At 41.1% G+C, this 267,460-nt stretch overlaps 15 protein-coding genes across 16 annotated transcripts in view; 6 read left to right on the top strand and 9 right to left on the bottom strand.

Moving 5' to 3' along the window:
- The first annotated feature begins 784 nt into the window (after nt 1–784).
- Nucleotides 785–4,686, top strand: LOC139656120 (coiled-coil domain-containing protein 81-like). The gene is made up of 8 exons (XM_071533622.1): nt 785–883; nt 1,012–1,181; nt 1,266–1,344; nt 2,189–2,278; nt 2,432–2,542; nt 3,076–3,185; nt 3,325–3,450; nt 4,218–4,686. Exons 1-8 carry the CDS (start codon nt 785–787, stop codon nt 4,354–4,356), a joined length of 924 nt encoding a protein of 307 aa, XP_071389723.1. The 3' UTR covers nt 4,357–4,686.
- Nucleotides 4,687–23,990: 19,304 nt separating this feature from the next.
- LOC139656121 (serine protease 23-like) lies at nt 23,991–27,225 on the top strand. The gene is made up of 2 exons (XM_071533623.1): nt 23,991–24,163; nt 25,188–27,225. The coding sequence occupies exons 1-2, from the start codon at nt 24,138–24,140 to the stop codon at nt 26,383–26,385; spliced, it is 1,224 nt and encodes a 407-aa protein (XP_071389724.1). The 5' UTR covers nt 23,991–24,137; the 3' UTR covers nt 26,386–27,225.
- A 103-nt stretch (nt 27,226–27,328) lies between these two features.
- Nucleotides 27,329–42,913, bottom strand: tmem39a (transmembrane protein 39A). The gene is made up of 9 exons (XM_071533598.1): nt 42,594–42,913; nt 35,122–35,336; nt 33,979–34,201; nt 33,458–33,541; nt 32,187–32,341; nt 31,593–31,950; nt 30,844–31,031; nt 30,566–30,686; nt 27,329–30,405 (listed from the first exon to the last, which is right to left on the bottom strand). The coding sequence occupies exons 2-9, from the start codon at nt 35,232–35,234 to the stop codon at nt 30,166–30,168; spliced, it is 1,482 nt and encodes a 493-aa protein (XP_071389699.1). The 5' UTR covers nt 35,235–35,336; nt 42,594–42,913; the 3' UTR covers nt 27,329–30,165.
- Nucleotides 42,914–43,089: 176 nt separating this feature from the next.
- Nucleotides 43,090–50,344, bottom strand: LOC139656109 (immunoglobulin-like domain-containing receptor 1). Its single transcript, XM_071533610.1, has 9 exons — nt 50,107–50,344; nt 49,201–49,371; nt 48,363–48,512; nt 47,687–47,806; nt 47,374–47,520; nt 46,910–47,035; nt 46,190–46,371; nt 44,986–45,579; nt 43,090–44,317 (listed from the first exon to the last, which is right to left on the bottom strand). The coding sequence occupies exons 1-9, from the start codon at nt 50,153–50,155 to the stop codon at nt 44,279–44,281; spliced, it is 1,578 nt and encodes a 525-aa protein (XP_071389711.1). The 5' UTR covers nt 50,156–50,344; the 3' UTR covers nt 43,090–44,278.
- A 2,961-nt stretch (nt 50,345–53,305) lies between these two features.
- On the bottom strand, nt 53,306–72,070 carry LOC139656110 (immunoglobulin-like domain-containing receptor 2). The gene is made up of 10 exons (XM_071533611.1): nt 71,954–72,070; nt 68,568–68,957; nt 65,122–65,241; nt 61,985–62,041; nt 60,001–60,147; nt 59,215–59,382; nt 58,947–59,075; nt 58,075–58,423; nt 57,228–57,972; nt 53,306–55,086 (listed from the first exon to the last, which is right to left on the bottom strand). Exons 1-10 carry the CDS (start codon nt 71,997–71,999, stop codon nt 55,051–55,053), a joined length of 2,187 nt encoding a protein of 728 aa, XP_071389712.1. The 5' UTR covers nt 72,000–72,070; the 3' UTR covers nt 53,306–55,050.
- An 886-nt stretch (nt 72,071–72,956) lies between these two features.
- Nucleotides 72,957–79,321, bottom strand: LOC139656111 (cell surface A33 antigen-like). The gene is made up of 7 exons (XM_071533612.1): nt 79,155–79,321; nt 77,768–77,934; nt 77,279–77,492; nt 76,419–76,583; nt 75,599–75,715; nt 75,313–75,442; nt 72,957–75,196 (listed from the first exon to the last, which is right to left on the bottom strand). Exons 1-7 carry the CDS (start codon nt 79,198–79,200, stop codon nt 74,773–74,775), a joined length of 1,263 nt encoding a protein of 420 aa, XP_071389713.1. The 5' UTR covers nt 79,201–79,321; the 3' UTR covers nt 72,957–74,772.
- A 5,731-nt stretch (nt 79,322–85,052) lies between these two features.
- On the top strand, nt 85,053–90,933 carry grpr (gastrin-releasing peptide receptor). Its single transcript, XM_071533628.1, has 4 exons — nt 85,053–85,360; nt 89,545–89,896; nt 90,330–90,443; nt 90,652–90,933. Exons 1-4 carry the CDS (start codon nt 85,053–85,055, stop codon nt 90,931–90,933), a joined length of 1,056 nt encoding a protein of 351 aa, XP_071389729.1.
- Nucleotides 90,934–103,063: 12,130 nt separating this feature from the next.
- vegfd (vascular endothelial growth factor D) lies at nt 103,064–110,906 on the bottom strand. Its single transcript, XM_071533629.1, has 8 exons — nt 110,675–110,906; nt 107,547–107,787; nt 107,332–107,452; nt 106,268–106,337; nt 105,892–106,019; nt 105,666–105,775; nt 104,856–105,019; nt 103,064–103,922 (listed from the first exon to the last, which is right to left on the bottom strand). Exons 1-7 carry the CDS (start codon nt 110,783–110,785, stop codon nt 104,871–104,873), a joined length of 930 nt encoding a protein of 309 aa, XP_071389730.1. The 5' UTR covers nt 110,786–110,906; the 3' UTR covers nt 103,064–103,922; nt 104,856–104,870.
- A 1,260-nt stretch (nt 110,907–112,166) lies between these two features.
- pir (pirin) lies at nt 112,167–122,719 on the bottom strand. The gene is made up of 9 exons (XM_071533627.1): nt 122,627–122,719; nt 122,013–122,105; nt 119,669–119,749; nt 117,483–117,689; nt 115,448–115,532; nt 114,519–114,563; nt 112,985–113,067; nt 112,810–112,876; nt 112,167–112,714 (listed from the first exon to the last, which is right to left on the bottom strand). The coding sequence occupies exons 1-9, from the start codon at nt 122,717–122,719 to the stop codon at nt 112,596–112,598; spliced, it is 873 nt and encodes a 290-aa protein (XP_071389728.1). The 3' UTR covers nt 112,167–112,595.
- Nucleotides 122,720–125,075: 2,356 nt separating this feature from the next.
- LOC139656119 (uncharacterized) lies at nt 125,076–129,903 on the bottom strand. The gene is made up of 10 exons (XM_071533621.1): nt 129,699–129,903; nt 129,356–129,540; nt 129,023–129,238; nt 127,873–127,949; nt 127,562–127,779; nt 126,898–127,031; nt 126,530–126,769; nt 126,048–126,209; nt 125,526–125,615; nt 125,076–125,393 (listed from the first exon to the last, which is right to left on the bottom strand). Exons 1-10 carry the CDS (start codon nt 129,901–129,903, stop codon nt 125,223–125,225), a joined length of 1,698 nt encoding a protein of 565 aa, XP_071389722.1. The 3' UTR covers nt 125,076–125,222.
- A 2,005-nt stretch (nt 129,904–131,908) lies between these two features.
- Nucleotides 131,909–136,018, top strand: LOC139656100 (uncharacterized). 2 transcript variants are annotated; one of them, XM_071533594.1, is made up of 7 exons: nt 131,909–132,022; nt 132,161–132,279; nt 132,520–132,616; nt 133,767–134,133; nt 134,620–134,748; nt 135,127–135,266; nt 135,793–136,018. In XM_071533594.1, the coding sequence occupies exons 1-7, from the start codon at nt 132,011–132,013 to the stop codon at nt 136,009–136,011; spliced, it is 1,083 nt and encodes a 360-aa protein (XP_071389695.1). In that variant the 5' UTR covers nt 131,909–132,010; the 3' UTR covers nt 136,012–136,018. The 2 variants fall into 2 exon arrangements, with proteins under 2 accessions (XP_071389695.1, XP_071389696.1); XM_071533595.1 differs by having other exon boundaries at nt 135,127–135,283; nt 135,793–135,962.
- A 1,443-nt stretch (nt 136,019–137,461) lies between these two features.
- Nucleotides 137,462–149,965, bottom strand: ace2 (angiotensin I converting enzyme 2). Its single transcript, XM_071533593.1, has 18 exons — nt 149,777–149,965; nt 149,480–149,638; nt 149,169–149,262; nt 148,557–148,700; nt 147,329–147,444; nt 147,071–147,176; nt 146,290–146,387; nt 145,867–146,039; nt 144,421–144,647; nt 143,227–143,371; nt 142,806–142,904; nt 141,526–141,648; nt 140,483–140,661; nt 139,852–139,910; nt 139,542–139,639; nt 139,310–139,426; nt 137,729–137,923; nt 137,462–137,600 (listed from the first exon to the last, which is right to left on the bottom strand). The coding sequence occupies exons 1-18, from the start codon at nt 149,963–149,965 to the stop codon at nt 137,498–137,500; spliced, it is 2,424 nt and encodes an 807-aa protein (XP_071389694.1). The 3' UTR covers nt 137,462–137,497.
- Nucleotides 149,966–155,452: 5,487 nt separating this feature from the next.
- nhsb (Nance-Horan syndrome b (congenital cataracts and dental anomalies)) lies at nt 155,453–207,226 on the top strand. Its single transcript, XM_071533625.1, is given in 14 exon segments — nt 155,453–155,732; nt 197,416–197,568; nt 198,076–198,212; nt 199,172–199,219; nt 199,529–199,573; nt 199,783–199,827; nt 200,283–200,345; nt 200,937–201,126; nt 201,821–201,952; nt 202,169–202,232; nt 202,234–202,319; nt 202,742–205,939; nt 206,298–206,421; nt 206,593–207,226. Coding segments are annotated over 14 exon segments (5,199 nt in total).
- A 5,268-nt stretch (nt 207,227–212,494) lies between these two features.
- On the bottom strand, nt 212,495–235,599 carry scml2 (Scm polycomb group protein like 2). The gene is made up of 14 exons (XM_071533615.1): nt 235,572–235,599; nt 232,024–232,124; nt 231,613–231,681; nt 231,190–231,260; nt 230,362–230,596; nt 229,711–229,799; nt 228,797–229,040; nt 218,038–218,354; nt 217,556–217,685; nt 217,170–217,376; nt 216,220–216,390; nt 215,281–215,496; nt 214,674–214,828; nt 212,495–214,354 (listed from the first exon to the last, which is right to left on the bottom strand). The coding sequence occupies exons 2-14, from the start codon at nt 232,043–232,045 to the stop codon at nt 214,229–214,231; spliced, it is 2,052 nt and encodes a 683-aa protein (XP_071389716.1). The 5' UTR covers nt 232,046–232,124; nt 235,572–235,599; the 3' UTR covers nt 212,495–214,228.
- Nucleotides 235,600–259,782: 24,183 nt separating this feature from the next.
- cdkl5 (cyclin dependent kinase like 5) overlaps nt 259,783–267,460 on the top strand; it is a 16,551-nt gene continuing 8,873 nt past the window's right edge. The window contains exons 1-11 of the mRNA XM_071533619.1: nt 259,783–259,834; nt 259,972–259,985; nt 261,101–261,146; nt 261,233–261,369; nt 261,933–262,053; nt 262,951–263,010; nt 264,035–264,125; nt 265,367–265,469; nt 266,492–266,578; nt 267,059–267,139; nt 267,343–267,460. The exon at nt 267,343–267,460 is cut by the window's right edge and continues 58 nt beyond it. Of these exons, the coding sequence (XP_071389720.1) occupies nt 259,783–259,834; nt 259,972–259,985; nt 261,101–261,146; nt 261,233–261,369; nt 261,933–262,053; nt 262,951–263,010; nt 264,035–264,125; nt 265,367–265,469; nt 266,492–266,578; nt 267,059–267,139; nt 267,343–267,460 (910 nt within the window). The remainder of the gene's footprint in view (nt 259,835–259,971; nt 259,986–261,100; nt 261,147–261,232; nt 261,370–261,932; nt 262,054–262,950; nt 263,011–264,034; nt 264,126–265,366; nt 265,470–266,491; nt 266,579–267,058; nt 267,140–267,342) is intronic.

Raw genomic sequence — 267,460 nt, 5'->3', positions numbered from 1 at the left:
TACATGTTTATGACAACAAAGTATGAATAGAAATTAATAGTTCCTAAAAATGCCCCTGATAATTTGAAGTACCCTTTCTTACACTTCACCCTGTTCACTTATTCATTGCATTGTCAAATATCCATGCGTGAATATGACTACTGTCCCCCATAAGCCACCGTAGGTGATTTGTGGGGGCCCTGGGCATTCTTTCCAGTGCGTTCTGGGCGAGAAAAATGCAGCGGTTTTTGATCAGAAAACAAACAAGCTCGCAGCCTGAAGCTGTAGAAAGTGTTGACAGCACACAGCCGGGCAGTAGAAGAGAATTCCAACCCCACACAAACCACTGTGTGTCAATAGAGACAATAAAAGAACCACTAAAAACTCATCTCGTAAAAAAAACAAAAAAACAACTCAACAATGTAGGGGAGGAAAACTGGAGCAATAGAGTGGGGAAAACAACACCATCCTCTTTTGTAAACCCTGCTGCCAGTTTCCAGCAGTGGGAAAGAAGTGTAGGATGTGTGGTATAGTATGATTTAATATAAAACAAATCATAGATGCTGATACACAATGCCAATGTATTATTTCATGGTTCAATAAAATTGCTGCTAAAAAGGACCAAAATGCCCCTAAAAATCAGATCAAGGGGATAAAAACATGCCTTCTGAAAAAAAAAAAGTTAATTTCTTACCCTGGTTTGTATGATACTTAGACAGTGTCTTTTCTTTTTCACATTAGTATAATGGTATAATGGGTTGTGTGTGTTTGTGTGTGTGTGTGTGTGTTCCTCTGGCAGGCAAACATGGACGAGCAACGTGCGCACGCCAAACAGGTGGCTGCATTCAACCTGGAAGTGTCGGAGGCTGTGAAGGAAGAGAAAGCTCACTGTCCTCCGTACCATGTGAGTAGATGCAGGAGGTTAAAGGACAGAACCACACGTCAAAACTCTCCTCACTGTCTGTCTACATCCTGTTACCGTACTAGTGGCTGTTTAGATTCAAACTCCCCTTCGGGCGTGCTTGTGTTTAGACTTCGTTCATCTTCCTGGATCGGCCCTTCACTCCTGCCAGGAAGATTCAGCAGCATCGCTACATGGATGAGCTGCAGGCTCAGGTCGGGAACAGGAAGCAGTACGACGCCCAAGACCAGCAGAACCGCCTTCTGCTGGAGCACCTAGACCGGGTCCAGCTGGTCCAGGAGTAAGTCTGTAACAGTCATTCCAAATAATCATCTGTTGAGTTACCCAGTGTGTAATCTGCTGTGTTTGTGTGTGTGTGTGTTAGGATTAATTTGCAGAAGGCCCAGCAGTTCCAGCAGAAACAGGAGAGAACTAAACATTATAAAATGGCTCTGGACACACAGGCAAGAAAATACTCAAAAATATACCCAGAGATATTTGGCTGTATATATATGTATATATTTCTCAGATTTGAAATTTTGTTTTTGAAATTCTTTTTTTTGTGTGTGGTGAATAATTTGTCCTGCTTTTCAAGAAACAGCAAAATACAAGCAATCATCACCAGTGACAACATGGAGCTGTAACTAAGAAAAAGTGAAGAAAAAAAAATAAAAAATAAAAAAGGAGGGTTTAGTATAGGGGGCAACGGAGAGAGTATTGTCAAATATTGCATGAGGACGTTAGGTGATTACATTAAGTTGTTCACCTTTATACAATAAAAACATTTATATTAGATGACAGAGACAGTTTCACATTGTTTAGCCTGGCAGTGATGCATTCAAGGTTTACTGCATTTTGCAGAGAATATTTCCAAACTGTCTTCAAACAAACATCTAGAGCAATCCAATTTTGAAGAGTTGTAGAAGAGCTGCAAAGCCTGCAATTAACATGTTTTGTCTGATTACTCTTAACTAGGTGAGAATCATTAAGTAGACATAAACAAGGGTTTGATACAAAATGAATCAGGTTATAAATGTTCTTGAATTCTAAAAGTTGCTCAAACTTTTGTGTGATGGTTTTATATACATGGTGATGGTTTTCACCATATTGATATGCCATTTTTTTCTGCTCAGTAAAATATTCCTGGTGTTAATAGGCTTTAAAAGAAATATTTTCAGAGGGATAAAGATCTTTTTATAGGGATGATTATTTCCCTGTCTCTACTCTGCTGTGATGCCACTGAAGTCAGGAGGATCCCATGTTCACCATGAGATGATCGATGTCCCAATGTGCTGCTGTGTTGTGCAGGTTGAGGCAGGGCATAGATCAAAGGCGGACAGGAGAGTGAGGCTCCCGCCCATCCAGGAGAAAATCAGCCAGTCAAGGGACACAGTGCAGGCAGGCTGCCGTAGACAAGTCAATGTAGCCAACTTTCACATGTTCCTCTCACAAACCACAGCATACGCTCTGCTGGACCTCACACCTTTTGAACTGAATCTATTTCAGGGCTTTTTTTTAATATAGGTTGTAATTTGACCCTCTGTCCTTTAGGTGGAGGACAGAAAGGGCACAGGCCTTCCACAGCACCAGCCCAGCAGCTCAGGGTTTGGACGCTGTGAGACACCAGCCATCAACGCCGAGGGTCGAGAAAGAGCACAGAAGGTCATCTCTATTTCTCAAGTGATGCTGTTAACTGTGTATTAATATTGCTTTTCACTGGTGGCTATAATGCAGGCCTCAGGCATGTGGCAGAAATGTAACTACAGTCAAACTTGTATCATTACCTTAAAAGTCTCTGCACCTTTTCTGTTGTAGATTCATCAATCACGGGTTGAGAGGTTGGATTTTCCTGCAATTTTTGGGCAGATCTTCCATTATATGAGTTGTATATTATATGTATATTGCTGATGTCATGTGAAAACCTTGTAACTAAAAATTTTGGTGATTTTCATGTTTTCACTTCGACTGAAGGATTGCATGGTCTTCTATGGGTTGACAAAATTCTACAATTCTTGTTCTAATGAGACCCTTTAAAACCCTGTTGGATAAACTCAAAAATGCATGGTGGTCACGCTAAAACTGTTTTCTCATTCACATTGTGGAGATACAAGGTTTTCACCCGACAGTGACGATATATTATATATTACTCTGGTCTAGTATATTTAAGCTAATGTGATGTTATTCTGAACCGGCAGGTCTTCCAGGAGCAGCTGATTACTGCCACTCAGAAGAAAAGGAATGAACTGTACAAGCGCCAAGCACAGCAGAAAAAAGAGAGTGAGATGCTCACCCGCAACCGGAGGGAGTGAGTACTGAAACGACAGGGAGAGGAAAATGAAAGGAAGGGATAGCAATAAAGAAGTGGAGAGAAATGCCACAGTCCAAAACAGATCGAGTTTAGGAAACTGAATGGGTCTGTCTCTTTTGTCTCGTTTGTTTCCCAGCCTGATACTGGACCGCATCTCTCGCTTTGAGAAGAAGCGGAACATGAGAGCGTCACTGGAGGACACATGGAGCCGCAGCGCCGGCCTCAAACACCAACGAGAGGACGAAGAGAGGAGGTTCCTCAGGTGGGTGGAAGTAGGATCGTTATCAAACATTACCCCTCAACCTTGAGCCTGCTTTCTTCCCCATCATCATCCACTCATGCATTTGCATCCATGCATGCATACATCAGTTTGTGATTCACTCGCTCAATCACTGTGCCCCATGCGATGAAATGTGTGGACTGTGGATCGGGCTGTGTCCATCTGTCCGCCCATCAAACATGATTTATTATACTATGAACCTTGGAGGGATGAAGCAACTTCACACTATGTTCCAGCGTTTAAAAAAGTACACAATAAGCCTGATTGACATGAAACTTCATACACAAATCTAGCTATCCTTACAAATTATACTGATTGGCCTTCAGTTAAAGCCTTTGACAGTTTGAAATTTTGACCTTTAATTTTTGTATCACCATTAGGCCAATCAGTACATTTTTTAAATGCCAGAACATAGTGTCAAGATGCGTTACCCCTCCAAGTTTTGTCAAAATCGGACCAGTCGAATCAGCGATATCACATTTGAGTTAAAACTTTTGACCTTTAATGATAATGTCCTCATTAGGGCAATCAGTGTAATTTTTAAACACCAGAACACTGCCAAAATGCATTATCCTCCGAGTTTCATCAAAACCAGACCAGTGGTGTCTGAGATAAACATTTTAGCTGCTACAACACTGGTCCAATTTTGATGAAACTTGGATGGTTGATGCAGCTTGTTACTCATTCATGGGGAACGACATGTTTACTTGTTCATTCACCCGTCCATACATCTATCCTCTCCTTGTCAGGTCCGGCGGTCAGCTCCTGATAGATCAGTGTGAGCAGTACAGGCGCTGCTACCAGTGTGAGAGGAAGACCTTCAACCAGGGAGAGAGCAACATCTGGAAAGACTCTCATTATGTCTCTGGCTCACGGCTCATGATCTGATCATCAGCGTAGCCTAGCCATGCTTGAACTTTGAACATCAACACCTCGCAGTCTAAACTCATCATGTCATGGCCCCCAGTGATTGAAATATTAAAGTTAGGCATCTGTGAAGCATACTTGGATGTGATGGTTTGCAGTATGTGCTTTCCTTTGCGTTAATGTGAGACTTTCCTTCTGCTAAGATTATCCAAATCACAATTCCTAGCCAGGCCCTAAAAAATCCAGAGCAGGGACACAAGAGAGGTCCAATAATTTCCTTCTGCTAAATTTGTTTCTAAATTTCCAACTATGCTGTGTGCATAAATTTGTTGAGTTCATGTTTGTTCTGTTTTTCCTCTGCACATAATAGGTTTGTTTTGATTATGTGATTTATGGGTCACATGATTATGTGTTTTGAAACTCGACCATAAGCTATTAAGTCAATAAAATGATCTTGTGTTCTCTCTTTTGTTCTCCTGCACACAATGTACACACACACACACACACACAGGCACACACAAAAGGTGTGATTTTTAACACATCTGTGTGTCTTTATTGGGACAACACACATTTGTGTTTCTTTTCAACACAAGATTTGTTAAAAACAGCATACTGTTATGTAAAAACCTCAGATCTCCAATTTTGGTGATTTTCGTGTTTTAACTTCAACTGAAGGATTACATGCTCCTCTGTGGGTTGACAACTCTTGTGCTTATTAAAACCCTTTCAAAACCCATTGGATAAGTCAGAAATGCATGGTCGTCAAGCTAAAAACAAGGTGGTTTTTTGTTACTGTAGTTACTGAAATTTTGCTGACATTTTGGATATGCAAGGTTTTCACCAGTGCAAGGGCAGCAGCAGGGTGGCACAGTGAGTAGGGAGACTGTCCTTCATTTGAAAAGCCTGGGTTCAAGCCAGAGTGATGCCCAGCTGAAGTGTGCTTGAGCAAGACACTAAATCCATTCTAGCTCCAGAGTCACTGTTTTGTAGCTGACCCTGACCTCTGACCTCTGTGGAGGGGGACAAGTGAAAAGAAAATTTTCCATTAGGGATCAGTCGAATAACACACACACACACACACACACACACACGCATGCATGCAGACACAAACACACACATACACAACCAGACTAACTAAGAAAGTGGAGCAGAGAGAAAAGGGAGGAGAAAGAGGGACACCAGATAAGAATGACAGAAAGAATGTAGCTTGAACATGGGAGGATGAGTTCATGCAATGTGGAGTTTATATAGATGATGAATGTTGTGTTGCAGGATCACAGCAATATTCTCCTGGCTTTAGTCCCAGTTCTCTGTCAAGCCTCTACTCCCTTAATGAGTTTGGAGAGGCATTTTGAAGGTCTTTGTGCTAAAACAGATGCACCAAAATATTCCTGAGTTGAAAAAATGAGAGAGCAAATGACTGTCCCATGCACTCTGGTTGATTAATTGACTGATAGATTATGTGTGTGGACAAATAGGTGTGTGTGTGTGTGTGTGTGTGTGTGTGTGTGTGTGTACCTGTGTGCATGTGTTTTGTGTTGTTTTGTCTATGTGTGGTTGATTTATAGCATGCATGTGTATGCAGCCTGTCTTCACCCTGGTGGCACAGAAACACTCTATCTCAGGAAAGAGACGTGCTCCAGATGAGGATCCACCCTGAAACACATGTCTACAGGCCCCTGAAAAACACACAGCACACAGCATGTACACACACACACTGAACATACACACACACTCCAGTACAGGGTCTGATAAATGGATAAATGGAGTTTCCAGTAAACCAGCCCTTAGACTTTAGACTTGCGGACCTGCTGCAAGCCAGTGCCACAAATCATTATCCACTATGATTCACTGTAGTCCAGTGGTTACAATTTGGATTTGTCAAAATAGGAGATCACATATGTTTCAAATAGCATATGGAACATTTCCTATTCTTTGGATTTATGGAACATTAAATATTTTCACTCACAACAAATGGAACCATATTGTATTTCATGTTATGTGGACCTAGAGCATTTAATAATAACAATGTGATACTTTATTGATCTCTCTATTGATCCCCTCTCCATCCTCTGGTAGGGCAGAGTGCAGGTTGCACTGCAACAGCACCTCTTGAGCTGGTAGGGAGTCAGCGTCTTGCTTGGGGACACTTACGTTTTTAAGCTTGTGCCAATTAACTAGGTTGCTGCTCTCCTGTCTGTCTGCACACAGCATAGTTGGAGATATCAGTGTGTTTTCCTACATTTCATTTTTGTACAGTATGAAAAACAACTTCCACAGACTTGGAAATTGCCCAAGCTAGATAATCCATCACAGTAAACATGAGGCCTCAGTTTGGTCTTGTCAAAGTTTCTCATTATTGTTTCAGTGTGCCTGAGTGGAGTGTTTTCATATCAGTTCACAGATTCAGAGATCTCCCATTGGACCAGAGAATATTTCAGGCTCTTTTTAGGTTCTGCTCATTGTCAATCACCTCACACTCACACAAAGAAATGTAATTTCTCTGACAGGAAATAATCACTCAAAAACATGTCAAATGTAATTGTCACATCCTTGTCTTTTTATTGAGGGTGTCTTAGTTAATTTCACGCTAGATTTGACACCGTAAAGTTTGTATTTTAAAGATAAAAAAACAAAAACCTAATAGCATATAGCATGCATTCCAAAATCATTGTGGTAATGTCAATTAGACCTAGATAGTAGTAAATGGGCTGTAAGGCTAAATGACACTGGTATTCTCTATTAAACAGGGTGTGTGCTTGCTGCCATAGGGTCTTGAGCCCCGGTCGTATGGTTCAATGAGTCCTACAGTCTCTATGAGGCCAGTCTGCTGCCCATTACTTACCAATCTCCTTGAAACATCACATGGCAAAAATGGCCACCTAATATATCATCATAAATTAGCATCACTCAGTGAAAATATCCATCTGCAGTAGACACCACTGTGTCCAGTTCTCTCCCCTGGCCTTGTATAGACCACTACTGCCAGTGCAGAGCTGCCAAACACAACAACTCTGGTCGAGATCTGAGAGAAGCTCTCCACCCGGCCTCCGCATCCAGTCACTGGACCTGGACAGCTGGAAGATATGAAGAGGAGAAGAGGATGGACGAAGCGAGAAGGATGGTGAGAAAGTGAGAAGAGAGAGGGAGGTGTAGTGGGATAATGGTATAAAAGTAGAAGTGGGGTAGGTGACCAGAGTAAAGTTGGATTGAGATTGGATACTGACGTTCTGTGGATATAGTTTCTCAAATATTGAAACCAGCAGTTGTAAATTGTTCTTCTTCTTCCAGTTATCACAAATATATTCAACAATCTGGTTTCATTTTTTACTTTACTTTAAGTTATTGGAGGTGGAAAAACAACTTTACTCCAGTTTTTATGTGTAGTTGGAGAGAGTATTGCATTATGAACTACTGAGGCTGCTATCACTGAAGAAATTGGTCTCTCTGCCTCTTCTACGATCGATTTCTCCCTGTATGATTGTTGAACATCGGTGCTAAATGGTGAGTCTAGAAAGAAACCCTTGATCTTTGATTCTGAGGGACTGACACCAAAACCTGACGTTTACCATTGCTGTTTTACATAGTTGACATTTTTTTCTCCTATTAAACTCCATTGTAGCTGGTCTGGAAATAACTCAATGTAACATTACATCGTCTACATTTGTCAAATTATCCACAAGAATAAGAAAAATACACCAAACAACAAAATGGGCCCAGGATTGCAAGGTGTGTTGCCGGTAGTCGCCAGTGTTTTAGCGTGGATTTTTCCCTTTAAAGAGTCCGATTATAACCAATAACCTAGGTTTTAATGTGCCACATGTGAATTTTTATATGATCATTCTGATTCCATGTTCTAGCATGGATTACTTGAACTCAAACTGGTAACTCAAACTTGAACTCAGACTCGGAGATTGAGGACTTGAGACTTGGACTCAAGGTTTGGTGACTCGACTACAACACTAGTAGTAAATGGACTTGTCATTGTTCTTGATTTGACACATTAAGGCGGTGTCATCCACAAACTTGAGCTGCTTGACCAAAGGGCCAAACTGAGATGCCGTCATTGGTGCACAGGGAGGAGTGGAGGAGAGGGGAGAGCGCTCAGCCTGGTGTGGCATCTGTGCTTCCCGAGAGACTCAGACAGCAGGGGGCCAGTGAGAACATACTTCCCGTTAGAGAGTGCAAGATCCACTGAACAATGTGTGTGTGTGTGGGGTTTAGTGGGGGGTATGTTTGCTTTGCAACAGCTCTGGGAGGTCATAAAAAGGAGGAGGAAGAAGAGGCGATTTGGGTAATTCACAGGAACTTAAGGGTCCACTTATATTTGGGTCAAATGTGAACTTGGTTCCTCTGGAGAAAATCTGTGGAACTGTAAAAAACAGGACGTAACAATCTGTGAACATACTGTACTCTCTCTCTCTCTCCTTCTTTCTCTCTCATTGTATGTGTGTGTGTGTTTGTGTGTGAGTGGGTGTGTGTGTGTGTGTGTGTGTGTGTGTGTGTGTTTCCAGATTCCCAGGCAGGCAGATCTAATGGATATCCATCCTAGTGTTACTGGGAACCAGATTGTAGTTGGCTTTTTGACAGTGAGTCTCTGAGCTTCGTTACAGATCCAGATGTTCCCACCCAGCCCACCACACGCCATCCCACAATGACAAGAATACAATCCCCACAAAACCAAAACACACCCTGAGTGGGCCGTCTGTGATAACCAACACAACATCAGTCGTTCACACCGTGACAGAAACAAATGGGGAACTGACACAGTTGTGTATATGTTGACCAAAAGAAAACCTGTTTTATGCGGACTGTGGTTCTGAAGGTCGCTGTTCATTCATTTCGTATAGACAGTATTTCAATGAAAGATGTGTAAGCTGGATAGAGGGAAAATGTGAAGTGAGCAAACTTATTTAAAGGCATATTCTGTTTTTATTTTTAGGGTTTTGGGTCAATTCCTTCATCATACCTCAGTTTTACTTTATCCACAGGCTACTTCCCATTGCATGGCTTTGTTGTTGAAATTAAAAGCAAAGTCCCTCTGCTTGTGTTGTATGCATGGAACGAAAGTTTACAGCTTGCACTTTAAACATGATCAATTATGACATTAATTACGCAGTAAAGACTGGAAATGTAATATCCAAGTTACATAGATGTAATAGCTAATTTTAGTATGAGAATGATTGGTAATTACTGAGTAATATACTGAGTAAAAAATGGTGTCTTTACCAGTAATTGTGTTAGGTAACTGAAACTACCACATGCTTTTGAAAACATAGAAAGGTTGCTGGAGGCAAAGGAAACACTAGTTGCATTAATAATAATAATAATAATAATAATAATATTATAATATTATATAATAATATGTATATTGATACATTTTATTTGTATAGAGTTTTTCTAAATACTCAAACACTCATACCCTAAACCCCAGAAGAAGCCATGTTTTGTTTTGTTTTGTTAATTGTATGCATCCTACACTGTAAACAAATTTGAACTAGTTGATCCTTTACTTCCAGCACATTTCTAAGTTTCCAAAAGTGTGCGGTAGTGCCACTTATCTAATGCAATTACAGGTAAAAGAACTTTACTAATTACCAGTCATTGTAATGCTATAACTGGTTATTACATCTGTTTAACTTGGATATTATTTCCATTCATTACTGCCTAATTAATGGCCTGTATTTTATAGGGTTATCCTGTATTGTTACAGTGCAATTTGATTCAAATGTGGCAATCAAATCCTCACTTGAAAGGAACAAGGAAGCTTTCTAAGTGGCACTGAGGAGTGTGCTGGACTACGGCTGCTTTTTGACAAAAACTGCTATCGGGATATTTTAAATCTGAATGAGAAGGTATGAGCAGAATTTAAATATCTAATGACACACTACGCACTGACAAAAGAAATCAATGAGTCTGAGATAGTAGAAAAAAAAATGATAGGGATTAGGGAAAGAAATATTTATCTTCAAGAGCGAGATCTGTCTTTGATTAGAGTAGCCTAATATTCATGAAGTCTGGGACAAGCTGTGAGCGACCTGCAAGCTGTTTGTTCCCTGTGATGAAACTGGTGTTGTGCAGGCCAGAACACAGAAACGACCCCGCCTGTTCCCTCGGTCCCTGAACAGTGCGTCTCACATATGAACAAGTGAGTGTACACACACACACACACACAAACACACACACTTTCCCTCTCTGTCTCACATGCATACACACTTCCAGAGGGCATCTCACTGTCTCTGCATGTCAAACACTCACTTCCTGACAGAAATATACTTCCATTGAAGCCTCCACCTATCCTGTTCCTCTTCCGATCACAGATCACACGGCACATCCTAATGGTATACACATGGATAACCTGCACACACACACACACACACACACACACACACACACACACACACACACACACACACACACACACACAGACATGCATGGACACAGAAAAGAATTCAATTATTGCTCAGGGGCAGCAGTGGTTGTGGTTTGGAAATTCTGGACAAAACTTCATACAGTCTTGACATTCGAACTCCCCTCTCCTCATTTCCCCTCCCTTCCCCTCTCCTCTCCGTCTCTTCTTCTTTTATCCGCCCTTCTCTCTCCCTGTGAGAGAGAGATCACAGCTATAAGATCATCAATTTGCTGTTCTCTTCTCCCTTCCCCCCTCCTCCCCATCTCTTCCTCCTTGCTCGTCTCATTTTCTTCGATTAATCTCAATTTCCTCCCAACTATCTTCCCTTCCTCCTCCGCCACCTCTCTACTTACTTATCCTATCTTCCTTTCTTTCCATCTCGACACTATCTTCTTCATCAGTTGTTTTTGCCTGTCCCCAGTGTTTTCAGGAGAAGGTTAGGTTCCTGTCCGTCCTGCTACAGCACACATGTCTTCATTTAGAAGCATAAAGCCACAGCTGCTCCAGGGAAACCATCTTGGCAGCAACACAGCGAGGTCAACATGGATATGCCAAAGTGTGTGTACGCGTGTGTGTGGGTGGGTGGATGGGGGGGGGGCATTGTGTTATATTGCCATTAAATGTTCAGCAGACTATGTCATCACAGACTATTTCTCAAACTGACAGTTACTTCACAGTACTTGCACTGCTCATGCAGCAAGCTGCAATCCACACTTTACGTAATGATTTCCATATGGGTGGGAGAATAAATTAGCTCTAAAGCCTCTCACACAGAGTCAGAGCTGCCTGGGTAGCAAACATCTAGTCCACTGTGCATCCTGCAGCATCATGTTGCTTTAAAACTGTATGTACTGCAAGTAGCAGGCTGGTTTTGCATTGCAAACTGCTCCGGGCATGTTTTCTGGGTAAAAACAAATTAATGTGTGTGTGTGTCTGTATGTCATGTTTGTGTGTGATTTCTCAGATGTCAGCTCTTCTCTAATGCCTGTTTATGGACAAACTATGCTAGCTGGGTCAGAGAGCACAGAAAGAGAGAGAGAGAGAGAGAGAGAGAGAGAGAGAGAGAGAGAGAGAGAGAGAGAGAGAGAGAGAGAGAGAGAGAGAGAGAGTTCCTCCACATGCACCACCATTTACCAAACCTTTATGTTTTAAAGCTCTAACACTGACTAATTTATTTTAGATTGATTTAAATGCTTTGTAACTTGGCATAATGAGCCTGTATGAAAAATAGTCAACGAATGTTTGCTCTCTTAAATATTCCAAATACTACGGATTCCTATAACCAGCAGAGCACAGAAAACCCATGTACCAGATAAGGGCATGCACCCACACACACACACACTCTCTCACTCACTCACTCACACACACACACACACACACACACGTGCACGCATGCACACAGTGTGAGTCATAGTAACAATGGTAATTGCATACAGGCCATTCCCTTTGTCAACACCTGGTAATCAACAGCAGTGCAGTGCATTCTCTCCAGTGACTATGTCCCTTTATACTGGGTTAGAGAATGATACTGGGTTAGAGGATATTCCTTCATGCTGGGATAGAGAATGTTGATACTCGGTTAGAAGATGATACTGGCATAGATGTCCCTTGATTCTGTGTTAGAAGATGATACTGGCATAGATGTCCCTTGATACTGTGTTAGAGGATGATACTGAGTTGGGGGATGATACTGGGATAGAGAATGTTCCTTGATACTGGGTTGGAGGATATACCTTCATACTGGGATAGAGAATGTTCCTTCATACTGGATTAGAGGATGTTGATACTGGGTTAGAGAATGTTCCTTTATACTGGATTAGATGATGATGGATTAGAGAATGTCCCTTCATACTGGGATAGAGGGTGTTCCTTCTTGCTGGGTTAGAGGATTGTACTGGGATAGAGGAACAGGTCCCAGTGAGCTGCTCCTGCGGGCCCAGCAGGACTGTCAGCAGGTGGTGAGAGGTTCTGCGGTGCAGCGGTTTGGCAGATACCACAAGGAGGAGACTCTGGGGGTTTCACTATTATCCAGCTGTAAGTAGATTAGGGTAAAGGTATTACAGCGTGACTGATTACACTGCTGCACTGTGCCTGAGTGCGAACATCACGTTCTATGTGTGTGTGTGTGTGTGTGTGTGTGTGTGTGGGTGTGTATGTGTTAATTGCCTGCTGGTAATGAATGGAGTCTTGATAGACAGGAACAGCTGTGAGTGGAGGAAAAGGTAGACAGTTTGGGGAGATGGAGTTGAGATTAATGTGGATAACTTGCCAAAACCAAGAAGCTGTGGTGTTTAGTTTTACATATTTATTGTCTAGACTACTGTGTGTGTGTGTGTGTGTGTGTGTGTGTGTACATGTGCGTCAGAGTCAATGCATGCGAGTGTTGGCGTGCGTGTCTTGGTAGGAGTGTGTGTGTGTGTGTGTGTGTGTGTGTGTGGACTTCAGGTCAGGTCCAGGATCATCCATCGCACAGTATGAACATTCAATAACAGCACGCAACGCTATTATTCGCCGATCTGGAGTCGAGCCAAACTGGATACAGGCCATTTCCTGCCGGAGCCTGTGGATCAGGCCTTTATGAATTCGATATTACAACAGTTCACTCTTCACTTGATAAATTGCCGTAAAAGACCTACGTGAACTGCAATCAGCACAGTCAAGGATCTTTAGAGGAAATGTTGGATTACATCTGTAACCCATTGAGAGAAAAACTCTGATACATGCATCCATCTCAAGTTTAACATTAAAATTTTTTCCAGTGGAATGAGATAATTCCTCTTGTTTCCAATGCAGTTTCACTTGGCCAGGAGTTTTCTAGAAACAAGTGTCAATATCTTGAAACATGGCAAGGCAGGTGAATCCACTCGAATCAGAAAAATTACACTTGATTCAAGAAAATTATTGTCAATAGTTGATGCACATTGAAAATAATTGAAATTATTTCACACCATTAGGATATCTCACTAGAAAAATAAGATTTTAAGACACAGGATTAAATGTTTTATTAAGATGGACATCCTAATCTGTCATATCTTTTACAGTGTGCACAAGCATGCAGACTTTATATGCCATTGTTTCCCCACATGCAACTGGGTGTGTAATCTGTGTGTAAGGTGTGTGGAAAAATAAGCACGTCGTCAGAAATACATTAAAGGTATTGCACACACAATGAACGGAAGAAACTGCACAAAGCCCAGACAGGAAAAAAATAAAATGGCCTTAACAGAAAAGTGTTCTGATGGAGTGATACTTAGCAGCAGAATAACACTGGAACAATATTCCCACTATCATAAAAACATGGAAAACCCCTTTTGTCGGAGGAATGACGCAGAGGAGGTCTCCCTCCCGCTGTGAACACACCCCTTCCCACACACACACAAACACACACAGATACACACTCAGAAGCTCTCATTAACCCAAAAAGCTGCACACTTCCTGCTGGTCAGTGATTGGGACCCTGGTTAAGGGGTTGCCATGGTAACAGGGTGTTTTGGGGGCGTGAGGGTCTTTGGGAACACAGATCGGTCAAATGACGGCTACAGAGAAATGTCTGTCTGTTGCAGAAACAGAAGAGGAGCATACAGTAAGCAGTAGTTTTATACTGAATACTGCATAAAACAGCAGCTCAGCCCTGTCTCTTTGTTCATGTGATCATCATGCTCTGTCACTGCTAAAGGAACATTGTGAAGGTTGCAAATACAATGGCATTTTTGTCTTTCAGCAGTTTAGAATTAGTTCTGTTCTAATTTAAACTGTAAGGGTTATGTAGGAGTCTATCCTCTTGTCAAACGGGAGCACTTCAGCTAATGTAGGAAGAGAAAACGGAAGAGGCAAACTCCATCATACAAATGCGAAGGTATTAGCTGACTTTCTACATTGTTATATTACTGTTTACAAGTTCTGAGGTTTGTTAACAGTTCTTCCTCTGTTTATTTCTCCATGAAGTTTCCCTCCTGGCATCTAGTGATCAGCTGAGTGGTTGCCCCCCACCCCCCCTCTGTGTTTCCCTCTCTTCCAACAAAACTATTTAGACTGTGAACATGCACTATCCTCTACTGATTCATCATGAGACAAACATTTCAACTGTTCCATTGCGACATAATTTCCAGAAGCACTGCTTACCAATTTAGGACTAACACACAGCACCACTATAATATTATCTTTGGGAGGATTGTAAAGGGCCACTTTTAATATGTTGTATTAATGTTAATGTATGCTGCCACCATGCCTCTTTCACAACCAAGGACCACAATGGAAATAAGAAGGTTCTCTTTTTCCTTTTTATAATTGTCAAACAAAACAAAACAAAACAAAACAAAACAAAACAAAACAAAACAAAACTAAACTAAACTAAACTAAACTAAACTAAACTAAACTAAACTAAACTAAACTAAACTAAAACATTGCACTTCATAATATTGGTTGCTTTGCAATTAGGCATATTGGGCTCATTCTACCATTGAAATCATTGTAAGTTGCTCTGGATAGTAGTGAGAGCTAAATGTGTAAAATGTAAAAAATTTAAAATGTAAAAAAAAAAACCTCATTCCCCAGTCTCAGTCAGAGAAAAAAAATCATATGTAGCCTTTAGAAATACTACAATGTCAATGCTGGTTCATCCATGGCTTTGAAAAGAGGCAGGAACTTAGCAGCTCATCAACCTAGGAGTGAGTCACAGGTCCCCAGCCCCGACCTCACCCTGTCCCCTGTACCCTTTCAGCCCCCCCAACCCCAACACAGCTCCCCTGCGCTACAGTGGAAAGGTCTGGGTCCGATCCAGAGGAATGGAGCTCGTTCCATAACAAACTAGCAAAGGAGACCATTCTGGCAGCTGCTTCTGAGCCATGCTGGGTGTTTATGGTCAGAAGTGATCATTCAAGCTGGGACGTGACCCTTACAGGCACACACACACACACACACACACGCACGCACGCACGCGCACACACTGACATGCTGATATAATTCCATATTCATGCTAGTGTCTTGCTGGAAGGGTTTGACCTCTTACCTCTGAGGTTGGATATCATCACTCAGCAATATCATAACACACACACACACACACACACACACAGAGGGAGAGAGACAGAGAGAGAGCGAGAGAGAGAGAGAGACACAGAGAGAGAGAGAAAGACAGAGAGAGACAGAGAGAAGAGAAAATAGAAAACCACATTCTCCCATATCAGAAGTTGGAGGAACACAACAGGAAACCTTCTGCTGAATAACAGTCATTGTGCTGATGATGTTTTGGGTTATCTGAGTCACACGAGTAGTTTCAATGAGACTAACATGCACTGTCCCTGCAGCCCTGACTGGAACATTGGCGATCATAGAGATTTATCCCACGACTCCTGTACAGCTGATCAAGTAGACAAAGCTTCAGCCCGGTGTTTGTCTCAGGCTTAACTAAGCTGACTGGAGTGATGAAACCATTTCTTTACGACACCGTAACAATGCATCGCATACTGTACCACTCTTTGCTCCCTTGAGAGGCAAGATATCATCTCAAGATGTGCTCTGACTGTGGGAAAGAAGCCTCTCAATCACACATAACTGATACAGACTCAGGGATGAATATAATTTGCTCTGAGAATGAGACAATCCTTGGATGACAGCCTTCAATAATCCTTATTAAAGGCCCATGGGGTTTAGAGATGGATTTGATCCAGAGGAATTCTTCTTATATCTGCGGTCTCTCTGTGCTCGACACACTGTCACTCTCCTCGGTGTGAGGTTGCTCTCTCTGGGATGGGTGGATTCTCACAGTGACTCAACTTGGATCAGGATGGAAACAACCACAAGCAAATAAGGTGCTGTCTGAGTCACAGCGTCCTTTGACAGGGCTTTGCATTTGGACTATAACAGCATGTTACTGGTGCACTAATAAATAAAGTTTTGGTTAGGTTTTACTGTAGCGTTTTGTTATATTGCTTATTGTGTCTGGTTTGTTGCTGTTGAGACAAATTAATTTCCCTCTGGCAGTAATAAAGTGTCTATTATCTATCATCATTTACTCAGAATAGGGTGACTGAGCACCTTCATTTTTTTTTCCCAACAACACGGCGCTACACCCCCACATCGTTCGGCACTCTCACAGAAAGTTGCCCAGCCCAACTACAGCCTTTTATTGTCGGCCACTGAGCAATTGCATTTGAGCAATTTGGATTATGTGGCTTGCTCACACATGATTAAATGTTATTTTGGAAGGTGGGGACATGAGTAACTAACCTGTTTCTAATTTTTAACCCATCCCTAAACTTCTGTACTTGTCCAGGAATTCAAACAAAATGCTCTTTAATCACTGTCTGTCTGTCTGTCTATCTATCTATCTATCTATCTATCTATCTATCTATCTATCTATCTATCTATCTATCTATCTATCAGTAAATTATTAATCTAGGTCCTTGAACTGATCTCATATAAATTAACTGAATAAACTAAAAAGAAAAAGGTTATGGCGTTCTAATTCCATAATATAAATTTCTGTAATGTAAACTAGTCTCAGTAAATACATTTAGGACTTATTTTCCCTTATTTTCACTGATGATAAAGCTTACACAAAAGTTGCCTGCACTGCCTGGTTAGAAGAGTTTAACCTCTTACCTCTAAGGTTGGATATCATCACTCAGCAACACACACACACACACACGCACGCACACACACACACATATACACACACACCTGCTGATTGTGTGCCACTGAAATGAAGCAGTGAGAACAGACAAATTACGTTCTAAAACAGCCAATAAAAGCCCATGAAAGCCTCCCTATTGTCTGTGTGTCACCATGGTTTCACACAGACGGGACTGACATACCAAAAACACAAATAGCCACTGTATTATGCAATTGACCTCTCTTCCTGTGCAGATGAAGACTGACAGTAGGCCTGTATCTGATCAATTGAGTTAGACTTCTTTGACGATTGTGCATCCTTATTAGATTTCTGCTCTGATCCCGTCCATTGTATTGAAAATGTACTTTGGCTTTCTGTTTTTCTTATTCAAATGGTTGATGACTCTTGTGGTTGTAGGACGTCCCATGATGACGAAGCCCCTCCGTGCAACATGAACTCTCTCATCTTTGAGTCCCCTCCCTGCACTCAGGATAACAATAATGTTCCTCATGATGTTTTGCAAATACATGTAGTTTAATTAAAAGGGTATTTACTGAAGGAATTTGAAGATTAAGTCCTCACAGGCAGAACAGTCACAATACTGGACCCTGATTGACAGATAATATCAGCTCCTCTAATTTAAATGAGTTAAACCTGCTGAGTGGAGGCTTTCAGTCAAGGATGTCAGTTCAAATTCTGCAAATTTACCTGATTAAAAGGATTTTAGCAGTTGTTTAGTGAGAAGAGCCAATCGAGACCAAGTCCAGTTGTGATGCATTGACCGGAGTTAGTTGAAACAGCCTGAAAAAAGGATGGATTTTTGAAACTGCAATAACTTTACATTTAACCACTCACACAAAATGTTAACAAAGTCTACATTACACATCTTACGTGTATAAACAGAGGAAAAATGAATTTCTAAAATAGGGCTCCTTTAACTTGACAGAAACCTTGAGTAGAACATTAACCCGTCCATAAGAGTTCACAAACAGTCACAGAAATCTGTTACGTCATTATCACCAATGCTACTTGCCAATGTTTTTTTTCCTCGCTCTCTGTTCAGTACATACATTTGGAGAACCCAGTCTAGAAGTAATACTTCAAGCAAATATAAACCACACCAATATATACGGAGTACATCATTTATAATTAGTGTTCAAGTATTAATGGACAGCTTGATCCCTATTGTCCAATAAACCATGTCTAGTATGAAGCCACGGGTATTGCACACATCTTTTAGGCTTAAAAACTGCAGCCAAGGACACAGAAAAAACACAATTAAGACCAGCTTGATTATGTGCATGTTTAGGTTTGTATACCAAAGTCAAATATCATAACTAGCTCAGCCAAGGACAGGCTGATAAATGCCGGTATTTTGCCCTCTAGCTATGAATTCAGAAAAAATAATAATATAATAAATAATTCAGCAGAATAATAAAATATTCAGCTGTGTAAACAAGCTGGAGCTCAAAGCTACATATGTTACCTTTTTAACTAAAACATAGCCTGGTGTGGAAGACAGAAATATGTTTCATACCAGGCATGTGTTGCATTCAGTGTTCCCTGTTTGTGCCTCTTCACAGACCGGAAGCCAGCGAGCATGAGGGTGTAGAGCAGCTCCTCCTAGTCATTCCCTCTGCATCTCTCTTTACTGCCAGGTCACGAGTCTGTTAGGGACAGACTGCACCCATGACCAGCAGAACCTAACTGAAGGGTAAATACCACAGAGATGGGATGGGCAGCCACAGGCCTATAAGCATAATCAAACATTTTGATCAAATTACTTTAGATTTGATTACACACATTGGCCTTATGAGTGAAAAGAGACTGGAGCAGATTCAAGAGAGGAGAGGAGAGAGGAGAGGAGGAGTAGAGAGGAGAGGAGGAGAGAACAGGATACAAGAGGAGAGGAGAGGAGAGAAGAGAGAAGAGAGAAGAGGAGTGGATACACGAGGAGAGGATACAAGAGGAGAGGAGAGTAGAGGAAAAGGGAGGAGAGGAGAGGAGTTGAGAGGAGAGAAGAGGAGAGGAGAGGATACATGAGGAGAGGATAAAAGAGGGAAAGGAGAGGAGAGGAGAGGAGTTGAGAGGAGAGGAGAGGAGAGGAAAGGGGAGGAGAGGAGAGGAGAGGAGAGGAGAAATCGTCACCTTCTAAAAAATTTACCCAAATGAAGTTTATGAGTACATCAAATTATATCAAATTGTAAACAAGAAAAACTAGAAACAGCAAACCACAAGCCTGGTGGATTTCATAAGTGTTCTGCCATATCTTTCACAAGGATGTGAGTCATTTTATGAGGAGCCAGAGGAACATATGCCCTGCCAAATCTTAGGGGTTTACCCATGGTCACGGTGCAAAATCCTTTTCCTGTAGGCTACAATTATTTAGAGCTGCTCAGTCATCAAGAGTATTTGTCAGGACAGGAGGATACTGAGGGAGTGAAAGAACTGTAGTGGACCGACTGAAGACTAGCTTGTATGCCGCTTCCCATTCTGATTCCCTATTGATTGTGTTAGTTTTGCTTCCTTTATCTGACCACTTGAAAGAGATTGTATGAATGACTGGGTGTGGAGATATAATGAACAATAAAGTAAATCCTTCTTTCTGAGAAACTTCCTGTGGCCACTAGAATAATTGATGTCAGTCAGGGAGTTTGACTACCATTGCTTTAGACCTAAAGACCTGACTCCTTAAAGGAGAAGTCCACACTTAAACACTTTAACACTGTTAAAAGCTATTAGTGATTTACCTTGCATTTCTGGGCCCATTTTGTTGTGTATTTTGCTTATTCCCACAGATAACTGGCCATAAAAAGATATTTCCAGTCCAGCCACAATGGAGTTTAATAGAAAAATCAAAATAATCAAACATCAGGTTTTGGTTTAGTCCATCATCAGAATCAAAGAACAAGGGCTTCTTTCTAGACTCACCATTTTGCACAAATGTTCAACAATCATACAGGGAGAAATCCATCGTAGAAGAGGAAGAGAGACCAATTTCTCCACAAACAGCAGTTTCAATAGACCATAATGCAATGCAGCCACAAGACGTGTTGTGTTTGAGTAAAGTCACTTTTTCTCAAGTTGAAAAACTCTGTTTCCATTACTATGCTATCGTCGCTATTACTATCGCTATTGCTCTTACCCAACTACACAACAACAAGTTCAGGCATGTTGTCTGGGGGTTCTGCAAAGGCATTCTGGGAAATATAGGAAATCACTAAGTGAAGTAAAAGTAGACGAGGCAGGCTGAGGGAAAGTGGGTACACCAAAAAAGTAAATAACAACTTATCACCACAAAATAACTCCTGGAACACATTGAGCAACACATATTGATTATAACAGTGCAAGAATATCCAAGGGTGGAATTTGCCTCTAACTGAAGCTAAGCAAAGACTTGTACCATCTTTGAGATAGGGAATTGAAAGTTATTTGTCACAACGTGCTTGCTGCTGCACCAACAGCTCTATTGTCTTTCTATTGGCTTTGCTTTGGGTTTCAAACTGGCTTGCCTTCAAGTCTGCATTCCTCTACATTTCACAGCAAATAACCTCTCAGAAGACCTCTGTGGTAATCTAGTTTTGCCAAACAGCTGTTTCATGGCCACAAGGGAAAAGGAATGGAAGGACAAGCAAGAGGTCCAGGATGGGAGAGACGATTCAAATAAGAATGGAGAGACTGAGAGGCACGGAGACAGAAAAAGACAAAAGAGCGAAAGGGTGAGTGAAGCGTGTGTGTGTGTGTGTGTGTGTGTGTGTGTGTGAATTCCGATATGCAAGGCCATCCACACTTGCTTGATTGTGTCTGTGGCCAGAAGCGAGAGGAGGAGAGGAGGAGGAAAAAAACAATTAACATGAGCAGTACTCTGGGGAATGCGGGTTTCCACGACAACAGCGGACATAGCCAAACAAATGGGCCCTTTCATAACAATTCAAAACAAACAGAAATTTCTCCCTTATTAGCACCCCATACATCGGCCAAACGGGGCATCCCTCCCTACTGTCCTGCGGAAGAAAAAAAAAATACATTTTTTTCCAGATTCTTCTTTTCCCTTCACTTTAGCCACTGTGCTCCATAGTCACATTTTAAGTATGTGCAAATGCATACTTGTCCAGAAGAGATAACTGTCAGGGTGTTGATATTGATTTGTTGGAACGGTATGAATAATAAAACATATCGGGGGAGAATTTCTACCAACTAGCTACGAAACCACAGGTAAATCTGCGTTCAGTTCAATGGCAAAAACCTGCACTGGCTGCCCAGACTGTGGAGCTGATCAGAGTTAAGTGGACAAGAGGGAGATGAGAGGCTTAGTTGGCAGAACCGTCTGCCCCAGATACAGTTCCTGAGAAAGAGAGAGAGACAGAGAGAGAGGGAGAGAGAGAGAGAGTTGCATGTGTGTGTTGATTGTAAATCTGTGTTGTGAGATGGGTGGGGTGGTGGGACATTCACAGTAGTGTTTGATGAGCCAGCAGGTCCACCCTGTGTCCTGGCAAAGGTGCCGATCTATAATCAGTCACAGAAGACCTCCAATAGGAGGATATTTGGCCCTCGGTTCTTTAAAAGCCCTGCACAAATTTTACATCTACTGCACCAGAATCCAATGATATTTACGTTTACATTTTGTTTTTATTTTGAAGTCCAGGTCATCTCATCAACGGCTACATTTATGACGATCCCTTGCTGTACAACGAGAATGGGTGGGGGTTTGTTAACCATCCAGCCATGCATGAGTCCCAATTGCTCTCTCTCTCCTTTCTCCCTCTCTTTCTGGTGGCCGTTATTCATAATGAAATCATTACATGGCATAATATCTACCAACTGCTTGCACATTTTCAGCATGGGTGGTACCACAGTGGAAGTCAAACATCTGACCCTGGCAGTATCCGTGCCACACTCCGCCCACTGAACTACATAGCAAGTCATGGCAAGTAGCTCAAGAGCTCTTCCACATTCCCCTACTGTCCCATATGCACGGTTCCCTTAGTGTCTTTCTGTGCATACAAAGGAGAGGAAAGTTAGGGGCCAGAGCTGCAGCTCAAATTGAAACACATGTAGCTGTAGTCAGCAAATGTCATGTATGTTTCTTCATTGGAAAAGATTCTGGCATGGGATGTGAAATAAAAAAACACCTTTCCTCCCAGTACAGTCTTTGTAAATCCAGTCTTTATGATGCCAGGGTAATGAGGCTCTTAACCCCAGTGTGTCTGGGCAAAAAAACATGTAATGGGTATTCCATAATAATCATTTGTTTGGCAGCATTGTGTGTATACTGTATGTGTGTATGTTTGTGTGTGTGTGTGAGAGAGGCATGGGGCTGTGGATGGATGAAGGTCAGTGGGTGTGTGTGTTTGTGTGCGTTTCTATCTTTTTCTCAAACACACGCAAACATAGACACACACACACACCTTCATTCTTTTTCATCATCCTCTCTGCCCTCACGCTGCCCTTTTATATCCTTCTCTTCTCATTTCCTTTCTTCTCCTCCCCATGGACTCACTTTTGGATGGGCAACACACTTCACAGTCCAGCTGTTGTGTCCTAAGACAGAGTTCAAGTGACTGTACATTTATTCTGTGGGTTTCTGTCAACCCGTATGAAAAATATCTCATCCTGTAATAAAGTTTAGAAAGACACTAAAATATCACAAAAACGTCCCTGTAGGAATATTAGAGTGATACCATACGAGATAAAATACTATCAAGTATGATAAAGTCATTACATATAGATTACCACAGACGCACTTTAAATACCTATGGGAATATTATAGTGATACCATAGGAGATGAAAAAATACCACAGCCACTAGACTCACTATTGAGTTAAAATATCATATCAACAAGTACAATATGGTCGATAATAAGGTCAGTACCACAGTATTTATAGTGTGTTTGAGTACCACAAACACACTATAAGGAATATTATACTTACACTATAAATATATAAAACTATGATAAGGTAACTTAAACTCATTATTGTGTACCACAGACAAACTATATGTCCCTATATGAATATTATAGGAATATTATAATGACACAATAGGAGATAAAAACAACAAAACAATAAACTATGATAAGGTCACTAAACTTACTAATGAGTAAGTTAAGACAAACCATAAGTCCCTATAGGAATGTTATAAGAACATTACAGGGATTTTTTTTTACAGGGATATTCCTCCTCAATATTGGAATATAAAATTTCAGTTACGAAAGGTGCATCAAAATTTGCCTTGACACAAAGTGCAGACACTCCAACAAATGCTTGAAAATAAAATAAATCAAAACACAGATGGCATTAACTATATTTGGCTCTCAACCATAATCATCATTTTAAACTGGACAGTCTAACAGAAAGGAGCAGCCTCAAAACAGATGATATGCAACAGGTTTATAGTTAAGTTGCTGCTGTATCTGTCACATGACCGTGCTCGGGTCGGATGTATGCTCGCACTGCAGACCCTAGGAGGCAGACCTAGCACCGTCTGTCAAACAGCTCAGAGACAGACAGACAGGAGGAACCCACCTCCACCAACACACCATGATTCAAAGTGACGCTCCTCTGCACCGCTATCGGCCTGGCTGCTGCTGGATTGCTCCAACCTTTCACGGAATAACTAAAGGAGTCAGTTCCTGAGGGAAGAGCGCGAGAAGAGCGCTCTCTCACTTCAGCAGAGGAGTTTACCAGTCTCAGCCCTGTTTGTTTCTGTTCTCTGCTGCTTTGAAGGGGGGTTTCCCCAGTATTTCCCCTGTCTGCTCACCGGTTCACCTGCAGAAGTAAAGCCATGCGCTCCTGTGCTGCGCTCTCTCGGTAAGTCAGCCTTGTTGGGTTTGGTTATCTGTGCGTAACGGAGGGCTTTGCAGATACGGGAATCTGCAAAGCACGGGGAAACTTGTAGAAGACGAAGTAATGACACATTTAGGCTGCATTGGCTACCGTTTCAGTGATGTATGACTTCAGGAAGGGTGATCATTATAAGGCACACAACTAGCAATATTAACAAACAAAATATTTAAATGATTATATTTTGAGAAAGGCATTAATTATGTTTTTTCCCCCCTTAAAATAACCCATATTCATTATAACATACATTTGATAGTAGCCTACTTGCTGTTGAATTTTCATTATAAATACTGATGTCAGCCTACAAATGTTGGTAAAATGAGTTCTAATGTTGTATACCAGTTTATGTAGGCGGATAAGGGGAGAGAGGGAGAGAGAGAGAGAGAGAGAGAGAGAGAGAGAGCACCAAAGAAGTAGAAATGAAGAAAATTGTTTGATTTGTTGCAGTATGGTTGAGCTGTCACAAAAATATGTCTTATATGATCCCTTACTCATTTAGAAACGATATACAGCCAATGTAATGAAATTCAACCACACTTATAAGACCAAGCTTTCAGGCCACTTCAGGAATTTTCCATCAGAGCCTCTGACCTGATCTTTGCCCTCTGTCGGTCTTATTTCTAGTATCAAAAACAGTGGAAGTTTACAGCTGGCAAATTCCATTGTAGATAAAAAAAAATTCTTAAGTTGAAATATCTGAAGTAACCTCGCTCAACCCCCCTGCTATTAGTTATAAATACACGACGCTGGCTGGTTTTAGGAATGGGAATGTTTTCATGCTGACTGTACGAAGGCCCAGACATCCGGTCACGTTTCGTAGAACCACAGTCCCTTGTGTTTTGGCAGAAATGCAGGGTCTGAGGGAGAGACTGGCTAAAGCACAGAATCACCAAAGAATTAGGGGTCAGGAATTTTTACACACCATCTTTCAAGGAAAGAAGTTCAATGATGCCTAGCTGTCTCACCTGCTCTGTCCTCCTCTCCCCCCCAGGTTTACCTCCATCCTCCCCCTCCTATTTCTCCTCTTCCTTCCCCCTGTTTTTTCCTCTTCCTCCTCCTCGGCCTCCCGCCCCCAGTGGATGCTCCAGCGCGTCCCTGTGGTCCTTCCACAGCAGACGGAGGACCGACCAGCCCCACACTTCCTGTCCCCAGCCCGCCTTGACGTCACTTCCCCCTGTGACCCAGAGTGCCACAAGAAAGCCCCGCCCCCGAGCTACTGGGACCTGCGGCGTCTTCTGGCCTACGAGACGCTCCATTCAAACGGACAACTCACTGAGACCGCCATTGGCATCTATGGCTACAACCCCAGCACTAACACCAGCCCTGCCTATTCCTCAGGTGCCCCTGGAAAGGCTCAGCGGTCACACGTCAGGCGGAAACGACAGATCTTTGGCCATGATGGGCGTTTTAGCATTGCCGGGCAGAACTTCCTGCTTAAATATCCGTTCTCAGTGGCTGTCAAACTGTCCACTGGGTGTTCCGGCACCTTGGTGGGAGACCGCCACGTTCTCACGGCCGCCCACTGTGTTCATGACGGGAAGAACTATGTGAAAGGAGCCCAGAAGCTCCGTGTTGGGTTTTTAAAACCCAAGCAACGAGACGCACAGTCCTCTTCCCTTCCCTCCAACTTCACCAATCACGTTGAAGGTGGCCCCACTCCTTACTCCCCTCCATCCAACGACAGAATGAAGTTCCAGTGGATCAGAGCCAAGCGCACCCACGTGCCCAAAGGATGGATCAAAGGGAACGCCAATGACATCGGGATGGACTATGACTACGCTCTCCTTGAACTCAAGAAGCCCCACAAGCGGCGCCACATGAAGTTGGGAGTCAGCCCCCCGGCTCAGCGGCTGCCCGGTCAGCGGGTCCAGTTCTCAGGGTTCGATAATGACCGTCCGGGCCAGCTGGTGTACCGGTTCTGTCGGGCTGGTGAGGAGACGTCAGACCTGCTGTACCAGCACTGTGACGCACAGCCCGGCGCCAGTGGGTCAGGAGTCTACGCCCGTATGTGGGACGGGCGGCGCCAGCGCTGGGAGCGGAAGGTGATAGGTGTGTTTTCTGGGCATCAGTGGGTGGAGCGACAAGGGGCGTCCCAGGAGTTTAATGTAGCAGTGAGAATCACCCCTCTCAAATACGCCCAGATCTGCTATTGGATAAAAGGAAACTATGTGGACTGCCGAGAGGGGTGAAGGGGAAGGCGGGGAGTGAGGATGTCATCAACATAAATAGGTCAAAATTGGTTTGTTGCCGCCATACAGAGACACCGACACCAACAATGTAAATACAGACATTGACACAGACATGACAGACACAAAGCCAGTAGTTACAGTGTATAGTATAAAAGGGGGCAAGCTTCTTCATTTCATTTACAAATTAGTAGTGCATGTTCACTAACACATTTCAGCAATATTGAACTTTCAGTTGTATCCATACAGATTGGGAAAACAATTAGCTCATGTCTTTTTACAGGTCTCAGCAGGACTACAAGGAGCAGGACAGGGGCAGAGCAGAACTGTTTTACTTTGCATTATAGCCTCTTCATTGTGCTAATACTAAAGATTGCACTGTTAAAACTCTTGAAGAATTTCTACTGTAAACGATTGTTATTTTTTGTGGATGAATGTACAACTGTCAGCTGCCAAAGGTGCCAATTTTTCTCTCCAAACTATAATGTATTTCCTCTCACTGGACATAGTATATCTATGTGCATAGTATATTCTGTCAGCTAACTTACACTGTTGTGGCAAAACATTACATTTGTTTTACATGGATGCAGATGAATGCAGATGACTCTTACCAAGGTTAATGATGTCTGTTCTATGAAGCACATTTCTTTGAATGTTGTACTTAATCATTAACGCTTAGCTCCCTCTGTTGGGAAAGACATAACACTGCAGGTGTCCACGATGACAAACCAGCAGTGAACATTTTATCCCATCTTGGCCTAGGCCTACGTAAGCACTTTTTACATTCTCCATTGTTTAACATTTGCATAATTGTATTATTTGTGTTTAAGAAATGGGAGACTCTGGAGCAATTTATGAAATATATGCTTTGAAATAAGCAACCGTGTCACTTATTTCTTTTCTTACACCATATTTTATGCACATACACACACATATCTTTGTTTTAACACCATTTTTATTGTTTCAGATGTCAAATGCATTTTCAGAAATGCAGTGGGAAACTGAACACTGTAAAAAGCTGAAATATGAGGACCAGCTCCCATGACGTCTCAAGCACCCACACATTCCATAACAGGATCAACCAGGAGTCCACACTGCATCCTGGGATATGGCACGTAGAAAACAAACCCTGCATTTCAATTCTACAACTTTTATCATGAAGGGTACACACATTAACTACTCTGTATTAATTTTTGCTTTGATGTAACAGCTTTGATCCTTTCCCCAAGAGTAGATTAGGAGTATTAGAGTAGGAGCAAGTACACTTCGGGTTAATGTGGAGAATTGTGGCCACAGGCAAGAGGCGGGCGAGTCTCAAGTCTTTCCAAAGCCAACTCTCCATCCTCTACTTCAGAAGTGAACTTATGGGTTCCACCAAACAATGTCATTTCAGAAGAAAGGAGAGAAGATGGGAGTCATTTGAGGAAAGACTTCAGATTCAACTGAGAACTGACAGAGAAGCTAGATCTAAACCAACCCCATAAGCTGTCCCCCTTGCTATCTTATGGAGATGTGGGCAAGTTAAAGATGATATAACACAATGACCATTCCAAATTGACTATTTCACTGATAGTGCTAAAATTATGGTCCATGCCACCGACTACAAAAACATGCTAATTCAACAGCACCACTGACTTGCAAAGACTGCTACATTCAAGTGGAAAATGACCAAACTCACTCAGATCTCCACAAGTACGTAAGGGGAACCAAGGAGTTGATTTAGGGCTGAGTTTACAAACAGAGCAGAAGAATGGGCACATGTATGGCACTTTGAACATATCCGAGATTCCTTACACTGTCGAGGCACTGTGTAGCACCGGTGACCCAGACATACACTTGGGTTCATCTCAAAAGTAGTTTCCTCCTCCTCCTCTTCCTCACCTACACTCACACAACTGAACTGAAGCAATCGATGTTGATTTTAGGACAGCGGAGAAAATATTGATTCTCTGATTTTCTTGTCACCTCGTAGCAAAGAGGCTTTTTTTCTGTTCAAATTGTATCAATTTATATCTGAATACTGGACAGTGTGTCCTACTGATTACAGCCCTGATTTTACTGACATTACTCCTTAATATTAGCTCAATTTATCCACTGTCTGCAGATTAGCGTAAGGTGAAGGAGGGGAGGCACAAAGGAGAGGAAACCACTTGAGATTTTGAAGATGCACATGAAGTGTGACTAAACAAAAAAGGCAACACATATGCAAGGCAACCTGTTTGTAACACCATTCTGGTAACTGAGAATACAAGTATTGGTAATGAGGTGACATACAGTATTTCCCCTCCGGTTGTTTTCACCCTTAATTCTGCACTCCTCACCCATGGAAATGAAAGCAAAGCATCGGTGAAAATTCTATTAATGGAAATCCTGTGCTGTCAAATCCATATGAGGGTGTGCTGACAAGTACATACTTGTAGGGGGAGAAGGGTACGAGTCCTGGGATGTACCAACAGACATCTCTATTAGCCACATTCATTCTGTTGTCTGCATCCATAAAAAAAGTGGACCTGATGTGATATGGTTGTCAGTTCTGTTATGGTTTTAGCATTCAGGCACAGAGATTAAATAAAATAAACAGTGATTGGATGACCTTAAAGAAAACAAATGAGTCATAGGGCTACATCATAGGAAGAAAATTTCAACATGGCCATGCCCATACATGAACGGACATCAGTAACAGGCAGAGAGTTAACTCTATTCATCACCTAGCTACAGCAGATGTCCTTCAAAAGTTACACTTTGAAGTGTCCACAACCAGGGCAGGGGTATAACATGAGGTGAGAAACTGGGTCGAATTGCATTTAACATTATTCCAAGTGGATGCTTTGAGTTTAAGGATGCCAGTGACATACACCTGGCCTGAAACCAATGCCTTCTCACTTGTTGTAACTTTGTAAAGACGGGTGCTGTAACTGCCTTCTTGGTAGCCACTGCTGTGAAAAAAGCAGATACTCGTACTAAAATACAGTAACAAAATGAATGAGGAAGAATACAGCATTCTCTACAGAGGCAGTGGATAGGAGTACCCATGGTGTTGTTTCTACAAACGGATCTAGAGTCAGAGATTTTATTTTATCCTACCTGATGGTAAAAACCACACATTGAGGCCCTGCTTCAAATTGGAGTAAAAACGCGTTGAAAATGTTAAGAGCAGTAACCATTATTTACAGCCCTAATGGGTTAGCATTAATTGCTGCTATGAAAACCTGCAATGCTGACGTTCAAACCACCCTGCTACCCCAAACAGCTGTATCAACGTCACTGGTTCCAGATTTAAGCTTTGAGGGCCTCAGGATCAAAGTAGAATAATCTGATCATGGATCAGCATCTAGGCACGACTCCTTCCTCTGCTCTGAATCTCTTCTGTGGATGACTAGGTGTGCAAACGATCTAACAGACTGACAGAAGCCAAATCTAGTCCGTGATTGGCCATCTGCACTTTAAAACATCTTTGGCGGAAGTCACCTCCTGGCATTCCCTGACTTTCCTGTCGCCTAGCAACAACATAACACAACATACTGATGTTGTCAGCGTGGTAATGCCCGGCGTAACTCGAAATAGTATACAAAATAAAAATATTCTTTAAATAGGTATATATAAACATTGCATGAAAAATAGAACCGTATCAAAACACAATTATGAGTTCACAGTCCCTCCAAGCGTCAGCACTAAGCATCTCCCCTGGCCTGCTGCTTCCACTTTACCAAACCTTCACCCATCTCCCCTTGACATCCAGAGTTCTCAGGTGACGGGCAGGTAGTGGGGAACCATCGGGTGCCTTTACTGTGACTTGAGCCCCAAGCTGTTGGAGGAGAGCGGGTAGGAGTAGGCTTTGCCTAGGACAATGCGGTCTCGGAGCAGTTTAAAAAGGACATAGTAGTTGCAGAAGAGAATAAGGCCCAGTGAGAGGGTGTGGTTCCAGCGCTCAGAGCGCAGCAGAGAGTATAACTGGTACAGGACCACACTGGACTCAATCCAGATCAACAGGTTAAGGATCCGCAATGGCTTGTGGAACAGGAACTAGAACACCCAAAGACAAGAAGAGAGGGTCAGATTGGAAGAACTACAAAAAGAACGAACTACAGAACAGATAGACAAATAAAACATTTGATGTACTTCTACGTGAAGATTTTATATGCTCTCAATATGTTCTAAAGCACAAACATACACAGTTACTCACATAAAACCTTGCATGGGAAACATCGGAGGGCAGTGCCACATTATAGGGCCCTACTGCCTTGTATAGACAGCGGCTGTGTCGTACCAACACCCCCTGAGGCCAAATGGTACTTTCTGACCACCTGCAAAACACAAACACAGCTTTGTTACAGATACTAAGAAAAAAACACCACACATATCATTCATAGACATGTGTTAGAGTGTGATTTTATACCTCTGTGTGTGTGTGTGTGTGTGTGTGACCTGTGTGTATGAATGTGTGCACAAAGGGCCACTCACACATGCTGAGGTGCATTGCTGTAGGAGCCGTGCTCTAGTTTTTGCCAGCGGCCCAAGTGTGCTGCCGAGCGATGAAGCAGGTCGCAGTAGCTGGGGGGCAGCAGCTGGCTCATCAGCATCACAAACGCATTGATCCACACCATGATCAGATGCTCACACGACCAGCGCATGTCATAGTACTGGGTACTCTATGGGAGTAAAGAGTGTGTTAGAGATGGGTAAAGTCACACACACACAAAAACAAACACAAGTACAAGGTGTAGGCAATATGAAGGGTAGGGCTGGAACTAACGATTATTTTCATTATCGATTGATCATTTGATTATTTTTTAGATTGGTTGATAAATGATTTAGTCTTTAAATGTCAAAAATAATGACAAAAGCAGAGCCCAAAATATTCTTAAAATTGCTTAGTCTAACCAACAGCCAAAAAACCCCGAAGTATTCATTTTATATTGATACGTTGATACTGAGAAAAGCAGCAAATCTTAGCATTTGTGAAGTTAGAACCAGTAAATGTTCGGTATTTTACTTGAAAAATGACTAAAACAATTAAATTATACTTAATTTTCTGCTGATAAACTAATCGATGAATCAAGCAATTGTTTCAGCACTAATGAAGGGTAATGAAATGATTGGGTTTGGGGAGAAAAAAAACGAACACAAAACTTTGTAGGAAATGAATAGGAGTTGCGTGCCCATTCAAACTGAAATCTAGAAAAAAAAAAGATGAAGTGAGAGATACTGACCTTGACGAAGCAGAGAGGCAAGAAGGCTACGTAGTAAGCGCTGAACAGCGAGTTGAACAGCACTTCCTTGATTCGTCGGTTGAAGTCACTCTTCAGCTCCTCCACCTCGGCGCGAATCAGCTCCGGCGTGTGCGAGTGTGTGTGAGGGGGGCAGGTGTGCGTGGGCGTGTGGGGGGGGCTGGCGAACTGCTCTCGGAGGTTCTCTCGCAACAGGAAGAGGAAGTCGCGCGGCCGAAAGAACGGAGCCTCCGTCAGGTCGGTCTGCTGGTGGTCGGCTGGGTAATCACAGTCAACCGGCGCCGTTTGGCTCTTACCTCCCTCCTGGTGGAAACAGCAGAGCGGGACATACACGCCGAACCTGGGAGGGAGAGTGAGGACAGAGAAACAGAGGAATGAGATGTTTGGTTAGCGGTGGGCAAGGGGGCGGGCCATGAATTCTACGGGGGACGGTGTGTGTTGGCTCTGCCCCTAGTATGTGTGTGTACGGTGTGTGTGTGTGTGTGTGTGTGTGTGTGTGTGTGTGTGTGTGTGTGTGTGTGTGTGTGTGTGTTTGGTGGGATTGAGAGGAAGGGGGTGTGTGTGTGAAAGACTCACGGGTATCCCAGGAAAAGGAGGTTGAGGACAGAGTGGTTCTTGCAGAGGTTGACCAGGGTCCAGCAGAGCACCCAGCCACACAGGGTGAGCAGGCTGAGCCGGGCTGCAATCAGAACCACATAGCGGACCAGCGATCCTCCGCCGCTCTGAGACACCTGGGTGGACACATGGCAGAAGCGCTCGCGGTTAGAGATTCTGTAGCTTAAAGTGATGTTGAACTCTGCTAGTACCTTGGGTTGTGTAGCTTCCTGGCCATGATATAAGCCCCAAAATCGGCGGTTATTTATCGGTTGCTCCTGTGCTCCATGAGAGGGGATTGGAGAATTGCGTTTTTTTTCTCTCTCCATTCACTGCCATTGTATTGCGGAACAGGTGTCAAAATCACACTTCCTCAAAATAAACAAACGCGAACGAAGCAGATTCTGACAATATACACTGAACAAAAATATGAACGCTTTTGTTTTTGCTCCCATTTTTCATGAGTTGAAATAAAAGATCTAAGACTTTTTCTATGCACACAAAAGGCTTATTTCTCTCAAATTGTGTTCACAAATTTGTTTAAATCCGTGTTAGTGAGCACTTCTCCTTTGCCAAGATAATCCATCCACCTGACAGGTGTGACAGGTGTGGCACGACATTGGAGACGGCTTATGGTAGTGAACGAACATTCAATTCACGGGCAACAGCTCTGGTGGACATTCCTGCAGTCAGCATGCCAATTGCACGCTCCCTCAAAACTTGGGACATCTGTGGCATTGTGTTGTGTGATAAAACTGAACATTTTAGAGTGGCCTTTTATTGTGACCAGCCCAAGGCACACCTGTGCAATAATCATGCTGTTTAATCAGCATCTTGATATGCCACACCTGTCAGGTGGATGGATTATCTTGGCAAAGGAGAAGTGCTCACTAACACGGATTTAAACAAATTTGTGAACACAAATTGAGAGAAATAAGGTCCTGTGGCTGAATTGTGGTTAAGTGAGTCACTTTCTTTATGTTTATTAAACCTTTCAGTTTGAACACGTGTAACACCAAAATCTTGTCAGAGGAAAATTATGCAGATGGAATAATATAATAATATGTTTACCAATAATTGGAAATAGATTTTAAAAAAAAGTGAAGGGGTTCATTTCCCACTGGGGCCACCCATGCTAAAAATGTATGCACTCATGGCACTGTAAGGCTCTTCAAATAAAAGCATCCACCAAATGGCATATGTTCATGTGGTATGTACAGTATATACAGGTCTGTGTGTGTCAGTGTGTTTACCTCTGAAACTATAGTCCAAACGAGTCTCCTGGCCAACATGACTGTGATGAAGATAGCCAGGTGGTAGTCCATCAGATGGAAGTTCTGCAGGGACACAGTTATCATTAGTTTTCCCATGAAGAAGACAATTTAGCATTGTGCTGTTTCTGCACCATCTAAAGTCAGAACTAAACATGTTCAGTCAAAATCTATCAGGTTGTGAGCCTAGACATTCTAAATAGACAGACCGAAATTTGTGAACTATCATGAGGTAGAGGTGGAAAACGTGGAACATAAGAATGAGGTTCAGAGGTCCATCGCTGAAAAAGGACTTGAAAGGACATTTTTTGCCAAAATGTATTTTAGGGTTAGGGCTAAAGTTTAGGGTTAGTGTTAGAATCTAGGTCAGGAATTTACTTGCGATTGTTAATGTCAAGGGAAAGGGAATGAATGCAAGTAAACAGAACATCTTCATAACTACAGCAGTAACGTGTGTGTGTGTGTGTGTGTGTGTGTGTGTGTGTGTGTGTGTGTGTGCTCACGAGCGAGGTAGAGGCAGCAGGGTGGCTGTAGGGGTACCACCAGACTGTCCTGTAGATGTTTATGTACTGGACAAACAAGGCCACCAGCAAATAAAGAAAGAGCAGGAATTCAAAGAGAAGACTGCTGTCCAACGGCAGCTCAGGGATCCTCGAGTGACGGACAGGCTCCGGAGTGATGAGGGCCGAGAGAGGCGGGGCAGACAGACCCACTGAGTTACTGCTCCTGAAAGAAGGCACAGTCACACACACACAGTCAATACACACACACACACAAAATCAGTTAGAATAGAGTATCATTACCGTTTTCTGTTTCTAAAACCTGGCTGCAGTATTAAGTGTAAACCAATACCTATTAGACCAATCACCAATCTCTTATTTAGAGTAAATGTCAGCCAAAACCAGTCAGTGACTTACTGAAACATCCCTATCAAGACACCCTGCTTCCAGCTTTTAAAAAACAGGAGGACACCCGCCTCAAAGTCTTATCATCTAAATGCATGTTTGTCTTTACTTACCCAAAATGTTGGCTCTTTATGCCGTCTTATATAGCTCAAATATGCATCTGAAATTAATCTAATGTGATGAAAAGGTCTTCAGTTTGTGCCTGCGTTGGTATGCGATCACTGCAAAATGTTTGTGTTTTTCAGAGGAAGTGGTTTGCATGGGGAGGTTTCAGGATTACCAACAGTTAAGACTGCATTATGGTCAACTTCTAGAAATGACAAAGCTGACATTATCTCAGTATTATTTGGGGCATGGCTGAATTCGATTTCTGAAACAATTTCCATCGAAGCAGTCAACAAAGCGGCAGTATTATTGTGACAATGATAGAGAACTTGAAATTGAGGGCGTTTTACAAGCAGTTTGGAGGAATTGGGAGTTACTATGTGAGACCATTTCTGTTCAGTTTTTCATCCAAGGCAACACATCACTTATGATGTTGCAGGAAAGATGGGAAGTTATTGCTATCATCTGGAGATGAGCAGAAAACCTGATGACACTAATACAAGCCTTTAACCACCGACAGTCTTAACTACTTGAACTCATACTCCAGGCTTGTCACGACACAGAATGATATGCATGTTTTGCCCAACCACATGTTGCCGTGTGTGTGTGTGTGTGTGTGTGTGTGTGTGTGTATACCTGCTCCTGAGGCCTGTGCCATTGCTGAGGTTGCCTCCAACCAGAGTCTGCAGGGACGGCAGAGCAGAGCGACTTAGCTGCTGTCTGCTGGGACCCCTGCGACCTCCTGGCATGGTCGCCAGTTACCGTGGCAACCACGGACTCTGCCCACCAACCAACAGCCACTGGGACTCCTCCCCCTTCTCCTCAATGAGCCACCGAACACACCCAGACCACTGGAGAAGATACAAACAGAGAGCACCGAGTTAGTACATGAAAACTCAAACACACACACACACACACACACACACACACACTTCAGGGAGAAATAAAAAAAAGACCAACAAACCTGAGTCAACATTTACAACACTATACCCAAACATCCTGAGGCCTCTTTAAGTATAATTAGGCAATAAATCTAGCCGGAAGTATTTACAATAGGAATTGACTTACACTATGCCTCAACTAATGTGTAAAACACAAGTGAAGTTATAAAGGTATGGAAGAGAGGAAGAACTAATGTCGGCTGGCCTATTAGAGCATTGTGCTGTGCCCCAGTTCAATGGCAGGGGAAACAAGTTTTGTTTTTTTAATTTGATTATTATAAAGTCAATATATTTGCCCTGCTCTTAGCACAACTGTGTTCTCTCTTTAATATATTAACACTGACAGTTGTTGAATTTAAAGTTAAATATCACCTTCACATTATATATTTTTTTCCAGTCCCTGCAATTAGATGATAGTGCACTTTTTTTTGGAGCATATGAACACATGAGAAGTAAATAAGTATACAAATAGAACCAGGGCCCTGTCTCACGAAACGAGTGTTAGCGAGCCAACTTTGGGCTTAACCCTGAGTGTAGATCTCCATGGTAACCTATACAGTCTGAAGATGCTGTGCAGCAAGTCTGGTGTCAGTTGAACGTAAAATGTGGGAGGAGTTAGGTTTAAAAAGTTTTACAGTTTTTGATCAAATCACAGTGAATAGACTCAAACGTGACTACAGGTTGTAGTGAAGCACAGTTTCGTCACATGTTGACAGTGTCACTGTGAAAATTAAAGGTCTGTTGCATGTACTGCTGATTAAGAGGTTTTTAAAGTTTTAAATTTTGATTGATTGCAGTAGTAGTAGTAGTAGTCCAAGTGTAGTCGGTGTTGTTTTGCATGGGACAGGACCGGTGTGCAAAAGGGACAGCAGAGCTGGTCGGCCCCTACTATCAAATTCAAAACAACTTTATTAATCCCACTATCGCTCAACAGTTTAGGCAAGCTGCAGTTTGGGAGCTAAGAAACTCAACTCTGAGGGGAATACACAGAAATTTATAGTGTTGAATTTATGATAATAAAGGTAATTTCTATTACTACCATTGGTTAAATGTTACTTCTTCATTATGCCAACCAATAATAATTGTTAAATGTACACTTTAAGAAAAAGATGAACTCCTTCTTTTCTGGTCACAAACACTCATTATTCTCCAAGGACTCCTAACCTCCCATTATCTAAGAGATAGAGACAGCTGCACATCTGAACTCCCCCATGCCAACACTTCAGCCTCAGGAAAGAAAGAATGCAACTCTTGTGCTCGTAAATATATCAACTATATCAAAATGCATCTTGAGTTTCATAATCTTTAAATGGTACAGCAAACATAATATTGGGTGGCAGTCTTGTGCTAGGCACCCATAGTTTCCAAACTGGCTAATATATAACGTCAAGGGTATAAAATGAATACAGTCTCAGAAGAAGAGGAGAGTTGTTGTCACATCTGTAGTTGTTTAGCAGTGCTCTTCCATCTCTTCAGCACTTCTGCTTCCACAAGTGGATATTTATTTTGCCCACCTTCAATACCGTGTAAAGCAAACATTTACGAATATATGTGTGGCTACTAGAAGAGACAGAACAATTTACCACTGGTTTCAAAATTTTAGAAAATAGCCAATATCCAATATTAAGCTAAATTTACTCCAGTCATGTGCAACCCACAGCTAAATGAAAAGGTTCATGCCTGTTCTCTGGAGGTTGTCCAAAGACATCCTGGGAAATGTAGGAAATTGTTAACTGAAGTAAAAGTAGATAAGCCAGATTGAAGGAAAGTGGGTACAACAAAAAAGGTAAATTACAACACTTTATCACAAATTAACTCCTGGGTTGCATTAACATCACCGATGGATGATGTATGACATGGTAAGCGTATCCGAGGGTGGAACTTTCCTTTAAAAAGGAGATTGGCTCTAATCTGTACTGCAATGAATTAAAAAGAAAAAAGAAAGAAAGAAAGCAGTAGTTTGTGTCCTGTTGACATTCCATCGGCATCTTGTGACAAAAACATGCACATAAATCTCTTATGTTTCGCTATGCTGACTTTATCACAGAGTGATTATTCAGAGTTGAGGCCAAGGCTGACAGACTGTCCTGTGTTGCTTTGCTTCCTGTCAGGCATCTGGTGTTGTCTAACATTGTTTAAGCTGCCTGGCAGCTACCTGCTCTCGCTTGGCTTCCTGAGAGGCTTAAGGTGTCACTGCGCTTATTGTTTAGCAGCATGTAGTTAGTATCATTTTGTTCCTGCTGCCTTTGAGGAATCATTGTGAAATGCAGTCCGGCAGGCCAATGCTACTAATTGTTAATATTTCAGCAGTGACAGAATATGAAGTGTGTTCTCATAATTACTATAGTTAGTGATACACCAATAAAGTAACTCATGTGAATTACTGAAACTTATCCAAAACTTTAGCTACTAGCTTAGCTAGCTAGCCAGCTAACTGCAGCTCACATGTCTCCAAATCAAATCATATATCAAGTCATATGAGGTTTTTAACCCCACGCTTTCACTAAAATGCAAGGTTTTGTGCCTAAAATCATGTTACAAACTTTTGGAATTTGCAAGTTTGGGAGGTTTTTTAAGATTTCACAAGCAAAGTGTGTAGTCTGTGGCTTTTTCACTGGCTCAGGACTCATGTGGAGCAGAGTGTTCATCACTTGGCTCTTTGCAGAAGGAGGCGTGCTGCCGAATGTCAGCCTTGTAGGAGGCCGCTGACTGACAGGCCTTACTGAAGGAACAAAAGTCCCTTAGGCACAAAAAATTGTGTCCTCAGTGCGCCATCTTGCCAGGAATTGCAGTGCTGCTCCTAGTATTGAATTATGTTACACACCAGCAGTTGGGAGAATAAGTGCACCTCAGCTAGCACCTAAAGGGCCTTACGGGGCACAGAGAAGTGCGCACTGACTACTTATTTTGACACCAAAACAACAGAGTGACATCTGCCACTAAAGTCTATTTACCTCATAGCTAAAATGACAACTGCAGCGATAGCACCTGACAGTGTGAAAGCTATGATAAATACATAATTCGAGAAGCTAAGCCAACAAGAAAAGCTCCACATCAAGCGACTTGGCCCGTATAAGCCCGACATAAACATCCAGCAACAGTCCAGTGACTAATGGAGAGTCTGTGTCTATACCAGTGTTTTCAAGAAGCTGGTATTAGGAAAAGTTGTGTCTAAGTGGCTGTCCCATTTGCATCACAGCCTTTTGTTTCCCTAACCTTCCCTTCAGTTCTGGGGGGGGAAGTTGTGGACTAAAATCGGGGCAATGAAGCAGAGGAAAAGTTTTGCTTTGGAAGCTTTGGAAAGAGTGAAGAATCATGAGGTTAGCAAAGCACACATGGAGGCATCATTGAAATTGTCCACATTAAGCAGAGCTACTACAGCTAACATCGCCACCCAGCTAGATGAGGCCTATCATATTAACATCATGAAGCAGAACAGGGAGGTTGACAACAATCAACATAGTTTAATGACGTTGATTGCCTGTATCAGGTTCTGTGGTGCTTTTGAACTTGAGGGGGCATGACGACACAGACAATATGGAAGTCCCAGGACTTTCAGAGAGGCCAGGGGATTTACAAAGATGCTCAAGGACGAGGAAGTGTTCCTCTTCCTCAACCTCAACCTGTGCCACCATATCCTGTTGCGTGTGGATATTCTGTTTGCACACCTGCAGTCAGAAACACTCACACTGTCAAAGCACAAAAGGCCATCACCACATTCACTGATGCCATGTTTAAGGTGTGGGAGTCGGTGCCCTCTCTCTTAGAGCAGCGCTCTGCCACAGACGGCAGAAGAGGTAGATACAGTGAAGAATGCCAAAAACAGGCATATAAGGTAATGAACTCTATCACTTGGCTTAGGCCATGATCTGTTGCATATGGAACGAAAAATAGGCTACATTTTGCTAAGCACTGATAACATTATACCCCATGTATTCGTCATATATAGTCAAAGTGGCATATAAACTGATTCAAGAGCATTATCCCCCCAGAGGTGTGTGACCTGATCGTCTGCAGAGGAGCGATGGATCATATCACCGCTGCCACCTAGCTGCAGAGCGATTACTTCAAGGACAATCCCAAGGCCTTCCCACCGGCAGCCCTGCTGGCTACTGTCAAACCCTATCCGACGCTCGGAGAGTCACGATTACAACCGGAGCTGTCACTGATCTACGGCAACCTAGTTTCAGAACTGTATAAGTGCAGTTTCCCTGCTTGAGTTCACGCTGGACAACAATCTGCAGGAGGTGTTTGCAGAGACAGTCACTTCATGTAGACAGATTCTAGGGATAAAGTCTACATGTAGTGATTGATGATCAGAATGTTTTAACGTTCATTCAATTAATAATGTAAAACACAGTCAATATAACACAGCTAACTGTGATGGTATGAGACCACACTGACCATCACTTTGTAGGCTCAGGCATAACATGGTGACGCCCTGCCAGCTTCAGCACAACATTAGAAGTTATTAGGACAGTTACTATCATCATCAAATTGAATTATGGATTATCTGGGGTATAAAAGTATTGTCAATATATAAAATAACAATCAACTACTGACTCTTCAATTGTGAACACTTGGCATGGATTTAAATTACTGAACTGTTATTTGTAATTCTAGCTGTCCAAGTAGTTTCACATCCTGAACGCTTAGTTGTCCCAAAACACTATCGGTTGGCAATTCTTAATGAGTCAGGATGCCTCAGCCTGTCCTTAATTCCTGTGAAGGTATGAGTACTTACATAAATTAGAAATGTTCATATCTAGAGTTCTTGTGCTTCAAAGAAGGACCAGATTTGTTTCTCAAAAATTTCAATTTCATACACTGAGACGTTGATAACTCCCGGGCAGAATGTGGAACATTGTGAGATCAAGTCAAGTTTATTCATATAGGCTAGCCCTTCACAAGCATGGACTTTACAGAGAACATGCCTACTGAAATAAAATGATGCAATACAGTATGCAACAAAATAAAACAAAATACAAGACACAAAATAGTATGTTGAAATGACATAAAAGACCTACCTATCCTACCAAGCTGAGCCTAGTCTACCCGGCACCAGCAGCCTCAGACCCTCAGTGAAGAAAAGGAAAAAATCCCAAGAAAAACCTTATATTCAAACCTTGGGCGGGACGATTCAGTAAATGATGGCCCTCTTTATATTTGTTTTGCTCGGCCAGCACTTTTTAGATCGCTTTGGTGGCGTTTAGTCTTTGTGTATTTGCGTATTTCCACTTGTTTTGATTCATCTCAACACACTGTGTAGCCTAACCCTGTAACAGAACTGTCTGGTTATTTTGATTAAGTAGACTGGATTGTTTTATTAAGAGTTTTATGTTTACACAAAATCAAAGTATTTGTCTAGAACCTTGATGATGATGGATGGTTGGCCTTAAGAGTCCTATATTCTAGGTCACTCTGCCAGCAAAGCACATTTTGCATACTTCCCTTTGGTTTGACAGGCTATAAGCCCAACTTATTTTGTAATAGGACTTCACTCTGAATTGAAATCCTCAAAATGTTGTCTTTAGTCTTTTTCTGTTGACTGCAATATATTAGGATAGGAAGTCTATTTTATGCATGTTTGAAATTGATATGAAAGACCTTTTGTTGCACATATATATTGCAATATACAAAACTGAATGGCATCTCGACTGAGTCTGTGCTCTCATTTTCTGTTGTTGCATCACAAGCCAAAGACTGCTGGTGCTGCTAGATATTGGAAAATACAGTATTGACAAATGACCAATTATTTGCATACACTATGTCAGTTCTTTTGTTTCTTTAACAGCGGCAGGTTTGTCTTTGTGTTTGCAGACCAAGAGGATTTATGAAAAAAACCACAGCAGATAAGAACAGGCTTAATTAACAAGACTGTACCTTATTTTTATAATCTTGATAACCCCAATGACTTGGCTACACTCACTCACCCTGAAAGCTACAGTAGGCAGCTGGTGAATGTTGCTGCCCGTCTTATGGTGCTGCAGATTTATGACACTATAGCCTTATGTTTGCTAAGGGACTCATTTGCATGGTAGTATATCATTCTGTTAGAATTGGGCCTCTATGTGAATGCTTACCTTGGATTATGGCACAAGGGATAGTAACATCATATCCTGTGTATTGATAAATGCTTTTTACAACAGCAATTCCTGCCTCTGTGATAAGCACAAAACACACACATCCTTGCCGCAGATGGCAGCATCTCCGAATGCTACATTCATTATTGATAGCTCTCCACACTTTAAATGCATTGGCTAGAAAGAAAAACTATGAAAAATTCCCTCTAAACTTGTGTCAACTGTAACTGAACTCGAAAGACCACTTACTTCATGGACTATTACAAGTCAATAGATTTACAAAGGTAGTAATAATGTAGCTTTTACAATGTATCGAATCATTCTTCCTCAATGGGCAAAAAAACCCTGGCTTTTGTAGTCCCGCCCACTTCATCAGCCAATAATAGCATAAATAGAAACCATTGACAGATAATATCCAAGTTTTCGGTATCAGCATTTCCTTAAACTGATATAACCTGTGGAAACTGATAGTGGTAATTAATTCAGCACACTAGTATCACCATTTTGTACGTTAGTTGTACTTACTATCAAAGCCGCATCTTTTCCACAGGAAACAACAGTTACACACTGCACTGCAAGGCACCGGGTTAAAACTAAAAGTTGAAAGTCAAACGCGAAAACAGGAACTGAAAGCAAATAAACTACAATGGAGGGATGACAGGACGGCATGGCATCTTGTGGAAGGAAAGCCTGCGACGTCTCTTGCTAAAAAACTTTTCCAGTCGTCACATCCAAAACTGCTTCTAAGTATTTTGTAAAGGTGAGCAACAAAGTGGAAAAGGCTCGCGGTGTTCTCGTAAATCAAGCTGTCGCGAACACATTTGTTGACCTGAACTTTTTTTTTTTGGAAGTGTTGCGTGGCTCTCCGGGAGACACTTGTTAGCTATGTGGTGTTTTGCAGAAGCTTGCTAAGGCATGCATTAAGATACAACAGACCCGTCTGGATCATGACATCATGCACCGTTGTCATTTTCCACACCAGGGACAACTTGGGAACACACTTTACTAAAGAGATAAGTAACCTGGTAGCTTGCAGGATCAGACACAGCACGCTCAAACGCTTCAATAAGCCACCGCTACTCACACAGCATCGACAACATACGGAGGGTGAACTAAACGAGGATGCATCAGTCAGTTGTGTGGCTTCCAGGCTGGCGAGTCCAGACAGCAGCGAGCATTTCTCCGCCTTCCAGCCTCGATATCCTCAACTGCACTTCTGCTGCGGCGAGCTGCGGTGCCGCCGACGGTGTTGCGGTGCTGCTTTCACTCCGATTGAAAACGTAAACGGGTTTAAAACTTAGCCCCTGGGCTGGATGAGCAACAGTGTAACGCACTGCACAGAGACCGACGTGGCAAACCTGCACCTCCTCTCTACTCGAGCGTCATCAGCGTGCGACTTGTACTATCGGCTGCACAGTCGCAGTTGGGCAAAGCAGACAGCTGGCCTGGAGTCAGTTCTGCTTTAATGATTTTAATACACTGATGTGCAGTCCAGAAACTTTTATAACTAATGTTAGTTTATTGTACTTTTTCTACTACGAAGACTTAAGTATATTTTTTATTCATGTTCTACTGTGTTACAATATTGCCATATATTCATGGATGTTTTTTTTTTTTTTAACATGAATAACCTGCCACATTTTCATCTTATGGCAATATCTTCTGAATTAAAAAAACAAAACAAAACACCCTAAACCTGTTGTAGGTCTACCTGTAACTTTATTGACATTACTTCATTTCCTACAGGACATTTACCAACACCATGTTATAACTGTATGCATCGTGTCTAAAGATAATTAATTTAGCCTATATACATAGTTCCCATAATAACATCACTTCATCATTGTCTCAACATAGGCTACACATTATAATGGCACACAGATTTTCCTTCAATAGATTAATAGAAAAAAATACACAAGTCACTTCAAGATATCCAGGAGATATGAAAAAAAATATTTACAAAATGAATAAAAAATGCCAAAAATTAACCTGAGCATTCAGAAGAGTCTATTCATGATATTCACGTAGCCTTAAATAGTGGATATAACATCAAATGTTGTTTTTTGTTGGTTTTAGACAAACAAGAATAAAGCTCATGGGTCCTACATTGGTTTTATGGCTTGATTAAAAATGTAATACAATAATGTGTTACAGACAACAAAATATAGGTTAATGTAAAATGACAAAGGAATAATAAATCTACCCTAAAAACACATATACAAGGATTTGTGCAAATACAAATCTGTAACAGCAGGCTTCTAGTCAAAACAACCCCCTTAACATTTACATTGCACTGCTGGACCAGCAGAGGGGGAGATTACAAAAACCAAAAACACATTTCAGGAGGTAAGTAGGCTAGTTCTCCAGCTTTCTTAAAACCAATATCTTAAAAAAAAAGCACTTCATGCCAAAACTGATTTCCTTATTGACATCCAACATTTGCTTCACCCACTGCACATTTTGAGGCTGAAAATTACATAAAATTCCTGAAGTTTTCAATCTCACATTTCATGAATCCTTCTGTATTGGGCAAGCCAGCTGCCACCTGAGTAAAGCGAAGTCCACTGCCCAGCTTCTAACTTAACGAAGTTAGGAAAACACTTAGCCAGCACTTCCTTTTTATTATTCTAGATAAAAATGGTGGCATATTAAAAGCATAGCAGTAGCCAAACAATGTTTTTCCCTGAAGATAACAAACGACTCCCAGTTCTAGTGAGGTGTGCATGTTCTCCTAAACAGAGGTCACAGGGCGTTTCACAGCAGGGAGGCTCAGATGACGACACTGGTGCCACTGCGAGAACTCTTGTCCTGAGAGAGACACACTGGCTTTAGATTCACTCTATCAGAATAACTCAAAGTTTGTATTGGTGTATCTGTCTTGATGTAAGTGCATTTGTGTAGTGGCAAGAGTGTGTGTTCATCTAAAAGAGTGTGTGTTGTCAACTAAAGGCCAATACTTCTGCGTCAAAGTGTCGCCGTTGCTGGTGTGAGCAGTTATGGTTCTGCGGTGGTGATTCTGCGCGTAGACCACCCAAATACTAGATGGCAGTGGCGTGCTTTGTTACCATGGAAGTAATAACAGAAGTAGTAGTAGTAGTGGTAGTGTTGACATTCTCTGAAACTCATGTTCTGGGATATTTCTCACCACAACTTCAGTGAGATCTGGTAGTCTTTATAATTCAGAGATGAGGTGTTGTGCAAATGAACATATCTGTGAACTTCCTCAGCTAGTCTCTCTTCGATCTGGGTCTTCACTATCAGCGGACGTTAACCGGATATGTAGGTAAGAGGAGATTTGAAGTGGGCCAATTGCAGTTCTTGCGGTCTTGTGTTGCCTTACATTTTTGGAGAGGTGGGTGTAAACTACAGTGGCAGGTTCAGCGGGCTACGCCAACACACGCAAAGACCTACAGTGTAGCAACGGCAGCACTTCGACGCAGAAGTATAACTTGGTCTTAAAGTAGTGACTGTCTTACAGAGTAGCGCTCATTCCTCCTCGCTCCTGGTTTCTGTCCAGGCTCATACTCCGTGTAGCTGGGAGGTTTTTCAGCCCAGCCTCCGCCTCCTCTCCTTGCTCCTCCTCCTCCTCTCCGACTGCTGTCTTCGTCATCCGAGCTCCAGGACCCCCCTCTCGAGTAGTTTCCTCGGGACCTTGTCTCAAACACGTCGTCCCGGGAACGGGAGCGAGGGCGGTCCATCCCTCCTCTCGTCCCGCCGCGACCTCGTCCATCCAGCGACTCCTCACTGTAGCTCCGAGGAACACCTCTAGACCGGGTTGGTGACGGGTAACGTCTCGCCCCTCCTCCTCCGCGGTCGTCACGGCGATGGGCGTAGCCGCTACGGCTGCTCTCACTGGAGCTCGGGGGGCGTGTCTTGGGTGCGGGGGGTGGGATTCTGCCTGACTGCTGCTCTCCGATTGACGGAAGTGTGATGACGCGGCGCTCTGTAGGGCCGTGGTTGTCGAGGGCAGAGAGCATGCTGGGAGGGCCAGCGGAGAAGGGGACAGACATGGGCATGTGCTGGGGAGGAGGTGGGATCTGCTGGAGGTGGGGGGGAGGAGCTGGCTGGGGCTGAGGGGCAGAAGAAGAAGTAAAAAGGTAAATACCAATGAAATCCACCAATTGTCTTTTTCAGTCAAACTGAAACACACACAGACAGAAGGTTTCATTCAAATGCCTACCAATGACTTTCTATCTGCCACAAACAAATTTTGTTTCACTCCTTGCCTCGTCAGAAATGTTGAATTTAAATCGGCATCATAGGTCCAAACCCCTGCAAATGCATCCAAAACACTCTCCACTGATTTTTGTTCTCTGTACAAGTTATGAATTGTTTGTTAGCTTGTGTGCAGTATAGTCTTTAGATATTTTATTCATTTTTGTATTTATTTTTTATTTAGATAACAGAATTCAGACAAAACACAGATATGAAGTCAGTTCAGTCTAAACTGAACTGCTGGTAATCCAGCCCCTTCCCACACAAAGCACTTGCAATACAAGTATGCATATAAACTGACAGACTAAACACACACACTAAAACACACTAAAAAAGAAATGAGCTGAAGTGGTGAGCAGCAAGGGTTTATAGAAAGAAAGAACTGAACATGATGAGATTAGGAAAAACTCTTTGATGCCAATATATTCCTTATAAACAGATTTTAGAACATGGGCAGTTACATACCTGTAGCAGAGGACTGTTCATGTCCATCCCCCTCACCTGGTTCTCCAGGTAGTCCAGCATCTGATTGGTGTTTGCAGGAGTGTGGTGCCCATGGATACTGGGAGGGGGCATGCTGTAGGCTACAGACTGAGGAGGAGGGAGGGGCATAGGCTTCATGGGGATGCTCTTCCCTGAAGCAGATCCTGGAGAGACATCACCGTTCACAAAGAAGTTATAAGCATTGGGAGACTTTTTGTGGAAAAAAAGATTTGTGGAAAAATAACTACTTTCCATCAAACTAGGTATTTGAGCTCTATGCTTATCAACTGATTGTGCATTCATGTGCTATCAGATATATCGGAAAACTGAATTTCCTACTTTTTCACATGAATGCCCTCAAAAGTCGGATGATTAAACTCAGAGAAAATGTTGGTACCCCGACTTTCTGAGTTATGACGCAATGATGACCTTTAACCTTCTCAACAAGGTGAAAATTCAAGGTTTTTTCTATCTGGTTATAACCTAACATTTGTTTGAATGTAGTTTGAATTAGCTTGTTAAGCTGAGGTCCATGTTTGTTGTATCTTTGTATCCTCGGTGCAAAGTTCTTGTGTCTTCCGGGTTTGATTTTCTGACAAAGTAGCACATCAATGCCGACTTGGAAGTCCCGGATATCAGACCTTCCCACCCGTATATGAATGCACAATAACTTACAGTGTAGCAGGGTGTGTGTGTCTGTACCTGCATAGAGCAGTGGGTTCATCTGGGAGGAGGAGACGTGACTCATGGGTCCATATACAGGCTGTCCCCCCATCCAAGGGGCCATGGCCCTCTGAGCGTCCTTCATCATACGATGCTGCATCACCGCTACAAAATGAGAACAACACCATTTTTTAACCTTTGTCCATCCAGAAAAGTCATCTCTGAGCATGCATGCTCTTTTTTCTGCACCGCCCTGCTTTAAATTCATCCACACATTCACACCTGGGAGCTACACCACAGTCTTCCACAGCTGAACAGTGAGCGGCTGCCTTGCTCAAGAGCACCTTATAATTGTAGTTGGAAGGAGAGAGCATTGCTTGTTCACTTTCTCAGTCCATGTTAGAGGGTGTGGTGCGTCTATGAGAAGCAGGGGTGAGTAATGTATACATGCATGAGTATTTGGTGGTGGTTATGTGTGTGTGTGTGTGTTCAGGGGGGAATACCTTTTTCAGGACAGCAACATTGCTGTGGGCAGCAGGGGCAGCGGACATAGCAGCAGCATTTCTGAGGGCAACACTGGCAGCAGCAGATACAGAAGAGCATGATCAGAAGGAGCGCTCCAATGATGATGAACAACACTGTCAACCAGTCTGAGAGAGGAGAGGGAGGAAGATGCTCACTTAATAAAAATAAGTCAGAAGAAATCAAAGAAATACAGATGCCAGGCCAACGGGTATTTTTGTGTGTCTTCATTTTGACCATATACAGGTTTCATTTTGTGGTGCCAACTATGTTTATGTTTGTGCGGTTTCTTACGGTAAACGATGAGTATGATTTCTCTGTCAGAGTCTCCAGTGGTGTCTCCAGGAGCATCAATGGAACAGAAATACACCCCGTTGTCCCACCACATCACCTCATTGATCACCAGGTCTGCCTCTGTATGAACACACACACACACACACACTTTCAGCCAAATGCCCTACATTGCTTCACAAGTTTGGTGTCAAGGAGAATTCATGTTTCAGAAAGAAGTGGTTCATTTGGAGTAAAAGTCATCTGCTGCTTCTTTTGGAGCAGCTCTATGTGTTTCATTTGTGGTATGCTAGTATGCATGACTTTTTTCGGCACAGCACTATTGCCACAGCAACATGAGCATCAAGAGCCAAATTCAGGTCAGTCTGGGTTGAGACGCTTCACTCCTCTGTACCTGTGCACTATCAAACGTCCTCACTGTTTACAGCATTTTCTACAAATAGTCTGTTCTTCATTGAACAGAATCTAAGAGCAAGTAAACGTTTTATAATTATGACAATGTAACTTGACCTGTGAAACTCCTCACCTCTGCAGTACATTTTCACACAACTCCCAAGATTCTTGAGACTTGACCCTCAAGACCCATAGCTAGGACAAGTTTGGGCCTGGTCTTGACCTCGACTACAATACTGCTGTGTTGGATGGGGCCATACAAGTGCAAGTGTTTGTATGAACTCACTATTCTGGATGGTGATCTTGCGTTCACGGTACTCTGAGCCCAGTATAGGCTCACTGGTTCCTCTCTTCTGGACCACAGTGCGCACCGTCCGCTGGCGATCTGGGCAGTCGTTCGCTGGATCCTGCCCCAACTGTAACGCAGCCTGGTACGCTGCAAAACCAGAGGCAATATTTTAATTAAAACACAGATTATGATAAAGTACAGGCTTTCTATGACTGGTAAACAAACACATTTACCCCGGCTTTTCATACACCTGTCTACCAGATAGATATAATGGTCAAATCCATGCTAGTGAAGCAACACAAAAAGCGAACACCTTCATCATCTATTGAAAAATTTAAAATATCTGTAACTCCCTGCACCACTTTGATCCCCAAATCCTTTAGTTGTCGTCATCACCCATGAGCTGGGGAAATGTCTATTACTGATAAGGGGACAATGGGGACAATGGACAACTAAATTGATCTAATAAACCAATTGGATTGAGCTGACTGCATATTGCAATGCATTTGCCCTGGCACAGAGGAATAGGCTGAAAGAAGAGGGAACCGATAATGTATCTAAACATCCTGCTGGTCTTGGCTACACAAGAAATTGTTGACTGTGTCATGGCTGGTCCTTTTCTCTCCACAGTGCATTGAGCTTTCTTTCTTTCCTCTGTTTCACATAAAGACCTTTCAATTTTAAACTACCTAATGCATAAATCCTCTCAAGGTGAAGCAGTGATGAGGTAGTGTTGTGGGAGTCACATGCACATATACAAGCCTTTGTGTGTAGTACAATCACTTTTTTTTCTGCACATATTCTTTTATGGCCAAGGATGTGTGCAATTTCTTACATGTGGAGTAGTACTCAAGTACAGGGTCTTTGCAAAAGGACTTGAACCTCCAGGTGACCAGAACATCTTGGAGGTTAGCAGAGGTGGAGAAGTCGCAACGTAGAATCACAGAGGCAAACAGAGCCGTGGTGCGCTTCTGCTGGGGTACATTCACCTGAATACACACCAAGTCTGGAGAGGGAGGACAATCAGATGATTAGCTACCTCTCATTAGTGTGTGAGAGGAGAGAAACTCCTTATGTGGCTTTGACATTCCTAGTGCCAAAAGTCAAGGAAGAAGAGAGTGGGGAGAGAATGAAAGTAGCAATGCGTATGCATGTGTGTGTGTGTGTGTGTGTCACACACTACCAAAGAGCTTGGTTCAAAGTGGCAGAACCAGAAAAACTAGTGACACAGACAAAGGGACAGGAAATAGCTTACTCTGAAACCACCACCCAGACATTCAAATGATAGAATGAAACCTGTTAAGTTTACCTGTCTCTCATGTAAACAGGTCACCATGAAGTGCCTGAAATCTACAGGCTAAAACCATAACTACCAATAGGCCCATAACAGCCAACCATAACTAGGTAACCAGTAGCCTAGGTAGGCTAAGCATAAATATGATTGTTTACTAACTAAAACTAAAACCAAAATGAAGAAATAACTCTTCAGTACTGAAAATAGGCCATTTGATATACTCTAACAAAATAGATGGATATATAGCCATTATGTAGGGCAAGTATGATATGAGGCAAGATTGGCATCTATTCATCAAAAAAACAAAAACTGTTGTCATGTGACCGATACCCTCGGTTAGGTCGTTTCAATAAAAAGTTTGAAACGTTGCTGGTTCACAAATAAGAGAGGTTCAACTAACCCATAATATAACAACATAGTGCCTATATTGAAAAAAATGTAAATTACCTTTTGGTAGTAAGATGAGAAGGATCGCAGCAGCTAATAGTCTCCACATTGTGATTGACTGAAACCACTGCAATTACGCTCAAATAAACGACCGACTCCGAATAAAACTTGCGAAGTAAGTTAGACACAGTTACCGGAATCAAAAAGAAAACGTTGTCTGACCTTAATTTAAAATACCTCTTACTCAACTACCCATTACTCCGTCTTGGTGTGGGTTTGTCTGTTTGATGAGAGTATCTTCTGCTTGATGCCTGAGGACTGGAATCATCCTCTCTGGCCACACCCCGAAACAGGTGAGTATCTCTCTGACCTGTGACGTCACCAGGTAGGCCTACAGAAATTCCCCCAAAATAAGCAGTTTATGGCAGAAAAGCCGACTGACAAATGATCGGTGGTGGAAAGAATGCTAACCATATTATGAAAAATCACCATAAGGGTTTTATACCATAGAGTCTATATCATAGTGAATAGCATAATCAATAGAGAGTTTCAATGATGACCTTAAATAATTGACCTTAGTGGTATTTTTAATCTCCTATGATATAATATTCTAAGACTTTCGTTCCAAAATGAAAAAAAATGGCACCCACTCCCCCATATTGACTACTGGCATGAAAGCTAAACACATGGGTTAGTACTGAAGTTAAGAGTCATCTCAAGACATTTGCTTCTTATTCATTTTTGATTTTTGAGGACAAAATCATTTATGGTTTTCAAATATTGCCTATTGAATTTCAGGTAGCAACATTTTCCCAAAACAGATAAATAGCGTTTTATATAGTTTTGCTGTGAATAAATCACCTCCACAAACAACAAGCTCCTTAATCCTGTATGGGTCAACATGAATCTTCCATCTGAAAGGCAAGTTTAGAAATATAAATTATAATAAACATTTAACACAATGTCAAAGACTTGAATGAATGATAAAGAAAGAGCCCTGTTTAACACTGTGCAACTTCCACTACATGGAAAAGCGACAAAAGATGTCTTCTTCTTCTTCTTCTTCTTCTTCTTCTTCTTCTTCTTCCCCACTCCCCCCTCTGGTCAATGCCTCTTCCATTCTCCTCATCTCCTTCAGGAGCTCCTCTCTGTCATTGTCCATCATGTTGGACTGGATTTGAGTGTCACCTAAACTGGAAATGCAAGCAATACTACTCAAAAATGCAACTAATATAATTGTAACTAGTTATTTCCCACCATAGTAGATATGATGTAGACACACATGACTTGGAAGGGAGAGGTTACAATGATTACATTTAAACCAGAATAGCCTGTGTTCTCCAGCTGTTGAAAACAACAAACTCTACTTCTTCCTCCTAAAGTGATAATAGAACATCTCCATATCTGAAAAAGACCACACCAATTTCACTTAAGAAAACATGTTTTATTTTTTAACACTCAGGGTCTGTGTGACAATGACTGTTCCGGCTAAAACCACTAGATGTCAGCCTAAACTTATTTTAATCTGAGGTGGGCTTCTGCATGCTCTGATTTCTGGCCATGGATACGTTTGACAGTGTTGAATTCTCTGCAATTCAAACTAAACAGCATGGCTGCTATCTGCATATGATTTATGCCTACACTACCAGTCAAAAGTTTGGACACACCTGATTGAATGTGCTATGTTTTCCATTACCTTAAAACCATTTTGACCTAAAGGCTTATGCTTAAATGCTTAACATTTGTTTTTTAGACAAATATAAATAGTGAAGTTGATGCCTATGTATGAATTTCTTTCCAAAGCCTTTTGACTTTCCATCAAGGCAAAGGGCGGCTACTTTAAAGACTCTAAAATATAAGATAGTTTTCATTTGTTCAACACTTTTTTGGTCACTGCATAATTCCATATGTGTTATTTCATAGTTTTGATGTCTTTACTATTATTCTAAAATGTGAAAAATGATATGGTAATGTATATATGCTTTTAAACATTGCTTCTTTGACAAAAGGCTTGGCCATAAGTCATCTGGATATGAATGGGACTAACTTGTGTGTGAGCGTGTGTGTCTATTTGTGTGCTAAGATACGTGGTGCCTTCAAATTCCCAAAGATTGTTTTCCCTCTCTCCCTTAAACACACCCACTCTGCACCTGTGAGCACAGACCTCCAGTGCAATTTTTCCTGCTATTGTACTGTCCTCCCAGGAAACTCTGCCAAGAACCACTCTGTTTTTCCTACTTGTGCTCAGTTGTATCCTGTTCCTCTGCTGCGCTCTGCCGAGACCCTGAAGCACAAACAGTTCACTCTGTGTTCAAGTGGAGATTAAACCGGCGCTATCTTACATTTGACCAGTCAGTTTTAATTGAACTCTGAGAGTGTAAACAACAGTATCCCAGTCTCTATGCAAGTTCACACCCATTAGAGTTAATTTTACACTTTTAGATCGTTTTGAACAACCGCCCCAGAGCCACATCAGCGCTATGAAGGAACAAACAACACTCTGTTCAACACTTGTCAACTCAAATTAACTGTCACTGAAAAATCAACACTGGAAAATTTGCTTATGTAAAACAACAGCTCATCCAATAACAATACAGTAGAACTACATTATACCTTCCACCTTGCACAGGTTTATTTCTCAGGTAGTGGGGTGTAAGAAGAGGCTGTGCTTTTTTATGGGAATGTTTCAGCTGTTACACTGACACACACACACACACACACACACACACACACGCGCGCGCACACACACACACACACACAAAACACACACTTGTATCCTCAGTATGGTGATGTCATATTTCCCTGCTGATGCCTCTGCAAAGCCCAGGAGGGAGTTGCTCAACTACATTCCTGGCATAGTCTACTGCTGTGAGTGGTCACTTGGCCAACTCCTCCCCATCACGCACATACGTGAACCTGCGTGCACACACACTCTCTCTCTCTTTCTCTGAAACACACACACACACACATACACACACAGATATGAAAACACACACAAAAGGACCCAGCAGAGCCAGTCTTCTTCTCCCTGTACTGAATGTTTTAAAAAGGATTCCTCTTGCAGTGGCATATTATCCAATCCAAACATCCCTGCGTGTCATGATTTATTGGACCTGGGGAGTTGAAAACATACCGTAATACAAGCTCCGTAATAACAGGCTTCAAAATAAATAATAAATAAATAAATAACATACAACCTGGTTTTCATTGTTTCTGCTGACTTTATTTGCTGAGAAGATGCAAAGATAAACACTGCTGGTTGTAATGTCTGTATTAAGCTACACTGCATCTTGCCAGTTTAATAAATAGATCATCAATGGACGCAAGTGTTACAAAAATGAAATTACAAAAATGGTCCTGTTACATAACAATTTATGTCGATGAAACAACTATAAGGCTGAAATCTGTGGTTGAGCTAGCAGAGCTGCATTTTGACAGAACTGTGTGTGTGTGTGTGTGAGGTTAGTGTGTTTTGAAATGGTGTTGACCCATTTGTGTAGTAAAGACGGGCAGTCTGTGATTACAACAATGGACAAAGACATTGTGGGTCATGAGTCATACTCAATTACACATTGTCTCGTTAACAGAAAACTAAGGAGTCATCTCTCTGTTCTCTCTCTCTCTCTCTCTCTCTGTCTCTCACACACACACACACACACACACACACACACACACATACACACACATAAAGTCAGTACCAAATGGCAGAAAACACAATCCGACAGTGATGGAACAAAGCCAGATCAATACATTGACATAAGTCTTGCCTCAAAGCAAGCATAGTGGAAATAAGACATCATTTTATGACAAAATAAGAAATAGGACTGACAGGTTCCCACAAATTATGTTATCAGTAATGTGTGTGTGTGTGTGTGTGTGTGTGTGTGTGCGTGTGTTAGATAACAGATAAAAGTGTTGGTTTAGTTGTTGACACAGCAGTGATAAGACAAGAAAAGACCAAATTAATCCTAAGAAAAACACTTGATCTTATATACACAGTCATACACAAGTGCTTAGACAAACATAATGATTTACAAATTACAGCGATCATGCAATATCACACACGCAACACACACATAAATAGGTCGAGTTTACATATAAAAAAAGGAATCATACCAAAGTACAAAAATCTTTTTAAGGCAAGTGGCAGTTCAATTCCACCAAAATGTACAAAAACCTCTTTCGACTTTCCGTCAGGCTTTAGTCCCTTTGAGAAAAATAATGACTTTGTGCAAACTCTGACACCTTTAAATCCAAGATGAATAACACCATTAAGATAAACATCATATCTGCATTTGGTAATTTTCGGTTAGCCTACTGCTTTCATGGAACAATTTCATTAAATATTTTTATTATTAATTTCCTTTCCTGGATACATTACTGCATGGCATACACTGAACGACACAGTGTGTGTATTATAGTACAGTGTCTAGATCCTTTACAATAATGGTGTTGTCATACACCTACTGTTTCACAACCATGATTGTTTAATGTGGTTGTCTCACCAAGGGGAAATGAATGAGCTCGTTGTGCTGGGAGCGTAAAGGGAGTCTCTCTGGACCGGGGCTTTTCTAAAGGGTCTAGGGGTGACTGGCCGTGTTCTGCTGCGAGGGGATAGTCTGGGTATCCCCACATTAGTTCAGTGTTAGTCTAACTGAGCAGTACGGGGCAGCTGGTGACAGAAACTGAGCAGCGATGACTTCATCATTCAGCGACGTCACAGACAGAAAGCCCTGTAACAGTCTAGATGGTGTTGTAAAAGTGTGTGTTTGTGTGTGTGCGTGTGCGTGTGTGTTGTCCATTCTTTCATTCATCAGCATTGATTCAGCTTTGCTTCCACTCCAATCAAAATGTAATATTTTTCATGGTCAGCTGTGCCTTCCTTGGTTGTTGTAATCCACGCTCTGGATATCCTCAAAGGTAATTCTGTCATCCTATTGGTTGACATGCAGGTCCCACAGTCACCGATGGCTGTACACTCCGTCCGCTGTAGCTTTCAGTCAGTCAGACGATGAGAGAGTCTCGGCTGAGAAGCGTGCTCTGGAGAGAAGAAAAAAAGCACAAGCGATCAAAGCAACAGAAGAGAGTGTCGGCAATCATGAAAACATTATCTTCTTTAGTAGAGTGAGACAGTGAAGAGACAGTGGACATTAGCCAAACTGTGTTAGGGGTAGTGAAGTGTCAAAAGGGCGGACATTTTGGCTGCCTCGCTTCCTGAATGTAAGCGACACTATGAACCTGCCACAGCTCAGCCTGTATGTGAGGCCATGACCCTAACCCTCCACCAGACCCAGCTACAGAGAGAGAGGAGTTATATCCTCCTCCATCAGTGGAATCAGGGACCTCTGCATCTTTTTTGCAGGGGGGCAAAGCAGGAAGTAAAGCAAGAAGAGCACACCCAGCTGTTGGGAGAAGAGCCTGACCTATAGGGAAATATGGATTTTCCCTTGAGGGAGGCAGAGATCTATTCATTACTTTTATACAATTATGTTAGCATTGCAATCATAAACACTTATGATTGAATGTGTATTAGGTACTGTGTAGTTATCCTGTAACTATGAAGAAGTTAAAACAATATTAAGAGTTGTAATATTGTGATCATGGTTGTTAATTTGTCATTAGTGGGTCGATTAAGGTTTGTATGGACAATTTTGGTGAAGAGTAACACCCTATTTCTAAACATCTGTAGTGTTAACTGAATACAGGGGAACTATTGGTCATCTTCAGAAAACTGTCAGTGAAAGGGAGGATAGGAGAGCTCTCTAAATTTTAGGGTGTCGGCTGAATGGTACCAGATGCATCAATAATGGAATTGCTGATAGAGCTCAGCAATGAGAACTTCTGCAAAAAGTAGTAAGGAGTAATTTTGTCATTAAAAAAAATGTACTTTTGATTTTATTGGATGACCCGTGGATGATTGGTTGATTCTGTAGAATTTGATGTGAAGGAGGGGAGAAAGAAATGTCTAAAAAGTGCTGAGAATTACCCCTTTGCTCAAATTCAGAGGCATCTCTTTTTCACTGCCCTTGAACAGATTTTTGGTCTTACTCCTCTCAGACCCTTTTCGGTTCATTAGAGAGTTAGACTAGGCGGGGAAACCTTTCTTTCTCTCTTTCCATAAATACATTTTAATTTAACTTAATTTTGTAAGTATTATTATTATCTCCCATCTGAGGGGACTAGCTTGGGGATGTAAAATAGGTTTTAATGCTCTAGAGTAAAGCAGTAAAAGTATACTTGCTGCTTAAATACTAATCCAGCAACCACACTAACCATTGTTGCACTTAGGGAGGAGCTGTTATTAACTGAAGTGGCCCTATGCTGTATCTTTAAAGGGGCCAGTAAGGGTGCAGTTAGGGTGGCAGTAGGGAAGGCTTCAGGACAGCTGCTGGACGAGTACCTCCCGTTACCAGTCTGTAGATTAGAAACTTATACTGTTAACTACAGGAGGGGTAAAGAGTGAGGCTGGTCTGGGGTCCTGTACAGTAGAACCTGGGACAAATTGCATTTCAACTTTATTCACATTATTTGAAGATTTGCCTAACACCCTCCTGGAGGGCCAGAATGGACAGAGTTGGCTCTGGTGAATTCATTTTCTTTAAAGGACTAGTCTTTGGTGTTGAATACCATTTTGGCCCAGGTATGGCAGGGAGGAGGCAACCAGGCATGACATTTAGTGTTATAAAGAGTTGGTTGGATACAGAACAGAATATTCTACCTAGTTTTCATTCTGGTAGCATCTGAACCTGACCTGTCAAAGGTACAACAACAACACTTAGGCCTATAAACCTTTTTTATACTGTAGTGCAGAGTCAGTCACACCTGTGCTGCACTAGCTGATATAATTCCTGTCACTTTTTAGTCACACTTTTAGTGGCGGCACACTACAGATCTGCTGATTTTTGTTTGTTGTTTGAAAAAACAAATATCCTATCTAACCAGAACTGATATCATTTTTCAGATTAGGTATGTCATCTTGGTTAGGTGTTCAGATGAATAAAGTTGACTAATACTATAGATGAAATAAACCCATCTAAACTTCTCATTTTATAGGATCCATAGCTATGAATTTAATTGCAGAATAAAATATTCAAGGCAGGGTGTTAAATAGCTACAATCAACATAACCAATACACCATCCTAAGCCTAATCCAACAGCCCATGTCTCTAGCGGTAACTCACCACTTTCCGGGATTTGTCTCTGGGATCCTCTCTGCGGCTGGGCAGGGAATGGGCAGGAGGTTGAGAAGGGCGGGTGTGTGTGGCGAGCGGCCGTGGCGAGGGCCTGTCAGTTCTGCTTCGCTCCGTCTCTGAGTACGCTGGTAGAGAATCCACTTCCCCCGCCTCAGGCCTATTACTAGGCGAGCGGCTGCAATGGCGGCTAGATTCACCGCTGCTCTTTTTCGAGCTGCCCTTTGAGGGTGCGTCTGAATCTTCTTCACCCCGGGCCCCGCTCTTCCCCTGGCCGACCCCTCGCAGCTTGGCCTTGCGCTCCAACAGGTTGCTAAGGAACGTGCCATCGTAGTCCTTGTCTCGAGAAGAAGTGGAGGGTGGACTGACGCGTGGAGGAGGTGGGACGGGGCGGTCACTATCCCAAGTGCCCCTTCGCTTTGTGGGTGAGGAAAGTGGACTTATGTGGTGTCCATTTCTCTTGTCTCGTCTGGGACGATCATCGCGGTCACTGTCGTCGCCAAGATCGTCTTCATCGTTGTGATAACGCTGTGGTGGGCCATCCCGATAGGAAGGGTACCGGCTGAACTCCAGAAGCTCGAGCTCATAGTCCCCGCTTTCTTCTTCCCTTCTCTCCACCCCTCTGCCCCCCCGCTGCCTATGAGAAGCAGCAAACTCCTCCAGCTCCTCCAGTGAGCCGGTCCGGCCAGCCGTACGGAAGGTCTTCCTGTGCAGATGTTCTGAGCGAGGGTTCCACCTGCAAAATACAACATGAGGCAGAGATAGTGAGCATATGTGTGTATGTTTGTATGTGTGTGTGTGTGTGTGTGTGTGTGTGTGTCTACATGTGTGTCCATACCTGTTGTGGTGGTCCTCCTGGCTCTGGTTGCGGTGGTGTTGGTTGCGGGCGGGCCTGCGCGCCTGAGAGGAGGAGGAGGGGGGGTCATCACTGTAACGGCGTGGAGGAAGGGGCTCATCACGGTAACGCTGAGGCTCCGTATCGAGATCGTCACGGTAGCGTTGAGGGGACGGAGGGTCGTCACGGTAACGCTGCGGTTCTGGGCTACGGGTTTCGCGGTGGCGCTGGGGTTCAGGCACAGGGTCGTGGTCCGGGATGGCGGGCAGAGCTTTCTTCTGGACGTTCCGGTACGTTTGGCGGAAGCCGGTGTCTCCCTCGTGGAGAGAGCTGAGCTCTGATAGGCTACAGGCTGCATAGGTCACACCCACACATGAAAGAATGAATGAATGAATGAATGAATGAACGAACACAGAAGAAAACAATTAAATAGAGAAATTAACTTTTGGCAGAGTCAGACAAATAGGATTTAAGGGAAGAAAATGATGATGGAAACGCTGCAGAAAGAGGACAAAGTCACATTCAAGGTCTGCAAGTGATTATATGAAGTGTAGAGTAAGATTCGTCAAAAACATGCTCTCACAGGTAAGTAGGCATGCACACACTACTATACATGTCAAGACTGAGCTACAACAAATTCATAAAGAATATGCAGAATGCTTGAGTGAAGAGAGGCATGCCAAGACAAGACTTGAAGCTCAAAGAGAGAATAAAAGGTCATTTGAAGGCTAGAGCATGTTTAATTGTAACTCTATAAATAGACACTAGTGACAATATAGTATAGCATGCAAAGTGGATTGATTGCAATAGCATGCAATAGTAGATCTTGACAGCATGCTGAGAGTAAAGCCACAGGACTGATTTATGAAGCTTACACTGGTGGCTGTTGGACCTGGCAGGGTTGAAGTGAGCCAGCTGTTTCTCTACATACTGAAGCACCCTGAGAGAGTCCTGATCCTGAGACGAGGGCACACGGTAGGGAAGCCCTACTCCATGCATTGGCACTGGAGACACACACTTAACCCGTCAGCATGGAGAACAACTGTGTGTCTTTGTTTGTGTGTGCGTGAATGTGTGTGTTACTTGTGGTTTATCATTGTAAGGACACAATCATTCACCCACCAACGCACACCAAGACCTCACCTGCTGCCAGTAGGCTGCTGTCAGAGTGGGGGACAGTAGACATCTTTTCCACCAGGGAGGGGGGAGCGATGGGAACCATGGTTGGGACACCAGAGACAAAGTATGGAGGGTAGGCAGCCATCTGAGGGGTGGAGGTGCCTGTCTTTATACCCTTACCTGCCTCATACACTGGACAGAGAAACACACATTCACATTAAGCCTTTTCAGAAACACATAGTTTATTCATACACTGTAAGTCATATGAACTGCATATGAACGTACAGGATAAAAACAGTGTATTCTTTTGTTTTTCTTATCACCATTAATGCCTATGAAGAGTCTAAACCCTTTGATGTATTTGCCACAGTCAGAGGCTACTACTGTCTGTTCTACTGCAGGTTTGCCCAACCTCCCATTAGGCTCCCATTGTTTTCAAAAATACATTAAAAACAGTTTTCAGAATGGGGACTATTTTCACTTTTTCCATTCCACTGTGCACTGTTACGTACTTCTGGTGGCAGTGAAGAGGCAAAATGAAATGGAAATGAAACGTTCGTCAATGCAACAGTTTGTCTCTGCAAGCTGTTTTTAATGTATTTTTAAAAACTATGAGGTGAATGGAGGCAAACCTGCAGTAGAACAGACAGTAGTAGCTCCTGACTGTGGCAAATGCATTACTCTTCATAGGCATCAATGGACTGTGGAATTGTGGAATAAATTGGGAATAAATCCGTTATGTGTGTGTATTTGAATGTATGTATGTGTGTGTGTGTGTGTGTGTGTGTGTGTGTGTGTGTTCATACTCACAGTGTCTGGGGCAGCAGCATGTGTCAGGACAGCACCAGCAGCTGACGTAGCAGCAGCAGGAGTGAGGGCAGCACTGGCACCAACACACTCCCACCAGCAACAGGAACAACACAATGCCCAGGGCCACGGCCGCCACAAACACCCACTCTGGAAGTACACACACACACACACACACACACACACACACACAACACACAAAGGTCAACATAGTAATAGATTGTTCCGATTTTATGAGATTAGATCACTGCACATTCACACTTGGCCTGGAAATGGCTGTCATGCACATCCTGGGATGGTATTTATTTAAAGCTGTCTGTATTGCATCCAGACTACATAGAATTAAAATCACAATGCGAGCCTGACCACTTCCATATCCACTTTTGAATACAAATTACCATACCAGAGCAAAATATTACTTTAGCACCTCCAGACCTAATAGAAGTTACATTAAAACTCATGTGTAACCATATGCCAATACTCCAATCTGAATAAAATACTCATGGATCAACAGCTTAACCTGATTGTTTCACTTTGATTAGGATAATAATCTGTGTATCCAAGACATGTAGTGTATTGCATTATTAGTGTCATTATTGGAGGGCTGTTTACTTAGAATAGAATGTAATCAGTAATTAATTAGTAATCCTGCCCTTCTGACTTTCAGTGAGTTACAAAACCTTTTATGTGTTTAATGTGAACAACAACATTCTTTTGCTTATATTCAGCCTTTATCACGCTCAAGTTTCAGCATTTAATAGTTTGTGGGAATATCACATGGGAGCAACAGAAATACTATCTAGCATTATGACAGGAGGGAAATTATTGATATTACATTTAGATGACAGGGTGATTGAATAACTTTTTGATTGCATCAAAATGAAAATAGTCTTTAGACATTCTTTTTCCACTGTGCATGTAAACTGCTTAAACAAAATATTCTCAGAATCAGAATAAGGGCAATAATAAGACTAAGATTATTGCAAAATGTAAATGCAGTTATTAAGTATTAGAGTGAGGAGTGAGACAACCAGTAGAGTAGATCAACTATATGTCTATGGGGACAATGGGGAGGAAAGGGAAAGAGAAGGCAGATAAGTAAATCTTCAACAATGTAAAACCAAGGACAACATGCACGTACCCGTGCACGGACACACACACACACACACACACACACACACACACACACACACACACACACACACACAGGAAACCTGACTATTCTACAGGAAGGAAAGGGACAGTTTATGCTGCTATGTAAGAGACCAAAGATTTGGCTGTTACAACAAATTAGGTTGTAATGTGATCTCACTCACAACCATGATGACCCCTACACAAACAAGAACTGCACATACACATACACACACACACACACACACACACACACACTCATCAGGATTGTGGTAGACACAGCACAGTTCAGAGCAGCGTGGGAGTAGATGTTGACGAGAACATGTACTAACTAATGCAACACTAAGACTAGAGATAAGCTTGCAGTAACAATTCTGGCTGAATGAATCATACCAAGTCACTCAGGGAGCTATTTCCATACAATTCATCCATTCATTTATTCCTCCCACAAACTCCACAATGACAGGAATTTGACATGACATAAACAAAACGCCCTTCCTCTTGATCATTACTTTTTCTGGGGTAGTGTCCAAATGATGTGTGATGACAAGTTAACCACAACCATAAATAGCTGTAACAACCATAATAGCTGTTTTTCCAACGCGGCTCATCTTAGAGGAAGCCGGGAAGTACTGGCCAGCACATTATTTGGCGGGTGTGGATCATTCCACTGGGCTAAAACGGCTCCAGACTCCACTCTGTTGGAGCATCACACGAGCTGAATCACAAACACCTGTTGCATTGGTGAATATAGATACTAGCTAGGCGAGAGCTGATTGGACAGTGTTAGAGCAGTTAGGTGGAGTTAGTTGGAATGGAAGGAGCCAGGTGAGGAGAGGACACATTATGCCCCTACCTGGCATAATCTTCAAATCAAAGTCTGGCAGGAGATCTTCAGGCACACCTGAGAAACCTGGAGAGAGACAGAGCATAGGTGACAAGAGGAGGAGAGGAGAGGAGAGGAGAGGAGAGGAGAGGAGAGGAGAGGAGAGGACAGGAGAGGAGAGGAGAGGAGAGGAGAGGAGATGGGGCTGACATAAATTGGAATGACTGATTCAAAGAAAGTTATTGTTGCAGCAGCATGCATGAAGAAAGAAGGAAGAGAGAGAGAGAGAGAGAGAGAGAGAGAGAGAGCGAGGTGGCAGGTGAACACAGCAGCATGCATCAGAGGGCATTCTGGCCCTGTTCCAGAAAGTCTCCATATCAGAGCTGCTTTGTCGATCTGCAGATTGATCATATGACTCTCACATTAGTAATTGTGAAGATATGTTCACTTTGTGCTGGTAAGAAGACAGACTGGAACGTGAGGAACCATTGTCAAGTAGATAACATGAGTGCCAATAACAGGCAATAGCTGTGAGTAATGTTACATGCAGAGCTGCAAAATCACAGAGTTTATTCCAGTCTGGAGTTCAGAAATTTGTCCAGAGTCAGCGAAAGATGAAACAGTGAAACATTTGGTTCCTGAAACTCTCTGTCTGTCTGTCTGTCTGTCTGTCTGTCTCTCTCTCTCTCTCTCTCTCTCTCTCTGTCTCTCATCTGGCTATGAAGACTATCCAGAATTGGAGCGTCATAAATCCAAGTGAGAGCCAGTGACATTAGCGAAATGCCCTCCATCCTTACAAAATGATCCTGTCCTTTCTATCCTTCTTCCTTGCACCTTGCTTGTGCTATTTCTTTCTCCTTTCATTTTTCTCTCAAATTCTCTCATGTTTTATCTTAAAAACATTGATTTACGCAACGTCAGCAGATGTTTGAATGTTTGAGACGACCCCCCAGATATTTTATTGGCTTCAGTAAAGCCTGCTATATAGGCAGCGTATCGTAGCTGGTACGAGAATGTCCATGTGTGCATGTGAGTTTAAGCATTCGATTGTGAAAAGTGAAAAAGGAAGGAGGTGTGAGAGAGGTGAAAACGTGATGCTGTTTTATACAGTGTGATTGTGCTGAGGGACATGAGAAAGTGGGGAGTACTGGAGAAACAGAGAGAGCAGGCCTGACTATCTTGGCCTGGCACAGGCTGACAGTGCACATACCTCACTCTGTATCTCTCTGGAAGGCTAACTGTGTTCTTTGCTGGCTTTAAAAACAGAAAGAAACCTAGTAAGTATATCGAGAAGCAGCTGAATTATCACATCAATGCAAACGACTAGATACTGAAACTGTGTGGAGCGGTGTATTTGCGTTATTTGCATTTGCACATTTGCATTAAAGAGACTTCTAACTTTGTCAAGGAATTACCATTTTTATATTTATATTGAAAGTAGTACTCAATTGTTGGGAGAATACTACTCTTTCACTGTATACTCTTAGTTTCAGGTTTACTCTTGTTTACTCGAGTAAATAATGTATGTATCGTATATGAGTAGTATCTATCTATCTATCTATCTATCTATCTATCTATCTATCTATCTATCTAGTTGTCGGTCTTTCTCTCTGCCTCCTACTCAGGCAGTTGAAGGCAGCTCACTTGTGGAATTCCCACTCACTACTGAATTTGCCTGCAGGCTGGTGATTCACCCAGGTTTACTTTCAAATATTTTAGGTTTGCTTGTTTTACCCTATCTAGTGATCCGGAGGGGCGGTGTTAGTTCACTGCCGCCACAGTGATGACTAGTGAAGGGAAGGCACTCCTGTTGTTACTAAATACATAATACACACACACACACACACACACACACACACACACACAGAGCCTATCCAACCCTGAGGATACACTGCTTCTCCTGAGAAAACTCTCACTGCACCTTCATTTTCTCACCACTCAAGTCTAACAAACGGCGTCGCCCCATCCATCTGTTGCACTTGTAATACTGGGCTCTCCCGTCCCTCCTCCGCGTCATTAAATCTTCCCTGTCTTCCTTTCTGTGAAGCCGTTCGCTCGACACAAAAGGCCCCTGAGCCATTCCCGTGGCCCCAACTGTCGTTATGGAAACACAACAAGTGGCTCACATGCCACGTTAGCTACGCCCATACCAGGAAATTCAGCGCTGTGTTCCCTAAGCATATTTGTCCCATGCTGGATTTAGGGTCTCTCATTCAAAAGAAAAGGCTTTAAAGGTCAAATCATGCAGGAAAATCATTTCACCTTCATTTGCCAGCGATATTATCCATAATACTGGCCTCTATTATTATTATAATTATTATTATTACCATTATTACCAGTGTATGAAGGCTTTAATTAGCCTTAGACCAAGATGAGACATACTGTAAAGGGGATACACTCAATTATCTGCTCCCCACAAATTATAAAAACTTTTTGTCCAGTATTTACTGTGTGTGTGTGTGTGTGTGTGTGTGTGTGTGTACATAAGTCTCCGAGTGCCAGCCAAACAAAGGTCAGCTTCAGAGAGTGAATTAGAGAGCCAAGAGCCGCGCAGCCTCTCAGCCATTGCTATGGTAATGCTTGTAACTGCACACAGACAAGTAGGCTGTCATTGTGAAGACACAACACGTTACAAATGCTATTACAACATGGGACACGGAGCATTTGTACACGCGCACACACACACACACACACACACATATACACACACATACTGTACATACACACACACATATATGCACAAAAAAATTACCTCATGTCCACAGCACCGCAGCCTTAAGTGGCATTTTAGTGCGATTGGCACACACTCGCACAAGTGGTTATTATTCTACAGTAGCACTTGTACTACTGTTACGTTTTTTGAGGTATGTAATCACATATGAGTGAGTGCAGTTGCTATGGCAACGCTTTAGGCAAGGAAAAGAATGCCCAAGCAGTACCACTGACTCTTATAAATCAGCTCATTAATGAGCCTGTATTGTACTGTCAGTGATGAATAGCTCAGCTTAAGACAGGCATGTTACATAACAAGAACCTCTAAAACAATCAACTTTAAATGGTTTATTGGTGTATGTGTGTCTACAGTGAATTATATTATTATATTTTCAAATTTCACAACTAAAATCCTTTACAGTTCATGTTGTGTTGGGAAAGGAATGGCGGCTTACCAAGCACCAGCAGCTCCACCGGGGCTTCATTCTTTCCCTCTAGATCATCAGATATCACCACTTTGCAGATGTAAACTCCGCTGTCTCCCCACTGGACCTCCCCTAAGCGCAGATCTGCTTCTGCATGGGAAATGATAAGAGGGCAGAGATGAGAGGCAGTTTCCTTTTACACCTCACTATTCCCATATGGGAGCTTATCAGCCATTCTGAAGCAAGTAGGGGAGGAACAGATGGGGAACTGAAGAAAGAAAGAAAGAAAGAAAGAAAGAAAGAAAGAAAGAAAGAAAGAAAGAAAGAAAGAAAGAAAGGAAGGAAGGAAGAAAGCAAGAAAGAAAGAGAAGGGAAAAGGGATGGTGAGAGAAGTGCAGGTGAATGATTGAGGGATAGCCAGAAAACTACCAGCACCATTCATTCTCATTTAGTATTCATTTGGCAATAGGAAGGCGCAAGCTAACTCACAATGAAATGAAAAATGAGCAAATTCTCCATGTCATAACCTATACACATTTAGCAATAAATGCCAAAAAGTAAAGAAAAAAAGTAATTTTCTTATATTTTTACATGCTTCTTTGCTTCCTAGAAACAATATATTTTTAGAGGCTACTTCATGGCGTACCAGCTGATGTACATAAAGATTTCAACCAATAATAAGATCACAGATTTTCAAGTGGAAATATGTCTAATTACAGAAGCAAAACACCATCAAAATTCAATTTCCTTGTGACACTGAAGCTTAAATATAGCTTCACCCGGGAATGGATTAGAGTAGACGATGCTAGGCCTCTGACTCCATTGTAAGGGGGTCAGACATGTAAATACAGCCAACAGGATATGGGTTGTATAATTCACTTCCTTTTCCTGTTAGCCAAGAATGGGGGAGGAGAGACGAGCTGACCAGACTGCAGCGCTGTAATAAATGACCAGTGACCAGTCCTCTTTTACCATGTTGACAAAGTAACAACAAACAGAGTAACACCTCTACTGCTTCAGTGTACATGTAGGACACTGAAACATACAATACTAGTTTCTCTCCTCTGTGTGGAGTTTGCATGTTCATGCAGGTTTGCTCTAGTTTCCTCCCACCGTCCAAAGATATACAAGTTAGGTAGATTGGAGACTCTAAATTTCCCATAGGTCTGAATGTTTGCATGAGTGTGTTTGTCAATCTGTGTGTTAGCTGGACAGTCCGTTTTCCGCCCAATGCATGTTGGGATAGGCTCCATCCCCCTCCCCCCCATGACCCTGAATAGGAATAAGTCTCTAAATGTCTCTAAATGCTACATAGCCTAAAAATGTCCCATCTCATTTTTTTGGCCACCTACAATACTGCTGCACTGATAAGTCTGGTTAGTACAGGTAGGTTACTAAACAGGCAACCCAGCAGAGAATACAAATCTAGAGCTTGACAGCTGAGGAACTGGACTTCGCTATGAACAAAAACCTGTTTCAAGAAGACCACATAAGACAGGAGGTGGCGTGAGGGGCAAAAAAGAAGTGTGTGGTGGAATGTGGATGGATCTGGATCGCAAAAGTAAAAGGACGACATTGAAGCACATCAGAGGGAAGGAGTGAGAGGTCAGGATGAAGGAGAAGACAACATTAAAACCGTCTCTTTTGTCTGTGTGCCTGGCGAGCGAAGACAAGGCTGATTCTTTACCCAGAGTTAGGGCTTCATAAATCTGAGGCCCGCTAACAAGGCTACCTTTCTGTCTCCCACATGCACACACACACACTCATGCACCCACATACACACAAACACACATGCACGCACGCATGCATGCACACACACTAATGTCCCTTGGATGACATCGATGTGATGGTAGGCAAGTGGTAGAGCAGGAGCGGGGACAACAGGATTGCATAAGCATGAATTCCAGTGGTTGTTCACTATATACTGGTGCAATATTTTGTAATAACACTGTGTTTTATTTGCAGGACAGATCTCAGTCATCTACATATCCACATAAACTGACAGTAGCCCATTTTTTATTGGCTTATAGCCCATGATGTTGTTTATTTGTCTATCCATATACTGGCTATCCCTTTGATTTCCGGGTTAAAAGTTACAAATGTTCAATTTGTTTCATAAGGAATAAACAATATCAAATATATAGCCTACAATAGATATTAGATAAGATAAGATTGTACTTTATTAATCCCCTTGGGGAAATTCAGACAAGGTAATTTTCATGTAGGCTATGACCCACAGTAAGCCATTATAAGGATGTCATTATATGTCATCAGATGCCATTATAAGAATGTCTGTTGTCGACTCTGGTTGCAAGGAATTTCCTATAGCTAACAAATAATGCTTGATATTCACAGGATTGCTATTACAGAGACTGCAGTATTTAGGCAGTCTTGCATCCTTTCATGCCTGACTTGGCTATCTAATCCTAGACTCCAGTTGATTAGTGATGATGTCTGAATGGATGGATGTGATTTTCGTTGTCTTCAGTATCTCAGAATCACCATGGCCTCTTGACTAATTATGGTGGATATGTACATTGTCTGATCTTCTAGAGTATGTAACCTCTTCTCTAACTGTATGGCTCAGATATAGAATCTCTCCTTCTTCACTTAAGACAAAACAGACGGGGAAGCTGGAGAGGGAATCTGTGTGAGAGGTGTGGACAATGCATTGATTTATGACTACTTTCTTTCCTAACACTTGCCAGGCAAGTTTGGCAATAGGAGAAACAAGCACATTAGTTAGTAGTAGGGATAGGACGGTATATCGAAATTCAATATATCGCAATTAAAAAATGTGACAATATGTATCGTGGAACAGAAAAAATATTAGCTATATTTTATTCTGCTGTAGTAATCACAAATTAAGCCGCTTGCCCATCACAATTTCACAAGCTCTCCATCAAAATTATATTATTTGCACTGTGGCACTTTGTAATGACATTTTAAAATTGTTGTTTACATTCTAGCAAGCCAATGCCATCGCTAGAGGGATTTGTGGCTCAGAAATGAACTAAATACTAAATAAATAAATTCTGCAGTCAGACTTTGTTGTCATTGAACTTTTATTTATTACATCGTATCTTGGTTGTGCCGCATTGTGAACCCCATACTGTGTATTGAATCATATCGTGAGATATATCATCCCATCCCTAGTTAGGATCAATATGTGGTTAGTCAGGAAACATGCAGCTTTACTCTTATGACCTCGCCCACCCTTGTGAGCTAGACAGAATCTCACAAATAAATCAACCCATCATGTCTGGCTGGTAGGGCTGCCACTTGCCTGTTGGCCTACAGTGATTCTCCAGTTCAACTTGCCAGTGGCAAGCAGGTGAATTGAAATTCCAACCCTGCTTATAACTGGACAGTGAAGTGTTCACCTGGCTACACAGCAGCTGTGTGATTTGAAAAAAGATTAATCTCCAGCACAGACAGATATCAGTGAAAGCCAGACAACCATGCAGTGCTCTTACTGTTGATGATGGAGATGTCTCGGTTCTTGTAGTACTCTGACAGCGTGATCGAGGAACCGGAGATGGAGGCCACAGTGCGGACCGTCCGGCTGCTGTCGGCGCAGTCCAGGTAGGACGCCGTCATTCCCGTGTCGTAGCCTCCTGCGGCTCCTCCTGTTCCTCCCGCCAGCCCGCCGCCCGGGCCTCCGCTCCCGCTCAGGCTGTCGGGGAAGCTGAACGCGTCTCGTGTGCGGTCGCGGCAGTACGACTTGTAGACCCACTGCACCACGGGGGTCTGGGTGGACACGCTGGTGTAGTGGCACGGCAGCACCACCGACTGGAACAGAACAGCATACCTCTTCTCGTCTCTCACAAACACCTGAACCGCCGAGCAACAGGGAGGGAGGACACCTGGGGAAGAGACGAAGAGGTAGAGAGATATAGCGACCATGCAGGGCACATGCCTCGGGGCCCCCAGACCATCAGGGGCCCAACACATTCTGAGTCCTGCGTGTTCATTTCAACTGAAATGTGCACCCGGGCCGGACTCTGACACACACTGACCTGCCTGAAGCCCCTAGCTGTGGGCCACAATTTAGAATGATTATGGGACCCAAGCCTCTATTGACATTGGTGGCCCTAAACACGATTTCTATTGATACAGCCAACCAATGACCTATTGATTGAATATTTATGATGCATTTAGTGAAACACTAATTACATACTGCACTAATTACATACTGGTGGGGCAGGGGGGTCTATGTACAGACATAATCAAACATTTTCAATAAATTTCAACATTTCAACAATTTTTCTGGTCCTTCATTCCTGCCACCTATCACTTTGCCTCTTTAAAGACCCCAAGAAATGGCATCTTTACTCCCTGTATTTGATGCATTTCACGTTGAAACAGGAAAGTTTAGGGTGGGACAAAATGCAGTGAGGGATCATTCAAAAGTCTAAACCAATGGAATATGAGTCAGGGAGAGACAGGCAATTTTGTTTGATGGGAGGGGTGTGGAGGGGTGGGAGTGTTAAAAAACCTGATGGTTTTATTGGCTAGAAATACCATGAAAGATACTCTGTTAATTCATGGGAATTAAGTAAGATGAACAGACAATAGTCTATGTGTAGATGTGGATTCTAGTTTGTAAGCTGTTTTTGTTGGGACATAGATAGACACACCGCTAGCCAAAGCATGTGCCGGTAATAACTGGGAATGTGTAATTAGGGGGATTTGCTGACTACTACAGCAGACACCAACACATACAGTTACAAAGATTTGGACGCTGAGTCAAGGTCTGAGGAGAGAGGGAGTGACACCTGTTGCTGTTTGCTTACTGTAAATATATCTGACAAATCTAATACTCCCTTCATCCCACATGCCTAACATCAGAGAATGGCGGTTAAGCTAAGAATTTGGATGAAATCATGCCCACTTTCCACCTAGCTGGCTGAGTAAAGATGAAAATATTTCAAGATGAAAACTTCCAAGAAATACTGTTTTTTTTTCCTTTTTGCTGCATTGAAATAAAGCATTGTGCAGTTGGCAAAACCAGTGTGCAGAAAGGAGGCTGTATTGAATTTGTTTTTTGAGTCAGATCTGCTCGGTCAAGCTGACTGTGAGCTGAGTTGACTTGAGGTTGTTTTGGAGCTTCTGAAGCCGCAGGACTCTGGGTCACATGACGACCAGGAGCTGGAGCTCAGCACTTCAATAGCAACACACACTGGACACTGGAGAGGTGACCATGTGAAAAAAACACCCGCACACACACCCTGAAACATCTGTGTCCTGCTGTGAGTGTGTGTGAGTGTGTGTGTGTGTGTGTGTGTGAGTGTGTGTGCGTGCATGTGTGTGTATCTCTGGTCAAGCAGTGGGAGGTGCGGCTGAACTCTGTGTTCTGAACTGGACCAGTGAACAGGGATGGAGAGAGCGATGTGAGGGGGTCGCTTCACTTAATCCAGACCAGGCCTGCTGAAAGAATATTGTTTTCTTTCAATTACTAAGGGTGCGCCTGGTTGAACACACTAGCCTACTGTCATAGAACTGATAGATTTCATCAAAAACATCAAACACCAAACCAAACACAATGGTATGTTCTCAGCGAAGGCAAGAGGATTTCTTCTTGGTTCTTTAAAACAAAACCACTTGCTCGTGTAAAGTGCTGTGGAGAGAGGGTGACTGAGACATTACAACTGAGAAATAAAGTCATATAGACAGACAGGCAGGCAGACAGGAATCCAGTGGACTAAAACATGAATTTCCTAAAGGACAACATTACTCAGAATTCTAGGAATTGGAACAAAAAAAACCCATAAAGTTGGTGTTCCCGGGATCAGAGGCAGCAGGGAAATCCAGGCTTTATTAGTTTTCCTAGGAAGCCACCTCCAGAGGAGAAAACAAAAGCAGGAGGAGGGGAAGGATAGTTACTGGAATACATGTAATATTGGACATAGAGAAGGCTTGCTGAGGCTGCGGGGGAGGTTGTTATTAGTAAAATTCAATACGCTTCTGGAGAAATTCATATTTGGATGTAGTACAGATGGCTGCTTTCATGTCTAGACAATAGTGTCAGAAAATGTTTCAAATGTTGACTATTCATTGATTTATTGCTGCTTGATTATTGCCCTCCTCTGGCGGGGCTGTTTTGTGAGTAGACATTTTTGTGTGCCTCCAAGTAAACATTTGGTTCAATTTAGCTGAGGAGGCAAAATGATTCTACTGAAAGCAACTTAGATGAAACTTCACAACATGAGCCCATAATTGGTTCTAGATCCAAATCTCCCTACTTGTTGATGTTAATCTACTCTCATTTGGTGAGGGTGTTGGTGGGCTTTTGTACACACCTCTATAAACTGAATGATGTGGTAAACTGTTAATTTCACTGAGTGACCTGGTTAGAGCTGCCCCAATTGAAGTTAGACCTCCTAATCCACAACCCCCAGTGCTTCTCCTCGGATCACTCACACATGACTGAATACAATGTAACAGTCGGCTACAGCCCAGCTAATAACCAGGCCGTACAATAGAGCCATACACCCCGACTAAATTGACATTCTTGCATACTTTCATACTTTTTGGCTTAAGTTTCTACATAAAAGGTTGCAGATGATCTCTCGATTTGGCAGTGTAGAAAGGACCTTGATCTACAGGAAGGCTCACGGGCCCTCTGTTACCAATAAATTGTTATTATCCCTGAAAAAAAAAATCACTATATATATATATATATATATTTATCGCTTCTAAATGCATAATTCATCCTAGCAAGCTTTATCATAAACGACCATTTGTGTCTAAACTACCTAAAGTAAGACTCCAAACTCAAACCTTCGGATTTAACAACCTGTTACGCACACACAGTCAGAGTGGACTATTATGTTTTGTTTTTCTGTTCAACATCACTTACCTGCCAGGCAAAGAATAATAATCCACCACCCCAGCATCAAAAACATTTTCCAAATCCTAACGGTGAATTTTATAAAAGTTCTGTGATTTACATCGTCTTCTTTTCTCTTTCGTCTCATCCCCTTGGACTCCGTTGCTCCGCGCTTCCCGAGAGAATATGCTATTGCAGATAACGGGACCGCGGCGTTTCAGGAGTGGGACCAGTGTCAAGCCAGATAGAATGAAATATATAACTTCCGGTAACAACTTTCAAAATAAAAGCCGCATTGCTGAACATGGGTTCGAGGTAAAATGAGGAATGTAGGCCTCTCTGGATTTAAGAATATGTTGTTAATTCAAATACAAATGCCTCCACAGTGTATTTTGACATGAGAAACAGAGGGTGAATCTGTGGTAAGTTATGTGAGGCGGGGACGGAGGGTGGAGCACGTTTTTGTGACAGATTTTACGCTTTTATTTTGAAGACTATAGGTTATGGCTTGACTACCGGGACTGTGCTGTACGAGTCTGTCTGACTTGACGCAGCTGGGAGTGGGAGGCGCTGAGACTCTGGTCCTGCCGAGAGACAATGGATGGTGGCGGTGATGGAGGGAAGGGAGCAGGAGGGTAATGTCTGCAGCATGATTATACTACTTTTTAATGGTGAAAAAGAAAATTTAGAGAACCTGCAGTGAGATTGTTAACGCACTTGACCAGGCAACACAAGGTACCCCCACCCCAAATAAAAGTATGTCCTAATAAAAAAATCACCATAACTTCTAAAATTGATTTTGGATCTCTAAAATACATTGCACTAGCAAGTGGGAAGACAAGAAAATCTAGTTAAGGTTTGATCACTTGGCTTATAGATTGGCTTGTTTGTTTAGTTGAGAGTCTGGTTGCGATGTAGCATTGCCATCTAGTGTTCAGGACAGCTGCAACAATTTAAAAACGTGATTTAATGACGTTTTTTTCTTTGTGTGTGTGTGTGTGCATGCACAAGCGTTCAAACTTTTCAAAAGAGCTGTTTTGTTCCATTTTATTGTAACTGATCCCAATAAAAAAAAACACAAGTAATAACATATCGGCAATGCTAAAATAATAGCCTATTTACATTTTCCAATTACATTGCATTTCACATCCAACAGAAATCAATGATTCAGAAAATAAAACATGCTCAAAGATGATTTGGCAAAAGAAGGACATGTCATTTGCTTTGACTATGTTTGGTTCTCCTCTTTTTGGAGTTTTGTTTTGCTGTGTTTAACCTGTGGTGACTTTGTCTGTCCTGTGATTCAGAGGAGGAAGAACTTCCTGTAATATTTAAACTGAAACTGATCCAGTGTCCTCTTCCACATAGGAATACATGCAACTTATACAACACAAAATGAAAAGTACAGCAAAAATGAGAAGCACTCCACTGTTAAAAGCCTTTATTATTCTTGGTTATTTCATGTTAAAATGTTAGAAAACGCACCAATGGGGTCCCACCAGGCCTTTAGGGTACAGCACTGAATGAAACGTTCATTCTTCTTGAAAATAGGAAATAGCCAAGAACAATAAAGGCATTTTAACTTTACACAGAGGAGAGAGCCTTGAATCCCCTCTACATATGGACATATTTCCAAAGAGTACCTCCAGTGAACATGCAGCCCATGCTGCGTTCTTCTTCTGATCAATAAAATAAACAGTATTAAGCATTAAAAAATATTATGATAAAAACAATTTGAAGCCCACTTCTTTACTACAGAGGTATAGTTGGCTTCAGTGAATTGCAAAAAAACAAAAAACAAAACCTATCACCAATTTAGTCACACCCTAGAACAGAAGCCATCTTGAAGCAAACACTGAAAGCGAACACAAACTGACATTACGCCATACTGACGTAATAATGTCAACATATTTTTAACAAGTTTAAAGCTAAAAAACAATTCAATTTTGCCTTGCCTCCACTAGCCTGTCTGGCTCAAAGCCAGTGTCTCTACTTTCGACCACAGCCAAACCTGAATGGCTGCGGTTCAGCCAGATGTTTTTCACAACCACAAGCTCTGACGTAAATAATATAAATGGTTATTTATTCTAAAAAGAATGCATCCTGTATATCAGGGAAAAGTACTCAGCCAGTTTTGATAGCTTGACAGCAGTAAATTCTTAAGTTTCACAAGACAAGAACATGGAAGAAGAATAACAACAAAACTGAATAGTCTGCCATTGTGTCACTGTTCTCTCACTCTAGTGGGGAAACCTAATGCTAATTCAAGGTAGGCCTATGCAAGATGCGCTTTCTGTTTTTAAATCTTGCTTGTTTTGGCTAACTGACAACTCAATGAAGAGACACAGACAAGGCAATACCGTAGCATGGAGGTAATTAACCTTATTCCCATTTTGAACTCATGTCACACTCGGGGTGGGGAAGTCTACGCAGAAGATTGACATATAAAACTACAGCAAAGTGTGGACTTCAGTTAGACCTAAATTCCTCAAATTAGCTAACAATCTCAGGAACAAAAACTACAATGACTGCTTTAGCAGGGAAGTTAGCTAGTTAGGTTCCTGTAGTTCCTATAGTGGGACAAATATAGGCCTGTTACTTTAAAATGTGAACCTATATCCCTCCAGATTCTTCAAATCCATTAATTTCTAATAAAGGATTTCAGTGGGGAATCCGCGAAATTGTAAATGTTTGTCCAAATATTTGTAAGTGCCTGTAGGACATAGCTTGCTCTGGGGAGAGATTCCTACCCCGAGTGTTGACAAAATTCCAAAATGGCTGCCATGGGAGTAAAGTCCATGGAGACAAGACGGCAGAGGGAAGAAGGCTGTTGATACCGGCTGGGGGTCTTAGTCATCGTAATCCATCCTAGGCGGCTTGCTGGCCGGCACGGGCGGCCTGTCGCGATCGCGGTCATCGTACGGCTCGTCGTAGCGGTCGTCATCGGCGTAGCGATCGTCTCTGCGGTCGTCGTAGCGGCGCTCGTCGTCGTAGCGGCGCTCGTCGTCGTAGCGCTCGTGGCGGTCGTCGCGCCTGTCGCGGCGCTCGGAATAGTCGCTGCGGCGATCGTCGTAGTCGCTGCGGCGATCGTCGTAGTCGCTGTGCCGGCCATACTCCCGCTCACTCCGTTCCTCATAGCGGTCGTGGCGATCAGAGGGGCTCCTCACGCTGGAGTCGTCGTAGTCGCTCCGGACATCATCCTGCCTTTCCTCTTGCCGACTCTCACCGTTTCTCATTGGCTCTTTGTCACTGAACTCTCCGTCTTCATGAACCCTGGAAAGAGAGCGCACAACGGTCGGATGGAGGGTGTACGTTGTGTGTGTGTGTGTGTGTGTGTGTGTGTCGGTGAGTGTGTGTGTGTGTGTGGGAGAGAGAGAGGAAGACGGTACCCCATGGCGTATTCCTCCTCTTTGTTCTTCTTCTTTCGGCAACAGCAACAATAGATGATGATGATGAGTGCGATCAAACCTGCCACAACGCCACCTATGATCCCCGCAGTGGAGCCGATGTTCATGGAAGCTGCAGGATGGAAGGAGGAGGAGGACAGAAGAGAGGAGGGGTGGGATGTGTATGATGAGAAAGATGTTGTAAAAAATTCTTCTTATTATAAATACTACGTCCCCAGATTGTTACTGAAAAGCCGCCATAGGAAAGTTTCAATAGAGTTGCTCTCACGTGGCATGACTGTGAGGGTGATGTTGCAGGACGCGGAGCGGATCTTGTTGCTAGAGGTGCAGGTGTAGTATCCTGATGTCTCTTTCGTGATATTGTAAAGAGACAGGATGCCTCCCTCTGAAAATAAAAGACACACACACAAACACACTTATATATCACTCTTGTCGTGATGTCATGCTTTATCTTATATTGAAGGATTACATTCTCCTCTAGGACTTGATAAAATTCTACATCTCTTGTTCTTATAAAACCCATTCAAAAGGCATATAGAAGACTCTTTTCACACACACAAACCCTAAATAACATGGTATGCTGATCTCTTTCCATCTTGATGTGAATTGCCTCCTGTGTGACCATTTAGGGCTGCAACTAACAATTATTTTCATTATCAATTAATCTATTGATAATTTTTTTGAGTAATTGATTAATCATTTAGTCTATAAAATGTCAAAAATAATGACAAATACCCATCACAAAATACCAGAGCCCAAAGTGATTCTTAAAATTGTTTACTTAGTCTGACCAGCAGCTCCAAAAAACCCAAAGTATTCATTTTATATTGATATGAAATGGAGAAAAGCAGCAAATGCTTGGTATTTCCACTTGATAAATTACTAAAACGATTAATTGATTATCAAAATTATAATTAATTTTCAGTCATTCGGCTAATCATTCAGCACTACTATCATTCACACCAGACCAGCACACTCCACTTCTGTATGGACTGCCGCCCTATGATGGCATGAAAAGCAGCCGTATTTACATTCTGTGTTCAACATGACACTTGACACACTGTGAAAGGGGTTTTCCTGATGCTTACTGTCGGTGGTCCTGGGGTCCGGAGCATGAGGCGCTTTCCTGACATCGAGACTCTGCCACTTGTAAGTGGGAGGCGGGGAGCCCTCCGCAGACACACAGGTCAGGTTGATGTTCTGGCCGTACTGTGCTTTACCCTGGATGTCACAGACGGGTGTAGATGGAGCCACTAGGAAAAAATTCAATGTAATCAGTTTTTCCATATTCTATTTATCCGTTAAATATTACACTGTAGGAAATGTAAAAACCCTGAACCTTAACAAAAAAAACGTATAATATAATTCAGTCAATTAATTTTGTTTTGTGATCTTATGGAAATTACAGACAAAAGTTTTTATATTATAACTGCTTCTTTAGTAAGATGCACAACTGATAAGACATTGAAGTAATTGATAAAGCAGAAATAAGACTCATTCAGTCTGTGATGTCTAAGAAACAACTAATACTAACTTGTCATTTCTAGTCCCACAGACTTTAATATGTTGTACTCCACTAGAATTAATATGAGGAATTATTAATAGTTGAAGCAGAAAATGTATATTTGTGACCTTTGCAAAATTTCTACTTTAGCATGATATTTTTACAATTCTTTGCATTTTTTTATACTCAGTTGTCACCTCATTATGTTGTGATATCAACTGCCATAACTCACACAATACAGAACACACAGTTTAATGCAGAACACAATACAGATTGAGCTTAATCATCCCACACACTTAAAATACCCAATATTACTAGTGAAGACAAATGGAAACTTTGAATTTTTTTCACAATGTGCAACCTTCTTGATCAGTGTTTAAACACTTTGGAACAGATGTCCTGTAAATACAATGAAGTGTGTACTGCATGAAAACAGGCTCTTACCCAGCACCACCAAGCGTGTGGTGGCAGCCAGCTTGCCCTCGTCGTCTTTCGGGATCTGGACACGACACTCAAACACCTTGTTGTCTGCTAGTGTGATGGAGGACAGCTTCAGGTTGGCCTTTCCTTTGGCAATGTCCTTGTCCAGCGACACTCGGCCTTCATACTTGGGCGGGATGTCAGTTTGACCGGTAGAATAGTAGGTGATGACCAACGCCTGTTCAACAACAAGGATGACAGAAGAGGAAGAAAATAAAGTTCTCTGCTCTTCTGGTACTGACAGGTAAGGGTCATGGTGATTATGATAGATAGATAGATAGATAGATAGATAGATAGATAGATAGATAAGAAAGAAAGAAAGAAAGAAAGGCAACACAAAAATGAGAGCGATAGCAAATAGAAACATACAAAAATGCAATCATGAAAGCATGCACGCACACACACACACACACACACACACACACACACACACACACACAGTAGTAGTCTGACCTCTGCAGCCCCAGGTTTGTCTCCCTCAGACGTCCAGGTGACGATGACCAGAGGGTTGGTGGGGTTCTTGGGTGTGAACTTGCAGGGCAGCGTGATGTTGTCGCCTCTGGCAAACTCATACAAAGGCTGCGGGATGTTTACCTGGAGGCCCGCAGCTAATGACAATACTGTGGTAACAACATTTAAAAAGAGAGGCAAACACATATTTCCATTTATATGTGGAAAACAACAAATTGTGGTAAATGCTGGTTGCTGGCAGTAATACAAAGGTGATCTGCCTTATTATCCACTGTATAAAATTTCCTGTCTTCTTCATCTTGATTCAAGATTATGAAAAAAAAACAAAAAACAAAACGCAACTACGGTGTTTCAGGCAGTGTGAGGATGTGTGAATTATTCTTATTATTAATTATTAGGTCTGCTTAAGGGCAAGTGCATTCCATTTCAAATATTCTGCTCCCCTCGGACCCTGCACCCCGCTCTGCAAGTGGCCAGTCGCGTTACGTATGGTGCTACGTATTACCAAGTGCCGAGGGGAAGTGACTAATGAAACGGGGCCTCTCTCTCTCACACAGCACAGCACAAAATGGCTTAAAGCTCTTATTGCAGTGTTAAAGTATTTGATGTTTCATAATTGCTAATATAAATTTAAGAAAAAGAATGGTTTATAAAGCTATTTTTGAGGGTTACAAGTGTGAATGATTTTTTATTATTATTTTCTATTTCTAGCTTAAATTGATAAGAATGTAGGATAGGCACAGGCATATGCTTCTGCCTGTGCCTTTTCAGTCACTACTTAATACATAGATTGTTGATTTTGTTTGTCTAGATTGCTTTATACTTATCGTATTGTGTGTGATGACTGAATAAAAATACTACTACTACTAATTTCTTGGACAACACAAGAAAAAACGGTGACGTAGCTACAGACCTGAGTCTCTGAGTGTCTGAGAAACTAGGCTAAATTTCTTCTAACCAAATTGTTGATCTTGTTGTCATCTTCAACTAGGCTAGTGATTATTATTCTTAATTTTAAAACGGGCCTCGTAAATTGTGTTTAAAACAATATTTGTTCAATTATAGGCCTAATTGGCAGTAACTTGTATGTGTCAGTGAGATTGAAACAAACGATGTTGAGTCCAAAACATTTATAAATATTTGATTGCATGACGTGGTAGATTTTAAAAGCTTCCATGCTTTCCAAATCCCAATCTTTTCATTTCTGAAAATCAAGGAAATGAAACACTAACGCCTAAGACAGATCACAGGACCTGCTGAGTTTCAGAATAGCTGAAGGTGCGCAAACAGGTGTGGCCCATGCACAGTCTATCGGGCCGTAACCCACACAGGTGTAAGTGTTATTTGAATGAAACACAGGAAAACTCACCAAGACACAACAAAGTCAGCGAAAAAATCCTCTCCTCCATAGCCATGGTTGACTTTTACTCGACTTAACCCTCAATAAATGACCCGGTGTCGTTATTTCTAAGCTAGGCAAGTGGGAACCGGACCCGCCCGGTGTACATTTGCATCGAAACCCGTCAGACTGTGATGCGCCCGCGGGGTGTGCGCCACTTCAGGATGAGTGACAAGTCTCTCCGCCAATGACAGCGACCGTTGTTTCTCCATGTAACATTCTTATTCCGCCCCCTTGTCATGTTGCAGCTTGCCGTCTCATCCAGACTAACCTACCTGGCTTTCTGCAGACTGACTCCTTACCTGCACACACCCCTCCCCTTGTTTAAGGCAAGGCTTTCAGGATTGTTTTGGCAACAGGAGCAACCTATGTGTATTCTTTGACGTTGTTGTTGTTGTTTTGCTTGTTTGTTTGTTTATTTGGCTATTTCCTGACAGGAAAACAAGAACTTACCAAAGAAATCAAAATCAATAACAATGAGGTTTTCATTCAACCCTATAGCTGATGATTTCACCAGAGCAAAACGTGTTTATTCTTATCTTCGCTGTCTTTGAAGTGATTAGCCTGATGTTGCAAAAAAAGGAGGGATTAAAATACTTTTACAAAACCAAACGCCTCTTAGTCTCTGGGCGGTGGAACAGGGAAACACAGATGTGTGTTGTTGGAACATGAGAGCCGTTTTGTCCAGTTAGACTGGTTTGACGAGTACTTGTCACCCACTACACACACACACACACACACACACAAAACAGGTAGGCCTACTTGCCCAAAGTGTATGTAAGAGAGAAAGAGAAACAAGAGAGACAGAGAGAAGAGAGAGAAGATTAATACAATTTCAAGGATGAATTTCAAAAATAATAGTCTATAATGCCTATTTACAATTTTAGACTTTTTATTTATTTGACTTGAGTGTCTAAAACACTTTCTCACCATTTTGTGCCTCTTTCTTTCTTTCAGTGGTCTGGCTGTAGCTCGGTCTTGGGTTGTGTTGTACTGTAGCACCCTTCAGTGGATGTGCCTGGGAAATGATCCTATACTTTTCTTTGTTTGGAAATGCTCACCCATCCTATCCGGGCGAAGTCCATCTACTGAACTGCACAGATTTAAATATAATGGAGTGATGCCTCCATGCCTCCAATCCTAGTTTTTTTTTTTTTTTTGGCTTGTATAGCACAGGGCTAAAGGGTTTGGATAGTAAAGAGATATGGTGGAGAGGAAGAAAACTAACAATGTCTCAATATAATAATGATTATAATAATAATAATAATAACAGGTAATGGATTAAAGGTTATACACTATATCACTAGAACCTGGTGCCTTACAGTGTAGAGTGTGATAGCTGTTGTTTCCTGTGGAAAAGATGCAGCTTTAATAGTCTTAACAGTTTACAACTACAAAATGGTGATAGTGTGCTAAATTAATCACTACCATCAGTTGCCATAGGCTATATCAGTATAAGGAAATATTGATACCGAAAAGTTAGGATATTATCTGTCAGTGGTTTCTATTTAGTTAGTATCACTAGCTGATGAAGTGGGTGGGACCACAAGAGCCAGTGTTTTTGCCCATTGAGGAAGAATGATGGGATACTTTGTATATAAAGGCCCCATTATTTGTATACTTTCAAAAATGATTACAGGATTACTTATTCCTTTTTTTTATAAGGGAAAATGAGAATATACTGAGGCATGGCTTGGAATATGTTTTTTAGCCTTACTATTCATGGACTTCATCATCTTGAGAGACAAAAAGTAAGTTTTGAATTAACTGATAGAAAAAAGAGAAGGATGGCTTGATATTTCTCCATTTACAACCATGAATACAGTAGGCAGGTATATACCCAAGACAATAATTAAATTCACTAGATTTGATGTACTCATTTGGCAGTTGTCCATATAATAAAGAATATGTAGCATGTAGATGCAAGACTAGGCAGGTTATTCATCTTAACAAGCTGGTAGGTTAGAAAACCAACAGGATTCTGGGTCCTGAGGATCAGGATTGAGAACCACGGGTCTACAGCAGGGACGCGCCATGGAGGGCCGAGAGTATGAAGGTTTTTATTCCAACTATAGACTACACCAGGTGATTTTACTGATTAGTGAAATCCATGGCACATGATTGCCCACCCCTGGTCTGTATCAAATGCAGCACTGACGTGAAGCAGCACTGACACTGAGCGCTCACCTGCATCAGCATTCATCAAGATATAATTTAGAACCGTGACAAGGGCAGATTCAGTGTCGTGCTGCTGGGGATAAAACAGATAGAAATTTTTAAAATATCTTATTCTTTTCCATCATTTCTAGCAGCTGACTTGATCCAACCTTTTCCATAATTTTTGAAATAAAGGGTAATTTTGAAATGGGTCTATAATTACCGAGAGCAGAAGGATCAATAGCAACATTTCCAGTCGGATCAGACTGCAGAGAGAAACAGACACAGTTTTAAGACACAGAAATAAGAACAGGTGAATACGCTGAATTGACCATTCTTATTGCATATCTGTAATTTTCAAGTAGGTTTCTTTGGTAATTGGGGCTCCATGGGACTCTGACACTAATGGCATCCAGATTTCTTCCCTTGTGCATTAGCACTAGCTGCATGGATGACAAACAGCTTTGAGGTTTTGTCCTATCATCCACATTTTTCCTGTGACCCCTGAGAAGCCTGGTTCAACAGTCAACTGATTTATCCTTGAGCATTTATTGTGCAACCTTGCCTGTGCAAGTTAACGGGACAGTCAAATATGACATTTAATATGACATACTACATAACAGGCAGGGGATGGCGACAAAAGACAATTGTGGCACAATTAGCCGCTTGATGTCTGATAGGAACGAAAATGTCACAACATCTTTTGCTTGATATTTGCATGACATTTTGAGCTTGATGAGTAACCTTTTTCTTCTTTAAATGATTAATTTCCAGATTTGATATTGTATTTTCACAAAACCATAAGCCCTTGCCAAAGGTGAAAAATAATCAGATGGCTATGTGTTTGTGTTGTGCATGTGTCCACTTGTGTGCTTGTGCATATGTGTATGTGTGTGTGTGTGTGTGTGTGTGTGTGTGTGTGTGCGAATGAGCATCCATGTATTTTGCCCAGGTCACCCTCTCATTTCCAGGTTTCCTCTTCTTTCTGTCTCCCTCTCTCCCTCCCTCTCCTCTCCTTTGATATGGTCTCAGTCTATCACCGTTCTTTAGCCAGGGGATTATTTCACTGCTTTTACTGCTGGCAGTCTTATCTCTCCTCCAAATAATGACTCCAAACCCCACGACACCTTCCATTTGCTATATCAAACAATTAAAGCACACAAAACTGCCTGGCGGCCATAGAAATAAACAGGGATTAGAGCTGTTCTCTCTCAGTGCCGTATCACACCCTGCTGGATTACAGGTCATCATTTTTGTTGTGTGTCCGTGTCTGTGCTGTCTATGTTGACAAGATGTTTAGATGCGTCCCCTGTAAGGGGTCTTTCATGGATCATTTCTCTTCAGTGCTTGTTGATGACTCTCATGTCTTGCGTCTATGCAGTTCCACTCTCCTAAGGCAAACAAACCACACAGAGCCTCATACAACAGTGGCTTCACGTCTGCCTCTTGCACACATCGACCAGGGGCCCATAGAAATACAACTCTCACGTTGTGACAGGAACCCCCTGGGTGATTGTATGTGCAATGCCATCAGGGGATCAGGTAATCATTTTGTGAAAACACAATGTCTCATAGCCCCCGAAGGGGTATAATATGACTCAGACTCCCTGGTGCATGCTTATCTCAACTACTTTTTGAATAACCAGGTTATTAAAGATTACTGACTGGATATGTGCCGAGCACTGATTGACTGCATATAAAAAGCATCAGGTCTAAGAGCACAATCCTATTCACAGCAATGGCCTGGGGGAGCAGCTGCAAGGGGAGAGAGGGATAGGCCTACAGCTGCAGCATATAAATGGTGCTTCAATATCTATAATATATATATTTCCTAAATTAATTTTGGTAATATTTGGGTAATTCTCCCTCATATTTAACTGTATTCAGCTAAAAAAAAACCCGATTTAAAACAATTTTGTAATAATGTGAGTGGCCTCATGCTCACCAGAGAAACTAGAACTAAATAGATATGGTATCCTCTTTTGTTTAAGATGCTGTATAAAGACCTGCAGGTCAGGTGGATTGGAGACTCTAATTTGCCCGTAGGTGTGAATGTGAGTGTGTTCGTCTGTCTATCTGTGTTTATCAGTCTATGTGATCGCCCTGAGATGGACTGGCGACCTGTCAAGGGTTTTTTCCCTGCCTTCAATGCATTCTGGGATAGGCTCCAGCTCCTGATCCTGAATACGCATGTGCTTAGGAATAAGGAATAAGGTATGGAATTAATGTATACTCTAAGAATTGGTGATAAGATATTAAAAGTGATCAATTGCATTTCTCCCTCTGACCAAGGTGTTGAGTTTACTTTTCACAAATAGCCTGCTCAACCTCCCAAAACTGGTTCATACGTGTTAGAGTATAGGTAATCGCCTGATATTCAGACTGAATGGCCATTTTGTTTTTAACTTCATTATTCATTATTGTGAATCTAGTGAGAGTGATTCAGGGGCTGGTGCCAGGCAACCCCTGTGTGACTTTCAGCTGTTTAAGTTCAAGTTCAGGTTTGTTTATTTATATAGACCTTTATCACAAGCAAAGGACTGCCTAGCCTAAGCTAGCCTCAGCCTCACTAGAACTGATCAACAATCAATATATCACAGAACAGAATGATATAGGACAAACATCACAAGACACACAAAAGCAGATTTTATCAAGACATAACATCCTACCTATTGTACAGCCTAACCTATCAGGCACCACCAGCCTAGACCCTCAAGGAAAAACCTCCAAGAAAACCTTGGAAGGTTTAAAAAAGATATGCGTTTTGTGGAAGCTGTGCCAGTCCTACCGTTTTCTCATGTTAGCATCATGACATAATGCATTTTTTATTATTATTTCACAAAAAGTGGCGTAATGGTAATAATAATAATAATAATAATAATAATAATAATAAAAACGACGTATTAATCTATTTTAATTTCCTCATTTGAAAGAGTAATTCTCAAATGGAATACACGTATTTTTTTCTAGGCATTCTCTTTCTTATTTCCTCCTGTTGTTTTTGAAGAAATAACCCATTAGCCATGGCTTCCTCAGGGTGAGAAGTTACAGTAACACTTCCCCTGTGCGTTACATATACCGTGCGCAATTATGCGCTTTTTGCTTTAGTAAATCACAAAAACATCACAAAAAGTGATGCATTTGAGTTATTTCCTCCTCCATCTTTGCGCCCGACCATTACCACCATTCAAAATACATTATTACATGGGTCAAACGCGCTAAAACTCTAACGGCACAGGTCAGCAGATCAGAATCGGCACGTTTTACGCACGCAACTGCTTTGGCGCCACCGCAAACGCTTGGTAAACAAGCATCATAATGTGCAATAAGATCACTATAAAATACCACACACACCATATGTACCTATAGGAATATTATATTGATTTGTTTCGTCGGTTCATGTATGGTGTGTCGCTGAGCCCCAAGCTCAAACACTGAGGACGAGATGCCCAGATGGACGCACAACTTAATCGACAGTAGTCTATATGTCACCTATGTAAAATGTCACCATAGAGTTCTTTCCCATAAAACTGAAACCCCAGGAGGGCCAATCCACCTTTCACCGAGTTTGAACTTCAAAATCCACATAAAAAACGTATGAAGTTCATCACAATGTCTCTTCAGGAGCCAGCTGGTTTGACGCTCGGAGAGATGGAGCATTTGTACCCAAATGCGTCGCGCAGCCTCACTCTCCACAGCTCGACCCAGACGATGTTGTACACCGGCGTTGTCATCGCTTCAGTTTACTTTGTAATCAGTGCCTTGGGGCTAATCGGCAACATCACTCTCATCAAGACGTTTTGTTCTGCAAAATCCATCCGCAATGTCCCGAACCTCTTCATGTCGAGTCTTGCACTCGGGGATGTTTTACTCCTGGTGACCTGCGCTCCGGTGGATGCCAGCCGCTACCTGACGGAGGAGTGGTTGTTCGGTAGAGTGGGCTGCAAAGTCATCCCCTTCATTCAGCTCACCTCGGTTGGGGTGTCTGTGTTCACTCTCACAGCCCTGTCTGCTGATAGGTAAGCTACAGGTTTTTGTTGTCTCAATTATCTATAGGCTGATCCGCTTAAATTGGAAGTTTGATAGGATATGTTAATTCCAAAAGGCGGCTATGCGTCAATGCCTCCAAATTTGATCTTGTAGATTTTAGCATAATGGAGGTGCCTGCCATACTTCAGCCTGAGTCCAAATTTTATGTTTTATTTTATCATTATAATGGAGAACAAGAAGTATTATGGAAGTTATGTCTAAAAAAATAGAGTACTCAGTGTTCATCTGTGTGCGTCTGTGTATGTTGGTGACACGTAAACAGATGTATCAGATTAACTAAACAATATATTGTCAGTCATCAGTAACTGCTCTCTTTGTTCCCAGATATTTGGCGGGTAGAGAAGCAGATTTCGAAGTTTTGTTGGTAAATGCCTGGGGACTTTGCCATTTAGGCTACTTTAAGGTTTAGTGAACCGACTCCCCTGAGAAATCCGCAGTTTGGATGGAATTCATGATGTCAAAATTTAACAGCCTTGATGTCCATTAGGCATTAGCGTGTGCTAAATTTTCACACTGATTCCTTCGGATAGTGTTTGTGTGCGCTTACAAAAACGACAATAGGCCTAATAATAAGTTAAGTTATAAGGATACTATACAGACATCACAGCTAAACTATAGTAGGCAGTCCTGACAAGAATAATTATGATACAATATAAGATTAAAAAAAAAAAAAAGACCATAAAGAGCGCCCCTATACAAACTGCGGTAAATGCTCCATCTAGCACCAGAGACACACATTAGTATATGTAGCTATATATATACTATAGATATTATAGCTATATATATATATATTTGTTGTTGGAGTGAGAGAGAGAGAGAGAGAGAGAGAGAGAGAGAGAGAGAGAGTGAGTGTGTGTCTATCTGATATGTGTGTCTGTAATGCAACTTGTAAATTTTTTTAGCTTCATAGTTAAAATATAATCTTCTAAAGAGGTAGACAACCTTTCATTTTACAATGTACAAGTAATTGTAGGCATAATACTTTTTCAGGTGTGTCTCAATAGAATGGGATACTTCCCCTGCAATTATGTCAAAAACAACACTAAAAACATGTATGTAAAACATTGTTGTTATTTCTAATAAAATATTATGACGAGTTACATTTACATCGAGAAATTACCTAAGTAAGATTCAGATTCAGATTTAAATTGTAAAGTGCATTTGTGGGAGTTCATTAGTTTGATGCTGTGGGGAACAAATTAATTCAGAGTTCTACTGCAGACAAATGTATGTTAGACATCAGATGATCTAAATCAGTTTAATGGGATTTATGATCAGTAGAGTATTAACAGTCCTCACCAGATAGTAGCAGTAGTAGTAGTAGTAGTAGTAGTAATGATTCAGAAAGCCTTAGTATCAAATTGCTCATTATCTATAATATATAATGTTCTTTTGCTCTACCTCTCTCATTCTGCACATAGAGGACTGAGAGATGCAAGGTGCCAGTACAGAAATGTTCACAGTGGCCTTCCAAGCATCACTTTTGTGTATTGTTGTATTCACTTTCAAGAAACCTGAGTGCATCCAGGCTGCTGGACTGCTGCAGAACCACATTCAAAGCACATAGTAATAGTGAGACAATCTGGGATTGCTTTTTTGGGAGGGCAAATATCCTGGCATCAAATTTGTCTACTCAGGAAGAATGGACTGGACAAATCCATGAGGCTGCAACAGGATTTCATGTTGTTCAACAGCTAAGATTCTAAGATTTTCTGATGGATTATGGAAGATTGAAACAGAAGATTGAATCAATTCACACAGTGTCCTCAAATTAAACATGTTCTGAAACCACTTCACAGAGTTTCAAACTGAGTAATGAGGCAAAGTGAAATGCATTCAAACAAGAGCAAGCTACCATCTTGCCACCTGCTCTCAAATGGTGCTGATTTCAGCCGAATAAAGCTCTTGTTATTTTAAAAACAGCCTTTTAGCTGAGTAGAATAGAGTAGCCTTTTTCAAATGGTGGTTGATAAACGGCTTGCTCACTGCCTGGTCACTAATGTGAGGGGATAGGATTAGACATCCCTCCTAGCATAATGAACTATTGCTCCTATGAGAAGACAAGTAGGCTAAATGGAGGACTAATGGAAGTAGTGGAGGTCTCTGGGTTAATAAGATGAAATAGATAAAATAAAAAACACTGTGGTGGTGGAGGAGAAGAAAAAACAGTAGTCCACCTTATATTCTTTTGTAACTTATTTCTCACACACAGTGCTTAATTTGTAAATGACGAGGTCCCGGAACACCAAGGGGTCGGTGTTCCCGCGAGTCGGTCTAGAGGGAAAAGGTTCCAGAACATATCAAGACAACAAGTGCATTGGAGGCACGGTGGTGCTCAGTGCAGCCATACAGCTTACTGCAGACCTAACAGCCTAAACATTACTAAATGACCGACTGTATGACCTTAGAGCTCCGACTACTGGGGACCTATATATTTGATTATTGCATGGGCTACATAATGCTCATTTTTACAAACCTGCCCTTCAAGTAGCCTAGTAGACTAAAGATATAACTGCACTGTGCACAACATGTAAATGCCCACATAGGCTACTATGAGACCTCCTAATCATACATAAAGGAAACTGCAATGGCTTCAACCATTTACCAGAGAAATTCTGGTTCGAGTAGTTACGCATCGATATTCAATACAAATACTTTCATAGGATATCGATTTTGAATGTAGGAAACAATGTCAGCGAATAATGCAATGGTGGTGCAGCTAGAAGTCGGCCTAAATGCGACACTCAGCTGGACCGCACTGGTTTTGAAATGCCCACATTAATGTGGGGCTTACAGCCCTTCCCTTAGGTTTTTGGAAGGGAGGGCAACGGAAAGAAGAGTCAACTATTGTGAGTATTTCATGGCAGACAAAAAAAAAAATACTTTCATGCCACCAGGTGCCGGGTCATGAAAATAGGTACTGGAATGCAGGTAGTCCAAAACCGTGAGGTGCCGGATCCTGTTCCGGCAGGATCCGGCACAAATTAAGCACTGCACACAGAGAAAAGTGCAAGGGTCACTACCCTTTGCTTTTGGCACTTGTTCTCTATGCGACAGCTATTTTGGGGTCTAGATGTTAATTTGACTCGACATGAAGTTTGTCTCAACCTTTCCTCTCAACCTCTCAACCTTTCACCAGGTATAAACCTGTTTAGAAATTTCATAAAATGTTTATAACACCTAGACAGTCCATAATAATTAGGGTAATGGCTCAATTGTCTACCACCAAGCCAATACAATATCCTTGTTTTTCTTGCCCCTCATTTTTATTTTTTTTATTTCTTCAGCATTTGTCTGTCGGTGTTTATTATCTTGCTGCCAATTCCACTTTACACTAGGCTATATTATGCACTTAAAGGAAAAATCCACCCTTGGATACTCTTACACTGATAGCAATCATCAATTTGTGGTGTTCATTGCATTCCAGGAGATATTTTTTATGTAGGCCTAGTGTTGTACTTTTTATTGCTCTCCCTGAACTTGCCTCGGGTACGTCTACTTCAGTTAGTGATTTCCTTCGTTTCCCAGAATGCCTTTCAACAATATATACCAACAACAGATGCACAAAGATGCAAGCATGCATTGTATTCTGGTCTGTTGAGGCTATAGTTAGTGTCCTCTTTGGATTTCCCCCTGAATGATTGTTGAACATTGGTGCAAAATGAGTCTAGACAGAAGTCTTTGCTCTTTGATTCTGAGTGACTGCCACCAAAACCTGACATGTATCATTTAGATTTAACACAGCTGAAACATTTTCTGTCAAACTGCGTTGCCACTGCACTGAAAATATCTCAACACAATGTCATCCATGGCCAGCTGTCAGCGGGATTAAGAAAAATACACCACCAAACAAAACAATGGGCCCAGAAATGCAAGGTACATCGCCAATAGCTGTTTATTCACAGTGTGAAAGTGTTTTAGGATGGATTTCTCCTTCAAATAGAACAAAGGTTACAGAGAAGACTACCATGTTTCATTCCATCTTTTATGTCTGTCTCTCTCTCTCTCTCTGTCTCGCTCTGTTTCTTCCTGTTCTTGTCTGTGTCTCTCTGTCTTTGTCTCTGTCTTTGTTTCTCTGTCTGTCTCTCCATCTCTGTCTCTCCCTCCCTCCCTCTCCCTCCCTCCCTCCCTCTGTCTATCCTCAATGTGTCAGGTACAGGGCCATTGTGAAGCCCCTGGACATCCAGACGTCCAGCACCACTACCAGCATCGTCCTGCGGGCAGCGCTCATCTGGCTGTTCTCCCTGGTGCTGGCCATCCCCGAGGCGGTCTTCTCTGACCTCCACACCTTCAGCGTCCGCTCCACTAATGAGACCTTCATCACTTGTGCCCCATATCCCCATGCTGGGGAACTGCACCCCAAGATACACTCCATGGCTTCCTTCCTCATTTTCTATGTCATCCCCCTGCTGGTTATATCAGTGTACTATGCCTTCATCGCCCGCAGCCTGATACAGAGTGCCTCAAACTTACCTGTGGAAGGGAACGTGCATGCCAGACGACAGGCCAGTGACAAAAATAGTATTTAGAGAATATGTTCTTTTTGTATAAATTAACAGATACACTATTAAAGTAACAGATATACCATTAAAGTGCCTATAATGAACTCTCATTACTTTTACTTCCTGGAAAACAGAGTATCTTTCATGGTGACCTCATGCCGCACTAGTAGGCGTAAAATTCTAACCAATAAAATCATCAGATGTTTGAACAATCCCGCTCCTCTGCACCCCTCCCATCAAATAAAATTGCCTTTCTCTCCCTGACTCATATTCCATTGGTTTAGACTTTTGAATGACCCCTGCATCAAATCAAGGAAGTACATGGGGTCTTTAAACATATTAAATATTTTGCTGTCTTTATCATATGTGACGCTTATTATCTACCATCGCTCTTAATTTTTCAACAATCCTGCGTTTTCTTTGCATCATCCAGCAGGTTGAGTCGAGGAAGCGCTTGGCCAAGACGGTCCTGGTGTTCGTGGGCCTGTTTGCAGTGTGCTGGCTGCCCAGCCACGTCATCTACTTATACCGCTCCTATCATTACTCCCAGGTAGAAAAAACAACACACTTCCCTTGCTGTAGCTCATTATTTTTCATATGTCTACCTGCATGTTTGCCTGTTTGTTATCTGTCTGTATTCGTTCCCGTCTCTGTCTCTCTGTTTCTTTCCTCTGTCTATCTCTCTCTCTCTCTCTCTTACATGCTTTTCTCACATACAGACGCCAACCTCCTCTCACCCCCTCTCTCACTCCCACCAGGTGGACACCTCGCTGGTTCACTTTGTGTGCAGCGTTGCCGCTCGCATCCTGGCCTTCACCAACTCCTGCCTCAACCCCTTCGCCCTCTACCTGCTGAGCAAGACCTTCCAGAAGCAGTTCAACCAGCAGCTGTGTTGCTGCTGTCGCATGATCCTGGAGCGCTCCTCGCACAGCCCGACACGCTACAACACACACATGACCTCCATCCGCAGCACGCATCACTCCATGGCCAGTCTGAGTATGATCAATGGCAGGCAGCTGTATCAGGAGGACTGTGTGTAGGGGAATGTGAGTGTGATTCTGGACACATGTATTTGTGTGTGTGTGTGTGTGTGTGTGTGTGTGTGTGTGTGTGTGTGTGGGAGGGATTGGGTGAGGATTGGGGTGTGTCATGTAGAAGGTGAGTGTTCAATAAGGAAAGTAAAGCGTAGAGCAAGGTTGTACTAGGTGTGTGTGTGTGTGTGTGTGTGTGTGTGTACATGTACACATCTCCCCCACTTTTCCCATAGTGAGAGTTGTTTTTCCCCATGATATTATGTACGGTATGATAATTTAGTATGATTATATAGATTGAAAATAATGGTGATGCACTTCTGCATGATCATAGACTCTAATTTTAATTTTTGCAACCACCCTCTTAGCTTGAAACGTAGCTTTGGTGATACTTATTTGCTGTCTGAAGATATTTCGTGTTGTGTGATGCTACATCTGACCTGCTTAGTCATAGTGAGAGTATTATTTGAAAAATCTCTATTTAGTAATTTTGCTCTTCAGTCAATGGCCTTGCTAACCAGATCTGGACATCATATTATGCAAACGAAGGATTATGATTGTAAAATTTGCACATCAGATTATGTGATGCAAAAAGAACCATGCATAATTCATCCGATTATGAAAAATAAGAAAAAGATGCATGCATAATACAGTATACTTAAGGATTTAAGCCAAGCTTACAAATTCTGGCTTTGGCACAGAGTTTGGCAGAAGTTGAGAGTGGAGAGAGATGAAAGGATTGCAGTTTGCTTCTGAAAACAATAACCCTCGCTACTCAAGCTACATTTACTTTTATTCAGTTTCAGAAGTAAAGGTGAAATGACAGGTTTCACAAAGACAAGTTTTGTAGAAACAAGAAAAGGCAGAATAAGGCAGGCATTCCACTAGTATTGATTCAAGAATTTCTTTTAAACAAGTCAATTCGCTTCAGAAACAAGTCATAAAATCATCTCACCCCACTGACAGACGTTTGCACAGTTTTTAAGTAAAATAACATTTTAGGACTCAGTACTGGGTTAAATTATTTGCTAAGATGAATATTTTTTGTTGTGTATGTACATGTTAACAAGATGAAACCTCATTCAGTGTGCTTTAAATACACTACAGTGTCTTTTGATAGTGATGGATACTCTGCTGGCTATTGATGGATATTCTTCCTGTACCCTGTCACTGTATTATTATATTTCTAAATGTCAAACAGCATGATAACTGTGATGTTTCACACATGCACCTGAAGAGATGTACTTTCAGTGTTAGCTGTCCTGTGGTTACAATGACTTTATTGAGCTGTATTGTTTATAAAAAGTCTCTGTGTATCAGTGTTAAGTTTACACTGCATGAAAAATAAACAATGAATGTAACTGCTAGCTATTGGAATTCTCATCTGTAATTTGGAATGGAATGTGAGTGTGTGTGTGTGAGTGTGTGTGTGTGAGTGTGTGTGTGTGTGTGTGTGTATTTGTGTGCGTACGTATTTGTTACTGCAATTCACATGTTTCTGAAGGATTTTTTCCTTTCATTGTCAGTTAAATCCTTTATATCACCATGCTGTGAATTAGAATTAGGAGGCTATTGACCCATAGTTAATGGGTTATACTTGTAGAATACAATAGTGCAGAATCAGGTGCTAATAAGTGGTTTGCTATGACTGATAATGAACCAATACACTACAAATATGCATGTTGATAAGCAACTTATTAATAGTTAATATGTGTTCCCTAATCTGAAGTATTACCACAAGTAGATCTTATGAGGTTCAGCCTGTTGCTGCTTAGTTTTAACATATTGCACAATACATTTTGCTGCCATTAGAGGAATAACCGCTTAAAAAATAGCAGTTAAAAAATCACTTTATTTGTGAAGAACTACAGCTATAGCATATTGAAGGTGGATCCTCACTACGTCATGTGTGCCTTTCCACTCATTTGACTGTTTAGAGTCTTGGTCCTGTTGACTGTGTATACACCACATACTTTCTGCGCCACTGCGTTCACTGGACACAGCTAATCTGCAACGTCACATGCTAGATTTACAGTCACCATATCACATCACGATTTCCTAATTTGGTGCTTCATAGAGGGAAAGGATCATGCCCAGGGTGTGATGGGTGGGTATATGATTCAGTCTGGACAGTGTTCGTTTAATTATGGTGTGAGGGCCTTGCCAAATTTGTGTGCTGCACAGTGTCAACCATCCACTTAACATGTCGTCTTCCTTAGCCATGCTATTTCTGGGTCTTTAGGGATTAGGCTACTCATTAGTACCTTTTTAATTTGAGGAATGAAAACTTAAATGGAAAGAATGGAGTCGGTTAAAAATAGAACTGGCTTAATAAAAGCATAGGTAAACATATGCTTGAATTAATACAAACATCAGTAATTTGCTTGAACCAGTATTGATTTGATAAACACAGGACATCGCTTTTATCGTTCATCACAACTGCTTTTGCCATTTGCTGTTTAACATGTGCACTGCCCATGTCATTTATCATTTAATATACACCATACTGCCATATGCCATTCTAAAGCCATGGTCATGGACACACAGTGAACTGCTCAATTCTCAACGACTTGTTCCTGCCTGCAGACCCATTAAGGGAGATGGTTTATGTGCTGGAGATCTGTGAATCAAATATCAGTTACACACAATATTGTAAGTATCTTCCTGTGTCTCACTTAAGTATTTAACTTAGTAGACCTAACCTTAGTGTTGCACAGTGATGCTTCTTAATACTGTCACCGGCCAAGGGTTTGAATTCAGTGCCTAATTTGTTTAATAACTAAATTTTTACTTCACACAGCATGAATTATAATTTATAAGAAACAATTGAACTACATCATGCTTAATTATTTTCTATAGGGGATGCCCTGGTGGCTCTGGGATGCCCTGGTGGCACCATTTAGGCTAAGTCCTAATCACAGCAGCATAGGTTCAAATCCAGCCTGTGCCCTTTGCTGCATTTCATCTACGATTTCCTATCTCTATCCATTAAAGCAGAAATGCCCAAAAAATACAGAATTTGGCTCAGGTTTGGCTAGTATCAGAATCTAGTGGCTAGCTAACAAGAAAAGGCTTTCAAACAGCTTGCGGTATCTTGGTGGATGATGCTCTTCCAAAGTAATGTAGACTCACAGTGCCAACACTGGTTCACTCCAAGAGGTCTATGGAAAATCATGTTTGAGAGAAAGAGATTACAGGATTTTGAGGAGTGGAAGTTCGAAGTTTGATTGGCTCTTGAACATTTCTTGCACAGGCCTCTGTACGGAAGAGACTGATTTGTTTTTCTGACAGGGCAGAACAACACCAGCTACCAAGCCTGCTGAATTAAACCAAAATGGATAAAAATGGATACAAACTTTTAATCAAGACTTTTTGTTCAATCAATTGTTTTGACAGCTATGCTCATTACAGTGGATGAAGCTTTCATAGCTCATAGTTTCCCAGCTTGAAAACTCAAAAACTACTAAAGGACAGTTTGATTTACCAAGCATGGCCAACAGCCTGTGATCTACAAGGGAGACAGAAATCTATAGCATTAGTAGTATGTCCTCTCATGTCAATAGTGGTGGAACAGGTACCAGTACTGAACGCAAAAGGAATTGCCACCATTATGCGGGTCGATAACCTTTTAAGTCTTCTCTCAACTTCCAACAACAGTACAAAGTGCTGGAAAATGCCTGAGTGAAAACATTCCTCTTAATTCCTGAGATATATAGAAGATATAGAATTCTCTGTGTAAAATGGTTCAGCTGTTTGAAAATAGTATAGGCAAGGTTACCTGCAATATAACATAGAAAATGTTGCCTTGTCTTCAAGATGTAACATTCATGAAGTGGTTGAAATGGTTGTATTAGTAGGCTATTCAACAATTTACTGCCACCACACATTACATTGATAAGGGGTAAGGCACCAGTGCTAATGCAGACAAGTTTCACATGCCCAGTAGATGGCACTGGCCCCTGGAGAATCCAGTTTTTGTGTTGTGCAAGGTGTGATGGGTAATGCACATGTGTGTTGCTGAGTGGAGAGAGAGCATTGCATGTGGACAGGAGAGGTTGCATTCATGACCCAGTGTTGGGTAAAAGCAATAAGTGGATAAACATCATGAGTTAATGTTATGCAGAGAATATATATCATCGGATGGCTTTTGGTACATAGTTGGATTTTCCATATTTGCAACATGTGCTGGTCTGACCTAGCTCACACCAACTGAGCTCTGTGCTGCAGTATTTTGATGATTTTATCATTTGTAATTTTTGTCAAAATTATGAAAGTGCAGTTTCATGCGTCATTGGGAAGGGTTGTTGGTGGCCAGTTCCACATCCTTGGCCTAAGATGCACTCTGGGAAGTGAGTTTGTCTGTACATTCAAATAGTTTCTCTGGAGTTTTATTTTCCATGAGAATGTATTTCATTTGTAATACAGATGTGTTTTAAGGAGGAGACTGGCCTGTATTGTGTAGTTAAATCCTTTTGGGGTTTTTTTGTTGCAGGAAGACATGCTATTATTGTTATTTATGTACTTTTATGCACTTACCTTCACTTTGCTGTGCTTTGGTTTGCTTTTGCCCTTGAGTACCACTCTATGAATTGTTTATGCACTGAGATTTATTTCTGTGGGCATTACTGTGTGAGTGGTTTTTGCACACTGGTCCACGCAGAGAGAGGAGCGAAGGGCATTCAGGATAGAGTAGCAAAGAGACTGTACCTTCATCTTAAACCATTAAACTTTCTTTAATGCTATTCTTTTTATGGGAGTAGTCAGGAATAAAGATCCCAAATTTTAGTTTGTGTCCTATGGCGTCTTTTCTAGGGATGGCCTACACTAATTTGCAATCCTTTTTTTTGAGTGACTCAGATTAATTTTAGGTCTGTCACTTCAACGCTGACAGACCCATTTACAGCATCAATGAATGGCAAAAATTATAATAGGTTTGCTCTTTTTCCTACTTTGCGCTTTATGTCAAACACCATGCAACAGTTCTGTACAGGACAGTAGAGGGTTAGCCCTCTTCTTGTGTACCAACCTGTTCTCATTCCCAACTTCACGTCAAACCCCACGCAAAAATCAGGCACTTTAAAGGAAGGCAACATCGCAAAATAATCTAATAACGTAATTCCTCAGGCAACGATAACAAGTTGTGTATTATCTGGCCTACTGGCCATGCATGTCTGTGTAATATTGTATACACTTTGCTAAACTTTATGCAAGACAATCACTTTAGCTAATATTATCGTGCTGTTGCTGTTTCGCAAACTGTGAAGACGTTACCATTGGTGACAAAGGTCCAAGTTCCACTTAGGTGAAGTATGTAATTTGACTACACTTGGGTTGTGATTTGGTCGTACAACAGGGTCCCAAGCAAGGAACAGACATGTTTGGTTCCTACCATTTCTAGGTCTTCTTACCAGCTATTATAGGCTAGTACAGCTAAGTTAACTAGCTTACCGTTTTTCTCCTTCTCCTGGTTGGCCATGCCCCTTTTTTTCCCACGGCACAGCGGAGGGCATCATGAGGCAAATTCAGGTCAGGCAGTCAGTCAGTCAGTCCGCCATCTGTCGCTTTTTGAGATGATGCGCTTCGTGAGATGGCCTCTAGAGGGCGTCTTTGTCTGAGAGATGCAGTGTTTCCCATACAGATACTGTACAGAAATTGATCTAAATCGATCTCTAATGCACCTGATGTGTGCATCACATCATGTCCGTCATGTGGAGATGTACAGACAGCAGACCAGCAGCATTGTACTGAATCCAGTGTGTCCAAGTGTGAAAACAAAAGTGAACTTACCATTCCACAATTTGCTCCAAACTCGCCTGTGTTAGTAACAGGATTTGTAAACAGTAACCCGTCTTCTGCTGCCCTACAAACTTTAACGGTAGGTAACGTTATTATCTCATTAGTAGAATTAGGTAATTTAACCATGTCACAGGATGTTTCAGTGCATAGAATTGAACACACGCGCCCTGGGTCTGTGTAGGATCAATGATTTTTTTCTTAAGATTATTTTTATGCCATCTCTTCTTTATTGGATAGTGGAGAGAGACAGGAAAGGGGGAAGAGAAAAGATTCAAACGGTCATGGTTACATGGTACATACCTTAGCCAACTGCGTCACCAAATGCATTGTTTCCCCAAATCACATAAAAATATGTCAGTGCTGTTTAAGAATTGTTGTTGTCATTGTACACATAACACAAAACAAGCAATGCGCAACTTCAAAACTGTAGCATTGTAGACAATCAGGGTGAAACTTCAGTCAGACACCGGCAGTGCTTCTGCGTCTAGGAACGATCTGGCTTGTCATCTTAGATCACTCAAAACTGTCTCCACAAGAGAAAAAAATGAAGCGGTAACATTCCCAGCCTTCCTGGATCCCTTGCTGACTCTCCAAAGGTCACCAACAGTGTTGAATAGGTGTTACAGTCATAAGGTTAGCTATTCACTAAGCATTGTATTGATCCTGTGGCTTTTGCCCTTATGCTGAAGTGAAAGGAAGCATTTGTCCCAAGGCAGAGTGTCTGAACCATCACAGCACATCAGTGAATAGAAATGTCATCACATTTATTTTATGGTCAGTGTCAGTGACTACATTTACATAGACAGCAATAATCTGATTATTGGCCTATTGGCCTATTCTGAATAAGATGTTTACATGGGTTGCCTATAGAACTATTCCATTCATATTCCCGTTTACATGCTACGTAGGCCTACAATAACAGTAGATACAAAATCAGAGACATTAGAAGTTTCAAAGGAAAAAGTGAAAACTACTTTAGTGCTACTGTACATACTTGCTAACTGTAATCTTGGCAAATTATGTAGCAAGTGTACTTTTTGTCATTTTTTTGTCATTGATACAAACAACTCTATTATTATCATTATTACTTTTGTTTTCTTTTCAAATGTCTCTTGGAACTTTCCCTATATGTCTTATGTATGTCTATGTATGTCTTAGTTGTGTATTTGTGTGTTTTTATTCTTTTAATTGTGAAGCACTTTCTACTTTGCGTAAGAAAAGTGCTATAGAAATAAAGTTTATTATTATCATTATTATTATTTGTAAAATGTTGCCAGACACTTCCTCCTAAGCAAATATTAGCCCAGTTATTGCCTAATCTTAACAATTTCCTTTTTCAACCCATCTATTGGTTTTTATTCATTTTTTTAGCCTGGGCAGAAGCAAAGAGTTTGCAGTATTTTCATATTGGTTTCATGAGTTCTGCTCCATAGTAATCTAAGCTGGTGTTTTATTGTTATCCATCCACCTTAACCGGCTTTTAACCCAATTGCAACTGCAGATGTCAAGTGCTTCAGTAATCATATACCTCAATAAAATTGCTTTCTTTTTACAGACATTTTTACAGACATGCCATTTGTCTTGTAAGATGTTTTTTTAATGATGTCTTTTCAATGTTTTTTTCTAACTTCCTCAAAGAAAATGGTTACAAGTGCAGCATTAATTATTTTCTTTCCACCCATTGTGCTGGAGTGGTGATGGGTGCAATTACAAAAGATTAACTCAATTGCATGTTCCGTACTATGTAACAGCAACTGTTCCTTTAGTGCCTCTAAGATGCATGTGCCTGTTTCCTTGGTCACCTTGGACACTAAGAGCAACCTGATGACGTATGTGTGAAAATGAAGTAAACTCCCACAGGTCTTTCAGATGGACTACAGCACTTTATACCCTAATTCAGCATTCTCTGTAGCACACGCTCTCCAAACATAGACCCTCTCTAAGGGCTGGAAACATGGGCATCAGTTGGATATGGCAAAATATGACACTGGCCATACTTTAGCCTCAGTGAGTCACAATATATAAAATATATAAATATATTAGACTTTTATATAATTTTTTAGGCTTATTAGGCATGGTTAAATGGTTAAATCATTTTACATTAAACTTGACACTGCCATTTGTTAAATTTCCCTCGTCATTTGTCTTTTGTCTCTCCATCCATGATTTTTCAAATAAGTTTAATTATTATTATGATATTTACTGAAATATTGGAAAGTCTACAATTGTTTCCAATAAAAGATTACTCTATTTGCACAATAGCAGCTAATATTTAGGCCTACTACTGTATATGCCTTAAAAACGATATAAAGACTAACAAAATTTCCAATTCTCAGTCTAGTCTTTACATGTTAGTGGTGCTCAGAAAGCCTTAATGTTATCTCTCCCTACAGGATCATGCAAATTGTGTTGTGAATAAAACTCCTCAATGACTCTACTTTTGCTCTTACGTTAGAAAACAAAATATGGCGATAGCTTACGATAGGAATAAGATTTAGGGATTTAAATGCTTTGTAGCTTGTTTAAGTAAATGTTCAGTATGTCCATGCCCTTATGTGCATGTCCATTTCAGTATAATACTGAGATGTTAGGACTCAGGAAAGAGCAGGAACAACATTGTGCTGTCACTCAAACTCACAGTATATGCGGTGAAAATTGCAAAGGCAAACATCCATCCATCCTTCCATCTAGTGCCAATTCAATTCCAGTAAAGTGTTTATAAAGGTTTTAAAGTCTTGCTTGAGCCTTTGTGATTACTCCAGTTTAGTGTCATTTGAGGCCACATGTATGACGAGTTGAGGCCATGCGGTGGTTGAATATGAGCGGGCCAGTGAAGACGACCCAAGTGACAGGGCAAGCCATTTGAAAGTCACAGGCCTGTCGCTGAAGGCAGGCGAGAGGAGCTCTTTCTGTCGAGGAAAATTCAGAGTTATTCAGAGTTGCTCTTCCACACTTCCTCACTGCCTGCCTTCCTACACAGTAACGGGTGTCGAGCAGACTGTGAGCTTTCTCTTCATTAGTCACTGATGTGTGCTTCGTGATAAAAAGCTGTTATGCCTCATCACTGAGATTCTAACTAGTGGCCCCTGAAAGACCTATTCGGTCAGCAATATATCAACCTTACCAAACTGTATTCACAAATTTAACTCATCCCAGTTCTCTTTTAATGAACCTATGGCCCAAGAAAGTCTGTATAGTTTAGTTGTTGGATGTCTGAAAAATTAAATATCCTTGCTTCTGTTCATTTGAGATTTCACAATACCCTTTTCATTTCCACATAATTACAGAAAAAAAGAAGTGAAGTACATTTGTCCTATTATTAAATTATGACTAATTTCCTGTATGAAAGGATGTAGAGGCAATAACTAAATAAACTGATGAATCAGGTTAAGCCAGGCCTAATAACAGACTCAGAGATGTTTTGTCCTGCTCTACAGTGAAGGATCCAGCAGGGCAAAGGTCACTGACAGACAGAGTGCCCATTAAGGTAAAAGAATTACTACTCTAAATGTGTATACTGCTTCTACACACAAGTCCCTACAATACAAAGCTAACCAATCTACTATTGCAATACAGCACCTTCAAAATGTATTTAACAACTCTCTTGACTCTTTCCGCATTTTGTGGTGCTATAGCCGAATTAAATATTAAATTAGGATTTTTTTGTCAGTGATCTGCACACAATAACACAAAATGCCAAAGTAGATTTTTTTTAGTTAGTACGTTTTCACAAAATTTAAATTTTTGAGTCAATGAGTATTAAACCCCGGACATACTACAAGACTTAGAAAAATCCTAAATCTTCTCTTTTAATCTTTTAAAATTCATCATCAAACACATAACGACAGGTTTCATTTCAGTACGGATAGGTAAAAAAGCTGCCAGAGCAGCGCATATGATGAGCTTTGGACAGACTAACTAATGTTATATGTAATGTAATGTCAGAAATTACTGCTGGGAATTGTGATTCAGACTAAAACATAATTAACAGAAATATACAGTGGAAATACACTGTAGATGGCCATATTTGCACCACAAAAGCATAAATATTTGTATTTGATGATCAACCTACCAGTGTCTACTGTTGTTTTTTTGTTGATTAATACATGTGCACTGATGATTAGAAGTAAATATTTGGGCTAATCTATCTATTCAGAGATAGATGGATAGATAGATGGATAGATAAATAGATAGATAGAAATGCACACCACTACCACACTTAACAAAAGAGCACTCTTCTGCTGGTATCCAGCATCTGCATCTGTCAAATAGTCAGTTTTTAAATCCTCAACTCTGTTTTGGCTGGATAGTTATATATTTATACCTATTTATACTGTGGAATATACGCTAATGCAATATTCTCTAGACCTGATTCTTATTATCTTATTTTTCTCTACTACTAATGATGTCCATAGCTTCCCATCAGTGCAATTATTACTAGGCCTACTTAAACTTATATAGACCTATTACTACCTCTTTATAGGCCTGCCACCTCTAAAAGACGTTTTATACAAAAGAGAAAGAGAAGAAAGAGAAACAGAGAGAGAAAAAAAGAGGGAAAAAAAGACCTATTCCCAAATTTCAACTTGTAATTTGTCATTACAGCACCGTAAACCCACATGACGATCCGCTTTCTTTGGCACAAACAGTCCGAAGCAAAGAACAGGGAGCATTACGAGATGATTGAATAGGTTGGAAAATATGTTATCAGGTACTGAATGGCCTTGGCCCTGTGTAGAAAAGAATATGATTTTCTAATAAGACTCAGCTCCCTGCTTTCCTTCACCATGAACAAGTGCATGCCTAACACATGACTTTCTCAGGTCGAACAGGGACTGAATCTGTTGCATAATTATAAACAGTGTGATTGCTATTCTTCTAACAATGTTTTGCAACAGTGCTTAAAACTCTGTTAGCTGATGATGCTGCAGTAACAGTGAGGAACTTTAGGGATGCCTGGTGTGCTTCTACAATGGGGGCAGAGGAGGCAGCACACACTGGAAAACAGCAGTACACAAACAATGCAACAAGGGGGAGATAATAGTCCCTGTAACTTCAGGCCTATTTATTTTGTATAAAACCAAGACCCAGGCCAATATCATCACATTGTGGAGGATAGTTTACAGTGTTGAAATAGCAATGAAATTGTTTCATGAAATATTTAATACATCATGTTTTTTCTTTTCATTCTATTACCATGATGGAAGTCAGGCAGGATCTGAGTGCTTTGGCACACTCGAGCCAAAAGGACAGGTGAAATGAATCGAAAGCTTCATCTGTCCCATGTGAGGGCAATGTGGAGGTGTACAAAGGTGACAGCAATTCTACAGTACCTGCAGTGTCTGCCTCACCTTTCCAGCTGGTGGCACTTGTCAGCCTGACCTCTGTCACAGCCTGTATATGGCTCCCAGAGGCAGGATGGGGTTTGCTGGACAGAGGAGCTGGGACACTTTAGGGAGAAGCTACTGAGTGTTGCTATTAGAGCAGGCACCCACAGGAGAGAGCATCAAAAAAATCACTGTTTTGTTACAGTGAGCAACAGACTAGCACTTATTAATCTATTCCTCATACCTCTGAGACATGATGACATAAAGACATCCTGTCATTTTATGATGGGAAAATCAATTTTGAAGGAAGGAAGCCAACAAAAGGAGATAGGCCAATTTGCGGCGTATATGGTATAATGTTTACAATTTTGACGAGCAGCGCTATCATGCTGGGGAATAAAATGAGATTCTCAGAACAGAAATCAATACACTCACCCAGCAACAGCAGTAAAATAAACATATGTTCAATGGACATTCATGTTTTATTTGTTTGAGAAACCCTATTTACAAAAAGTCTTTGAAAGAACAGCGTTGTCTCTGCTGGAGCTCTTCAGACACTGATATAGAAAGTTGAGCTTTCTCCTGGAAGCCCAAGTACTTTGCAGAGCACAGAGCACTTATCAAAAGTTTTTATCTTCTCTGCCTCCATGGCAAGGAAGCAGATTTCATATGAATGATTTTGTAAAGATGAGATCCAGGGAACAAGAATGTCAGGTTACTCCACCCATATTGCTTCTTTGAAGTAACCACGCTCATTTAACTTACTGTCTGTTCTTCAAACAGAAGAACAGACATAGTACAGCAAAACACAGGAGCCCTTGATACAACATGATGCAACTAGATTTGCTTTCAAAAACAGTGTTTTGCACCCTCTAGAGGCAAGCTCTGCTTCATACAAGTGAGATCCTGTGAATTTGTAATTACCATACTATAAAGCAAGGAATCTCTGTCTGTATGTGTGTCCTTCGCATATCTTGAGAACCGTTCATCCGATCTACTTCACACTTGGCGGGTGTATTGCTGGGGACCCAAGGATGTGCAGTGTTGGATTGGACATGCGACACATTCAATGTTAATGAATAAACAAGTGAACAGCGCTCTGTGCAGCAGCGGGGCGGGGCGAACAGCACTCTGTGCAGCAGCAAGGCTCAAAGCAAGTGACTGATAGCCTATGCCTATTTTGAACGGGCACTGCACTAGTTTTGCATGACAACAGGACATGAATATATCAAGGGTTTAGAGCAAAAGGGGCGTATGTTAACAGTTTCTTAATATTATAGTTTATAGCAGAGCAAAACCAAAACTTTGAATGATTGCACCTTGTTATTCAAAACATAAGGTATTCGAGTCATTTTTTTTCACTTGATTCTGATTTTGTGTGTTCTTCTGACCACCAGATAGAGTTCAACAAGAACTTTCCAATGATATATAACACTTATTTTCTGCCAAAATGGAACTTGCGCCCCTTTTGCACCAAACTCTCGATATGAAGATTGGTCAAATAGATCAATATCGGCAAAATGTCCATCAGAAGACAGGCAATAATCCATATGTGCATAAAAAATTCAAATTATAAAAATATCAATCTTTTAATATAAACTAAATGTTCAGTGCACAAAGGACAAATGTACAAATCATAAACTTTACACATTGATTTAAACATAAGACAAGCATGTTAAAAATCTATTAACATGGTCATGAGCGTTAATATCATCTCAGGAAAAAAATAAAGAAGGTTTTTAATTAGTTAAAGTGATTGGCATAAATAGGACTGTAAATAAATTATGAGCCTTTTTTCTCTGCTTCCATACTTCTCGGGCAAGCAGGTTGTCGTAATTTATTCCCACAGTGGACTGGTACTTGTGTCACTTGCATCTGTGGATGAAAGAGGAAGCATTTAGCAGCGTAAAATATGCATGACCCTGGACACAATAAAGCTCCTAATGTCTACCTCTCTGCCAGATTCACCCCGTTTGAGCTCTGGAGGTTGACATCAATTTATCCATTCAATTCACACTTTCACTGTAGCTACTTCCATTATTCCAAAACCACTACCACTTTATACAGAATGAGTTGTATGAGTATTACAGATTAGGGCACAATGACCATATGCAACAAATGTAAACATAATAGCCTATTCCTGCATACTCAGCATGTCAGGTTCTACTAATATTTTAGCTATTTTGATGTTTATCAGACTTATCAGAGATCTTAATCTTGTTTTGTAAATCATTTATGGAGAGCATTCTCTGCTACTATATGATTTAACGGTTTGGAAAATAAATATTGAGTGACAGGCTGATCTTTCCCGTTTGGCACATGGAGAGACTTTTAAAAACAGTGAGTAAAATCTCCAGCGGCAAATCGTATCCTCTTTCGGGGGAGTTTCAGCTCCTCCATTAAACACAGGTATATGCACTAACAATAAAAGCGAACAGAGGATAAAACTATCTTATCCCCACAGCTACTATCACAGTTACACACATTTCAGGGTAGATGATTGATTGTCTGCAAAGATCAATGGTCACAGCAATAAAAAAGATACTCAGGGACGGGAAATCCTCAACCTCACCTTGCTTTCAAAAGTGTTTCAGCAAAACGGTTGCATTTATACAAATGAAGAAGATATGATACAACAAATCAAAGTCACCTGGGAAATTTGTGAAAACCTGGGGTGCATTTATAGGATACTGTGAAAAAGACTGACTGTAATCTCTGAAGGCCCTTGAATGCAGCATCTTATTTTAATGTTTTAGTGTTGCGTTATATTTTTTTAAGAGAAATTAAAGTTTCTTAAATCCACCCTACCTGCAGGAGCTGTGGTCAGTGTCGTCTCTTGGTGCCACAGATGGTGGAGTTGCGGTGGCAGCGGTGGAGCGGTCTGGGCCTGAGGGACGGCTGGGGTCGAGGGAGGCAATGACAGCGCTCCACGTCTATCTCACAGTCAGGCATCCACGAACTGAGTGGAAGCTCTAACCAGGGGGAAATAACAATAAGATATGACTTTTCCACCTTGTTAGCTAATTGTCCGTATCATAGCATATACCTATTTAATAGTAAATGCCAAAAAGTTTGCAAAATGTTTATTTTCTTGAATTTTATATGATTACTTTTAATTCCTGGAAAACAATTTTCAACAATCCCTTCCACCTCTCCCATCATCTAAAACCTGCAACTTTCCAACTTTCAAAGTGACACCAGTGGTAACCTGGCACAGCGGGGCATTTTTGGGTGTTCACCCCCGACAACCCTGTTTCCTTTTCCTAAGACACCATGGTTGTGTCCCGGTGGCTAGAATTTATTCATTTTTAAGATTTGTCACAGCTGAAGATTATGCAGAAAGCGTTTCAGTTGCTTCACCGACTACACCAAGAATGCAATGGGTTTCACTGGCTTTGTTTGTTCTGGTCCAACCCACCCACTTTTGACCAGTCTCTCCCCATATTATGTCCTGCCCCGATATCCTGTTTCAAACAGAAATATGTGGAATTACAGAAGGAAGACGCCATCATAATGTTGTTTCCTTGTGATTTTAAATAGATGCACTACATTCTAGGTCTAGTCAAAGTTGGTGCACGCAACAGACAGGCCCTCCAAGATACTTGCACACACACACACCTGGTTTACTAGAGGGGTAAGGTATGCAACCGTCTGTCATGCAATCCCAGATCAGCCCACTGGCACAAAGTCTCCTGGAGTCTTCTGCCTCTGGCAGCATGGGACAGCAACTGCCAATGAACCAAATGGATTTGAATGGAAGAGTATATAATTAAAAAGATAAAATAGGAATACACCACAGGAATTTCAATGAAAGACATATGATTGACTGAGCTGTGGGACTCACCTACTCCTCCTGTGAGGTCGGGCGTTGCGTCGTATTATTGCGGGCTCCAAGCACTTGCACTCTGTATGATTAGCTACTTTTATAAGCACGGGCTCAGGTCCAAACTTGAATGGGATCACACTCAGAAGCTGAAATGCATACAATCACAATCACACACAAACACACACACACAAACACACACACACACATGCATGCATACAAAGGGAATGGTGATCTAAATCTTCTGTTTTTTTCATGTCTCTTCCTTGAGCAACCACTGAAAAACTTTGTGTGGTTTGTACAGTTTAATATCCAACATTCAAATACTTAGAATAGGGTTTCACACAAAAGTTAAAGAATCTCGACTTAAAATCTCAAATGATATTTGAACACTCACAGTTTTATTGACATATGTGGTGGTTGTGTTTCTGCAGGTGACACCCTCTTGATTGCAGCAGCCATTGCACCTGTAGGTAGGCATACAAGTCATATCTTGGTTGGAGGACAAATTGATTCCATATGATCATATAATAGGATAAAAAATAAATAATTTGATTGAATCAACCAACCAGCAAAGAATGCAGATAGTAAACAACATTTTAAGGTGTTCAAAATGCTAATGGTGGCAGACACTTTGGCCTAAGTGGCCTAAATTTCATCTTATAGTTTTTATTATTATAATGGGGTGCAAAGATGAAACAAAAATAGCCAGAAATTAATTTGCACTCTATATCTAGAACAAAAGGAGCCATAGAGCCCCTGCTGTCGCGGGGCTAAAAATAACTCAAATCAGGGGAGCATTCACGACCAATGTTCCCTCTAAGCTGTCTGTGTCTGTGCAGGATAGCTTGGTGACCTTTGTTTAATAATATATTGCATTGACCAACTGACATCCTGTCAGTCACCAGTCTCCGCTCCACTTGTCCCCAGAAATTTAGTCAATATAATTTGTTTTTGGACAGATGGCGACATGCATAAGTGTGCTAACACAAATTAGCACAAAATGTTCACACTATGATAAAAAATTCTATTAAAACAGCAATAGAAACTGTTTTGGACTGATATCAGAGATATTTAGGTCCCTATTTTACAAAATGATGCAGGTAGCCAGGGGCGCTGCTAGGAATTCTAGGCCCCCTGATGAAATGTGACAGGGCCCCCCTCTAGTTTGGGGCCACTGAAAGTATTCTCCCTTCTCTGTCCATTAGCAGTGCCCCTGCAGGCAGCAGCTATGGACGACTATGGACGCCGTCTCAACTTTCATTTTGACTCTGTATTTACAAAGGTTTTCAGCATTGGTGCAGGCCGTCTATTCAATGTCTATTCAACGTCTATTCAAGGTCAAAATGTTTGCTTGGAAGTTTTGGTGACATCAGTGGTATTAGATGCAGGGACTTTGCCAAATGTCAGCGTTTGGTGAATGGTGTTAATGTTCTGGATCTGGCTTGATGCTGAACAAACCTGTAGACGGACACACAAGGTGGCTTGAAGAACATTGAGGGGTCGGTGCCCAGTTCCTTGGCCACATCAACACACGTTTCCCTCGGCATGCACTGGGTCCGCTGCCACTCTTCATCTATGGCTAGACAGGAGACACACACACACTGTAAGACGTTCAATAGCACACAGACACACACACACACATACACAGAACTCACATGCATGCTTTATCCAACCTTTAAGTATCTCCAGGCTGTATGAGTCGGCAGCGTAGCGTGTAGACCGGTGTGATCCTGCTGAAGAGGAAGAGGAGGAGGAAGAAGAGGAAGAGGAGTGGAGCTCTGCCTGGGTCTCTGGTTGCTGCAGTCTCATCCGACACTTCCACAACTTCCAGTCAGGAAAGTCCGTCAGCCTCAGCAGCTCGTCTAGGCTGGAGGCAGACCTCACCTCTCTCTCCCACTGCTCCTGACTCAATACCTGATGGGATCAATAGACCTTCATCCTCCAGTGTTTCATTTTACCATATAAAAAAAAAAAAAAAACTATACCTCACTGCACTAGGTCTATAAAATCCTACAACATTAAGTAAACATTGAGTAAAAGTTTACTCAATGTCACAGTGCCCCTCTGTGGTCTTCCTGAAGTGTCCGTATACATAAACATTTAGTTTAATTCAGTTGGGGAGGCAAAAAGGTACTATTGAAAACTCATGCCTAATACATGAAACTCATAGCATAAGTCTATGATTGGTTATTGATCCAACACCCCCTATGTTGATATGCATTTACTATTTCTTATTTTCTACTGTTAGTGAGGGTTATTGAAGGTGTATGGAAAAACATGCACAGCTCTACCAGAGGAGGGCAATAATCATGCACCAATAAAACAATGAAACCTCTATGCTCATGTGTTCACAGACCAAACATTTTCTGACAATTTTCAAGCAAAAACAAACATTTTTTTTATATTCAAACCATCTGATCGTATCAAATCCAGTAAAATCATAGCTACAGTATCATGTATTATCATGTGACATGGCACTGTGCCTCATGAGTATACTGAAGCTGAGCGGTTGTGGTGTGTGCTGTAGTGAGGGATGACTTGGAGCGCTTGGCCTGATGTCACACTCATTAGTCAGAGTCTGCTTATCAACAGCTGCCTGGCAAATCTGTGTGTGTCTGGTCTGTACTGTACTTATATCCTCATAACTATCTGTGAATGCTGCTCATTCCAATGTCTCATGACTCTGCTGCACCACAGAATATAAATATATATATATATATAAAGACAGTAACAGTGAAGGGAGACAGTGAAGAGAGACAGGAAAGATGGGAGAGAGAGGGGTGACATGCAAAAACAGGTCTTGGGCCGGATTGAAACCCAGGTCGTCGCAGGTATAGTATGCACTTTAACCAACTGAGCCATCAGAACGCCTCCAAAGACTATATATTTGAGTGAAGAAAGTACAGTGCCATCCCCTCACAGAAATACATAAAATATGCACATACACTACCAGTCAAAAGTTTGGGCACACCGCATTTCTCTATATTTTTACCATTGTCCACATTTTAGAATAATAGTAAAGACATCAAAACTATGAAGTAACACAAATGGAATTATGCAGTGACCAAAAAAGTGTTGAACAAATGAAAACTATCTTATATTTTAGATTCTTTAAAGTAGCCGCCCTTTGCCAAGCAAAGGCTTTGGAAAGAAATTCATACATAGGCATCAACTTTACTATTTATATTTGTCTAAAAAAAACAAATTTAAAGCATACGCCTTCAGATCAAAATGGCTTTAAGATGATATAACAGAGTACATTCAATTAGGTGTGTCCAAACTTTTGACTGGTAGTGTATATGTACACACACACACACACACACACATGCTGTACACGTGCACATTCACACACAGTCCCACATGTCAGTTTATCCTTGGTATAACTCCACAGAACAGAGAGGAGCTGTGTGTTGGGGGTGAACTGATGGCAGAAAACCATGTTTCCCATGAACCACCTGTCATGCTGCTATTGAAAGGCAAGTTTCCCATGATGACATAAACCAGAACAAAATGGATACAGAAGAATACAGATGATCCAAACAGTAGATTTGTCTGCTTTGGATCAAATACTTTCTGACATGTATAGAAGCCAAACCGTTATGTGTCTTTTATGTTTGTTTGTTTTGTTTTTTATACCAAATTTAATCTCTCCAAGCTCTCATCAAAACAATTAAACTTAAAAATGATATTGGTCTATGTCCTATGTGAAGTGTATTAACTGTTTCTTTTTGCTTTCCCACGTAAAACCTGATGAAATTTTAATAGACTTTAAACATGCAACAGCCAAGTTGAAATTCAGGACTTCTAAATCTCATTTATGAGGCGGGAAAGCCAATACCAATACCGGCTGGTAGGTCTACAGCTGGGGCGGAGGCAAGGCAGAGAGGACAGTCATGGAATATTACACTTGTCTGCATAACGTTTGCTTTATTTCCTCTGGACAATTGTAAGGATCTGAGCCCTCTGATGTGTTCAATGTGTTGCGGAAAGGAGGGTGGGGCAAGTTGGCTGCCTGACTGCTTCCACTTAAATCAGAGAAACAACAACAGAAAATAGGGAGGTTTCCCCTCAGCAATTTCTACCAGGGAATAGACCCACTAATGAGAAACAGAGAGGGAGAAGGATGGAGAGAGGGATGACAGGAATTGTAATGGAGGAAAAGACAGAGGGAGAGTGACATATGGAGAAGAATGGAACAGAAAACAGAAAACGAGCAAAAGAGGGAAGAGAAGGAGTCAAGGGATTCGAAAGCGGCACTCTGACGCAGAAATGGTTGTTGATACTGCAAATGTTACTACCTCTGACATGCGTTTCCTCTCTTAGTCATTAAACATGTTTACATAAGAAAAGCCACAAGCATACACACACATGATCACTGTCGATTTTGGTTTCCATGGACAGCCCACGATGTGTGTGTGTGTGTGTGTGTGTGTGTGTGTGTGTGTGTGTGCACTGCACTGTTAACAACTGGTCAAGTGTGAGCTTTATGAGATACTGAGTGAAAGAGGAAAAAGGCTAAAAATAAAGTCAATCAAGAGTGAAATAAAGCCTCAATCAAACTAATGCACAAAGAACTTTAGAACAATAAAGTGCCATCATTTCTTCTATCTGGCCAATGTTAGATAATGAATGAAAATCATCTTCAGCACCAAGGGAAACAAAATCTGCCTTTTTGGATAAGTTACAAATGACAGTGAATTGCAAAAATGTTGAAGCTACTGTAGGCTACTTAAGTGGTTGCATAGACATGCATTAGAGAGAAGCTGCATTTCCAAACAGAAAGGTTCATATCCCCACTTACCCCACTCCCCCCTTCTCTGTGCATGCTGTGGCCCACTTTGACCCAGCTCAGCTCCACCACCAGAGTCACCAGACAGGAGACTCGGCACAGAGTCTGTTTCATCTTCATCATCGGCCCTTGGCTCTGCTCAGTCCCTTTGAGAAGCCCTCAGTCTCGGCGGCAGACGCTTGTCTCCTCTTCCTGCTGCTGGAAACCACTTAGGGCTGGCTGCCTCTCCGTAGACTCGTTGTTTCCCAGACCAGCTGAGTCCCTCAGACCACACACACTCAGTCCTCTCAATGTGTGTGTGTGTGTTTGAGCCAGACGCAACCTGTCACAGCCACCCAGACACCCCCAAGCCAAATGGAGCAGGCTAAAGAGGCTTTAAAACATGCACCTCTTACTGCTGAAGCTTTGATGCAGATCCCGAGGTGTCCAGTTAAATAAGTAGGCTACTTGCAGTAAGAAGCCGAGAATTACCTAAAAAAAACGAAAGCACGCTCTTTCTTCCCAGTTTGTCCAAATGGGTTCAAGGCCTGTTGGTCTCGTCGGGGCCTCTTGTTAGATGATCTGTAGACACTCCTCTGTGTTCAGACTCCTATTCATCTCTCTCTCTCCTCTCCTCTTTATACTTTAACTCCCACCTCCAATAAAAGTTTCTTCAGTCTGGACCTCAGGCTTCCCCCGGCATCTAGGGCCAACTGTTTCATACAGTGGTTACAATATCTGTATGTGAAACTTCTCCTCTCTATCAGTCCACAGTTCTTCAGATCCTACTGTGGCGTGTCTGTGTAAAAAGGCCTGGGGTGGAAGTAGAGTAGCCACACACGTCTCCCTCAAGAGCTGGGCTGGGGCTGGGAAGGTCTTATGAGAGGCCGGTATGGTTGTGTTTGTGCCTGTCCTTGTGTCTCTCCCACTGGCTGCTTGTCTGGCTGTCCTCCTGCCTCAAAGTGCGTCTCTTTATTTGTTTGTGTGTTCCTGTCTTCCTTTGTCGATGTCTGTCTTCCTGTCTGTCAATCGATCAAGTCCCCTGCCCATTAAATCCCGTGTCAGTGTCTTTCCCTCTGGAGTTGCCAAACCGCACACAGCCTTGCAGCAGTAACATGTGTTTTAAATGTGATCCAGACCGCTGTAATACGTGAGGGAAATGAGGGGCCGGCACCACCCCGCTCCTTCCAACACCCAACCCACTCCCCCATCCAGGCTCATTTGACTCTGGATTTGCTCCGCTAGCAGTAGACACGATGACATTAGAGGAAATATGAGAACAATATTCATTATTCATATGCAAATGAGGAACTTCAGCTTGTAAGGCCTCTTTTCTGTGGGTTGCAAAACTATGCTTACAATGATTAAACGGGAATAAACAATGTGAATACTTTTCGAATGACGCACAACAATTACATTCATTCTTAAACAAATTTTATGGTAAAAATGCATTTCAAACATGATAACATTCACAAAACATTTATACTATTAAATAACAAAAACAATGACTTTAACCAAACTGCACAAAACATTTTTTTTTTTCAGGATTTCAGGATTTTAGCTCTGCTACAGTAGCAGCTTGGTGACTAGCAGTGGGAAAACTGAATAAAGTTCAAATTTAACAAGGGGAGTGGAGAGCAGTTAAATTGCTATTTACTGGCACATTTTCCCTAAAATGTATATTTAACAAGGGAGGGGGGTAAATTAAAAATTGTGCTAAGGTTCATTTCCTCCTCCCTCACATGCCTTTGAGCACTACGACATACAGCACGCTATGATAAATGCTGTAAAATTGTAAATGTACTGTAAGTGTGTACACTTCCTGGCGAATGGATATGCACATTTTCACACATTTACCATTGCTATTTTCACAAATTGACCATGACATATTATACATCTATAAAACATATCTTTACAGTAGCAAACAAGTAAAGCAAACGCCTGCTCATTGTGTTCAGAGGGAATCTCTGATCTTGGACCTCCAGTTCATGGTCCTCTCAAAGCCATTGCTTCCAGTCTGGTAATCTCTGATAGCCTGTCTGATCTCTTCTTCTGTGGTCATTACAAATGGACCTGGAAGACAGAGGCAGCAGGCATGGGTTAAGTTGTGTTCGCGACCTTTTAAAACACACTGATCGTTTGATTTTTGAATGACACAAATGACATACCGTGTTGTACCACAGGCTCTTTGATGGGCTCTCCAGCGATCAGCACAAAATGAGAAGCCTCAGAGCCCTGAGCAGAAAATAAGAGGCAGCACCGATCACATTTGACTGTCTATGAAGTCGACTGTCTAAAGCTAGTCACTTGTATTGTCAAAACACTTTGACTGAAGTCTCTCACTTTGTTTTTAGCCTTGACACAGTCTCCATCTCCAAACACCACAGTATGATGGGGCTCTATTCTCTGCTGCTCCTGATCTGGGCCTTGAGCAGCAAAGGAAGACAAGGAAGTCCAACTTTAAGTCCTTAAACAACTCTGGCATGCTCCATTTAGAACACTTTTGGGCTGTCAGTAATACGTAGGCCTATTTTTCAATTTGAATCAAGATCTGACCTTATTTTATTATCATTGTTTATTGACCTGGACATGACCCTACCTTACATTCATATATCAGTATCATTGTTGTTTTGTCAGGACTAGTCTACTATGAGATTCAATCTAAAATGTGATCACTCCTACCTGAATGACTGAAATGTCAACTATTGACCCAAAACCAGCCTACTTGCAGCTTACGGATTGACCTGTGCATCATGAGCAATAATTACACGTTTCATAAATCATTTCAGAATACCACACATTTTTTTGGTGACACTAAAACATATCTGTAGCATAAGATGGGGAAACCACTGTGACCAATAGATATTAAGACTCCAAAAATGGGCACTTCCATGTTTCAGAAGTTTTGACCTGGTTTAGCACTTTACTTGCACACTGTACCTCTTACTGTCTCTCATACTAAATGCTGAGAAAGCCAGACACTTCCATTTGCGGTGGATGCATTCATCAAAGCCAGCTGGTCCTGATTTGGCCAGACTACATGTAGAGTTGGAGACTTCTTGATTCAAATAACTTCTTTAATCTTAGCAGCCATTTTCATTCTCTCTTGTCTTTAAAACATCTGACAGCAATTACAACCAGTTTGTGAGATCCTGCAGTGTAACGATTAAGTGTAATCAAATCATAATGCAATTTTAAGGAAGAATATTAAAAGGGGAATTCTGACTAAAAACAACAGGTTTCAACGAACCAAAAAAAGCCTTTGAAAATGAGTCTGAAAGGGTTTCTTCTCATGCAAGGGGAATTCTCTGTGCACTTTGCCCTGCAATGTTGTCCAATAAGGAGGAAAAGTATTATTGCACAATATAATGTTGAATAGCAACACTCATAAAATAGTGCTTTGTTACTAACTGTGGGTCAGTTCACATTTCCATATTGGCGGGGATGTGTATAGAAAAGCTGACAATGTCGGGTGAAGTTCAGCTCCAAGTGCTGGGGTTTTCTAAAGTTTAAAGAGACAATAGTTTACTGACAGTACGAATCCATCAAGCCTTAAAACTGGAACCCATCAGGCCTTTTGGCTGAATCAACAAGAGCAGTTGCTATTGGACTGAGATCACACACATACTCTTGACTTTGATATGGCATTCAAATGAGGAGGATGAGTAGGGAGTAAAGTGAGTAATCAAAGACATGGAAAATAATTAATCTAATGAATCTTACTATCAGCTATTTTTTTAATTACTGATTTTTATGTTAATGCTTCTGCTTATACTATTCTTAGGTGTTGGACAATATAAGACAATGCATGTATTTATAGGTAACTATCTCTGCAAAACTATCTCTAAAGTTGTACAGTGGCCATGGCAACACTCACCAACATGAATGGATCCTGATAGTGTGTAGATGAATGTAGTCCATCCTGTCAAATATACACATTTATATACTATTTATTTACAATTTAAATAAGATAAACATTGAAGAATTTAAATATCCTCATTATTAACTCTGCATTGTGAAGTGTTAGTTAACAGGGAAAATGTGTGTTAAATTAACATTACCCATTTAACAGTTTAACATCAATTGGAGAAGAGAATGCACTCTTCTGTACAAATCCTATAGTTTTATTGCATTTACCTTGTTAATGTTTTATAACATTAAACAGATAGACAGTGCTGTAATCTTAAATGAAAAAAAAAAAAAAATATGACTCCCACATTATATTGCTTCTTTTCCAGCTGATGTTAAACTCTTGGGTGGGTAATGTTCATTTCCAACATTTCCTTTTCCATTTGACTACAATTTCACAGATTCTCTCTCTCTCTCCCTCTCTCTCTCTCTGTCTCTGTCTCTGTCTCTGTCTCTGTCTCTGTCTCTGTCTCAGCAGTGTGAAATGCTGAGCTGTCCTGTGCAGCAAGCAGCAGCTTTACAAGCTTAACAAGTCCTGAAGGGTTTCCGCTGGCACTGTAAATATGTGCAGATAGCATTATATCCACATCTGTCTCAGTCTTCCACAGTAACAGCGATGTCCTACTCGAAACCTTAGGCTGACCCCAGTATATACTGATTGAGATCCCACTTAGACGGCAGGTATCATAGCACCAAATACGAATTACAGCAAGCCCAAGAGGAAGCTGTAGCTGTTGCTGAGGTTTTTGTGTTACTGACACTTCTTCCAAATTGTTCAGTAGGTGGATGGCTGCTGTTACCAGGGAACTATTTTATTAAATACTTACTAACTGACCAGATTTACAGACAAACTCTGGTGTGTTCAGCAGTGTTGTGAACTCCTGAGGCTGCTCCTACCTGCGGGCACCGGCTGGACATGCATGGCTCCTGCCTGCAGTCTGAAGTCCAGGTATAAGGTTGGTGTCCTTGTGAAGACCTTAGACTAGGCAAAAAAACACAATACAGTCTTATAAAACATGCATACTACATAACTCCATCTCTGTCTCTCTCTCTCACACACACACACACACACACATAGCTTGCTGACTCAGCTACAACCTTTAAGTGATTTTGTATAAAACAAAAAAGACATTCTTGCAAAATTTAAAATAGTGCCATCACTGATTTTCATGCCCATTTGTCGACAAATTCAGATCCACTCAGACTGCTGTTCCATGCATACAGGTTGTGTCCGATAAATAACTCAAAGTTGCATTGCTTTTTGCTACTCACAGAATCAAGTTTTATTGTCACATCACAATTACAGCGAGTATAAAAGTGAGCTAAATGCCATTTGCCATTTGGCTTGCCAATCTCTATTGACCATCTCAGACTTATTGGAATTTTCATGGCTTGCACTTTCTACAGCAAAACAGCTTTCTTGTTTTGTTTTGTTTTGTTTTGTTTGTTTTGTTCAGGCAATCATTTTGGTAACTGATAGCAAGATCAGCCACAATTGAATCAATTCACTTTGCATAACAATACAGTTGGCTTCAGATATAACAACTCTAATCTTGCATTGCACTGGGTGATATACATATTACCAGATGCGGCTGAGCTTGCTCCATGTTTGCAGTTGGCACAAATTAACTTAACTGCTCTAAATCCCAACAGCGAGGCCATGCAAAGAGGAAATGTGAAAGAGAAATAAGAGTGCAGTGAAGGAACTGAAAATGTTTTTGTAGAATTGTGTATTGAAAACTGTTATCATGATTACAATACAATAAATACAGTGCAGTGAAACAAATATATCACTGTTCAGTGGATCAGGATTGGGTATGGAAAGAGCAGGCTACAGGAGTTCAATGACCGATCTTAAACCCAGTGGTTTTAATGACGAACTGCAATTCCCTGTGTCTCCTGCCCTGCTGTAACCCTATATAGTCTTCACACACACAGACAAACACACACATATACACGCTCTGTCATGTATTACTATGCTTATGAGAACCTTCCATTGACCATGTTCATAAACTAACCTTAAACTGCATTAACAGGTGCATAATTTACCCTCACTCCTAGCCTCACATGGGCCCCTTCTTAAAAGTCAGAATCAGTCCTCACTTCCCTAAACGGTCCTCATGTCAAAACTCCCACTAATTCTCACAAGTGTCATAAAACAAGACACACAAACGCACACACGCAGCCACAGACATGTCACCGCTACCTCACAGACAATCTGCTCCTCATTTCCTGTTTCCTCTCTTCAGACAGACACTCCTTCCACTTACCGTCACCTAGTCTGGTTCACACACATTCCCATGCACACACACACACATGCACGCATACACATGGCCACATTAATGTCATTGTTTTTCTGTTTTACTCTTTGTGGTGGTGGCCCCGAGCATGCAGCAAATGACTAGTGACCATGAGATCAACAACTACAACATCATGTGTTGTTCTACCCCGCCAAAGCTCTATGTTGGCCTTGCTACCATTGTAGTTTGATTTAATGATGTTTCAGTGACGCACAAGACTTCACACTCAATCATAACCATGAATTAACATAACTGAGATAGATTGGTATTCTGTCCTTTCATCTTTTGTAGGTAAATGTTAACATGTAAAATCAGAGTTAACCAAATTTAATGATTGTGTCAGTTAATTACATCAAAATAACTTCCGAACAGATTTGGTGGATTCCACGCCAGATTAGTCAATTAAAATACTTTTAACCTATTGTGAATAAATGTCTACGTCCGAAAACTGAAAATGTAATATTTAATAGGAAATAATGTTTTGTCTTCAGAGGACTGAAGGTTTGATATTAGTTCTCATAAACACACACACACACACACACACTCACATAGACATAGACACACACAGACAGAAACACACATATACACACATGCACAAACAGACAAACACACACATGCACACACACACACACCTTTGCCCCCAAGGCTTCTCCAGATATCACTGCGACTGTAACTCCTCCTTGGCTAGGTTTGGGGATCTCTCTGTCTCTCAGCTCCTGGTACGCTGGTTCCACCATCTTGTCCCGCCTTGGCAGATTGACCCACAGCTGTAATCCCATGACCGGCTCCTCTGACAAGGGCATCTCAGCATGGACCACCCCCCGTCCTGCTGTCATCCACTGGGGGACAAGGAGAGAGAGTTTTGAAGATACCAAAGAGACACACAAATGCTAAAACATACATACATATACATAGATACAGTACACATAAACACAGCAACACACACATATACATATACATACTGCACAAACACAGCAACACATACATACACATACTGTTCAAACACATCAACACACATATACATATACTGTACATATACATACTGTACAAACACAGAAACACATATACATATACAGTACATATACTGTACAAACACAGAAACACACATATACATATACATATACTGTACATATACTGTTCAAACACAGAAACACACATATACATATACATATACTGTACATATACTGTTCAAACACAGAAACACACATATACATATACATACTGTACAAACACAGCAACCCATATACAATACATAGACACGCACACAAACAAGCATGTACACATCATTTGGCTTCATATAATTTAGGGAACACTATAAAACAGCATGTGGAGCTGACTTCAGGTAGTGATTCATAACAGGATGAAATGAAGTTCAGCTTAACCGCTTCTCCCTCTCCTATATGGGCCAACTGGAAATTTCCACTCTCTACTTTTTAATGCTGCTTGTCTATGACGTTTGATGTGTGGCTGTTCATCTGGCTTTTCAGATTTGTTTACTGCTGTCTGCTGAAGGTGGCCAAATCAATTACTCCTACGGGGATCGACGGAATAATAAAACAAAACATGCAGAATACAGTAGAAGATAACTGGAAGCCCAGAGCATGGAGGTAGCACAAATGTGTAAAAAGTTAGTTATTGAAATGAAGTGAATCACTGGGATAAATCTGATTAAAAACATCAAATATGCAAATACATGTGTTCCAAAAAACCCTGCACAGTCTAACTTGTGAAAAAGCAGTCAGTTTGGTTTGTTTCATGAAGTCCAGTTCATGTACACTACCAGTCAAAAAAAAAAAAAGTTTGGACACACACCATTTTATTTTTACTTTTTTCCACATTTTAGAATAATAGTAAAGACATCAAAACTATGAAATAACAAATCGAATTATGCAGTGCACCAAAAAAGTGTTACATCAAAACTATTTTGGATTCTTTAAAGTAGCCGCCCTTTGCCTTGATGGAAAGGCAAAAGCTTTGGAAAGAAATTCATACATAGTCATCTACTTCACTATTTATATTTGTCTAAGAAACAAATTTCAAGCATTTAAGCACAAGCCTTTAGATCAAAATGGCTTTAAGATAATGGAAAAACATAGTACATTCAATCAGGTGTGTCCAAACTTTTGACTGGTAGTGTATATGTAGATGTATGTATGTATGTATGTATGTATGTATGCATGTACAATGTTTTCATTCATTCAATCATTCACTGAAAAAAAATCTCAGGCCAGTTGTTCTGCTGGAGTACTGTATTTAATTCTTCCTTTATGCGCCCCTTCTTAATTTGAGACAATGTTTGAGCCTTCACTAAAGGGACAGGGGGGTGTTCACACAGTTGATGGTTGACAGCTTGAGCATCTGTATCTGTCCCCCATGAGGTCCAGCCCCTACAGAGGGTGCACATGCCCCGGCTACAGCAGACTTAGCTGAGCCGACTAAGCCTCTGCTGCAGATTGTAGCTGAGTCAGCGGGCTGTGTGTGTGTGCGTGTGTGTGAATGTAACTTTACTGCTTTGAAAACATAGGAAACAACCCACAGGGCATGATATGCAATTAGTGTGAGTGTACGGTATAATGTATTATATAATGTGTGCGTGGGGAAGTGTGTATGCCAATATCACCTAACTCTTGTTGTCCTCTTTATGGTCTTTGATTCAGATAAAGAGCCAGCAGACTGAATGCCTCTGGTTGAAGTGAATGACTCTGCTTGAATCTAATATTTCGAAGAGCGGAAAATTTAACCACTTGGAACACTTCAAAAATCATGATGAAATTGTTTTTATTCAAACACTTGTATCACTGTATCAATTAAACAGTACCTGCAGATCCCCAGGTTTCAGCTGTCCTGAATGGCCGCAGAAATCTTCATGGGCTGACATTCCCTCTAAAACGTATGTTACCTGGTGGAGGAAAGACACATAGAAAAATGTAGCATGTAAGGTACAATACAACAGATGTGCTGACAATGTGCACAGTTCAAAAGTTAAGATGAGCTGATAATTTGTCATATTTCAAAACAAATGCAGAGGAATGGGATATTGCTACGATATAGTTAATCTTGCGATTATAATTTTGACAGCACTGTTTTAAAGTAACTTTTTTTGCATTGTCATCCTTCAGGTTTCAGTCAGTCAGGGACTGAGAGCTGCTTCGAGACTAAAAGCACGTGTGCGCTGGCGTCCTCCTCCCCAGCGGTCAGACTGGACAGGAAGAGAGGTGCTGAGTGGGAGGTCAGGGTTCAGAGGTGAACATCTGTTTCAGGGAGGTAAGCACGGGCCCCTGCAGCGAGTCGCCTGTGATCTGGCTCCACAGCTGTGTGATTTCAAAGGTCATGTGACTGTGAGCAAACACACCTGCTGAAAGGCATGCTGGGAGTGCACCAGCCAGCCTAGTCCTATCCACCCACACCAGGGGCTCAAATGGAGATTTAAGTTGCATCTGCCAATCCAAACAGACTTGGAGGAACCTCTAGGAATCTAAGGATATTTGGCTTTTAGTTTGACTCTTGAGATAGGAGTAGGGTTTAGGTCCATGCTACCTCTATGCTGAATATCTTGACCAGAGTTAACTATAGGGACACATATAAAATTTAGAGTTACTTTGAAATTCCTGGTAACATATAAATGCAAATAAATGAAAGCTTTGTCGTGAATGTAATATACAGTATCACGTTTGAATTTGAATGAATGAATTTATTTATAAATCCCTTTTAAATTTTGGTCACAAATTGTCACAAAGAGAGCCAAGGACAGTGGACATCAAAAGTTGACACACACCCCTTTTCTGAAATGAAAAGCCATTCAATCAGATTTTTTACGCTTTCATTTGGACATTGTAACAAGCAAAATGAAGGCAAAAGGCTATTAATTAAGAATTAATTAAGCTATTCATTAAGAATGTATTAAAAATGGAAAACACCTCGGTTGAGAAAGTGTGCACACCACTTATAATGGTGGTAGCAATTGTGTGAAGATTGTGGTGTGGATTGAGGTGTGTGTGCATGCGTGCGTGCGTGCGTGTGTGCGTGTGTGCGTGTGTGCGTGTGTGCAGGAAAGGAAATGGAGAGAGAGGGGTGGCTGATAAAGTGGAATTTAAGGTAGATTATAGACTGTGCTAAATGAATAGGTTTTGAGTCTGTACTTAAATACTGAGACCGCGTCTGCTTTCCTGACATTACCGGTAAGCTTGTTCCATAGGGAGGTTACAATGGGAAAAGACTCTGCCCTCAGGTGTTAAATATACAGGGAATGACGAGGAGACCTGCATCCTGTGAGAAGAGAGTTCGTGCTGGCTTACAGGGAGTAAGAAAATCACTGATATGAGGCAAGGCCACATAATGCTTTAAAAGTCTGAAGCAGGACCTCATGATGAATGTGTATCTACAAGAGGCCAGTGAGGACTAAGACTACGGTAATGTGATCACGTTTTCTGGTTCATGTGAGTATTCTGACTGGTCCCTTTTGAATAAGCTTTGGACAGCCAACATGTCAGTATGTCAGGAACGATGGTCAAGGAAGATTTCCTTTTGGTGGAGACAGAATACATTCATTTAAAATGTGCAGAAAAATAAAATACCACAAAACCAAGTATGGTTTCACAAAAACACATCAAAGGCAGATGCTGAATTTCTCTGCTGACTGCTGGGGCAATTCCTCTCTTTCAAAACAGGGGAATTTTGTGAGTTGGCGTAATGCAATTTGTAACATTCAGCATATGGGCTAAAATTGAGAACTTTTGAAAACCTTACAGTACCACTGTCAACTGATACATCTGCCTCTCTCTTCAGTTGTAATGTCTTCTATAAACCTGTTAAATCATCCTTTGTGGAAGGCACTTGAGTGGTATCTCATTACTTTCTGTACACTGACCTGTCATCGCCATCTAGTGATCAAAATATGAAATCCACCTATCTTTTATGGGATTTGGCCTTCTGCATCCATTGTTCAACCTTTCATCACTATGCAAAACCTGTGCCAATATAGTTGGCTGAGTCAGTCAGAGGTTCCACATGAGGACAGATAATTTGTAATTTATTCAACTAACAGATCTGTTTCTGTTTTGTCTCCAGCTGAGCTTTTAACTGTGTGTTTGCTGCATCTTTGAATAGCTTGGGCTACTTAAAAAAATTGTTAAAAATTAGGTTATAGTTAAAAAGATTCTTACCGTCTCAAACCCTCTGTGAGGGTGATCTGGAAAACCCGATGGCTTGCTCACCCGAAATTCGTCCAACATCAGGAAAGGATCCAGGTTCCTCAGCTGAAAATAGAAAATTGCATGAAATAGGGCAGTGATTCTAAACCTTTTTCATATCAAGGACCCCTAATTTAATCCACATTAGGGCCACGGACCTCCATTTGATGAGATTTTGTCTCTCTGACCCAAATCTGAGAATATTTTTATTGTTAGATATGATTTTGTCCAGAATTCCATGACTATCTGTGTTGTAGGTAGAGAGATAACAGTGAAACTAGTCATTCATCTATATTCTTTGATTGTGTTAACTTCTTGTAAATTAAATAATGGTGAAGTTTAACAATTCATCATTTTGCTGGGGACCCCCTGGAACATCCTGAAGGACCCCTGGTGGTCCCCGGACCCCACACTGAGAACCAATGAAATAGGGGGACTAATGTGTCCAAGTCTGTGATGGAAAAGGAAGGCCATGATGTTGATCTGTGCTAATGACTTTTGTGCCTTAAAAACTGCCGCATAGTGGGGTTTATGGTTACTTGAAGAGGGTGCTGTGTGGATAACCAGTTCATCATTCAGAAACTTACCTCCTTCCTGCCAATGCTCCTGCGGACACGTGCACCGACTCCTTCTGCCTGTTCCACACTCAAAACTGTCCTTTCAACCCTCCTCACCTTCATTGTGCAGGGAAAGGTTTTACCAGCAGCTAAAAAACATAACTTAGAGTTATGACCAATGACCAGGGATAAAGATGACCCTAGGTACAATTCATGGAGAAAATAAAATGGTTTATTGTGAGGTGACAAATGCTTCTCAATGAGAGGACGGTGTCCTGTGCACAGCTGTAGTTCTTTGAGATGCTGAAAAAATGCAGGAAAAACTATAATCAAAATGTGCAAACTTTTTCACCTATTTATCTTTATAAAACATAATCAAAATGCCAGTAAAAACACTGGAGTGAATGTCAACCTTCATATCCCTGCTGTAACTGGTTTGCTCATCAACACTGTGATGCAGAGCAGACGTAATACGGGTGTCACTGATCCACCCTGGGTCATGTGACTAAATAGTAAGTCAAATATATTTGTATAGCCCTTAATTACTGTTACAGTCTCATAGGGCTTCACATTGCCCACATTATGAAAATAGTAAATGAAAACAAAAACACAGGCCAGGGAAAACACACTGAATATAAATAGAAGTTCTGTCAGAGACATCAAAAGGTGCATGGACCATTTATAGCACAAATGGTTATACTGTACAGTTATATTTGGCAGAAAAAGGCTCTGCTCTTGAGGAAGCTCCCCAGTGAACCCCAGCAGCATGTGAGAGATTCTGCAGGCAGCGCAATAAACCCCTCAAGGCATAGTAGACATATATCATTCAATAATATGAAAACCAACATAAAACCATTCAGAGATAGCTTGCACAACATCCTGTGGAGGAGGTTGGGAGGAGGAGGGTCAACAGCAGCAGAGGCATGAATGATCAGCAGTGTGAGCTGTCAGATTAATTTATTTGAATGTGATTGGTAATTGAGTGTCAGCTGATACTGACCAGCTGACGTCCTGTTTGGATGGGACAGCTGACTGCCGATCAGCTAATGGCATGCAGGACTTCAGTGTTACTAACGTGATGCTCCATTATTCATCATTTTTACTATTTAACTGTTTTTCTTTTTCTTTTTCACAATAGCTACATAAAAAAAAGCTGTAATGTATTATACAATGTGATCAAAATACTAACAATGTGCCCATTCCCAGGGAAGACAATATTGACTATCCCAGTAAGATTATCCCACCACAATACCGATAGATCATACAATACCAATAACACATTATTCAGTATTGTAGGCTACTACTCAGCTATTCCTACAGCTGGATTACATGTAGCAACAGAAATATATAAATTCAGGTCAAATTATTCTCTTTTCAATATTGTTTACTCTAGGATTGGGAAAGTTATTCTCAGCGCTAATGTGTTAGACTGAAGCTGATCCATGATATTGATTTTAGTGTTTATCCATTGCATTGCATTGCATTGCATCCATTGCAGTGTGTCCACAGAGGATAGAGACTGCTGAGGAGTAAAAGAGTTCATCAACTCATCACCAGGTTTATGTTTTTAGACATTTGCTCCTATGGTACCAAAACTTTTATTAACCTATTATATTCATTGTATCACATATTGTTATGATATTCTTAAATGCTGTTGTAGCCTATTTGCATATGTAGTGTAGCCTATTTACCTGGCTTGTAGGCCGTTTTAGTGACATGACCCTTTAAAAGATATACCGATACCACACCTGCATTGCATCACCTGACGCCAGTCCGATGTTTTAACACGATATTGAAAAATCAAAAAATATCTCAAACAAGTCGGACTATAATTGGTTTTGGATTGTTAGTGATTGTTTTTATTATCACGTATGTTTTTTATCACGTAACTCAACGCTAGGCAGACAAAACGAGGTCTTTCTGAGGCACAGACTTACTTTATAGTTTAAAAAAGGCACTTCCAACGCTGTTCTCAAAAATATAGGTTCTGACTGTGTTTTTACGGTGTAATTTACAGGAACGCCATTGCTGTTATTGTTGTGACTGCAGCGCCCGTCACTACAGGTGGATTAACAGTGCGGAAGTCAGGTAGAGGGGCGTGGCTAACTCCGTTTTCATTTGGGCGTGTGCAGGGCGGTGCAGGGTGAAGCTCTGCCAAAATCAGAATACAAAATATAGTAGAGTTCAAACTATAAAAATAAAACCCTTACAAAATACCAAATTTGAAAATAAACAGTATATTTAAGGGTGAATCTTATTTTTATTCTCAAGGTTATTTTCACAGCATATATTCATAGCCATTTAGGCCTATAGTAAAACAATGAAAAATCAAAGTGACAAGCAATAAAAATGCCAGGCATGAATTAAAACTTGGTAACATAAGAATAAAACATGCAAAAAATAAAATGGATACAAAGAAAGCATTTAAAAGCCTGTAAAAATGTGTTCATCATTCATCACTTTGCATTCCAGCCTAGGGGAGCTGATAATAATAGCACTTTGAGTATATAATTGACTATGATTGACTATGACTACCAGGACCAGGAAAGGATGATAGCTTACGTATGAGCACGTGTGAGCTCATGTCTATGCTTTTGAAAGTGAATGGGCAGGCTAAATGTTTCAGTCACAACCATAAAAGGCCTTGCATCTGTTGAACATATTCCTCAGTCTTAGATCTTTCTGGAGCCATCTCTGAAGCCTCTCCATTGTTCTGCTGCTGCCGGCGCATGATGTCCTTGGCAATACGCATGCTTGCTGCCTGTCCTCCAGCCAGGTTCAGTGAATGAGGTCCAACCTGTGCTCAGTGGGAGAAAACAAATTGATAGGGGAGTCATAGTGAATGACTAGTCTGTAATCTGTGTTTGCTGGAGCACAGATTGTTGTTGAGAGGCCTAAACAGACACCAAAACACTGTAAAGAGACCTACCTGGAGTGCAGTGTATTGTCCCATTAGATAGAGGGGGCACCCTGGAGCCCACTGTAAGCTTTCTGTTATACAAGGCCAACCATCTATCACCTGCATGAAGGGACAAGCAGGACACATGATGTGTATGTGGTGATATGGTCTTGTTCATGTCAAATACATCAATCAAATACATTCAATCATAATGTATGTATTACAATTATATGGTATGCATCAAATACCACCTGAAAGGTATCTTTAACATTTTATGATATTCAGTATTGATAATATACACTAAGTAAGAATCTGGTAAGGTAATCTGCTAATCTAGTAAAAACAAAAAAACATAAAGAATTGAGTTAAATGAAACTTCCTGAAATTCCAATTCAATTCCAATTCTGTTTCCTGTAGGCTTTTTTAAAATTCCATTTCCAATTCCAATTCCCAGTTGAAACAGAAATGATGAGTTCAGCCATGAATTGACCTCAACCCTGCTATACATCCATCCATTCATCCATCCAAGAACCTATTTTCTATCTAACCCACCTGAATAGGGAATTCCTTCATCATCCCAGAAAGCAATGGGTCCTGGTTGACGTCCAGTTTGCAGCCAGTGGCCAGCCAGATCATATCCCCAGTCCAGTGGTCCCCACTGCTGAGGGACAGGCTCCAGGCCTGGCTCCTGTAGCACCACCTGGCTTCATTCACCTAGACAGTCACAGGAGGACCGGTTCAGCTCTGGTCTCATCTCATCTCATCTCATCTTATTTTATCTCAACTCATCTCATCTCATCTCATCTCAGCTCAGCTCAGCTCAGCTCAGCCAACTCAACTCAACTCAATTTGTCTCATCTCATCTCATCTCATCTTATCTCATCTCATCTCATCTCATCTCAACTAAGCTCAACTCATCTCAACTCGTCTCATCTCAACTTGTCTCATCTCATGTCATCTCATCTCATCTCATCTCGTCTCTCTGCTGTCCCACACCCCTCCACATCCCGTCAGGAATGCACATTTACCATTACCTGACAGTATGTCTTAACATCCACCTGTCCATTCAGAATGAATGGCTGGAGGTGGGTGTAGGCCTCTGGAGTGACGGCTCCTCCTTTCCTTGCCTGGCGAATCATAGCCAGTCGCTTGTGAAGACTCCTTTCATTATAAAACTGTCGCAGGTAGGCTCGGCCGTCCATCTTGATGCCGTGCTCCACGTGGGAATAACGACCCACCAGGCTCTCCACATCGCCCACATCAAACTGTTTTAACTGTAGAAGAAAACATTGCAGAATGATAGCATGTGTGCTAGAGACAGACAAGTGGAATTTAAATCTTTTTTCTTATTTTTTCTTATTCTTAGACTTTGGTACAGTCTATATGCAGTATCACACTCGACCTGGAGGTGTTTCCTCATGACCCATGTCACATGGCTGGCGCCTTGCTGCAGGGCAATGGAGATAACATGAGCGCTGGTCAGACCTCCACCAATTACCATCACCTTCTGTCCTGCCTCACACACCACACACATCCCTACACACACATAAGCACACTGTAAATTAAAGGGCACAAGGTAATTTTTTTTTGTTCTCAATTGAATTAAACTGAAATTTCCACTGAGGGCTACAGAGAGGAACTGAGACATCAAGTGAAAACTAACAAACTGACATCTTGCTTCCTTTATGTGATGTATTTCCTGTTGAATGATATTGGGGCGGGACATAACACGGGGAGAGATCATTCAAAAGTCACATTTGTTAGGGAGAGAAAGGCGAAGGCAGTTTTATTTAATGCGAAGGGTGGAGGGGTGGGATTGCTCAAAAATCTGTGACGATCTGATAGCCTTCTTTAAAATGTAGGCTATGAGTCCCAAAATTGATGATATCCCTGGTTGTTGATGTATTAGTGTCACTTTTGTTTTTCACAGCAAACCATATCAAATTATTCTCCCAACTATGTAAAAAAAAAAAACTTTCTTTCCCCACAAAGCTTTTGTGTATTAATGTGTTAATAGAAGTAATCTGACTTACCCTGTGTGGGAAAAGTCTCTTTCTGTCTCTGACTATCTGTTTCCTGAAGTTTTTGCCGAGCGATGGGCAGGTGATGCATGAGGTGCACGGTGTGTTGCAGGCGCTCCTCTGGGTAGCTCTCTCCAATGCACCTCACCCAGGCAGGGATGTTTGCCATCTGGGCACGGGTTGGACCTGTTGCCATAACAACCTGGCGGGCCTTTAGTGTGATGCCTTCCTGAAGTTGGACTTGGAAATATTTCACGCTCTTTCTTGCCCCATCTCCCTCGCTTCTCTTGCTCTCCCTCATCGCCACACCCTCTATTTCCCCCTCCTTCATCCAATTATTTTCCTCTTCTCTCTCTTCCTTGTCCTCAATCACAGGGGTGATGCAATCCACTGTTCCCTTTACCAGCACTTTGTCCAGGCTGTATCTCTCCACCTGTATGTTCAGATTAATTTCTATAACAATTCATATAAGTGGGTGAATAGCATCACATTGCCCCATGCTATTTGATTTTCTATTGCCTTCAGTTTTACAGGAAGATATTGAATACCTCATGGGTCTCTTTCATTTTTAATGAACTGATATTTCTTGGTGAAGCGTCATGTAGATTTCCAAAAGGCTGTATATGTGTGTGTATCGCTTGCTGTGTCACTGCGGGGTAAGTAACCTTAAGATCAGGGATAGTGGAGGGCAAACTCACTTAAACTCAGTTTACCTCTTTATTTGCAGAATACACTTAACCCATTTTTCTTTTGCCTGGTATAAATCTTTATAAACGAAATTCTTAGTATTCATCATAGAAAGTAGTATCAAACTGATATATAAGTTATGGGAGACAGCATAAATTAATGCTTCTCTGAAAGTAAATTAGTTTTGTTTATACTGTGTGAGCTTGGGCTTATAAGTTTATATCTACGCAGACTGCAGATATTGAGCATCAAAGTTTTGAAATCTGACAAAACTGTTATACTGTACTTTCTAGCATTTTAAATATTTAACGCAATAAGGTTATTTAAAAAAATAATAATAATAACACCACACAAGCATAAAGTAACATACAAAGATCGTTTGATAACAAAGTTAGATGGAACCTTACAAATCCAAGCTCACGACTGGTGATTGTTTTTATAATGACGACAACAACAACTGGACATCATACTGTAGTTTACCCACCTTTTTTTCACTTACTACTACACCACTGGTTAGGATGCATTGCATTTGCATGCTTTGGGAATTTATTTTATTTAGTAACACATTTTCAAGACATGGTTATATAGTCAGTCAATGGTATCAGTGTTGGTAGGAACATGACACAAACATACAACAAAGATGTATAGTTACATACAAGTTGAGTACACACAATGTTTTCAAAGTCCAACAAACTTCATCAAAATGCTCAGTCAATAACAGCCAGCATCCACAGTAGCTAATATAATGTCTCTGATGCATATTCAACATGCCATGCAGTATATACACATACACGCACACATACAGTATAGGTGTCCAACCTGCTCTTTAAAGAAATCCACACTTAGTTTGGTTCCTGGCAGACTGAAGGATAAACTCTTCTTGAGCGCCGTGGCGATGTTCAGACGTCTCCTCTCTTTCTTGCCTAGCCGCATGTCATTGAAGAAGGCATTGTCGTCCAGAATATAAACCTGGTCTGGAAGACTGTGAAGCTCCGCTGTGCGATCACTCTTCAGAACAAACTCCTGCAATGCCTTCTGTTGAGGAAAGCACATACATACTCTCATTTACGTTCATACTCAAATGCATGCCTGTGAAAGCTTTACTGTTTAAAACTCCATCATTTTCATTATAGGGAAGCTGTGTGTGTTTACCTTGTTGAGAGGGTCTGTGTGCACCAGTGTGTGTGAGCGCAGATGAGGGATGTTAAGAGCGGTGAACTGGCTTTCCCACAGAGCGGTCCACTCTCCGTAGGAATCCACCACTCTGAGGCTCAGCGGGGGGCAGAGAATCCTGTCTGATACCATCAGCGGTGTCAGCTGCTCCTCCAGCATCTGGCCTGCAAACATTAATCACAGACCACACCTCATATACCTGAACTAGTGGAAGACACAAAGGAAACAAAGGTCTTTTTATGCACACATGTATGGCAGGTGATAACATTCAGAGAGGAACAGGAGCATTCGTTTACTTTACTGTCTTATTTTGTAAGCTTACCAGTTGTTACACCCCTCTTCTTCTTGCTCCTGGAGCGTTTGGTCCTGGACGTCTCCGGGTTCGGCTGGGGGCTCAGAGGGAGCCGGTCTGGGTTGAGCATTGGGTCATGTGCGGGGTCAAAGTCTGGGTCAGGGTGAGGAATGGATAGCAAACTGGCCAGGGTCAAGGCATGGGGACCAGCCCCTATTATTAACACATCGAACATCACCATCTGGAACACACACAAACACACACACAGAGGTTATACCTGAAATAGTTAAAAGAAGTGTGCAAAGGTTTTGAAACCACAGTTAGTTTCATATACTGAAAAAATGTCACTCTACGCATAGAGTATAGCCTACCATGTATGGATCACGTTTCCGTTTTGCAGTTTTTTGAAGTGAGGTTTTTTAGTAATATATTCATTTCTAATTCAAGCTGATTACAGTGCTCTAAAATGAACTGAACATGAAATTATAAAGTATAAAAGTACATACATACTCTTAAATAATCATCGCTGACATGACAAGTAACCAGCTAAACATCAAGTTATTTCTACAAGATATGTGCCTTTTTCTAAATTCAGTGGAGTCTTAATGACTCTGGAAGCAGTTATCATCTCAGAACTATGGATCTTAATTTCAAACAACTAAACTAGCTGACTGAACTTCATTAGATAAGTTGCTCTGAACATTTTTACAGTGTAGAATATTTCACAACCTGCAACACGTGGCTGTGCTGTATTTTTACTGCATTGAAGTTGTCTATAGGAACTATTATTAATCATTACTCACACCAGCATTTACGGTAAGCAAATGAAATGCATGGCAGGATTCAACAACACACATAACATTTCAACCATTATTCAACACCTTCAGCTTCTACAATGAATAGACCATTTTTGAGCAACACACAAACATTCACAGATTCAGATTCTTATGTGTATCAAACATATGCAATCCACTCCAGCCAAGGTTAGTACATCACTGTACCTGGTTGGTTGAGTTGGTACTGTCAACTTATGCCAACTCTGAAATGGTGTAAACGTGGGCCGGATCTCAAGACTAGCATACTGTAGTATATGGCAGACCTGTAATCTTGCGACAGTGGTGTGCCTCTCATGTAACTCAATCCACCTCGACGACTATAGATATAGCAGCACTCCATTGGCTCGCAAGGGAAAGCTGGAAATAGCTTTTGCGTGTGTGTGTGTGTCTCTGTGTGTGTGCACTTGTATAAATTTAGTAACACAACTCATCCCAGTATCAAAACAGCAAATGCTTCGGACTACCTAATACATATTTGTGCAGACGTGCACACAGGCACACACTTACGTAAACAAACATTCATTATTCATTCTAGTTACATTCCACTATCAATTTATTTAAGTTACCAATGTGCATTCACATTGATACTGTTTTAAGCCAAAAGTAATGCAGGGCTGTTTCAGAGTCTTTCAGTTTGTGAAAAACAGTTCAAAGACAAGTTCATCTTTATTTAATGTTTACTATCACATTTACTGTCACAGAGGAAGTAGTATTAATCCAGTAGTTCCCATGTCTTCATAGACATACTGTACAGCTAAGCTGTCACTTCCTCTTCTCTCTGTTCATGGTTTTGTGTCCTTAGTTTTTATTTTTGACAATGACAGGGTCACTCTGTTACGTATTATCAATGCTCACAATTCAGGGAGTGAATGTCTTAAAATAACAAAAGGCATTTTATATGAGAGTACTTTTTATACAGTATGTGGAAGGAGGAGGAGGAGGGGTGTGTGTGTGTGTGAGAGAGAGAGTGAGTGAGTGAGTGAGTGTGTGTGTTAGTGAGTGAGTGAGTGAGTGTGTGTGTGTGTGTGTGTGTGTGTGTGTGTGTGTGTGTGTGTTAGTGAGTGAGTGAATGAAAGTAGTTACTTAATTTGTTTGTTCACTCTTTCATACCTGCTGATGTAGGTGCTTCTATGCTGTAATACAGAGGCATAGTAGATCTACCTTAACGGCAATTCATAAAATTCATTTTTCATGTTTCAGTCACAAAATTGATAGATTGTCCTCTCTCTTGTTCCTCCATGTTACTCACAAGTTCCGTTTTCTAAAGCTTTGTGTCCATTGTTATAAAATTTAGAATTCCACTTGACCCCTTCCTCTTCTGACATCACTTCCCCAATGATCACTCCATTGGCCATCACTTGCACAAATTCCTACTTCCCCTTCTGCCTATCTAAAACAGAAGCTCTGGCCAGTGGTAAACCAGTCATCATAAGCACACCAGACGCTTTAAAAGACTGCCATTGACTCCATTCATTAGCGTTTTCAGCAGAAGACACTGGCATCACCATGGATATCAAGGTGGGTGACAATTTCTCACGATTTTCAACTTCATATTTTTCCTTGTATTGCTAGCAAAATTTCAAAAGATAGGAATCTGTGTAAGATTTCATGTTCCTCATTAAGAGAAAGTCTGTCCACTTAATTCCACTTTATCAGGATTCTCTGGTAAAGGGAGGAGTGTCGATCATCCACCAGATCCATGAAGGAAAGCACCAGTATGATGTGGAGAATGTTCTCACATTCAAAAAAGCAAATGGAGGAAAAGCATTTGTCAGGTAACCTTAGCCAGACTGGCATACTGTCGGGATGACCTTCTGTTTTTGCTCAAAATGGAAATTTTCTAACCTGATTAAACAAAACAGAATGTGATTTAATAGAACAGTGCTTATCGAGTTTTATGGAAAATTGATTTGATTAATTTATTGATTGATTCATTCATCCATTCATTCACCCCTCACTGGTTTTCTATCCATCATGTGTAGGAGTCTGAGTGGTATGTTTTATCTTCGTCATAGGAAAGGAGACAGGCTGATGCTGATTAATGACCTCAATCTGCAGGATCTTCCACCTGAGGAGTTAGCAAATATGTTGGCCAAGGGTAATCCCATGTTGGTGAGTTCATGTTCTTTCCCTTGGCCCAGCCTTGCACGTCAACAGGCTGATTTCATCTTTGTTGTGGCAGTCCAGCAGAGTTTCAGCTTCTGGCTCACACTACACTGGAATGTCTGAAATTTGCAGCATATCCAGGATGTTTATGTGCACAGGAAAATTCCAAAGCCACTCACTACTTTAAATGGAAAAATCCTTCCTCAGATACTCTTACGCTGTCATACGTTATTAAAAATTGTTTACCAGTGGTGACTCACTTGGCTAAAAGGCGCATACCACATAACTGCGACCTGACTGGGTTTGACATTGTGTACCTACTCTTGAAACACCTGGTGTATCGTCGATCTGTGATGTTCAACGCGTTTCAAGAGCTATTTTGTATTGTAATTTACTTTTTTGCCGTATCCACTTTCCCTTAACATCCCTTAACAGAATGCCCTTTGACAACCCCTAGAGAATGAGTGTGAACTTGTTGCATTCAGCTGTGGGTTATACTTTTAGGTGGAGCGAGCGATAGCAATTGCATAGTAAGCCCAAGAGGTTTTCCAGGTGAGAAAATGCGCGAGTCTCACCGCTTACTTAAAATGCAACATGTCTTGTGGCTGCATTGCATTCTGGTCTATTGAAGCCGCTGTCAGTGGAGAAATTGGTATCTCTTCTTCTTCTGTGATGGAGTTCTCCCTGTATGATTGTTGAATGGCAGTGCAAAATGACGAGTCTAGAAAGAAGCCCTTGCTCTTTGATTCTGAAGGACTGACACCAAAACCTGACGTTTACCATTGATGTTTTAGGTATAGATAGAAAAAGCTGCTAGCTAAGCTATTCTGCTATCAAAAACCATTGTAGCTGCGTGATGTTATCATTTACTACGTTTAGCCAGTTATCCATATGAATAAAAAAAATACACCACCAAACAACACAATGGGCTCAGAAATGCAAGATACATCGCCAATAGCTATTGTTAACAGTGTTAAAGTGTTTTAGGGTGGATTTTTCCTTTAAGAGAAATACAAGAAAACAGGAGGAGCTATCAGACAAATTGGCAGACAGAAACACTGAGGGACACAGAGCCATGCTCAGTACTCAACAGGTCTAACTGGGTCTCTGTCTCCACATTCCCTCTATCCAACCACTCCTTGCCTCCTGTCTCCAGACGGTGCACCAGGCCAGCCGGGTGAAGGAGCCTGAGCAGACCTGCCCTCCTGAGGATACTTTCCATCCCGTCTCCAAGGAGACCACCCTGCTCCGCTTCAGCCTGGAAATGAGGAGAGAGGAAGACCTGGGGGATGATGAGAGGAGGCAGGGGGAAGAAGGAGAAATAGAGGGGGATGTTTGCCAAACTGAAAATGGGGAGAAGGGGCAGAAGGGGGATCTGCTCATTGTTGCCTTGATGAAGACCAGCATCACCGTGGTGACAGGGAGGGGCTGCGATGAAGGGAGTCCCTGTCACAACTGTGTTGGGAAAGGATGCACCTTTAATGATGTTGTCATGGTGGCAGAATCCAGTGTGGTGACCCTTGGTAAATGAGTGGCTTTTTTCTCCTCTCCTCTCTTGTCTTGACTTACATTGTCTTATCTTGTATCGTCTTCTGCGTCTCATCTCTTCTCTTCTCTTCTCTTCTCTTCTCTTCTCTTCTCTTCTCTTCTCTTCAGTAGATATTCAACAGTGTATCAGTATTTTCAGTTGACTATCAACAAATGTTCAACAAACTATCTGTGATTTTTCTCAATTACCTGTAAGTTGACTGTCAAGTTCACATGCTCAAATTACTATACATAGACTGGGAGACTATCAGCAACGTAGGCACTTAAAAGAACTTGCTAAAGGTTAGGGTTAAGGTTAGGGTTTATATTGGTAAGAATGGTGATCACAGTGGCTTAACTGACCACCAACCCTTTTTCCTATTTTCCCACCAAGAAAAAATTTTGATAGAGGATATAAGAATATGATTTTGCCAACACTGATTTTTGTTCTCTGTTTCTCTGCTTCTCTGTTTCACTTTCAGTGCCAAGAGGAAGTGGCTCTTTCAAACAGGAAAAACAGATGGACAACATTTCCATCGAACATGCTGTCTCCCAGAAATACCTCAGAAGCTTCTGTCTGCAGAACAGCCCCTATGTGTCACCAAATCCAGGTTTGTCATGCCATGCAGTACGTATCAACGTAGCATTACATTATCACCGAAAGCGATCACTTTAATGAAATCATACTTGAATTGCCGAGTTGCCAAGTTACCGAGTCATGAGTTGCTGAGTCACATAAGTTGTGTGACCGAGTATATTTCGTCATTTCAGTTGCGTTTGTCATTTTCAATCAATCACAGAAAAGTTTTTGATTTCAAACATTGTTTAATTTCATCCTGGTCTTTCATTATAGTCTGTAGTATTTGAATTTTCACTAGTATCTCTCTGCCTTTTTAAAGTTTTTTTTTTAGAAAATACTGATTTACTCTCATGGGAAGATTGATGTGTGAGGGTCCTTGTTCATAGCTCTTTATTTTCTGTGTGTTCAGAGAAGATCACCATCTATTACTACAAGTCAGACTGTAGGCAGGTGCCATTCAGAGGAACTCCAGTGGTCCTGAACTTTACCGACTCCAACTGCTTCCTCAAGTGCAGCAAGGATGGGGAGAGGGTGCTCCTGAGAGTGGAGGTATTCATACTTATTGAGTGAGTGAGTGAGTGAGTGAGTGAGTGAGTGAGTATAAGAAGTTGGATTTAATGAGTGGCAACCTGCCATACCATGTTGCCAGTTGTGTCATTTTGAAAAGTGTGAAGTTGCAGGCTTTATATGATGGGAGCGGTGGAGGACGGGGATTGTTAAAACATTTGTGATGGTTAGTATTGGCTGGAATTTTTATATATGCCTATTGAAATAACCATCAAAAATGTGTTGTTTACCAGGAAGTAAAAATGATGGGATTTTGATGTAAAAATATTTTTTTTGATTTCTTGTTAGATATACATTATGATATGGAGAATTAGCTAATAAGGTGAAAAAGTATTTTTTTTATTTTATTGTTAACAAGTAGGCTAGAATGTAGTATGAATAGCTGCCTCTTTATACAAAATATACAAATCTGCCATAAACATCCTTTCAGGATGTTTTCACAGCCGCCTATGCTGTGCTATGCTATCTTTGATGGAAATCCACATGTTTTTTCTGATTGTTGTTCTAGACATATGAAAAGCAGAGACTGAAGCGGATCTCTAGGACCGATGAGGGGGCCCTTTCCTTCATCTTCTACATGAAGGCTACCAAGACCAAACAGCGGCAGTTTGAGTCAGCACTGTGCCAAGGATGGTTCATCCACATAGTCAACACAGACGCAGTAGAGATGGGAACCAAGGAAGGAGAGGCCGAAGATCCATCCTTCTTCTTCATCATTCAGAAGTAATGGAGAATCATTCTCTCCAGACATATTCTCAGCTCTCAGTCAAGTCAGTCAGTTGTCCATTTCCTGACCTTTTTCTGACTTCCCCTCTTGATATACAGTGCATTATGAAATGAACATCCTTTCGCCTGAAAATTAGACTGTACTTGTTTTGGAATATGCCGGCATTAATTTTTAATAATTTGAATACATATTGCCCTGGAATTTAAACATTTCAATTTCTGTGGGGGTTTGGATTAGGGATTAGGAGGCTCTGCTGTGGTAAAAAAACATCATGGGAAGCTCTTTTGTTTGAGCCCACATGATCAAGAGAAACATGATAGAAGCTGGTGTCATTGAGTTAAAACTATAATTCTGCTATTGCAGAAGTGCGTAGATATGTATCATACCACTATATATTTAATATTAATTAATTTAATTATCATTTAAATTGGGTTTTTTTGTGATTTAGATTTAGAGATTTAGAGATGTGATATCAGCGTTGATGTTCTGTTTTGTTGCTTAAAGCGATCTTTCACTTCTTCATTTTTTTTGCATGCATGCCTTTATTTTATGTAGTGTGACATTCATTTAAAAAAATCTAATCCAAAAACAATATTTCTTACATATATACAAACTGAGGTTATGTGATTATTATTTATTTAACACTTTCTAGTGTACATGATTATAGGATGTTGTAAGCGTAATCACTTATACTATGATACTATAAGTAAACACTCAGTGGTTATATGTTTAGTAAATAACATACAGACTATGTTTATTAGGTAACACATCTTGATTTATCGGCATTATGACTCTTTGATTGTTTCAGGTTGTGAGTTAGTTCATTAACATTACTTAGATCTGAAGAGAAATATATTTTAGGGCATGTGCACACACACACACACACACACACACACAAGTGATTAAAGTCAGTAGCAGTGGTAAAAATAAGGACACTGTTTCTTACTTTGTGTATTTAAAAACTAAACATAAGCGACAGATAGTATTACAAAAATGTTTGGCCATCAAAACTTTTTATATAACAATATTAAAAGCAATATGAACAACACCACATTTTTTGTGCTTTTGATCAACTTGAAGAATTTTAAACGCATATTCCAATGATGCTGATAATCTATTAATATTTACATCACAACAGCAGTTTGAATTCATACACATGTACTGTAAATCACAAAACAGAAACTGATATTGGAAAAACACTGTACTTTCTAATAGGACCTATTCATTATACAGTGTTACTTTCTGCAAGGGTCAAAACACTCAACAACATACTGAAACTTTCACACATAAACACAATGCACACTTAAATCTAAATTGTTTGGTAAGAGGCTGCAGCTCTGGTGAAAGAATAAAAGACCTCATTGCAGAAAGAAGTTCCACTAAGTTCCCATTCTTAAACATTGTTAAATATCAGAACACTGTACATAGGTAGACTTAAGTAGAGTTGAGGACATCTTCCCTCTGTCCTTTAGATACAGCAGTGGACTCAGAGTCCAGTTTGTTCATCCTCGCAATTCTCAAAGGCTTTATTGGTCACACCCTCTATGTGCGTGTCATAGGGGTTTTCCACGCTTGTCATTTCAGGTTTTCTACAAACACACAAGAAATACAGAACATGTCTCAGGTTCATGCAGGTGATTACTCTAAAATGTGTGGCAGTGGGTGTCAGTCTGAGTGTGTGTGTGTCAGGTCTATGATTGTGTGAGCGCAAACTCACTTCTTGCGGTCTCTGAGGCCAGAGATGACGAGGTAGAGGCCCGTTAGTACTACGATTCCCATGACCACCCCAAACACCACCAGCCACACTGGCACCGGCTGCTCCACGGGCGGGGCCAGCGTTGCTAGGATACCCTCGAACTCCAGCGTCTTGTCATCCAACCGTAAGGCATCGTTGATTCGGCCACGAGATAATCTGGGTTCAATATCAAAATGGATTTATTATCGCTAACTGTAGAGTATGATCACACTCATTTATCAAGGGTCAAATGGAGTTAATTATTACAGAAAGCAGTTCTGCCTGAAGCCTTGTAGTCTTTTTTTTCAATTAGTATTTTATACAACAAAGACACAAAAGACAAAAGACATGAGGAAGCCTGAAGCCTTGTAGTCTAAATATTTCCTGTGGCCAAACTGGATGCCATTTTGGTGACAAGCACATGTTAGGGAGACCTGAATTTAAATATGTTCAGCTGCATGAAGACAGAGGTGTTTTGGGTAAAAGCGTCCACCAAATAGCTTATATGTTATGTTAGAAGTAATAGTAAGATGTGATGTTTTTGATGTGATGTGATTTGTTTTATTGAAGTGATGTACATGGATGTGCTTGGTGAGGACAACTTTCCTGCTTTGGCTGGGCAATAAAGTTCTATTCTATTCTATTCTATTCTATTCTATTCTGTATAACAGATAAAACCAATTATTAATCAAAACAAACTGAAATGAACTAGCCTGGGGCCGGATTCACAAAAAATGAAAAAATCATAGTCTCAAAAACAGTTCTTATAAATTTTCTTAACTTTCTTCTTAGGTTTCTTCCTAAGAAAAAAAAAGCACAAATAAATGGTATTCTTGAAATGAAAGTTCTTAAATTTGTTCTTGATTTTTTTCTTAACTTTAAGACAACCCTTCACCTGTAAGCCTCTAATTTCATACATTTAAACACATTTTAGACAAGTAGGTTATACTTCAAAGTCTTCATAGTTTCCCCTACACCAAACATTAAGATTAACAGTTATTGTAAAGGTTTATTTGGTGTATGGCCAAGTAGGCCGCTGTCTCATCTTTATTGAAAATAAGATAGCAAATTTACAGTTACCAACAGCAACCAATGTTTAAATCTTTTCATATACTTCATCAGATGTAGTTGCCCTAAAAAAGGTTTTTCCCCAATTGTTTTGTAGATGGAAGCACACTGGGTTGCCTCCTAGCCTCAATGGTAGTAAGCCTAAAGTTCATGAACCATATTTAATTCAGGCCCTATTTTGAGAAGTTCTTAAGTAGGAAAAGTAAAGAAATTCGTAAGAAACGAGACTGTTACAAAGAAAGAAAAGAAAATATTGAGAAATTGCACTTCTAAAGAACTTCCTAAAATTTCCTCTTATGTCATTTCTTAAGATCTATCTTAAGAACACATTGGTCAATCCGGCCCCAGGGTTACTAAGGCTGCTGTGAATTTCTGAGCGATAGCAATAGCAATAGCAATAGCAATACCAATACTGTGCTTGGTGTTTTTATCTATCTGTTTTGGGATATATGCCGTTGAAACACATTTGTGTGGTTAATGCAGCTCTGTCCTTACCGTATGGCAGCCTCCACCTCCTCCTTTGGGATGAAGATGGAAGGACTTGCTGGGTCTGTAACCAGGATATAGAAGGAGATCCTGGGAGTCTCGTTATAAGTAAGAACGTTCTCTGATCTGGAAGTGCAAACAGAGAAGAGCTCTCAAACTAATGTGGCAAAAAAAGAAGGAAGAGAAAACAAGGCATGGGATATCTGTTACATCTTTAGTCCAGTAGTGAGTTGATACTGACGTGAAGGCAACTGTCATGTTCTTTTGGTTGTAGTACTGCCTCATAGCATACGCAATGGTGGTCTTGAACAGGTACAGCTCGTTGGCATTCCAGGAATACTGAAACACATTTGAGTTAATGCCATGATATCACATACAGTAGAATGCAGTTTACTTCAAAGCTGTAAGATGGCTGCCATGTTCTCTTCACATTTTGCCACATTGAGAACAATTACAGCATGGTAACCATGACATTGTGCTATATAAATGATTGCGATACAAATTAAACCAATTTAATTGTTATAATGGACTAATAGCTCAATAATACTCACAGCTTCATTGCCCATGGCAGCCTTCAAACTAAGCCTCACTTTGATGGCATATTCTGAATCTGTAAATACATAAAATAGACAATTTAGTCATCTTCTCTCCGTGCTTTTCAAGCTTTGTATTGTGCTGATTACGCAAATATCTTTAAGTCGGTGGTTTTTCTAGTTCCCCAAAAAAGTCATCTGGGAAACATTTGAACTTCGGTGCTCTTCTATAAAGCCAAGTGACACAGCAAATATTCCAGTGTTAATAAATGTTGATATTTCTTCAGCAGTTATTTTAAGTTAACAAGTGTTGATTGGAGAGTTGTTTGTCCACTCATAGAGGTGACATGGCTCTGCATGGGGCGGCTGTTCAAAACTATCTAAAAGTGTTAAATGAACTATGATGGGTGTGGACTGATATAAACATGGGTATAGGTTGATTTTTACCCTCTCAGTTAAGTTAACACTGACAAAGTTGTTGTACAGGGAACAGAGGGGGGCGAAAAGAAAGCTAAATTGATCAGTATGAAGCCATTACATCAGGCTACTATAAAACAGTGTAGGTGAAAAAGCATAGTGTGCGATTGAGTTTGTATTAGTGATTGTATTTTGCTGATCAACCTTCAGTTTGAATGACTTTTGTACTCACATGGATCTATTGTTTTCTCCCAACCTACTGCCCTGCCATTTTTCTTGTTCTCTTCCACCAGCCACTCATAGAGGTCTTTAAAATAGTCCAGCAGTGGGCCAGCATCCATCTTAACATCGCTGGATACCATCTCCAAAGCCCTGGTCCAGGATTTGGACCTTCCCAGCTCTAGCATGTTCCTAAAAGAAAATGATACATTGATGATTTAAAGTAGACATGGAAAAACATTAGATAAGGCAACTTCTCTTTTGATTAAAGGATAAGTTTGGTGAATTTGAACCTACTATATATTATTTGTCTCTTAGTATTTGGACCCACAGAAAATATTGGCTCCTGAGTCAGCTGTCGGTTGAAACGATGAGCTCGAGCTTGGCGTTTCAACCGACAGCTGACTCAATAGCAATGGGATAGCAATGGGATCCCATTGCTAGCCTCTTGCTGCTAACAATAGGTCCAAATGGGGTTTGTCAAAATATCTCCAAAAAAACAGTCTGTGAAAACGATATGGTGACCAACCGACGTATTTATATTCTCAGCCTGGAAAGCAGCAGCACCGCACCATTTACACTCAGTGGATAGTCTTCTACCAAACTCTACCCGGCTCCATGTGCAACTGTTTACAATCTGAACTGACTGTCCGCAAAACTAGATCACGCCGCCAGTAACACACTTTCATCCCACAGCAGTCTTTGCTGCGGCAGAGAAAAATGGTTCTGTGATTTCCTGATTAGTGAAAGTGTGCGTAATGGCGGAACTGTGTCATGAAATCAAAGCTTATTTTAATTGATGTACTTTGCAACTTTTTCATTTACTTACTAACAACGGGAGCTCACTGTTTCAAGCAACAGCTGATTCTGGAGCCAATATTCTCTGTGCGTCCAACTACTACTACAGAGATTTAACAGACAAATTATATGTAGGTTCAAAATTGCCAAACATATCCTTTAAAAAATAGAAAATGTATACCACAGGGATATCCTAAAATCAATGAACTACATCTGATTCTGTGTTGGCCATCAAAGCAGAGAGGAAGTCATCCATACCTCAGCTTGGCTCCTGCTTCTTTAGAGCCAGTGATGTCACACTTGAACAAGGCCTCTGTATGGCCAGCCACGTTGCAAAGCGCTTGCTGGAACTGGAACTGGTAGATGGTTCTTGTGAAGTACCTGTTTTTCACACATCCATGCGTGCACACACACACACACACAACACAAGAACAAAAATAATCACACACACACACACACACACACACACACACACACACACACACAGGAAGACACACACACACACACACGCACACATAGGTCATGTCTTTAATTGTTGTGGTCTTAAAGCAGAACTCTGCCATTTTTGGCCTGGATTGTTTCTCATCATACCAGAATTGGTAACACTTTACAATAAGGGTCACTAAGTTAAGGGTTAGTTAATGCTTAATAAGCATTAACTAACCCTTAATTAACAGTTAACTAATGTGTCTGGTAATCATTTACTAATGGTGTTCATGTTAACTAAGGTATTAATTTATACATTATTTAATTGTCATCTTTATAAACTATTAAATCACAACATGAACACCATTAAGCATTAACTAACCCTTAACTTAGTGACCCTTATTGTAAAGTGTTACCCCAAAATCTCTTCAATGACTTCATATAGAGCTTATATCTAGCTTGCCAAGGTGTGCGGCTCTCCAGTACAGCCTTATATACCCATGGTAGTCTTTTTCAACACATTGATTGTTCACTCTGTGAGGAGACATGTTGGTAAAAAGATGTAAATGAAAATTAGCCAAAGCCATGCCTTTCTTGTACAGTTTTGATGCTACCTTAGCCATTGCTTCAGCACTTCTTGTTTATTTTTTGCATATTTGTGTCTAATTTTATTTATTTATTTTGTATGTATTGTGACATGTAACATTGCTGCTGACACTGACGTTTCTTGGACCAGGTCTCTCATGAAAAAGAGATTGCATCTCAATGAGACAACCTGGTAAAATAAAAGTTAAAATAAAAATGCTACTAATAATAAGTACATGCACCACTGTGTAAAGTAGTGCAAAATAAATAGTAAAAGTTGTCAGGTCATGGATAAACTAAAAACTGGAAAAATCAATATATACAAGTCTCATTACAGAGTGAGCATCAATATGCTGAAAAGACATGCTTTGCCTGCTTTTGGGGTTGATTTTTTGGCCCAATAGGGCTGTACTGAAGAGCAGCACCCAGGCAAGATGTAAATAGCTCTATAGTGAAGAATCTATCAAGATACAAAATGATGGGAAAATAGGGTCATGCTTTAACTCCCCAGACTATGAGAGGGCTACCTGATGAAAGAGTAGTCTCCAGATACGTGGAACAGAGCAGGAGGGTCACAGTAGGTCTCATCTCTTGGCACTGGCTCCACCACCCCGACCAGCTCCCTCCTGATGAGGCAAAGGAGAGTTACAAGTCAACACTGGCATCTATAGGCTGATGCTGTGATCACAGGCCTGCAGCGAGGCAGCTGCTGAGGTTACAGGGGAAAAAATACCTGAAATTCCTCTTGAATGCAGTATTTCTACTGTTGATGTCATGTTTCTTTACATATGAAATTTCTGTGATATTAGACATCAACATATTTTTATCTGTACAGTTTACTCAGAAGATCAGCCACACCCACCAAACATTCCCACACTCATTCCTACACATTTTCACAGTCTGCATATCTTTACAAATTCTTCATACTGACGCAAACTCTTTACTTACTTCATCTCCCACCAGCGCTGCATCCACTGGTCCTTGGTGATGTTTCCTTCGAAGACTTGCCACCTCCATTCCTCCAGCATGTAGGTGAAGGGCAGTGTAGCCACAATGGTCAGGGCCTGCTTCAGCAAGAAGTTGATCTCTGTTTCTGCACTCAGGGCAAGGCAAAAGACACAATTAATGATGACAACATGTAAAGAATGAAAAGGTTTAGAAGCTTGTCTGAAGGGGTCAATTTCAGATACTTCAATTTTACATGACAATACAGCTAATGTAAAACTAGCATATTTAGTCAAATTGTTAAAACATCATTTTAGAAGTACACATTGCTGAACCCTGTCTAGAGAGGATGTTAAAACTGCATTTTATATAGTAGAATATTATACTTTTTTGGAACATGTAAGTGAGCTTACTCAAGAAGTTCTGTTTCTGCCATGTAGTTTTATAAGACTGCTCTGCAATAGTGAGATAGCTTAACAACAATACAACAATGAGAGAGATTAAAATAATGATAAGCTATTTATCACACCTTCCTCAGACACTGTCTTCGAATGACAGAGTCCAGTCAGGTGTATAACAGCTGGCAGAGGGCCCAAGGTCATGCTGTGCTCTATTATCTGAGTATACTGTAAGTACACAGGTGAGTACGGGGGTGACAAAGTCTACCCAGGTGACCCTAGTGGTGCTGCAGCTACCTTTGTCCTGGGTGCTGTCAAAAGGCAGTCGAGCTGATGCATTACTCACACCCACTCTGGTGTCTTCAAGTCTTTATATACACACTACCAGTCAAAAGTTTGGAGACACCTGATTGAATATATGTTTCTGTTATCTTAAAGCCATTTAGACAAATATAAATATTGAAGTTGATGCCTATGAATGAATTTCTTTCCAAAGCCTTTGCCTTTCCATCAAGGCAAAGGGCGGCTACTTTAAAGAATCTAAAATATAAGATAGTTCTGATTTGTTTAACATTTTTTGGTCACTGCATAATTACATTTGTGTTATTTCATAGTGTTGATGTCTTTACTATTATTCTAAAATGTGGAAAATAGTAAAAATATAGAAACTTGTCCAAACTTTTGACTAGTAGTGTGTATATATATATATATATATATATATATATATATTGATGCAGGCCTGTTTATTGTGTTTTCTTGGGTTTGGTGTTCAGGTTTACGGTATCTACATCAGCAGTACCTTTATCGTTAGTGAAGTTATCAGGTAGGAGCCCCAGGGCCTGCAGGTGTTTGGGTGTGGCTGCAGACAGGGACATGATTTCTCCAACGGCCTCGTGGAAACCCTCGTTTGCCCCGTCCCTCAGGAGGTAGGACAGGTTGCGGTAAGCCATCTGGTACTGGTTGTGACCCATCTCATGGTGCACCGTCAGAAAGTCATCCATGTTGACCTTGGTGCACATTTTGATCCTGAGGACATCACAGGAGAAGAGAAAATGTCAGCGGATATATTGTGTGATACAGATATGGCATGTTTCCTAATCAGATATACTGTGCAGATAAAATAGACAGCCAATACAATAACGCGGTTCAGATGATTCAAATATGACACACGCGAAGGCCCAAGTTCAAAGGAAACAATTAAGTGCTGATCTATTGAGACAGGTCAGCTAACATGGCTTCACTATGAATACGTTTTGGGCAATAAACTATCAACCAACCTTTTCTAAGAAGCTGTATAACTACAGGATATTAATTAAGCTTGATGATAAACACAGTAGTATAAAATGGGAATTTGAGGTGTGCGGAGATTGGGATTTGGGTTGCCATCAAACCTGATGTGAATGGTTATAGTATTTGGAAATGGTTTAATTTTTTGACAAGTGCAGTTGGGTAAACATTGTCACTCTTCCCTCTCAGAAACTCCACAACAGTCAGTTCTGTGGCAAATGTATATGGATTAATGGCTAATAACATGCACACTTTTGTTATCTTTATGACTAGGAGAGAGTGACTCAGAGACTAATCAACATCATTGTTCCAACGAGTTGATATTTACAGCTCTCATGTACTGATCTAGAGTGAGATTACCATCATCAAATCGTAACGGAAAAAAACTCACATGTATCCCCTTTATCTGAGCTGATGTGATATCATCTCACACAAAAACAGTAAAAATAAGAATAAGAGTTATTTTAGTTTCAACATGTCACTCTGCACGGTTTGGTCATGTTTGTTAACCTGATCTTTCATGGACATTAAGATTGTTAAAAAAATGCCCCAGTCAAATGTCACCATAAGTTAACTCTATAATTAGGAATATGAGCACTTTACTGATACCTGTGCAAACTGATCAGAGGATGTTGGGGAGAAGCTGTCTATCAGACATTGGGTGTACTTTTTATTCCAATTTAGAAATCGAATAATGTTGTAACAAATACCAGTCTGTCAAACACAAAACACCACAAGCTTATTGTAAGTGTCCTACAAACTACAACTGCAGGACTATCAAAAAAGAACAAGATTTTGTTCTGTGTCTGGTACTTCTGTCAGTCAGGGCAACGCCTGCCGAATCCATGAGTGCTGAGCTGTGTCACCAAATTTTCTATTTGAATCTGTAGCATTCATATTTCCCCATGGACGTGTGTGTGTGTGTGTGTGTGTGTGTGTGTCTGTGCATTTATACTACCTAAAGTCCTCTCTGTTTCCCATGTCCCAGGCTGTGGGGTGACAGACCACCTTGCAACCATCCTCAGGCTTCACCAGCATGGAGTCATTCCAGAAGTTATCAAACATCTTGTACAGGCCCACAGACATGAAGAATACCTCTGCTTCTTCGAACAGTCGACGCTCACTCCAGCCCTAAAATCCAACCGGACATTTTGCAGTTCATTTCAATTCAAACAGTGGATTTTAAAGTTTTTTCTTCTAGTTTCCTTTAAAGGCTAACTACTTACAAATACATTTGTGGTCATTTTATACAAGCTATTGTATACTTTATTCATCACATTTGGAGATGTTTTTTATTTGTTTTTTTATTTGTTTCATTCATTATGCCTTGGTCCAATGTGCAAGCAGCATAAATATTGTGGTTGGCTCAATTGAACCGTACCTGTTCTACCATAGTTTTGCTGACATCAATATCTGTTTTTTCGGGGTAGGGGATGGAGAGAGGGTACAGGTTGGTCCAGAATCTTCCCCACATGTCACCTGAAGAATCAACACAAAAGTTGAGATACTTTATCATTTCACTTTGAACAGACATTCACGTCCCTCTCACAGGAGACCTTAGTGAAGTATAAGTAAGTGCAATTCTATCGAAGGAGAATAAGGTATTTATTCCCGATGGCTGGCCAATCTCTTCACCAAAACTCTAAATATTGGTCCATTTTGCACTGATATTTGCGACCAATTCAAACAAACCCATTCACGGCAAAATATACATTTAAAGCACATTTTAACGGTCCCTTGAATCATTTTGAGTGCCCTTTAATCCAATTAATCAAAACATAAACAAAGCAGCAGTGAAGCGACCCTAACAGAAGAGGGAGCCATACTCCAGTTCTGGATTGGGCCTTAAAACATAGCATGAATGTTTGGAAGATAATACAAAATAAACATATTTTAATTTACTATATTTCTTGCCTTTGGTGTTTTATGTATTGCTTTGATATATTTTTCGAATGAGTGTTTGTAATTTGTAATGATTTTGATGTTTACGGGCATATCTTTGACTTTGATGAGATCTGGCCCTGATGTCAGTCAAAGACACCCAAACCACTATCAAAACACTAATTTGTTGGAACAGCAGGGCTGATATTTAGACTTTGATGCCTCAGACAGGGCTACACGTCACAAAACATGGTTCCAAACTAGTTTCTTGACATACATACCCAGCAAGTGAGCCGGCAGGGGTCCTTGTGAATCAATGTGCCCGGGGTAGACCTCCATTAGCCTGGCTCTCACATAGGCATGCAGCTCCTTGTATAGGGGCAGGATCTGTGAGAACAAAACATTACTGTAATTAATCACTTTCTACAATCAATAACACATTACACATGCTCACTCTGATTAACACCATATTAGACTTTGAGAAGCTCTGGAACAGAGTATAGAACCAAATCCATTGAAATGAGTGGATGTTAACATACTTGTTTGTATATGGAACGAACATCGTCCATTAGCTGATCTCTGGAGTACTTGTACCGACTGTCCTCCTCAATGGTCTCATAGTTGTATCTCCAGTATGCTCCATAGTCCGCAAAACCTGTATGTGTGTGTGTTGTATGTGTGTGTGTTTGTGTGTGTGTGTGTGTGTGTGTGTGTGTGTGTGTGAAAGAGAGAGAGAGAGAGAGAGAGAGCGAGAGAGACAGACAGAGAGAGACAGAGAGAGAGAGAGAGAGAGAGAGAGAGAGAGAGAGAGAATGAGAGAGAGAGATTTGATGGCCACAGTGTATTTGGATAGTATGTTGATACTCATCTTACTATCAAATAACTGTAATGTGTCACTAGAAAGTCTACTGAGCTTCAGGTGACACGATAATTGTGTGAAAGTTATTCTATAGATATTCAGTGTCTGGATTAGTGTTAATTTTAGAGGTGGGGTTATGCTAAGGTCAGTGTTAGAGTTAAATAATGTGTAAAGATGCAGCAAATCAGCAAGTGACACTTTGTTGAATATCTACTTTGTGTCAACTGATAGTTAATTGAGTATCAATGTTGGACTATCCAAATAAAGTGTTTGACTTAGTGAAAATTGTCTGTATCATAGTATACTATTATTATACTACTATTCTGGGAAAGTTGAAAGTTTGGCTATCCATCACCTGGGGATATATAGGTTGGTGCCATAGGTTGGTGCGCCACTAGTATTATATGCGTTATCAGTGTTATGGCAGAAGTGAACCCCATGCTGGGTTACAGTGGAAACTAAACAGTTAGTGCTGCTACTTGCATATCAGCTGATTGTTTATCCTGTGCCAGGAAGCTCTTGTGTCCGGAGGACCTGTCATTTATGGTTACTGTCTATCAGCTGTGTGTTGTTCCTGCGTCCTATCAGACACTATCTTTACTGATGTGAAATCTAGCCAACTTTACAGCTTATCTCCACACATTTCCCTGATAAGCTTCGAACTAGGAGCGTATAGAGGGCAATGTGTGCCACTGGAATCTGTGGAAATATACTGTAGCCATCGTTTAAGCTACAGTATATTTTCATTCAGCATTAACAACAGCATCCACAATGAGTTCATCAGCTATATGGCTTTTCTGTGATTCATTTAGTAACAAAACCCTTTAGCACTATTACACCGCACTACAACAAGATTACTCTAATAACACTATTACAGCAAATGGCACATTTTATTTGAGATCTATTACCGTTGAGCTGGGATGCTTCATTCTTCAGATCGACGTAGTCCTCGTACAGCGGCCTCATGCTCTTCCCCACCTCTCTCCTCCAGCCCTCCCACACATGCAGACGCTCGGAGTAGTTTTGGCTGATGGCCATGACATGTTCTAGGCCTGCGCAGCAAAACAAGGGACATACGCAAGTTACAAAGGATAATGATCTCAAGTAAATGTTTATTTTATTCATCAAAACTGAAAAAAGGTTATCTGAGATGTATACAATATCTTGTTAAGCTTCAAGGAGAAAGTTCAAAGGTTTAGAGTAGAGGTGCTGCCTTAAAAATAGAGGCAATCCATGGAAAATATTAGATGCGACATTCTCTATTCAAAACTGTCTTTCATAATGTTTAATGCCTTTAATGTGGAACTCTAATAAAAAGACAGTTTTGAATAGAGAGAGTGTGCACCTTATTGTTTCCATGGATTCTAATATCTTGTTAGCCATTTTTATAGTAACCCCTCTGCTCAACAACTTTGTCTTTTTCTCAATGGCCGTGTTAATTATAAACTGCTGTATCTGACTTTGGCCCACAGTGACAGGCGGTCACGTTGCCATAACCCTGCCTTATTAACAGTGTGTACCTGGCTCCAAAGTCTGGCAGTTCAAGGGGTCGTCTATCAGACACACTGTCGCTGTGCTGTAGATTGTACTCATCTCACTCATGATCTTGCTCAACTAGAAGCAGATAAAAAAGTTAACATTTTATTTTAATTGATAACAATAGTGACAACAGTGACAACAATAGTAATAGACAATGACAATTTTAGAATTAAACTAAAACAAGCAGACACACACACATAGGCCTACTATACACACATATTACAGACTAATTGAAAGTGAATGGATTACTCATCAAAACAGAATGAAATTCAGTGAGGAGCAGCTGTCTTACATGTGCAGCTTTATCCTGGGATAGGGCTCCAGAGCCTTTGTCTTGCAGGGAGATGAGCTGCAGTTTGATTTCTTGATCACTGATCTGGTCAATGGGAAAGGCCTGGGACTCTTCTGACATCTTGTTGTAGAAGCTGCCCCAGATCACCCCCTGCTCCGACTGGGGATGAAATGAAAACAGACTCATCAAATCATCCATAACTTGCACCATTACTTTTTTGTTTCACTTCGCAAAGTATCCATCTAAGTACATGATCAGTGTTGTTGGGCAGCATTAGGATGGTCTCCGAACACTTACCAGCTTGTCTGAGTTCTCCTTGCTGATGTTGGTGTTGTAGGCCCATGATGCCAGTGAGTACTGGTACATGAGGTCAGTGGCCTGCTCATCGAACGCCTGCAGGAACGCTCTCGCCCTGTTCTCCAGGTCCGACTGAGCGGACACCCCGCAGGCCAGAGCCAAGACCGCTACAAGTATCCTAACGGACATCTTACTGCTTCAGCTCCATCCACACACACACACTGAGAAGGGAAGGGCACTGTATGCTATTATACAGCACCAGTAACCCTCTGTGCTGCCTTGGCCTTTGGACAGTGCCATAATTGAGGGTGTATCTGAGTTTTCATTCACAGATAGGATGTTTGAGGGGTATACGTCACTGGGCCATGTCTTCACATAGAGGGGGAATTCATATTTTTTTATCTTTGCAACATTATCTGTCTCAAAATAGACATAATAAACTCTTTTGAGACTTACGGTAATCCTATTCATGTTTCTGTGTGTGCACGTGTGTCGTGGGTCTTTTGATCTCTCCGGTAGCTGGTAGCCTTTTATTGTTTGGCCTACCTGCTGTAAACATGACAACACATGATTTTTTTTGGGGGGGGGGCCTAAAAAACTAAAATAATCAGAACTCACACTGCTATTTTGTACACAGCACTAGGATAACCAGTGAATTAGTTATCTCTTCTACACAAATGCTTTTGAATCAATCATTACTTACAGTTTTACATGACAGAACTACTCTGCTTTACATAGGGAACACCAACAACATGGATGATGAGCAAGACTTTGTTTCCTTTGACTGTACAGGATCTAAAATATTACGACATACAATATATTCTTTTTTTCTATTCATTTTCTCCAAGTGTTTTCTTCAGCAAGGATGACTCTTAGGGGAGAGCAATGCCAAGGAAACAAGAAACAATAGAGAGAGAGATGAGCCTCCAACCTCCTTATCTGGTGCTGGGTGGCCTTCTGAACAGCCAAGGAAACTGCAAGTCATGCACTGTTCGGCCCTAAAGGCTGATAAAAATCAGCTGAGGGCAAAGTTTATTATTGAAATATATTACCAAAAGATTATACAATATTCCATCTTTGCTACAAATCAGTCAATCAATCAATCAACACATCAACTTATCAATGAATCAAAACTGTTGGTAAATGTATCCACTGCAACACCATAAAAGCATAAATTAGTACTTACCTTTTTTTTTTTTTTTTTATCATAGTGCTTCTTAATTCCTGCTATTTTCTTGTCTCATTCACATGGTACATTACAAGTCTGTGTAATGATATTTTTTATCAGTTGTTTTTGTTTTCTTTTTTTCAATTTCATGATGATGAGTGTGTGTACAGAGTGTACAGTATGATGCTGAACATAAAACAACAGAGACATCTACTTGATACAATAACGCTGATATTGCTTAGCGATGATGTGCAAGTGGCAAAGTTTTGATTATGATTTGTCTCCATGAGATAGTTGGTCTGAGTTTTGTGTCCACAGTAATTTTTGTAATAGTCATGTATACATGTGATATTTGTCATTAAGATATAAAAAAAATCAAAGACAGCTTCTTCAAAATCCATGATATAAGCTTGTCTCTGGAATACTCACTGCAAGGAAATTGACTTATTATTTTATCTGTTGTATCCCAGTTGTATGACTGTATGATGTACTGTGTGCTATATGATAATTACTTAATAGCCATTTATTTGTTTAGGTCAGAAGGGTGCAGTTTGGTTTCAAAGGTATACCTATACCTATTCATGCTCTCTCTCCCTTATCAATGGAAATGATTACTGGACAAATCATCCCAGTTTTCCTCCGTCTGATTTTCACCTCCAACACTGTAATGCAAGAAAACAAGGAAAGGAAGACAAAAAAGAATGTATGCTCTTCTCCTAATGATATGTTTCCTGATTTAAGTTACTACAATCTGGTAAGCTGCCCATAAAGGAGAGGACACTCTCTTCATATCACACATACATACTGAATATGGAAAAAACTATGTCTTCTTCTGGATGGTCAAATGGGTAAAGGAGGGAGTGGTGTGGTGGCTAACTAGCTACTCCTGCAAGTTCAAGTTCAAGTGGTTTTTACTACCTCATTGCACAAAATGACAACAATATATCTGCAGGGGGTTGTTAAGGTTATTGATCAATACCAATGTCTCAATGATTACTTCACCAGGTGCTGAGATTTATGGCTTTCAAAGCTCACTTTCCAGGTTTGGAAAAAAAAAACTTCCTGTCCCCAGTTACTTGTGTTTTCAACGGCTCAACGATGGAGGGCGATGTTACAAGCTAGTGACTGGTATCACAAGACATAACAAAGGCTAAAAAGCCTAGTTATTATATCATAATAACCTACCGTTAGTATAATACTGTTATTATACTAACAGTATAATACTGTTATTATACTGTTACTATAATAACAGTATTTTGCATTGTGAAATATTTCGTATTCACTAGATGTTTCTGTTGGATCTCTGCTCTAATTAGCTAGCATTCATATCTATAGTGAAACTGACTTATTATTTATGTCAACTACAGGCCAATGTACTGGGTGTTTGTCAAGACCTGTGAGATTTCTATAAGTTCAGGTACATGGAAGGAGACAGGCAACTTTTTTTTTAACTATGTGACTAAAACACAGGGAGCTGTGTGTATGGTTTCAACATGATCAAAAAGGAAATAATAAGAATATACTATAGATAACATCAAACAATGCTTTATCAGATGCCAGACAATAATTAATGACAATAATAGCAATAACCATTTGCAGAGGTGGTACAAGAAGACATCACTGGTGTCTTCATGTCTCATGTCTGATTTGGTTCAGTTCTTCTTTTCATGAACTGCAGTATGAACTGCATGGAAGAGAAAATACATATTTAAGGACAAAGAAATTAAGTGGCTATGCTAGAGCTGAAAACATGAAGGATGTGTCATTTTCAACACATCAATATATCTTATTTGCTAGATTTGTTAAAAATTATTTATCATTTTTAAAAGTCAGGGCGTCACATGATTTTCTGGCCCTGGGAATATTTTGAATTTGGTGCAACAGTGTCCTCCTATGGAGACAGCTGGTATTAGTATATTCATTAAAGATTTTTACTCATTTCTGACTTCAAATGGGCTAATAGTGGTACTAATCATGATGGTTGTTCTACATTTACATTGGGCCTTGACTTGCAACAGCAGTCATTGAACTCAGTGTCAGTTGATTTTTCTATCTGGACTTGAGTCTTGGAGTCTATCACTTAGCTCTCATACAGGACACTGGGGATAAAAATGTCCCTTGGCAACACACAGATGTTCTCATCAGGCTTTGAAATGCCTACTTCATAGAATTTGAAGGAATGATCACCAAAATGGTCAAGCTATAGAAAAATACTATAAAGGCATAAAGATTTCACACCATTTAACAAACAATATTCTCTGTCCATTGCTATTAAAATTGCTATCTTCAATTTTCCTGGTTTCTTTGTAAATGATAACTGCAGAGTGCAATGTTGGGTGCGCTGTACAAATGGGACATTTTACAACTTTTTCACTTTTGGTAACTTCGAGTGAGGCCCATGATAGGCTACTGTCAATTTGTGGTGCCTCAAATTTGCTGGAACAGCAAGTCTACTGCAGACATTTCTATAGCCTACCGAGCCTGGAGGCTACAGCCTGATCGCTGTGAATGAAACGGACAACAGCCAGGCTTAGCATCCTGGAACCTCACATTCAGCAAAAATGAACAAATGTCCAGAAAAATCAGTTCAATGGACTCAGGTTAGCTATAGGCTCTAGCTATAGGTCGCCTTTTCTGAGTATCTTAAAGCTTCTATGTAGTGTAACCTGGAGCCTCAGTGTTGACTAAGAAGCTACATCTAATGAACTGTGTGTTAGATTCTATTCTACTGTATTGTATTGCATTGCATTGTATTGTATTGCATTATACTGTACTGTACTACATTGTATTGTATTACATTCCAGTCTAGTCTAGTCTATCTAGTCTATAATCTAAACAACAGGCTTGTGTGAGGGTAACAGACTGAAAAGAAATCTACAATTGAGGGTTTTCAGTCCACTGTATATCCTATTTATTTATTTATTTATTTGTTTATTTATTTATTTATTTATTTATTTTATTTTATTTTATTTTATTTTTTTTTGGGGGGGGGGCGACTACTTGTTGTTCATGGTTCAATATATTAAAAAATATTGATACATAAATGGTATCATTTAGAATTTACCTTTTTTGCAAGCAACCTAATACCTTGAGGAGTAACAGTAAGTTTAACTCTGTCAGAAATCAGTAAAACTCAGTATGGGTTATTCCTTAGGGTATTAACTAATTAAAGACGTTTGTTAGAGTAGGCCTAGATGTTTTTTTCGGCGGATATGATGGATATCTCATTTTGGAGCAAATTGCTCCTACATCCAGCTACAGTAAGGTCAACTCTATAGCCCAGTGCTTTCCAAAGTGAACCTCCAGGGGTCATCGAAGGGGCTCCAGGGTGTCCGCAGAAAGGGAATACTTTAATTTTGCTATTACTTCATTCACCAGCAATGAGCACAAGGAGAGAATGTTTAAGAATTACTATAGCTTTCTTTTCCCCAGTGTTACCTCCCCACCCACAGTGCAGACAAATTACCAATTCTGCGCTAAATCATGTCTTATAATAAAGTCAGGGAGTCCTTGGTCGGCCAGAGTCGGGGTCCCTTGACAGGAAAAAGTTTGGGGTGACCAGGTAGGAAATACTGGCTCCTTTTTCATGTCCATTCCCGATCCAGAAACACATCTCCACCTCTCCGGGTTTTGTCTCAGTCTTTCCCCTCAGCCCTCTCAACCTGTACTCTGTTCCGAGGCCACGGAGCCAAGCTGCGTCAATCGCAGCACAAAAAGCCAGAATGAGCCAGGAAGTGGAGCGGTTGATCTTCAAAATAAAAGCGTAAAAACTGTCGGCGCGATAAAATGTTGGGTTATACAGACTTTTGATACTGGAGCTGCCATATATCAATTGCCCTTTTGCAACAGTCTTGCCACTGCTATGGTTTCAAATTTTTTAATTTTTTTTTCCAATATAGGCTAGTAGACTATAGGCTATGTTGTCTGGTAGCCTATATGTTTTATGATGGGCTCTATCTTGTGTATTCTCTGCGTAGTTTTGCAGGGCTCTTTAAATTCTTTTTTTTTTAATCCCACTTTGGTTCTTTGTATCACTCATCAAATCGTTGCAACACACGTGCCCAGATAAGGGTTAATTATTTTGAAAGTTTTTACCGGATGTCCTTTTTCATTCTGGCAGGTTTGACACTGGAACGGAGGCAACCCATGATCCCAGACTCAACACGCATCCTCACACCACTGACCTGGGCTTTGCTGTCTCCTGCATATGTGTGTATGTGTGTGTGTGTGTGAGAGAGAGAGAGCGAGAGAGAGAGAGGGAGAGAGAGAGAGAGGGCGAGAGCGGGAGAGAGAGGGAGCGTGAGTGATCCCAGAAACCAGCAGCAGGATGGAGGATCTCAAGGAGAAACTGGGAACTTTGGATTGACGCCCGGGGATAACGCGCGGTCGGCCTGAACCATCGGTTTCTCGTGGATATATATTTGGATGCTGTCCGTTCTCCCCCTTTTCCTTTTTCTAGGGAGTGGAATTTTACACTTGGCTTGTTATTATTATTTCTGGCGTGCAAAATGCCATTCGCCAAAAGGATTGTGGAGCCGCAGCTTCTGTGCAGGCACCAGATCCCCAATGATGAAGGTCTGCTTTTCGAGGACCTGTGTGCCATCAGTAACGTGGTTCTGTCCCGGACCTTGCGACAGCTGTCCGACCTGGCCCGGCACGCCTGCTCCTTATTTCAGGAGCTGGAAAACGACATCATTAGCACCAACCAGCGGGTCTGGGTCCTCCAGAACAAAATAGGCCAGATACAGCAGACCGCCAGTGCCCTAGACCCTAAAAAGGAGGCAGTGCGTAAGTATCCCATCACAAGAGTGTCCAAAAAAAATCCTGGTGATTTACACCTGAGCAATGTGTGATTTTTATTCATTCATATGGGCGTTCAAGTTTAGAAGGGCGCCCACCTCAGATTTATTTTTACCCTGCACGCACGCCCGCCGTGGACGCGGACGCGCTCGCATCTCCAATTGAAATGTGTCACACGGATGCATTTGCACATTTGACCATTAAGTAGGCCTATATGGTGATTTATTTCCACAGCGCAGGATGTGGTAACCGTTCATTCATTTGGTCCCAGTGGTTCCAGGTGGTTTAGACTTGGATGTGTCCGTCGACGAGAGGAGTCGGTGTGCTAGCACGGAGGGGCGTGTGTTGCCGCTGCATTGGCTCAGCATCGCAGTCTCGTTACTGCGGGTAGCGCACACCTGAAGCATCGGCGGTGTTTTGGGCTACCAAGCCGCCTTAATCAATGGTCATTCAGGATTTAAATGTGAAATGTGGTGTCGAGTGTCTGGTATGGGGTTGAAAGATGTGTGTTGAGGCTTGCACAGGCGACTCCCCGTGCGCCAAACCCACCCTTCCACAGCGGCACCAACACAGCATCAATAATGAATCCAGATGTCCATGTTGCAGGGTAAATATGAATTGGATCATGACTAGATATTCTGGTATCGCTGAAATTACAGTGTATTCGTCTACTATCATCGACAGTTATGAAGTCTGTGGATGGATCACAGGGAAAATAGACTGACTGGCATCAATAAAAGAACATGCAGTCCAGTGTAACAGTGCGTTCTGCACAGCAGCTACATATTATTTATGTCCTACATTCATCTCAGTCCCTTCAGTAAGGGTTCTGATGTCAGACAGCTATTTAGTGATTTTAGTCCAATTCTGTCTAGTGGGAATCATGCTGGCTGAATATAACTGCTGTGATATTCCTGTAGATTACTCATAATCTGGGACAATCATAGAGCATTGTAGGGCCTCAAGCTATAGGCTTATCTAACTGTGAACTCCCTCTTTAGAATTGATACACAGTCATAAACACACAAACACATACACACACACACACACACACACACACACACACATACAAAATACCCCCCTCCCCCCAGCATATGTGTCAGAGTGATGCAGGCTATGTCTGCATTACGTAAAACAGTCTGATTGCCTCATATTGCTCTGTTTACTCTTTTGGCTGTGAATCAGGATGAATGAGGCTGTGATGTCCAAGACTACAGGGTCTTGGAGAAATAAATGGTGTGAAACAAAGATTTTTTTTTTGCCTCTGCTTGTTGCTGCACATCTAGTCTAATTACCAGCAGAAAGGGAGAGACATTTGAATCTCTATACTGAAGTCCTCACTCGACTCCCAGAATTGCCTGTTACCAACGCCCCCAACACTCTGTCTCTCTCTCTCACACACACACACACATATACTGAACAATATACTCACTTCACACTGTCCTGAGCCCCTTAACCTGCCAACACCCCTAAACCCATGAACCTGTCTCTGTCATACATCATGTGCTTAGAAAACTCTGTAATATTGGTTTGTTGTGTGGATTCTGCCATATGCTCTGAAGCCAGTCAAGTCACACAAAATAAGTCACAAAATGATGCTAAGCACACGCTCAAATCCGGCCTGTGCAATATTTTACGAGATGTATCACTGACTGAATCCTCAGACAGTTAGAAGCCTAGGTGAATCTCAAATCCAAGAATGCCCAGTCGATTGGGAACGATTTCTCCAAAGGTGTGTAGGAGAGAAGGAACTTCTCAAGAACGTGAGCACAGAGAAGCATCCTTACAGTTGTGAGATGGGCTGTGTGCTTGATGTTGTGTGCATGATGAACAATTAAGATTCCCAGCTGTTCATTTTCCCAGCTGTTTCAACCGGTTTTGTACCTTTTGGATGTGGTGCCTCATCGTCTTAATGAATCGTGTGGTTTCCATACGTTCTCGTCGGTCAGGTCACCACCGTCCTCCATTGGCAAGTTAACTTTCAGGATCTTTATCCATCCTCTGCCTTGCCTTCTTTTATTTTGGAATTGTACGTTGGCCGCTTGGTATTACATCAAAACGCGCCATGGAGGACACAAGAACGCAAATTGAGAAAGACCCCTTGATTGTGCTTATAGGACTTTAACTTGGGTAGAGGGAGACTTTGAGTCTCCCTAGGCCAGTGCTCATACTTTGATGCTCAACAAGGTTTTGCTATCTTTATTCTGCTTTGAAAGCGCCATTATCTCTCCGTTTGCTCCTAAACACCAGTAATAACCCCAAGGAACTAAATATTTGCATGCACACACTGAGAGAGAGAGAGAAAGAAAGAGAGAGATTAGGGGTCAATCACAACCAAGGTTCCTGATTTAGCATTGTAGAGTGTGTAAAGATTTGATCTAGTCAGTATGGTGCTAACTTGGGTTGATCTTGAACTACGTGCACATTCAGTCTCTATGACAGCAAAAAATGCAATGAACTGAAGTAGTGAAGTAGCTAATCCCAGACATCATTATTTAGAGCATTTGACCATAGCCAGTGACAGAAGGCAATGTCTGCACTAAAAGTGAAGATGATTCTCTCACAGACAAAAAAAAAAATCTCTTGTGTAAATATTGCTATTTTTAGTCATTGATGACGCCTTAAGTCATTATAGAGTTAAATATGAAAAGTTAATAGTAGTTATGTAACCTCATAATTAGTCAGTGTGGTTTCAACAAGTTTATTCAGGAATTTTGTTCCTGCAAGGACAGACTCAGAAATTATTCCTCATTAGTCTCCAGTCAGTTTGCCTGCCCTCATATTGACTACAACCTTCATTCTGAGTTGCACCACAGCTGTACACAACTCAGTGCAGTTCAGTTCAAATTAGGTTGTCCTGCAAGATGAGTTGTGTTTCCAGACAGGGTTTAAAACACACATAACATATGATCATGTTATATAGGCTACCATACAAAGAATTATCAAGAAAAGTGCCAGTTAATAAGATAGTGAATAAAGTGTGAAAAAATGCTCATTAGTGCAAAGTTCAAAGTTACTATACAAACACCTGAGGCTGCATGATTACCTGTGCAGATTAAGCAGTCTAATTGTAGTGGGTTGTGTTCTTGAGTTTCGGCATGGTGAGGTGCCACCTAGAGGGCATCAGCGGCCTGCTAAGGGGCTGACCAGGGCCGTCAGTAATGGCATTGGCCTTCCTCACCACATGCCTCACAAAGATTTCACTAAGTTGATTTCAGTCAGTAAGTCGGCTCATGCCAGTAACCTTCCTGGGTATTTTATCTGGCTATAAGCTCCCCAGTCTGTTCTCATGGCACGAGAGCGCATTGCCAAACCAGGCTACAATATAAAATGTAAGCTGTAATAAACAAAGACATAATTTACATGATAAATGGTATATGATGCTATGTAAAGCCCTTTGTGATAAAGGACTATATGAATAAACAAGACTAGACTAGACTAGATAATTCATTTTCTGTAGAAAAAACACTACTGTTGTACCATCTTACTGATTGCATCCCTATTCAACTTGATGCTTAGTTTGCTATCAACATCCTTTCCTAGATATTTACTCTATAGTTGCCTGCCAGCTTAATTTCCTTGTCTCTGATTACTGTGTGGTTATTACCACACAGTAATCGTGGGAAGTTAGAATCGTTCTAAGTTTAGTAACAGGTGGTAATATTCCCATCTATTGCCATGTTTTTAGTTCATAAACCATCTCACCCCTTGAAGAAATCATCACACCAGGATGTGAAGTCATCACCTGCATGGCCATGTCCATCTCCCTCCTCTTGTAGAAGACTATGACAGAGCTGGCCTGTCCTTATAGTGGCTGTGGCAGTCACTATTAATATATGTACTTAGGTGGGGAAAGAAAACAAGTCTGGCCCCACTGACCTGAACATACTAGTGTCTTTCAGGATAATTAGCTATTCCATCACACTTGTTGATTAACCATGTATTCAGAAGTGCTTCAAAGCTTCAAGCAGGAAGCCCTGTAACTACCAGTGAATAGATTAGCCTCTGCATTAAGTGTGACTTTGCCCTCAATATTCATCCCATATTGAATATGGAATTATAGTGCCTGCAGGGGATGGACTAGTTACCTTATGTGTTGCTTTCACTTGATGTCACAGCTCTCAACTCCAGTCATTTTGCAGTGATGATTTGTGTCTGCCTTGGCAAGCACTGGTTACATCCTGTCTTCAATTTTATGTATGAAACTTGAAAACATCTGTCGAATGACCTTGAATCTCTGAACATCCTTGCTTCCAAACATTTAGTTTGAAAAACATAAAGGAACGAAATGAAATGTGCTGAACTATTTTACTTGAGTAGCTTAAGTGTTTCAGTTAAATTTGAATTGATACCAAGTAGCATAAAAATAATCAAGTACAATAACTGGAGTAGGTATTTGAAACTACTGTGGTTACTTTTCACCTCTGGACCCAGGCTATGACTGGTGGCTACCAGCACAGTAGTAACCCATAGGTTGCTCATAGGGCCAATGCTAGAATAGCAAAAGTAGCAATTGGCATCCAGTTTCATTTAGCTGGCTGGTTTATGTATCTCTCAACACAGTCTCATTTTGTAGAATGACAACAAACTCTGTAATGCAGATTCTGTGTTGTGGACACAAATCGATAAGATTACGTTCCTCCACTACAAAAGGATTATGTGACAATAGCATGAATTGGACATGCTATTTTCAGCTGTTTGTTACATTAAAAGGTTAGCTAACGGTTTAGGCAAGTTAAACAACTTAAGGTTAAGGTTAGGGTTAAGGTTACTGTTATGGTTTAGACAGCTGAAACAATTTGGTCATGAGTGTACTTTTGAGTTTTCAAGAACAGTACCATCCATAAGGAAAACACTTTGCTCAAATAATTTGAGTCCAGCCCCTGAGGTTTAAAAAAAAGATTAAGAAATCAAATTAAGGAAATCAAAATGAAATCATAACTTTCCTGATACTTAATGTGAAAATAGTATCAGGATGACACACTTTCAGTGAATTTTATCGGACAAATTTCTCCATTTACTTCTGTAGTAAAATTTAAGAAAATAGATTTAAATGCCATAGTGGACTGGAGAGGAGTGTTGGGACACCTTCAGCAAACGGCAGGGGAAATCCATAGTTACTCCCAGTCTAACAAATCCCCTGGTGCTCTAAGTGCTGAAGTTTGACAGAGAAAAATGTCCTCTTTGATAGGACCAGGTATTGATATTGCTACTTAGTGGGCAACTTTTTAAAACCAACTTATTCAACTATTTTATTTAAAATTGGTTTATTGCTAGGTTTATTGCTTTCACCTTTTATCTGATAAATAATGAGAATCAATTTGCCTGCAGCCAAGACTCAACTCTGCTAACTTGTATCATTCATGAAGTGAATATTACTGCCTGTATTTTTAGGTGAAAAGCAAACAACCCACATTAGATGTCTTGCCCATTCCTTATACGGTATTGTACATATAACCCTATGTATTCTACTAATTCAACACTGTAAGGTTCTTTAAAAACTTTTGTTATAGTAATATTGCATATTTGTAGCCTCAGTATGGAAAGATGAATTAGGAAAAATATCCCTTATCATACTGTAATAGCCTCATCCAGATGATAATTCCAGTTTCCTTACAAAGTGGCATTGCTGTTTATTTCATTTGCGTTTGAATTTGCTCTATTTGCAAATCCCCCTCATGTCCTTGAAGCACTCTGTCCATTGTTCCTTTATGTATGTTTTTACCTGTGCTGTTGGCTGCTTTTGTGCCATTTTGTGTATCCACATGAAACTACATATGGCAACGCAGACCTGGGATGAAGATTCTTTCAACAGGCCAAAGTGAAGTTCAAAATTTTAGATTTTTGGAGAACGTCAATACCCCCATGTCACAAAAAACATGCATTTATAGTCCCAAATTTAAAAGGTGTTTACATCACTGGGTGAGAGGTACACCAGAGAAATTTAATGAAATGCACATTTCTTCAAATGAAACTACATGCTTTGGGCACAAAAAGTGTGGGAAATATGTTTTCACACCAAAGGATTACACGGAGGAGACACTGAAGGAAGCTGCACTTTCACATTGAAATAGTGCAGTGGAAAGTAGGAATGTGGAGGTGAGGGTGGCAGATGGGCGTACACACCTGCCTTCAACTGTGGGGGCCTGGGTTCAATTATCAACCCATGTGAAGAAGTTTTCCATGAAGTTTTAATTTTTAGTTAAAGTTCTTCTAATATATATAAAGGATATACAGTACTGTGCAAAAGTCTTGGGCACCCTAGCTTTTTTATATAAAATGTATCTTAGATGTTTATTTGTTTTCTGCATTGGTGTGTCAGTAGACTGCTCTTTATAGTACATTTCTTTGATATGGATGGAGAAACTTTTCATTTCATTATTTTTGAAAGCATCTTTGCTTTATAGATGTTTTTTACATGTGCCTAAGACTTTTGCACAGTGCTGTATAAATAAAGGATAAAAAAAATAAATGTGGACAAAACCTTACCCTAACCTTAAGATACATCAGAGAGACTGCTATCAGATTTGTGAGCAACAAACAAGGCAGAACTGGAAGACGTTTGAAAGGGAAACATTGTTCAAAACCTCCAAAAACATTCCACAGATGAAATCAGAAGATGAAAACTTTGATCCAATTTGAAGACAGCAAATACTATAACAACCTAAATTTCTGTATTATTTGAATTTGATGCTTTACTTTTCATTTTGATAGTTATTTGCATTGAATACATACAAAAAAGAACCTCAAGTAAACACATTAGAAATAACTTCATAATTCAGTCAAAACTAAGGCCAATTTTGCCTCTTTTTAGAATAGCCATAACTGCTGAACAAACAAACAAATAAATTAATAAACAAATAAAAAATGACTTCAACGAGTGTTGGAAATTTGATTCAACTCAAAATATTACCAGTTTATGTTTTGCTTCAGTGGACAACTTAAAGAATGCTTAAAGAATGCATTAGTTTGCTCGGTATTTGCCAGTTCAATTAATCATGTGGTTTCATTTAGATGACATTAATAATATATTGATTAGATCTGAAGAAAGTCCAAAATTCAACTCCTATCTTCGCGCTTAGTGATGTTTATAAAAAGGCAAAATTGGGTTTTGGGGAAGAAACATTTGTATTTGGTTGGTAAAAATCAGTAACCCTAACAGTCCAGTATCAAGCTGCAATGTCTACATTATCTATGCTCTCTCATGTTTTCTCTCAGTGTCTCTCTATCTCGCTCTCTCTGTTAAACACACATATTCACACTGCCTAGGGCTTAAAGCATAACTCTATAACTCAACGATTCAATAGTGACCAAAATCTCATCAATTGCTTTACTATAGAGCTACTTACATCTTGCTTGCCTGGGTGCTGCTCTCCAATACACTCCTATAAGACCAATGGACACTCCAAAAATCAACCCCAAAAGCAGCCACAGCATGTGTTGTTCAAAATATTGCTGCTCACTGTCTAATGAGACATGTATTTCATTTTCATTTTCCATGACCTGACAACTTTCATGATTTCTTTTGCACAACTTTACACAGTGGCACATGTAGACAGGCAGCTGCAGTCGGCCAGCAAAGAATAAACAAGGAAGTGCTAAGGCAATGGCCAAGGTTATCATCAAAACTGAGAAAGGCATAACTTTAGATAATTTTCATTGACATCTTTTAATCGGCATGTGTCAATACAGAGGGAGCAATCAATATGTTGAAAATGACATTCTTTGGATGCTTTTGGGGTTGATCTTTGGAGTGTCGTTGGCCCTGGGACTGTATTGGAGGGTGGTGCACCGTGGAAAACAAGATGTTAAGTAGCACTATAGTGAGGCAATTGACAAGATTTTGGTAAAAATTATGGAAAAAGATGAGAAAGGTCAGAAGAAAATGGCTTTTGATGCTTGACTCCAAATTGTACCTAAATCTAACCTTAAAACTAACATCTAACCCTTAAAATGGACCCTTTTCAGAGTGATGACTGCCGAAAGTTTGCACTTTGATTTTCCCTGTGAGAACATTCAGGAGAGAAGTACAAGAGCAGTCACACACACTCACCCTGCATGCAGACTGTAGAAACACCTTAAGACATGTAATTCTCCCCAGTCACATGAGGATTTATTCCTCTGATCATTGTCATGTGACGCTGGAGAGGTGTCTCTTCTCACACAACAGCAGTGGCGATTTTATAGTATCTTCACTATTGATTTACTCATTTTGCTCTGAAATTTTATCCTCCTTATTTTGAATGGCCTCTGCTCACTCTATCTCAGTAACAAGGGCGAGAGACAGAGAGAGAGAGAAAGAAAGAGAGAGAGTATGGCCCGTGGCAGCAGGGGACTGCTTCGTCTCTCTAGTCTGCATAGTAACAGTAGAAAGAGGGATGCCTGCTTTAACCTTTTAGCTGAGTCGATCTCTCTCTCTCTCTCTCTCTCTCTCTCTCTCTCTCTCTCTCTCTCTCTCTCTCTCTCCCTACATGCTACGTGCTACATTTTCTGGTACATCTAGCACAAACTCTGGAGCACACATCATTGTTCAAACAGTATGTTGTGGACACAACACATATGGAGAGAAGAGAGAGAGAGAGAGAGAGAGACAGATTTACTTCCAGGCCACTGAGGCACATATATTGTTATCTCTCTCTCTCTCTCTCTCTCTCTCTCTCTCTCTCTCTCTCTCTCTCTCTCTCTGTATATCTATCTATCTATCTATCTATCTATCTATCTATCTATCTCCCTTGAAAATACACACACACGCACAAACTCATATACTGTAAAAGGAGAAATGGAGACACATATTTACATATTTAACAACTCCCTTTTGTGCTACTGACCAAGAGGCTTATTCTGGACAGTGTGAATGTGTGTTCATTTGTGTGTGTGTGTGTGTGTGTGTGTGTGTGTGTGTGTGTGTGTGGGTGGGTGGTTCAGGGATCTGGTTTCAACCACATGAGGCAGGTCAGGACACGCTCTGTCCTGGAGAGTGGGGGCACATCTTCTTCTCTGTCTCATCTCCTGCACCACCTAACCACAGACACAGACACAGACCACACACACACACACACACACACATTCACACACATCACACCATCAGCATCAACTCACATGTTCCCAAAATCTTTTAAATCCAATATGTGTGATGATTCAGGTGCTCTGTTGTCTGTCTCATGCTCTCTTCAATTTTCCTCTGTGCCCTCCCACTGCCTTTCTCTCAACGTCTCTCCCTCCATCTTTGCATATCTGTGTCCACTTCTCTCCTCTCTCTCTCTCTCTCTCTCTCTCTCTCTCTCTCTCTCTCTCTCTCTCTCTCTCGCTCTCTCTCTTTCTTTCTCTCTCTCTGTCTCTCTATCTCCACCCCTTCCCTCACTGCCCTACTTTCCCCATCATCATCAGCATGGAGAGACTTCTGCCTCTTGACAGCATATTTAATGTTTAATGCACTTTGATTTCCACCCAGACACTCACAGGCCTGAGAGGAGAGGAGAGGAGAGGAGAGGAGAGGAGAGGAGAGGAGAGGAGAGGAGAGGAGAGGAGAGGAGAGGAGAGGAATGAAGCTCAGCAACAGAGAGAAAGAGAGAGAGAGAGAGAGAGAGGGAGGGAGGGAGGGAGGGAGAGGGAGGAAGGCCCATGGCAGTAGGGCAGTGCTACTGCTGTGAGAAGAGAGGACAGAATAAGGGAAGGGAAAGAATGAAAAACGGGAAAAGATATAAGATTAGAAAAGAGGAGAGTAGAAAAGGGGGACAGGAATATTAAAAGGCGGGGAGGGGGAAAAGAGAGGAGAGGGGAAGGAGGACAATCTCAGTCGGTTTAACAACTTAGTTTAAATTAATTCTCGAGATAATTTGGAATTTTTTATCAATATTACGTTTTGGTCTAGAAGAGGCAGCCTAGTTAGTACCCGATTGCATCAACATAATCTCTCATAACTCTCTCTCTCTCTCTCTCTCTCTCTCTCTCTCTCTCTCTCTCTCTCAGTTGTGTGTGTGTGTGTGTATTTGTGTGTGTGTGTGTGTGTGTGTGTGTGTGTGTGTGTGAGAGAGAGACAGAGAGAAAGAGAGAGAGAAATACCCAGACTATACAACTAAATCAAAGCATATGGGCAGCATATCCAGTGAGGTTACCACAGAAACCATTCCTAGTGTGTGGGCAGGTCATGAGAGAGGGATGCGACAGCGCAGTGTGAACGGGGATATAAACCTACACAGTCACAGGTTCTGTGATACACACACCAGACGACAAGGCAACCGCAACGCCCCACCCAGCCTCAACGCTTCAGCCAAGGCTCCTCGACTCACACAGGGAGTTCATTCAGTCTCTGACATCCTGCAGAGTAAAAAAAAACATCATCGCACATTCTCTGCTGTTGTGCCCCGATTACGTTAATTTTGTCTAAAGTGATTTAACTGCCCCAAATAACATCAGACACACGCACACAGTGGACATGCATTCAGATAAGCCTTCCCTTACCAGCAGGTATACACACACACACACACACACACACACTTGCACAAAAAGGCACATGCACATAAAAATACACACACACAGGCACTGAGGCACACACACACACAACCCGCTGAACTCGAATCTCTCTCTCTCTCATGTTTTTCATTTGATATTCCGCTTTAAGTGCCCCTGTCTCTGTTGCTGTTGCAGCTAGCAATGAAACATGCATGCAGAAGCACTTGGCCTGTACATCACAGCACTTGGCTGGCTGGCTGGCTGGAGATGATGCCTGGTCTGTGCAAGCTGGCCTCTGGCTCCTTCATGTTGTTGCAGTTCTACTGAGGCGGCACGGTTATGGCAAAGTGAAAATCCTGATTGTTTTGTGATATTATGATCCCCATTATTAATCACGATTATTTGTCTCAGTTTCAGGAAATAAATATTTTAGTGCACTTTTTCAGTTTTATCCAGTGCAATATTTCTCCAAGCAGCAGCAGCTAGAAAGTCACTCTTACTCTTATTGTGGTCCTAATTCACAAAATTCAGATAATAAACTACTTTATTCCATGGGGTGCAGCTGCAACCCTAAGGCAAGCTTTTTGACAGAATCTGTACTTGTTTGTCATCATCCGGTTTAAAACCAAAATATTTCCAAATGACAGACAATGGCCAATTCATGCTTTTCCACTTTGCTCATTGATACGCTTTTCCAAAGATGGTCCATGTAAGATTTCTCTGTCTGCTTCTCTATCCTGACTTTCATTTTTATCACATGGTGCACATTGAGCATTCAAATTTTGGGATTGGTCACGCGTAATGGAAGCACTTGATATAGCAAAAGCAACACATGATTGTCTAAGATTAATTGTGCAGCCATAAGTTCTACTGCTCAAGATCTTGTTGCAATGATGACAAATGGAGCGATTGAATTACAGAATCAGGTGCAGATTACAGACTGCTCTTGTTTACTATAAACATGGAGAGAGAGAGAGAAAGAGACAGTGACTAGCTTACTGCATTACAATTCTGTTTTCTTGTAATGTGTGATGTTCCTCTGTGTGTGTGTGTGTATGTGTGTGTGTGTGTGTGTGTGTCAGCCTCCTGCGGCATGCTAGAGTGAACTGTCCTGAACTGCTGTCATCTCTGTCTGGAGACCCCATCATCGTCACCATCCCCCCCAAATCTTTGACAGACGGCTAGGGACCAAACAAATGCACACTCTCAGCGTTCTCTCTGGGTCAGTGCTGGTGTGTGTGTGTGTGTGTGTGTGTGTATGTGTGTGTCCTCGTGACCTTCCGATTGGACATCCCTGTATCTGGTGATTCAGTCATATGACATGATGTACAGTGCTGTAATCCCACATGCACCAATAATTACCTTTTTTCCCTGCTTCCACATAAAATACACCTTTAAAATTTCATAGTAACCACCAAATCATTGCAAAGCTAATAATACTAAAAGGTTGCAAATGATATTACCTATACTCTTGCTAAATCCTGTTCAAGGCATGGAGTTAAATTATTGTGAATTTGTGTGAATGTTGTTAGTGCTCCAACAAATTAATTTGTGAGACCCAAACCCCTCCTCTCTCTCTCTCGCTCTCTCTCTCTCTCACTCTCTCTCTTTCTCTCTGTCCATCACTCCCTCGCTCTCTCAGGGATTCAGGGATTTCCTCCCCGCATCAAAAGAAAGTCCCATGCAGAGGCTCTCGCAGACGGGCGTGTTTGTACTTCACGGGGGTGCTATTGGCAAAGAGTAGTTGTGTTACAGCAGACAGAGATAAAAAAGAGAGATTGCAGAGGAGGCTGCAGAAAAAGTTGAATACATGTGGGATAGTAGTAGAGTTGATGAGAAAAGGGACGGTTAGAGAAGAGAGAGACAGCAGATGAGGATGAAGAAATGAGTGAGAGAAAGGAGAAAAGAGTCTTTGTAGAGAAATGGAGAAATGTTAGTTTGGTTCGTAAGACGCAGGCATTGCACTAATATATTATGAGAAACCAACTGTTATAATACTGGTGGAAACCTTATCTGATTTGCTGCTAATGAGAATTTTAAAACACTGCAAAGCTCCTCGCTCCTTACACTTAAGTGTATTTTCTCCATTTCTATTTCCCACTATTCAGATTTTGTTGAGCGATTCTGAGAGTCTGGTATCGCTCCAGTCAACGGATTGCTCTTGGTCGGAGAAACAATCAAGCCAATCAGAGCCTTTGTGGGCGGGACTTAAGTTTGAACCGTCCGTGCAACGTTTTTTCATTGGCGTTTCAGGCAGAATAATATTTTATGAAATCACCCCCTTAACCATATTTGTTGAAATCACCCCCTTAACCAACATATTATATTTGCAAAGACAATATTTTTGTCAAAATCAACCGACATTCTTAGGAGGCAATCTCAGGCTGAATAATGGAGTGGGAACAAAATGGGCATTCAGTCTGAATATCAGGCTACAATCTTTTACCTGGCAGGTTTTGGAGATACTAGTACTACTGCTACTAGCTAGCATGGCCCGACCTGTCAGCTGTTGTAGCCTGGCATTAGCAGATGACAAATAATAGGATAGGAAGCCAATTACGTCAATAACGTTGTGACCAGGAGGTAGATGGGGTTCAGAATATGGACAGCTGAGATTATGGCTATCAACAGAGGATTTAGTTCAGAGAATGGACAGTTGAGATGATTTGCAACTGAAGTTGAAGTGCTGAATGGACTTAGTGAATTATCAGCATGAGATAGGGACAGATGGGGTTAGCAAAGCTTAGGAGAGGTTGTCTGCCGCTTGTTTTAAGGACTGAGCTGTTCTTAAGGAGTTTCTTGGAAACAGATTGCCTTTGTAAGAACCTTAGCATGCCGTAAAGCAGGGCCAACCTAATTGGACTAGCAACCCCTGCCTTGAAGAAGTCAACACACTCATCACACTGTGTATGTGTGTGTGTGTGTGTGTGTGAAGAGAGAGAGAGAGAGAGCATGCGTGGGTATGTACGTGCATTGTATTTCAGCAGCGCTTAACACACATTATACATTAAACATACTTTTTAAACATGCTTCTTTCCAAAATAAAACTGTAGCAGCAACAAAACTGCGCTCATTAAAGAAACTTGCTACTGGTTGAATTGCATGGCCGATATATTAAGGCGAGGTAAATTAATCCAATTTCACAGTGGGCTACTGAGAGGTGAGGACAGCTTAGCCAAGGCTGCACTAATTAGCCATATATCTGTCACTAGTGATTCGATCAGAGAATGTTGCAGCCTACCAAAGCCTACCACTTTTTCCTCTGCACACACACACACACACAAACAAGTACACATATGTACACACACATAGAGACACACACACACACACAAACACCTCCCCGTCAGACCACTCCCCTATTTCCCTTCCCACACACACACACACACCCGGCCTTCATAATCACCCTGCAACACTCCCAATTAGCTCCCTACCTGTCCCACAACAAGGAATTACTGAACAAAGAAAGTGTCACTAAACATACAGTGCTAGTATTGGTATGCGTGTGTGCGTGTGTGTGTGTGTGTGTGTGTGTATGCATGTGTGTTGTAATGCGCTGTGTCTAGCTTGATGAGTGCACTAATACACCTCCGGATGACAGGCCAGAGACGTGCTAGCTAACCGCTGCAGGCTACCACAGCTGTTACACAGGAGAGGAGAGGAGAGGAGAGAGGAGGAGAGAAGAGGAGAGGAGAGGAGAGAGGAGGAGAGAAGAGAGAGGAGAGGAGAGGAGGAGAGTTTATGTGAGGACACAAGAAAAAAGGGGCGGAGGGAAGAAACCACTGAACTGTACAGTAAAACTGAAGAAAGAGAAAAGAGGTGAGGAGAGGAGGGAAGAAGAGTTGTTTATCTAATATTATACAGTACTATACTCCACCCATGTTGGATACAATATGCGTGGAAAAACTAGTAAAATAATTACAGTATCATGACAGATTCTGCTCCCATTCTATGATCTAGTAATTATCACCACACAGTTGAATAATTACAGTAGCAAGAAATTACAATTAACTGATTGTGTGACTTACTGGGGACTCCTCAATTTTGTGTGTGTGTGTGTGTGTGTGTGTGTGTGTGTGTGTGTGTGTATGTGTGTGTGTGTGTGTGTGTGTGTGTGTGTGTGTGTGTGTGTGTGTGTGTGTGTGTGTGTGTGATTGAGCCATACCCAGCAGATTACTCCATTGAGGCCAAGTCCCTACAGATGACATGTGATAGCAGATTAATAGCCTAGCATATTAAAGTCACAATCCCCATTATTTCCCCTTGTATCAGTGCCTAATGCTATCAGTTAATATCTACCAACTGAAGACTTCTTGCTAATCAGTGCTCCTCTGTGTCACATCCAGCATAATATAAATAAATTAATCACAATAAATTAGCATATTGTTCATTTTTTTATGTACATGTTCCAGTTAAGTACAAAACTACAGTATCACAGACTGTCCATTAAAATATTTTAGCTAAAATGTGTGTGTCAGTGTTACAAGGGCTACGCAACTGATTCAAAAAAAGGAAAGAAAAAAACAAAAAAAATGAAAAGCGGCATATTAAAGCAATATCCCACTTAGTTTTAACTACTCACCAAGATCGGATGCAGCGGGGACGAGTTTGTAGCTTTTGAATGAGGCCATGAAAATATCCTGAAAACTTACATTTAACATGCTGGTGAACAGATTCAACAACAGATCCCGCTTTTAAGACAATACAGCAGTCATGGGTCTGTCGTCATTTTGCATTTCTATTCTTGATTTACACTAAAATGAATACTTAAAATAAAAGTAGATCCGGTCTCCGGAACTATCTCTTCTAAATGGTACCGCTATGTTCTCTTCTATCAATAAAAATGCTATTCAGTGTTGTCAGGCAAAAATCATGGCCTCATTCAAATTTTATATTTTTTATTCTGGTTTTCATGGTGGTCAAGTGCCGAATAACCCTTGTGTTAAAACTAAGTGGAACATTGCTTTAACAACTGCACTTGCCGAATATTCTAACCACAAATAAGTGTATTTTTCTTTTAGAATCAGAGAGAAACTTTAGTGCAGCTTAGAATCCCCAGAATAAAACTCAAGCTGCACTTTGGAGAAAATTCTTTACATGCTAATTAATATCCCAGTTGAAAATGTTCAGAAAAACTGTCAAAACTGTGCAGCTCTAGTGTTTACACCTTCCCAATGTGAGATTACAAAAAAAACGAACCATCCAGGGCTGGGCAGACTAGACCTTTAATCCGCGCGTGTCGAAGTGAAGCTGAGCCATATGGTTTGCAGTGGATCAGATGGAGTGATCCTGAGAATGATAGTCGAACTTTGTGCAGTGCGTTCACACCATCTGCTGTTTATGATTGCACCAGGGTCACGGCCCTGATAGTCCTGATCTCACACAATCACATCATTCATAATCACACATGGTAAACGCCATATGTACATTGTCATTTTGTCATTTTGGTGCCAGTACCACACTTGTTCCTTTGACTCCAAGAGAAATTTGAGAACTTCTGTGTGTTCTTTAGTTATAAGAATTACGCTTAGAGAAATTAGGAGCTGTGTATTTGTTTACCTGTTTCTTAGGGCTAGTTGGTTCTCCTTGCGCTTCCCTTCTCTCTCTCTCTCTCTCTCTCTCATCTCTCTCTCTCTCTCTCTCTCTCTCTCTCTCTCTCTCTCCCCTCTCTGCTGTCGGGAGTCCCCTGTTTTCACAAGGTGATATCTCACTAGGGGAGGCCATATACTTTCTTCTCTGTACATAGATGCATAAAAGATTTCACACACACACACACACACACACACAGACGTGCACATGCGTACCCATGTACACACAAGTGCACGTACGACACACAGACGAACACACAGCGATAAGCACCCAAACACATATGGGAACACACACACACACACACACACACACACACACACACACACATACACAGATGCACAACTCCATGACCAACACTTGGACGTCCCACAGAAACTGTCCTTCCTCTCATCCTTGGGATAAAAGGAGAGATAATGCATTATACATTTTCTCCTCTCTTCAACTGCTCATTATAGTACTGTCAGAGTCTCTGCCTAAAACAGGCCATTTCTAATGAGATGGAAGCTTGCTACATAACCAAACTATTTTTATTCCAGTTCAATTCTGAAATGTTCTTTTAGCTTGTATTATAGCTTGCTTGTCCCATCTCATACAGATGTCCATGATATGATATTCACTGACCGGGACCAAATCATTTATTGTAGTAGCATGTTGCTTCAATGCATATTTTTTATGGTGTATTTTGCTTCTATAATTATAGATTGATATTTAAAATTGCAGTGAACAGTGCAGTCTTACCCTCAGTAATTATTATTTATACCACATTACTGGAAATAAGTTGATTCTATAGGCATTTACACTGAATGTACTAAATATAAGAGACACTTGCTCCTTTCATGAAGTACACTGGTGAAGCCATTATCATTTATTGATTTCCCTTATTAAATCTGATGTATGTGAATGTGTGTGTAAGGAGGAGATGTAGATAAAGAGAAGCAGCAGAAGAGTTAGAGAAGGATGTTTGCTTTGAGGCAATTGTGATGTGGATTGTGCAAATGTGGCTGCAACTCACTATCAGGAAGATGTGTGTGTATATTTATGTTAAATGGTCAGTGAGCTGTAGCCCAATGACAGAGCAGACAGAGTATTGGCACACGCAGAACCCTCATGGGAGTTTGCAAGTACTACAGCTCCACCCAAAAAGATGACTCAACCACCCAGTGTGTTGGTTGTACTGGTTATCCAACTGTATTGAAATCATGTAAATAGTGACACTAGAGCTTTGTGGCTACACATTTATGCCTTACCTCCATAAATTACTTAAAGTGGATACAGACAACTTTTCAGCTTTCCCCCCGTTGTCCCCCCCTAGCGTTTCCAAGTGGTATTGTTGTTTGCGCCGCTGTTGCAAAGACAACCGGATCGCTTTCTGTTAGAGCCTAGCTCCTTGCAACAGAACAAACCATCTGTCTGCTTATCAACTCCTTGATCATAACACAATATAGTATTAGTATATAGTATATAGTATACTTTCACCACTGCTCATTTTAGAAAGGCCACTGCAAGAAAACGTGTTCTTTGTTTAGATTATCAAACGGACAATGGATCATTTGTTTGTGTCTGGCTGCTAGCGTAGCTAGCGTTAGCAACATGGCTAACGTTGCTAACACTAGCTACGCTAGCTAATGGTAGCAGCCAGAAACAAACATAGTTAGATGTTTGTTTCTGGCTGGTCCTGGCTTCCTTGTAGCTCCTGGTTCGTTTTCTGGCTGCTAGCGGTAGCGTTAGCAACATGGCTAGGGGATAGCTACCGATAGCTACCGGGGAAAACCTATCCTAATTCCTCTGTTGGTTGCGCAATGGATGACGCACTTCCTTTGTGCCGTAAGTCGAGCCTTCCTTCTCCCGGGAGATCGTACCCGGTGGCAGACAGAATTGCATAGTGAAAGCGAAGCTTATAGGGAACCAATCTAACGCCGATGGTGTCATTATTCTATAGCCATTACACTGTGCAATCAACATTTACTTCATAATGATAAAGCAAAAAAGTTGTCTATAGGGTCTTTAAGTAATGGGAATTAGTAAATTCATTTGGTACCCTTCAGCTACTTGATTTTTTATCTTTACAAAAAAAACATTACTGTGACTGTTCCATTGATGGACTCAGGTTGTTACTGAGTTTGATCTAAGAGTGGACAAACCAAGATGACTGGCAGACAATTTGTTTATTTGTGTGAATGTGCAAAAGCCGCTGATAGACTCTCAGCTCAGTAGGGTTCTCTGTGTCCATTATTTATTATGGCCGGACCCCATATGGTGGCAGTATATTGAGTATATGTTTTGTAAACCCGTGATGATATGTAGCCAGCGCCACAGGTTCAAAGCCTTTTGAACAGATTTAGCCGGTAAATACCTTGCTAAACTCCACAGTAAACAGCTAGATTAGATAGGACTGGCACTGATCTCATTATGTTGTATTCTTTTGTTGGAGAAGCAGGATTGAGAGCAGGATTGAGCTAAGAGCTTGTTAATGAGCAGGTTAATGCTGCTGGTGAGACACTGTTGCATGAAAGCTCACTGTCCCACTGGGATGAAAAGTTTTTTTTCTGTTTTTTTTTCTGTTAAGTCACTTTAGAAGTAGCATTTTCTTTAAAGATTGACTAGTAAGTCATTGTGTTAGGCATTCTGTAGTTTTATGTTATGTTATGTTGTGAATTTCCATTGCTAAAATAACCACGGATTGTGCTCATATATTTACAGTTTTTCTAATGTTAGTATTAGAGAGGGCTGGTTATTGTCACTACTATATCAGTACTTCCCCATCTGGTTTATCCCATCTGGAATAGCCATGTCAGTGACCAGTAAGAATTCTAGCTAAAACTGACTTTTTCAAAATTTCCCGGGATCTCTGTGATTGATCTTACTGCCATAGCAATTTCAGTCACACCACAGTGATTTCTAGCAGTGACTACTAGCATAGAAGTGAAGAAATTGTTTTGAATTTTGTTTGTTCAAATCCATTTTGTAGATGAATGATTTAAGGTACGAGACTTCATTTATATTTTAGTCTACTTATAGTAAGTAAGTTCCATAACAATTTGATTTTAGCTTTGATAATTAATAATCTACTAGAATCATAAGGTGCAGAGGTGTATGGTATTTTATGCATCTGTTAACAGCTGTGAAGGCCTGTATAATGATGGACGTTGCAAGGTTGCTGTCATAATGATGACCCCTTGCCATCTAGAGAGAGTTATTAGCAACAATTACAATTACAGTTTGTCCTGACACCCCTGTTATTGCAGTTAGCTAGCTTTAATGTAACACACAGACCCTTTTAATGTCCTGCTCTCCCCTTTGCTAAAGGGGAATGCACCAACTTTAAGGATTCTCACACAGTGGCGTCATTCCTGTGTCCCAGGGCAGTTCAGTCAGTGCTTGTGAACATGCATCACTCTTTTCTAATGCTAGAAACTGGAGAACTAACCCTGGAATTTGTGATGTCACTGGGATGTAAAATCTGGCACTGCTCCATAGACAATGAATGGGCCATTGATTTTGTTGTTGAGTTCTTGCACCCAAATTAGGTTTAAAGTTTGGTTCATACCTGTTGGCAATGCTAGAATATAAACTTAATTTTGGTGTAACAACTCATTCATTGTCTATGGAGCAGCCGCTGCTTTTACATCACAGTCACATCACAAATTCACAGGTACTCTCTCTCATTTCTTGCTTTAGGAAAGAGTGGGAAATTCAAATACATTGATTGAACTGTCCCGGGCCACAGAAATAACTAATAATATGTGAATTCTCAAAATCGGGATCATTCCCCTTTAAGCTTTATGGGACTGTTGCAGGTGAGTTATAGCAATAAATCAAAAATGGCATTACTGTAATCACACATCCTGGCATTTACTGAATTACAGTCTCTTTCACTGGATTGACCCAAAAACTAAAGTTTTTAATCCAGTGTGACCCAGATCTTTTTTTTGTTCTTTTGTTTATTGGATGCTATTTATTTATTTACTTATTTGTTTGTTTATTTTATTTTATTTTATTTTATTTTATTTTATTTTATTTTATTTTATTTATTTATTTATTTATTTATTTATTTGGGGGGGGGGCTGCAAGGAAATTATCTATATAAGAACAGTGGATTAGTTTTTCATTAAGTAAATCCCAACCCAACCTTTCCCCCCCAACCCCTGGACTTTTCCATTGCATGACTTGGTAAGTCTAAATGGGTGCATGCCTGCATGAATTCGTGTGTGCATGTATTTATGTGGTTAGAGGTCATCTTAGTAATGAGTCTATTTCATTAGTGAAACCAGGCCAATCAGCTCCCATTGTCTTGTGCAATGTACAAGATGAGGATCACTTTACTCTTCAAAGCCCAGATCACAGCCTGGTCTTCATTAAAGGAAACACAATCAGACAAGAGCAAACAAACAGCTATATGGACTGTGATTTTTCTCCATATGAAAACCCTGCTCCTGCCATAAAACCAGTTTTTGGCTCGAAGCAGATGAAGAGGCTTTGAAATGCAGTGGAATTGTCTTTCACATTGTATACACAGAAAGAAGAAAACAAACGTAAATAAATAAAAACCAGGACTGACATGGTAAACGGATGTACAGTCATAGATTCCTGTCCTCAGTAATCCTTATTCCCTCCTCCCAACCTCCCCCAAAGGCCTCGATGACCTCAGCTACCCTTCTGCCTGATGCCTTTTGCCGCTTTCTGGACTCTTAGTGGCTTAATCAAACCATCTGCCTGTAACACTACTGATGAAATGTGACATGAAAACTGCATATTTGTACCCACCACTGCTTTCACACAACCGAAGCATAATGTGTATCTTATGGGTGAGAAAATAAGAAACACTTGTGCACTTGTGATCTTGAAAAGCTCTGTTCCTACCCCCCACGCCATACCCCAACATTATGAATACTTTTACACACACACACACACACAAAGGCACATTTTACCCCACTCAAATCTACTTGAACTCCGAGGGGATTAAATGCAACGTGAAATCCCTGGCAGGGTTTACAATCTGTGTTTGTATCTCCAACCCTTTCAACGCTGTCAGAATCATTCAGTGGATTCTCGAGGTGATTATCCATGCGCCCGTCCCTTGCCACCTTCCCAGGCTCCAACTGCTCACTATGTTTTCATCTGGACTCAAAGGGGCTGTATGTATACATGTATGCAGTCCCACGTGTCATTTTAATGAGTAAGGAACTTTATTTGGTAAGAAGTGACATGAACTAACACATTCATAACACCTAAACAAGAGATTGATAGCTACAGGGCAAATTCAGGAGTCACTTCCATAAGGTGTTAGGTATTTAATGTATGCCAGGATTGGAACAGCGTGTTGATTTATTTAGCAAAACTGAATAAAAAAAACTCTTGGAAATTGCAGTTTTTAACTGAAAAAACATGAAAATTTGTGTTGTGAAGCTGTTTTTCAGACATTGTATGCTGTTTGTTAAATGCATCACCCTCTACTACTACTACCTGTTCTGGTTTTCTATGTTCAACTTCAATTTTAGATGCCATACAATACTTCCAACATGCATATCTGTAGGTTGCATTTCTTACCATGAGATGGGTTTGCTTGTAGGTCTCATATGGGTCCAGATGAAGTGGATGAATGTTTGAATGAGCATGTATGTGTAGCCTACATATCGCGGACTTGCGTCAAGTTCAAATCAAAAAGGATAAGGTAGGTTAAAGAAAATTATTCAACGTATCAAATTAACGGTTTTATTAAGGTAATAAAAGATGGAACATGTGGTTGAAAAACCTTTTCGCAGTGGCATCCTCTTTGCTTGTTTGTCGCACACCTGGTCCCTGCTATCACTGCAGGTAGGTATTAGCCTACACCACACTTAGGCTGGTATCAGTGGAACAATTTAGAAAATATTTACAATATGTTCATTAATTGAAATGGCTCCAACACTACCCACCATCCCATGTGCTTCTCATTTTTCATCCTCTTCTCTGTACTACTGCTAGCTTGCTAGCAGTAGTACAGTGGTACTACTACTAAGAAGCTAACTAGAGAGTAGCTAGCTACCACTAGCATCACAGCTTTTTACAATCTCAAAATATATTGGATAACACTATACTATGTCTGTCTCTGTTACCCACTTACAGTAACTGGACCATAATTACATTTTTACTGACAAATTAACAAACACACATACAGCAGATATAGGCTAGGCTAGCCTACATGTTTTAGGGAAGGAGAGTACCATTGGCAGATGGACTGATGCAGATTAACCTATGGACATTTGCGCTGGTTTTGCAGAAACCTTCAGAGATTTGTCTCCATACACATTACTCACGCTCTAAACTTTTAGTATGATAGGAAAGTTTCAAGAATCGCGTCAGCATCAGGAATTTTTACCAACATCCAAAGGTATAAACATGCATAGTGTGAACTTAAGGACATTCAAGAAGACAGTCCCAGATGTTGGGTATAAGTCTGGGTGCCTATAAGGAATTCATGAGTATGAATCAGTGACTAGCATTATGGTTATCATCAATACATTGTGCGTTCCTGTGGTTTGAAGCTTCCCTCATTTTTGAATTCCTGCGATAACTGTTGTCTTGCTGTGATGGCTGAGATGCTGATTGGCTAGTATAGGCGGCGGTATTTGGTCGGCTGAGGAGGTGGAGCAGAGACAATGCGATCATTACGGTTGGTTGGCCTCCGAGATGCGGCCCTGCCTGACTGAACCGTGAGCCGGAGAGAAGGAATGGAGAGCAGAGGGAGGGGGGGGGGGGTGGGGGGAGAGAGAGCAGGAGATGAAAGGACGAGGGGAGGGAGATGATGAGAGAAGGAGATAGAAGGGAACTGTACCCACCTATTGTACAGTAGCGCGTGTGTGTGTGTGTGTATGTGTGAGAGAGAGAGAGAGAAAGAGAGAGTATGTTTATGTGTGTGTGTGTGGCAGTGTGAAAGAAGAGCAATAAGGATGGGTTTCTTCTAGGAGACTCACCCTCACTGTCACATTGATCAGACTATAGCATCATACTCACACTCGCACCCAACACCCCAGCTCTTTCTGCTCTCTCATTAGTGTCGCCATGCTGTTGCGGAAACTATAGCGTGGAAGTGAAGTGATGAGGCTGTTTTTAATCTAATGGAATGTCCTGGTCTTGACTTAAGACTAGATCATTTGGTCAGCCTAGTTCCTCTTCCCACTAAAGCCCTTAAACCTGTATCGACTGCTGCGGCGTGCAACTCTTTTAGATAGATAAAAATAGAACTCAGGACGACTCGGAATTAACTGTCTCAAATTCAGAGATGCACACAGGCATGCGCAGAAAAAACTGCATAGGTGCAGGTGTTATTTATATTGCGATGACAATACGGGTACGGAATATATTATAGTAGGTGTCTTTGTTCCGCATATAGGCTCTTGGGAGGAGATTTAAAGGGGGCACGGTAGATAGAAAGTGAGGAGTCTGGGCATTTTCATTTGGAAGGAATTTCCTGTTTTCAAACGTATGCACACATGGGCAAATGCACACACGCGCACACACGCACACACACACACACACACACACACACACACAGAGGCTACAGGGTGTGCCCAGCATCAGCTACAGTTCTCTCTATGCCTGCTCTGCTGCTCTCTTCCTCCCGATGCCCTTATTGGTTCCTGCCCAATCCGGCCATCCAATCACATCAGGCAGAGTGAGTCTGTGCATAGACTTGCAAATAATCTGTGGTTTTACAATAACACCCCACCCCACCCTACCCCCGCCCCCCAAGTCTCTCCGTTTCTTCCTTCGTTCCATTCTCTTATCCTCCAAAAAGTGATGAATGTGATGCGGTGAATGTAAATCACTACCCAACTTACCCCTCTTAGAGCTAGAGCTTCCACAAGTAGCTTATATATCCTTCTCCCATTCTCATCCTATATATATCCTTCCCCTACTGCATATATTATATTATGTGCACATTGTTTCATTTATGCGCCTTTTGCGAAATGCATCTGTAAAAACTGTTGTTGTTGTCCTGAGCCTTGTCGTTTAGTAGAGTGGAGGCTTATAAAGTGGTTGTGAATTATTAAGCAGGGTGAATTATGGGGCTAGAGAGAGAGAGAGAGCGAGAGAGAGAGAGACAGACAGAGAGAGGAATAGAGAGAGAGAGAGAGAGAGGTCTGGACAAAAATAGGTCAACCTAGCAGTGGCAACCCAGGGAAGTAGAAATGATTCTCTGTCTCTGAGGAGGAGCTTTGTGTGTGTGTGTGTGTGTGTGTGTGTGTGTGTGTGTGTGTGTGTGTGTGTGTGTGTGTGTGCGTGTGTGTGCATGTGTGCGTGCATGTGCATGTCAGGGAGCACAGCAGCTCATGGTGTAATGCTAATTTGTATCCCACAACAAAGCAATTTAAGAAGAAAGGTTCCCCCCGTAAGCCATGAATGGGAAGCCAAATGTCAATACACAAGCAGATCTTGTCCACAAACTAGAATTTATTCTGGCAACCCCACCATGCACAAATAATTTGAGGTATGACCAGTGTAAATTTACGTCTGAAAAGTAACCGAAACTGAAACTTGAATGATGATGATGATGATACTTTATTGTCAGATCCAGTCTGAAATTTTTCTTGCATCACAGCAGCTCCATTTGCAACATCACAGAAAAGACAACAATTAAGACAGGACACAAAGATACATACATTCAACATACCATTACAATCACAAAAGACAATATTCAAGGCCCTTCAACGTACATTTGATCTGGGATTAAACTCCATATTTAATTTTAGGATTGAGCGGTGTACAAAAGAGTGCTTCAGTCTAACCCTATTAAATCGTGGAACCCTATATCAATTTGTATTCACTGTTCAGGACGTGGTTGGGGTCAGAGACGATGTTGTTGGCCAGCCTTAATATGTTATTATGGTAGGCTAATTCATAGAGTTTCTCAAGTGAGTGGCCTACAATCTTTGAGCAGATTTTTATTTGGTGGAGCAGTTTTGACTTTAAAGTAGTGGACAAACACTTGTATCATGTATTATTACAATACTATAGAACACTCATAATCACAGAAGTAAAAAACAAAAGAAGAATTTCTCTACTCACCCCAAAAGACCTAAGGCGGCGGAGAAACCAGATTCTTTGTTTTGTCCTTTTGCAGACAGTTTCAATGTGGTCTTTCCAAGATAACAGATGGTCTATCATTACACCCAAATATTTATATGAAAATACCTGCTTGATTTTTTCATTATGGATAACAATAGAAACTTTATGAGAGTCAGATGGTGAGCCAAATACAATCTCTTCCGTTTTCTTTGTGTTAATCTGAAGAGCATTATTATCACTCCACTCGACCACTTTGTTCACACCAAGTTGGTGCAGCCCAGGGTTGCCTGAGTTACTTAACAGAGATATTAGAACTGTATCATCAGAATACTTTAAAATATATTGATTTGGTGTACCTGTACGGCAATCGTCGGTATAAAAAGTGAAAAGCATGGCTGAACTCACACAACCCTGGGGGGGCCCAACATTGGTCGTGATGGCAGATGAAAGGGTTTTGTTCACCTTTACAATCTGTACTCTGTTAGTGAGAAAAGACGCATACCAATGAATCAAATAGGGATTCAATTCACGCTGGACCATTTTTGACACCAAAATGTCTGCTTGTATTTTGTTGAAAGCCGACAAAAAATCTAGAAAGAGGGCTCTTGCATAGGTGTTGGGTTTGTGTAAATGTTTAGAAATGATATGAACCAAAGTGGCAACAGCGTCTCCTGTACCGCAACCCTGCTTAATGCTTGCCGTAACCCTGTATGTGGCTATAGGGCACTGCAATGTACCTCTAACACAGGTATGCGGGTGATGGTCTTGTCAGCACATGCATGAGGCAGGAGGTGTTATGCATGTGTGTGTCGTGTGTCTGTGTGTGTGTGTGTGTGTGTGTGTGTGTGTGTGTGTGTGTGAGAGAGGAAGAGAAGGTGGTGAAACAGACAGACAGAGATTGAAGGCTTCAGAAGTACATCAATTAAGATTAATAGACAAGGCCTGCCAACAGAAACTTTATTTTGTTCCATTATACTGGGTTTGCCTGCCATTTTTGACTCTTGATTAGACAATTCTAGATTAATGAAAAGGGAAAAAAGACCTTAAAGGAAAAGTTCACCCCAAAATGAAAATTCAGTCCTTACCTTCTCACTGCCATGTCAGTCTAAACTCCATTGAAGTTGGTAGGACCACCAGACACACATCTCAGCCTTCTCCAAAACTATTGAAGTTAATGGCGCATCTTTATATAGCTCCAAAAAAAAATTTTAATGTGCAAATTTATCCAAATAGCTTGTGCAGCATAATACGTGTTTTATAGCCAAATAATCGCACTGTGGGTCCGAAAGTCGAATATTTACCGTGTATGTCGCTGTAGAGTGCACACAGAATAGTCAGTGAGGAAAATATATTCAAAATGTATGAAATAAAGATATTCCATAGTTAAAAGTTCACCCCAAAAATATTTCATTTTGGGGTGAACTATCCCTTTAATGATTTGCCGCACGGAGGAGCTGAACACCAGCCTTCACAGGTTTCGTAGTATCATTATTTTTGATTGGCTGATATCTATGTGTGGAAAGTGTACAATTTTTTTTACATCCAGCCAATAAATACAGGTGCAGCTATATAAAGCATCATATCGACAAACCTGTGGATTTATTCACCATACCATACACCCAGGCAGATTGCACTGGGGTGGAGGAACTCACACATCAGCGTTTTAATGAGAAACAGCATTAGTAGTACAGTTGAACTTCTTAGGTTGAACAGCACCAATCTATGTCAGATGTCCAGATCTCCTCATTGTGGAGAGATTTAGAAGTTAGGCAGATCTGGATATTAAAGCAGCAGTAAAGCCGGCTCCTGAGGTGGATGTGTGAGTGATGGCTTAAGGCTGGAGATTTGGGGACTCTGACTCTCGTGTTATCACCGGGGGCGGGGGGGGGGAGGAAGCGTGCCTTTGAAGCCAAGTTTCGATGGAGTGGGGGAAAGTTGCACTTATGGCCACACTCTGCACACACTAATGCATCTAATACTGGTAAACTTGTGAATTAGAAAGTTAATTCAGCTATAATATACAGGTTTGATCCTTTTTTGGATTTTTATATTACATTAAATAATTAAATTGTTCAAAATTGGGCCACAGCCCATAATTCACTGCCTTGCTTACATCTGGGACCAAGCCAGCTGAGGCAGGATTGACTCTTGTGATAACACATTGCTTCTGTTTGGTGTATCTGACTTCAGGCTTGCCATTCATGTTACGTGACTTCTGATTGGCTGAGCTGACTACAGCCTCGTGACTCACACACCCAAAATGCCACTGAGGTGGCAGGAACGGGCCTCAGTAGAATGACTGCAAGAATGTGGACGTAGTGACAAGTGTTGTCTTCAGGCTGAGCTTTTGGAACAAATGACAGAGGCGGCATCTATTTTGTATGTCTAGTATGTATGTCAGTTTATCACAGTTGTTTATGACTGACTTCACATCCCTGATCACATGATGCGTGTATTATGTGAGCTTGGACAGGGCATCCAATCCACATGGTGTGGTATCTTTACCGACTGAACCTATAGATCAATCCTGCGGACCCTTTTACAGTTTTTGTATGAGACTGACACTGAATGTACAAAATATTTAGGGACATCTTCCGGATATTATTGGGTTGCTAACCCTAACCACATCTCAATTGCCTCAAAGCTTAAAAATCCTTCTCTCAGTCATCTGCTTCTCTGTATCTCCATCTCTTCCTTTGTGATTAGTATTGATTTAATAAGGGAAATCAATAAGCGATAATGGCTTTTATCTGGATTCACCTCATCAGTGTACTTTGTGAAAAGAGTAAGTGTTCCTAATATTTTTTTACATTCAGTGTATTTTCAGCCCCAGTATTGGTCCAGTGTTTGGTGCAGGTCTCTGATTTGTCTCATATATAATATAATATCGCTCCTTTCACTCCTTTTCACATCGTAACCCTGGTTGCGCCATACTGCAACACAGACTTGCATATGCTCTCAATAGCAATTCAGGACGAGTTCAGGAAGAAGATAAAAGTATTTTTTGTTTCATCCTTTATTGATTTTGCTCCCAAGAAAAATAAATGTGTCCCAACATCTTATGAATCCTCCTGTGGGAAACAGATCCACCCGTTGTTACAGCAGAGAGTACAGTATCACCCCACCCTGTGTGGGACCGTGTGTGTGTAGGGATGGGTTGTGTGGGTTTGTGTATATGTCTGTGTGTCTATGGGTGTGTGTGTGTGTGTGTGTGTGTGTATGTGTGTACATGCACATATTGGGTCTTCCATGGGATGAAGGTGCACGCATGCTTACCTGTCGTGTGCATGTGTGTGTGTGCTTGTGTGTGAAGGGGTGAAGTTTTCTGTGTGTGTATGTGTTGTCTGTGTGAGAGAGAGAGAGAAAGAGAGACAGAAAGAGAGAGGGAGAGAAAGAGAGAGAGAGAGAGAGAGAGAGAGAGGAGAAGCATGACCTACATTTGGCAGAGCTCAGCGTATGAGCGTGAAACTGCCTAACATCACCCCAGAGCTCCTCAGCACAGAGCCACGCGATTGGCTGCTTTCAGCTCCAGCCTGACAACAGCACTGGCATCACCCAGGGGGAGGGGGAGGGGAGAGAGAGGGAGAGGGAGAGAGGAAGCGAGAGAGAGAGGGAGAACATGGGGAGAAGGCACATACATTAAATCCAAAAGAGGAAAAGATGCAAATGGATGATTGGATGGAAAGAGATATAGAGAAAACAGAAAGAGATGGAGAGAGTGTGAGAGGAGAGAGAGGAGGAGGTAGGATGCCATGCTCCAATTAGGGACAGTGATGCTCATGAAGGTGTGTGTGTGTGTGTGTGTGTGTGTGTGTGTGTGCGTGCAAACATGCGTGTTTGTGCGTGGATGCTGAGTTTAGTGTTTCTGGTCATGTGAGCTGTCACAATAGAGAGGGGATTTGTAGCACAGCACCTCCAGAGCTGACACACACACACACACACTCACTCTTCTGTCTCTGTGTCCCACTCTGTCTGTCTCTCTCTTTTCTCTCTCTCTCTCTCTGAGATCCCCAGGCACAAGGCATTGTGGGAATCACACTGGCGCGGCTCTCACTCTTCACAGCTTTAATCTTTAAGTTGTTTCCATAGAAACGACTACGTTCGCTCAGTAGATAACTGTCGGATGGCTTCTGAAGCTAGACGTATAGAAGAACGCCCTTATCCAACATAAACCCCCTAAATCAACATCTTCTCAAATAGAAGGATACCTTAGTCACTCATTGATCCATTGATTATAATGGAACGTCAGTATTGATCTTGTAAAGCATGTAGGAACAAAAATAATCATTCAGTTGATGATTTTCTTCAATTTTATCATATGCTCTCCACTAGACATTACATTTTTGCAGCTCTTTTTATAACTGGCTCTATGTATGTGATGGTTTTGTAGCATGATATTAAAAAGAAAGCAGCTCAATAATCCACAGTTTACTGTGTGGTTTACTCTGTGGTCAGAGCTACACGTCACTGTAGCTACAATGAGATATGGCAGATGATAGTAGACAGAGTATTTATTGAACTTGTAGCCCAGTTCGGGTTACTCCAGGTTGGAGTAGCAGACTCCCCTGTGGTCAGGTGATGTTGCTTCCTTGGTTGCCTCAGAAGCCCTTTTCCTCCCTCTCTCTCTCTCTCTCTCTCTCTCTCTCTCTCTCTCTCTCTCTCTCTCTCTCTGTCTCAATCTCTCTCTATCTCTCTCGGATGTGACACACAGACTAAGCTCATAAAATGTAATGGACTAATATAAAGACATTATTTACAATTCATTTGAACTGCTGTATTAAGAAATTATGCCACCACAATAATTCACAGACACATACACACACACACACACACACAGACACACACACACACATAAACACATACACACACACACAAAGTCACACACGCCCATAGACACTATGACCAGCGGTAGGAATCTTCTGCAGCACGCGCACAGCAGGAGATCACCCCCTCCCAGCATATGTGCCGGTTTCCATGGAGACACGCAGTTAAAAATAACATGGGCGATGGCTTGTCTTGTGCCATTCCACCAACATGGCTGAAGCGTTCACAAACACACGCACGCACGCACACACACACACACACGCAGTGGCAGAATATGCTGGCTGAACTCCATTTGCCAAGCGCACACAGAACAATATGAAAATGAACACACACAAACACAAAGACACATACTTACCCACACACACACATCCAGCACCACTATTGGCATGACAGTGGCATTTATTCCCACCCTCCTGCTGCTGGTCTATGCTGAGGTGATATGAGATGTTGTGCTGTGTGTATGGAGGAAAGAAAACAAGAAAGGCTTCCTCACAGACACCTGCTGTAGTGCTGTGGACTAAACATGTTGTTTACAGGCTGAACTGTGGCTCTGCCAGTCAGGCACAGAGGCTGAAGACTGTACGTCCCACTGGAAGCTGCACTATGGAGGCTCACACCCAGAGACGACAGTATCAATCAGGGTTGGGACCATTCATGAATTGAATTGAGAATGCACAATAAATTCCAATTCAGTTCCTGGAGTTGGAATTGGAATTGGAATTATATCCAGCTCTAAGGAAACATAACTGGAATTGAATTGGAATGACAGGAAACAGAATTGAATTCCATTAAATTCCATGAAATTCCACTTCTAAGAGAGGTTGTCTTGACTTACTAAACATTATAAATCAAACATTATGAATCAAATAAAAGACAGTTAAACAAATCAAATACATTCAGTCATAATGTATGTATTATGATTACATATTATGCATAAAATACCACCTGAAAGGAACCTTTAACATTTTATGATTCAGTATTGATAATATATAACATTACATGTAATTTCAGATGTGGTAAAAAAAAAAAAAATGGAATTTCACGTCATTTCACTGAATTAAATTAAACTTCAACTGTGAAATTCTAATGAAATTCCAATTCCTCCGTTGAACTGTAATTGATGAGTTCATTCATGAATTGACCCCAACCTGGTATCAATAAAACCAACGACAATGGCATCAGCCCAAACCTGCTCACCAAGCACTCAATGGATGTCATTTATCTGATGTGTGGTCTGGTACAGTGGCTGTCAAAGCTCAGAGAGAAACAGAGAGAACCAAAGGATTTGTTTATTCCATTCTAGCCATTAGGTTGATTCACCAAAATCCATGCTAAGTAACTTACGCAAGCGGACAAGTGTACAGCATGTGACTTGACAGTCATAACATTTAATCCAAACCCAAGGACCCCAGGTGACCTGGTCTGGTGCCTCAACTAAACCTACACCCTGCTCTTTCTGCTCTTTGTCCTCTTTGACGATGTGTGTGTGTGTGTGTGTGTAGTTCGTGTATGGTTTGTGTCTAGATAGATGAGACTACTAATACATTTTGGAAATTCATGCTTATTTTATTTTATTTTATTTTATTTATATGCATCCATATTGGTGTGTGCAGCAGTGTCAAATTAATACACTGTTCTGCCAAAACATACAGGAATTAATATTGACCAGGTGAAATAGAATAGAATAGAACAAATTTGCTCTATTCTATATAGCCTAAGCCTATTAATGTTTGTATTACTGTATATTATGTCCATGTTTTTTATGTTTTCCCTAGTTTACGCTACACTAGAATAACGTTCCATTCCATTATTCTCTCTATATTTCCTTCCCTGATTATTGCCTCTTTAGGAACAATGCTGCAATATTGATGAGGAATGGGGAAACACAGAAGCCCCAGAAAGGTTGAGTGAGGAGAGGAGGTTCTGCAACAACATGCGATGATAAAACATTGATCTGCTGCTGCTGTTTTTCTCAGCAATTATATGTCCACAGAAACTTACTGTTTTTTTTTCTTTTTTTTGTTTTTGTTAATTTGGTAATGCTTCACTGTCAGCCGTGTGACGTTGATGTGTAAGCCAATTATATTTTAAATACCTCGAATGCAACCGTCTTTTCGTTTTCTATTCCACCCAACTACAAAATCCTCACAGTGTATGTTGTTAAATTGTTTATGTTTACATCCATTGAAGCACTTTCTGTTACATGTCAGTGTATACAGCTGCTGCTTTGTCTAAATCACGAGCCAAAAACTGAGCCAAAACAACAAGGTCAAAGACTACAACAAAATATATATGGTCCATATACTGTATATACTTGATAAAGCAAAAGGGAGAATGGTTGAGTTGTCTATTATAATGCTAGTGTCTTGCTTCCCAGGCAAAAATTAAGACATTTTTGTTTTGTTGTTTGCGGACAGTAGCCAATCCTTCTCCTCTCCATTTTGGTGTTTACTATGTACTTGGCTTGGTTACTGACTTGTTTTTCAGTGCGATCATCCCTATAGAAAATCTCTAAGTCAAAACATATAGAAAATATATCCATAGGATTGTGGTACTGTAAACATATGGCGGCATTCACAAATCCGCACTGGATTTCACTGAGGTGGTTTTCAGCGCAGATCAATCCACACATACAGCATCAGCTCTGCCAGTTAAACAGTGAATCTGTGTAGTGTTCATGCTGTGCCACTAAGAGGCAGTATAGGAAAGCTTTCGGTGGAGGCTGTTGTATTGGGTGAACAGCGTGCGGGGAGCAAGGAAAATAATCCCATGGACATTTAACCTGCTGTTACGTTGTTGATATTTTCCCTGGCTTGTTGGGCTCATGATGACGTGTAGAATGCTATAAATAAGACTTTCAGCTGTATTGTCAGCCACCGTGCCTCACCCCTGCTTGGCATTACAGATGGGCCTCAACCCTTAGAGAAATGGGTGGCGTCCCAAAGCACACACACACACACACACACACAGTCACATACACATACAAACACACACACGCACCTGTTACAACATGAATGTGGTGTGGGTCATAGGGGCAGGATGAGGGGATGAGGGGATGAGGGGGAGGGAGACGGAGAGGAGACCGAACAATAGTGCAGGTGTGCAGCTGGGGAAAAGGGGGATAGGGAAAGAGAGAGGAAGGGGGGTAGATAACAGCCTCCTCTAGTATGATTTATTCGCTTTGTGAGGAAGGAGGCTAGAGACAAATAGGTAGAGACAAATATAGACACAGACCTAGCAAGGGAGAGAGGACAGACAGGTGCAAGAGAGAAGCAGAAGGGTACGAAGGGACAGAAACAGAGAGACATTTTATCCTTAACACTGCTTCCTCTGTCTCTCTATAGTTGCATTTTCCTCAGCAGTCTTGATTAGCCCATGTGCTTCAGTCTTAGTCCATAAACAGGCTGTATGCTGACTGGAGCAGGTGTAGTTGTCAAATGGGGAATGCCAAGTTCAACTAAACATCACTGAAGTGGACCCTGTATTAGTAGTAGTAGTAGTACTAGTCATAATAAAAGTAATAATAATCATTATCCTCATCATTATCATAGGCAAGGCAAGGCAAGTTTATTTATAGGCCTATAGCACATTTTGTACACAAAGGCAATTCAAAGTGCTTTACACAAGGTATATACGGCATTAGATAAGACATACAGGATCAGATAAATAAAAAAAACAAGTAAAAAGAGATAAAGTGTATAAGAGGAGATAATAAATAAAGAATGGAAATGCATAAAAAGAGAATAAAGATCAAGTTGCATAGGCAGTGCAGAACAAAAAAGTTTTGAGCCTAGTTTCAAAAGTGGTCAAAGTTGGGGAGCTTCATAGGATGAAGAAGAGGAGGAATCAGAATCATATTTTATATTTTATATAGCAGTGTCCAAAATGCAGTTTTTACAGTACAACATGCTTTACAAAGGAGTAAATAAAAACAAAACCTCTAAAATCAACAGATAAGAAAATGCAACACAATTTAAGCAAAGCAAGAAGCATCAAAGTAAAACATAAAAAGGAAAGTCAAGGACAATTAATAAAATATCATTACGTAAATGCAAGTCTATAAAAGTGAGTTTTAAAAAGTGAAAGACCGATTTACTAATTCAACCTAAACTCCTCAGGCAGGACAAGTTCATCCAGCTCACATGGGGTTAAAAGGTCTGTGATCTAGCCCTAATGTTTCATAAATTACTCCACACTCCAACTGATAAAAAAAAAATAACCCCAGGAGCAACAAGATGTTAAAGGACTCACAGCAGTTGTGTTTGGGAAAGCTAAATCACTGAAGCAACCATCTCTCTCCTTCCTTGATGTTCAAAGCTACTAGCGGACCCTCCGTGCATTTGATATTCAAAACGGGTGCGGTTTATGCACACGTGGAGGTGTGTTTGTATGTGTGCAGATATTTTTGTGCGTCTGTGTCATTCCCAGCCACGGTGGGAGGCTGAAAGCTCCTCTAGCAGACTGCCAGCTCCACCAGCTCTACTCCAAGGTCAGCAAACTGCCAGAGCTCCAGATTACAGCAGATTACCAGGCAGGGCGCACATACTCTCTCTCTGTCTATCTCTCTCTATCTCTCTCTCTCTCTCTCTCTCTCTCTCTCTGTTTATGTGTGTCATACTGTTTATTCACCAAGAGCGAGGGGATGTCGACTCCTCATAATCAGTGGAGAAAGACAAAGACTATGTTTCCTCGATTTGGACTCTGAACTGTATTGAGATTAATTTCCTTTCTCTTTCTTTTTGGAATTATTATTGGTACTGGCGTCTGTCTCACTGATCTAAATGTTCATCGATTATCTGACTGGGATAGATTGGGCCACAAACTCACACACCCACACCCACTCACACTTAGATCATCATTCCTCGGTGGCAGCAATAGAGAGGATTGAGCACGTGATACATATTCCCAGCATGTGGTGGATTAATACATTAATACTTTGTGGCTGAATCCCCCCCTCTCCCATATTACTGCATCATAAAGAGATTACGGTCAGGGACAGGCCATGCCCAGGCCTGCCCAGGCCTGCCATGCCCAGGACCCTACCATCTGAGAGCAGCTGATGGGGGTGAATCACAGTGACGGCTCAGACTGGACAGAGAAGTGTTTGAGTGTGAAGGTGCCTCTGTTCCTCGTGAGCGCAATGTGATTTTTTTTTAGCTCTCAGTGAAGCCAACGTAAACTGTCCACCCATCAATGGACAACGAAGATCTATTGCTTTTCAATGGTGTGTTGGGCCAGCTGAAGGGAGCAGAGAGTGGAGACAGCAGGTGGGTGGGAGGGATGGGGGGGGCAGAGGGGGAGGGTCTGTGTCTGCAGATGTTGCTAGTCTGGATGTTGGACTGTACAGGAATGTTTTCAGAAGGGTTCTGGGTCTGCGTGAGTGAATGAGGTAGCGTTATTGACATGTTTACAGTCCAGTAATAAGGAGCCTGCCTGCAAGAGAAAAGGGAAAAGCAGAGAGAAAGAAAAAGAGAGGAAAAAGGAGGGAGACAGTGGACAGCTGCTGGCCATGGCTTTGGCTTGTCTGGGTCTAGGCTGTGTCCCTGTGCGATCTAAAGGTACTGTCTGTCACATCACTCTGTTTCTTTAAACTTGTTTCAGTGTTTCACCGTTTTGACCTGTTTAGTATGTGGTATTTATCACCACTGTTTATTTTCATTAAGAGAGGTATATGACTATGTGGTAATATTGTACTGTAGCAATGTTATAAGCTGATTGACATCTATCTGGATATAATCATATGTATCCAGCATGATTATGTATGCAAAATATTGCAATTGTACAGGCTATTCACAAAAGTCTGGCAACACCTGAGCATAGTGAATTTTCAGTGCGATACAAATGCATCTTTGGCAAATTAATGTAACAAAACTCTTTGCTGTAAAGTCACAACATGTTGTAGACATGAAGTCAGGAAACTGACTGCTGAAAAATGTGTGATGAGAAGCCTTCCATCCAATCTCCTTTGTAATAATCAGTTATTCTTACATTCTTTATGAATTTTCTTTTACCCTCATGATCACTATGGTGATGATGATGATGATGATGATAATGACGATGACGATGACGATGACGATGACGATGGTGATGGTGATGGTGATGGTGATGGTGGTGGTGGTGATGAGGATGATGATGACCATGACGATGATGATGATGATGATGGATGGGCCAATGTACTATGGATATGACAACAGCATACAGAAAAAATAAATAACGTGAAAGTTATTCTGAATGACGTTGACAATGGATTCGATCTATAGAACCGTCAGAATTTGTGTTTTGGTAGTAGCTGTATTGTTCGGCCAGTAAGAAGCTGATGTCAAACAAGTATATTCCTGCAAATTGTATATTCTTGCAAGTATATTCCTGCAAAAAATGTCATTCCTGCAAACTAGTAAATACATTTTGAACATTGCTTCGGAAAAGTACTACTGATATCACTATGGAAAATTTATATTACTACTATCCAATGAGGTGGTGAGTGGTGTGTCTGCAGTGCTGGTCCACAGTATGCAGTGTTTCCTCTGCAGAACTGGCCAGCTAGTGTTTCTTATATAACAGCTGTCTACTATGACAAGATCTCCAGCCAGCGCTATAGGGAGTGTGCTGCCTGACCCAGATACTAACCCTAATACATTCTCTACTAATGACTTGAATACACTCACATCTGGACCAGAGAGAAAGAGGCACAATTGTATAGCTATAGCAGAAAGGGAATGTACAAGCAAGGCAGTGACAGGTGGAGAGTCAGTGTACTAATTGCAAATGTCAGCTCCTTCCATGGATGATGATTCTGCCCGGTAGTGATTTTAATGTCAACACAGATGACCGGTTATTGGCACAGCAGTGTGTCTTCTGTAAAAACTGGCTTGAATCATTGTGCTGCAGTCTGCTTCTTATCCTCAGCTAGACTTTGGTTGACTTTGGTTTTTTGTGTCTCTGCTAAATTCTGATCTTGTCTGTTACATTATATTATTTTCTGTGGTGCACTGACTGAACTTGCTGTTTTCTACAGTGTCATTCTCCATTTCCTTCTACCTCCTCTCCCTTCCTGTCCTCTCCTCTCTCCTCTCCTCTTGTACCCTCTCCTCTTCTCTTCACTCCTCTCCGCTCCGCTCCTCTCCTCTCCTCTCCTCTCCTCTCCTCTCCTCTCCTCTCCTCTCCTCTCCTCTCCTCTCCTCTCCTCTTCTCTTGTATCCTCTTCTCTCTTCTTCTTTCTTCTCTCCTCTCCTCTCCTCTCCTCTCCTCTCCTCTCCTCTTGTATCCTCTCCTCTTCTCTCTTGTTCTCTCTCCTCTCCTCTCCTCGCCTCGCCTCTCCTCGCCTCTCCTGTCCTGTCCTGTCCTGTCCTGTCCTGTCCTGTCCTGTCCTGTCCTGTCCTCTCCTCTCCTCTCCTCTCCTTTCCTTTCCTCTCCTCTCCTCTCTTCTCCTCCTCTCTCCTCCTCTCCTCTGCTCTTCTGCTGTATCCTCTCCTCTTCTCTCTTCTTTTCTCTCCTCTCCTCTCTCCTCTCCTCTCCTCTCCCCTCTACTCCTCTCCTTTCCTCTCCTCTCCTCTCCTCCTCTCTCCTCCTCTCCTCTGCTCTTCTCTTGTATCCTCTCCTCTTCTCTCTTCTTCTCTCTCCTCTCTTCTCCTCTTGTATCCTCTCTTCTTCTCTCTTCTTGTCTTTTCTTCTCTCTCCTCGCCTGTCCTGTCCTGTCCTGTCCTGTCCTGTCCTGTCCTGTCCTGTCCTGTCCTGTCCTCTCCTCTCCTCTCCTCTCCTCTCCTTTCCTCTCCTCTCCTCTCCTCTCCTCTCCTCTCCTCTCCTCTCCTCTCCTCTCCTCTCCTCTCCTCTCTTCTCCTCCTCTCCTCTGCTCTTCTGCTGTATCCTCTCCTCTTCTCTCTTCTTTTCTCTCCTCTCCTCTCTCCTCTCCTCTCCTCTCCCCTCCACTCCTCTCCTTTCCTCTCCTCTCCTCTCCTCCTCTCCTCTGCTCTTCTCTTGTATCCTCTCCTCTTCTCTCTTCTTCTCTCTCCTCTCCTCTCCTCTCCTCTTGTATCATCTCCTCTCCTCTTCTTTGTTCTTCTCTCTCCTCTCCTCTCCTCTCCTCTCCTCTCCTCTCCTCTCCTCTCCTCTCCTCCCTTCTCCTCTCCTCTCCTCTTGTATCCTCTCCTCTTCTCCCTTCTCCTCTCCTCTCCTCTCCTCTTGTATCCTCTCCTCTCCTCTCCTCTCCTCTCCTCATGTATCCTCTCCGCTTCTCCCTTCTCCTCTCCTCTTGTATCCTCTCCTCTTCTCTCTTCTCCTCCTCTCCTCCACCCCTCCTCTCCTCTCTCTGTTCTATCGGTACTGTTGGCATGCAAGTCCTGATGATGACACTGCAAGTTGCTGACACCGCACCTGCAGATTCGAGGATGAGGGAAAGGGAGATGGGGGAAAATAGAAAGAAGGAGAGGAATGATGAGTGAGAGGCAGAGAGAGAGAGAGAGAGAGAGATGGAGATAGACTGAGAGCAAGAGAGAGAGACTGAATTTGATGAGTGTGTGTATGTGCGTGTTCAGCCTTACATCAGTCAACTGCAGCCTCTGCCAGGCAGGACTTGGTTTCCAGATGATATGGGTTTTAGCATGTCTTTGCTAGTCCTGCAGGTCATTAATGGGTAACTCCCAGCTTAAGCTTCATTACAGTCGAATGCAGAGGAGAAAGACAAGGAGCAGGATAGCAAGAGCAAGGCAGAAGCGGGACAATGCAGGTAGGGAAGCTGGGGTCTGTTTAAAAAGGTGAAACTCTAAAAGAATGTTGAATGCAAGAATCTTGATTCTCATAAATGCCTCTTATCACTGGCTTTTTGCTTCTTCCCGCTACGACTTGAAGGACTGTTCTGTGATTTTTTGCCTGCTTGTGTCCCTCCGTGTACCATCGCCGTGTTTTGTGGTCAAAGGAAAATCCAGTCGAAATCATTTTTTGGAATTTGGGAATTTGTAAACCGTTCCGTTCCTGATGGATTCTTACAGGATATTTTGAATAACTTTTAATCCAGCACGTCCTTGTTCATGTTTTTGGAACCTTTTTAGCGCTCGGCAGTGAGATGCAGCCTGAGGGGAGGTCAGCCAGGTAGTGGAGTGAGCGGTCAAGAGGGAAACATGGATACACCCTGTGTAGAGCAGTCCAGTGTGAAATACAAATTCTGTTGCTTGTTTGTTTTTGTCTGTTGCTACAGGGTAAAGGTGTTGCCCTTAAAACTGATGATTTCATGTGAGAATGCAGCCTGGCTATGGATATAATACCAAGCCACATCTGACAGGGCTTACTTATTGTAGGTGTAATGTATATAGCACTGCATTATTTGCTGATTTGTTTTCTTGGCTATGCAGGTATTCTGTAATATCCGTTTGATTGGTAGCTGCATGCTAAGTAATACAAGCTAAACCTCTTCCATTTTCCGGTTCTGAATAGGTTCAAGAGAAGGACACATTTTGATCAATGTTGGTGTCTTTAGTAAGGTTTCTGTCATTCAATGCAGGAAAAGCATTTTATTTTATTTTCTGTTCTGTGCCGATTTGATCCAAACATGCCACACATACTGTAATGCGTGTCGGGCTGTGTGTTTCTCCTCTGGAGCAATGCTAATTTGTGACTATGTATCAATACAGTATTTGGGCTAGTTTGTTTATGTGTCATTACAGTATTTATTTGTGATCTGAATTGAGACATCTCCTGTAGTGTTGCAAAGCCGTGCTTGTGTTCCCTCAGAGAGAGACAGGCTTGTAAAGGTCATACATGCGTGTGTGTGTGTGTGTGTGTGTGTGTGGGTGGGTGGGTGGGTGGGTGTGATTTGGCCTGATCTGTTATTTCGTTTTTGTTTTTGTTTTTGTTTTTGTTTTTTTGTTTGTTTTTTGATGACGCACAGCAGAAAACAGAGAGGGGAAAATGTTGCTGAGTAATTCAGCCTTCATGAGAACACTGCAATGTGATGATGATGTTGACGATGATGAGACACCTACAGAGCAGAGCGAGAATAAGGGATATGAGAGAGGAAAGAAGGAAAGGGGAATGAGAGAGAAAGATGAAGGAAAAGAGAAGGGAGGCAGGGAGTAAAGCTATAGTAACAAATCCACTCATTTGACTGTCTCACAGCAACTAGGTCAGCACCCTCTACAGACTGTTTTCAAAGAAACACCTTTCTTCCAACCTGGTTCCAATATGCTACAGCTCTATCCTTCTTTCTACCTCCATTAATGGTAATTACCAATTACAACCAGGAATAATAAAAGCAGCAGGTTTTGCAAATGTGCCAATTTAACTAAGCTTACACAGACGATCTCGATGTAGCTAACACAAGGAACTACCAGAAGACTTCCAGTTGTAGCCAAAGTAAGTCACACTTATTGGCTGTCCATAAAGCAGCAAAAGCAATATGATGAGCAAAGTTATTGACACTATTATCTCCAAATATCTGTCATTATTGTGTCTATATTGCCGACCATACAATCTCTGCACCTTCCAAATGTGATCTGAGTTTTTACTGCTGCAGAGTGGCTAGGCTGTGCATGATCATAATCTTTTCTATGACGTGTTTTATAGTCATTAGATATATTGGTGAATGTCAAGGACAAGAGGTGTGAATATCCGGAACAAGAACAATCTAGAAAGGGAGATCCAGTATCTACATTTATTTACTGCACATTAGTTTACCTCACAGTGTTTCAGGCAGAAAGCTCTGTAATTGTTTACTTAGTGTGAATATGCTTTATGTGCTTCTTCAACCCAATAGCTAAAATGGACCAAGTGCTGCTGATTTAATTACAGACAAATGCTAGTGTTGTTGAGCAATGAAAGGTTGCCTGGCTACGGTGTGGCTCTCAAGGACACAACTGCATTCTGAATTCTAAATTAATGGATGGAAACAGATAGATGGATTCATAATGAAAGCTAAAGGGGCTTTGAGAGCAGATAAGAGAGATGGATACTTGCAGTCCCTCTCTCTTTCCGTCTCTGTCAATCAACCTCTTATCCCTGTGATCCCTGGACATTGAAAGCTAGAGATTTTAGGTGCTCTGTGATTCAGGGTAGCAGGGCTTTTGTGTTTTTATTGTTTTGGTAATAATAAATAACAGCAGCAGCAAAGATGGAGGGTTGAAGGAAACCTACAGTAGATGGCTGGTTTTTGCACAGCTGCAGTGGAGAAAGTGGGTTTAGCTGCCACCTGCTGGTGTGGCATGGCCTGGTCTAATTTTTTTACTCCAAAATAACATAAATACTGAGGGACATAATGTGTTCTTCACACTAATCTTTAAAAAAAAAAAAAAAAAAAAAAAAAAAAAAAAATGTAAGGATCACTTTATTATATTTTCCTCATTTTCTATCTTTGGTGTATTTTGATGTGTTGTTGGCTTTAGTCTCATGGATACATTAGTTGGTGGTAAAAGGCAAAACCTGGCCTGGATCTCAGCTTATAGCAATTTCTCTGTGGTGTTGGTGGAATAGACACTACTTGTGGAAAGGTGAGCCTCATCTGTTGGCATGCCATACAAGTGTTTTATTTCAAGGACCATGGATTAAAGCAGCTATAATATCTATGATGTTTCCTTACCTTGGTGACCTGTGGTATTTTATGATTTTTATTTTATATTATGGCCCAAGGCCAATAGATAACCTGTTCCCTTGAATGAATAATATCACACAAAAAACATGAATCTCCTTGTGAGCGGACCAGCTTTGAATTTTTTCCCAGTGTTGAGTTTATCCTGTGAAATCTTCAAATTGTTCTGTCTCTCCCCTCTCTCCTTAGCGGTGTCTAATCTGGATGTAGAGAGTAAGCTGTCAGTTCACTATCAGGCTCCATGGCACCAGCAGCACAACGTGTTTCATCCTTGTACCCGACCACCATGTGTAGAGGAGCTGCACAGACATGCTCAGCTCAGTCTCAGGGCCCTGCACCGAGGTGAGGGAAGCTGATGTCTACATATAAACACTACCAGTCAAACGTTTGGACACACCACATTTGTCTTTATTTTTACTATTCTCCACATTTTAGAATAATAGTAAATACATCAAAACTGTGAAATAACACAAATCGAATTATGCAGTGACCAATAACAACAACAATAAAATTGAACAAATCAAAACTATCTTATATTTTAGATTCTTTAAAGTAACCACCCTTTGTCTTGATGGAAAGGCAATGCTTTGGAAATAAATTCATACATAGCCGTCAACTTCACTATTTATATTTGTCTCAGAAACTAATTTCAAGCATTTAAGCATAAGCCTTTAGATCAAAATGGCTTTAAGATAATGAAAAACATAATCAATCAGGTGTGTCCAAACTTTTGACTGGTAGTGTACATTCAATCATGTGCATATGTGTGTGAGTGTTCATGTGTGTACTTATTTGTGTGTGTGTGTGTGTGTGTGTGTGTGTGTGTGTGTGTGTGTGTGTGTTTCACAGACGAACAGCAGCGGCAGCGGTCCACCAGTCGGGAGCGGAACAGAGTAACCATCTCGATCTCAGTGGCGCCCCCCATGCCCACCTTCCCCTCACCGCACACCATCCGGCGGCAACAGAGGAGTCGCCTGGCACGAGCGGTAAGGACAACATGCTTCACACTGATCAAAGTTTGTTATATCTTACACTCAACCAATCAATGGGCAATTCATCCATTTCTCAGGAAATGGTTGAAATGGCATCTAATGTCATCACTTTGGTTAAAAACCAAAATGTCTCCAATTGCCATATATCCACATAGACTATAATCTGATATATCCAAGACCAATGCAATTTGCTCATATAGAAGTATATGCTATCAGAAATAATCACTGATGATGAGGTAATTTCTTATTGCATGGCACATAGACCAGAGCTTCTTAATTTGTGATGCTCCTACCTGCAGGGACTACTTACTCTTAAACAAAGCTAGTGTCAACCTTTGTAGAGAATAGTCTGTTGCTGACAACCATCCCAGGGGTTCAGCAATATGCTAACATCCAGCACCAATCCAAGGACCTGGCTTTGGGAAACACTGGCATCTACTGGCATTGCAAAATTGCAAAAACTGATTTAAACAAAGTTCTGTTTAAACAAGGGTCATTACTGATCATCTTAAATATGTTTTTCCTGTCAGGTAAATAGTCACAGTGGTTACAGTAACTATTGGAACAAATGTCTATATAATTACACTAATGGTTCCATATTTCACCTTCACCTTTATAATGGTTCTGTATTGCATACCTTTTCAGTAGCTAATTACACATCAGGCTTTCTACTCCAGAGTAAAGATGCTGTAATGTAGTGATACCAGCAGGCTGGCTGGTGGCCGTCCGACATTTTACCAACATGACTGTGGTGAAATTAGCTGCTTTTTTGTCATGTGAAGGTTGGCACAGAGAGGAAGTAAAAGTTACACATACACACTCATGAGAATAATTCACTTGTTTTTCTATTTCTATTTATGATTTGTGGTTATTGACACTGATCTCCTTCCATACTTATTTGACATGTGGTACAATAAATTGACCCAGTATTTCATTTTGATGTTGCCATGCAGCAAGAGAGAGCAGAGAGAGAGCGAGAGTTAGACTATCAGCCCAGGAAGGTAATACACCATGGTTTGTCTGTGTGCTCATTGTCTGTTAATGGTTAACATCTTGACACCTACTGGCAGATTTGTTATATATCCCCTTGTTTGTGCACAGTCGGTGCATGCCTCCTGTTTTGTGTGTCTGGGATTTATTGTAACACCTCCCTACAAGACCCCATTCTAATTTAAATCCCATTCTAAAAATCATTTTTGACTGTATCGTCATTTTACAGTCGTTGTATTTGTGCGCATACACATCTTTTTTTTTCAACCCCATTCCACACCAACTTCACCTTTCTCTCTTTCTTTCTGAACCTCCTGAAGGAGAGGACCATGAGAGAGACAGAAATCCAGACCATACAGAGAAAAGTAAGAACGTTTATAAATCAGTGGATGTTCATTTTCAAAAGTCTTTATTTATACAAAAGACTTCATATACTCTGTGTGTGTGTCTGTGTGTGTGTGTGTGTGTGTGTGTGTGTGTGTGTGTGTGTGTGTGTGTGTGTGCATGCATGCGTATGTGTGTGTGTGTGTGTGTGTGTGTGTGTGTGTGTGTGTGTGTGTGTGTGCTGCCACAGGAAAGACCAGGAAGAGAAGCAGACATTCAGACCATCCAAAGAAAGGTAATGGAGAAGCAGTGTTATAAAGATTCCCCACATCCCTAAAATACATACACTTTTATACAAATGTATATGCTTGGATGGGAAACTATCACACTGTTAAATTCATATTTTTCTCAAGGCAGTTATCGAAAGTCTGGGTAAAGAACAGTGAAATATTAAAAAAAAAAAAAAAACATAAGTGAAGGAATGCAAATGTTTTAGGACCTAAGATGATGAACAAGCATCTAACATGTGATTTCAAGTGGAATTTTTTTAGGACTATTACTGGAGAAAGGAAGCTTGGGAATTATTGTATTTCAATACACATTACCTGTACCTCATTCATCCTTAATTTTCTTTTCTTTTTTTTCATTTAATTTTTCATTCACAATACTTTCAACTTTTGGATCATTCATTGATCACAATGCCATTGCTTTGTTTTCTTGTTTGTTTGTTTTTGTACTTTGTGTTCATAGTTTGAGTGCTTTGACTCACTTCCCCCTATTGAAGGTTGTATCTTCATTCCATGGAGTAGAAAGGTATCCATAAACATTTGTGTTCGTTTAACTTTCTGTTAAACCCTCTGTTTGTGCTCTTGTCGCTTAGTTGTTCAATTCTTTTCTCTTGCTAGTTTCAATCTTCAGTATTTTTGATGGTGTTTTTACCGGTTACACATACATAAATACACATATTTCTGCATATACATAAATACATATTTCTACTGATATTACAAAGATGCTGATATAGTGTCTATGATATGCTACATTAGCAATTAATTGCAATGCAAATAACTGCTGATATGTAATAATTGCAAATATTTCCTTGTTATGATACAGAGTTTTTAAACTGTCCAACTAATTGGCTTATTGTATTAAAATAGATAGATGGACTGGGTGAGGTGGTTCTCTGGAAATGAGCACACACATACAACACAAATAGAAACTCCCAGTCATAGGACTGCTGAATGTGACAGAATTTTCTTATTGTCTTTTTTTGGCACTTGTTGAAATTAGGGTCATGGCTGTAAACATGCTAGATTTCCCCAGAATCTGAATCACTCCACAATGCCACACTATGGATATTAACACTGCTTCTGTCTGTCTGTCTCTCTGTCCGTCTGTCCCTTCCAGGCTACCTCCACAGGGGAAGGTGAAGGAGGTGAGCTGTCGGGAGGCCACAGAGCCAAAGCCCCCGTCTCCAACGCCCCCTCCACCCAGGACAAGCAGACAAACTGGTCCAAGGAGTCCCTCCCGGGATCAGATCAGAGGGCAACGGCCGACTCTCACATCTCCTCCTGCATCATCCCAATCAACGTCACAGGTACTGGGGAGTAAATGATGTAGTGCCCATTTGCAAGGGTGGAAGTAACTAATTACATTTACTTACATTACTGTAATTCAGCTTTGTTGTGTACTTTTACTTTTTTGAATATCAGTAATTCCTGGTCAGTAATTTTAATTTTACTTTTACTTTTTACAGTATGTGTTCTTCACTACAGTAGTGTTCTTCACTACATTTTAAATCACACCCACTACAGAGTACAAATTTTGGGCTCTTTATAAGCATCAGAAAGTGGGCAATTGTAGAGTGGCCAAATGAGGAGCTGTCCACACTGAACGATCAGTCAGCAGAGAAGAGTAATCTGGCTTTACTTGTTTTCACACTTTAATTTTGTAATTTCCAATTTTTCCAATGAAAAGAATCTCTGCATGGAAACGATCACATCTAACAATGTTCTCTTTTCTAAAAGTAACTTTTCTCAGTAACTTTTACTATTACATTTTAAATTAGCTGCTTCTTAATTTTACCTAAATCGATTTTTACACCAGTAAATTTACTTCTATTTAAGTAAAATATCAGCAAAGTAACAGTACTTCTACTTGAGTAGGATATTGTAGTACTCTTTCCACCACTGCTCATTTGTTAACCTCTATTGTACATGTCTACTTTCAGACCAGGGGCACATCATGTTAATTTGAAATGTCTGTCTTTTTCTGCACTGTTGTTTTTGGAGGTGTTGGTTTTGACAGGGAAGCAAGCGCCCGTTGCTCTCTCGTCCATTCCCAGTCCGTTCTTCAGAGGAGAAGGAAGCTGAGGAGGAGGAAGACTATCACTGGAATACCCAAGCGAGTCCAACAAGACATGGGTATGTTGCACACCTGCTCCTGAAGTCTTATTTTGTGGTGCATAATCCCGTCTGGTGGCCATTTTTATTAATCTTTTTCTTCATAGCGTCTCTAGGAAAACTGTTTTATACGCATTTCAGACACTAAGTGCGGTTTGTATATATATAAGTAATTTCTGTGATAAAAGTATTTTTTTTGTTATCTTTCTGCTCAACATGCTGTATGTTTCCATGCAGACTCGGACGAGTCGCCAGTGGCGAGAGAGCGCACAGTGATCGTCCATGCCAACCCCCACCAACTGTCTGTGTCAGGAAGAGCTTTCACTCACTGGTCGCCTCCATCACACCCGAGACTCTGGCTGCCAGACAGATGATTTCCTTATAGCATGTAAGTGTCTCAGAATGGAAAACTATTTTGTTCTCTATTATAGAACTTTTCAGGCTTTCAGGATCTCAAATTCGTGTTATGGGCTAAGAAGAGGAGTTTCTTATAGTCATGCCTACAATACAGTAAATGGCAAAAGCTGTGATTTTGCAGTCATAGATTTGATGGCTTCCAAGATGCTCAGTTTGCACACCTGTCACCTGATTTTGTTAAGTGTGATTGGGATATTTGAGCCATCTTCTGGCTTCCAAAAATATCAAATCAGTATGCTTTCAGCCTAAGACAATCTCCGTCACAATGTAGAGTGAAATGGCATAATGGCTTTTGAGATTGAAACAGACTGGTCAAAATTCTTCTGAATTAAGAAATTAACTGTCCCACTGTCTGTTTTTCTGCCTCTTCACTGTCTGTCTTTCTCTCTCCAGGTACAGCTGCTCCCTCCAGACGGCGTATCAGAGCTCAACGTGGCCACCAGGGAATCCCTGCCTCTCTCTCCCATTCAACAGGCAACATTTCCTCCCTGGGTGACCAATCAGACTCCACATACACCAGTGTTGCAGCCAATGGTGGTCGCTTGCGATCTCGTAGCCTACCGCGAGAGGGCGGGCGCCTGATGGACAGTGACGATGATGATGATGATGATGACAATTATGATGATGATGATGAAGATGAGGAGTTGTCACCGTATGAAACGGAGGACTTTATTCCAGCTGGCCCCAGCCCAAGGATGATGATGATGATGATGAAGGATGAAGAGGAGAGCACAGATGACCAGGCAGCTCCTGAGCCCCTGCAACTTGGGAGCTTAAAGAGGTTGCAGCGATCCGGGGAGAGAGACCGAGGAGGTGGAGGAGGAGGAAGCCCAGAGCATGGCTGGATGGAGAGAGGTCGTTCTCGCTTGCCCCGCAAGGCTGACATGGGCAGCTGTGAGATTTCCTCCAGTTCAGATACTTTCAGCAGCCCCATTCACTCTGTGTCCACCACAGGAGTCCTGGGCAGCCATGTGGACCACAAGGAGGACCATCAGTCGTCCAGTGGGAACTGGAGTGGTTCCAGCTCCACCTGCCCCTCTCAGACCTCTGAAACCATCCCCCCTCCCTCCTCTCCACCGCTGACAGGCTCATCCCACTGTGACTCGGAGCTGTCACTCAACACTGTGCCCAATGCCATTGATGAGGGATTCACCCTGGATCCCTCCTACCACTCTGACCTCAGACCCCAAGGCCAGGGTCATAGGTCAAGCTCCTTCACGTCCTCGGCCACGGACCAGCTGGATGATGCAGGGGTTAGTACGGCCAGTGAGGGGGAGTGGGCTTACCCCCAAGACCAAGACCAGACTGATCCAGACCACGACCCCGAGCAGACCCGAAACCAGAGTCAGAGCCATGGGTTAGCCCAGGACTACAGCCCCAAACAAGGGCTAGAAGACCAAACCTGCTTCACTGACAACAAGACCAGCAACACTGACAAAGAGCCTGGCTCACATTACCCATCTGACACAGAGGGCTTCTACTCCTCTTCTGTGCATTTTGGGGAATGCAATCAGAATTACAGAGGATACATGTACAACTATGCAGACCCAGGGCCTGACTGTGGCCAATCCAACACTGTGGCAGCACCACTAGCCCATGGAGTTTACATCCAGCCTCAGGCTGAATTCAGAGCAGGCACTATGACCCTGGGGAGGCCCTGCCGTCCGCTGAGGAAACCAAAAGTCAAACCTCCGCCGCCCAAACGGAGCTCATCGCTGAAGGAGACCAGCAGTAGTGTAGATGTAGGAACAGACGCACAGGCAGATCAAGATCAACCAAAGACAGTTAGCGAACAAGAACTCACCTTGTCTTCCAGAGATATGAAGTTGGATCTGGAGCTAGAGCTTGGAGGCCCTCCAGAACCATTAGAGACATCTTGTCTAGTGGCAGAGCCTCTGGGAGCGTGGGGAATAGGGTTGGGGGAAACAGTGGATATAGTAGAGCCCATGTCCTTTAGCTCTACAGACACACACTCATTCAAAGATGAAGGTGCTGTGCAATCTGACTATGCAGACCTGTGGCTTCACAACAATGAATTGAGGTCCAACAATGGTGAGTACACATCCATGTCCAACTCAAGCACGGCCACGGGCACCACTGTCATGGAGTGTATCAAGTCACCAGACAGCTCCTCCTCCTCCTCAGACACCCAAACCCAGGCCCTCGCCCAGGCTTCGGAGACCAGGGCAACTAGCCCCCCTCTGCCCCCTGGAGAAGGAGACTTCAAGCTGGCCTCACCTGAGAAGCTGGCTGGCCTGGCCTCCCCCTCCAGTGGCTATTCCAGCCAATCAGAGACACCAACGTCAACCTTCCCTTCATCTTCAGCAGCATTCTTCCCAGGACCTCTGTCTCCCACGAGTGGCAAGAGAAAGCCCAAAGTGCCCGAGAGGAAGTCCTCTCTCTCTTCGCTGCAGCACTTCCCTAGAGATGGAGCTTCCATTTCCTCTTCCTATAAAAGAGACCCAGACTTCCCCCCTCCACCCTCTCAGCTCGATCTAAACGTTCTTCACGGTGCCCACGCCAGACACACACTATCCCACCGGACGCACCACATGCACACACTCCACCACAGCAAACATAGAGTTGCAACTGCTATAGCCACTGGAGCCAAGTCTTCGGCCCTGGAGGCGTCAAATACCAACCCTCTGAGTTCTATCCCTGTTCCCTTGATACCCAGCTCCAATCTTTTGGCCATCACACCATCTGCTCTGCGTTCAGTGCAACTACGTTCAGTCAGCCGGCGTACAGACAACTCTGCCGCTACAGACCAGGAAACGGCAAGTGGAGCCGAGACTGCTACCAGACCCAAATGTGCCCCTAGTGGTGCTACACTGGCTCCGCCTCCAATCAACACTAGGCCCCTCCCTCCACGCAGACCACCTCCCCAGAGACCCCCAGCTCAGGACCACACTTCCTCCCCTGAACACTCCCACCCGCCTCCACCCGGCCGCCACCCTGATGGGCCTCCACCCTATGAAAGCTTGCGACTCAGACAGGACCGCTATGGACCCGGAACCTTCTGGGCAATGACAGCCTTTAGAACCCGGGTGGAACCACCATCAATCCTCCCCGACGACAGCTCACCCTTGCATCGGCCTGTGCCCCGCGCTCCTCACCCATCACCTGTGGATCTGCACACACATATCCACTCACACACAGAGTTTAGGGGGCTCACGCACTCAGCTCACGCGCACCCTGAGTTCAGGGTGCTGGGGGAGCGCACGTTCTCTCTGGATGACGATGACGATGAAGATGAGGAGGAGGAAGAGGAAGAGCAGGTGAAAGAGCCACCAAGGGCTGCATGTTCCAGAGGAGGCCTGCGATCGGACCACCCTCCACCCCCGGCGTATGAGTTCGCAGGGGGATCCCACTCAGACTCAGGGCCCTGGGTTAGTCCAGTCAAAGTGCCTGGTACCACAGCGGAGACATCGCATCCTTACCTAATCAGCGATGCACGAGAAGGAGGACAAGAAGAGGAAGAAGAAGAGGAGGAAGTGACATCAGGTGCTACCAGAAGTGCCCATCAGCAGCAGCCACAGGAGAGCAGAGATGACTCCACCACTCCTGACACTGAAGACTACTTCAGTAAAGGTAAGCTTTTAAACTTGATTCACTTCACTTTATCCTGTTAGAGTTCATACAGTAATGAAGGCCTTTTCTGCATTACTTATCTTTTGTGCAGATAACAGAATAACAACACAACATGCTAAAGTTTTTATTTATTTTATGATTTCTGGATCAAAATCACATGAAAATTAGCTTACTACACACCTGCTACTATCACTGTGTAGTCGCGCAGTAACATTTAGTCATGAAATGAGTGACACGATAATCTATCTTTCACTTCAATACACCACACACACTTAGGAAAAGCATAGTTATTTCAAGGTTTGTATAGTAAATGATCAGACAACCAGATGACATGTGATAGGGATGTTGTGTGCTACAGATTCCACACCCAGTGACAATTCGCTCTCCCCTCTGATGGATGACACCAAAGTGGATGATGACATTATTTTCACGTCACCCAATAAGACACGCACAACAGAGGATCTGTTTGCCATGATACACAGGTACTGTAAATATAGACATTGACTGTCTATTGATTTTCTGTCTGTCTGTCTGTCTGTCTGTCTATCTATCTATCTATCTATCTATCTATCTATCTATCTATCCTCTAGCCTCTTTATATCTGTCTGGTTGAATCTCTGTCTAAATCTGAATTATACTATTTCTTATTTCAGATCCAAGAGAAAGGTCCTGGGCCGTAAAGATTCGGGAGACTTGAATGCGAAGTCTCGTCTGTGCCCGACAGCACCGGTGATCCCTTGCAGTGTCTCCACCAACATTATCCCACCAGCTCCTCCTCTGAACATCCCAGCAACCCTGGCCACTGCTGCGGGGTCACAACGTGCCCCTGTGCCCATCTACCGCAGCGCCAAGAAGTCCAGCACATCCAATGAGGAGTTCAAACTCCTGTTGCTGAAGAAAGGCAGCCGGTCTGATTCCAGCTACCGCATGTCGGCTACAGAGATTCTAAAGAGCCCCATCACCCCCAAGTCCCCCGGGGATCCCCTCCAGGAGGGGCCCATTAGGCAGGTTGAGGAGCCCCCCTCTCCACTCCAGGAGCCCCCCATTTCTGGCCTGGACCAAATCCAGATCCCAGGCCTCTTTCCCAGGGCCAATTCTGAGAGTTTCACCCCCAAAACTCTCCCCATGTCAGCTGCATCCCGACAGGGCCGTTCCCGGATCCCCCCTGTAGCCAACAGCAGTCGGTACAGTACACGTAGCCGCCTCTACACGGCCCCCATGCAAGCCATCTCTGAAGGCGAGACAGAGAACTCGGATGGGAGCCCCCATGATGACAGATCATCCTAAAACCCACCTGATCAGAGATGTCCTCTATGCTTAGCCCTGTCCTAAAATTGAAATGGCCCCTAGCTACTACTACTTTTGTAATCTTGGATAGGTATGAAACGAAGGCAGATATCTTATAGCTCATCAGAGGTTGAAACACGGCAAAATATGACTATTGCTTATATCCCCCCAGTGTTTGAATCAACTATTCTTTTAGGATGTTGAACAAGGTGTTGTGAAATACTGAATCAGAAAGCGATGATTCCGAGACCTTTGACGATATACCTATATACTGTATGATCAAAAGAATAGCTCTCTGTTAGTTAAGAGAGCAAGACTGAAGACCTATTTTGATTGAACTGTCTTTTTTATATATCTCCCAAATATTTGGTAAATTATGACATGGAAAGAAATTTTGTGGAGTCTGGACAACCTGCGTGTGCATGTAGGAGCAAATGGAACATCCACTGATATTTCTACTTCTTGTGTTCTGAATGGTGTGGGTGTGTGTGTGTGTGTGTCGTTGAGGAACTGCTTTGTTATGAAAAAGTTTAATATTCTCTCAACTTTTGGTGCCCAAAGCAGTGGTCAGACCAGAGTCCATACTCAATATTCCTGCAAACAAGCAAGGATTGTTTGGTTGTGGATATTGTCACCATGCAGGCCAATCTCCAACACACCACCAACTATTATATCTCCATCTGCAAACCTGCACTGGTTTAGAGAGTATATTACACAGAGCCATTCATATATTTCTTCACGTAAATTATATCCAAAAAGGTAACATGATGCATGTATTTTTGTAAAACAGCACCTCAGAACATGATGATAAAGTTTCACCATGTTGCATGATCCATTATGGAAACATCCCCTGGACCCTGGTTTCTGTCGACATTTTTGTGGTTCTTTTGGATTATAAGAATAATGAATCTTTCACTGTGAAAGATTTGAATGACATTTGTACCACATTGCCAGTGATCTAAATTGATTTGTCGTTGATCTGAGAGTCTAAAGAGCAGGAGCAAGGGCTTGTTTTTAGATGGGGCCCATTTGTCAAAGACACAGGCTAATTTTGGACAATCGCACAGTGGCCTTTCTCTACTAGAGGTGGTTGTAAGCAGGGCTATTAGCAGTCCCCATACATGTACATGGACCCAGGCCATGTTCCAACAGATTTCAATCACATAGCCTACTTTAAATCCAACCTTGAAACGAGATCCTAATCTAGTATGTTTAGGTTGGTCGAAGCTATTCCAACTGCTGGCCAATCGCGCTGTGCTGACTTCAAGGGAAAATAGGTGCATTTCAAGGCAGTTTTAAGCGTACTATTGGGTTTAGACAGTGTAAATGCTTTAGAAGGTCCTCAATTGGTTTGCCTGGAGGCTAATTTGGAAAGGTTTCCAAAAACCAACTTCTCTTTTGCACTTCATTGTGATTCTTCAAGAATATTCCTTGAAAAGAAAATATATCTTATAATGAAATTGCATATGTATATTTGTACTGAATATAAAGTCATATCTATATAATAAAGTGACAAGCAGAAATTTTATAGGGAATCAACCCAAAAGTGTAGCAAAGAAGAACAGGTCTCAATGATGATATTACATGTGAATCTCAACAAAAATCTACACTGTTCTCCTCTCCTTGTTGCCTCTCCTTCATTTGCACTGACCCAGTAGCATTAGACAGGTGAAAGCTCAACCCAGCGGCTGGTGTTCACCGCTTGCTTTACCCTCCTGACTTCATATCACAAAATCTGAAAGAGAAGAGACACGAGGAGGGAAGGACTGGATGCCAACAATATTTAAAATTTAGCAATGCATCCATTGCTGCGGCCATTTCTATCCAGAATACGGGGTTAAACTTTTCACATCCTTCCAATAAATGTCATGCGTGTAGAATATCCAGTGTTTTGATGATGCAAATTGTCACCGATGGAAAGTTTGAACTCTCACCTGCCTAGCAGAGCAACCACAACTCACATCTCACATCCAGAGACCGTACTTCAATAGAAACCATTCACTGTATTCTGTGAATACCTCAGCAAGCATATTACTGTTTAATTGTAAATGCTATGTATAGATAGATAGATAGATAGATAGATAGATAGATAGATAGAAAACAAAACCACAACTGTTTGATACTCAGCGAATCTGAATTGCAGAACTGACACTGTGTAAGATGGAGAGAGTAAAAAGCTGTGAACTGACTATTAGAATTTTACATTCATCATACCCATATTGCTGAAGCGCACTTGTTCCTGTTCATTGTTTTATTTGTTGTATTTTCTATCGCATGCAATAAGTAAACAAAAAAAAAAGAATAAGAAAAGAAAAGGACACCACCATATCATTATTTTTATCTGAGGGATGTCTCCGTACCACAAGAAAAGATATTGTATTTTCAGTTCAAATGTCAAGTTCAATAGTGTGTTCTATAGATGTACAAACTGTCTGGCTAATTCTGTTCTGTATAGTCGTGATCACAAACAGGGGTTTATCTTGTACTGTATATCTACTCACTGGACAATCATATGGAGCGTTTAAGAGACTGTAAAGAAAATGATATAGAATCTGTTGGGAACAAGAAACTGAACCCTTGGTGCTGGGTCCAAGTCTTGCTGGAGCTATGGAAGCTGGAGTGAGAGAAATATTTTCCAGGAGAAACTGCTGATTGACTCTAACGTACATATCTGGACAAATCTCTTTTTAATCTTAATAGAATTACTTGTATGGATAAAATGTACAAATATTAAAAAAAATAATAATAATTAAAAAAGAAACAATATGACAAGAATATCCGTTGAAGACCCAAAAGGTAGTTAGAGTTGGTGGGAAAGTCACTGTCTTTACTTTTGACTCACTGCAGAATTTTCTGATTCCCACAAAACATTTAATATTGCTGAATCTGTAGGATGGATATGAATAAATAATGCAATGTGACTCTGTGAATTGCCATTTCAAAGTTTTAAAAACAAAAGCACTCATAGTATTGAGGATTTGTTTAGTGTGATTTTTCCGTACTGTACCTGGCATTGTTGCTATGGGGATATTTTAAGACTGTTTCCTTTATTTCCAGACACAGTGGATAACTGGTTGATAGATTTGATCAAGAAAGACAAACTGTAGAGTTGCCATGTAGACTCTAGTCCAGCCCGTCCAGTCCGTTTATCCTCCTCAAACCTCAGTCCTCAGCAGCTCATTGGGAATACAACAAACCAAGGATCTATAACTTTTATAGATTCTTTATCCCAACATGTTTCCCAATGTCTGCACGCAACTTCACCCTATAATGAAGAAAAACCATAGGATTTACTTTTTTCCAAAGGTGTACAGTATGGAATAACACTAAACAGACTTTAAAATATATGAAAGAAGAACAGAAAAAAATCCAAAAGTTGAAGACACAGTGTAACTGTCTATTTAAAAGAAGCTCCATGTTTAAAAAATAAAAATAAAAATAGCTAGGACTTAACAGATTTGAATCACTTTTGTATTTTTGTATAAACCTGTAAATACGTTTTTAAAGAAAAAAAAATGTTGCAAATTCTTTCTTTTGTAAAAAAAAAAAAAAAACAACAAAAAAGAAAAAAATACAATGTTTTTTCAAAGTTTACATGATTAATTCCAAGCCTTTGTATATTTTTGAGCTGTGCAACACCTTCAGTCTTGTATTTATTTTTTGGGGGTACAACATTGTGAAGATTCCATTATTCTATATCTTATTCATTTTAACAGCTCATCAGGCTGCTTAGTAACTGTGCATAGAAAAAGCCAATAAATGTGATTGCGTTGAAATGGAATGCTTAGTGTCTGCCTGGTCATTTACTCTCAATTAAGACAAAGTGCACTGAGATATTTTTCCACTAGATGGAGATGTTTTGCTGTCAGTTATTCTCAGTTGCAAATACATGTTGTCTTGGACTCCTGGCACAGGTTTGGATTTTTCTCAACCTGTCCAACACCACCAAGATACAAGTCAATTTCAGTATTCTTTAAAAAACAGACCTGGTCCAACATCTTTTACCCACACTCACCATAAATTATAGATTTAGGTTTTTTTTGTTTTACACTAAATTCAACCTAAACAGGGCCAATCAAATTTTTAAAATAGATTTAGACCCACTAATCCAAAGGGATCTGATGGACTAATCTCTTATTCTTATTCTTATTCTTATTCTTATTCTTATTCTTATTCTTATTCTTATCTGGGGTATCATAGGGGAATATTTTCAATCTTTTCCATTTCTAGGACAAGCAAACAGTTCTCTTCGTTTCAGAGACTTACCATGTTTAGAAAGCATTTACTTTTAAACCATTACCAGTTTACATTTCAAATAATACTGGACAGTGGCCTGTGTCTGTGTGAGCTAACCAGCCACGCAGCAACATCTCAGGCTCTTCCCCTGATCCGTGGTCCTGAGTTTAAAGATTTTTATATATTCAAATACATTCTTGAACAAAAGCTCAGACAGAAAATTACAGGGTGAAAAAAATAGTGTCAATCAAATAAATTATTATGTAAGCCAGTGGCAGGCTGACAGCGGCACTCTGCTGTGATTGCGGCTTTCTTCTTAATGAGGAAACAATACGTTTCATTCATGATGCAGACAACTAAGAATCAGTAGGAGGAGTCGTTGGGAGACGATCTATCCCAAATCCTGCTGGTGAGGCATTTGAACTGGCTGATCTTCTGAACAATGACTCCTATTGGACTGTCACTCTCCTAAAGTAAGACATCCATGAGCCTTTGACAACCCCCACCCCCCACCCACCACACACACACACACACACACACACACACACACACACACAAACACCCACAAAGCTGTTTCTCTGTAAAAAAAATACTACACTAATAGACAAACCTCTCTACCAGCTTTTGTATGCTTTTCCCATATGAATGAATTGCTTTTAAATGTCCTTGTTGTTGCTGCTGCATTACTCTCTCTGCAAACTACTGCTTCTTCTTCTTCTTCTACTGCTTTTTATCTTGTCTCCCTGTTTTGTTTTTTATGTCCCTTTTCCCCCCAATTTCCCATCAAAAGGCATTTTGCCTCATGTAAATAAGAAGATTGTAAATAAGAATTTGTTCTTAATTGACTTGCCTGGTTAAATGAAGATAAAATAAAATAAAATAAAGTAAAATTAAAAAAAGGGTTGGAAGCTGGTCTGGTGGCCTGGTGCTGGGCTCTCAATCACTAAGATGATGTAAACAAATGTTTAATTGTGTGAATGCATATCAAACATATTTAACAAACATCTGTCTTGAACTTACAGTAAAAAGTCTCTTATATATACACACGTAATGCTGTGGAGCAATTGATGACAAGGCATAAAAAATATACATAGTTGGTAAATGTGCAGTCACTCTATATTATAGTAATGGACACAAATTGCTAATGATCTTCTAAAAAACAAACCCTACTAAAACCTGAGTTTCACATTAAAGCAAGACGGTTTCAAGTATCGACTTCGTACAACTACAGGAGAGCAGTGGTGTGAAAATGCAGCTACAAAAGAAATGATTTGGTTTGAAAATGGTTCTGAAATGTTCAGAAAATGAGTACTTCTGCCATCAAAAGCAGATAAATACTTCAAGACTAGAACATGTGAATAATTACTCTGACACATCATCATCCTGTAGGTAGTTATTTGATGGTGCACACAAAACTATTTCAGGCAGAAAAATTAGATTACACTTACGCTTGATACAGGTTGATACACTTTGTTACAGTACAAAATGATAACAAAAAACAACCTTTTGGCTTAATTATATACAAAACAGTTCCTCCATTATCTAAGCTTTCAGGAGCGCTTCAACTTTCTGTACAGCATAGTAACTTGACAGTTGATGACCTTTATCTTAATATAAACACTTACAGTATTCCAGTCATTGTGTGTGTATGTGCATGTGTGTGTATGTGTGCGTTTGATATTGAGACTGTCAAAGCATAATACAATCATATAGCCGAGTCAGTGCTCAATTGAAACCCTTAACCTTGAATGTCTTGCAGAACAAGAATCACAGAGCGATAAAGGAGAAAGAACTCTCTTCCATAAGTGATTTCACACATCAGATCAGATGAAAGGTTTGTTCCAAAATAAGATATCCACCATTTCAGTAATCCTGATGCCTATTCTTACTAACGATCTCATGGCCTTTGCCAACACAAGAGTGATGTGTTTGAGGGCAGAATCATCTGTGTTTTTGAAATATTGACTGATTAATTTCAGGTGGGAACATTTTTTCCAAAATGGATGTACAATGGATGTTTTGGAATGAAACCCTTCAACCCTTCTCTATTCATCTGTGATTGAGGCACTCCAGTCGTTCTGTGTCTATTAGCCATGACGCTCAAATTACTTCATACATTCACCTGCTTTTATATATCAGATTCAAACGACAGTCTGTGGCAGAAGCGATCAGTAAGAAAGATTGTGTTATTGCATTGTTAAAACGATGCAGGGAGTCGTCCGCTGCCAGTACCTGAACTAACCGTCCCAAGCTTGAGTGCAGAATGTCCATCCTGAAATTCTGACAGGCAATCGTACGGTCGCCAAAAGACCATCGCCACCAGCACTTTAACAGCCAGGCATCCAGAAGGAAGAGCTGCAACCCCTACAGTGTGTGTGTACATGTGTGTGTGTGTGTGTGTGTGTGTGTGTGTGTGAGTGTGTATAAGTACTGATGTAGTTGTAAATTAAAAGTTGGGTAAACTACGACCTCCAATCGGTGATCATCATAAGGCAAATCACCACCAATACTAACCAAAACCAACTATATTTTAAGAAAAGCCTATGCCTATGCTCACATAACTTATATCTGTTTGATACTACTTACTATAATGCATAATGATGAATTAATGTCATAAAAATGTCTGCCTAAAAAAGGTGGGTAACCTCTATTCCACAAATGAAAAAAAGTTTAGGTTTACCCTGCTCTATATTCCTGTTAAATGTGTGTGTGTGTGTGTGTGTGTGTGTGTGTGTGTGTGTCAGTGAGAAAGAGTGAGTTCATCCTCTATTGTTTGGTCTGTTTCAGCTTCTCGATGTGGTGACAGAGCTTGAGCGCCGGGCCCAGCTTCAGCCCCATGTACTTCATGATGATGTCACTCCGCAGCAGCATCAGAGCCTTGCCATCAATCTCCTGCGGAGAGAGGAGCACGCAGTCAGCAGGGGGGCAGATTACAAACACTTCCTCTCCGAATAGGTCGATCAAAATGCGGATGACTTGATTAAGTCTTTGATTGGTGGAAACTCCTGACTGATTTGCGAGGAGCGGCGAACGTTGGAGAGGAACAGCTCAGGGACAGTTTATTTAACCGAGCGACTGTACAACACGGCACAGGGATTGAAAATGTAAAGCATGGATCTATACTCTGCTGAACAGGGTGGTAAACAGGATCAGTTTGGTCTTTGTTTTAAAAGAGGGCAAATGAGTGGCAGAAAATCAAAAAAATACTCACGTGTTTCCTGAACAGTTCGACGTGGGGGCCGAGGGTTTGGGGATCAGCCTCTTGCACAAACTGTATGACATCATCAACCGACCAGGAAGCGGCGTCATGGCCTGAACCCTCCTTGTCCTGTGTCGCATGATCTGGGCCTGTTGTTGAGCTAGCTGCTGTAGATCATGGGGGGGAAAAAAAGAAAGGAAAGGAAAATCAAATCAAACGTTATTTACATAGCACATTTACCAATTCTCGTGCCATCTGCTCATGTGTTTATATGCATGAGTATCAGGGTCAGAAATGAACAGAAATGAAACATTAATGGGCAAAAATTTTCCTGTTTTTGCATTTCACCCACTTTTCTTTTAAGCCGTTTTTGATCAGAAAAGAAACAAGCACACAGCCAGCAACATAGGTGAAGAAAATGCCACTTCAACACTGCATCAGCAATAAATAAAACAACCAATACTGTAAAAAAAAATTCAACAATCGAGGGGAGGAAGATGGACTGGTTGGTGACAAAGAGGGGAAAACAACACCATCATCTTCTATAAGGCCTGGTGTGTATGAATGTCTGTGTGTGTGTGTGTGTGTGTGTGCGTGTGTTTGAAACATGAGACCCTACCCTCCACTCGTCTCTGTGTGCGCACTGGGCCGGGTTCGGATGGGTTGGAGTTGACTCGTCGCAGTGGCGGCGGTGTGTGCGTCTGTCCGGGGTAATATGGCCGCTCCGTCTTTGGCACTCGGTAGTCCGATGCGGGCCGAAGGGAGCGGGTGCTGGCGGTGGCGTCCTTTGTGGAATCATCATTGGACAGGCCGTTCTCAGTATGGTTCAGTGGTTCTGGTTGAGGGAAGGGTGAGAGAGAGATGGACCCATAAACACAAATAGAAAACTCGCTGCACTGTACTGGACTGTGTACACATTCTTCAAGTGACTGAATAACACATAAACAAAGAAGAAGATGATTCAGAGGAAGATTTACTGAATAGGAAACAATGTCTTATATTATAGACATTTTTATATAAATAAATGTCCACTGTGCTGCTCTCTATTGCAACACAATAGTGATTCAACCTGTAAGCAGTTCATGAGAGCTTTTACATTTGCTGTTATAAACACCCGGTGTCTGGTAGGTATAGGTATAAAAAGAAGCAGAACTGCGTAGTTAGCATGAGCAGCAATAGCCACCATAGATGAACAGACCAAGAAAAGAGCTCCACCTACAGAATCTCAAACTTCATCAACAGAAAATCCACAGAAAAAAAGGAAAAAGACATCACAGTGTGATACTGTTTGACTGACAATATCTAGTCATATCCAAGAAACTTAAATATGTTTTTTTTTCCACTTGAACTTTGTCATTTTGATTCTGAAGACAAGCAGCCATTTTGTTCATTTCTATTTGTATGAGGGTGTTGTTGTTGTTCATAAGGAAGTGGGCCCAAAGCTAAAGCCTCTCACCTTCCTTTTTTTGTCTCTTAACTTCCTTCCTTCACAATGATTCCATGTAATACAGACATCTGTCAGGAGACATTACTCCTGCAGATGCACACGTTTGCCCACCTGACTTGGTCCTGTTGTAGTGGCGTATGTTACTGAAGGGGCTGAACGGCTGGGAGCTGAACAGGCAGTCGCTCTGCAGATGCTGGCACATCGTCTCCAGGAAACGCAGCACAGAGGAGGCACTGGAGGCGCAGGGAAGCTTCACGTAGCGGATACCATGCTCCGACCGCACTGGAGGTCACAAAGCACACAGCTAGTTAGTCTACGTACACACACACACACACACACACACACACACACACACACACACACACGTACATCATGTACATACACAACCAACGAGAAACAGCAGATGGTTTAGGGTTAGCACCCTCCCTTTATAAGCCCAAAGCCGCAATTTTGGCCCCTTGGTGCCCCCCACCCCACCTCACCCCACCAACCACCCCCCCACCCCCAGCCAAGCCTGCACAAATCCACAAATTTGCCTCTCTCCTCTTAAATCTACCCCCCCGCCCCCCACACCACCACACCCTTCCCTTCACAGCCCAGCCCCCCAGGGAGACCCAATCCCAGCATCCCAAACCAGGTTAGACGCACATGTCACTTCTCATTACAGACACAGTGCTCACATCAGCTGCTGCCACAGGCACTGTCTTTTATTCTTTCTCTCTTTCTCTCTAATTCCAAACACACACACATGGCCAAGTGACATTCATGCCCTGTGAGTGTGTGCTTAAACCAATTTCACCTGGCTGATTGCCTATCCAGGCTAGCCCCTTCCATTTGGCGTTAGGAATACATTAGAATATATCTAGCACTGCCTTCAGAGAAACACTGGCTGTCTTCGTAGTCTGCCTTCCACTGGAGCTTCCCTAAGTCTCCTATAGCCTGGCTAAGGGTGGATGGGCATGGAAACTATCTAGAGACTATCTAGATAATCTTGCTTAACCAGCTTGCTTATGCTTACATTGCTTTCAGATGGAATAATCTGTGGTAGTTGTCATGTTTACCTCTGATGACCTCTCCCCCTGTGTGGGCCTGGCTCTGCAGAAAGGACAGCAGCACGGAGGGCTGGTAGGTGCAGTCCACACAGGCCTGGACAGCCTGCTGAAGCACGGCGTTCACCGGTGCTGGGCCAAAGTGATCCGGAAGCTGCTGCACTAGTTTACGGTCAAGATGCGGGCCATAGTCACCGTGCTTGTTCACGTACACACACACTGGAACCACACAACAAGAGGGAGACATGAGTAAGAATTAACAAAACAAAACAATTTTGTGTCGTATCCAACACAGTAAAATAACATTTTGGTCGACTGTTGAACTGAGATAGAATTCACCACAGCACATGTGTATACATTCGGTATATGGAGTGAATTGTATCTGTTATCTAATTTACCTGTGCAAACTACATTTGGGCTGTTGCTATGGTTGTTGTCCGCTGAGGCATGGCTGGAGCTCGCTTTGGTCTCTGGGGGTGAGGCTGTAACTGATGACGCCCCCAAGGACTGCACCACCCGGGGCTTCCTCTGGAGCACAAAACAAACATACCCTATCTCATTAACTCTCTCTAATCTTCATAGGCTGTCAGTTAATGATTTATTATTGTTGCTCCTTAACATTTTTCTCTACCACATGCACACATATACTGCACTACCTGAGGAACACGTGCAGCAACTTCTAAAGCAAAGCTGTTCTCTTCAATGTGTTTTTATGATGCGTAAAAATCCACAAAAACACCGCCTCCCTCCAACATTCATCAGCCCACCTCAGGCTTCATCTCCTCTATATCAACATCATATTTGCCCTGATGCAAGGACCATTAAATGGCAGGGCCACCGGACCACAACACAATAGATTACCACTCTTGTGACAGCTCACCTTGCTACCAGGCTTGGGCCCTCTCTTCTTGTGTGGTCTGGGGGCCAGTTGAGCCCCAGTGCTAGTTCTGGCAGGACTCTGTGATGCCCCATTTACTGCTGCCGCCGCCGCAGCCTCAGCCGCTGCCTTCAGCAAGGCGATGGTCTGGGATTTGGGCCGACGACCTCGGACCCCCTTACGCACAGGGAGGGGCGGCAAGGGGTTGGGGAGGCGGTATGAGGTCTGCATGGAGGAGGAGGGGGTGGAAGAGGAGCGTCGAGTGGGGAGCGAGGCTGAGGTGGAAGAGACAGGGGCGAGGAGGGCACCAGGGAGTGTAACTGGAAAAGAGAGAGACAGAGAGAGAGAGAGTGAGTGATTGTTACTAAACCTGCAATCCACATTTAAGATTGCAATATAGATGAACAAAGATGATCAGAGAGGATAATGGAATGATGTAAGTTTGGACACTTCAAGTGTAATACACATATTAAACAAATTCAAATCCAAATCAGCAGCACATGTCACTTGTAAGCACCCCCCCACACACACACACACACACACACACATTCAAATCACCATGCAACAATTAACCAAATACAGAAACTAGTTTGTTCACCATACACAGAGGGATCAAACAAAGGCATAAGCAGTATGCCTTTGCTGTAGCTACCTACATATCCTTCAGCCAAGACATGGCTTGCATTATTGGAAATGTCACATATCAGAAAACCCTGAGGGAAATATTCATGATGATTGCCCAATTTCCCCTCAAATGAATCACAGCAGAGGAAATTTGGGGCGAAAGACAAACAGAGAGGGAATAATGAATAATTGAGTGTTCCTGCACAGGAGATAAGTTTTCAGTTTTCCAGTATTCTCTCTGAGATTGGCAGGTCCTTTGTATTTAGCCCCGCCCCAAACAGACTAAGGAGTCAAAAGTCACTAGTCCCCAGAGACCTGACTGATAAACCTCTCCTCAAACTTCAATTCACCTACTGCTTCCAGTAAGACTACATTCCTATTATGAAAAATAGTGATTACAGGGATAATATCCAAAATGGGGCATCACTTGCACATACAATCTACCAGCCTGCTGCATGCTAAACTAGAAGACACTCGGTAGAGTAAACCTCCGCCAACGCTGAACAATTCTCCAACTTGCAAAGCTGCAGCCTCTGTAAAACGGGTTATGTTTTTATCATTTGTCTTCCAGGTTTTATTTTTTGAGAAAATACCATGTGAAAATTTGAATGTGATCGCAGCATAATAGTTATGGCTAAAAAACAATAATCATCTAATGCAGGAAATCCCAGAATCATCACCAAAATCTAATCAGACGGGCTGTCCACCAAACTTCATCCAAATCCATTCTGTACTTTTTGAGATATCTTGCTAAAAAACAGAGTGGGGTGAAAACCTAGCCTCCTTTCAACTTTGCCGGTGGGGGTAATAAGCCTCTTCACTCCCGTTTCTCTACACCAGCACACAAAGACTTTGCTCAGGAAAGAAATATTTGCAATTCAGAAACGGCAATCATGCCCATCAGTGGAGGTGTTAAAATAGAGAGAAAGTGAGAGAAAAGGCATTGTTAGGAAAGAACACAAAAGCAGTGGCACCACCACCACCCCCTTCTGTCTTCATTAGCCTGAGCGTGACTCTGTGATATGATCACATAATCATCATGGTGCGTGTGTGTGTGTGTGTGTGTGTGAGTGAGAGAGAGAGAGAGAGAGAGAGAGAGTGAGAGAGAGCGATAACCATCTCCTATTTCAATACAACCTATTGCTTGAGAGCAGGAGCCTGAGAGTGCATGTGGAAGCTCTCAAGGGGCCGAGGCTTTCATTAGAGCCTCCTTGACTGAAGCGATATGGAAAGACTATGGAAGGCTTACAGTACTCTCTGAGGGCCAGCCGGGGCACCCTGAAAGCTGCTTAATTGGGAAATGAGTGAAAGTGGGAGTAGAATAGAACAGTGTTTTGTTTCAAAGGGTGAAGGCTCACTCCCTCACCAGGAGCGGCCACACAATACGCGCTCACAGGAAGCACTGCAATACCAACATGCACACACACAGTGGCACACTTATTCAGACTGAGCTGCAGGACCCATAAGTCCTACAAAGGCAGATCAAAATATGTTTGAAGGGTACCAATTGGTATCAGTGGGTTTTAATTCTACCATAGGAGATCTACAGAATGTCGGTGGCCTTCTCTGATCCTTCTCTTGTTGTGAAACAGAAAATGTAGTTCATTTACATTATCTGTGAACCACCAAAGCAACATGTACCATTACATTCCATACTACTGAATAATGTCATGTATCTCGTTTATTTATGAACAAATTCAAAGTAAGGACTAAAACATGTCTCTATTTGAACTGTACTGCAACTTGTGCAAGAAATCTACTGAAGGTTAACAAAGTGAAACATGGACTTTTGTATGAATACAGAATAAATCTGTGTCAGTTTGGTATTTGATACTAGTAATAAAAAATTAGGGATTGAGTCTGCCAAAAAAAGCCCTGTGCAAGGCGTCCCTAGCATGTATACTGAGTAACAAAACAGAGGCATATGGTACTGATCATGACTATATAATTCCAACTCGACCCATTGACCTGTGTAAGCCACGGCCCGGGGGAACATGTGTGTGCGTGTGCATGTGTGTGTGCGTGTGTGCACGCATGAGAATGGGGTCGCTGAGAAGTGTGTCTGCTGTCTGGGGGGTGGGGGGAAGGGCTCGGCAGAGTTGCCTCTCATCTAATTACACCCCCACCCAGCCCACCCTCACATGCCAAGCACCCTCACCACAAACACCCCATCCAGCCATACATACACACACACACACATATGGTCTGAGGAGTCAGGCCTGTTCTTTTGAGTGAATCTGAAGCACATGGCTATAGAAACTCAGTACGAGCCATAGACTCAGGTGTGTGTGAGTGTGAATGTGTGTGTAGGTGGTGGAAGGAGTAACTTAAACAGCTTCAGGGCTTCCAGTACAAACAATACTGTTTTTTTCTGTACCAAATTCCCACCATGGCTACATAAAGTCAGCTCAGACTGCACTTTGTTCAAGCACCACTGTGGCACCATGACCTGCGTGGACGGCCACCTTTGAACTGATCTTGTAGGTAAAACTGATCTTGTATGTAGGTAAAAGATGGGTAGACTATATATTTTCAGAATACTAGAAAAGTCTGAAATCCACTGATCTTTGCCTGAGCCTTTTGCAAACCAATTCCCGATGCTATAAACTAAAAAAAGGACAACACATGATCAAAAACACATGGTGCTCAAAGCGTAATTATAGCCAAAAAAAAAAAACAGTTTCATTATTAGACATTGAGTCATTCTGTCTAGAAATGCACACTAAGATACTGTAGGTACTAAGTCCAAAATGTGATCATGCTGTTTGGCTAACTGGCCATTCAGCAATGACATGAACAAAGAAAAGAAAACAGTATGAAACAATAGCTTTAATCATTTACACCCAGCTGGGAGGCTGCTACTTTTACCAGTGAGAGAACATGCAACAAAGACTAGATTTAGCTTTCTGTTCCCTCCTTTTATGGGTCACCAAGACTATGCTGTAAAGACTTGTGTAGGTTTGTAGTAATAGCTTGTAGTTATCTAAGCCAAAACATAATTTGAGAGGAAAATATCAAATCTAATGAAATAATCTTTTCCCAGATAGTAAAGTACTGAATATCCGTTCAGTTTACTTCCTGAACTGAGTGGATCATTAACTAAATCTACCTCAACTTGAATGCGTGTAATATATATTGACGCTTCTATTTCCCTATCTACTATCAGAGGCATTTCACTGATAAAGAAAATATCTGATGTAAGAAAGAGGCACATAAAGCCACTTCCAAACAAGGTATAGCTCTATGAAAACTTTTTTTAACCCTTTTTAATCTCATTGCTACATCACCGTGACTGCACTTAAAAATGTCTGCTAGGCCTAAACCACAATACATCCTTTAAACACAGTATGTCCTATAGTACAGGTAAAAGAAAATGTGTAAATCTTAAAAGACGTTTTTTTTTCCTCCCTTTGCACAAAAGAGTACACATACTAGAAAGCAAACCACTCAATCAAGAGGAAAAAGCAAACACATAAAACTCACCAGGAAATCCCCACCAACAAAGCAAAACTTGGTGGTGGTTTTAGTAGTAGTGGTACAAGCAGTGTAGTAATAGTAGTAGTTGTAGTAGTAGTAGTAGTAGTAATGTCCGCAACAATAACAGTCACTGAGTACAGTTGCTTCCTGGTTCTCTCTTTGAAACAACTCTTTCTTGTTGGCCAAGAGTCTTGATGTTTTTTTTCCCCGCTCTCCCTTCTGGTATTTTTCCTCTCCAGCTCTCGCTAATACACTCTCATCATCTGCACTTTATTGTCTATTTTCTGTGTATCTATCTGCTTTATTAATTCTCTCTCCCCTCTCTCTCTCTCTCTCTCTCTCTCTTTCTCCCGGCAGTAGTCCACAACAAAGCCCACGCTGCTGCTGCTGGCTGCTGCTGCTGGTTGAAGCCGCTGCAGAGCTTCCCTCCCAATGAATGAGCAGGGGAGGAGGAGGGGGGGGGGGGGGGGGGGGGGGAGATTTGCATAGGGGCTGGGGAGGGGGAGGAGTGAGTGAGTGAGTGAGAGAGGGAAGGAGGAAGAGCGGGTGTGGATGGGTGGAAGTGGGGAGGGGGGGTTGGAGCCCTTTATTCATGTTATCTGTAGGCCATATCGACAGTCTACATCAGTCACCTGCTTCTCAGCGAGGCTTGGGGGGAGGGGGAGATTGGGGGGTGGAGGGTGGGGGGGGGGGGTTAACGGTGGGGCTCCGAAGAGGGGGTGGGGGATGGGGAGGGAGGTGGGGGGGTAAAAGGTTAAACTGGATCAGAGGTGTCCTGATTGAGATGGGTGAAAGGGGGGGAAACTCCTGGAGTTAGAGTGCAAGCCGGTTTATGCACACACATTAGCAAGCTCTCCCTCTGAAATACGTACACACACTAGTACACACACACACACACACAGACTCGCAGAAGGAGGTCCCCCCCCGTGTAACCCTAGCCTATTCAGACACTCCCAGCTGAAAGATGGCAGGGTCTAGCGTCAGGAAACTGTGGCATAGTCGGATATCACCCCGGCTCTGCTCTGCCTCAGGAACAATGTGCAGCAGAAGCAGTCGGACCGCCTCAGAGGGAAAAGTCCCTGCTCTAATGTGAATCAGACAAAGGCATCTTAATCTGCCTCCAAAAGGAGTAATAAGGTTGCTCATATTGCAGTTCCAAGGAAAAGAACCTCTTTGATATGGGCTTGTGTGTGGCATGGTGTTTCTTAATGAGGTATTGCTTAAGAATATATAATTATTTGATACAATTCTTGCATTCTTAATGTATTTTTTAAGTCTATTCTTGTCAGACGCCCAAGGGAGAATTTGATTTGTTGTCTCTGTGAGTGCCAAATCTCAAAGATGGTTGATGGTTCAAGAAAAGAACAGTTAGCAGCTAGTTAATTACGGAAGAGGACAGTGATAAATATATAGAGAAATATATAGGATAGTTTAGAATAAATATTTACAATTATTATTATATATTATAATTATTTCTCTCACTTCTAATACTTAAATATTAGTACTTATAACAAAAATAGTGTCAAAATGACTAACAAAATGTTATTGTTGCCGTCTACATTATGGTTCAATTATTTAGTAATTTAATTACATATCAACAAGGTCATATATGTCCCAAAAGTAGAAAAAAAGGTTGCATTTATTGACTGCTGTATGTATGTATGTGACAAAAAAGTAACATTAATTTGCCTTAAACAGACAAAAATGAATACAGCCTGTGCCTACTAAAATAAATGCATACAAGTATTCTTACTGCATTCTAACCTAATGTAAAACCAACAACCAATCACTAAAACAAATCAAGAAAGAAGTTGTAAAAACACCAACTTCTCAACAAGCTGTACACGAAAGAAAATAACCACACCTAATTGGACACTCAATCTTGGCAAGATACTGTATTTTCTGTAATTATGGCAATCCTCCCTAGCTTCTTACAAACATATTTAGCAAGGTCACAGCAGGAGAATCTTCATGAAAGGTAATTAGAATTTTTATAGATTTAGTAACAACAATAGAGTCTCTCACTCTCTCATCATGATGTACAGCTAATTATCAGCTCATTAACACTTCAACCAAGCCTCCCCTCATTCACTTATCCGCATACACAGTCAGGAGTGTTAGTTGTCTGGTACTTTGGGATTCCCTGTTGGGTTTTTTTCCAAACTGCACACAAAAAGGGAAATGTCCGCTCACTCTCTGTGCAAGCAAGGTCCTGGTAAGCTCTCAGCAAGGTATGCCAGCTCCAGGATCAGAAGCAGATGTGAGGACATCACATCATGACTCCTCTCACCCGCAAGGATTAAAGTAATTCTTCTGCCAAGCCGTCTGGTATGGATCTATACTCCTAAAGCAAGCGCAACTCCATTCTGCTGTATGGGACACTAAAAACACTGGATGGAGGCTGTAAACTGGACCGCCTCACTGCCCAAGGAATGAGAACATGGTTGGGACCTTCTGACAGACATGTAACTACTGTCATCCATCAAGAAAGTAGAGCAGACCCGGGCCAGCACACACACACACACACACACACACACACACACACACACACACACACACACACACACACACACACACACACCTCTCCCATTAATCAAGTTTGTAGCCCTGGGTTATTTAAAGCCACATGCTTCCTGACCAGTGAATACCAACAACAGGGTAAAGGGGCAGTAAATTGCTGGATTAGAACAGATGTAATGCATGTACAGAATTCATGAGGATGATTGATATTTACTACACCTGGTAAACAGTATAAAAACCACCATTTCAAAATAAACAGGGGTACTCCAGGGTCGTTTCTCAAAGTGGTTTTGATAGCAAATGGCTTAATGTCTACCAAAAAAAATAAATAAAAAAAAACAGGTAAACGATGGGCGAGATGGACGAGATTAAATTCCTGCATTAGTTTAAATCACATAGTCACTTCTGAAATTGCCAAATGTAATTACCATATAATTAGGTGCTAAATGATAATCATTAGTTCAGTATTGCCCCTCACAAATTAATAATATCAATCTAAACTCTAATTTCCACAGACACATACAGGGAGATATTTCCCTAAGTGGGGTCCAGGAACATTCAGGGTCTCTAGAAAAGAGTATATAAACACACAGAGGGAATGGGTTTTATGTTCTTGTTATGTTTGGGGGGCCCAGACAAATCTGCATGTTTGGGGATCCTTTCTAATATTTTCAAACCAGTGTTTTTGAAAGTGGTAAAATAGGTGATATCTGAATTTCCTGCCATATCTCATGGTGAATTCGGAATTGATGAAAAAGGAAATTCAATGAAAATTCCTGTGAAAATCAATGCACCATATTTGTGTCAGATACCAAACAAATATAAAGAGCAAACACAATCAAAAAGTCATCATTTAATTCCATTGTCTCCATGGAAACAAATAAAATAAATATTATAGTTGCGTTCATGTCAATATATGAACTACATTAAAGTTGATGAAACGCTGTCATTTTAACAATAAAATATAATTTTACAAACTTGGTCAGATAAAGGAAATTTTTCTACAAATCCTAAATAAAATCCCAGTGTTTCTCTAACAGTTATGAAAATAGTGAGTAAACCACAAGGGAAATACAGGCATGAAAGAAGGGTGGTTAAGATATTAATTATTATTTCTGTTTCTAAGACATTATTATCCTAAAAAAAAGCTGTCACGATTATTTAAATATATTTCTATTTAGATTTCAATACTTAGAGAATGATGATATGTATATCTCATGTTAATTATGATTAGTGCATAATTTAAATGTCAAAATACTCACACTATTAAAGAATCTCTGAAATAGGTTAATTTGTATGAATGACCTAAATGTGCATGTGAATTCTCTGGATTGTGGATAATTAATTGAGGATACATTATTAATTTGACCGAGAGCTGAGGTTGAAAATTGTGAAGCTGCTTTTACACTGATAAGGATTATTAATTGGTTACAACTTGTCCTTAACGAATAGCTATTTTGTTAAAAAAAAAAAAAAAAAGCACACACAGAGAGATGCTAATTCATTTTAAAGATTCATACAAGACTCTTTTAAAATTTGAGACTATCTTAGAATACACAGCCGAAACTGTGAGGCAAAATTTTGAACCTAATTAAATTCATTTTGGCTGTTTGGTGATGAGGTCTTTTTTGTTCCCCTCCCCATCTACACCACTTCCAATTCCCACTTTGTATTATTCTATGCTGCTTTCCTGTGAGTATTACGCTATTTTTAACAGTGAAACCCCAAATCATTATTCTCCAAATAAACCCACTAATCCAAAACACATTTTACAACAATAGGCACACATTTTATTTCATCAGTATGAAAACTTTTCTTTTTGGATCCAGTTCCTCTGAACATGTGAGTAAACAAAATGGGACAAAGCAGACTTCTCTCAAGGAGATTTTAGATGCAGTTTCAGACTAAATGGGATAATAGGAACATGGCACGATTTCTTTTAACACAACAGATGACTTGAAGAGCAACAGCACATTAGTACCACTTTTTTAACCTGAGAATTATGTATTTGATGTATCTGGCCAGGCTTTAGTCAAACACATCAATCCTGTTCCTTAAATTACTGGGCAGACATGGCTAATTTATAAAAATCACAGATTGTTGCTCTCCCTCCCTTTGCTCCAACTGCCAAACTGAATTGTCACATCTTTCAAAAGGACAAAAAAGAGCCAAGAACAACCCAAACTGAGGCTAGTATCACACTTTTAAAAAATAGCCTGTGGTTATGTAAAGCGGCAGATAAATATATGAGAAGAAGATCAAAAATGAAAGAACTCCTCTTTCAGAAAGTGAAATCTATTCAGCCAGGCTCGCTGAATCTTCGGGGGACCTATGCAGACTCAGTGCAGAGGTCAGAGCTGCAGGTCACAACCCCACCAACTAACCCAGCCGACTCACCAGAGAACAGAGAGAGAACTGAACAAGAAGGCCCAAATAAAATTCAGACTAGGTCTTTCCTAAGATGACCTGGTTATTGCTATTTTTTCACTTTTTTGGGGGTTCTATGAGTTTTATTTTACATTTTATTTTACATCTTAAAAAGTAGGCCTATGCTGCAAAATATTAGGTGACAAAATACTCAATTAATTCTGAGTGTACGTACGACATTGTTTTAAATCATTGAAAACATTCGTATTTCCTATAATCACAAGGACCAGCACTATGCCAGAACTCAAACTACAACCTGTAATGAAGCAGACATGTCAGAATTTGTGCTTGTGCTGCTCTCTAGTGGTGAAAAGTGAAAATTGTCTCCTTTAAATATCCGAGACAGGATGTCTGTCCACCGTAGATGTCAAAGGTTATTAACCAGCAACAGGAAGAAGGAAATAAAACGATAGTCTGTGATACTAATCTTAACATTGGCCCTTACCAAACACTGCAGCCCAAATGCTGCACATGAGCAGACTTGCAGTGACTCTGTTAGGATGACCATCTAAAACCATCTGTTAATCTGAATCTTCTCAAGAGTCTGGAAAGGAACCTCAATCTAAAACAAAAGCCACCTTAGCTGCCTAATGTCCCGCCACAATCACCATGATATAATTCACATAACCAGATATGCTAAAGAGGACATCGATTAAGGTAATCAATGCATTAATTAGCAAATATTTCTATGTCAACATACTTGTCTTCACATAACTCATGTGAACTCCGGATCTTAAAACATTAAGGAGTTATTGTAGTTTCAAGAAAATCAGTTTTTCCTCATTAATATGCAAATTTATGCTGCAAGGTGCTCCAGAATTTAATCAGATCATCTTCTGTATAGGGGGAACCTGTGGTGTAAGTATGAAGTTTCTATCATGTAGGCTATTGTTCTTGAGTTATTGTGTTCACAAGAATGTGTCTACACACAGACAAACATACACAGACGTCACCATGACAACATAATGTCCCACATGTACCATGGTGGCAGGACATTAAAAAAAATTAATTAATTAAACACAAATCTCATGAAGCTAGAAGAAATTCGCTCCACACACGTGGATTTTATCTTTTTCGTCATCACTGACAGGTGGAAAGCTTTGTCCCAAATTTCATGAATTTCAGATTGACCACCATGCATTTTTGAGTTCATCCAGCAGGTTTTAAAAGGGTGTCATTAGACCAAGGGGCGGTCGAATTTTCTGAACCCACAGGAGAGCAAGTAACACAGTTTCAATTTCAAAATTCCAAACTTTTCCCAGACCTTATTTTCTTGATTTGATTTGAAGATTTTGGTCTTCAATACAATTTAGGTAGAAGTCATCTTGTCCCTACTAACTGCCATATCATTCTATGGATGATGAAGATTGTTTTTCACAGTAATAAATACCAGAATATTTGAGATGACAGGGGTCTAAACAACAGAAAAGTAGTTGCATGTACATCGGGACATTATAACAATAATTTTCCAAACCTTTTTGTGCGATTTGCAAACTTAAAAAACCCAATTCTTTTTCCACACATTTCCAGACTTTCCAGACTGTGTAGGAACCCTGTGCAATCCTTCAATCCGAGTTAAAACATGAAAATCACCAAAATTGGAGTTACAACAACAACATATGCTGGTGTGAGCATCTGTCAAAATTGAATACACAATACACACAATGTATGACAAGAATAAAACTTAAAAAAATACAGCCAAAGCAGCACTTACAGAAGTTCCCAGGTGGCTGTAAGCTGTGTTTTGTCAGGGCGCACCAGCCGACGGGGAAGATGTCTCTGGAGTCGAAGGGGCACCAGTAGTCGAAGGCTCCCCGCCAGCCATCAAACATGACGAAGATCTCCTGACCCCTGACCTCCCCTACTGTGGCCGGACAGATCAGGTAGGGGTTCTTCCTGTCTACTGCCTCCAGCTTCATACCAGGTTGGAAGTAGTTCTTAGAAGGGCTGGCTGGTTCCTGTACACACACGTGCAAACACACACACACACACACACACACAGACACAAAGACATACACATAAACAAGCAGATAAATATGTTCACAGCCTCTCAGTTTGGCCATCAAACGATAGCCATGCGATTGTGCATTCCTAACACTTCACTTCAGTCCCTACTAAGGTTAGACCAATATATCGCTTTGCTGATGTATCGGGCCAATTTTGGGCCTTTATTAAATATCGGATGCAGGCCGGTCAATGTTATCCACCTCCAATATGATGGAGATTCCTCTCTGAGCACAGATGCATGAATACAGTCTCTTCAATAATGTTTTTTGTAAAATAAAACAATCTTCATTTAAAGGCAGAAACAGATCTCAGAGTTTCCTTACCAATGCATGGGTGCCTTTAAGAGCTGCTAACCCCAAAAACAATTTGATTACTATGGGTTTCAATGGAGTTTTAATGTCCAATGATGGTCTAAATGCTGTTTCAGAGGCTTTTCCACCCTGACAACAAAATTCTGGGGGAAACACTGAATGCTTGTAATTTTGGGGGCATAAAAATGGTCACATTTACAAGTATTGAATATTGGCACAAAATATTGGCTATCCTATCGGCAGCTTCAATAAAATATTCATATTGTATTGGCCTTCAAAAACCCATACCGCTCCCTCCAGTTGTCAATACCTTCTTAAAAGCTGAGGCAGGGGCCATCTCTGCTCCACTCAGCGTCCTCAAGAGGAACATGGGCCATGAGGAGGCATTCATCCTGAAACCTGAGCGCACAGTCAAAACAACAGGTCAGACTTCCTCTAACTGTGAATATGTTAGGGTGGATCAATGGTGGCTCAGAGGTGACAGTTACTACTATGAGTAAACTTACTGCCCATGAGTCAAAATGTTCTTTATACATAATACATTTTCTCCATGTAGCTATTACATAGGTATAGAAGTAAATAAATAAACATTGCATTATTAAATATTCTTACAAGGCTAAATTTCACAGACTAAGATTAAATGAATTCACCATTTCACCCATTCACCAACAAAGTGAACTAAATTGTGGATGAATGAAATACATGGCAGTACAAAATTTCTCAATTAAATTCTAAATAATCCTTAGTAAGTAATGAAGTAACTCATTACATATTTTGTTTAGTCCACCATTTCTTTTTCTATGTACTTCACTTATTCAAACATTTCACTTGTCCAAACACACTCCGAACCAAAAGCTCAAATAAGTGTACTGAAATACTGAAATAACTGCTCTAAGAAAAGTGCTATAAAAATAGATTAATATCCCACTGCTATCTTTAACACTTCAAAGGCCTGGCTTACCTAACGGAGGCTGCAGCATGTCTCCGTTCCTCTCACAGGTTCCTATCGGTTGGATGTCTGACGAGTCAACCAATCGCCAGAAGTCGTTGGTGTTGTCACTGCCATCCAGACGCAGGCGCAGACGAGTACCCATCATGCCCATCACCGTGGCGATACACACAGAGTTAGAGTTGCGGGGGTCACGCGCCTCAAGTTTCATACCTGCCTTGAAGTCGTTGGAGGGGGGGATCCTGGCCTGGATGGGTCAGACAAAGGGTCTTTCATTCATTATCATGCACTCTTACGTATAATAAGGATGGTTATTATTGAATGTTTGTATTTCTTGATGTTAAAGGGGCCCTATCATAGGAATTCAAATCTTTGTCTATTTATATACACAAATGATCAAAGATGATTAATGTAGACATTGTTAAAACTTGATTTTGTTTGAGTGGATTTAAAATTATGTCATTTTTAAAAATCCAGCAGGCAGTTTCAGACTAACTCGAGCCAACGCATCACAACTGGACTTGGTCTTGATTGGCTCTCCTCACTAAAAAGTTGCAAAAATCCTTCCAATCTGGCAAGTTTGCAGCATTTGACCTGACAAACCCCCTGGAAAGCCCCCAGTCAGCAGGTTTACCTCATTTGAATTAAAGGAGCATGTTCTGTTAATGAGAGATTAGTCTTCAAATTCCATCAATAATACCCTTTTAAGTTAATTACATCTATTTACAAAACATCATGAAGAACATTCTTGAAACATATTATATTTGAAAACAAAATCATGAAAACTGAACAATATAGGTCTGATATAGGTTTGATAATTGTGACTTAATGATCAGCTACCTGTCTGAAGCAGTTTGGCGAGGCAGCAGTGGAGGAGGTTTCCTTCAGGTACTCTTCCCAACTGAATGGTTCTAGAAACAGGGGGGAACAAACTACTGATTACTGAAAAGTTGTAATTACGACTCTGACTGGAGTAGAACACAAGTGTGAAATACGGCACGGCTGAGTTACTCCCGGTTACTGAAATGAACAAGAAACAAATGACCTAAACAAACTGGGGCTGCATTCACAAAACAAAAACAAAATCTTCTTAAGTGCTACTTTTTTGTAACTTTAGACTTAAGAAAAACTTGCTAGGAAAAAACAGACAAATGATTCTTGAAAGCAAAGCTCTCAAATTTTTTCTTGAATTTTTTCTTCAAGAGAACCTTCCAGTTGTCTTAAAATTGAAAGAGGAACAGGCCAGAGATCAAATCTGCCCACCGTTAGATTTGTCGAGGGCAGAGCCTGGTGTGATGCTGCTTCGTCTCTCCTTCTTCTCCTCTTTTTGGTCTGAAATCAAAGGTCATTCAACCAGTCATCAGCAATTGGAAGTTACCAATATACAGAAGGTAATTACTATGAGAATGAAGCCATATAATTTGTGATTATTATGGATCTGAGAGCACATGGCAAGATGACTAAATAACTCTGCACCTAAACAACACAAATTCTAATTGTCTGATAAGAAACTTCAGTAGACACTTGTAGTCATGTATCATATTTCTTATCAAATATTGTGGTTATAACTTAGATGACCAAATTCTTGTTATTAAAAAATAATACTATAATAGCATGATAACCAAGAAACATACTGGCAAATAGAACAGTGATGTGAAGCTCCGAACCCTTTACCTCTGTGCGGTGTTCTGCCCATGGTGGCCGGTGGTAAATGTACCGCTCCAGATGAGGTGAAGTCCGATAGGCAGGGACCTCGCCGGTTACCTACACATACACTGGAGGAGACACAGGCAGGCCAGAGAGTTCATCCACAACATCCAAATTACCAGAATGCAAAACCCCATGGTAGGCCAATACTGTGGGTAAAAATCTTGGGAGTGTAATTGATTAATCTGTTAGTGTTAGTTAGGTTTTTTTGCTTGTTTTTGTTTTGTTTTTTGTTGTTGTTTATTCCTCCAATATGTAATACATTACAGAATTACATGTAACCTTCTTAAAATTGTAATCAGTTGCATGATGCACTGGTTAACTTTGAATGGCCCTTTTATAGCCCTCCTAAACCCCAAAAAATCAATAGATTATAAACTGAAATTCACAATTCATTCCAATTTCCCAGACTGTAATTTGATCAGTGTTACGATCATCATCTCTGTGTAAAATTGCATGCATGTTCATAACCTCACAATCAATGTGCCTTTTTCCCTTCAAATACACTTCTGTGCTTTTTTGTTTGTTTGTTTTAATGGGGGTTTCCTTCAGTAATTGCAGCAGGTAACCGTTCTGAATATTTTTGTAATTGGATTACCAAAATCCTGTTACATCTAATTCATTACTCATATCTTGGTTATAAACAGATTATAATATTTCCTCACTTATTGAAACTTTACACATCAAAAATGCAGCAGTCATAATAGAATGCACTATATCCCAATGCAAACATCTAATTCTATTAATTGTGCATAATTGCTAGAATTTAAATATTTATAAAAATATCATACCAAAAATGTTACAAATGTATGTACTCATGTTATTGTAAGGCACTCTAGATAATAGTGTCCACTAAATAGCATGCTATGTTATTTCACAAGTCCATACAGGCTCCTCTAGCAAAAGAGACTGAAATACTGACGCTTAATTTTCATTTCTATACTGATGTGGAATAGGATCTATTAGTAAGAGACAACATTCACTCATGATGCACTGTCAAAATCCCCCCAAAAATACAGTTCAGTATAGTTAAAGATAATATTAGAATTACAATGCAGATGTTACCACACTGTCTGCAGTGGAAATCTGGTAGAATAATCCGGTTCAGGTTTACAATAACATGGAGCATAGTCCCACTTCCTGCAGTCATTACATGGTGCCAACTCAAAAAAAAAGCAGATAAATAAGCCAAGGTACAAGAGCTTCAAAATAAGTGATAAATTCCAAAATGAAATCCAGAAATTGGAAAGTTAAAAGCCCTCCAGAAGCCAGACAATGTCTCCTCTCCTCGTCTCAAACATTGTAGCCTTTGCAGTGTATCCTAGCGGTCCCTCCCTCTCCAGGCCCTCTGTCTTAGCTGTGAATCCCATTGAGTCGGGAGCCATAAAGATTCCAAGCTGCCATAAAAAGCCATTAAGAAGTGTGGATGTGGGGAAGGCTGCTGGCTAACATGAAAAGGATTCCAGCTCCGCTCCTCGCCCATCTCCAGACTGGCTGTGTGTTTGCTCTGGTCTGTCTGCCTCCTTCAAGAGGGTCAGACAAAACCCCCCAGCAGACCAGGAAGCACTTAATTTTTACAACCTCCATTTCCACTGAGGCAGGCACTGATCTAGGATTAGTGTAATGTTCACAAACCCTAATAGTGAGAAGATCTGAAAACAAGAGGAGTTGTCAAAATGTTTATCTTCTTTTCCATCAGAAAAGAAAATAGGAAAAAAAGTCATACTTTGCCCAAAGCTGTTTCTAAGTTATAATGATGCAAATTTTTTTAAAAAAGGCAACATAATACATTCATTTATACTGCATTATGAAGCGTTTTGCATAATAAAAAAAACAACTCAAGTTTAAATCCTATTTGATAATCACACAAATATTATTATTTTAGTGTGTAATTTAACACAACAATTACATGAAACAAGTAAAGTCAAAATAGGTTATATTGAGCATAATATTTTCCATTGCAGTTTATATCATAACACATAGTATCTACAAATTCTGTTAAATTAAAGCTATAATGTGACTAAGCCCAACTTTAACATGCAATTTGCACCTGCATTAAGTTTCTATATATTTCCTACATGCATGTGAGCAATATAGACCTTTTGATGATGGAATGAGGAAGTTGCTCATTATCTATCTGCTAGTCCTGCTCTTCCAGAACATTTGCTTAAGCCCACAGGTGATGTGCTGACATGCCTTCCTGGAAAATGGTCTTTGTGCAACAGTGTTGAGAGAGAGGCTAATTTGACAGAAATAGTCCTAATTATTGATCAATTATAAGGTTATTTGCCCTATAAGAAGGGTAAAGTAGGAATAGCATTAGCCACATCAGAACTAATTAAAAAAATCAAGTTTATTCTTCTGTTAGACCAGTGATGAAGTGGTAAATAGAGAGGTGGGTAAACTATCAGTGTAGTCAGTGATCTGCAAAAGGTAAAGAGCCACTAATTTAAACAAAAAACAGCTATATTCACAGAAAAGCATTAACTTCTGTTTATTTCCCTTTAAAGGCACATAACTTACATGAGGTTAATGTAAATTCATGGTGCATACTCCATTAATTTACACCATAAAGAGTTAATATCAGCCTAAACAAGTGGGTAAAGTTGTTGAGGTGGATTTCCCCTCCACCACCTCCATATGTGGGACTAAAGAGGGAATTTGCCTTTTTCACTGGCGACCCAAGCTGTGAATTTGCCAATTAATGCAATCATCCTACATCGTTTTAAACCAAATTTAGAAGCAGTCGCTCGGCCATGCGCGCCTGGCATTGTCTCTGTGTTAGAGAGGATAAATTGTAGACTGGAGGATTAAAGATCATGTTACTGCTGTGAGACTGAGGGGTGTGAGCCGCAGCGCTGTTCACAAGTGGGCGTCACCTATAGGATGGTGACATAGGATGGCTTCATATCAATTTCCCACATCAGCCAGCAAGTTTCCTGTCATTATTCAATTGTTTGGCCTAATATTTTAGCAACACAACCATGTCATTCCTTCGTGGGAGTAGGTGTCGTGTCGTGGAAAATAAGCCCGTTTTTATTTGCCATATGCATGATTTAGGTTGGGGGGAGGAGGGGGGGGGAGGCTGAAGAGGTAGAAGATACAACCCGTAAAATTAAATTTGAAGAAAAGTGTGACGCATTTTCATTTGGGTTATGATCACATTTAGTGGGCGGGACAGCGCTCATTATACACAGCGCTACATTGTAACAACGGACGTGATACTATAAATCAGTGGGATTCACGCCAAACCGCTTTTCTCCGCTGTTGTAATTCTCTGGAGGAATTCAGTAAATACAACGCGGTGCGAAATCTGCAGAGTTGAATGGTTTACTGTAGGTGTACGCACCAAGCTCTACGTCTGCAAGAAATACAGTACACACATGCTCTTTTATCACTGCATTTACAATTAGAAGAGAACTGCTCGCTTTTGATCACATCCCGGAAAACAAACGAGAGTGAAACTCATAACTTGTAAGACAAGGAAGTAATTATGAAACATGAGCCATACCCACCGTTTGGACAAGGTATTTTGATGGGAGATTCCTCACTTTCTATCAGATGCAAGCCGCCATATTCGCTGCACCTCCGCGCATGTCCACCACGCAGAGCTGTAATTCATATTTTTCCACTGGAGGTAAAAAAAAAAAAAAGAAAGAAAAAAAAAGAAGAAGAAGAAGAAAGAAAGAAAAAAGAAAAGAGGAAGAATTATTAATTGATTGCCTTATTAGGTCGTAAATGTTTTGTGTTGGTATTTGATAATAAACTGCATGGCATGAGGAAACGAAAACATATAAGGATTTAACCGTTCGTCTTGTAATCCAGGGGAAATTTATGAGAATGAAAGAGCTGAAATACCTGCAGGCACTGGACGGTTTAAAATGTAAAATGTGAATGGCTCACAATAAAGCAGACCACTGTAAAGAAAGAAAAAAGTCAGATTACACCTTCATAAAACCGTTCAGTGCCTTGAGGATGAACAAATACAGTGAGAAAGATGAAGAGGGAAGATAGAGATACACTGAAAATCTTTTTGCCTTTACTCTATATTGTTAGATAGAGAGAAAGACATGGAAAATATGAAAATATGTAAAGATCATCGATTTATTGAGTCATGATTATTCACGCTCAGCAAACCTTCCCATGGATAACCACAGGTTTGAAAACAAGATACTCTCCAACTAAGTGTAGGTTTTCAGTTGCTCTGTAGTGGTTTGTGCCTATTTATACTGGTAAAATGTGAAGTAACACCTGGCTTCAACTCGAACCAAAGACAGATTTCTTTTGTTTTTTTCTCTCTTTTTTCTAGTCTCAAACAACAAATGTGGTAACAAATCTAAGTGAGAAATCTCTTTTTTTGGCGAGGGCTGTTATTGAGACCAAATGTTCCATAATGAATAAGGCTCTGTACAGCTAGAGTCTGAGTTATATGTAAAATGTGTGTGGCTGACAATAAAGTAGCCCACAGTAGCTAATGGAAAAACTCAGTCTACACTTTCCCAAAAATGTTCAGTGGCTTGAAATAGTTCATTGTTGTCAGGGTTTATAAAATCATATCTAGGCTATATATATATCTATTTCCTAAATATATTTATAGTAAATGTATATATTTAGCTTATGTCCTTAAATTATGACATGGTTATCATGCTTTGATATGAAAACTTAATATTACTGTTCCAACGGTTTGAAATGGTTTTCAGGTGTAATCAGTGTAGTCTTCTTAAAAATAACGTGCAATATAAAATACAATAATAAAATATTCTTAACCAAGAATATTCAATTGTTTTCAGGGACAAAGCTTTTTTTTATTTTGTATTTATTTATTTTTTTAGATTTATCATTGTGTCTTCACAACTGATTGATAAAGTTACTATAGTGACCCTTTCTCTCGAGTGTAGGTAGTTATGAGAACAATCAGCCCAGAGGATGACCTGGAAGTGAATTATATCCCACTGAAAGAAAGAACATGGGCCTGTTCAAGAGGCTGTTAATTTGCACAACAGTCACTTTCAGCTATACATTCACTATCCAAATTATCAGCAACACCTGCTCATTCCATGGCTGACTCTAGGTGAATCTATGTGAAAGCTGTGACTCATCACTGATTTCACCAATTAATTCCCATTCAGTCATGAAGGGGAGATGCAGGTGGAGGAGTGGAGACAAGCTAAAGGAGGGTTTTTAATCAATGAGACAACTGGCATATGGATTGAGCAACAGGGGATGCAACTCATCTGCAAGGTGTAACATTTTGTAAATTGTGTGTATTTATTGAACAGTAATGGATATCAGAGATGACCCATATAGGCCTATTCATAATTATAAACTGGAGCCCATTCCATCGCAAAGTTGTTCCCATTTCATTTTATCACAGAGCCTACCAGAAAAAGCCACTGCTGGAACGCACAGAAAGGCCCGCCTACTGGACCACAGGCTTGGTTTGCTGCGAGGCGATTGGCTGAGAGAAAGACGTCTCTGATTCTATTGGCTGCAAGGCGCGTCGCTCACAGGAATGACGATTTTGCTGCTATAACCAGCTGATGCTGAGGCTATGAACACGGAGCCTCTGAAGAACTGTTGATGGTACATGGATACCCCGCCATCGGTGTCTGCCTGCGGATTTGGTTTCATCTACACCAAGGAACTGAGTGAGTAGGATATTTGATCGTGTCACGACGCAGGGCCGAGGTTTTTACCCACACGGGCTTTGTCCGCTCCACATGATGTTTCTCCGTCTTCCACATCATCATTTTCATGGGCATGATGCTCTCTGCGCTTCACAGATTGAGGTTTCTCACCTAGTAGGCGACACATCACATCGGCAGGTAAAAGGGCTTCATTCGTTTTAATGATGGATGGGGCTGCGATGGCTCCTTGTTTTTTGTCTGCGTGGAAATCATTCTAAAGGCAATTTATAGGCAAACGCTATTTGTGAAGCTTGTTGTGCAACACTGTCGTGAACGTGGCCCGTGTACTACGTTATAATATATGCACTGGTTACTGTGTAGGCTGAGAAACGCGTGGACAGCGGTGGAATGGTGGTGCGCTCCGCAACGCAGCGATGAGAGACGCAGTTTCGGTGCAGAGAGCAGCATTACTATCCCCTCTCTCTCTCTCTCTCTCTCTCTCTCTCTCTCTCTCTCTCTCTCTCTCACCCTCACCCCCCTCTCTCTCTCATACACACACGCGCACGCACGCATGGTAACCTGCCTATAAAACACGCACATATGACATTAAATTCACACTCTTTCCCAGTGTAAAACACACTCTAAAAGTCACTCACTCCCACGATTCTGTTTGCATACAACAGACATATGTCGCAAGGGGATGTTTCTGTCCATTCTATCTATATTTCAATAGCCTACTTCCATAGTGATGTTTCCACCTTATTTCCATTTTCTAGCTGTCTGACTAATGGCTGCAAGGAGAGGCAGCAGCTTATCAATCAAATGACTTCATGCTGTATCCAGACATGATAGGAATTGCCATACCTCATTTTTATAAGACATTTTTCCCTGAGTATATACTGTGCCCCAGCTCCTCTACTGGTCTAATTATAAGCTCTAGGCTATCTTTGTGTATTTGGAGATGATATATTGATTAAAAAAAGGAATCTAATCCCTTCCTAAAGGCAACAGCATAGCCTTAAATGACTAGCCATGGCCCTGGCATCCACCTTATCACTTCCCCTGTAAAGACTTGTAGGCTGTGGAGTGTACGCTGCATAGGAAAACGCCCACACAAGCACATGAGCCAAATCAACATTAAAGCTGCTCTATGTAGTTTGAAGAAATCTGAAGCTCTGAAAAGTAAAAAAAAAAAAAAAAAAAAAAAATCTTTTGCACTGCTGAATATATCAAGTGTTATACAAGGGAAGTTGGATCAACAGAACACTATCAGAAACTGTGCTGCTTTGCTTTGATGGTTCCACTCCAACCACATTTACAATACAAAGAGGCGTCTAATAATGTTGGTCATGTGACAAGGCGAGATCTAAGCCTTTGCAAATGATTATTCTGAGTCATTTTCTCTTCCCAAAACAACACGGTTGAGCTTTAAGCATGTAACAATGTTGAATAAAAAGGAATATGTTCTTGGAAATTGAAGTAAAACAAGAGGGAAGGAATGCATGATCAAAATAAGGACTAGATTTTAGCAAACAGGAAGAATCTTTGAGGGAGTTGTGAGACTGTGAGAATATTTTATTATCAGCCACTTCAAAATACATTTTGCATGTGGCAGCAGCAGAGAGCTGAATGGCTCAGTTACAATTAATTATAGAGTGGGTACAATTAACAACGGTGCAGAACACCATTGTTTGGATATTAGATTTAGATACATGCATGACTTGATAGTGCTGCCAGTCATATTCAGTCTAGATTGTCATCCTTGCAGTGTCCTCCACTACAGGGTTAATGTGTGGGTGGTGAGATGGAAGCGGATGGGATAGGAGGAGTGTGTGGAAGTCATGCTTAAGTCATCTATGATTTAAATGTGTCCTGAAGGAAATGTTGACTTACTGTACATTTACATGTCCTAGTTAGCTGCCATCTGTGCCAGCACCCTACTGCGTGTGCAAGGAATGATGGGAAGGGGGACCTTGGAGTGACCCCTCCCTCAGCATATTTTAACACTTTGCTTCTCTATTTTCTCTCTGGTCCCTGCAGGTCTGACTGTATGGAGGTTTGGATAGGAGTGTGAGAAGGACAGCCACAAGAAACTGAACGAGATCAAGATAGTTAAAAGGAGTTAGGAGACAGCTGAAGTCGAGGGAGAAACAACAGGGAGCGGAAAATTGAGTCATAGCTATTTAAAAAAAAAACAAGAAAGAGTAAGGTAAGACTGAAAAAGAGTGGCAGAGAAAGAAGAGACAGCTGAAGTAGAAGAGGAATGAAGATGGGGTGTGGTCAGACGCTTGCCAGACTTCTCCTGGACTCTACAGCTCGCTTTGTCAACCATTGGTCAAAGCAGGGCTCTCCTCTCTAAGCCCCGCCTCCTGCCTGGTCCAAGCAGCCAATTTCACCTGCTGGAAGAGTGCCCCCCCCTCGGTGATGTGATGAATAAGTTTGAAGTCCTTGGCATTGTGGGAGAAGGTGGGTGGTTTTAAACAGTCGTTTCTACTGCATGGTTTAGAATGTGAGTGAGGACTGTACGTGCTACACATGTCGCTGTTGTCCTGCGAAAAACCTCGTACTCAAATCTAGGTGATTTTGATGTTTTAATTTCATGCTTAAATTTCATGCTTCTCTATGGGTGGAGACAATTGTTCCACCGTTGGTCTTATGAAACCCTTTCGAAACCAGTTGGATAAATTAAAAAATGCCTGGCAGTCAGGCTGAAAACATGGCTGTTCCTGTTCCTGTCATTTTAGAGATGCAAAGTTTTCACTGGACAGCAACAATATAATATACATGTAAAACGCAGACATCTTTGTTCATTGATGGAACTATTTGTTTATGAATCTAATTCTCTAGGCTACATTGTGTCAGGTGGTTTAGGAACAATGGAAAGTCGGGAGTTTTCAGTAGTAGCTCTCTCCACTGTACTTGTCAGCCACAAACTTTGTCTTCTAACTAGTAGCTGACAGTGTGGTGCCAAGTCTTATCTTTTTTAGCCGCTCAGAACTATACTCTGAATCCATGTCTGCCCGTTCCAGCAATCCAAAATCCAATTCATAGTGCTCACTTGTTAGTTGATCCTACAGTGCGAAAATATTCTTCCATTGTTCTTGTGGACATTGGTCACTTCACCGTAGGAGCCTAATTAAGGTTAAAAATGTTCTCCCCCCTTGCTGTGTCCTTTCGCTGTGTACCTTTCATCAACTTTTCCTTCAGAGCATTTCTCAAATTGCGTGTGTGTGTGTATGTGTTAGTGTGTGTGTCACTGAACTGCAAAAGGCAGGTCAGCCCTTTCTCCCCTACATCTATGCTCCATGGGCGCAGTGACGACATTGATGGCTGGTCACAAAATGAAATAAATGAAGATAAAACTTAAAGCGTAACTACAAACGACTCTCAAGTGTTCCCAGTGCAGGTCACTCACCCGTCTTCAAACCAGCCATTATTTTTTCCAGTCAGCCAAACATCGTTCGTAGCTGATTCCAGCTAGTTGGAGTGACACGCACCCCCGGCTTCAGTCTAATGTGAGAAGACAGTCAGAATAACTGAGTGTTTATTCTACTGATGATAATTCACACTAACTGTGATCTACATCAATGCTTGTCGATGTTCATTAATCAAAAGTTAGATGCACACAGTCAGTCTGAAGTTTTAAAGCCACTGGAGTGTCACTTTTTTTCATTTGTTTTTAGCTTCACCTCAAATCCCACCACAAACATCAGGCCAGGTGGCATCCAGCCTAATCCTGTCTAATAGACACTGCAACAAAACCTGATGTATTCTAGCCTCCAAACGTAGCTACTATCCAAAGCAAAACTTTCAACTGTACAGTACAATATTAAGATTTCTTAGCATAAGTTTAACATGGAGCCTCCAAATCAACTGTGGCATCAGAAAGACAAGAACTAGTACTACAAGTGGGAAAAGCGATAATATAAGACAAATGTCCAGTAGGTGATTTGAGTTGAGAAGGACCCGACACCAAGCGGACCTGTAAACTTTTCCTTTGACACCTGTTGGGCCGTTGTATCAGAACCAGGCAGCCAATAAGTGACAAAGAGCCTCATGATTTCATGATTCCCACTTGTAAATTAATTAAGTCATATTCCAATAGAATTTATCGAAAACATCATCAACAACAGGCACAAACTGGGAGTGGTAACAGTAGTGGATACTGAATGGCAGATACTACCAGCCCTCCACTCCACCTCACATGTTACAAACATGATTTAGATGGAAAGCAATTAAAGCAGCCTGGATGGAAAGAAACAGAAAGCTATTAAATTCAACCAATGCAAGTCTGGTTGATTGGAAAAGCCCTGACATGGTGAAGTCCCAATGAAACGGCATTTTGAGAGCATCTTGCTTCCTTAATTTGATGTATTTTGTGTTCAAATAGGATATTGGGGCGGGGCATAATGAGGAGAGAGATTATTCAAAAGTGTAAACCAATGGGATATCAATTAGGGAGAGAAAGGCAGTTTTATTTGATGGGAGGGGCGGAGTGGCGAGATTGTGATGGTTTTATTGGTTGGAAACTGGCACATGATTAGGTAACCACTTAGAGTAAGATACACTGTAAAATTAGTGGAATTTTGAATATATATAAGAAAATACAATTTTGTGATTTTTTGGGGGCATTTATTGTTAAATAGGTGTATATACTGACATGGAAAACTAGCTAACATGGTGAAAAAGTCATTTTTCATTTCATCCTGGCGTTAAATATAGATGAGGAACTTAAATAGAACATGAAGTGCTTAGTATAGAATGCTACAAGGACACTGCATGTGTGTCTGTGTGTGTGTGTCCATGTGTGTGTGTCCGTGTGAGTGCATGCAACCAGACATGTTCGTGGTCATATGTGTGGGCATATGTGTGTGTGGAGTGTGTGATGGAGTATGTATGCCTCAGCCTCACCTATTAGTTATTGTTTTTCTGGTTGTTCTTACCTACTGCACTTGCCTTTTTATCAACATACATGTCCGAGGTTTGGGAGGGGCAAAACATAAAAAACATAAAGATGTTGAGACTTCACTACACCTCTCAGTCTCACTTTTTCATCTATCTGTTCCTTTCTCTCCATTCCTCTACTTCTCTTCTCTCTCTCTCTCTCTCTCTCTCTCTCTCTCTCTCTCTCTCTCTCTGTCTGTGTTCAGGAGCGTATGGAGTGGTGCTTAAGTGCAGGCATAAGGTAAGAGAACATTCCTTGTTCCCATCTATAGGCCTAACTGTTTCTGTATTAGTTGATTTACCAAGATTGTGCAGATGGTTTGCAATATTGTGGTATGGACACTTAGGCTTGTGTTCATGTAGAGGAGATGATGAGCAATCAAACATAAATAAACAGACATTAAAACAAAAGTGGAAAGAGGATATATGAAATTTGGATTTCACTCTGAGTCATTCTGAGTTAGTATTTTTGATAGTTAACTGCCTAACTTGATGTCTGAAAAAATGCTATGATGACAAAGCAATTTGTTAACACCAGCCAATTGGAAATGTAGTTAAAGTAACGTTCTGCTGAAATAGTAACTACAGTGCTTCCTCACTGTCATTGGCTGATTTAAATTGATTGTCAAAGGCAACACAAACGGTGTTTCAGGGATATAGTACTATACGAGGGATACATTCAGTGTTAACATGAAATTGTTCATTGACTAATAATATTACACAAAAGTTGCTGGCAAATATTTCTTGGCAGCTACTGTCAACATTAGCTGACTTATCTCATTTGCACAGCTCATAGAAAATGAATGGACAAGTGACTGGTTTCTGTGTCACCAGTTGCTTGTGGTGTGCATACTCATGAAATTCAGTTATATGTTATTGAGCTACTCTCCAAAATAGTTTATTTATGTCATATACTGTATGCTTGAATCTATTTTGCTTGAATCTATTTTTCTGAGAATGACTGGTGTGTAATGTGGCTTCCAAGGGTGGCTGTTCAAAGAGTCTTGCTATTAAAATACTTAATATGTGTGGAAGCAGGACCTGCTGGTTACTCAACCAGTAGTGCCTACCATTTACACGTGACTGCATGGCTCCCAGCTTATGTTATGCTGTTGCATCTTTCTCTACTCCCCCTGTCTCAGCAGTGTGTTTATCAAGCAAATGCAAAGTTATCAAGCAGGATGGGCTGGATTCACAAAACCTTTTTAGGAAAAAAAGTCTTCTTAAGTGCTTTTTTCCCCCCGTAATTGTATTCTTAAGAAAAGAGGTGATATTGATCAAAATAGTTCTTAAGTATTTTCTTAACTTTCTTCTTATTTTGCTTCTTATTTATTATGAAAAACTGGAATTCTTGAAAGCAAAGTTCCAGATTTGTTCTTTTTTTTCTCAACTTTCTCAACAAAATTGTTGCAGTGAAAAGGCCAGCCTCTAAATTTGTTCATTTAAACACAATTTAGACAATTAAGGAGGTATTTCAAAGTATTAATAATTTTACTAACTGTATCTTACAATTTAAGTTAAAATGTTATTGTTACTTACACGCACTCCATTTATTTGGTGTATGTCTCATTTCTCATGAAAAGAAGATTGCAAATTAAACAGGTACTCTTAATAGGCCTTTAGCCACAAGGCAGTAACCAATGTCCGAGCCTTTTCCTATACTTAAAGTTACTTAATTAAGTAAACCATAAATAAAGCCCCCCTAAATAATTGTTCTAAATTGTTTTCTATGTGGTAGTGCTATGGGCTGCATTGAGGGAGGAAAATTCCCCTATTATACTTAACATTTTACATCGCAGTCCTATTTAAGAAGTTTGTAAGTAAGAAACCAAGAGACGTTCATAAGAGATGAGACTAATCTTAGGAAAATATTGGTTAATTGCACTTTAGAGCCTGCTTATAAATTTGCTAAAATATGTACTAGGGAACCACTTAAGATTTAAGACTTATCTTAAGAGCACTTTTGTGAATCCGGGCCCAGGTTTCAGTGATACAAGTCGGAGTGTGCTCTGCTTCACAGGTGCTCCGCTCTTTGGGTCACTGCATCACCTGTAGCAGCTGAGCAAACTGGGGCATGACCAGAGCTCATCCTGCTCAAAGCAGAGCATCTCTGCTAAGGAGGTTGAGGCCCAGAACTGGTAGACTGACCGGTCACAGCAGCTTGTTTTGAGTGTCTTGGGTTTTCCATTCCTTCCTCCATTTAGATTTTTAAGATGAGATTGGCTTGTGGAGGATTTTTCTAGATTGGCTGTCTGATGGCTGGTGAATTGACAAGGCCAGCATGAGTTGTCAAGTGTAGGTGTAGGAGTCTCTGATATCCCTCTGCATCTTTTGACTTGGTTTTAGGCACATTGGTCTGTGTTGTGTGGTGTGGTGATGTTTTAGAAAACAGGAACCAAAACATTTAGAAAGTCACAAAAACCTTATTTTTCATGTTCAAGTAAAACTCATACTCAAACTCATGCATACGTATATATCCACCATTTATTTGCAAAAGAATCCTGAATTCAGGCTAAAAATGTTTGAATAGTATATGTTTGAATCCATCCACATTCTATATGTCCTATGGGATGAGTTTAGCATCAACCTGATCCTGGTTTGATGAGAGAGGAATGGGGTTAAGGGCAGATTACTATAACTATTATTAGCACCTGTATTAGATGCCTCATTCTCATTAACAGAGTGACAACAGTGACGTTAACTAAGGGTTTGATGTAGCCGAGTGAGAACAGCAGGTATTCTGGAGGTGTGCCACCAACAGTCACATTGTCCATTTCAGTATTCCCTCTATGTTTGGGCCTGACAGTGCACTGATGAAATGACTTGATCCGCATTGTGATGGGCAAAAACGACAGTAAATTTTAATTCTGCAGAAAGGTGTGATTTATCCATTAATAAATGAAATCTTCAGGTGCTCACATTTTTTAATATTTTTTCACTAAAGCCATATTAATTTCCTCAATTAATGATTGGAAAGCACTTTATGAACAATGGTGTCCAATGCAATACACTTAAAGCGGAACTAAACAGTCATGGTAAAAGGTCACAGTGGCTCAGTGGTTTAAGGAACTGGCTCAAGGCACAGAAGTGAAAGTCATGGGTTCAAGTCCTGCTCATGATGTTTGTTTTCCTGAATTTCCCCAAGGGGATTAATAAAGTGCTATCTTATCTTATCTTATCTTAAACCACAAACTCAAATCTGTGAAAAGCCTGATATGTAGTGGTAAAAAGCATGCTAATGAAATTGCCATCTGCTATTGGCTGATCCGGCACCAAAGATGAATGAGCTAGTTCAGGTTGTAATGTGGTCCCTGCTCTTTGGTTCTTATCCAAGTTACTCATGAGCAGATTACTCAATAAACTATTAGGCTAAAGATCCCGGAGTTATGACCCCCCGCCACCACCACCGCTTTATATGGAGAATTTATTAACTCTGCGTTTGAACTGAGGTGTGAAAGACAAGAATAGAGCTAATACAAACTTATTTTCCATCAATTTAAAAGCCCCTCTTTTTGTTACAATAAATGATTTCAGTCTTGAGTCATGGACACTCCCCCTACTCAGTCAGGCTACTGCGAGTTATTCCATTTCTAGGGCAATCGTTGCTGCAAGAGAAGAACAAAAAATGAAGCCAAACTACCCAATTGGCACAGAAAAACAAAAAAAGAGAGGAAAAACTTTATTCATCAGAATCGATCAAGAATCAATCGCTGCTAGTGTTTGCTGCCTCCAAGCACAACAAGTTCTAGTGAAGCAAAACGTTTGCTACACCACCAGCACCATTCTATGCTGCTCCAACTGCTGTGCCAAGAGCAAGTAAATATTAGAAATAGTGATACTAATGATGAAGATGAGGAGGGTGATGACGAGCATCAAAACATGGTGAGTCACATGACGCCGTGCGAATATCATTCTGTTCTCAGTCAGGAGAGATCAGCTCCAGTGTTCTTGTCTGCTACTTCCATGGATTACCAACACTTGCATGTCTATTTATAGAATATTTCTATACATAGGGTCAGGGTTAGGAGTCAGGGGGCCCCATGCTTGCCTTTGCCTGGGGCCCCTAATCACTAAATCCACCCCTGCTGGTACATCTAGAAAATCCTAGATAATCCCAAAAGAAGTTGTTTTAGATAGTTAGGTCGGACTCATGAGAGCAGACGCGGCTTCTGAGACCTTCATGAACACGCCATGAGTCAACTCATTGGAAAGGAGAGAGTCTTGTGTTCAGTAACCATGCCAAAAATTTGACATTTCTTTATGCGGTATTTGGCTAAAGTAAATGTAAATTCTGTTGGGTTTTACTGAGATGGAAGCTGTGAGGCGCAGTAGAAAATGGCCACCTATTTCCCCTCTTTGTACTGTTAAAACTCACTTGCTTTTGTCTTATATTAGTATCACACAACTATTTTCGTTTAGTTGTGACACTTCATTTGAACTGTGGCATCTGTGTTGAGTGATGCATCAAGCCTGTGGCGCTATTTTGTTATGGCATTACCTGACATCAGCATTAAAAATGGTGTCTCCTGCAATTTCTGCTATGTTAGCATGACATGGGGGTACATGCAGATTTGTTGCTCTATAGCTTAGAAACTCATTTAGTTATAAGTAGAAAAAGATGTGATTATGCAGAAATTGGTGAGCCAAGCAGATTTTTGAAGGCCCTGGGGGTTCTAGCAAGGTAGTAAATCTGCACAATAAGCCCGACTTGATCATCAGTGTAGTCAACAATATCGCTAAGTTACATGCTTAACAATGATTTCTCCCTCTGTATAAGAAACCATGTTAACATAAAAAGATTTCTTGCACAGCAGACAATGCCTAGTCTGTATCTCTCCACTTATTTATAAATCTTCCCTCTGTGAACTGTTATTTGACTGTATCCCAGCTGGTGGTATCAATCACTGTTGATTCTAGACCTCAGCCAGTCACACATATAATTTCTCTGTACTAAACTAAATTAGCCGAGTTAAGCTGTACTTTGTGGTCTGTTGACACATAAACCACTAAAAAGACCATGTGGACAGGATTGGATTGGATTGGATGCTGGTCAGCGACTGAACTGCTTGAAAAGGTTTTATTAGGTCAGAGTGAAACCCTTGGCTCATCACCAGAGAGCTATTTGGTATGAAAATCAGTCACCTTAGATCACAGCTCCTTAATTATAGTGTAATCACAGGTTAGTATACAGTAACAAAATATTGTTACGTTGAAACTGTGTGTGAGGGTTGGTAACAGAAACAATGAGGAAATTAAAATTATCCAAAGATGTTTAATTAAACATCAATCAATTATTTAGAATTTCAAAATATAACACATATAACACAGTTTATCACCAATTTCTAAAGTTTTATTTATATTTTATTTTATATTTATGTTATTTATTTATTTATTTATTTTGTTTTTGCATGGTTTAACCTAGTTTAACCCATTAAAGTTTAATTAAACTCTTTCATTACCTGCACAGTTGTCAGTGTAATAATGCAGTATGGCCTCACCAACAGCAGGTGAAACTAATTTTTTTTGTGATTTTGGTAGCAGTTTGTTCCAGCAGTAACCAGATTTTTTTCCATTTCAGTTCCAAAGTTGTAGCCTATGTAGATATGTTACATACCGATTAGGTAAGAAAGAAATGGTTCATAATGTTCTGCATTCATTACTTCAAAATTGCTTGGTTTGAGCGACAGTAACCAAAATGTTATGGAGTAAAGATTCATCCTGTGTGAAATGAGCCACATGTTGCTGCTTTGTAGAGGGACTTACTTTTAGTCCCATTTTATTTCATTCTTTGGATCTGCATTCATGGGCATAACACACATTCATTTGAATATATTTGTGAAAACGAAAAAAGGGAAGAGTGAGGGAGAGAAGTGTGGGAGCTGCTGCAGGGAGCCAGAGGGACAGGCAGCCGAGTCAATAGACAGAAAGAGACTTTGAAATGTTTAATGGTGTTGCTGTTCTAATGTATTTCTCAGAGAACGTTTACATCTAGATAAAGAATAACTGTTGGAATGTAAAAGAACGTTTAGGCAAAGTATATTCCTGTTTATGGTTTCTGACTTCCAAAAAATTTCCTTTTTCATTTTTGGTCTTCATTGCTGTTCCCTGCACTCAATTTGAAAATACAGATTTCAAGGTGAGCAGTGATGTCAAATAAACATCGAACAAAAAGTTCAGAAATTTGTGTTTGGTAGATTATTTCTCTGTTGTAACAATGCTTCTTGGCAATACATTTTATACCATTGGAAAGCCTGTTTATTTCCCTTTTAAATGGTGCCCCATTTGTAAGAAACATGCATTTGTGGGATGAGCAGCACAGCTGAGTATGTGGGTTGCGCTCATGAAAAATTTTCCAAATCTTCTCTGCCAATGCCAAACAGCTTATTCTGCTGTTGCTATTGACTCTTGTTTTGAGCTTCCGGTACCCCCAGGTGCTGACAATCAGGTACCTGATTGGCACCTGCACTGGAACCTGAACATGTGGAGGAACGTTATGTTCAGCAATGAGTCCAGATTCTGCCTACGGAAGTTGGATCGTAGGGTCAAAGTGTGGAGAAGACGGGGAGAACGCTATGCTGATTGCTGCACCGATAGAGTAACACCTTTTGGTGGAGGCAGTGTGATGGTGTGGGGCGGCATCTCCATCACTGGAAAAACGAGGCTTGTCATCATTGGAGGCAATCTCAATGCAGAGAGATATCGAGATGAGATTCTGCAACCAGTGGCAATCCCATATCTCCACAGTCTGGGACCGAACTCCATCCTCCAAGATGACAACGCTCGCCCCCACAGAGCGGGGTTTATCAGAGACTACCTCCAGAATTTGGGAGTAGAGAGAATGGAATGGCCTGCCAACAGTCCTGACCTCAACCCAATTGAACACTTATGGGATCAGCTTGGGGCGTGCTGTTCGTGTTAGAGTGACCGACACAACCACGTCGGCTGACTTGCGGCAAATCCTGGTTGAGGAGTGGAATGCCATCCCACAGCAGTGTGTGACCAGGCTGGTGACCAGCATGAGGAGGAGGTGCCAGGCTATAAAATTGCCAATATGTCTTGTTTCTTCCTTGTTACTGATAGACTTCAATCATCCAATCCACCAAACAACACCAAACAAGAGTCAATAGCAACAGCAGAATAAGCTGTTTGGCATTGGCAGAGAAGATTTGGAAAATTTTACATGAGCGCAACCCACATACTCAGCTGTGCTGCTCATCCCACAAATGCATGTTCCTTACAAATGGGGCACCATTTAAAAGGGAAATAAACAGGCTTTCCAACGATATAAAATGTATTGCCAAGAAGCATTGTTACAACAGAGAAATAATCTACCAAACACAAATTTCGGAACTTTTTGTTCGATGTTTATGTGCTTGGTAGCAGTAAAATGCCTACATCTTATGATAGATCTCTGTTACGTCTTTCAAACTACCAAAGGGGAAATTATACTAAACTGGGGTTTTAACAGATGAAGCCAGTGTCAATATAAGTTTGAGAGTTACTGAATTTGTCCTCCAATGATGTCATCTGCAGCGCACTGAGCCCTTGGGCCTCACCCTGCATTTCCTGTGTTCCTTCTGTGCATTTTTCGCCCATTTTAGGCCCTACGTTTGTTCCCTGAGCCCGATGTTCTCTCAACCCTATATTACATGAAAAATTAAAAAGGGTCATGAATTATATACCGTGAATGAAAATCTAAATATTCAAGTGCTTGCATTCTGCAACCATGGCCAACTCCATTAAGTTGACAGGGTAAGCAGAACACAATTCTGAGGGGAAGTTGCAACCCAACTGAGGCAGAACACAACTGTTAGCTAAATGAGGGAGAATTTGCATTATAAGACCAGCTAACAATGCAGAATACAACTGACTTTGAATGTGGCTCCCACTTTGTTGTCACATTTCTCTCTTCTCACCTTCCAAACATGTATTTTTCGACCCCAATAAAGGAAAAGCAGGTGGCTGGTGATGAATATTTCATCCCATTGTTCAGTGTAATGTGGTCACTGCCATTCCCATTTAACTTGGTTTCACTTCATGTCTCTTGTATGAGGAAGGGATGCTGGATGTTAAGCACTGCATTTGTGAAACATGGACAAAGGTCCTTCCATCAGTACTCATTTACAGAGGAATTTTATAATAAATACAGTATATTCTACTAATTGGCTAATTTTAGATATTTCACATATATTTTGTGCATGATTGTACACACACATTCTACTTGCTCTGTGTTGAGTTATTGTCAGAAATTTCATTTGGGACAGAGGAAAGTCAGCATCTCCTCATGTGTTTGCACAGTGGCTATGTACACTTGTGCAGATCACTAAGCTATCTAAACACGGAGCATGGTGGCTGCAAGGTCAGTGTATGTCATGGATTCCTTTGTGTCCAGGAGCTGAAAATATACTGGAGTGTACTGTAGCCACCAGGTTTTCTTTTCAATTAATCATACTGCACTGGCCTGGCCTGGTGTGTGCGGTGGCCAATGACTAGCAAGTAGTCTTGTGCCTACTTTTGTATTTCAGTTCAACCATTACATATAACTATTGTTTAGTCATACAAATACAGTAAATTAATCTTTGTTGATGCTTGACAGGAGATGAGTCTTTCAAATTACTGTACAATGAAAATCAATTTGAGGTAGGTTACAGTGATCTCTCACCACTCTCACACTACTGTAACAGTAGCTCTGTATAGCAGCCAAGCATTTAGTAGGTATTGATTGATGTATATTACTTGGAGGTCTGTAGTACTGTTCAACCTACATACTGTTATATGAGCAGTTGAAATCCTTATCCTGTCTGACTTTTCAAAATGAAAGATCAACCTAAAAGCTTTGAACCTCACCATGCATCTCTAATTTAGGGATGGGACAATATATTGAGATTTGATGTATCACAATACAATACAAATGAATTGTGATATTGGCTACAATGTATTCTGCTGTAGTAATCACAAATGAGATGAGAAGATCTCCATTTCCATATTACTTGCACTTTGCAATGACATTTTAAAAATGTTGTTTACATTCTAGCGAGTCAATACCTTTGCTAGAAAGATTTGTGGCTCAGAAATGAACATAATTCTGCACAGTCATACTTTGTTGTCATTGAACTTTTATTTATAACATCGTATCATGGTTGTATCGAATCGTGAACCCCATATCGTGTATCGCATCGTATCTTATCGTATCTTATCATATCGTAGTGAGACAAGCATATCGTCTCTTCTGTACTCTAATTCATGCTTACAGCCGAAAGATCCGCTTGACAAAATAGTTTTGCTTATCAGTGTCTCTTGGAAACATTTCAAACATTCATTTCAATCAAAAACAAAGGTAAAACATTAACAGAGAAAGTTCTGGATAGGTCAACAGCAAACAAACTGGAAAACACCAGCCCTGAAATTCTGTTGCAGGATGTTCAACCTCTACAACTTAAACTGCAGAATACAGGTGCATGTCTCCTGATTTATTATTGACAGTTTCATGTCAGTTTTTACTCCATCTCTAACATGTTTGTGCAGAGAGGAAAAATGTTGGAAGGGAAATGTGGGCCAACAATTCTCTCCCCTCTCTTTGTCTTTGCAGAATGACAGATTGGATACAACAAACTTAAGATAACTGTGCTGACTTGTTTACTTTCTGACAAGACCTAGAAAAACACTAAATTATATGAGGTGGACACTGAACTCGTCAGAGACTTTGCAAGAATCAGAAATCAGAAATCACCATAAGCATAAACATTTGAAATCAGTAATCAACATTGACATTATGTAAACATAAAAAATAGAAATTGGCTCAAAAGAGTCGATAATCTAATTTAGAGTAAGAAAAAATATTGTTTAACAACACCCATTTCAACCATTTTAACTAATTCACAGAGCAGTCCTCTGCATATACCAGCTGTTATATTTATTTTTCTCATAATCAAGATTTGAGTTTATCTAGGTTATTGTAAATGGGATATGTTGTTTTCATGCACCACCTCATTAACGGAATACTTGAGTATCCCCAATATTAAAGAAAACATTTAAACGCTAGGGTTCAGTCACGACTCATGGGCTTCACTGGCATATAAACGTTATTCACCACACACACACACACACACACACACACACACACACAGCATGTGTGTCATGAATTTTGTCACACTTCATTGAACTGGGAGGCGTAATATACCCTGCATTCACACGCAGTCTGATAAAAACAAAATTGTACTTGGAAATTTCACAGAAAAAATTTGGTTCCGGAGTTTCCGAGTTATGACGCAATGATAACCTTTAACTTTCTCAACATGGTGGAAAAAACAAGTTTTGTGTCGATCAACATTAAGACACAATACACACATGCACACAAATACACATATACCTTTATTATACGTTTGGTTGTTGTTAACCAGACGAACCATTATAACATTTGTTTAATTGAAGTTCATTAAATTAGCTTGTTAGCTAAATCCACATCACCCTTTTCAGGATGTCCATGTTTGTGTATTGTTGTCTTCCGGGTTTGATTTTCTGACAAAATAACTTTGGACTGCAATGCTGTTTAGCAGCCGACGTGAAAGTCCCACATGGCAGAGCTTCCCACCAGCATGTGAATGCACAAATAGCCTTCTCTCACCACCATAGCCAGTAATAGCTCAACAGGGTTGTTGGATCCACCCCAAACAACGAAAGGTCCAACTGAAGCCAATTAAAGCCTGCTGTGACTGTAAACAACCACGACTGCACTTGACTATGCATTTATATAAAAAGCTTTCATATGATGGTCTAAAGCCTAACGTTACTGAAATATTCATCATGCATCCCTTGCTGATCTCCACTTTATATTGAAATAAAAAAAGAAAAAAAAAATCTCAGCCTGTCCTGTGGCAAAGCGGCTTGGCTCACACCAATTATCGTGTTCCGTTTCTATGGTGACCACTGCTAGCTAGATTTTCTAGCGTGTAGTCAAACTGCCAATTTATTTTGTGTGTTGCAAAAGTCATCAGACAGGGTAATTTAGAAATGTATCAATCTATGCTATCTAGCTTTTTTTTTTTTTTTTTACCACATTTCTATTTGAAAAAAATATTGTGTGAAAAAAAAAGTGTGATGTTACAGTATTGTGTGAAATGCACACATTAAAAAGGCTAGCAAAATAAAAAGTATCTTTGTTTTAAGAATAGTTTATTTTTATTTTTATTTATTGTTTCATATCACATATTTACCCAAAGGCCCTCTTAGAGCCGGGCCAGTGTGCATGCAGAGTTTCAGGATGACACATTACATTCATCACGTCTTGGAAAACCAGGTGAGACACTGGTTCCTGTGCCTTTTAACTAAAAAACAAGGTAGTGTAGTTAGCCAAAGCCCTTAGATCCTGTGATCACAATAAAAAGGTCCACTTCGGGGGAAAACACACTTACCACCCCCCTTCACTAAGCTGGCGACGGGCCTGTCTCGGCACTCACTGAACTGTGAGTTTCACTGGCACATAGACGTTCTTTATTCTTTATTAGGATCCCTGTTACTGACACCTTATTGACTGCTAGCCTTCCTGGGGTTCACACAACCCACACCTACAGACATGATGCCCTAAACACACACACACACACACACACGCACACAGCATGAGACCCTGCTGAATACAATGAGTCATGAATTTTGTCACACCTCAGGGAATTGGGTGGTGTGAGATCTGTGTCTTCTCACAACCATCTATCTCACAGGGCTCTCAGGAACAGGTGAGACCATACAGGTGCACGGCCCAGGACCTACATTCAGCCAAGAAATGAGTCCAAGAGTGGATTGTGCTCCAGCAGTCAAAAATAACTGACCACCACAAATTTTAAAGGCATGCTGAGCAGAATTGTTCCTGTTGAAATAGCATAAACCCATCTAAACATTATCCTACTCAATCATTACTTATGGCCCATTGGTAGTGTGTGACAGTGTGGGTCTGCAGAGAGCCTGCTTCTGCCTGTATTTTCTTATTTCTGAATGTTAGGGACATTTCTGTGCATCAGCCTTGTGGCAGTGGGTGTGTCCGCCTGCAACTAAAACCACTACTGAATCGTTTTGTATCTAAATGCCACACTGGCTACGATAGCGGTGCTGAACTCTTAACACAGAACTGGAGTTCTGGTCAGAGCAGGTGTGTGTCGTGAGCTGGCAGCTAGCTACCGTTGTTAGCGCAGCTTCGTTGTAGTAGAAAAGCTCATACCTAGTTAGCTAGCTAAGCTAACCGGAACCTACCTGTCCAAAATAGGCCAGTCAGTATGCCTTTAACTCAGCTCAGTATGTCACCTTATGAAATACTGTGCCCAATATAACATCAGAACCAAACTCAAACAAATTGTCATGGTTTGTTTGAACAAGATTGGCCAAAGATCCTCCATTAGACAAAGCTCCTCACGTTCTCTAATATCTAATAAAGAGCACTACACACCCTCCAAAAATCAAACCATATAAACAACCTCTAAATGAAATACCTAAAAGACCTATCTGGTCCCTAAATTCCACAAAAAAATTGGACAGATCTTGCCTTTTCCCGAGTGGCACTTGGTACATATTAAAAACGGGAATAAGAAAAGCTAAAGTAAAATTCACTATACAAAAAGGAAAGCAAAAAGGATAGTGTCGCTGTTTTATTTAGCCTACTTCTTTTGCTGTATCAAAGATGAGAGAATAAGCTAAGAAATATGTTGTAAGCGTGATGTCACCTTGCCAAGATCCCTGTCAAAAAACAGGGGGAACAAAGGGAATGGCGCCCTATATATAGGTCTTGGATATCTTTGTCCCTTACTCTATTCACCCTCCCCTGCCTGGCTGTCCTGAATTTTCCTCACTTATTTCATCCAGCCGGTGTTCAGCTTCAGAAGCATGCATCTATCTAGAATTATGTAATTTGACACAGTGCATGACAGCCAGACTCAGAAAATGTTCATTTCTCATCTCTCACACCTCATGGGAAGAGTCTTCATTATGTAAAAGCAGGTTAGTTGCACAATATTACATGATTCAATTATTTTTTATTAGAATAATTTAAAAAAAAAAGAATAAGACAAACACAATACATGGTAAAATGGGACATTTGTTTTTAAATGTGTATCACTCTTGTGAGCATTATCCTCTTGTTGTGATCTACAGCAGATCTCTTATCTGAAGCACAATGCATTCAAAGCCTCCACAGGCTTTGTTCTAATTCTGCATGGTGTCCTATTCATCAGATACTTTTCTCCTCGGTCTTAATTTGTTTCACTTCTAATGGGACAACAGACTGAGCTTGTGCTGTATTGCAAACTGAATACTTGCAGGAATTGTTTAAATTTGTAAGTACATGACCCCACCCTCGGCAAGCTTATCTTCAAGATGCTGTTAAATGCTCTACTCCAGGGGAAATCCCTAATTTTCAAAGTGACCAGAGCCCCACCTTCTGTGACCCACAACATCATGAATTATGGGCACATTGGATAAACGGGTCCATTACTCCCCAATTATTCACCCAGTGAACCGTGACAGTTAGGAGAATGTAGATGCCGTCAAATATTCTGCTGTCTCTTTGCTTTCCCGTTTCTGTCCTCCCATCTGTTCTCTATCCTGCACCCAAAGTCAATGAAATACTTCAGAGTGGAAAGGAAAATAAACTGAAAAAACAAACTGTGGAAAAACTGTGCAATCTATCTTAGGCTTTGACATAATTTGAAATAAAACAAGGTATTTATGTGGATCTGGAACTACTGCAGCGTTAACGTAAATTAAATGCAATCACCAGCATAATAACAGCATTGCTACAGATCACAATAACAGACTAACCAAATACAAGTCTGTGATTGGTCACTGTGCCTCTAGCCAAATTGCGGCATGTTACGTCATTAAAGTTTCAGCCTGTTATCAAATAATGATTTCATGCTTGGAAGGCTCTCTACAGTCTGTTTCTGAAACAATGTTAATTAATAATTCAAAACAACACACACCAACATAGAATGAATTATTCTCAAGTGTAAATGCTGACTACTATAGGAACAGTAATCTAATAGCCAAGTTTCCCATATGAGCATTGATTTAAATGGTCCCATATTATACAATTTTCATGATTTTGTTTTCAGATATGCTTTAGCTCAGGATAAGAATAATGTTATTGATGATCTTTTGCAAATAAATGTTGTTGGTATTTATTGAATACATTTGAAGACTACGATAGAACAGTCACAATACTGGACAATATCAGCTGCTGAGCCAACATTATTCCAAATTTGCCACATTTGTTTTTAGCTGTTGTTTAGTGAGGAGAACCAATCAAGACCAAGTCCAGCTGTGATGCGTTGACTGGAGTTAGTCCAAAGTGGCCTGTAAAAAGGATGGATTTTTGAAAATGCAATAATTTTAAATTTAACTACTCAAACATATGCAAATTTTAACAATGTGCACATTAAACATTTTTGGTAATAAATGCTTCAAAATAGTTAAGAAAGAAATAGATAAGAAAGTTTGAATTTCTACAATAGGGCCCCTAGATAAAGATAAAAAGACAAAAGCCAAAGTCCTTTTTCAACCACCATTCGATTCATACCACACTTTTTTTCCTGAGACTTTGTCTTAAAATTGCTGCTAAGCATGAAAATCCTCTCCTCCTCACGCAGGCTGTCATATGTCTAGTCACAGCACGACTGGTCTTGTACGTGTTTAAATTGCACTTCACGGACCAGTCTGAGGAGGCAGCTGAAGAGACAAGACCTGCTTGTTATACAGAGGAATCTGAGTCAAGACAAGTTTGCAGTTATTTTAAGTCAAAAAAGCTCAAACTAAGGTCAACCTTTTCATTTTAAGATTGTGCCCACGTATTTAGAAGATCTGACCTGTCTAATAAAACCGTTTCTGTTGCCTCCTGGTCTGTCACTACTCTGTAAACTGTTGTGGGTTTGTGTGTAATCAACCTACAATACCTGAACCTTTTCATGCTTGCATGGCACAATTAAACGACATCTTAGGTGATGGAAACTGCTCTGCCACAGCAAGGTTTGAATTCTTCATCTTTCCCTCTCAATCTCCTTTAATTTTATTGGATCTGTAGCGATTTCATGCAAATTGAAATGGCAGAGTCTGATGTCTCAGGGTGTCTATGTTGAATTCCACTGACCTAGATATTGCATATTCTTGCTGTCGATGGAAGTCACTAACAATCGGCATGTGACGTGTGTTACTTATATAACAGTCGTTCAATTTGTTTCATTTCCACATGTAGAGCCAGAGACTCAGACCATGGCAATAAAAGCTTTTTAGCTTTGCTGGAAGAGAGCAGTTATTTTTACTTTTCTCAGCTGAAAGCAGGGCAGAAGAGAAAAGGGTGGCAGAGAGAGAAGCAATGTGTGAGTGTGTGTATGTGTGTATGTGTGTATGTGTGTATGTGTGTGTGTGTTATGGAGAGGGAGAGAGAGAGAGAGAGAGACATAGGTAGAGACTATGTTGATGCTAAATGGGTCACCCTCCTAGGAGTCCAGAGGAGACCTGTATGGATGAGAAAATCATAGGAAGACTAGGCTGCCTCCTCTGAGTACTGGGCTGAAACCCGACTAGGTGACTCGGCGGAGACTCCAAGTGTGCTGGGAAGTGATGGAATGCACTCAAACTTAGTGTTTTCCATTACCGTGCTGACAACTAACTCTGTGCTCCAGTATGAATTATGTATACCTTACAGTATGTGTTTGATGGTAAATTTAATTAGTCTTGAAAATGTGTGAGCGTTTGTGCAATGTTCTGCCACTTTATGTAATGTACTAAGAAGTGTTGTATTAGCGTATGTGGGTGTGTGTATGGGGGCTTATGTGTTATCTAGAATTTGTGTTTTGGGAGTGACAATAGCAACGACCTACACGCTAGCCAGTGTTTCCTCTTGCCTGCATCTCTCATCTCTATGCTTCACTGAATGAGCTTGCTTGTTTCATGCTAATAAAGCTGACCTTGTGTTGAAATTGCATACAGGTAAACCTTCAGAGGTTTTCTTTCAGGTATGCACCGCACTTCAGAGAAATCACTTCACTGTCGCCAATACTGTGACTTCCTTGGACTTCCTTGGGCTTCCTTGGATTTTCTGTTGATGAAATTTGAGTTTCTGTAGGTGGCGCTCTCTTCTTTTGTCTGTTCAGCCATGGTGGCTATCGCTTCTCATGCTAACTAGCCAGTTCTTCTTCTATTTATACCAAACAAAACGCTGTTGTTGCTGCTAGAAACGCATTTCTCCCGGGAAAGACCCAACACGATGTTTAGAACAGGAAATGTAAACGCTTTAATGAGCTGGGTTTATGTTGAATCACTACTGTGATTGGGGGCATTCCAAGCTCTTGCACTCGCTACTTTTACCAGTCAATCTCAGGAAGAAACTGATTAGGACTATGCTGGACCTTTCATGGCTGACTCTCCAATGGAAAAATTAAAATATCAAGCTGTATCCATTTGTGTAATGTGGTGATCCAGCAAGCCAGAGGCTATTTATTGCTGTGCTGGCTTTCACAGGCTCCAAACGTAAATCAATGGAGGTCAGAGAAGGTTAAGAGGGCAGGAGGTTGAATACACCACGCATGTATGGTGTAAGTGGTAACACTGAACAAGCGTGGATCCACACACTGCAAGTTGCTCCCACAGAGCTTGAAATGTCACATGTATAGGTGTTAATAAATTCAAACACCATGGGAGCAATTTGCAGTGTGCAGACTCTGCTTTTGTTCTATTCTTTGTGCTCTGTCCTGGTTAAGATTGGGATGTGCGTGTTTTTATTCTGCTCGGTCAGCGCTCCCAGTTTTTCATTTACACATGCTTTCCTTCAGTGGAAACTGTAATCCCACTCTCAGGCTTAAATGTTGTTTGTGCTGTGAACCCCCCTTGTTTTCTTTCACTTATCTCTTCTGTTTACAAAAGTCATATGAAAAATTGCGAACGTCCACTTTCTCTGAAAAAAAAGAGCACAATATACCGCTGCATTATTACGCTTGAATGTGTGTTCTGTGAAGCAGCGTCTTGCTGCGTCTTGCCTGTGTGTTCTGGATTAGCTTGTATAACCAAGAGCACTGCCTCCCCTACCAGTCCGGGGGCATGCAGCCCCTCACAGTGTGGTCCTTGTTGACAGTGAGACTGATTCTGTTGTCTGACCCCGCTGTCTGTGAACAAAAGAACAATGGCCCTGCAGAGCAACATGAGACTGGCGGAGGACAGCGGGAGACTGGCCTGTATGTTGTAATCCCCTCCGGGCCGCTGTGTTGACCTGCTGCAGTGTGGAGGCTCGGGGTCCAACATGGAGACTAATCCCTTTGATGGTGTCAATGCACCTGTAAACTCTTTGCTTTGCTTTTCTGCGTGTCCTCAGATGATCCCATTCCTGTACACACCGCCAGAAATTAACTGGATGTCATCGCTAGTGGATGTTAACTTGGGACTCGATTCTTTTCCTTGCCCTTCCTTATTGTCCTCATTAACAAAATGGTCATACTGTTGCTAAAAACAGAGACCTTTAATCTTATCGAGGACACATTCCTGTCATTGTGTAAAGTTTTGTGTGTCTGCTGTGTGGGGTGAACCTAAAGAGATACTGTCCTTGTAAAGCTAGCTTGTAACCATAGACCTGCAGGCTTGGGTTACCTTCAAAATACACCAGGAGAGCATCCTATAGAAACAACTGCTGCTGTTGAAATGTGCCTTTCTGAATGCCTGTTGCTGAAATAGTTACATTGCAGCCTGGCTGGATGATGGGCAAGCCTTGAAATACAGCTATACGCTATATATCTGCAACCCCACCCTCTTAGAAAATTCAGCAAGGTCAATCAAGCAACCTGCAAGTAGCTGAAGGAAACTTCGATGCATATTAACTATGCCAAGGATGTGCTGTTTTTTTGTGTGTGCCCTGTGGTAAAAGAATTGGAATGAGAGCATTGGCATGGCTCTCATCTTGGCACTGCTGGTAACTTGGGCACAAATCCACAGATTTTTCTTTTTTTTTTATGTTGAGAGTGGGCAGGAAATGCATTTCAATATCCTCACTCTCTTTCTCTCACTTTCTCCCTTTCACCTTTCATTCTACAAATAGTTTCTGTTTCTCACTTCTATTCTGAACTGAATAGGTTCATATCTATCTATCTATCTATCTATCTGTCTGTCTGTCTGTCTGTCTGTCTGTCTGTCTGTCTATCTATCTATCTGTCTGTCTGTCTGTCTATCTATCTGTCTGTCTGTCTGTCTGTCTGTCTGTCTATCTGTCTATCTATCTGTCTGTCTGTCTATCTATCTATCTATCTGTCTGTCTGTCTGTCTGTCTATCTGTCTGTCTATCTATCTATCTATCTATCTATCCTATAGATAACAAAGATTACGGTCATTTCTGATTTCAGATTTTCAACTGCTCTGGTTCTACTCATTAAGAAGCAGCTTGAGCACGGCTTTTATTGGCTCAGTGAGCTGTGTTCATTTGTCTAACAGGATGTCTTATCTTATCTTCACAGGAAACCAATGAACTTGTGGCCATAAAGAAGTTCAAAGACAGCGAAGGTGAGCGAGAGAGTGAGGGAGTTAGGGAGGGAGAGAGGGAGGGAGGAGCGAGCAACAATGTAATTTCTGTGTCTTTTTTCCTGCAGAAAATGAGGAGGTCAAGGAGACCACTCTGCGGGAGCTGAAGATGCTTCGGACACTGAAGCAGGACAATATCGTCGAGCTGAAGGAAGCTTTCCGCAGGAGGGGGAAACTCTACCTTGTCTTTGAATACGTGGAGAGGGTCAGCTAAATGGCACTATTACTATTTCTGTCTGTCTGTGTATGTGAGTAAATGCCTATGCACGTGTGTGTGTGTGTGTGTGTGTGTGTGTGTGTGTGTATGTGTGTGTGTGTGCATGTATATTTCTGTATATTACATACTCCTGCTATGCTATATCTAGGCTGTAAGTTTCATGATGTTAAGACTGCTCAGTTCTGTATAAAAAGCATCACCATAGCAACATATGAACTATGCTCTTGTTGAATAATGGTATTCCCCACTGTGTTGCCAAGGTATCCAGCCAAGTGTTTATTACATGACAGGTTTTATTTTCATACTGTGCTCTATTCATTTCAGTGCGGTGGCCCTCGGTGGCATTGCCTCACACTCCCCTGTCATGCTTTAAAGGGAGGAGAGGGAGAGGAATCCCCATTGTTGGAAAGAAAAAAGAAAAACATATTCTCAAGACTGATCGCAACGCTTTCAACATGCCAAACTCCCAAATGCAGTTTTGCATATGTTTAAACCCTGGGTTACCTGGCACAGCGCTTTCCACAGCTAAAACTGTCGCTTGTGCTTTGCAGAACATGCTGGAGCTGTTAGAGGAGCTGCCCAATGGAGCGCCGCCTGACAAAGTCCGCAGCTACATCTACCAGCTGATCAAAGCCATCCACTGGTGTCACAAGAACGAGATAGTGCACAGAGGTGAAGAGGTTTTCTCTCTCTCTCTAAATTTATATCTACACTGCAAAAATATCCATGTCATTTAGTCTACTATTGGATCATTTGGTGTAGTATTGAGTCTTAAAATCACATTTATCCTAAAAGAAGGGATAGAAACCTGTCCACCTAATATTCTAGGAAGTTATTGAAACAGGTGAAACTGCACTGGAATCAGACCTGGGTCAAATAGTATTTTGCAAATTGCAGCGTTCATTTTGCCCTGCTTACGTAAAGGGCCAGATGGGTGGAGTTTGGCACATGTAATGTTTAGCACCAGGCCAAATTACTGTAATCCAATCAGAGAATGTTGTCTGAAAGCTACTGAAATACTGTTCTGTGAATGATAGCTTGCCTACCCAAAAACAGAATTGTACTAAAAGGTAAACCCCACCCACCTGGTACCATGTCGACGGAAACATTTGATTTGGAATTAAGTGCAATTATCTCACCTCACAGGTAGATTTTTTTCCACCGTTTAAAGGAAAATAAGGTTTTAAGAGTCCGTACTTGCCTAAATGACTTGTTAAGATGGATATTTTTTGCTGTGCATTTCTCCCTCTCTCTGAATGTGCACATAAACACACATTCATACCTGGGAGCAGTGCAGCACGACCACAGTCTTGGCCACTGAGCAGCTGTACTGCACTTGCTCAAGGGGACTTTTGTAGTTGTTGAGAGAGTGGAGGGCGCATTGCGTTTTCCCAGCCAGGATTTTAAACCTCTGACCACCCTCATATACATTTGACTGCCTACCACTGAGAAAGATAAATAGCTGTCATATTTTATGTTCTGTTTAACGACAGCGATATGGAGCATGATGGGATTCAAACAAGTTATTTACAGCCTTTATGAGGACCTGTTGCCTGTGTTTCTCCCCAGACATCAAGCCTGAGAATCTGCTCATCAGCTCTGAGGACGTTCTCAAACTATGTGACTTTGGTGAGTCTTTGAGCTTCTCCTGGTCGTTATCAGCCATATTGTCACATTCAGTTCTTAGAGACCCTTTGACATGGGAGATAAACCGAACCCTATATGTAGCCTACAGTGAAATAAAACCACACAACGCCACTGTAAGGCTCTCCATATCTTCCTTGTCAAATAAAGGCATTTGCTTATTTTGGTGATATATTAGTCATCGTATGTGCAGGATTTACCCATTATTATGATGCTGTCAAATTAGCTGTGTTTGCAGTTGTTTGTCTCTGCTTTCATTTTGCCCAGTTCTGGTTCTTAGGCTCAGTTCACTGTGAAAAATCCCACCATTAATTTGTCACCTGGTAAGTCGTACATCAGGAGCAGAAGGAAGGAAATATAAACTATGCCATTGGAAAGCAGCCCCTGGGGAATATAAAATGTACCACCAATGGTTGTTACCACAATTCATTTGACAAAAGTATATATTGTGAAAGTCAAACCCTGGTTAACGTTAAGATCTAGCACCTGCTTTCTCAAAAAGTTGTCACCCCCTCAAAGATACACATTAACTGTGATAATGTATTGATTCAGCATAGTTTTACCATTATTTTACAGAGTATATATTCTACATTTTGCATGAGTTTTGAATTGCCTTCACAAAATCACACGGTCAATTAGCTTTGCATAATTGGCTAATGTAACCCTACTGAGTCAGCTGGGGTGAGATTTGTTTGTTATTCACTGTTGGAGCTGGCATTCTGGTTATTGTGATTTTTCATGCTTAAAATGGACTCACTGTACACCAATTATTTAAAGCATGGACTTTGCTATCTATGCTGCAGAAACAATTTGAGTAACATAACTAATTAGTCTGAAAACTGGTCAGATGGGATGATGACCGTATGGTAAAGACCACTTTGATTGTTGATTGTAAATCTCTATTTCTCTGTAAATTATCTCTAAATTACTGCACTCAAAGATGGCTAAAATATATCAATAATGGGTGATTTATTAACTGTTAATTAATTCCCATGTTACTCTGGCTCAGGTTTTGCTCGTAACCTGTCTGAAGGGACAGATGCCAACTACACTGAGTATGTGGCCACAAGGTGGTACCGCTCGCCTGAGCTGCTGTTGGGGTGAGTGGCTGTGTGTGTGTGTGCGTGTGTGTGTGTGTGTGTGTGTGTGTGCGTGAGAGTGAGAGAGAGAAAGAGAGAGAGAGAGAGAATGAGAGAGAGAAACAGTCCCCAGTCGAATGGCATTTGCAAATAATTCTTAGCATTTTTTAATCTTCTTGGAGCACCAGATGGATGGAGTCTACTGCGTTACGACAATTCAGGTAGTGTGAGATAAGTTGTCGGTCACACTAAAGCATGCTAAGTATAGCTTGAGTTTAATGTCAGTATAGTTCGCCTTTAACAGTATAATAGTCTAAAGTTTGTCACACTTATTGTATTGTCCTATGTGGCAAACGCCACCCATCTGGTAAGTGCTAAGAATTATACCGTTTTTGATCCAGGCATGGTGTGTGTGTGTGTGTGTGTGTGTGTTTGTGTGTGTGTTTGTGTGCATGGGTGGGTGTTCCATAAACCAGCGCCTGTCACTTCACTGCTCATCTTCTTCATCCTCTTTGACTTAATTCAGGATCATCACTCGCAATCTGGTCTTACTCCTTTCCTATAAAGAGAGAGCGATTCACCTACTACAGGATTAGCATGCGGAACCACCTTGCCTTTACATCAAACATACGTCACTATACACCCTATCCTGAGAGTGCATGAAATGCTATTTTCCTGAGCTCCAAAAAGCTAAGATTTCAGAGCCACACTCGGTGTTTCAGCTGCAATGAATGTCCATTCTAGCTTGGAGACAGCTGAGCGTCATCTAGCCTCACTGCTGTAGCCTGATTTAGTAAATGCCCTGGAACATTTATTGAGACGGCGTTTGAATGCCGCCCACTCAAATACTCTCTCCCTCCAACATCACCACTCTTCTGCTTCTCTGCTGCCAGCTCTCTCCCCATTTCTCACCAGACTCCTCAGTTTCTTTCCCTTAGAAATTACCATCTTCTTTATCATCATCTCAGTCAGTTGCATCCATCACTGACACTCTCCTGCTCCACCACCACTGCCGCCGCCATCATCACCACCATCATCATCACCATCTCCCCCACCATTCTCACAATCATGATCATCATCTCCTCTTCAATGGACAACTTCATTTTCACTCCTATCATCCTCGTTTTCATCACTGCCATTATCACCCCTGTCATCAATGGCATCTAATCAGCAAAGTCGTCATTTGCTGTCATTGATTTGCTGCACACGAATCATCTCTCTCTCTCTCTCTCTCTCTCTCTCTCTCTCTCTCTCCATCCTAGGGCTCCCTATGGCAAGGCAGTGGACATGTGGTCGGTGGGGTGTATCCTCGGGGAGCTGAGTGACGGACAGCCCTTGTTTCCTGGCGAAAGTGAGATAGATCAGGTTTGTTGAGCGCCAAAACCACCATGAGGCTTGATGCGTTTATATTTCATCCCGACAATGACAATGTGAAATTTATGGAACTAATGGGCACTAGGGGGCGTCCTTATGGCTCACTGGGGCTGGGGCATGTGCTCTCAGTGTTGTGTTATCACCTCTTTCCCTCCTATTGTTCTTCACTGCATGCTATCTAATAAAGCGGTAACAAGCCTAAAATTAAAAATACAGTGCAACAATGAAAATGAAATTTATAGATATAACCAAAAAATGCATTGCAATAACATGGAAGTCTAATTTTCACCTCGCAATAGGACTTTGGCTCTCAAAAATGAATAGATCTGTACCCCTGACTGTACCCCCAGTCTTACATTGACTACACTGAAACCTTGACTTTGTCAACAATGGAAAGGTACTCTCATGAAATTGGTCTAAATATTTTTTTTTTTTCAGTGTTATCTTTGCTTATATGTTCTATATTCTGAAAAACAAAAAAGAATATAAGTGGAAAATAATACAGTGCAGTACAACACTACAGGATATGTAATCGAAATGAATAACCTGAGAAGTGGTATTCCTACATGTAAGGGGATCTATATCAAGCACATGGAAGCTATTATATACATACATATCACTGCTGTCCAGCAAAAACCTTGTATCTCCAAATGATCTACTTTTCAGTTCAGTCTACTTAAGTTGAAACATGAAAATCAACACAATTGGAGTTATGAGGGTTTCACATGACAGCAGCTATATCTCTGTTTTTTATGCAGCATGTGTCTGTAAAACTCATAACTTTAATAAAGGATATTCAAGGGGACTTTTATACATGGTGTAAAGAGCCTTGGATACGTCGCAAAACATCCCTGAAATGCTTTGATATAGGCTCCATTGTTCGTATGAACTGAAGTCCATATTTATACAGGGTTAGTTTTTGCAGTGAATTACCTGTCACCCACACTGTAGAGTCTGAAACTCCCTGCCACACACTATTAATTTCCATGCTAACTATTTAATATTCTGTCCAGCTCTTCACCATTCAGAAGGTGCTGGGGCCACTCCCTGCAGAGCAGATGAAACTCTTCTACAACAACCCTCGCTTTCATGGCATCAGGGTAGGAAACCCTCCATTATCCTTTCTACAGTTGCCTCTGCTCCTCTTCTCTCTCCTCCCCCTCTCTCTTTTCACCTCCTTTTCTCCCTCTCCCTCTCTCTTGCTCTCTCTCTCGCTCCCTCCCTCCCTCCTGGTGCCTAGTGGCAGTGTTCCCAGCACCATGACTGAGTGGATTGCTATGACTCATGAGATAGGTTGGTGTTCAGTTTAGCAGCAAGAGAAAATGTCCCAGAAGGCTGAACAAGACTGTGTGTGTGTGTGTGTGAGTGTGTGTTTGGTAGTCTGTTTAGTGTGATCCAGTGATAGATTTCTGTGTGATTTGAAGTGATTAGCTAGTTCTTGCTGGCAGGTAGTAATATCTACTGTACACTGAAAGTAATTCTCACTGCACGGAAAGAGTTCCTGTGTTCAACCTCAAATCAATACCACTGTGATCCTGTGTGTGTGTGTGTGTGTGTGTGTGTGTGTGTGTGTGTGTCAGTTCCCCTCGGTTACTCACCCTCAGACTTTGGAGAGGAGGTACCTGGGCATCCTAAGCGGTTTGATGTTGGATCTGATGAAGGTGAGATAGTGAAAAATACTCACTTTACACTGTAAGTACTCAAACCTTGACCTTATACCCAGTGGAATACATCGACATGATGTATTGTGTCATCCATCCTTAACCTCTCCAGTCATCTCCTTGTTGTACACATAAAATGTACGATATAAGCCGCTGAAAAATGTTTCCTTCCTCATGTGTTGTGCATGTGCTTCGGCCATCAGAACCTGTTGCTGCTAACCCCCACGGAGCGCTATCTGACAGAGCAGAGTCTGAACCACCCAGCCTTCCAGCCGCTGAGGCAGGCAGAGAGAGAGAGGCCCCCCCCTGCCTCTCCCAACC

The sequence above is a fragment of the Centroberyx affinis genome, unplaced genomic scaffold (genome assembly GCF_046629955.1).
Source record: "Centroberyx affinis isolate AG114_WGS23_722 - 3 ecotype Tasmania unplaced genomic scaffold, CSIRO-AGI_Caff_v1 ptg002385l_1, whole genome shotgun sequence".
NCBI lineage: Eukaryota > Metazoa > Chordata > Actinopteri > Beryciformes > Berycidae > Centroberyx > Centroberyx affinis.
This window is presented reverse-complemented; position numbering and strand designations above follow the sequence as displayed.

Coding starts and splice junctions, on each gene's coding strand:
- LOC139656120 (XM_071533622.1), top strand. CDS start 785: ATGGACGAGCAACGTGCGCACGCCAAACAGGTGGCTGCATTCAACCTG. Junction 1,182..1,265: donor CGGGTCCAGCTGGTCCAGGA/GTAAGTCTGTAA, acceptor TGTGTGTGTTAG/GATTAATTTGCAGAAGGCCC. Junction 2,279..2,431: donor AGTCAAGGGACACAGTGCAG/GCAGGCTGCCGT, acceptor TCTGTCCTTTAG/GTGGAGGACAGAAAGGGCAC.
- LOC139656121 (XM_071533623.1), top strand. CDS start 24,138: ATGCGCTCCTGTGCTGCGCTCTCTCG. Junction 24,164..25,187: donor TCCTGTGCTGCGCTCTCTCG/GTAAGTCAGCCT, acceptor TCTCCCCCCCAG/GTTTACCTCCATCCTCCCCC.
- tmem39a (XM_071533598.1), bottom strand. CDS start 35,234: ATGCCAGGAGGTCGCAGGGGTCCCAGCAGACAGCAGCTAAGTCGCTCT. Junction 34,202..35,121: donor GGCACAGGCCTCAGGAGCAG/GTATACACACAC, acceptor GCCTTCTTTCAG/GAGCAGTAACTCAGTGGGTC. Junction 31,032..31,592: donor TGCCTCTCTGCTTCGTCAAG/GTCAGTATCTCT, acceptor TTACTCCCATAG/AGTACCCAGTACTATGACAT.
- LOC139656109 (XM_071533610.1), bottom strand. CDS start 50,155: ATGTGGAGACTATTAGCTGCTGCGATCCTTCTCATCTTACTACCAAAA. Junction 47,521..47,686: donor AATCATACTCATCGTTTACC/GTAAGAAACCGC, acceptor CTCCTCTCTCAG/ACTGGTTGACAGTGTTGTTC. Junction 47,036..47,373: donor ATGTTGCTGTCCTGAAAAAG/GTATTCCCCCCT, acceptor CTCATTTTGTAG/CGGTGATGCAGCATCGTATG.
- LOC139656110 (XM_071533611.1), bottom strand. CDS start 71,999: ATGTTTTTGATGCTGGGGTGGTGGATTATTATTCTTTGCCTGGCAG. Junction 59,383..60,000: donor ATGCTGCTGCCCCAGACACT/GTGAGTATGAAC, acceptor TTCTCTGTCCAG/TGTATGAGGCAGGTAAGGGT. Junction 57,973..58,074: donor CAGGAGGACCACCACAACAG/GTATGGACACAC, acceptor TGTATTTTGCAG/GTGGAACCCTCGCTCAGAAC.
- LOC139656111 (XM_071533612.1), bottom strand. CDS start 79,200: ATGGCTATGGAGGAGAGGATTTTTTCGCTGACTTTGTTGTGTCTTG. Junction 77,935..79,154: donor GCTGACTTTGTTGTGTCTTG/GTGAGTTTTCCT, acceptor TTGTTACCACAG/TATTGTCATTAGCTGCGGGC. Junction 76,584..77,278: donor CACACGCTTGGTGGTGCTGG/GTAAGAGCCTGT, acceptor ATTTTTTCCTAG/TGGCTCCATCTACACCCGTC.
- grpr (XM_071533628.1), top strand. CDS start 85,053: ATGTTGTACACCGGCGTTGTCATCGCTTCAGTTTACTTTGTAATCAGT. Junction 85,361..89,544: donor ACAGCCCTGTCTGCTGATAG/GTAAGCTACAGG, acceptor TCAATGTGTCAG/GTACAGGGCCATTGTGAAGC. Junction 90,444..90,651: donor GCTCCTATCATTACTCCCAG/GTAGAAAAAACA, acceptor CACTCCCACCAG/GTGGACACCTCGCTGGTTCA.
- vegfd (XM_071533629.1), bottom strand. CDS start 110,785: ATGATGAAGATGAAACAGACTCTGTGCCGAGTCTCCTGTCTGGTGACT. Junction 107,453..107,546: donor CAGCCTGGAGATACTTAAAG/GTTGGATAAAGC, acceptor TCTCCTGTCTAG/CCATAGATGAAGAGTGGCAG. Junction 105,020..105,665: donor TTACCCCTCTAGTAAACCAG/GTGTGTGTGTGT, acceptor CCCCCTGGTTAG/AGCTTCCACTCAGTTCGTGG.
- pir (XM_071533627.1), bottom strand. CDS start 122,719: ATGAAGGTGAGGAGGGTTGAAAGGACAGTTTTGAGTGTGGAACAGGCA. Junction 122,106..122,626: donor GGAGCATTGGCAGGAAGGAG/GTAAGTTTCTGA, acceptor TTCTATTTTCAG/CTGAGGAACCTGGATCCTTT. Junction 112,715..112,809: donor AGAGCCTGTGGTACAACACG/GTATGTCATTTG, acceptor TCTGTCTTCCAG/GTCCATTTGTAATGACCACA.
- LOC139656119 (XM_071533621.1), bottom strand. CDS start 129,903: ATGTTCGATGTGTTAATAATAGGGGCTGGTCCCCATGCCTTGACCCTG. Junction 127,780..127,872: donor CCTGTGATTGAGGACAAGGA/AGAGAGAGAAGA, acceptor AGATGGGGCAAG/AAAGAGCGTGAAATATTTCC. Junction 125,616..126,047: donor TGAAGGAATTCCCTATTCAG/GTGGGTTAGATA, acceptor CCCTTCATGCAG/GTGATAGATGGTTGGCCTTG.
- LOC139656100 (XM_071533594.1), top strand. Junction 132,617..133,766: donor CCAAGGGTAATCCCATGTTG/GTGAGTTCATGT, acceptor TCCTGTCTCCAG/ACGGTGCACCAGGCCAGCCG. Junction 135,267..135,792: donor GGGTGCTCCTGAGAGTGGAG/GTATTCATACTT, acceptor TTGTTGTTCTAG/ACATATGAAAAGCAGAGACT.
- ace2 (XM_071533593.1), bottom strand. CDS start 149,965: ATGTCCGTTAGGATACTTGTAGCGGTCTTGGCTCTGGCCTGCGGGGTG. Junction 147,177..147,328: donor TTCGTTCCATATACAAACAA/GTATGTTAACAT, acceptor TTGTTCTCACAG/ATCCTGCCCCTATACAAGGA. Junction 144,648..145,866: donor GGAAACAGAGAGGACTTTAG/GTAGTATAAATG, acceptor TGATGTCCTCAG/GATCAAAATGTGCACCAAGG.
- scml2 (XM_071533615.1), bottom strand. CDS start 232,045: ATGGGCAGAACACCGCACAGAG. Junction 214,829..215,280: donor CACACAGAGACGAGTGGAGG/GTAGGGTCTCAT, acceptor CATGATCTACAG/CAGCTAGCTCAACAACAGGC. Junction 214,355..214,673: donor TCGAACTGTTCAGGAAACAC/GTGAGTATTTTT, acceptor CTCTCTCCGCAG/GAGATTGATGGCAAGGCTCT.